Here is a 228725-nt window from a genome sequence, read left to right as displayed (position 1 = left end):
CAGGAGGCTGAAGCAGGACAATTGCTTGAGCCCAGGAGTTCGAGGCTTCAGTGAGCTATGGTCACACCACTGCACTCCAACCTGGGTGATAGAGCAAGACCCTGTCTCTAAAGAAAAAAAAAAAACAAATGTTTGCCTATGTTTGACCCAACTCAGACCACGCTCGGTGAGAATAGCTTTTCACCTGGGACATTTGTTGAAAATAATCAGTAGCATGGCTAACATGCAGCTAACTAAGGTAGTGATAACATTTGAAGCAAACAAGCTGCCCCCCAGCCAAAACAAACAAACAAACAAACAAACAAAACACAAAAAACCATCGAAAGAAGAGCTGGGGAATGAGGTGTCCATAGGAGGCTTTCAAGACTGCTGACATGACTGGGTGCAGTGGCGCACAACTGTAATCCCAGCACTTTGGGAGGCTGAGACAGGCAGATCACCTGAGGTCAGGAGTTCGAGACCAGCCTGGCCAACATGGTGAAACCCCGTCTCCACTAAAAATACAAAAATTAGGGGCTGGGTGCAGTGGCTTATGCCTGTAATCCAGCACTTTGGGAGGCCAGGGCTGGCGGATCACCTGAGGTCCGAAGTTCGAGACTAGCCTGACCAACGTGGTGAAACCCTATCTCTACTAAAAATACAAAAATTATCCAGGCATGGTGGCGGGCACCTGTAATCCCAGCTACTCGGGATGCTGAGGCAGGAGAACTGCTTGAACCCAGGAGGCGGAGGTTGCAGTGAGCCGAGATTGCGCCATTGCACTCCAGACAGGGCAACAAAAGCTAAGCTCCATCTCAAAAAAACAAAAAAACTGCTGACATATTCATGGGACTCTAGAAGGCCACGCACATACATGGGCTTATGTTCATGCTCAAATCTGTCCACATGCCAGGAAAGACCTAAGAAGGTCCTAAGTTCTAACACAACATCTGGCTGACCTTAAGGCACTGCAAAAAAATGACGAAAGCTAAGTCAGCATTTTTAAATGCCTGCCTGAGTGTGAAGGGTGCCCCAACACAAACATACACAGAGCCTCTTGGAAATGGCTGGGAGGGTAAATAGATTAAGTCATTTAAGTAACTGTCTAATCACTAGCTGACCACTAAGCTAAGTGAGCAGAGAATTCAGTGACAAAGAAGACATACTTCACAGATTCATTTGGAAAAGCCACTAAAAAAAAAACCAACATCAACAACAACAAAAAAACAACATCAACAAGTCCTTAGAAGGGGAAATACTTTGATTTCCAGAGTAGTCACATTGTATTATTAGAAATGTCAGTTTTTGGCCCGGCATGGTGTTTCATGCCTGTAATCCCAGCACTTTGAGAGGCTGAGGCAGGCGGGTCATTTGAGGTCAGGAGGTTGAGACCAGCCTGGCCAACATGGTGAAACCTCGTCTCTACCAAAAATACAAAAATTAGCCAGGCGTGGTGGCACATGCCTTTAGTCTCAGCTACTCGGGAAACTGAGGCATGAGACCTGCTTAAGTCCGGGAGGCAGAGGTTGCAGTGAGCTGAGATAGCAACAGTGCACTCCAGCCTAGGCAACAGTGAGACTCCGTCTCAAAAAACAACAACAAAAAAGAAATGTCAGGTTTCTGTATAAAATTATGAGACAAGCAAAGAAATAAAATATTGTTCTTACACAGGAAAATAGCAATCTATAGAAACTATCCTTGAAGATATTTTAAATGTGTTCAAAGCATTAAAGGAAATCATGTTTTTAAAAATGTTAAAAAGTGCAATAACTGAAATTAAAAATTCACTAGAGGGACTCACAAGCAAATGTGATTAAGTAAAAACCAAGACTCAGCAAAAGTCTTTTTGGATCCATTGGATCTCTAGGAAACGCCAGAATTATCAGTGAAGAATATATTAAATGGCTCAAGTCCTACTGTCAGGCATATTTATATGACTTGACAGTAAAACTCCTAGACCTGGTTCCTGTTTCTGCAACGAGGTATTCCTTTAGAGTCAACAATAACTCACAAACAAAACCTACAAGTTCATGCAGGAGACATCTTGAAGTTCTTAAAAAGTCAGCTGAAGAAAAATTGAAGAAAAATCAATTGTGATTGTCTAGTCTGAGGAACAGAAAGGAAGAAGGATAAATAAAAATGAATAGAACATCAGAGACCTGTGGGACATTATCAAGTATACCAACATACACATAATGAGAGTCCTAGTAGAAGAGAAAAGGACAGAAATAATATTTGAAGAAACAATTTGCTGAAAAACATTTTTTGCTGAAAAACAAAATAAATTTGCTGAAAAACATTTATCTCCATATCCAAGAAGCTCAATGAACTCCAACTAGGACAAACTTAAAAAGATCCACACCTATACACATCATCATAATCAAACTGTCAAAATCCAAAGAAAGAGTCTTGAAGAAAGAGAAATGCAATTAATCATTTAGAAGAGTTCCTTCACATGATTAACAGCTGACTTCTTATCAGCAACCATGGAGGCCAGAAAGCCATAGGATGACATTCAAAGTGCTGAAAAAAAAGACTGTCAACCAAGAATTTTATGTCCAACAAAACCAACCTTCAAAGATGAAGCAAAATGTAAGTCATTCCCAGATAAACAAAACTGAGACGATTTGTCATTAGCAAACCTGTCACACAAGAAATACTAAAGGGAGTCCATCAAGTTGAAATGAAGGAACACGAGACAGTAATTTGAGACCACATGAAGAAATAAAGAGCACTGGTAAAGGTAACTAAATAGATAAATATAAAAGACCATATGAATATATTTTTGCTTATAATTCTTTTTTTCTTTTAAATGATTTTAAAGACTACTGCATAAAGTTATCATTATAAACCTGTGCTGATGGGCACACAATGTATGGAGATGTAATTATGACAACATTGCAAAGAAGGGGAAAGGGAACAGAGCTACACAGGAGCTAGATTTTGTATACTATCGATATTAAGTTGGTAGTAACCTAAACTAGATTGTTAAATTAAGTTGTTAATTGTAATCTCCAAAACAAGGGAAATGACTCAAAAATATACATAGTAAAAAAAAAAAAGAAATGACAAAGGAATGAAAATGGTATATTAGAAAATATCTATTTAATACAAAAGAGGACAATAATGGAAAATAGAAAGAAAAAATGACATAAGACATATAGAAAACATAGAAAAATGGCAGACATAATTCCTTCCTTAATAGTAATGACTTGAAATTGATTAAACACCCCAGTCAAAAGTAAGAGAATGGCAGAATGGATTTAAAAAATGATTCAACTATATATTGTCTTACAAGTGACATACTAGATTCAAAGACATGAATATGTTGAAAGTAAAAGGTTGGCAGCCAGGCGTGGTGGCTCACGCCTGTAATCCCAGCACTTTGAGAGGCCAAGGCAGGTGGATCACGAGGTCAGGAGTTCGAGACCAGCTTGACCAACATAGTGAACGCTGTCTCTACTAAAAATACAAAAATCAGCCGGGTATGGTGGCATGAGCCTGTAATCCCAGCTACTTAGGTGGCTGAGGCAGGAGAATTGCTTGAACCTTGGAGGCGGAGGTTGCAATGAGCCGAGACCATGCCATTGCCCTCCAGCCTGGGTGACAAGTGAGACTCCGTCTCAAAAAAAAAAAAAAAAAAAAGATGGCAAAAGCTATACCATGCATACAGTAACTCAGAGAGACCTGCAGTGGCTATTCTAATATCCCACAAAATAGATTTTAAGGCAAAAATTGTTACCAGTTATAAAAAGGGATATATTTTAATGATAAAATATCAATTTATTAGCAAGGCATAACTACAAACATATGTAATAACAGAACCCCAAAATACATGAAACAAAAAAATAACAGAATTGGAGAGAGAAACAGACAATTAAAAAGTAACAGTTGGAGACTTAAATATGCCACTTTTACTAATAAAACAAATAGGCGGAAGATCAAGAGGGTAATAAAAGACTTGAACAATACTATAATCCAATTAGACCTAACAGATTTTTATAGAACATTCTACCAAACAACAGTATAAGATACATTTTTCTCAAGTGGGGATGGAACATTTCCAGGATAGACCATATGTTAGGCCATAAAACAAATCTCAATACATTTAAATTGATTGCAGTAATACCAAGTATTTTTCTCCAACTATAATGGAACAAAATTAGAAATAAACAACAGAAGGACATTTGAGAAGTTCACAAATATGAGGAAATTAGACAACACACTCCTAAATAACCTGTTGGTTAAAGAAAAAGTCACAAGGGATATTATAAAATACCATGAGAGGAATGAAACAAATATACAACATACCAAAATTTATGGGATGTAACTAAAGCAGTGCTGAGGAAGAAATTTATAGTTGTACATACCTACATATATTATATAACTATACCTACATACATATATGTATGTATGTATGTATGCATATATGTATCAAGTGATCCTCCTGCCTTAGCCTCAGCTGGGACTACAGTGTGTGTCACCATACTCAGCTAATTTTTTTTTGTTTGAAATGGGATCTCACTCCATCACTCAGGCCAAGATGCTGTGGCACAATCTCGGCTCACTGCCACCTCCGCCTCCTGGGCTCAAGCAATCCTCCCACCTCAGCCTCCCCAAGAAGCTGGGAATAGAGACATGCTCCACCACCCCCAGATAATTTTTTCTATTTTTGGTAGAGATGGGGGTCCCACCAGATTGCCTAGGCTGGTCTTGAACTCCCAAGCTCAAGTGATCTGCCTGCCTTTGACTCCCAAAGTGTTGGATGAAAGGCATGAGCCACTGCACCCAGCCAAATTTTTAATTTTTTTTGTTTTCTAGAGATGGGGTCTTGCTATGTTGCCCAGGCTGCTCTCACATTCCGGACCTCAAGTGATCCTCTGCCTCAGCCTCCAGAGTAGCTGAGATTATGGGCACAAGCCACCGTTTAAAATGTTCTAGTTTTACATGTGATTTCCTCTTTGATCAGTAGGTTTAGAAGTGTATTGTTTATCGTTTCTCGGCCTTTTGGCCAAGATCAAGTGTAGAAGTGTGTTGTTTAATTTCCAAATATTTGGACATATTTGGGGAATTAAACTTGACTTAAAATTGAGTTAAACTTGAAGTCAATAATACATAGTTGGAAAATCCCCAACTATGTATTATTGACTTCAAGTTGTATGACTTGTATTGACTTCAAGTTGTGTGTATTATTGACTTCAGGTTGTATGTATTGACTTCATACTTGTATGATTTCAATTCTTTAAAACTTGTGGAGTTGTTTTTTAATGACCCAGAATATAGTTCATATTGTTTGAATGTTTCAAGCACTTCACAAATAATATATTCCCCTATTGTTGAGTATATTGTTCTATGAATATTCATTAGGTCAAGGTGGTTGACAGAGTTGTCAGGTCTTCAATATCTTTATTGATTTTCTCTCTAGTTCTGTTACTTAAAATGCTCAAGTCTCTAGCTATTACTGTGGATTTGTTTATTTCTCCTTTCAGTCCTGTCAGTTTCTAGCACCTCTGTTGTTAGGTACATACATATGTAGAATTGTTATACCTCTTTGTGAATTAACATTTTTATCATTATATAGTGTTCCTTTTTATCCGTGGTGACATTCCTCATTCTAAAGTCAACTTTGGTAGTAATATAGACACTCCAGCTTTCTTTTGATGAGGGTTTGTGTATCTTTTCCCATCCTTTTCTTGTTTATCTGTATATATCTTTTCTATTTGAAGTGGGATTCTTGTAGATAGATTATAATTACTTTTTATCCAATCTGATGATCTATCTTTTAGTTTATTTAAACCACTTACATTTAATGTGGTTATTGGGCTTAAATATATCCATTTGCTACTTATTTTCTGTTTGTTTTCTTTGTTCTTTGTCCCCTTTTCCTGATTTTCTGTAATTCTAAAATTAACTGAGTACTTTTATGAATCTGTTTTATATCCATTAAAATTTTTGCCTAGTTATTGCCCAAAGGCTTACAATATACATCATGAATTAATCATGGTCTACTTTCAAAAATTATTATACTGATTCATATATAGTGTAAGAACCCTGGCCAGGTGCAGTGGCTCCTGCCTGTAATCCCAGCATTTTGGGAGGCCGAGGTGGGTGAATCATCTGAGGTCGGGAGTTCGAGACCAGCCTGACCAACATGGAGAAACCCTGTCTCTACTAAAAATACAAAAATCAGCCGGGCATATTGGCAGGCGCCTGTAATCCCAGCTACTCGGGAGGCTGAGGCAGGAGAATCGCTTGAACCTGGGAGGCGGAGGTTGCAGTGAGCCGAGATTGCGCCATTGCACTCCAGCCTGGGCAACAAGGACAAAACTCTGTCTCAAAAACAAACAAGAAAAAGAGTATCATTCTGTCACTCAGGCTGAAGTGCAGTGGTGCAATCTCGGCTCACTGTGACCTCTGCCTCCCAAATTCAAGCGATTCTCCTGCCTCAGCCTCCCGAGTAGCTGGGATTACAGGCACCCGACAACACACCTGGCTGTTTTTTGTATTTTTAGTAGAGACGGGGTTTCACAATGTTGCTCAGGCTGGTCTCAAACTGTTGACCTCAGGTAATCCGCCCTCCTTGGCCTCCCAAAGTGCTGGGATTACAGGCTAGTTCCAACATATTTCCAACACCCCAGAAGAAAATCCCATACCCATTAAGCAGTCACTCTTCATTCCCCTCACACCAGATTTAACCACCACCAGTCTGCTGACTCTATGAATTTACCTATTCTGGATATTTCATAAAACTGGAATCATAGAATATGTGAACTTTTGTGTCTTCTTTCACTTAGCATAATGTTTTCGAGGTTTATCCATATGGTAGCCTGTATCTGTACTTCCATCTTTATGGCTGAGTAATCTATCATATGTATATAATCATTTTGTTTATCCATTCATATATTGATGGGTTGTTTACACCATTGGGTCATTGTGAATAGTGCTGCTATAGCATCTGTGTATAAATTTTTGTGGATGCATGTTTTCTTTTCTCTTGGGAAGACAGCTAGGAATGGAATTGCTGGGCTATATGGTAATTCTGTTTATCTTTTTCAGGAACCACCAAACTCTTTGTCTACAGTGGCTGAACCATTTTACATTCCCATGAGCAATGTACAAGGTTCCCATTTTCAGGCTGGGCGGGGTGGCTCACGCCTGAAATCTTAGTACTTTGGGAGGCCAAGACAGGTGGATCACTTGAGATCAGGAGCTCAAGACTAACCTGGGCAACATGGCGAAACCCCATTTCTACTAAAAATATAAAAATTAGCCAGAAAAAAAAATTAGCTGGGTGTGATGGTAAGCACCTGTAATCCCAGCTACTCCAGAGGCTGAGGCAGGAGAATCACTGGAACCCAAAAGGTGGAGGTTGCAGTGAGCTGAGATAGCACCACTGCACTCCAGCCTGGGTGACAGAACGACACTCCATCTCAGAAAACAAGAAGGTTCCCATTTTCCAGCATCCCCAACACCACTTTTTTTTTTCTGTATTTTTTGTTATAGCCATCCTTCTGGATGTGAAGTGGTATCTCACTGTGATTTGGATTTGCATTTCTCTGATTGCCACTGTCTTTCTGCTTCCAAGATCCTCTCTTCAGTTTTGGACAGTTTATATATGTCTCGACATGGATCTCTCCTGACTTATCCTATTTGGAGTTCTGCAAACTTCTTGGATGGGTACATTCAAGTGTTTTCACAAATTTGAGGTGTTTGGGGCCATTATTTCTTCAAATATTCTTTCTGCCCCTTTCTCTCTCCTCTCCTTCTGAAACTCCTATTTTGCAAAGGTTGGTATGCTTGGTGGTAATCCATAGCTTTCTTAAATTGCTTCTTTCCTTTGTTCTTCTGCTCCTCAGATGGATAATTTCAATTGATCTACCTTCAGCTTCACTGATTCTTTCTACTGTCTGGCCATATCTGCTATTAGAACCATTTTTTCCCCCTTTTTATTGTACTTTTCAGCTAATTTTTATGGTTCCTTTTTATAATTTCTTTGACAATCTCTATGAGACACTGTTTCCCTGTATTCCCTTAGCTCTTTGAGCACTTTTGAGACAGTTGATTTACAAATTTTGTCTTAAAGTCCAATGTCTATGCTTCCTCAGATAGTTTATTCTAATTTTTTCTGAGTGGGCTATACTTTCTTTGCATACTTCATAGTTTTTTGTTGAAAGCTGAATATTACTTTACTATTAACTCTGGAAACCAGATTCTTCACTCCTCAGGGTTTTTGTTACTTGCTGTGGGTTGTAGTGGTTTGTTTAGTGACTTGTATATATTTAGAGACAAAGTCTCACTCTGTTCCCGAGGCTGGAATGCAGTGGCGCAATCATAGCTGACTGTAGCCTCAAACCCCTGGGCTCAATCAATCCTTCCACCTCAGCCTCCCAAGTGGTTGGGACTATAGGCCTGTGCCACCATGCCCAACTAATTAAAAAAAAATTTTTTTTTTAATAGAGACGAGTTCTCACTATGTTGCCCGGGCAGGTCTCGAACTCCTGGGTTCAAGTGATCCTCCCACCTCGGCCTCCCAAAATACTGAAATTACAGGCATGAGCCACAGCACCCGGTCCTAGTGACTTTTCTGACCTGTTTTTGTAAAGTTTCTGTTCTTTGACTTACACGGTTTGTAAGGTGTCTTCCTTTTGCTCGCGTTCAGCCAGTGTGATGAGATTTCTTTGAAAACTGGTTGCCCCAAAAATTGACAAGAGAAGAAAAAAACCCTCAGTTTTTGCTGATTGGCTGTGTTGGGACACACCTTCAGTGCCTATCCGGGCCATCTGAAATTGGCCTTAGCCTTTACTTCCTGCTTGCACTGAGCCTACACATCAGCCAGACATGAAATCTTGGGGTCTTCTCAGGTTTGAATGTGCAGACTGACCTGGGACTGTGCATGGCTTTCTAAATCCCCCAATATACATGGGTGCTTTTGAATAACCTAATTTCCCTAAGAAATTCTGCTGCTTTCCTCTCAGGCTTTAGGCACTCCTTTGTTTACCTCAACGGTAACTTTTTGCCTCAGGTGGCAGCAGGTTGTTCATTTGCCTTACAATATTTAGAGACAAACCTGCCAATTTCGCACCATGACTGAGTTCTGAGTTAGACGAAACAAATGCAGGTGCCTTTTGTCAGTCCTTGAGGCTGCCAGACAGGTCAGAACAAACATAATCTTTCAAGAATAAAATCTCGGGGGAGGAGCCAAGATGGCCGAATAGGAACAGCTCCGGTCTACAGCTCCCAGCATGAGCGACGCAGAAGACGGGTGATTTCTGCATTTCCATCTGAGGTACCGGGTTCATCTCACTAGGGAGTGCTAGACAGTGGGCGCAGGTCAGTGGGTGCGCGCACCGTGCGCGAGCCGAAGCAGGGCGAGGCATTGCCTCACCTGGGAAGCACAAGCGGTCAGGGAGTTCCCTTTCCGAGTCAAAGAAAGGGGTGACGGACGCACCTGGAAAATCGGGTCACTCCCACCCGAATATTGCGCTTTTCACACTGGCTTAAAAAACGGCGCACCACGAGACTATATCCCACACCTGGCTCGGAGGGTCCTACGCCCACGGAATCTCGCTGATTGCTAGCACAGCAGTCTGAGATCAAACTGCAAGGCGGCAGCGAGGCTGGGGGAGGGGCGCCCGCCATTGCCCAGGCTTCCTTAGGTAAACAAAGCAGCTGAGAAGCTCGAACTGGGTGGAGCCCACCACAGCTCAAGGAGGCCTGCCTGCCTCTGTAGGCTCCACCTCTGGGGGCAGGGCACAGACAAACCAAAAGACAGCAGTAACCTCTGCAGACTTAAATGTCCCTGTCTGACAGCTTTGAAGAGAGCAGTGGTTCTCCCAGCACGCAGCTGGAGATCTGAGAACGGGCAGACTGCCTCCTCAAGTGGGTCCCTGACCCCTGACCCCCGAGCAGCCTAACTGGGAGGCACCCCCCAGCAGGGGCACACTGACACCTCACACCGCAGGGTATTCCAACAGACCTGCAGCTGAGGGTCCTGTCTGTTAGAAGGAAAACTAACAAACAGAAAGGACATCCACACCGAAAACCCATCTGTACATCACCATCATCAAAGACCAAAAGTAGATAAAACCACAAAGATGGGGAAAAAACAGAACAGAAAAACTGGAAACTCTAAAACGCAGAGCACCTCTCCTTCTCCAAAGGAACGCAGTTCCTCACCAGCAACGGAACAAAGCTGGATGGAGAATGATTTTGACGAGCTGAGAGAAGAAGGCTTCAGACGATCAAATTACTCTGAGCTACGGGAGGACATTCAAACCAAAGGCAAAAAAGTTGAAAACTTTGAAAAAAATTTAGAAGAATGTATAACTAGAATAACCAATACAGAGAAGTGCTTAAAGGAGCTGATGGAGCTGAAAACCAAGGATCGAGAACTACGTGAAGAATGCAGAAGCCTCAGGAGCCAATGCGATCAACTGGAAGAAAGGGTATCAGCAATGGAAGATGAAATGAATGAAATGAAGCGAGAAGGGAAGTTTAGAGAAAAAAGAATAAAAAGAAATGAGCAAAGCCTCCAAGAAATATGGGACTATGTGAAAAGACCAAATCTACGTCTGATTGGTGTACCTGAAAGTGATGCGGAGAATGGAACCAAGTTGGAAAACACTCTGCAGGATATTATCCAGGAGAACTTCCCCAATCTAGCAAGGCAGGCCAATGTTCAGATTCAGGAAATACAGAGAACGCCACAAAGATACTCCTCGAGAAGAGCAACTCCAAGACACATAATTGTCAGATTCACCAAAGTTGAAATGAAGGAAAAAATGTTAAGGGCAGCCAGAGAGAAAGGTCGGGTTACCCTCAAAGGGAAGCCCATCAGACTAACAGCGGATCTCTCGGCAGAAACCCTACAAGCCAGAAGAGAGTGGGGGCCAATATTCAACATTCTTAAAGAAAAGAATTTTCAACCCAGAATTTCATATCCAGCCAAACTAAGCTTCATAAGTGAAGGAGAAATAAAATACTTTACAGACAAGCAAATGCTGAGAGATTTTGTCACCACCAGGCCTGCCCTAAAAGAGCTCCTGAAGGAAGCGCTAAACATGGAAAGGAACAACCAGTACCAGCCGCTGCAAAATCATGCCAAAATGTAAAGACCATCGAGACTAGGAAGAAACTGCATCAACTAATGAGCAAAATCACCAGCTAACATCATAATGACAGGATCAAATTCACACATAACAATATTAACTTTAAATGTAAATGGACTAAATTCTCCAATTAAAAGACACAGACTGGCAAGTTGGATAAAGAGTCAAGACCCATCAGTGTGCTGTATTCAGGAAACCCATCTCACGTGCAGAGACACACATAGGCTCAAAATAAAAGGATGGAGGAAGATCTACCAAGCAAATGGAAAACAAAAAAAGGCAGGGGTTGCAATCCTAGTCTCTGATAAAACAGACTTTAAACCAACAAAGATCAAAAGAGACAAAGAAGGCCATTACATAATGGTAAAGGGATCAATTCAACAAGAGGAGTTAACTATCCTAAATATATATGCACCCAATACAGGAGCACCCAGATTCATAAAGCAAGTCCTGAGTGACCTACAAAGAGACTTAGACTCCCACACATTAATAATGGGAGACTTTAACACCCCACTGTCAACATTAGACAGATCAATGAGACAGAAAGTCAACAAGGATACCCAGGAATTGAACTCAGCTCTGCACCAAGCGGACCTAATAGACATCTACAGAACTCTCCACCCCAAATCAACAGAATATACATTTTTTTCAGCACCACACCACACCTATTCCAAAATTGACCACATAGTTGGAAGTAAAGCTCTCCTCAGCAAATGTAAAAGAAGAGAAATTATAACAAACTATCTCTCAGACCACAGTGCAATCAAACTAGAACTCAGGATTAAGAATCTCACTCAAAGCCGCTCAACTACATGGAAACTGAACAACCTGCTCCTGAATGACTACTGGGTACATAACGAAATGAAGGCAGAAATAAAGATGTTCTTTGAAACCAACGAGAACAAAGACACAACATACCAGAATCTCTGGGATGCATTCAAAGCAGTGTGTAGAGGGAAATTTATAGCACTAAATGCCCACAAGAGAAAGCAGGAAAGATCCAAAATTGACACCCTAACATCACAATTAAAAGAACTAGAAAAGCAAGAGCAAACACATTCAAAAGCTAGCAGAAGGCAAGAAATAACTAAAATCAGAGCAGAACTGAAGGAAATAGAGACACAAAAAACCCTTCAAAAAATCAATGAATCCAGGAGCTGGTTTTTTGAAAGGATCAACAAAATTGATAGACCGCTAGCAAGACTAATAAAGAAAAAAAGAGAGAAGAATCAAATAGACACAATAAAAAATGATAAAGGGGATATCACCACCGATCCCACAGAAATACAAACTACCATCAGAGAATACTACAAACACCTCTACGCAAATAAACTAGAAAATCTAGAAGAAATGGATAAATTCCTCAACACACACACTCTCCCAAGACTAAACCAGGAAGAAGTTGAATCTCTGAATAGACCAATAACAGGAGCTGAAATTGTGGCAATAATCAATAGTTTACCAACCAAAAAGAGTCCAGGACCAGATGGATTCACAGCCGAATTCTACCAGAGGTACAAGGAGGAACTGGTACCATTCCTTCTGAAACTATTCCAACCAATAGAAAAAGAGGGAATCCTCCCTAACTCATTTTATGAGGCCAGCATCATTCTGATACCAAAGCCGGGCAGAGACACAACCAAAAAAGAGAATTTTAGACCAATATCCTTGATGAACATTGATGCAAAAATCCTCAATAAAATACTGGCAAACCGAATCCAGCAGCACATCAAAAAGCTTATCCACCATGATCAAGTGGGCTTCATCCCTGGGATGCAAGGCTGGTTCAATATACGCAAATCAATAAATGTAATCCAGCATATAAACAGAGCCAGAGACAAAAACCACATGATTATCTCAATAGATGCAGAAAAAGCCTTTGACAAAATTCAACAACCCTTCATGCTAAAAACTCTCAATAAATTAGGTATTGCTGGGACGTATTTCAAAATAATAAGAGCTATCTATGACAAACCCACAGCCAATATCATACTGAATGGGCAAAAACTGGAAGCATTCCCTTTGAAAACTGGCACAAGACAAGGATGCCCTCTCTCACCGCTCCTATTCAACATAATGTTGGAAGTTCTGGCCAAGGCAATCAGGCAGGAGAAGGAAATAAAGCGTATTCAATTTGGAAAAGAGGAAGTCAAATTGTCCCTGTTTGCAGACGACATGATTGTTTATCTAGAAAACCCCATCGTCTCAGCCCAAAATCTCCTTAAGCTGATAAGCAACTTCAGCAAAGTCTCAGGATACAAAATCAATGTACAAAAATCACAAGCATTCTTATACACCAACAACAGACAAACAGAGAGCCAAATCATGAGTGAACTCCCATTCACAATTGCTTCAAAGAGAATAAAATACCTAGGAATCCAACTTACAAGGGATGTGAAGGACCTCTTCAAGGAGAACTACAAACCACTGCTCAAGGAAATAAAAGAGGATACAAACAAATGGAAGAACATTCCATGCTCATGGGTAGGAAGAATCAATATTGTGAAAATGGCCATACTGCCCAAGGTAATTTACAGATTCAATGCCATCCCCATCAAGCTACCAATGACTTTCTTCACAGAATTGGAAAAAACTACTTTAAAGTTCATATGGAACCAAAAAAGAGCCCGCATCGCCAAGTCAATCCTAAGCCAAAAGAACAAAGCTGGAGGCATCACACTACCTGACTTCAAACTATACTACAAGGCTACAGTAACCAAAACAGCATGGTACTGGTACCAAAACAGAGATATAGATCAATGGAACAGAACAGAGCCCTCAGAAATAACACCGCATACCTACAACTATCTGATCTTTGACAAACCTGAGAAAAACAAGCAATGGGGAAAGGATTCCCTATTTAATAAATGGTGCTGGGAAAACTGGCTAGCCATATGTAGAAAGCTGAAACTGGATCCCTTCCTTACACCTTATACAAAAATCAATTCAAGATGGATTAAAGATTTAAACATTAGACCTAAAACCATAAAAACCCTAGAAGAAAACCTAGGCATTACCATTCAGGACATAGGCGTGGGCAAGGACTTCATGTCCAAAACACCAAAAGCAATGGCAATAAAAGACAAAATTGACAAATGGGATCTAATTAAACTAAAGAGCTTCTGCACAGCAAAAGAAACTACCATCAGAGTGAACAGGCAACCTACAACATGGGAGAAAATTTTCACAACCTACTCATCTGACAAAGGGCTAATATCCAGAATCTACAATGAACTCAAACAAATTTACAAGAAAAAAACAAACAACCCCATCAAAAAGTGGGCGAAGGATATGAACAGACACTTCTCAAAAGAAGACATTTATGCAGCCAAAAAACACATGAAAAAATGCTCACCATCACTGGCCATCAGAGAAATGCAAATCAAAACCACTATATCATCTCACACCAGTTAGAATGGCAATCATTAAAAAGTCAGGAAACAACAGGTGCTGGAGAGGATGTGGAGAAATAGGAACACTTTTACACTGTTGGTGGGACTGTAAACTAGTTCAACCATTGTGGAAGTCAGTGTGGCGATTCCTCAGGGATCTAGAACTAGAAATACCATTTGACCCAGCCATCCCATTACTGGGTATATACCCAAAGGACTATAAATCATGCTGCTATAAAGACACATGCACACGTATGTTTATTGCGGCATTATTCACAATAGCAAAGATTTGGAACCAACCCAAATGTCCAACAATGATAGACTGGATTAAGAAAATGTGGCACATATACACCATGGAATACTATGCAGCCATAAAAAATGATGAGTTCATGTCCTTTGTAGGGACATGGATGAAATTGGAAACCATCATTCTCAGTAAACTATCGCAAGAACAAAAAACCAAACACCGCATATTCTCACTCATAGGTGGGAATTGAACAATGAGATCACATGGACACAGGAAGGGGAATATCACACTCTGGGGACTGTGGTGGGGTGGGGGGAGGGGGGAGGGATAGCATTGGGAGATATAACTAATGCTAGATGATGAGTTAGTGGGTGCAGCGCACCAGCATGGCACATGTATACATATGTAACTAACCTGCACAATACGCACATGTACCCTAAAACTTAATAATAAAAAAAAAATATCTCTGGGGCTGGATGCGGTGGCTCATGCCTATAATCCAAGCACTTTGGGAGGCTGAAAAGGGTGGATCACCTGAGATCAGGAGTTTGAGACCAGCCTGGCCAACATGGTGAAACCCCGTCTCTACTAAAAATACAAAAATTAGCAGGTGTCGTGGTGTGTGCCTGTGGTCCCAGCTACTTGGGAGGCTGAGGCACAAATTGCTTGAACCCGGGAGGTTGCAGTGAGCCGAGATCATGCCAATGCACTCTGGCCTGGGTGGCAGGGTGAGACTCTGTCTCCAAAAAAAAAAAAAAAAAAAATCTGTCTTCTCCCTAGAAACCCAAGACCAGGACTCCAAGCTGAGAATGTGGTCTGTGTCTTCAAGACTGTTGCAGGGCTGAGAATGGGGAAAGGGCAAGTAAAACACTGCCAAGCTTTCCTTCTTTCTAGGTTGCCTTTTTCTTGATTCAGCAAATGCTTGGTGCTGTAAACTATTTCCTGGGTTCTGACAAAGTTGTTTCTGAATGTTTTTGCTTGATTTTTCAATGTTTCTGTGGAGGAAAAGGTCCTTGAAGCTACCCACTTGGCCATTTTTGCTGATGCTACTCTTGGTTACATTCTGAGGGCCCGACATTGTGTATGAAAATTGGTAGAGCTAATTTATGGTTCTGGATGTTAAAATTATCTGGAGATTTATTTTTGCTTCTGTGAGGCAGTGAAATTAGTTGCATCAGCATTCTCAGATAACTTAAACAGTCATGGAATGAGATGACTTAAAGCTGGACTTCAGGCTGTGTGAGGGCCTACTTCTCACTAACCTTGCACCTAGGATAGCCCCTTGGAGTGCAACTAAAAGCCTCCAAGTTTACTAGGCTCCTTCTTTGGTGGTACCTGCATAGTTTATTTTGGGAATGTGAATGCAGCTTGCCTAACCCTCTAAATATACCCATTGCCAGATAAGAAATTATGGAGCAATCAGGTTAATGTAGAAACCACATTTATTAACCATGGATTTACTGAGGGCAGTTTATTAGATATTATCCATAGCTTATGCTGACATCTGATTTTGCAGAGAAATTGTAGCCATTATTTTATTAAGATAATTCTACAAGATCAATTTAGTTTCTTGAAGTAGCATATATTCAATTCTTCAATAGGGTTTGGTTTAATTTAGCTATCAAAGTCAAATGTCTCTAAACTTTACACACTAAACTCATCGTGAGCAGAAAATTTATTCTTTGTACATATTCCTTCTAAGTGTTTTGGTTCTTCAAGCTGAAACATCTCAACTTCCAGAAATATGGTTGCCAGATCAAAAATACCAGAGTCCTTCTAAGGGTTAAGATTTGAATCAAGAGAAAGATACATGTACATATTTTATTATATACAAACAAGCAACAACAAAAAGTTTCATGTAAACAAAAGAATATAAATTATAGACATAATTGGAAGTTTCAAACAGTCCTTAAATCATTGTGAGCTTCTCTAAAAGACACAGGTCTTGGAGTGTGGGCACAGAGCCATTAGTCAGATGTCTGGGTGGTCTCCCATAATAGCAATGTATACTCTAAAGAAGTGGGCTTTTTGTGAACTCTGTCAGGGTGAATGAGTTAGGCCTCTTAAAGGAATGAAATGCTTTCACATTTGGGGCAACAAGTGAAAAATACTGAAAGGAGGGATACAACTAGGGTTAGATTTATTGTTGACAGTGATTTTAGAAATAACCACTAAAAAGGTGTTAAAAGATTTCCAGATAAAATTCTGACTACCGAAAATAAGAAAGGATACCTTTTGTAGCTCTACAAATGGTTTGGTGAAAAATAAAAAGGGAAAAAGTGAGCTGAGGAGAAAGCGAAATAGGGAAGTCTAGGGAGGAGGCAAGAAAATACACAAGTCATAGCAAGAAAAAAAACATGAGATGGTCCTTTCTAAGGACAGGTGTTGGTGATATTTACCTATGTAAGCTTAAGCCGAGAAGAGTACAGTTCTTATATATTCATTACTTAATAATATACAAGAAAAATACTTTTCATTTGTTATAAAAGAACTACTTTATATGAAAACTAGAAATACGTATTTACATTGCAAATCCCAAATGAAACCCAATTTAATACAAAGTGAACTATAGGGATGACAGAAAAATGGGTAGATATCAAAATTCAACTGAATTTACAGTACTGCCTTATATCTTTTTTAAATTTTGTTTTTGAGACCGAGTCTTGCTCTGTTGCCCAGGCTGGAGTGTAGTGGTGTACCCTTGGCTCACTGCAACCCCGCTTCCTGGGTTCAAGTGATTCTCGTGCCTCAGCCTCCCCAGTAGCTGGGATTACAGGAGTGTGCCACCACGCCCGGCTAATTTTTAACAGAGACGAGGTTTTGCCATGTTGGCCAGGCTAGTCTCAAACTCCTGGGCTCAAGCAATCCACCCGCCTCAGCCTCCCAAAGTGCTGGGATTACAGGCATGAGCCACTGCGCCCGGCTGATATATATATTCTTTTAAAATCTATACACAAGGCTCAAGTTCTGGGGTTTCAGGTTTTATTTTTAAGTTTTCTTTAAAAATAAAATTGCCAACCCCCAAGTGAATTAAAGGTTGATCTGGGCTCGCAGAGGTAATCTGCTCTTTGTAACCAAGTGCTCTGTAGTTTCTTCCACTTTAGACCTCTCCAGTGTGTTAATGCCTCTGTTTTCTTTGTCTTTTCCATGTGATTTTTTATGCTGTGGATTTAAGGTGGGAAAATTAAGTCAATATAAAGTAACATTTGATACACATTAACTACACTCTATTTTCAAAGTTCTCTGGGTTATAGGCAAAAAAACTTAAGTGTAGAAAACCAAAAAAGGTTCAGCACAAGTTTGAGCCAACAATTTGGCAAGTAGCACCAAATGCCTTCTTTATTTGATCACTAATGGAAGGAGTAGAGTGAAAGAAATATTAATTTTCTGTGTTATTTTCTAAGACATAGTTATAGATTTTACTCCAGGGTAGTGGTTCTCATCAGGGAGTGATTCTGCTGCCACAGGGGACATTTGGCAATGCTTAGAGACTTTTTTGGTGTTACAATCAGGGAGTGCTATTGGCTTTGAGTGAGTATTCACATAGTACACTGTTTTTCTTGTGTACCAACATAGTACAGTCCACAGGAAAGCCCATCACAACAAAGAATTATCCAGTTTAAAATGCCAATAGCACTGCTGTCAAGAAACCCTGCTCTAAGGAAACAAAGATTTGCTGTCATGCAGAAAAGCCAGTTCTGTTTTAAGCAGAGAAACTGGTATATGGGCCACCTTAAAAACACTTTTGCTTGTTTTTTAAAATTGTATTTTATTTTATTTGTAAAACCTATTTCATATTCCTCATTTGGAAGTTCTATTTCATTGGAATCCTACTTACCCATACAGAACATTAATGGACTGGTGACATTCATTGTACACTCAGTCATCAATGCTGAGACAAATTGTAAACCAACTTTTAAAGTTTTAAACCCAGAGAAAATCCCCACATCACACTGCTACTAGGGAAAAGATCATTTCTGGACTTCAGCTGAAGGTCTAAAACCCCATCCCAAACCCTTTCTGGTACTGTAGGGACTTCCTTGCCATAGCTGAATCACTAAGCCTAATTCAAAATGCCACAGATAATAATAATAAAACGATTTCTGACCAGGGATTAAGTAGTCACCAGGTTCTCTTATCCTTCCCCCCCGCCAGATAGAAGAAAAGGATGAAAACTGGAAGAAACATATTTATAGTTCTCTAATAGTAAGGAATAAAGCAAAAGGTGGCAAGAATTTGGGAATAAAATTGCCCAGAGGAAGACAGGGAGGAATTTATGAGAATCTGAGTTGGAACTTTGTTAACTGTTGAAAGCAGGGATGGAGAATCTTTAGACCTTAAGGGAAGGAGCTGTAGATCTATTAAAAAACAGTTACAGGCCGAGCGCAGTGGCTCACGCTTGTAATCCCAGCACTTTGGGAGGCCGAGGCGGGCGGATCACCTGAGGTCGGGAGTTCAAGACTAGCCTGACCAACATGGAGAAACCCCTTCTCTACTAAAAATACAATATTAGCCAGGTGTGGTGGTGCATGCCTGTAATCCCAGCTACTCGGGAGGATGAGGCAAGAGAATCGCTAGAACCCGGGAGGGGGAGATTGTGGTGAGCCAAGATCAGGCAATTGCACTCTGGCCTGGGCAACAAGAGCAAAACTCCGTCTCAAAAACAAAAAAAAACAAAACAAAACATACACACAAAAAAGGTACAAGCAGCCAGGCGCAGTGGTTCATGCCTGTAATCCTAGCATTTTGGGAGGCTGAGGTAGGAGGGCTGCTTGAGGCCAAGAGTTCAAGACCAGTCTGGCCAACATAGCAAGACCCTGTCTCTCTATATATTTAAAAAAAAAAAAAAAGGTACAAGCATATGCATCTCAGAAGTAGAACTTCAACTGTAAATGTAGATACCAATGTCCTACGTAAGGAAATTTTTCCTTCACACACTCTGTCTAGGCTTGTACCCTCAAATTAGAGGAAAAGATACCAGCACTTTATAGAGCCTCACTTGGAAGTTGTATTTCATTGGAGTCCTCCTACTTACCCATAGAGAACATTAAGGGACTGGTGACATTGATTGTATACTCAGTCGTCAATGCTGAGATGAATCATAAACCAACTATGTTCTCAACAGTGTTAAAAAGTGGGTAGGAGGGGCCGGGCCGGTGGCTCACACCTGTAATCCCAGCACTACGGGAGGCCGAGGCAGGCGGATCACCTGGGGTTGGGAGTTCGAGACCAGCCTGACCAACACAGAGAAACCCCCTCTCTACTAAAAAAAAAAAACAAAAAACAAAAAACAAAATTAGCCAGGCATGGTGGCACATGCCTGTAATCCTGGCTACTCGGGAGGCTGAGGCAGGAGAATCACTTGAACCCAGGAGGTGGAGGTTGCGGTGAGCCAAGATCGTGCCATTGCACTCCAGCCTGGGCAACAAGAGTGAAGCTCCATCTCAAAAGAAAAAAAAAAGTGGGTAGAGGGCTGGGCACAGTGGCTCACACCTGTAATCCCAGCACTTTGGGAGGCCAAGGAGGGTAGATAACTTGAGGTCAGGAGTTTGAGAACAGCCTGGCCCACATAGTGAAACCCTGTCTCTACTAAAAATACAAAAAAATTAGCCAGTTGTGGTGGTACACGCCTGTAATCCTAGCTACCCAGGAGGCTGAGTCAGGAGAATCACTTGAACTCAGGAGGCGGAGGTTAAGTGAGCCAAGATCGTGCCACTCCACTTCAGCCTGGGTGACTCAGTCTCAAAAAAAAAAGAAAAGTGGGTAGGAGAGGTCACAGGATTTAATTACACTGGATTAGAGCAGGCAAGGTGCTCAGGAAACATGGGGCAACAGTTTACAAGAGAAGAGCCTCAGGCAGGAGAAATCACTAATATAACCTAAGAGGCCTCCAGTCTCTCAATCTTTTCAATCACTTTGCCTTCAAAGTCTGATTATGGGCAGAGACAGGTTCCAAGACTTACATGTCAAAGGTAGAAGGAAGAGAAATGACTGCTCTCAGTGTCCGAGTATATAGCAAGCAGAAAAGGAATAAATACAATAGCTAAAGATTATCAGCTAAGGATGTAGATTAAGTCAAATTCTGCCTTCATTTATTCTACAGAAAACCCCTTATCAATATCAGATTTTTGTAAATAATTCAAATCATAAGCGTTAACAAGCCATCCTAAGGAATAATTGAAAGGTTTTTGTTGTTCTGCTCACCACGAATAATACCTTTATACTGAATAGTAAATGAATGACTTACATCAGATGTGGAAGGGTTATCTGATATGACATACCTGGAAAAATGGAACCCCGCCAATTGATGAACAATCCACACCAGCATCTACAGATGGCTCTTGACTTAGAGGTTCTTCAGTATACTGCCCCAGAACTGCCTCTTCTACATCCACATCCTAAAAGAAGAAACTGGATGAGTGACTAAGTCCAAGGGCTTAAAAGTCATCACAAGAGTAACAGCAGCTTTCTTTGAGTATAACACAATGCCCATGGTATAATATAAAAGTTAAACCTCAACAAAATTATTAGAAAGTCTACAAATTAATGAAAATAATTCCTAATATATTTTTGTAGAGAGTAGAGGTTCCTATATAACAATGTTACTAAGCACAATATTAAGTATTGGCTATTATTATCTACTAGCATAATTTAAAAACTAGTAAGATTAAAAGAAACAAGCCTAAGGGCTAGGCCTATCATTAATGAGAGGCAGGGTAAGATTGAGGGGTAAACAGTAAAATTCTTCACATGAAGTCAGCCACATCAAGAGTTCATAAAAGAGTTCTATTATAAAATACGATCCTTTAAATTTACCGGAATTGTCTCTTCTTTGTTGTTTTCTGAACAGTTTAGCATCATTAACAGCTCAGGCTGTTTCCTTTTCAACTGATCAAGGAGATGTTCACGTGGTTCAGTTCTTACCAGTGTTGATGGGTATAAATAACTTTTCCTCTGTGGTGTCGTACCTTTAATGGACATTAGATAAGAGGTAAAAATTAAAGTATGAGATGTAAATATTTTTAAAAAAACCTAAAACTTCCTAATTAATCTTGTCTTCTAAAAATATAAAAATATAATTGCCATATATGAGGATCAGTCTTGCTACCTGTCAGACATTGTTTGCAACTAACAATACTTTCTAATTTGACGACAGACTTTACTATTTTCAAGATTCATCCTACTCTCTAAAACATGAAGTTTACCATCTCTGAGGATATATAAAAGATGTGTTATAAGCTCTAAAAGGAGTTATAGTGTTCTGAAAAAAATGGCAGCATTATTGGAATGAGTAGATTTCCCAACATGATTACTTTGATAGGAGTAATCATTTCACTATAAATGTGGTGTGGTGGTTAAATATTAACTAGTTATATACATATACTATGTTGCCCAGGCTGGTCTTGAACCCCTGGGCTCAAACGATCCTCCTGCCTTGCCTCCCGAAGTGCTGGGATTATAGGCGTGAGCCACCGCATCAGGCCCCCAGTTATATTTCTCTGTAATAAGCTCACGCTCTCATGATTTACAAAAGTACTTGCCTTTTCACTCAACATTTACATTCCTAACTTCATTGAAAAGTAGACAGTAAATCCTACAGGTCTCTTGGGGAATAAATAAACCAACATTCTATGTAGCACCATCCCCTTTTAACAATTGCTTTTTAAATTTAAAAAAAAAAAGAGTTTTGTGATATAATTTACATACCATAAAACACTCATTTTATGTGTACAATTCAGTGGATTTTAGTGAGTTTACAGGGTGTGCAACCATCACCATAATACAATGAAGAACCCAATTATTCATGCTGTGTAAAACAGCTTGTTACATCTCTTCCATGAAGACCTCCCTGAATCATTACAGCCTATAATGATCTTTGCCATATCTGATCTCTCAAAATGTTGATTCCTAAATGCTAATGGTCCACGGTGATCCCTGATCTCTTAAAACAGGGATTCCTAAATGGCAATAGTCTATGACAAAATGAGAGGGACACAGAACAAAATGCACAATGTGGTAAACTTTGCATTAAACTAGATTTAGTCAGTTACATCTCTCCCATATTTGTGGTATTAAAATGTCCTTTTACAAACAGTGCTAGGTTTGTATTTGTTTTAAAAAATCCCCTATTAACAAAGTCAACTCCCTGAATGTATGTGAAATTTTACTGAATTGTGATACCACCTGTATCATGACACTTGATTAAAACTATTTTAAGGTTCCAGTTTTCCCATTTTGAGTTGATTACAGTGAGATGTTAAATTCCTGTCAGGCAATGGCAGGACCTAATTTTTCTGAACATCTGACACTACATAGAGTTGAATTCGACTTCAAAAAATTTAACAATTCTATTTCTCTTTTAAAGTACCTGTTGGGATATCCAGTTTCAGATCCTGTTCCAGAAAGCAATTAAGCTTAGTCAAACCAATTTTTATGGTTTCATTAAGTTCTAGATTTTGTGCTATCAATTTATCTTCATCAATAGTCATCTGATCAAGAAAAATGTTATGCTGTTTCTCATGAGCTGCCTTACGTCCATCTGATTTCTCAGTGATGTCTGAACTTGAAGCCTCACAACATTGGCTTACAACCTGTAAATGATGCAAATAAATATTTATTACTAAAATTAAAGTTGCCAGTGTTTTATTCAACATCATATTTTCCCTTACCTTTTCCATAATTTTTTTTTTTTTTTTTTTTTGCAGACAAGTCTCACTCTGTTGCCCAGGCTGGAGTGCAGTGGCATGAGTAGTGCTCACTACAGCCTTGACCTCCCAGGCTCAAGCCATCCTCCCACCTCAGCCTCCCAGGTAGCTGGGACTACAGGCATGTACCACCATGCCTGGCTAATTTTTGTATTTTTTGAAGAGATGGCATTTCACCATGTTGCCCAAGCTGGTCTCAAACTCCTGGGCTCAAGCAATCTGCCCACCTTGACCTCCAAAGATTACAGGCATGAGCCACCACACCTGGCCTTCAGTAATAAAAGATTTAAAAACACATACAAAAGTAGAGAGAACAGTATAATTAACTCCCTTGTATTCATTACCCAGCTTCAACATTTACCAACAAGTGGAGTACAGACATTTACCAACAGGACTGGCCACTCAACTCCTCCATAAACCCAGGATTATTTTGAAACAAATCCTGTATCATTTCATCCATTTACTTCAGCATGTATCTCTAAGAGGTAAGAGCACTTTAAGACCACTATCACATCTAAAAAGGTTAACGCTGATTCCTTCCTATCAAATGTCTAGTCCATGTTCAAACTTCACCAGTCGTCTCAAATGTGTGTCACAATTGCTTTGTTTGAACCAGAATTCACCACTAGATTTGGTTTATAGGTCTTAAGTCAGTGACTATATAATTTATCATCCAAATTGGGACACCTTTTGGAGTGAAAGGGCCCATTCTTAATAATCATTCTAATACAACAATATCAACAAGGACTGTCTCAGGCAAACTAAGACTTAAGGACCTCTAGTCTTAAGTCTCTTTTGATCTACAGGTTATTGTTTCTCATATTTTTTCCCTTGAAAAGAAAAACTTGTTGCTGAAGACATGAGGTCTTTACCCCATTGAACATCTCAAATTCTGGATTTGGTCAACTGCATTTCTATGCTTTATTTTCTACAAACTGGTTAGACCTAAAGGCTTGATTTAATTTAGGTTTAATTTTTTAGCAAGAGTATTTCATAGGTAGTACTGCAAACACAAAATGCTTTGCTGTGTCTCTCATGTTAAGATTTATCAGTGAGTTCAGGTATGGTTAGCCTATTAATTATAAAGTTCCCCAACAGCTTTTGATCAAATGGTTTAAGCCATCATTAACATCCACAGGGGTTATTTTATTAAGAGTTGCATACTGGTGATATATTAATTCTATCATTTCTTCTCCATTTTATTAGCTTAGAGTCTAATGAAACACTTTTCTTCATTACCCTGCTAAACCAAGATATGGTTCTTTTAGGAAAGACAGATGGATGCTAAATTTTTTCTTCTTCTTTACCCATTTTCAGGACAATGTGTTGCTTCCCTAGCATGATCCAAAGGAGACCTATGAAATTTTTATGAGTTCGTAAGTTTTAATATATTTGATATGTTTTAATCCATTATGGCCATTATTCTTTTTGATGCTCAAATTATGCCACCTTTGAAGATGGGGAGGTTGGCTACTAAGACCTTTTGACGACCTCAGAAATCTTTAACAGCTTCCTTACTCTCTGGTATGACAAGATCTCTAGGCTCATATATTATACATTTCCTATCACAAATCTGAAATTAGCTATTTGTATACAAACTCTAGTTCCTTTTAGCGAAAACAGCTTATATAGATTAAAAATTTTAATTCTTTGTACCTACTTCCTGAGAATGTTAGTAAAATCCTTCTAATGCAAAGAAAGAAAAAACCAAGTTACAAAGGGCTCATGCAAGCGTTAAGTTCAAGCAAATCCATAAACCTATCAAGTATCCTTTAGTTACCAGAACAATAACCTAAATACTTAAAATAATAATAGGTTTGAATGTACTTGGAGAAAAGTAAAAAGCAAAGATAGGCCGGGTGCAGTGGCTCATGCCTGTAATCCCAGCACTTTGGGAGGCCGAGGCGGGTGGATCATGAGGTCAGGAGTTCGACACCAGCCTGGCCAATATAGTGAAACCCCATCTCTACTAAAAATACAAAAAAATTAGCCGGGTGTGGTGGCAGGTGCCTATAATCCCAACTACTCAAGAGGCTGAGGCAGGAGAATCGCTTGAACTTGGGAGGCGGAGGTTGCAGTGAGCTGAGATCGTGCCATTGCACTCCAGCCTGGGCAACAGAGTGAGACTCCATCTCAAAAAAAAAAAAAAAAAAAAAAAGCATATATAAGTGGAAGGTATTACATATCAAAAGACAGAGTGCCCTTCTTTGAAGAAACTACTAAGTCAGAAACCAAGGATAAACACAGGAAAGAAACTGTACAAACGTTAAATTAATTCCAAGATTGAGAAGACATATAACAAAGCACAAAACGAGATCATCTGTAAGCATACCAAATATTATACTTAAAAGTTTAAGTCATTATAGCTTAAAATATCATTTGTTTTGAAATCTATTCTTAGCCAAGAATATTTAACTTTCTGATTATTATTCTCCCCAAAGTAAGTTCCACTTACAAAGTTATTACCTCCAATAAGTTCTGAAGTTCCTGTTCCCTTTCATTTAAGGAAGATACCCACTGTTCAGAAAAATAAACTGTTCTTGTGTTCAGAGATTCACATCTCTGTTCAGTCTCTTGAGATATTTTTTCCAGGTTGCCATTGAGTTTATCAGAGTGTTTCACAGATTCTTCAACCAATTTTGTACCTTCTTGGTTAAAATTTCTGAGTTCCTGTGAGAAGCCATCAGAATCAGCACAAAATTTTTGACTGTGAAAAGTCATTTTGTTGACTATATCCTTAGATTTCCTATAGGAAAAGAGAATGACACTGTTGAAATGGGGAATTAAGACTCAAAGGATATATAACTTCCCAAGATCACTCAGCTCTTAAGTGGCAGATCTGAACGTGGACAGTCTGGCTCCAGGGCCCGTGATCTTAATAAATCTTCTGCATTGAGAATGGATGCCTTGGCCACTGTCTTTTCACAGCATTGCCATTAAATGACCTTTGAAAGGATCATCTTTGCTCATGAAACCTTTCACAACCCTCCTCCAGTTATGATGCTTTCAAAATCTGTCTGCTTGTTTTATTCCTCTTACTAGGCAATGTTACTTCAGGGCATCTACTACAGCCTCTTGTCTACTCCCTAAATTGGACAATCAGTCATTTATTCTGTTATTAAGCAGTTTCCCTTGCCTAGTATGTAAAACAAATCATGAACATTACAAATGTTATGTTTAAATTAGCTATAAAGCTTTCTAATAATTAAAATAAAATTATATTGGGGTGTGACAAATTATACATATAGAACAATGTAACATAAACGATATAATATTAATGTTGGTTAGACATACATTTAAAATTCATTGATAATTTCCATCTCGGTAAGTTGCCCTATAATAGCATTCCAAGTTATCTTACAAGATTTAAACCTTGTGGAATGAAGTGACTCTCTATTACCACTAGATGGTACACCACGTGGGTAAACAAAGTGAGTCAGCAAAGATGTTAAAAACCAAACCTACACGTGAAAGTCACAATGACTGAAAAAAGGGCAAGGCATAGTGGCTCACACCTCTAATCCCAGCACTTTGGGAGGCCGAGGCAGGTGGATCACCTGAGGTCAGGAGTTAGAGACCAGTCCGGCCAATATGGTGAAGCCCTGTCTCTATTAAAAATACAATAAATTAGCCGGGCGTGGTGGTGGGTGCCTGTAATCTCAGCTACTTGGGAGAGAGTGAGGCAGGAGAATTGGTTGACCCTGGGAGGCAGAGGTTGCAGTGAGCTGAGATTGTGTCATTGTACTCCAGCCTGGGCGACAGAGCAAGACTCTTGTCTCAAATAAAAAAAAAAAAACAAAATCTCACAACTTAATGGGAAGACGAGATTGAGTTAAAAGTACTATAAGCCATGTCAATAAATGCCAAACGCAGTTATGTGCAGTGTGTACATAAACATCACCTAGATTCCTGGGTGATGAATACAAAGTCCCTAGACCATACTGGGAAACTCTGGTGTAGACAATAAATGTCAGGAAAGCAGGAAAAATGATTTGCATGGGCCTTAAGAAAGTATATCATACTTCCCTTCCTACTTCAATCCTACTCTAGTATTTCCTCCACAGCTATGGAATGGCCTAGAAATCCATCAGTCTAGATACTAGGAATAAAAAGTAGGACATACTTTTTTGATTCAGCATATAGGAAGAGTTCACAATGGAACATGCTATACTTAACAGGATCAAAAACAGGGTTGAAAAACAAATGACAGAAGTTAGGTAGGGATATATAAATGATAGCTAGAGTTCCAGAACAGCACTGTTCAACAGAAGTATAATAGAAGCCACATATGCAATTAAAAATTTCTGAGGCGGGCAATCACAAGGTCAGGAGTTTGAGACTAGCCTGGCCAATATGGTGAAACCCCCGTCTCTACTAAAAATACAAAAATTAGCCGGGCGTGGTGGTAGGTGCCTGTAATCCCAGCTACTCGGGAGGCTGAGGCAGGAGAACTGCTTGAACCTGGGAGGCAGAGGTTGCAGTGAGCCAAGATTGCACCACTGCACTCCAGCCTGGGTGACAGACCAAGACTCCCTCTCAAAAAAAAAAAAAAAAAATCTAGTAGATACATTAAAAAAGAAAATAGATAAAGCAATTCAAGTAACAATGTATTAGGTGTTTATTGCACATATAAACACCTAAGTAAAATATATGAAAATAATGACAAACGGGAAAGAGGAAACAGGAATATACTATTATAATGTCCTTTCACTACACATGAAACAGCAAATTATTTGATAATGGATTCAAATTATCTTAAAATGTATACTTTAAATCCTAGAAATACTACTAAAAAGGGAAAATTTAAAAAGTATAAATAAGTCAATGGAAGAGATAAAAACATAAAAAGTGCTCAATTTAAATGAGGAAAGGCAGCTGGGTGCAGTGCCTCACACCTATAATCCCAGCACTTTGGGAGGCCAGGGCAGGTAAATCACTTGAGGTCAGGAGTTCGAAACCAGCCTGGCCAACATGGTGAAACCCCATCTCTAGTAAAAATTTAAAAATTAGCTGGGCATGGTGGTGTGTGCCTGTAGCCCCAGCTACTCAGGAGGCTGAGGCAGGAGAATCACTTGAACCTGGGAGGCAGAGGTTGCAGTGAGCCAAGATTGCACCACTGTACTCCGGCCTGGGCCACAGAGCAAGACTCTGTCTCAAATAAATAAATAAAAATAAAACATCATAGATTATAAATTTGATGAAAAAGCAAGACCCAACTACATGCTGTCTATAAGAAACCCACTTTAAATATAAAGACTTAGACCAAAAGTAAAGAGATGGAGAAGGATACATCATACAAATAGCAATCAAAGGAAAGCTAGAGAACCTGTATTCATTTCAGACAAAACAGACTTCAGAACAAGAGAGATTATCAGAAATAAAAGTGGATATTACATAATGATAAAGAGGTCAATTCTCCAAGGAGATATAATAATCCTAAATGTATATGCACCCAACAGAGTTTCAGATACACGAGGCAAAAACTGATAGAACTAATAAAAAAAATAGATAAATCTACAATTAGAGATTTCAATACTCCTCTCTAAGTCATTGATAGAACAAATAGGCAGAAACTCAGTAAGGCCATGGATGACCTGAATAGCACTATCAATCAACTTGATCAAAGTGACACATACAGAACACTTCATGCAACAAAAGCAGAATACAAATTTTTCTCATGTGGGTAGCACACAAACAAAGCATTATCAGAATAACACTGCAAGGGCTCTAAAAACTTAATTGTCAGTGGGACCACAGCCCATAAAAGTGAGCCTGGATCTGTATGCTAAGCCTAAACAGGGTGAATGCCAGCTAAAAAATACTTAAATAGGATCCTGAATCTCCTAACATAATACCCCAAATCTTCAAGGTACAACAGGAAATCACTTATCATATATCAAGAACCACAAAAATCACAAGTTGAATGAGAAAAGACAATCAATAGATGCCAACAACAAGAAAACTCAGATGTTGGAATTGTCTGGCAAGGATTTTAAAGCAGCCACCAAAAAATGCTCCAAAAAGAAATTAAAATACTCCTGGAAAAGAAAAAAATCCTAGCTAAGAAACAAGGTATAAAAAAAGCAAATGAAAATTATAAAACTAAAAATAAAAAAGCAATAACTGAAATAAAACACCTCATTGAATGGGTTTAACAGTAGGTTAGAGATGACAGAAGGAGACTCAGTGAATATGAAGACAGATCAATAGAATTTCCCCAATGTGAACAACAAAGAGAATATATATATCTATAAGAAATATATTCTACATAACTCCTGAGGGACCAAAATACAAGATCTAACATTTGTGTCATCAAAGTCATAGGGGCAGATGAAAAAGAGTATAGGGCTGAAAAATATTCAAAGAATTAATAGATGAAAATTTCCCAAGTTTTGGTGAAAGGCATAAGCCTACAGATTCAAGAAGCTAAACAAAACCCAAATAGAATAAACTCAAAGAAATATAAGTAGACAAAATATAATCAAGTTTCTAAAGACAAAAAAGTTTTGAAAGCAGCTGTAGGGAGATTGCCTATAAGGGAATAATTACTTGAATGGCAGTGGATTTCTCATTTCATAGAGGCCAGAAGAAAATGGAAATATTCAAATGCTGGAAAAAAATAATTGTCAACCCTGAATTCCACAGCCAGTGAAAATACCTTTCAGGAATGAAGGGGAAATCAAGACATTCTTGGACAAAGAAAAACAGAATTTGTGTCCAGCAGACCCACCCTTAAAGACTACAAGAAGTTCTTCCCACCAAAGAAAGCCTGAAACTTTAGGAAGTTTAATTTCGGAATTAAATGGGGAAAAATAGGGTAAATATAGTATCTTTCTCCTCATGAGTATAGAATACTCAATAGGCAAAAAACTGAAACTTGACAAATCTCCTACGTTTTATAAAAAATTTTAAATGGATCATGAATATAAATGTTAAACCATAAAGTTATAAAATTCCTAAAAGAAAACATAGGTCTGACTGTAGTGTATGGTAAGTATGCGGAACTGGCAAGCAATGAGGCTACAAAGCAACATTAAACTCTAATACAGGCCGGGAGCAGTGACTCACACCTGCAATCCCAGCACTTTGGGAGGCTGAGGTAGGAGGATCAGTTGAGACCAGGAGTTCAAGATCAGCCTGGCCAACATGGCGAAACCCCATCTCTACTAAAAATACAAAAAATTAGCCAGGCATGGTGGTATGTGCCTGTAATCCCAGCTACTCGGGAGGCTGAGGCAGGAGAATCACTTGAACTCAGGAGGCAGAGGTTGCAGTGAGCCGAGATCACACCACTGCACTCGCGCCACTGTACTTCAGCCTGGGCTACAGAGCAGGCTGTTTGTTTTTGTCTGAAAAAACAAAACAGAGCCGGGCGTGGTGGCTCACGCCTGCAATCCCAGCACTTTGGGAGGCCGAGGTGGGCGGATCACGAGGTCAGGAGATCGAGACCATCCTGGCTAACATGGTGAAACCCCTCTCTACTAAAAATACAAAAAATTAGCCAAGCATGGTGGCGGGCGTCTGTAGTCCCAGCTACTCGGGAGGCTGAGGCAGGAGAATGGCGTGAGCCTGGAAGGCGGAGCTTGCAGTGAGCTGAGATCACTCCACTGCACTCCAGCCTGGGCGACAGAGCAAGACTCTGTCGCAAAAACAAAAACAAAAACAAAAAACAAAACCCTAATACAGGAATCAGCAAACTTTTTCTTGAAAAGCCAGATAGCAAATATTTTAGGCTATTGTTCAATGACTTGGATGCAATGACTCAACTTTGCCACTGCAGTGCAAAGGCAGCCAAAGACAACATGTAAACAGATGGGTATGACAGTGTCCAATGAAATTATTTGCAATAACAGGCATCCAGCCTGCTAGCCACAGTTTGCCAAACCGTGCTCTAGTTAGTATATTTTTCATCAGTAATATAGGTTAGAAATTGTGAAATTACTTAGTGTGTTTTCTAAGATTGAGGAAATTCGAAAATATATTGTGGGTAACAGCCAGGTTTTTCAATGTCTTAAACGAGAGCACAAATACGCAATGAAAAGACATTTATATGCATGTATATATACACATACACACATACATAATAAAATATTAACAAAAGAGAAATTTGAAAGTACACAGAGGAATTATTTGTACTATTTAAAGCTTTTTCTTCTTAAATAATTTCAGACTTACAGAAAAGTTTAAGAGAATTTAAAAATAGCTTACTGCTGTATATTTTCCTGGACACTACTAAGTGGTTTCTGTATATTTTCACACTTTTCCTCCAAAGCACAGAATCTCTCTGTCCAAAGATTCATTAACTTGCAAAGTTCCTGTAAGAAAGGTGTGGGAAGTGAAGAGACTTAAAATTATGACACTTGAACATTTTTTATGACTGATAACAAAACAAGAAGTATTGTCCATAGGTGAGAATTATATAAATTCTTGACGAGATAAAGTTAACTTTACCTTTCTTCTACAGAGGAAAGCAGTGGAAGTGATATTAAAATGTAGGATTTTTTTTTTTAGAGACAGGGTCTCACTCTGTTGTCCAAGCTGTGGTGCAGTGGCACAATCAAGGCTCACTGCAGCTTCAACCTCCTGGGCTCAAGGGATCCTCCTTCCTCAGCCTCCAAGTAGTTGGGACTACAGGCATGAGCCACCATGCCTGGCTAATTTAAACAATTTTTTTTTGTAGAGACGTGATCTCACTATGTTGACCAGGCTGGTCTTGAACTCCTAGCCTCAAGTGATCACCCTGCCTCAGCCTCTCAAAGTGCTGAGATTACAGACATGACCATCACATCCAGCCGGGATTTTTTAAAAAGTAAATAATTAGCAAACTTTACTATTTTAGCTGTAAGTAACAAATTACTTTCAGTGTACCTCAAAACTAATCAAACAACCCATATATCACATTATGTTTAAGACCCACTTTGACAGATATATATAGTTGCTTTTTAACTGATAACACTGCTAGAAGGGAAAATTAATGTGATATACTAACGGGTCAAGCAATCCAAAAATATTATCAATTACTGGAGCTAAAAAATGTTACAGAACCTAGTTGGATCATATTAACAAAATGTAAATAGTCTTATCTTTGCTCATATTTTACATCTTTGAAAACAAGCTCTTATAGGCATATAACATGCTACATTGCAAAATGAAGAAGCCATCCTAATGACCAAAGAAGAGCTGAAAATGCATCCAACATTCTTATTCACTCTTCAGTCTGCTGGTTGGCCAGTATCTCTGAATAACACATCAGTTGACAATACATATCTAACATTCTGATTATGAATAAAGTCTGTCAGTATTTTTACTAGTCTCAAAGGTATTATCAGATTAATAATTTGAATGCTAATGCAGGTATTATATTTATCTATATGTAAATGTGTTCAAAGTTTTACATAATTATTTTAGTAGTGCTCATTTCAAGTTCTGGAAAACCTAAGAAATAGCTCACATACTGAACTTGCTTCCTTAAAGCCAGGAAAGCCAAACCATTCATGCTAAGATACTTTTCAGATCAGATTTTTTTGTACTGTTTTTTTAAACAGCTGTCTAACAATTTTAAGCATTTCAAAACAGCAAATTTATAAAAAGGGGATCAGCCTTAGAATATACACCTAAAAAGTTCTCAACAGGTTTAAGGGAAATACCCTATGTAGATGTATGAGAAAATGCTGCAGTTTTAAGTTGCCAAAAAAACACACAAAAGAGCCACTCAAACATGGATGCTTTTCAGGTAGTATGATCACTACCACCTTCTGCAAGATGATCTACATACTATTAGATGCTCACAGTGTCTCAGTTTCCTCATTAAAAATCTGACTAGTAATAGAATTTATATCTATATTGATGGGAGGAATAAACACACAGTGAATTGCTCAATAAATGTTAACTATTATAAGAGTTCTGTCATATTATAATAAGCTCATTTAATAAAACTTTAGGCAGTCATTATTAAAGTCTTAAGAATACCAGAAGCTGTTTTTCAGATATCTGTTATTTACAGATTATGGTTTGAAGGCTTGGTTTTGGTTTAAAGCCTCATATAATGAGGAACAGTTTACAGGGAAGATAAATCATGAATTACATTTATAATCAATAAGAATTAAAAATTGTATCGATTTACTATGTTTTAAATGTCTATCAGTGAGACAGAACTAAGAGAAAGTAGGACTTGGTTTATGAAAGACAACTATCCATGCCATCCTAGAAACAACTTAGCAGGTTTTAATGTAGATACATTTTCACTTTAAATGTTATAACCATTCTTCTCTAAAGGTATGTTTTTCCAGATTCATCTTTCATCTTGATGTGAGAAAAGGACTGTTTTGTCATATTGTGGTTCTGCATGGGGTTCTAGATGTAGCAAAACTTCAAATATTAAGAGAAGTATTCTCAATTGTTCTACAATAATTACTGTTATAAGCAACAGTGGCTATGGTATTTTCAGGTTTCAGCTTTTACAGTATTCAGATTGTATAACATAGATTATCAAGTCATATCAAATCATCCTAAAATTCTCTTTCTGTACTCCCCAAGTCAGCTAAACAACATACCTGGGAATGGGTCTGCTTTATTGTCTTCAGGTCTTCAGTTAGGTTTCCACATTGCTTTTGTGACTCAACCAAGGAACAAATGGTATTTTCTTGTAGTTCATGTAGATTGTTACACAGTATACTGAGAAAGCCATCCAGTTCCTTTTTTTGATCTTCTATCTTTGAAGAAACAAAAATGAGTTTCCTTCTTATACAACACATCAATTTTGAGATATTAAGAACATAGCATTTGTTACCTTATCGGCCACTGTCAATGAAGTCTTGAAAATATGCTTTAGTTGACTATTGATTTTCAGTATAGACACCACAGTTGGGGATAAAATCATTTCCAGTGAACTCAGAAGATCAGTCTTGAGTACATTCTGGTTTCAGAAATAAACAAATAGGTCTTTAAAAAGAATATTTCCACTTCTGTAAACCTTTCTAAATGATATCTTAAATACTTTGGTAGCTAAACATTCACATTAAAATTTACATTTCCATTCTCCATTCTTTTTTTTTTTTTTTTTTGAGACGGAGTCTCATTCTGTCACCCAGGTTGGAGTACAGTGGCAACATCTTGGCTCACTGCAACCTCTGCCTCCTGGGTTCAAGTGATTCTCCTGCCTCAGCCTCCGGAGTAGCTGGGATTACAGGTGTGAGCCACCACACCCAGCTAATTTTTGTATTTTTAGTAGAGATGGGGTTTCGCCATGTTGGCCAGGCTGGTCTCGAACTCCTGACCTCAGGTGATCCGCCCGCCTTGGCCTCCCAAAGTGCTGAGATTACAGGCGTGAGCCACCACGCCCGGCCCCATTCTCCATTTTTTTATACTCTACATAGATAAATCAATACAATAATACAATAATTTATTATATTACAATAAATATAATAATTTCTCTTTTTTCAAGCCCAGTGAAAACATAGAATTTCTTTTTTTCTTTTTTTGAGATATAGTTTCACTCTTGTGGCCCAGGCTGGAGTGCAATGGCGTGATCTCAGCTCACTGCAACCTCCGCCTCCTGGGTTCAAGCGATTCTCCTGCCTCAGCCTCCCAAGTAGCTGGGATTACAGGCACCTGCTACCACGCCTAGCTAATGTTTGTATTTCAGTAAAGACAGGGTTTCACCATGTTGGCCAGGCTGGTCTCGAACTCCTGACCTCAAGTGATCCACCCACCTTGGCCTCCCAAAGTGCTGAGATGAGCCACCGCACCCAGCCAGAACTATTTAATAGTTTAATGAAATAGAAGTCAGAAGAATTCAGAAGAGGAAAATGACAGTTAATAAGGTTTCAGCACTCCAAACAAAGAAAATAAATTTTTAAAAACCTACAGGTATATTTTAAGAAAATAAATTTCAAACAAATTTCGGTTACCAGTCAAAAAGGCTGAGACCAAGTAGTCATCAGGATTAGCCCTTGGGCTGGAAGTACTTAACTGTGAAGATCTGAGATGACTTACATCCTATTGTATCAGAAGAACTTGTGAAAGATGTTGTTCTTGTCAAGAAATAGGGAAATTAAGAATGTAGTATAGATTGGAAATATTTATAAAAAGAAAAAAAATCCTGATCTAAGCTCCTTTTGGTAGGATAGGGCTGAGGAAGTATAACAGAAATACATCAGTAAATACTTATAGGTCTACTGACATTCTTTTGGAAAGAAGAGCTAGCATACGAATTTCAACTAATTTTGTGAGAGCAACATGCCTCTTTTCTTTTAATTCAAGCAAAAATTGTAACTTGGTAAGTAGAAATATATCAATTCAGGCATAGCTTATTTTATTGTGCTTCACCTTACTATGTGTCACAGATACCAAATTTTTACAAATTGAAGGTTTGTGGCAACCCTACCTTGGGCAAGTCTATCAGTGACTTTTTTCAAATATCATGTGCTCACTTTCTGTCTCTGCATCACATGTTGGTAACTACTGCAGTATTTCTAACTTTTTCATTATACACTGTGATCAATGATCTTTGATGTTACTATTGTAATTGTCTTGGGGTACCATAAACTGTACCCCTATAAGACAGCAAATGTAACTGATAAACATTGTGTTCTGATTGTCCCACCAGGCGTGTGCTGGAATTACAGGTGTGAGCCACTGCGCCTGGTCAACATAACCTTTATATGCACCGGGAAAGCAAAAAATTCATGACTTGCTTTATTGTAATATTCACTTTATTGCAGTGGTCAGGAAGCAAACCTGCAATATCTCTGAAGTATGCCTGTATATATACAGACCACCATTTAATGAATGAATCAATATTTGAAAAGTTAGTACTGACAGGATATCTTTTAACTTTGTCAAATGTGGGTGATTGAGAAAACCTATCAAATAATGTCATCTAAGCACTGAATTGAGGCAGAGGGTCAGCTAACATTTGTAGTATTTACTTGGAAAATGTTTAATAAATATTGTTAAACTGAAAAAGGGAGGCAAAGACTCTGCACAAAGAAAACAAATAAATTATATGGCTAAGAACTTCCTAGACCAACCATACAATTATAAAATAAAGACTATATATAAATCAAGTATGAAGGAGGTAATATTAAGTGCAATTAGATGAGTGACTACCATAGAACTCTGGAGAAAAGATTTATAGTTATGGCCCAGAAGGGGCCACACAGATCTAACCCTAAGAAGTGATATGTGTCCCCAGAATTCTAAGATATTTTTCTTGCACCATTATTACTATCATATATTACTGTAGTTTTAAAATCAACTACCCAATATCCCCTTCTGGTTGGGTCCAGGACCCCTGGGGAAAGAGTGACTTGCCAATTTCTGGGCCAACTAACAAGTCCCTTGATATCATGTGGTGCTAAACTTGCCCTTTAGTCATTAGAAGCCTCACTAATAACTGCTACTCCTAATGTTACAAGACATGAGTGAAAAAGGTTTCAAAAGTTAGTTCCATACATTTGAAAATAATCTTTCTGGGACAGAATAAACAGTGGAGAGATCTGTCTTTAAAAATATAAACGTACTCTCGGCCGGGCACGGTGGCTCACGCCTGTAATCCCAGCGCTTTGGGAGGCCGAGGTGGGTGGATTGCTTGAGGTTAGGAGTTCGAGACCAGCCTGACCAACATGGTAAAACACCATCTCTACTAAAAAAAAATACAAAAATTAGCCAGGCGTGGTGGCACATGCCTATAATTCCATCTACCCGGGAGGCTGAGGCAGGAGAATTGCTTGAACCCAGGAGGCAGAGGTTGCAGTGAGCCGAGAAAAGGAGAGGCTGAAAAAAATAAATAAATACAAATAAAGAAAAGGAGAGGCTGGCCGGGCACGGTGGCTCATGCCTGTAATCCCAGCACTTTGGGAGGCCGAGGCGGGTGGATCACAAGGTCAGGAGATCGAGACCATCATGGCTAACACGGTGAAACCGCATCTCTACTAAAAATACAAAAAATTAGCCGGGTGTGGTGGCGGGCGCCTGTAGTCCCAGCTACTCGGGAGGCTAAGGCAGGAGAATGGCATGAACCCGGGAGGTAGAGCTTGCAGTGAGCCGAGATCACGCCACTGCACTCCTGGGCGACAGAGCGAGACTCCAGCTCAAAACAAACAAAACAAAACAAAACAAAACAAAATATATATATATGTAGTCTCTCACAGTGACGTGTCTATGACTGTGTTTAGTAAAGCTCAAGAAGAATAGCAGTTAACATTGTTTATAAACTTATCAAATGTAACCCTTCAAAATATTTCATTAAATACTTATCAAATTCAACCCTTCAAAAATATTTTAAAGGATGTACTAACAATCAATTCCTGTAGTACAGTTTTACTTTCTGCTGCTAATGATTGTTCTTTTAGTATCATATTAAAAATCTGAGAAACATGAGTAGACACATTTTCTGGAATAGATGTGAGAGATCCAAGTGCTACTGTAGTAATGGTATCTAATGCAGAGACACTGGAAGACAGCAGATTACCTATAACAAACAAACAAAAAACAGAAAGATGTAAACTTTGACATAAATATATTAAATACAGTTCAAACCATTTCAAAGAAGTTGGCAAAAGTATACCCTTGTTGTAGAATTTGTAATAACGAGCTTAAAAGAACTGGCTCACTACAAAGCAAGGAAATATTTAAATATACATTACAATTTTCTATAGTGCTCTGTAAGCCCTTAACATATTTGTAAGTGTATCAGACCCATAACTATAATTCATAGTACACAAAGAATTAGAATATTCTACAATTAATCTCCAACTAAAAATAATATACAGAATTATGGTAAGTTTACAGAAGAAAAAAAAAACTGGAAATCAATACCAAAATGTATAGTGCTTGGCTTAGTGAGACTAGAGTCTAGATGATTTTTAAAATTTTTATATTTCTGGATGTCCAAATTTTCCATAATGAGGATAGTATTTCACACTAAATAAACATACTTTTTTCTAAAGGGAGATAATAGTTAAAAACAATGAGACACAAACATATTCTGACAATATAGCAAACCATCAAGATATATATGCCCCCCCCAAAAAAAGTTGCAGAATGTTTATGCACAAAAAATTTCTAGAAAAAGGCCCAAGAAATTTAACAATAACACCTATGGTCAATGACCCAGGGTCAGGAGCCAGAGTCAGGGAAAAAGAGGACTTCTACTTCTAACGTTTATATACTTAGTTACTTAATAAATGTAACATTTTATAGAAAACAGAAGGGAGGGTGGGGAGGGAAAAAAGATTTGTTTTAATTTAAAGACAATAAAAGCATTAATCTTAACCCTGAACAAATAGTTTGTGCATGGTAGAGAGTATTGGTGATACCGTCATCTATGTTTCACAAAATTACATTATCAGTTTTGAAATCAACATTACACTTAACACATCAAGACTAGAACAGAACAGCCTGAACTTACCAAATAAGGTCTTATGTACTTCTAGCATGGCCTTTTGCTTTGAGCTGCCATCCTTAATTAATTCTTCCATATTATTAAACAGACTATTCAGGTTTTTGCCAAAAATATCCTGAGCTTCTGCATTGTGTTGGTCAACTGCCTTCTTACGATCCAGTTTGGAATGGAGACCAGATACATCTTTTGTAGTTTCTTCAACTGTGTTAAGCAGCTATATTTTTAAAAATAAGTGTTAGACAAAATGGATATGGTGAAAGGAATCTGATGAAAGTATCTACACAAGGATTTATCTTGATAAGAACTAGTAAATTTTCCAGCCTGGCCAACATGGTGAAACCCCGTCTCTACTAAAAATACAAAAATTAGCTGGGCGTGGTGGTACATACTTGTAGTTCCAGCTACTCAAGAGGCTGAGGCAGGAGAATTGCTTGAACCTGGGAGGTGGAGGTTGCAGTGAGCCAGAGATTGTGCCACTGCCACTCCAGCCGGGGTGACAGAGAGAGACTCTGTCTCAAAAAAAAAAAGTCAATTTTAGACATTGTATCAGAAGAAATGCTTTAACTCATGCTAATTTATCCAGATGCCCAGTAATGTTTATTTCCCTTCCTGTAGCCATCTACACAAGCAAGGAAAACTGATTTTTTCAGTTATTGCAATAATTGTGCTTCCTCAGAAATTTTTTTCCTTCTATGTTCTACTATTTCCTCAGAAGTACACCTAATGGCCGGACGTGGTGGCTTACACCTGTAATCCCAGCACTCTGGGAGGCCTAGGCAGGTGGATTACCTGAGGTCAGGAGTTTGAGACCAGCCTGGCCAACATGGTGAAACCCAGTCTCTACTAAAAATACAAAATTAGCTGGGTGTGGTGGCAGGCGCTTGTAATCCCAGCTACTTGGGAGGCTGAGGCGGGAGAATCGCTTGAACCCGGGAGGCAAAGGTTACAGTGAACTGAGATGATGCCACTGCACTCCAGCCTGGGCTACAAAGCAAGAGTCTGTCTCAAAAAAAAAAAGTACAACTAATAAAAAATTAAATACTTTCAACATCTTTCATCATCAGAACATACTAAATTCTTTTTTTTTTTTTTCTGAGACAGAGTCTTGCTCTGTTACCCAGGCTGGAGTGCAGTGGCATGATCTCAGTTCACTGCAACCTCTGCCTCCTGGGTTCAAGTGATTCTCTTGCCTCAGCCTCCCGAGTAGATGGGATTATAGGCATGTGCCACCACGCCTGGCTAATTTTTGTATTTTTTTTTTTTTTTTAGTAGAGATGGGGTTTTACCATGTTGGTCAGGCTGGTCTCGAACTCCTAACCTCAAGCAATCCACCCACCTCGGCCTCCCAAAGTGCTGGGATTATAGGCGTGAGCCACCATGCCTGGCCAGAACATACTAAATTCTTAATGACTAATTAGGTTCAATCATCCCCACAAAGAAAAAGCATCACAGCATCACTATTCTAAGTGTCTACAAAATATATTATAAAGTTATGTTCTATTTTCTTTTTCTTTTTTTTTTGTTTTTTGTTTTTTGTTTTTTGTTTTTGTTTGTTTTTTTAATTATACTTTAAGTTTTAGGGTACATGTGCACATTGTGCAGGTTAGTTACATATGTATACATGTGCCATGCTGGTGCGCTGCACCCACTAACTCGTCATCTAGCATTAGGTATATCTCCCAATGCTATCCCTCCCCCCTCCCCCCACCCCACAACAGTCCCCAGAGTGTGATATTCCCCTTCCTGTGTCCATGTGATCTCATTGTTCAATTCCCACCTATGAGTGAGAATATGCGGTGTTTGGTTTTTTGTTCTTGCGATAGTTTACTGAGAATGATGGTTTCCAATTTCATCCATGTCCCTACAAAGGACATGAACTCATTATTTTTTATGGCTGCATAGTATTCCATGGTGTATATGTGCCACATTTTCTTAATCCAGTCTATCATTGTTGGACATTTGGGTTGGTTCCAAGTCTTTGCTATTGTGAATAATGCCGCAATAAACATACGTGTGCATGTGTCTTTATAGCAGCATGATTTATAGTCCCTTGGGTATATACCCAGTAATGGGATGGCTGGGTCAAATGGTATTTCTAGTTCTAGATCCCTGAGGAATTGCCACACTGACTTCCACAATGGTTGAACTAGTTTACAGCCCCATTTTTTTTTTTTTTTGAGACGGAGTTTCGCTCTTGTTGCCCAGGCTGGAGTGCAATGGTGTGATTTCGGCTCACCGCAACCTCTGCCTCCCGGGTTCAAGCGATTCTTCCGCCTCAGCCTTCCCAAGTAGCTGAGATTACAGGCATGCGCCACCACGCCCGGCTTATTTTGTATTTTTAGTAGAGACAGGTTTCTCCATGTTGGTCAGGCTGGTCTCGAACACCTGACCTCAGGTCATCCACCCGCCTTGGCCTCCCAAAATACTGGGATTATAGGCGTGAGCCACCACTCCCGGCTAAGTTATGTTCTATTTTCAAAACTCCAGGAGCAGGAGTAGTTTTTTCATAAGTCGACATCTCCAGTGAGAAAAATATGGATGAAATAGTAAAATAATGTTTTTTAAATGGACAGAAATACCATTTGGGGTGAATAAACAGAATATTTAATGCTTAAGCACAGAAAATTTTTTCTACCCATTCTCTACTTAATATGAGTACAAATCAACACAAGGGACAAACCTTGCTGGCAGCATCATGAAGTTTCTCCTCAGTACTTTCCAAAGCTGATGTGATATATTCTTCTTTAACAAGTTGTAATTTAGTTTCTTGCAAATGTTTTTGAGTGGTTTCAAGTTCTTGTGTTTTATTTTGCAGGTCAGATTTACACTGGTCAAGTTCATTTTTATTATCCATAAACAACTCTGTAACCTAAATATAAGATAGAATTTAAAAAACGCTGAGCTGGCTGGTAGGATATCTGGCTAGTTCATAAGATTAGAAAAATGAAACAAATTATTTCCATGCAAAAGTTGTAAGAAGTTACCCAGTAGGTTAACACAAATATGTCATCCTGTTTCTTTCTGTAATCTTACTCAACACTTTGAGATTAAATAATAAGTTTGGTGTAGTACTATTAATTCTTCAGTTTCCTTCAACATTGTCAATGGATTTGAATATAACAGTGTTAATGTGGCCTGGCAAGGTGGTTCACACCTGTAACCCAAGCACTCTGGGAGGCCAAGGCAGGAGATCACTTGAGCCCCATAGTTTGAGACCAGCCTGGGCAACATAGCGAGACTGACTCCATCTCTACAAAAAAATAAAATAATTAGCCGGGCATGGTGGTGCATGCCTGAAGTCCAGCTACTCAGGAGGCTGAGGCAGGAGAGTTGCTTGAGACCAGAAGTTTGAGGCTGCAGTAAGATATGATTACGCCACTGCACTGTAGCCTGGGCATCAGAGCAAGACCCTGTCTCTAAAAAATAATTAAAAATAAATAAATAAAGGTATTAATATGAGGGTGGCCCTGAAAGGTCAGGCCTCTTGCCTACCCTAGTTATATTACTTTTATTTAACATCCAGTCTCTCCCAATATCTGTATTCCTTCATCTGATAAACATGTTAACAAAAATGCTTCAGCATTCACTATTTTGTAGTTTCAATAACAAAATCAAACAATTCAGTTAATTTCTTGTAATGTTTTATAAATATAAGCTGTCAGCTTTTTTGATGTGATTAATGATAGTAAAAAATCATGATATAACTTACTTTCAGTATAAGGGTCAGCAAAATAAAATCTTTTTCTTTTTTTTTTTTTTTTCAAAAAAATCTGAAGGAGCTGGGTGCAGTGGCTCACGCCTGTAATCCCAGCATTTTGGGAGGCTGAGATGGGCAGATCATGAGGTCAGGAGTTCAAGACCAGCCTGGCCAGCATGGTGAAACCCTGTCTCTACTAAAAATACAAAAAAAATTAGCCAGGCATGGTGGTGCACACCTGTAATCCCAGCTACTCGGGAGGCTGAGGCAGGAGAATCGCTTGACCCTGGGAGGCAGAGGTTACAGTGAGCCGAGATCACGCTATTGCACTCCAGCCTGGGTGACAGAGCGAGACTCCGTCTAAAAAAAAAAAAAATCTTGAAGGAAAAAATATTAGATCTTTCATTCTAAAATTTTCTTTCAATATTTGCTTTTCACATAACAGTAAATATCATTTTAAATGCTTACCCTATTCAGCTCCTCCTCAACAGCACCAATTTTTTCAATCAATTCTACAATCTGCTCTTCTTGAACAGTTAATTTTCCACTCATGACTCTAAAATAAAGTTTAATATGAGTTTAACAGTTAATATTTTTTTCTAACTCCTACAAAATGTATTCTAACACAATTGTGACAGCTACACAAACTCATTTCCAACATTTATCACCATCACTTGATACCCAAGTGTCACTTGATACCTGTGTCAATAAGCAATAAATACAAATTACAAAGAACAAATTATATTCCTTGTCTTTGTTTTATAAATGAAATATTTTTCCCTTGCCCTCAATTCTGAAACTAAGAATCCCTACCTATGAGGGGAAAAGCATGTGTGTACCAGATTTGAGAAGCTAGAAAGCTAACAGAGGACGGACTATAACTCAAAGTAGAGAGAGGAGGGAATGCAACCTAAGTGTCTATAATCAGGGATACAGAATATAAATATGCCCCACAGAATGCTGGAAAAATGTGGGAATTGAAGGCATCAGGTATCTTAGAAGGAAGGGGTAAGATTAGGGGTTAAAAACTGAGACTTAAAGTATGTATACAGAGCAATTACACCCCCTGCTGCTGCAACACGCACAAACACCACTCTCACCCCACCGCGTAACCCTCATGAGAACAAAGGATTACTCTCTAGAGCAGAGTTTCTCAGCCTCAGCACTAGTGGATCAAATAATTCTTCATTGTGGGGATGTCCTGTACATTTTAGGATGTTCAGTACCATCCAAGTCATGACAATAAAAAATGTCTCTGGACTCTGCCAAATGTCCTCTGGGGGACAAAACCACCCACCACCACCGGTCCCCCAACACCACTTCCATTGACAGCCACTAGTCTATAGGAATTGCAGCAGAATTTCCAGGTTCACTTTCACTAGACATCATGGACTGTAGAAGGTTTAGGGACTAGAAATGAGCATTTAAGTGTAAATCTACATACTAAATGATGGAATCCTCAGCCCCCTATACCCACTCTAATAAAAAAATAGCAGCAGCTAGAAAAATCGCCAAGCAAACTGGGCAAATCTTCTCAGGAAAGACTGAGGGCTAGACCAAAAGAAAAAAAATCCAACAAAGAATGATATCTGATGGAAGCCCAGACTTAAGACTGAGATCACCACTTTTTCATCTATAGTGAACTTACAGGTCCATAATCTTCACCCATGTACAAAGCTTCTAATCCATCTTAATTGCCAGCCAAAAATCACTAGACATTTAAAGAAAATAAATACAAATGACAGATATCACAACAGGGAAAAAAAAGATCCCAAAGGAAAGAAAAACATAAAAGAAAACTTTAATAACATTAATAATGTTTCTGAGATAAGGAATAGATCTATAAAATAAAAGGATGCTGTATTTTTCAAAAGGAGAGACAGGGATGGCAGAAAAGAGTTTTTAGAAACTAAAAATTTGACAGCAGAAACGAAATTCAACAAAAATATCAGAAGATGAAGTCGAAGTCAAAAGAAGTCATAAAAAGTAAAATAGAGAATGCTTTTCTCAAGCGCAAAGCTCACAGGTCTTCCAAACCCACTTTAATGGGTCTCTGATTTCTTGAGTATTAGTAAGTTTCAGAAATGAATGCCTGTATTTGCTCATCTAATTCTTTGATAACAACCAACAATTTTCTATTTCACATTATGCTTAAATGACAAAGATTCTTCCGTGAATACAAATTCCCTTAACATATTAGCTAGAGATATTGTTGACTAAAGGAAAAGCTAGAAAAGAGCTGTAAGAGAAGAGTTAATTCTAATAGTCTTTTGATTAAATATATTAGCTTTTTATTAAAAATGGATCTTCTACAGCCAGGCGTGGTGGCTCACGCCTGTAATCCTAGCACTTTGGGAGGCCGAGGCGGGAAGATCACGAAGTCAGCAGATCAAGACCATCCTGGCTAACATGGTGAAACCCCGTCTCTACTAAAAATACAAAAACAAAATTAGCAGGGCATGGTGGCGGGCACCTGTAGTCCCAGCTACTCAGGAGGCTGAGGCGAGAGAATGGCGTGAACCCAGGAGGCGGAGCTTGCAGTGAGCCAAGATGGCGCCACTGCACTCCAGCCTGGGTGACAGAGTGAGACTCTGTCTCAAAAATAAAAATAAAAATAAAATAAAATAAATAGAAATAGATCTTTTATGTAAAACGGGATTATTTGAAATGCTTTTTTATAGTGAATGCCAAGGGATAATACAACATTGTTACTGTATGGATGAGATGATTTTGATATGGTTTTAAAATGTCTATTAAGCTTGGCTTAAATAAAGCATTATCCTGTTTTAAATGTTGGCTGTAGTTTTTGTGATTCTTCTCTGACTGACACTGTACTAATTCCAACAGCTTTTTCAGACAAAACTATCTCAGATTATGCCTCATGTGTATTAGAGAACAAACACCTAGGTTTTTCACAAGGGTTTTTAGTTTTAGGTTTTACATTTAAGTTTTTAATCCATCTTGAGTTGATTTCTGTATATGGGCGTTAAGAAAAGGGTCCAGTTTCAATCTTCTGCATATGGATAGGCAGTTATCCCAGCACGATTTATTGAACAGGCAGTTTTATCCCCATTGCATGTTCTGTCGAAGATCAGATGGCTGTAGGTGTGTGGCTTTATTTCTGGGCTCTCTATTCGGTTCCATTGGTCTGTGTCTGTTTTTGTACCAGTACCATGATGTTTTGGTTACTGTAGCCCTGTAGTATAGTTTGAAGTCAGGTAATGCGATGCCTCCAGCTTTGTTCTTTTTGCTTAGCACTGCTTTGGCTATTTGGGCTCTTTTCCAGTTCCACGTGAATTTTACAATAGTTTCTTCTGTGAAGAATGTCATTGGTAGTTTGAGAGGAACAGCATTTAATCTGTAAATAGCTTTGGGTGGTATGGCCATTTTAACAATATTGATTCTTCTTATCCACGAGCATGGAAAGTTTTTCCATTTGTTAGTGTCAACTCTGATTTCTTTCAGCAGTGTTTTATAATTCTTACTGTAGAGATCCTTCACCTCTCTGGTTAGTTGTATTCCTAGGTATTTTACTGTTTTTGTGGCTATTGTGAATGGAATTGCATTCTTGTTTGGCACTCAGCTTGGACATTATTGGTATATAGGAATGCTACTGATTTTAGTACAACGATTGTGTATCCAGAAACTCTGCTTAAATTGTTGATCAGATCTAGGAGCTTATGGACAGAGACTATGGGGTTTTCTAAGTATAAAATCATATACACCCAGCTGGGCACGGTAGCTAACACCTGTAATCCCAGCAGTTTGGGAGGTGGAGGTGGGCAGATCACTTGAGGTCAGGAATTCAAGACCAGCCTGGCCAACATGGTGAAATACCATCTCTACTAAAAATACAAAAATTAGCCGGGCATGGTGGCAGGCACCTGTAATCCCAGCTACTTTGGAGGCTGAGGCAGGAGAATCGCTTGAACCCAGGAGGTGGAGGTTGAAGTGAGCTGAGATCGTGCCACACTGCACTCCAGCCTGGGCAACAGTGAAACTGTGTCTCAAAAAAAAAAAAAAAAGTGGACAAATGATGTGGACATTTTTCAAAAGAAGATATATATGTGGCTAAGAAGCATATGAAAATATGTTTAACACCATTAATTGTTAGAGAAATGCAAATCAAAACCACAATGAGAAACCATCTCACCAGTCAGAATGGCTATTATTAAAAAGTCAAAAAATAACACATGGTGGTAAAGTTGTGGAGAAAAGGGAACACTTATATGCTACTAATGAAAATTAGTTCAGCCATTATGGAAAGTAGTTTGGCGACTTCTCAAAGAACTTAAAACAGAAATACCGGCAGGACATGGTGGCTCACACCTGTAATCCAGCACTTTGGGAGGCCGAGGTGGGCAGATCACTTGAGGTCAGGAGTTCGAGACCAGCCTGGCCAACATGGTGAAACCCCATCTCTACTAAAAATAGAAAAATTAGCCAGGTGCAGTGGTGGGTGCCTATAATCCCAGCTACTTGGGAGGCGGAGGTAGGAGACTTGCTTGAACCTGGGGGGCAGAGTTTGCAGTGAGCCGAGATTGTGCCACTGCAGTCCACCCTGGACAACAGAGCAAGACTCCATCTCAAAAAAAAAAAAAAACACACACACACACACACAGAGAAATACTATTTGAGCCAGCAATCCCATTGCTGGGTATATACCCAAAGGAATATAAATTGTTCTACCATAAAGACACATGCACACATATGTTCATCATAGCACTATTCACAGCAGCAAAGACGTGGAATCAACCTAGCTATCCATCCACAGCAGACTGGATAAAGAAAATGTGGTACATATACACCATGGAATACTACACAGGCATAAAAAAGAGCAAGATGGCTGGGTGCAGTGGCACATGCCTGTAATCCCAGTACGCCAGGAGACCAAGGTGAGTTGATCACTTGAGGCCAGGAATTCAAGACCAGCCTGGCCAACATGGTGCATGGTGAAACCCCATCTCTACTTAAAAAAAAAAAAATTTGCTGGGCATGGTGGCAGGTGCTTGTAATCCCAGCTACTCGGGCAGCTGGGGTAGGAGAATCACTTGAACCTGGGAGGCAGAGGTTGCAGTGAGCTGAGATCACACCACTATACTCCAGCCTGGGTGACAGAGCAAGACTGTCTCGAAAAAAAAAAAAAAAAAGAATGAGATCATGTCCTTTGCAGCAACATGGATGGAGCTGGATACCATTGTCCTAAACAAACTAACATAGGAACAGAAAACCAAACACCGAACGTTCTCACTTATAAGTAGGAGCTAAATGCTGAGCAGACATGGACATGAGGAAGGGAACAATAGTCACCTGGGCCTCTTTGAGGGTGGAGGGTAAGAGGAGAGTAAGGATTGAAAAGCTATCCATCGGGTTCTATGGTTATTATCTGGGTGACAAAATAATATATACACCAACTCCTGTTACATGCAATATATCTATAGAACAAATCTGCACGTGTACTCCTGAAACTAAAATAAAAGTTAAAAAAAAAGAGAGCAAACACCATATTTTCAATCATGGGACTAAAACGAAAACCAAAGTTACTTCTTAAGTTCAAAAATAAAATCAAAAAGATGAAAGCCTCCAATAATCAATATCATTTCTAAAGACTACAGGCCAGGACTGAGTGCCTCACCAATTATTTTTTACTTCTAAAGCATCAAAAAAAGAACACCTCCATTAGTGATGGTAAACTGTTCACTAACCCACAATCTTACATTGTTCTGATTCTAGGGCATCTTACACATTCATGGAATACATTATGACAGCTGGAAATAACACAGAAAAAACTAAGTTTATTAAATGATTTATATACTATTAGAGTGTTAACATCTACAAAAAAGTTCAGTAAAAGATTATACTAAAATGCTTCTGATTATTAGGTCTAATATCTTTTATCACTATTAACTTTTAAAAAATGCTCTGTGAAAGTCTTGCTTCCTAATATCTTCAAGGATAAACACAATCAGGAATTTTCAAATTATAGTCCTTAGCATCCCACTTGCCTTCTTCCCCTTGTTTTCTCTGTTATTGTTGTTTTATATAATGGGCCTCAATAAAAGCTTTCCTGTGAACAAATTACTCCAGGGCTTTAAAAAGTGAACAGATTAGTGGTTGCCAGGGGTTAGGAATCATGGAAAAGATGAGGTGAGTGTGACTATAGTGAATTAGCAAGAGAGATCCTTGTGATGATAGGATAGTTCTGTATCTTGATTGCAGTGGTGGTTACACAAATCTATACAAGTGACAAAATGGCATAGAACTACTATATACACATGTTGATATGGTCTGGTTCTCTGTCCCCACTGAAATCTCATGTTGAATTATAATCCCCACATGTTGGAGGAGGGACCTGATGGGAGATAACCGAGTGATAAAGATGGACTTCCCCCTTGCTGTTCTCATGATAGTGAATGAGTTCTCACAAGATCTGGTTGTTTAAAAGTGTGCAGTGCTTTCCTCTTCACTTTCTCTCTCCTGCCGCCATGTGAATATGTGCTTGCTTCTCCTTAGCTCTTCTACCAGGATTGTAAGTTTCCTGGAGCCTCCCCAGCCATGCCTCCTGTACAGCCTATGGAACTGTGAGCCAATTAAACCTCTTTTCTTTATAAATTACCCAGTCTCAGGTGGTTCTCTATAGTAGTATAAGAACAAACTAATACACATAGTGTATCAAGGTCAACTTCCCAGCTTTGATATTGTACTATAATTATTTTTTATTTATTTTATTATTATTTTTTCCTTTTTTTTTTTTTGAGATGAAGTCTCGCTCTTGTTCCCCAGGCTGGAGTGCAATGCTGCTATCTCAGCTCACTGCAACCTCTGCCTCCCAGGTTCAAGTGATTCTCCTGCCTCAGCCTCCCGAGTAGCTGGGATTACAAGCACCTGCTACCATGCCTGGCTAATTTTAGTATTTTTAGTAGAGACGGGGTTTCACCATGTTGGCCAGGCTGGTCTCGAACTCCTGACCTCAGGTGATCTGCCCACCTCAGCCTCCCAAAGTGCTGGGATTACAGGCGTAAGCCACGGCGCCCAGCCTATTTTTTATTTATCTATTATTTTATTTATTTATTTTTGAGACAGAGTTTCGCTCTTGTTGCCCAGGCTGGAGTGCAATGGCGCGATCTTGGCTCACCACAACCTCCACCTCCCAGCTTCAAGCAATTCTCCTGCCTCAGCCTCTGGAGTAGCTATGATTACGGGCATGTACCACCACACCGGCTAATTTTGTGTTTTTAGTAGTGATTGGGTTTCTCCATGTTGGTCAGACTAATCTCAAACTCCCAACCTCAGGTGATCTGCCTGCCTTGGCCTCCCAAAGTGCTGGGATTCACAGGTGTGAGCCACCACATCCAGCCTTGTACTATAATTATTTAAGAGATAACCACTGAGGAAGACTGGGTGAAGAATACATGAAACCTCTCTTGTACTCTTCTTGAAACTTCATATGAATTAATGATTTAAAAATTAAAAGTTAGTAAAAGGTTTTTAAAAAGTGTTTGATAGCTACTTGTTAATGTCAAAACAAAATAGAAGCCTAGGCAGCATGGTGAAACCCTGTCTCTACAAAAAAATGCAAAAATTAGCAGGGTGTGGTGGCTCATGCCTATAATCCCAGCTACTTGGGAGGCTGAGACAGGAGGATCGCTTGAGCCCAGGAGACTGAGGACGTAGTGAGCCAAGATTGTGCCACTGCGCTCCAGTCTGGGTGACAGTGCGAGACCCTGTCTCAAAAGAAAACACACACACACACACACACACACACAGACACACACACACAAAATGAAGTATTTATCGGCACTGGATATAAAGATTTTACTTACTGCTACATAAGTTTTACTTCAAATAGCCTGTTATCAGAAATGCTTATTCTTGGAAATTAACTCCATAGCCAAGGGCTTACCTAAAATTTTCTTCAGAAATATACACTCCATTTTTCTCACGGGCTGCAGCAAGATCTCGTTTTAAACGCTCTATCTCCTCCGTATACTCCTACACAAGAGGAATGTTGTAGGTGTCAGTTTAGTACTTTTTTCATTCAGTTTGGGAAGGACATGCAACAAATAAAATGTAAAGTTAGCCTTTTTATGTCTTTTAAAACTTAAAGAAGTATGATAAAAAGTTATAACCATACTTTTTAATCAATATTAATTTGTTTAGAAATAAAATCTTTCAAAGCTCCTTTTTAAATACACTCATTCTAGAAATATGGACTTCCCAAGAAAAACCACAACCTCCAGTACCCAGGTTGGTAGCAGTAATTCACACTAAAATGAACCAGGATTCCTTATAAAAGCATCAGATTCCAGGACTGAGGCAGAAAATATTCAAGATGAACACGGAATATCTTGTCAAATAAGACAAGGAAATAAGCTAAGCAAAGCCTACTAGGTTAATCAAAACAACTCAATAAGCCACTTGAAGATGTAACCCCTTAATATAGTTTGGCTCTGTGTCCCCACCCAAATCTCATCTTGTAGCTCCCATAATTCCCACGCGTTGCGGGAGGGACCCGGTGGGAGATGATTGAATCGTAGGGGCGGATCTTTTCCATGCTGTTCTCATGACAGGGAATGGGTCTCACGCGATCTGATGGTTTTACAAACAGGAGTTTCTCCACACAAGCTCTCTCTCTTTGCCTGCTGCCACCCACGTAAGATGTGACTTGCTCATCCTTGCCTTCCGCCATGATTATGAGGCCTCCCCAGACATGTGGAACTATAAGTCCAATAAACCTCTTTCTTTTGTAAATTGCCCAGTCTCGGGTATGTCTTTATCAGCAGCATGAAAACAGACTAACATACCCGTGGCCAAAGATGAGCCAATCTGAGCATCGGTGAGGAGAACAACTACAATGGGTTAACACAAATAGTTTAAATCTAGGAGTTTATAATGACACTAAGAAACCTAGGAAACTAACTCATTATTCTCAAAATTGGCAAATAAAGGAAATTAATCAAGCATGTGTCCTGCCTTTCCTATAAGAACTATACCTCTGGCTGGACGCGGTGGCTCACGCCTGTAATCCCAGCACTCTGGGAGGCCGAGACGGGCGGATCACAAGGTCAGGAGATCAAGACTATCCTGGCTAACATGGTGAAACCCTGTCTCTACTAAAAATACAAAAAATTAGCCGGGCGTGGTGACAGGCGCCTGTAGTCCCAGCTACTCAGGAGGCTAAGGCAGGAGAATGGTGTGAACCCAGGAGGTGGAGCTTGCAGTGAGCCGAGATGGCACCACTGCACTCTACCCTGGGCAACAGAGTGAGACTCCGTCTCAAAAAAAAAACAAGACAAAGAACCAGACATTACATACTTCTAAATGGAAGAAGACACTACTGCTTATGAATTAGTTTTGCCAAAAATAAATAAGACAAAACTTGAATTTAATCAAGCCTCAAGATTCAGCTACCAATTTACAGAAAATACAAAGAACAGAGGAACACGTCAAAAGATACTATGGTAAAACTCTACAGGACAAATATACAGATATTTCCACAGATAAATTATAATGGGAAATAAATATATATATACATGTATATGTTATATATAAATATGCAATATATGTATATGCTATATATACATAAATATATAAACATCAAATAAGCACATTAAAAAGACGCTCAACATCATTAGCCTTTAGAAAAATTCAAGTTAAAAACCACAATGAGATATCTATCACCTACCACACCTATCAGAATGACTAAAATAAAAAAGTTACACCACCAAATGCTGGTGAGGATGTGAAGAAACTAGATCACTCATACACTGTAAAATGATACAGCCAATTTGAAAAACAGGCAGTTCCCTAAAATAATAAACATTCAATTATTATACAACCCAGCAATTGCACTCTTGGGCAATTATCCCAGAGAAATAAAAATTTATGTTTACATAAATACCTATAAATGAATGTCAATAGCAGTTTTGTTTGTAATAGCAAAAAAACTGAAATTAGCTCATATGTTATTCAATAAGTGAATGGTTACAAAAACTGTATGTATGGTACATACTCACCATGGACTACTACTTAGTACTAAAAAAGAAAGATCTGCTGGGTGCAGTGGCTCAAGCCTGTAATCCCAGCACTTTGGGAGGCCAAGGTGGGTGGATCACAAGGTCAAGAGTTTGAGACCCAGCCTGGCGAACATGGTGAAACCCCATCTCTACTAAAAATACAAAAAATTATCTGGACATGGTGGCAAACACCTGTAATCCCAGCTACTTGGGAGAGTGAGGCAGGAGAATCGCTTGAACCCGGGAGGCGGAGGTTGCCATGAGCTGAGATCGCACCACTGCACTCCAGCCTGGGCAACAGAGTGAGACTCCATCTCAAAATAAATAAATAAATAAATAAGGCAATCTCAAACGTTTACATAATGTATGATTCCAATCAATAACAGTCTTGAAATGATAGAGGACAGGTTACTGGGTACCAGGAAAGGAAGGATATGGTGGGAAGAAAAGTGGTTACAAAAGAGCAATATGAAGGGTCCTCGTGGTGATGGAACTGTTCAGTATCTTGATTGTGGTGGTAAATACATGAACCTATACATGTGACAAAACTGTCTAGAATTAAATACACATACACATACACGTGTAAGGAAAATTGGGAAAGATTTGTGGATTGTTATTAATATCAATATCCCCGTGGTAATATTCTATAGTTCAACAAAATGTACAAAGGATTTCTCTGTATTATTACTTTTTTTTTTTTTTTTTTTTGAGACAGAGCCTCACTCTGTCTCCCAGGCTGTAGTGCAGTGGCTCAATCTCAGCTCACTGCAACCTGTCTCCCGAGTTCAAGCAATTCTCCTGTCTCAGCCTCCTGAGTAACTGGGATTACAGGCACGTGCCACTACGCCCAGCTAATTTTTGTATTTTTAGTAGAGATGAGGGTTTCACTATGTTGGCCAGGCCGGTCTCGAACTCCTGATCTAAAGCAATCTGCCTACCTCGGCCTCCCAAAGTGCTGGGATTACAGGCATGAGCCACCGTGCCTGGCCTGTTTTCTCTGTATTATTTCTTATAACTGCATGTGAATCTATAATCATCTCAATACTAAAAACTTTATTTAAAAAAAAAAAACATCAAGGAAAGGAAAAAGTAAAGCCAGACTGGGAGGAAATATTTGCAAATCATATCTCATTAAGGGCTTGTATCTAGACTACATGAACTTCTTACAACTTAATAAGACAAACCAATTAAAATTGGGCAAAGCATTTGAATAGACATTTCACCAAAAAAGATAAACAAATAGATAATAAGCACAAGAAAAGATGTTCAACATCATTAGTCATTAGGGAAATGCTAATGAAAACCATATTGGGGCCAGGCGTATTGGCTCACGCCTGTGATCCCAGCATTTTGGGAGGCTGAGGCGGGCGGATTACGAGGTCAGGAGTTCAAGACCAGCCTGGCCAACATGGTGAAACCCCATCTCTACTAAAAGTACAAAAATTAGCTAGACGTGGTGGTGCACACCTGTAGTCCCAGCTACTCGGGAGACTGAGGTCGAAGAATCACTTGAACCTGGGAGGCGGAGGTTGCACTGAGTCAAGATCGTGCCACTGCACTCCAGCCTGGGTGAAAGAGCGAGACTTCATCTCAAAACAAAAACAAAAACAAAAACAAAAAAACCATACTGAAGTACCATTTTATACTCCTTAGAATGGTTAAAATTAAAAAGACCGACCATAACAAGTGTTAAAGAGGAGGTGGAGAAATTGCAGACCTCATAAACTGCTGTAGGAAATACAAAGTGGTACAGCTACTTGGAAAAGTTTCTTAGAGCATAAACTTACTATACAACCCAGAAATTAAATCCCTAGATATCTAGCCAAGAGAAATGAAAACACATCAACACAAAGACATGTACAGAAATGTTCACAATGGCATTACTGGAAATGATCCAAATGTCATATTATCAGCATATAATTGAATACTATTCAGCAATAAAAAGAAAGAAACTACTGATACATGTTATAAGTGGAACCCCAAATGGTTATGCTAGGCAAAAGAAACTAGATGCAAAAGACCAAATATTACATGATTCCATTTATAGGAAACGTCCAGAAAAGGCAAATCTATAGACAGAAAGCAGGTCAGTGGCCACATGATTGTAAAGGAGCAAAGGGAAACTGGATAGTGATAACAAATTTTCTAAAACTAGATCGTGGTTATACTCCACAACTCTGTAAATGCACTATAAATCATTGAATTGTATGCTCACATTAGGTGGATGTTATGGCATGTAAATTATACCTCAAAAATGCAAATAAATAAATTTTGTAAATGTAAATAAATGAAAATTTTGCTAAGAGTACCAACTCAGTTGATAAAGTTGGTAAAGTCAACATACTAGCATTAGAAAAAAATATGTTAACATGTAAGACATTTAGTTTAAATCACTATATAAAAAGCCTTCCATGGGCAATTTAACAAATCTTGTTTAACTATTATCTCCCACTTCAGTTTCTTATTTTCACATTTGTCAAACAAGATTACATTACTCTACAAAAATTCACAGTTACCTTAATAAGAGCTTTTTTGGTGAGTTTCTGATTCACTTCAGGCTTATTCAATATGTTCTTTGCTCTATGAGCATATTCCAATGTACTCAGAGTTTCCTGTCATGGAAAGGAAAGGTCAATTACTGAAGATATTGTGAGAATAATGTAGTTCTGTTATCTAAAATATGTTATATAATAACTTACAAGTAATATTTTATAGTTATATCTAATTTTAAAATCTAGTCATTAAGACCACTATGCCCAACCTTTAAAAAGGAAGCTGTTCAATCCTTTTTTCCCTTCTCTTCAATTTTCAGAGTCTCGACCCTTAGGATAATTTCCTTTAGACTATTCTTAAACTCAGTGATGGCTCACATTTGTAATTCCAGCACTTTGGAGGCCAAGGCATGAGGGTCACTTGAGCCCAGGAGTTCGAGACCAGCCTTGGCAACATAGGGAGATCCTGTTTCTACAATAAATAAATAAATATTAGCTGGGCATAGTAGTATGCGCCTATAGTCCCACCTACTTGGGAGTCTAAGGTGGGAGGATCACTTAAGGCCAGGAGGTTGAGGTTGCAGTGAATGTGCCACTGCACTCCAGCCTGGGCAACAGAGAGGGACCTTGTCTCAAAAAAAAAACAAAACAAAACAAAAAAACCACAAAGCTCAATGAATCTACCAACTGATGAATAAACAAAATGTCCTATATCAGCCCGGCACAGTGGCTCACACCTGTAATCCCAGCACTTTGGAAGGCCGGGGCGGGTGAATCATGAGGTCAAGAGTTCGAGACCAGCCTGGCCAACATGGTGAAACCCTGTCTCTACCACAAATACAAAAATTAGCCAGGCATGGTGGCAGGCGCCTGTAATCCCAGCTAGTCAGGAGGCTGAGGCAGGAGAATCACTTGAACCCGGGTGGCGAAGACTGCAGTGAGTCAAAACCACACCATTGCACTCCAGCCTAGGCAACAGAGCGAGACTCCATCTCAAAAAAAAAAAAACAAAAAAATCCCATATCCATACTGTAGAATAATATTCACCTGTAAAAAGGAATAAAGTATTGCTGGTACAACACAGATGAACCTTGAAAACATTATGCTAAGTGAAAGAAGCCAGTCACAAAAAACTACATATTACATAATTCCATTTATATGAAATACCCAGAATAGGCAAATATATAGATGCAAAAAGCAGTAGAGATGGGAGTGGGGCAAATGGAAAAGTAATTTCAATGGGTACAGGCTTTCTTTCTGAGGTTATGAAAATGTTCAAAACTTAGATTTTGGTGATGGTTGGACAACTCTGTAAATATACTAGAATTATTAAATTAATATATTTTAAATCAGTGAATTTTATGGTATGTGAATTAAATCTCAACAAAGATTTTTTTTTAATGAAGGGGAAGTTGGACACCTTAAAAAAGCTTTTTTGTTTTTTTGAGACAGAGTCTCACTCTGTCACCCAGGCTTGAGTGCAATGGCGCAATCTCGGCTCACTACAACCTCCACCTCCTGGGTTCAAGCAACTCTCCCGCCTCAGCCTCCTGAGTAGTTGGGATTACAGGCGTGCACCACCATGCCCAGCTAATTTTTTGTATTTTTTAGTAGAGATGGGGTTTCACCATGTTGCTCAGGCTGGTCTTGAACTCCTGAGCTCAGATGATCCACTCACCTCAGCCTCCCAAAGTGCTGGGATTACAGGCGTAAGCCACCATGCCTGGCCTAAAAAAGCTTTTTAAAATCCATTTAGGTCAAGCGAGGTGGCTCATGCCTATAATCGCAGCATTTTGGGAGGCTGAGGTAGGAGGATCCCTTGAGCCCAGGAGTTCAAGACCAGCCTGGGCAACATAGTGAGACCTCCGTCTCTATTTAAAACAAAACAAAACAAAACTTAGCCAGGCCTGGTGGCTCACACTTGTAGTACTAGCTACTCAGGAGGCTGTGGTTGGGGGAATCACTTGAGTCCAGGAATTTAAGTTGCAGTGAGCCATGATCATGCTACTGTACTGCGGCCTTGGCAACAGTATGAGACTCTACCTCTAAAAGTAAAAAAATTAATAAATAAATAAAATTTCCACTTAAGGCAGATGATAGCAATAAAATAAGCGTACATTTTACCATCTTTGTTACTTTTCTTGGTTTTCCTCTCTGTTCTCACACATCCAACACCATCTTCAGTGTTCTCTAAGCAGCCTCTACCACACTAGCGAGCATTCACTTGACCTGCTTCTAAGTCCTCAATTAAATCTCCATACACCACCCACTGCTAATGACCACAGCAATTTTCTTTGAAGACTGTGTGGAAAAAGCCATTAAGAAACTGGCTTTTTAAGGTTAAAAACTCTGCCAGGAAGGAAAAAGATAACTTCTTCAGGAGTGTCCTCCTGTATATATTCATATGCAATGTCCAGATTCTTTCACATTATAGCATAGAATGAACGAAGCTAGGCTGAGCAGTGGCACACGCGTGTAATCCCAGAACTTTGGGAGACAAAGGCAGGCGGCTCACCTGAGGTCAGGGGTTTGAGACCAGCCTGGCCAACAAGGTGAAACCACGTCTCTACTAAAAATACAAAAATTAGGTGGGCGTGGTGGCAGGTGCCTGTAATCCCAGCTACTTGGGAGGCTGAGGCAGGAGAATCGCTTGAACCTGGGAGGTGGAGGTTGCAGTGAGCGGAGATCACGTCATCGCACTCCAGTCTGGGGGACAAGAGTGGGATCTGTCTCAAAAAAAAAAAAAAATGAAGCTACTAAATGAACTTTTTTTCCCTACTATATATATGTGTGTGTGTGTATATACATATACATATATACATATATATACACATATATACATATATACATATATATACATATATACATATATACACATATATACATATATACGCATATATACATATATACATATATATACATATATACATATACATATATACATATATATATACACACACACACACACACACACACACACACACTTTTCTTTTTTTTTTATACACATACTTTTTTTTTTTTTGAGTTGGGGTCTCCCTCTGCCACCCAGGCTGGAGTGTAGTTGCATGATCTCAGCTTAATGCAACTTCTGCCTCCCAGGCTTAAGTGATCCTCCCACCTCAGCCCCCCAAGTAGCTGGGACCACAGGTGTACACCACCAAACCCAGCTAATTTTTTGTATTTTTGGTAGAGACAGGGTTTCGGCATGTTGCCCAGGCTGGTCTCGTACTCCTAAGCTCAAGTGATCCACCCACCTTGGACTTCCAAAGTGCTGGGTTTACAGGTGTGAGTCACTGTGTCCATCCTAGTAAATGAACTTTTAAAATATATAATAGCTAAATAAGAATTACAGCTACTACACTTGCAGCTTCCTTTCAAAGGGCTTACCTCAAGATTGAGAGATGCAGGAGAAATTGTTGCAATTATAGATGTTCTTGTACGCCCTCCAAGAGAATCCTGGAGGATTCTAGTTAGTTTAGATTCTCGATAAGGAACATGAGGTGTTCTTTCTACAAGGGCAGTAATGACCCTTCCCAAAGTCAACAGGGATTGATTTATATTTCCAGCTTCCCGAGCTCTCTTATCAACAGCTCCAGAACGGCCAATGTTTTCACTTCCTGCAAGATCAACCTTTAATTTTAAAAATAAAAATAAAAAGTGAGTCTATTGGATTTGGATTCAAAGACTTTCATTCTCACAGGATACATAATGTATTAAATCGCCAGCAAAATAATTTTTTCTGTAATTAACAAATTTCTTCTCCCACTACAAAGCTAATCACCCAGTGACCACAAAAATTTTGTCTCAAGGACAAAATTTCAAGCTGCTCTATAAGGTGTTTAAGAGTGAAACAGTAGTATTAAGGTGGATGCTTACCAAGTTCAACTTTCCGATTTTAACAAGCTCTTCTCCATCAATCGTAGTTTCTTTCATATGTATTGTAACAGAGAAAACTGAGTGGGAACGACTAGAAAACAATATCAAGTTGCCCGGTCATTATAATGTAAAATAGCATTTGCTGCTTCTGAAATACTGAAAACAGGAAAGAAGATCTAAATCCACATGAGTAGAGAAAGATAACATCAGACAGGAGACATCAAGAATATTTTGGAAGATAGGAGACGGATAGAACAGTGATTAGGATTTTGTTTTCTCATATCTACTGCCTGCAAAAGAGGCATCAATAAGAAGCTATCTGAAAAAAAAATCTAAAAGACTTAGAATCCTGAGGCACCTCTGAAAGCTGGATGTGGGTGGGGTCGAAACAGTTGCCTGGTATGTCAAGAAGAGATGGCTTGTAATCAATCTTCTATTCATAAGAACCATTTGAAATATGTCATTACCATAAATTCAAATGGTACCAGGTAAGGCATTAGTTTACTCTTCCACCTTCCCATCCATGTCAGCTGTTGTGTACATGCACAAGTACACTTCTCTGCTTTGAGACTGTCATCAGAAATAGATGACTCCTATCCCCTAACAGCAGAAATAGTAAACAGCATGATTACTAAAACACTACAAGATAATCACTGCTAGATTATAAAATGTTCAAAAGTCTACCTTATGCTAAATACTGATATTCAGGCCAGGGGTGGTAGCTCATGCCTGTAATCCCAACACTTTGGGAGGCCAAGGTAGGAGGGTCACTTTAACCCAGGAGTTCGAAACCAGCCTGGGCAACATAGTGGGACCATCATCTCTACAAAAAAATTTAAAAATTAGCTGGGTGTGGTGGCACGCTCCTACAGTTCCAGCTACCCTGGAGGCTCAGGTGGGAGGATCACTTTAGCCCAGGAGGTCAAGGCTGCAGTAAGCCATGATTGAGTTACTGCACTCCAGCCTGGGTGACAAAGTGAGACACTGTCTCAAAAAAAAAAAAAACAAACAAACAAACAAGCAAACAAAAAAACAAAAAACAAAACAAATACTGTGCTTTTATCTTAGGGGGAAAAAAAATTATACAGATGACCAAAGACATTCTTTCTGTATCCAATGGCATTTCGTGAACATTATTATGTTTGTTAATATCACTGACAATTGACAGAGAATCTGGTAAGTTTCAATTTTCTTCTTTGTACTTTCATGTTACTTAAAAAAAAAAATTAAGTATCTTTTTTAATTATTTAATTATTTATTTATTTGAGACTTATTGCCCAGGCTAGAGTGCAATGGCGTGATCTCAGCTCACTGCAACTTCTGCCTCCTGGGTTCAAGCAGTTCTCCTGCCTCAGCCTACCGAGTATCTGGGATTACAGGCACACGCCACCACACCAAGCTAATTTTTGTATTTTTAGTAGAGACGGGGTTTCACCACGTTGGCCAGGCTGGTCTTGAACTCCGGATCTCAAGTGATCCACCCACCTTGGCCTCCGAAAGTGCTGGGATTACAAGCGTCAGCCATCGCGCCCAGCCAAGTATCATTTTTGTAAAATTATTTAAATTATTTAAAATTACAGAAAAGGAGGAAGACCTAAGAAAAAACATAAATGTAAACTATAGATCTGAATTATAACATTCATCTCCACCAGGCATGGTGCCTCATGCCTGTAATCACTTTGGGAAGCCGAGGCAGACGGATCACGAGGTCAGGAGATTGAGACCAACCTGGCTAACACAGTGAAACCCCGTCTCTACTAAAAATACAAAAAATTAGCCAGGCGTGGTGGCGGGCACCTGTAGTCCCAGCTACTCAGGAGGCTGAGGCAGGAGAATGGCGTGAACCCGGGAGGCAGAGCTTGCAGTGAGCCGAGATCACATCACTTCACTCCAGCCTGGGGGACAGAGACAGGCTCTGTCTCAAAAATAATAATAATAATAATAATACTATTCATCTCATGTTTTTCTACCATTATCTACCCATTCCTAATCCAGATTAGGCAATTAATACAAATAAGCATTGAAGTTAGCTCTAATTTGGGAAAACTGAATTAGCTTCTCCTCTTTGTTACATACCTTCATAAAAAATGACCTTTATACAAGTCTACATACAAGAAAAAAGGAAAAATAGAAATTTTATACTTTAGTGAAATGTACCTAAAGAAATTTTACCTAGTCTTTAGTTCAGTTCTCAAAATTCTACATGAAATTAAGTTATAATCAACCACAGAATAAAATTTCCATTTTATTGGAAAGCCATTAAGTGAAAATTCAATTAAAATTTTGAAATCATCCAAAATTCCATGATCTTAATCACTTTTATGTTATATTTTTCTTCTTTCTTTAAATGCAAACTTTTTTAGAGTTGCAACTGTAATTGTTATGGCATTTTATAGAAATTTTCAACTACGAGCCAGAAAAGAAATAAGACTTCTAATCCTAACAATAATTTTGTAGCTCAGAGAAACTGATAAGCAGATAAATTCACTTATTTACAAAAAGTCACATACTGAATTAACCGCGAAACTGAGACTACACGCAAATATCTAATTGCAATCCATTGCTTTTTCTATTACATTCTGAGGTTTAAAGACCACACACACACAAAAAAAAAACACTTCTGTTTTAGTAAACTATATCTGTAGAATTTGGAATTTGTCCTGTAGGGGTCTTTACAAGAAAAAAGGAGTTTCTAACTTACGTAAATTTATGACAGGGATTTTATATCTCAATGAATAGAATGGTAAGAGAGGAAAATAAACAATTTTTTAAAAAGGAATTTTATATTTCGGTAAAAGGTATTTAGAGCGAAAAAAATCATCCCTTTCACCCCATGAAAGCCAGTGTTAGTGACCATCTGTCTCCCACATTAAAATAAAGCGATTTTAAAAGACCTAACTTCTAATCCTTATTCAATGCAAGGGTTTTCAAACTATATTCTAATATCAGTAGGGGGCTCCACAAAAGTGCCTCAGGGACCCCTTCATAAGGCTAAGGAGGTAAGCCTCAGAGCGTCCCATTCCAAAATCAACTATAGCAGCCACATTTTATCCTGGGCTTCCATATATCATGTTACTAGAATAAAAGGATTCTTCTACTTTAAAAAAGTTTAGGCCGGGCGCGGTGGCTCACACGTGTAATCTCAGCACTTTGGGAGGCCAAGGCAGGTGGTTCACCTGAGGTCAGGAGTTCGAGACCAGCCTGGCCAACATGGTGAAACCACATCTCTACCAAAAATACAAAAATTAGCTGGGCATAGTGGCAGACACCTGTAATCCCAGCTACTCAAGAGGCTGAGGCAGGAGAATTGCTTCAACCCGGTGGGCAGAGGTTACAGTGAGTCAAGATCGCGCCACTGCACTCCAGCCTGGGTAACAAGAACGAAAATTGGTCTCAAAAAAGAAAAAAAAAAAGTTTAATACTTCAGCTATGGTTCAACTTATCTTTGTTCTCCTTTCAACATTCTTCCAATATTGGTTCCTTCCATATAAATCTCAAGCCAATTACCAACGACCCCTCCTTATAACACAAAATCTAGGTACGTGACCCACATACCCTGACCTACCCCAATTTGACTTTCTCCAAGTTCCTAATTCTTCTTAAAAGAAAATGGGGCTAGGGAAGAGACTATGGCTTTCTTACCTAGAGTATGCATTCATCAGAGTAGCTGCAGTTGTCCTTTTTGCTGCCCCCTTTTCTAAAATTTGATAGACTTCATCCTTGTTGTGTACTGTAATTTCTTCTAAACCTTTAATTATCACTCCTCTCTGACCAAAATACCAAAAGAACATCCATTAGATTGGTTAAAACACACACACACACACACACACACACACACACACACACACACACACACACTCTCTCTCTCTGACTTCTCAAAGCCTCACACATTAAAATTCAGAGACATTTCATTCTCAAAGACTGAATTACCTTGTTACGGGGATCATCAAACATCTGTAGTCTCTCAGAAACATCAGATGATGGATTAAGAAGATCAAAAAGCTCTTCATTATAGATCTCCAACAGAGACACTTTGACTGAAAATTCAGTACCATTATCAGTAAGTTTCTCAAAAATTTGATGAAGGGTACGTGGAATTATACCAGCCAAGGGATCCTGAAATTATAATAAGGACTAATATAAAGGAAGAATGCCATTTACTGTGGCAGTTAAAATACATGGGCCTCCTTTATAATATATTTAAACATAAGTATGGCAAAGCAAGTTAAAACAAAAAAAAAGAAACAACTAACCTAATGTTAGAGAAGTCATTTACAACAGTCTGTTCAACAGTAGTCTTCAAACCCTCCATAAACCTGTCACACTTCTTAGCCATCTTCATCCCTGAGCATTACATAGAAACCAATGGAACCTATCTACTTAAAAAGCCAAGTTCGGCCGGGCACGGTGGCTCACGCCTATAATCCCAGCACTTTGGGAGGTCAAGGCAGGTGGATCACAAGGTCAGGAGATCAAGACCATCCCGGCCAACATGGTGAAACCCCATCTCTACTAAAAATACAAAAATTAGCCGGACTTGGTGGTATGTACCTGTAGTCCCAGCTACTCAGGAGGCTGAGGCAGGAGAATCACTTGAACCCGGGAGGTGGAGGTTGCAGTGAGCCAAGATCGAGCCACTGTACTCCAGCCTGGGCGACAGAGCGAGACTCCATCTCAAAAAAAAAAGCGCCAAGTTCAATAATTCTGCCCAGCGAAACTATGCTTTAAGCCTATTCCATATCTCCTATGGTAACAATTTCATAACTTTATATATGTAAAGTAAGTTAATGACTCAATTATGTAACCACTAGAAGAAAGGTTCTACCCAACTGTCAATAATTTGGAAAATTAGCTGGGCAAGGTAGTATGTGCCTCTAATCCCAGCTACTCAGGAGGCTGAAGTGGGAGGACTCCTGAAGCCCAAGAGTTCAAGACTGGCCTGGGGAACACAGTGGGACCCCATCACTTTAAAATTTAAAAAAAAAAAAAAAAAAAAAAATTAAAAAAAAATTTTTTTTTTAATTAACTAGTTTTTTGGTTTTTTGTTTTTTTGTTTGAGACAGAGTCTCGTTTTCGGGTAGCTGGGATTACAGGTATGCGCCACCACACCCAGCTAATTTTTCTATTTTTAGTAGAGACCGGGTTTCACCATGTTGGCCAGGCTGGTCTCGAACTGCTGACCTCAGGTGATCTGCCCGCCTCAACCTCCCAAAGTGCTAGGATTACAGGCATGAGCCACCGTGCCCGGCCAATTAACTAGTTATTAAACTCATTTAAATTTAAACACATTACTAAATTTAAAACTAAACTTTTTAAAAAAAGTTTTAACACTTCAGCTCTAGTTCAACTTGTCTTTGTTCTTCTTTCAACTTTCTTCCAGTATTTGTTCTCTCTCTTAGTTATTAAACTCACTTAAATTCATGGAAATCTTTGTAAAACATAGTATATGCTTTCTGCAATATTAAACAATACATTCATCTTAATTTCTTGAACACTTAGGATCATCATGAATAAAATACTATACTTCCCCTGGCCACGCTAACTTTCTGAGACCCATTCCTTCAATACAAAGCCCTCCCTGCCTTCAAGCCTCACTCATATTCCAACTTTTCTACAATATTCTGCTCCAACCATTCTGTCATAAATAGACCCCTCTTTTATCATATAACTGTGCCATATATATTGGTCCTTCCTCTTCCATTGAGGCTGTTTCTTAAACAGGAGTCATACCATGCACTTTAATTTTACTGTAGTAGTGGTTTATCCTAAGTTCATTTTGACATAGGTACTCTGATCTCTATTTCAAGACAGAGGCCCTCAAACAAGTTTTATACAGTTAAATTTCAGCCACATTAGAGATAAAAGTATGTTATAAACAATAAATACCTCTTCCCAGGTATACTCTTCATTAGGTGACCTTTCACCTTCCATTGTAAAAGTTTTTCCAGTGCCAGTTTGGCCATACCTGTAAAGATTAACAAGTGTTAAATCAAAAAGAAACATGCACCCATATGACTCTTAGTGATAGACTAAAAAAACAAAAAACAAGCCAGGCACAGTGGCTCACGCCTATAATCCCAACACTTTGGGAGGCCGAGGTGGGCGGATCACCTGAGGTCCGGAGTTCGAGACCAGCCTGGCCAACACAGTGAAACCACGTCTCTACTAAAAATACAAAAATTAGCGGGCATGGTGGCAGGCAGCTGTAATCCCAGCTACTCGGGAGGCTGAAACAGGAGAATTGCTTGAACCCAGGAGGCAGAGGCTGCAGTGAGCCGAGATCGCGCCATTGCACTCCAGCCTGGGCAACAAGAGTGAAACTCCGTCTCAAAAAACAAACAAACAACAACAAAAAACACAAGCATTTAAGCTTTTTCATAAATCTGAAAAAACACCCTTTTACTTACGCAAAGATAGTGCAATTATAGCCCATAATAACTTCATCCAGAATTGGACAAACAACACTTCGGTAAACATCAATCTGTTTAGTAGATGCTCCAAACACCTAACAAAAAAAAGAATTAAAAAAAAAAATCAACCTCAAAATTACTCATTTTAATAATTTTGTTTTTCGTATGTTAACTAATTCATAATTCAGCCCACTAGAAGCCATCTGACAATTCAGAGACAACTGAAATTTCTAAGTATACACCATTTTCCAGGTAAAATATGTATATTAAAATTATTTTACATTAGTGGATAATAAAGAAATTGCACCATATGTTACCATATCAAAAGTATATGTTTTCCTTGAGCTCTTGTCAGCCAATCCTCCAGTTCGTACACTAACTTCTTTTCGTACAGGATCACATTCTACTATTGAATGGGCGCTAGCTTTCCGCTCTGCCAAATTAAATGGTCTATAAAAAGAAATACACAAAGTCATTCAGGGGCTCTTAGTTCTCAGGTTATCAATGACATTTTCACTAACTACATTTGTCAAGAAAAATGCGAAATTTTGACCACATTGTTGGTGATGGAGATTAAATCAGGACTAAGTGATACTGCTAAAGCAGACAGTAAAATTATGTGTCTCAAGTTTCACAAATATAATTTTTTAAATGTTCAAAGATATGTTAAGACATTACAATTCTGGCAGCTTCTTAGAGCAGATACTAATAGATTTGTTTTGTTTTGACGGTAGAGATGGGGTCTTGCTGTGTTGCACAGGCTGGTCTCAAACTTTTGGGCTCAAGTGATTATCCCACCTCAGCTTCCCAAGGTGCTAGTATTACAGAAGTGAGACACTGTGCCCAGCCACTAACAGGTTTTAACTTGTAAAAATGCCAAACTTATTTTTCAGAATTCCATTTCTCCTATTCTTAAAATCTGATCAAGGCTGGGCGCAGTGGCTCACGCCTGTAATCCCAGCACTTTGGGAGGCCGAGGCGGGCAGATCACCTGAGGTCGGGAGTTCAAGACCAGCCTGTCCAACATGGAGAAACTCTGTCTCTATTAAAAATACAAAAGTAGCTGGGCATGGTGGCGCATGCCTATAATCCCAGCTACTTGGGAGGCTGAGGCAGGAGAATTGCTTGAACCTGGGAGGCGGAGGTTGCGGTGAGCCGAGATCACGCCATTGCACTCCAGCCTGGGCAACAAGAGCGAAACTCCGTCTCAAAAAAAAAAAAAAAAAAAAAATCCGATCAAATTAGGTTATGATGTAGTAGAAAAAAACATGTCAAATTTGTGTTCAAAATACTAATCTGCCAGTAGATACCTGGCACAAAATAAAAAGTACATAAAAATAATGACTAATAAGTTGAGTACTTACTATGTGCCAGGTACTTATTGTTTCAAGTGCTTTACATTGTGCTCACTCAGTTTGTCCACACAACACTGTGAGGTTGATAATATTATTAGCCCCATTTTTAAATGAGTGAATAGACACAGAAGGTCTACACTGCCGACTGGATCAAGAGTCATCATTCTACGGAAATGCCTGAGTAGGTATTTAGTTGAAATGATTATTTCCTCAGGAAGTCCTTTCCATGCTATGTGCCTCCCCCACCTGCTCCAACCAAGACCACATTAAATGTCTGCTATATATTCTTACAGCACCCTTTATACACCTTTTCTAAACATCACCTCTCTTATCTTTTTTTTATGTGTTACCCACTAAACCTCAGATCACTATAGAAAGAAATACTGTCTAGTTTACTGTTTCCCCAGCAACGACTACCATGCTTAGCACACAGTAGGTTCTTAAATATCTGTTAAACTACATTGCCTAATAAATGTCATCCTAAGAGGAATTATGGGAAAACTAATATCACAGTCCACAGAGTAGCATCAATAAGATAATTATATACTTAATACATGTCTGGGCCAAAGGGAGAGACATAATCTTGACCTGAGTTCATTTTTCCCATTGAGTATAATACATTTTGGAGAAAGTGCCAAACAGGAAATTATTTCCCCCTTATCACTAGATAAACCAAGTTGCTACTTATTTAAGAAGGATACCTCAACCTCCCCTGGCACAGCCCACTCTAAGTATACTTCCAAGTGATCAGAAGACCAAATCTGTGATCCTAGGAAACTTAACTCCCAGGTACTATCTGGTAATGCTTTCATTTGCCAACTATACTAAAACTTACACAATGCATATAACCGACATGAATGTACAGTATTATTAAAACTTCAACAAAACTAAGGTAGAACCAACTTATACCGAGGTAGGCCAAGAGCATCAAGTGGAGTGAATTGCTCTCATGTGGCTAAAGCTTTTCCAATTAGTCTATTATTTTTGGCATCCCCTAAACTAGTATCTTGCCTGGACGTATAAAATTAAGTTACCAAATGAATACCATTCACATTGTCAGGACTGAGTGATAGGAAATTCATACAGATCACACATTCCTCAAAGTTATCAAAATTCTCAGAGAAGCTTTAGGGACCATGTGTACTCTAAGAAAGAGTACTGCCAAGTCATTAGTTTCCTACCCAGACTTCTCTAACTTATTAGAAATTGCAAAGTTTCGGCTGCTCACACTAACAAATCCATCAATTTGTTGGCTTCACCATAGTTATATAAAAATTCAAACAATCAAAATGGTGAGGGAAGGGAGATTGAGGATTAAAAAAACCTAAGTCCTATCCTGTGGAGAAGTGCTAAATTAACTCATTCCACAAATATTCATCAAGTACTTACTATGTGATAGGTAATTTTCTAGACACTGGAGATATAGCAATGAACAACACAAAGTTAAAGGAAAGAAAAAAACACCAAAATCCTGTGCTCAGGGAGCTTTTAACTTAGTTGAAGGAAGAGATGACTATAAAATGAATAAATATATTAGATGCTGATAAATTAGAAATGAAAATAAAGCAGGCCAGGCACAGTGGCTCACGCCTGTAATCTCAGCACTTCGGGAAGCTGAGGTGGGTGAATCACTTGAGGTCAGGAGTTTGAGATCAGCCTGGCCAACATGGTAAAAACCCATCACTATTAAAAATACAAAAATTAGGCCAGGCACAGTGGCTCACACCTGTAATCCTAGCACTTTGGGAGGCCAAGGTGGGCAGATCACTTGAGGTCAGAAGTTCGAAACTAGCCCCGGCCAATATGGTGAAACCTCATCTCTACTAAAAATACAAAAATTAGCCAGAAATCACTTGAACCTGGGAGATGGAGGCTGCAGTGAGCCAAGACTGTGCCACTACACTCCAGCCTGGGTGAAAGAGTGAAACTCCATCTCAAAAAAAAAAAAAATTAGCCAGGCATGGTGGCAGCCACCTACAGTCCCAGCTACTTGGGAGGCTGAAGTGGAGGTTGCGGTGAGCCAAGAATGCGCCACTGCACTCCAGGCCTGGGCAACAGAGCGAGACTCTGTCTCAAAAAAAAAAAAAAAAAAAAAAAAGAAAAGAAAAAGAAAAGAAAGCAGTTTAAGGGGGATAGGAAGTGTTGAGGGTGGAAGATAGTTGGTTGCTATTTTAGGGCAGTTAGGGAATGCTTCTATGCAGGTGATATTTAAGCAGAACCTAAAAAGCAAGGGAGCCAGGCCCTGTAGATATTTTGGTGGAAAAAATTTTCAGGCAGAGAGAACAGAAATTGCAAAGATTCTGAAGTAAAAGCAGGTAGATGTATTTTTTAAATGTGTGTGTGAAATTAGCCAGGCGTGGTGGCAGGCACCTGTAATCCCAGCTACTCTGGAGGCTGAGACAGGAGAATCGCTTGAACCGGGAGGCAGAGGTTGCAGTGAGCCGAGATCGCACCATTGCACCCCAGCCTGGGCAACAAGAGCGAAACTCAGTCTCAAAACAAACAAAAAACCACACACACACACACACACACACACGTGTGTGTGTGTGTTTAAGTAACCAGGGTTCAAAGGCATCACAAGGAAAATTAGAAAATTTTAGAGATTAATGAAAATGAAAATACAACATACCAAAACTTACGGGACACAGCAAAAGCAGTGCTAAGGGGGAAATTTATAGCTATGAATGCTTACATTAAAAAGCAAGAAAGATCTCATATCAACACGCTAACTTTACAACTAAAGGAACTGGAAACAAAAGAACTAGTTATTTGTGTCTTCTCTCTTATTGTTGAAAGAGTATTTTCAACAATTGTACGCCAACAAATCGGATAACCCAGCTGAACAAATTCCTAGAAAGACAATACTTACAAAGACTAAATCACAAAGAAATGGAAATTCTGAATGGAGCTATAACCAGTAAAGAATGGACTCACTAACCAAAAATCTCCTGACAAAGAAAAGCCCTAGATCTGATAGTTTCATAGGTGAATTCTATAAAACATTTCAAGAAGATCTAATACCAGTTCTTCTCAATCTTTTCCCAGAAAAAATCTGGCAAAGGAGAGAACACTTCCCAACTCATTTTGTGAGGCAAGCATTACCCTGATACCAAAGCCAGACAAAGGCAACTACAAGAAAACTACAGATCACTATCCCTTACGAACACTGATAAAAAAAAATCCTCAACAAAATACCAACACATTGAACTGAGCAGCACAAGGATTATACACCATGACCAAGTGGGATTTATTCCTGGAATACAGGGATGGTCCAACATGTAAAAATTGATCAATGTAATATACCACATTAACAGAATGAAGGAAACCACAGAATCATGTCAATCGATGCAGGAAAAGCATGTGACAAAATTCAAAACCCATTAGTCATAAAAATGCTCAACAAACTAGGAATAGAGTGAAACTACCTCAACAAAATAAAAGCAACATATGAAAAACCCACAGCAAACATAATTGATGGTCAAAGACTGAAGAATGTTCCTCTAAAAACAAGAACAGGGCCAGCACAGTGGTTCATGCCTGTAATCACAGCACTATGGGAGGGTAAGAGTAGAGGATCACCCGAAACCAGGAGTTCAGGATCAGCATGGGAAACATAGCGAGACCCCACCTCTAAAAAAAAAAATTATTTTTTTAATTAGCTGGGTGTAGTAGTGTGTCTATAGTCCCAGCTACTCAGGAAACTGAGGCAGGAGGATCTCAAACAAACTAACAAATAAAAGAACAGGAGCAAGACAAGGATGCCCAATGCCCACTTTTGCCACTTCCATTCGACATAATACTGTAAGTTCTAGCTAGAGTAATTAGGCAAGAAAGAAAAATAAGGGCCAGGCATGGTGGCTCACGCCTGTAATCCCAGCACTTTGGAAGGCTGAGGCAGGCGGATCACGAGGTCAAGAGATCGAGACCAGCCTGGCTAAAACGGCAAAACCCCGTCTCTACTAAAAATACGAAAAAAAAAAAAAATTAGCCGTTTATGGTGGCACATGCCTGTAGTACAAGCTACTCGGAAGGCTGAGGCAGGAGAATTGTTTGAACCCAGGAGGCGTAGGTTGCAGCGAGCAGAGATTGCACCACTGCACTCCAGCCTGGGCAACAGAGCGAGACTCCATCTCAAAAAAAAAAAAAAAAAGGAAGAAAAAGAAAAAGAAAAGGCATCCAAATTGAAAAGGAAAAGGTTGAGGGCCAAGAGCGGTGGCTCATGCCTGTAATCCCAGCACTTTGGGACGCCAAGGCGGACGGATCACGAGGCCACGAGTTCAAGACCAGCCTGGCCAAGATGATGAACTCCCACCTCTACTAAAAATACAAAAATTAGCTGGGCGTGGTGGCATGTGCATGTAATCCCAGCTACTTGGGAGGCTGAGGCAGAGAGCTGCTTGAACCCAGGAGGCAGAGGTAACAGTGAGCAGAGATGGCGCCACCGCACTCCAGCCTGGGCGACAGAGCGAGACTCCATCTCAAAAAAAGAAAAAAAGAAAGAAAAGGAAAAAGTAAAATTATCTGTCTGCAGATTATATGATCTTTTATATAGAAAATCTGGCCGGGCGTGGTGGCTCACGCCTATAATCCCAGTAGTTCAGGAACCCCAAGGGGACTTGAGGTCAGGAGTTTGAGACCAGCCTTGCCAACATAGTGAAACCCTGTCTCTACTAAAACTACAAAAACTTAGCTAGGCATGGGCGCATGCCTGTAGTCCCAGCTACTCGGGAGGCTGAGGCAGGAGAATCGCTTGAACCCAGGAGGCAGAGGTTGCAATGAGCCAAGATTGTGCCACTGCACTCCAGCCTGGTGACAGAGCGAGAGTCTGTCTCAAAAGAAAAAAAAAGTAGAAAAGAAAGAAAACCCTAAAATTCTGTGGGGCAAAAGGAGCTAGAGCATCAAGAAGAATAGCTAGTGGATGCTGGGCTTAATAGCTAGGTGATGGGTTGATCTGTGCAGCAAACTGTGATGGCACAGGTTTACCTATGTGATAAACCTGCACATCATGCACATGTACCCCAGAACTTAAAAGTTGATGAAAAAAATAATAAAAATAAGGCCGAGTGCAGTGGCTCACGTCTGTAATCCCAACACTTTGGGAGGCCGAAGCGGGCGGATCACGAGGTCAGGAGTTCAAGACCAGCCTGACCAACGTGATGAAACCCCATCTCTACTAAAAATACAAAAATTGGCCGGGCATGGTGGCGAGCGCCTATAATCCCAGCTACTCCGGAGGCTGAGGCACAGAATTGCTTGAACCCGGGAGGCGGAGGCTGCAGTGAGCCGAGATCACACCACTGCACTCCCGCCTGGGCGACAGACCGAGATTTCGTCTCAAAAAATAAATAAATAAATAAATAAATAAATAATAATAATAAACAGAAGTTCAATAGTTAATAAAAAAAAAAAAAAAAAAAGCCAGGCACAGTGGCTCACGGCTGTAATCCCAGAACTTTGGGAGGCCAAGGCAGGTGGATCACGAGGTCAAGAGATCGAGACCATCCTGGCCAACATGGTGAAACCCCGTCTCTACTAAAAATACAAAAATTAGCTGGGCGTCGTAGCGTGCACCTGTAGTCCCAGCTACTCGGGAGGCTGAGGCAGGAGAATTGCTTGAACCTGGGAGGTAGAGGTTGCAGTGAGCCGAGATCGCGCCACTGCACTCCAGCCTGGCAACAAAGCGAGACTCCATCTCAAAAAAAAAAAAAAAAAAAAAAAAAACAGAAAAAAAGAAAACTCTAAAATTACACACACACACACACAAAAACTGTTAGAACTAATAAGTGAATTCAGCAAAGTAGGTGGATACAAAGTCAACAAGCAAAATCCAGCGACGTTTCTTTTTTTTTTTTTTTTTTTTTTTTGAGACAGAGTCTCACTCTGTTGCCCAGGCTGGAGTACAGTGGCACGATCTTGGCTCACCACAACCTCCACTTTCCAGGTTCAAGCGATTCTCCTGCCTCAGCCTCCTAAGTAGCTGGGACTACAGGCATGCGCCACCATGCATGGCTAATTTTTGTATTTTTAGTAGAGACAGGGTTTCACTATGTTGGCCAGGCTGGTCTTGAACTCCTGATCTCGTGATCAGGAGTTGGGAGGCCCACCTTGCCTCCCAAAGTGCTGGGATAACAGGTGAGAGCGACTGCGTCCAGCCTCCAGTTACATTTTTATACACTAAGAATGAACAATCTAAAAAGGAAATTACAAAAACAACTCAATTTAAAATAGCATCAAAAAGAATAAAATATTAATAATTAATTTAACCAAGGAGGTGAAAGACTTATAAAATGAAAACTATAAAACACTGCTGAGGCCAGGCGCAGTGGCTCACGCCTATAATCCCAGCACTTTGGGAGGCCAAGGCGGGTGGATCACCTGAGGTCAAGAGTTCGTGACCAGCCTGACCAACATGGTGAAACTTTGTCTCTAGTAAAAATACAAAAATTAGCTGGTCGTGGTGCCGCATACCTGTAATCCCAGCTACTCGGAAGGCTGAGGCAGGAGAATCACTTGAACTCGGGAGGTGGAGGTTGCAATTAGCTAAGATTGTGCCACTGCACTCCAGCCTGGACAACAAGAGCGAAACTCCATCTCAAAAAAAAAAAAAAACAAAAAAAAAAACTGCTGGCAGAAATTAAGGGGCATAAATAAATGGAAACACATCCCTTGTTCATGAACTGAAAGACTTAATATTGTTAAGATGCCAATACTACCCAAAGTGATCTATAGATTCAATGTAATCCCTATTAAAATCCCAATGACGTGTTTTACAAAAATAGAAAAATTCATCCTCAAATTCATACGGAATCCCAAGGGAGTCCAGATAGCCAAAACAATCTTGAAAAAGAACAAAGCTGGAGGACTCACACTTCCCGATTTCAAAACTTACTACAAAGCTGCAATAATCAAAACCATGTGGTACTGACATAAAGACAGACTTATAGACCAATGGAACAGAACAGCACTTAGAAATAAGCCCTCTTACATATGAGCAAATGATTTTTAATAAGGTTGCCAAGACCATTCAATCAGAAAAAGACAAGCTTTTCACCAAATGGTGCTGGGAAACTAAATATCCATATGCAAAAGAATGAGGTTGGACCCTTATCTAACACAATATACAAAAATTAACTCAAAATGGATCAAAAATGTATGTAAGACCTAAAGCTATAAAACTCTTAGAAGAAAACATAAGGCAAAAGCTTCACAACAATGGATTTGGCAATGATTTCTTGGATATAACACCAAAGATACAGGGAACAAAAACAAAAAGACAAACTGGACTTCATAAAAATTTAAAATGTTTGTGTATCAAAAGACAGCATCCCTGTGATCCCAGCTACCTGGAAGGCTGAGGTAGGAGGACTATTTGAGCCCAGGAGTTCACAACAAGTCTGGGCAATAAAGCAAGATACTATATTTAAAGGTGAGAAAAAAAAATAGCCCAGGCACGGGCTCACGCCTGTAATCCCAGTACTTTGGGAGGCCAGGGTGGGCGGAACACCTGAGATCAGGAGTTCAAGACCAGCCTGACCAACATGGTGAAACCCCATCTCTACTAAAAATACAAAATTAGCCAGGCGTGGTGGCGCATGCCTGTAATCCCAGCTACTCTAGAGGCTGAGGCAGGAAAATGGCTTGAACCCAGGAGGCGGAGGTTGCAGTAAGCCAAGATCGTACCAATGCACTCCAGCCTAGGCAACGAGAGCAAAATTCCGTCTCAAAAAACAAACAAACAAACAAACCCAAGGGAAAAAAAAAAGACTTTATCTTCCTTTTCTCCATCATAGTGCAGGATCAAGGTAAAAAAAGAGAACTCTGGCCAGATGAGGGCTCACACTCATAATCCCAGCACTTTGGGAGGCCAAAATGGGTGGATCACTTGAGGCCAGTAGTTCAAGACCAGCCTGGCCAACAAGGCGAAACCCCATCTCTACTAAAAATACAAAAAATTAGCCAGGCATGGTGGTGCACACCTGTAATCCCAGATACTTGGGAGGCTGAAGCATAAGAATTGCTTGAACCTGACAGGCAGAGGTTACAGTGAGCCGAGACTGTGCCACTGCACTCCAGCCTGGGTGACAGAACGATTTTCTGTCTCAACATCTGTATGGAGGAGACTGAAGATGACTGACCCCAGCAGCCAAGGTGTTGGAGCAGCTCATAGGCCAGACCCCTGTGTTCTCCAAAGTCAAATACATTGTCAGATCCTTTAGCATCAGGAGAAATGAAGATTGCCACCCACTGCACAAAGGGCCAAAGCAGAAGAAACCCTGAAGAAAGGTCTAAAGATGCAGGAGTGTGAATCAAGAAAAAACAACTTCTCAGATACTGGAAACTTTGGTTTGGAGATCCAGGAACACATAGATTTGGGTATCAAATGTGACCCATGCATTGGTATCTACAGCCTGGACTTCTATATGGTGCTGGGTAGGCCTGGTTTCAGCACTGCAGACACATAGCACAGAACAGGCTGCACTGGGGCCAAACACAGAATCAACAAAGAGGCCATGCACTGGTTCCAAAAAGAAAAAGAAAGGAAAAGACCACACGGTATCAATGAGTACAAAGGCAACCCACAGTAATGGGGAAAAAATTTTTGCCATTTATGTATCTGAAAATATCCAAAATATATAGAAAATTCCTAAAACTCAACAACAAAAAAGCAAACCAATTTAAAAATGGGCAAAGGACTTAAACAGACATTTCTCCAAAGATACACAAAATGGCCAGTAAACACATGAAAAGATGCTCAACATCATTAATCATTAGGGAAATACAAATCAAAACTACAATGAGATAGCACCTCACACCCAATGGATGGCTACTTGAAAAAAAAAAAAGAAACAGAAAATAAATGTTGGTGAGGATGTGGAGAAATTGGAACCCTTATGCACTGTTGGTGGGAATGTAAAATGGTCCAGCCACTGTGGAAAATAGTTTGTCGGTTCCTCAAAAACTTTAAAATAGAATTATCATATGATCCAGCAATTACAATTCTGGGTAAATACCCAAAAGAATTGAAAACCCATATTCATAGCAACATTATTCATAATAGCTAAAAGTAAGAAGTAACTCAAGGCGGGGCTCCGTAGCTCACGCCTGTAATCCCGGCTCTTAGGGAGGCCGAGGTGGGCAGATCACAAGGTCAGGAGATGGAGACCATCCTGGCTAATATGGTGAAACCCCGTCTCTACTAAAAATACAAAAAATTAGCCGGGCGAGATGGCGGGCGCCTGTAGTCCCAGCTCCTTGGGAGGCTGAGGCAGGAGAATGGCGTGAACCCGGGAGATGGAGCTTGCAGTGTGAGCCAAGACCGCGCCACTGCACTCCAGCCTGGGCAACAGAGCGAGACTTGGTCTCAAAAACAACAACAAAAAAAGAAGTAACTCAAGTGTCCATTGACATATGAAGGGACAAGCAAAATGTGGTATATACATATAATAAATACTATGCAGCCTTAAAAAGGAAGAAAACCCTGACATTTGCTACAACATGGTCCAACCTGGAGGACATTATGCCTAAGTGGAATGAGCAAGTCACAAAAGGATAAATACTGTATTATGACTCCACTTTATGAAGTACTTAGAGTAGTCAAAATCATAGACAGTCGAATGGTAGGTGTCGGGTTGATGGGAGAGGGAAATGGGGAGTTATTGTTTAATGTGTATAGAGTTTCAGTTTTTCATGATGAAAAGAGTTATGGAGATGGATGGTAGTAATTGTCGCAGAATATTATGTATTTAATATCACTGAACTGTACACTTAAAAGTGGTTAAGATGTTAAATTTTATATTATGTGTATTTGAAAACGACTTTTTAAATTGGGAAAAAAATAGGGGACGGAATAGGAGGGGCATAAGAAAGAGAACCAGTAGCGCATTATGTAGGAATCTGTAAACTTTAACCTGTGGGTCAAACCTGGCCCCTGCCCTGCCAGATTTAAGAATGATTTTTACAGTTTTAAAGTGTTCTTAAAAAAAAAAGATCAGAAAATAATGAGACAGAAGCCACATGTAGAGGGGTACAGTAGCTCACGCCTATAATCCCAGCACTTTGGGAGGCCGAGGCGGGTGGATTCTCTGAGGTCAGGAGTTCGAGACCAGCCTGGCCAACATGGTGAAACCCCATCTCTACTAAAAATACAAAAATTAGCCAGGCATGGCGGTGTGCGCCTGTAATCCCAGCTACCTGAGAGGCTGAAGTGGGAAAATCGCTTGAATCCGGGAGGCGGAGGTTGCAGTGAGCTGAGATTGCACCACTGCACTACGGCCTAAGAGAGCGAGACTCCGTCTCAAAAAAAACTGATAAACCACATGTGATCTGCAAAGCCTAAAGTATTTAAATAAAATAAATATTTATTTCTCTGGGCCCTTTACAGAAAAGGCTTACCAACCCGAGGACCTCGCTTGCCAACCCCTGAGGACCTCGTAACTCATAAGCCGCCTATTTACTAAAGCTTAATGACAGACGCACCAGGAAGGCTATTTGAAAGATAAAGGCTAATCTGAAAAAAAAAAAAATCTCTTTACACAAAAATTATTGTAAATATTAGACACAAGCAAAGAACTATTCTATTCATTGGTGATAAAGTAAATCTCTTCTAAGACTTGAAATGTATACGGATCATAAACATCAAGTTCAAGATAATGGTTAACAGTGGCTGGAGGAAAAGGGATGGAGAGGGAAAAGGGGGGCTCCAGCAATGATTGTTTTGTTTCTTAATCTGGGTGATGAATATACAAATGTTTATTACATTGTTCTTAATAACTTTTTGTAAGTCTGAAATATTTTGTAACTAACATTAAAAAAAGAAATTAAATAAATGCATACGGAAAAGGTAATATTGCCTGGTTTTATTAAACAACCAAAATAATTTTAAAATTTGCACTTGTTATATGCACTGCATTTTTAAATAAAAATCTTCAAACAACTAACTACTAACAGAAGCCCCAGAGTACAACAACTATTAAGTGTCACTGGCTAGACTTAAGCCTGCCACCCAATTTCCTCTCTGGCACCTAGTTTAGAAACCTAGTCATCACCTTCGATATCCACAATTCAAGTTACCAGGGCCGAGTAAACAATAGCCTAAGAAAGTTTGTTGATACAAGTTTTTCTAAAAAATAACCTTTTAATTTTAGAATACTTCGGGGTTTACAGAAAAGTTGCAACAGCAACTGTTAACAGCCACAAAAACAGCCACACAAAACACACATACTCAGTAAACTGTGGAGAGCCTCTAAAAAGTTGAATAAATCAATTCTAACTAAGCAGCAGTTTCTAGCTCATTTTAAAATTGGGAAGTTATTTGGAAACCAGTCAGGGGAGGGCCGAACACCCCTCCACATCCCTTTATCTCGAAATATCCGTTTAGTTTGGTCTATGAACAAACAGGCAGATGGAAGGGAAAACTGCAGCACAATCAGAAATTTACACTAGCTTAACTTGTCTTGATCTTTTAAAAAACATAAACTCACTTTATAACTTAATTTTTAATGTTTAAAGACAGAGATGTTTACTTGTTTAGTAGGGATGCAGAAAATATTGCATCTAGAATAAAGAGAACAGTGATTGATTGCTTTTTAGAGGTAATAATACCAACGTAAGTGCTTAACCATCTGCAAAATAGGTATTCAGTCTTACTTCCAAACTGACAAACTACATGAAGTAGCATATAAAAGTGACACCTAAATCTTAATTGACTATAGTTTAAACATAAGAACGCACTTTTCAGTATGGAACAGTGATCAAATCAAACATGCTATTTTCTCCTAAAAACCACATACACACAGCAACCGGGTGTCATTTTTATCGAACAGAACGCGGAGAACCAAGAAACTGGGACCCTCAGGAAATGCAAATAAAATCCCTCTCCCTGGACCGCGCAGTAGGGGGCCCAGCAGCGAAGCCGCAGCGCTCGGAATCCTGTCAGCCCTCTCCCTACCTGCATCTCACCACCACCTGGATGTTCTTCCCCTTCTCCTCTTTCTTCTTCGCAGACGAATTTGGCTGCGACGCCATGGCGGTCCCCGCCAAAAAATCAAGGCCCGGCCGCGGACCTGGGCGCTGTGAGGGGCGGAGGCGCTTGGCGGCCGACAGGGGCCGGAGTCTCCCCGGTCCCTCTCGGGCGCTGGCGTGGCCTGGAGGACCGACGCACGCAGGTCGGCGTCCCCGCTCTCTACCCGGTACTCTGGCCGTGGCGTTTGTCCCGCGCCAGTCGGAGCCGCCAAATCACTAATCTCGTCTCCGCCCGAATCCCCAGAAACCAAGCAACGACTCGGCGCCTCAATTTGAAAAAGGGACAGAGTAGCCGGACCAATGGCTGCGCTGACGCGCAAGGCACCATGGGATGCAGTATCCTCCCTGGAGCCCCGCCCTCGGAGCGTGGCCTTCGGGAACGTAAAGAGGTGGTCTGTCCGCTTGCTCCGGAACTTGGTAGTCCAGAGCCGAGACGCTAGAACTGAGTGTGGAACTTTTAGCGTAGCGTGGCTCAACTTACATAACGTCCCTAGCCCAAAATTCCCTCAGCTGCAGAGAGGAAATAATAGTAACCATCTCAGAGGGTTAGGGTGAGAATTAATGAGCTTGTGGAAGTAAATAGATTGGAATATATGGTAAGCACTCGCCATGATTATAATTATTAGAGAATTGTAAGAGAGGGCAGTAGAAGCACAGAAGAGAGGTCCAAAGCGAGCCGCCATCCCGGAGGCAGAGACCAGAATAGTCTTTGTGTGTGTGTGTGTGTGTGAGACGGAGTCTCGCTCTTGTCACCCAGGCTGGAGTGCAGTGGCGCGATCTCGGCTCACTGCGACCTCCACTTCCCAGGTTCAAGCGATTCTGCTGCTTCAGCCCCCGAGTAGCTGGGATTACAGGTGCGTGCCACCACGCCCGGCTAATATTTGTATTTTCAGTAGAGATGTGGTTTCACCATGTTGGCCAGGCTGGTCTCGAACTCCTGACCTCAGATGATCCACCCGCCTCGGCCTCCCAAAGTGCTGGGATTACAGGCGTGAGCCACCGCGCCCGGTCCAGAATAGGCTTGAAGAATAATTAATGTTGGGGCCCGGTGGCTCACGCCTGTAATCCCAACACTTTAACGGGCCGAGGTAGGACGATAACTTAAGTTCCAGGAGTTTGAGACCAGTCTGGACGACATAGGGAGACCCCCCCTCCCCGCGCCTCCCAACGGGTCTCAACAAAAAATAGAGGGGAAAAAATAGCCTGGTGTGGTGATGCGTGCCTTTTGGTCCCATCTACTCGGGAGGCTGAGGAAGAAGGATCGCTGAACACGGGAGATCGAGGCTGCACTGAGCCGGGATTATGTCGCTGGATTACTCCAGCCTAGGCGACAGAGCAATGCCCTTTCTCAAAAAGAAAATAATAATAATAATTAGGAAGTGTTAAGCGATAAGGCTACTACAGGTTCCAAATCGTGATGAAATGGACACTGGACGCCATTTGGAGGACTCTGAATTTATCCTTTAGTCATCATCTCTAAGTGACTCCAGGCAAGAAAGCAGGGTCCGCCTCGATTTTAGAACGACTGCACTGACCGAGTGACGCAGGCCGCGGGCGCGCTGCGCTCCCCGTTTCTGCGCGGCGCAGCGGGCGGTGGCATCTCAAGGAAGCTGCGCAAACATCCGCCGCCCCGGCCTACGGATCCCAGCATGCAGCGCTCGCTGGGGCCTGCGCGCCCTCGGTCACCTCCGCCTGCTGCGGGAGAACTTTTCGGCGTCTTGGCAGTGCCTGGCGTGACTCGACCGCTGTAGGTGTGGTACGCCGCACCAGGAAATACTGAAACGGGAGCCTATTGTTATGAATAACTTTTAAAATCTTAAGGAAATTGAACACTTGAACAAAGGATTTTTAGCAAAGCAATTTTATTTTTGCGCAGAGGGGTACCTTTTTGGCCAGTCGCCAGGAGAGCACACCTGAACAAAGGGGCAGGAGTCTTTATTTTTGACGCAAGTCCTGCCCCTGTATCTTTTTCCCATTTGCTGGGGTCTTGTCGTATAATCTAAACTAATCCCGGTTGGCTAAACATTTGATTTTTTTTAGCTAAGGTGGGTACTTAAAAGAAAACGGACAGGAAAGGGGAAGGGGTGTCTGTAATGAGCTAAAAAGTTAGTCCCTTCAAATAAGGAAAGGAATGTGAGCTGGTATTGATAAGGCCTGGTATTGTGGCGTGCCTGGGCATTTAACAAAAGCAAAAAAGGAGAAAAAGAGAAAAAAGGGAGGGTACTATGAATTAAACAATAAAAGATTGATCGGGTTATTTGAAGAGAAACATCATATCCCACACTATGTTGTAGTCGGTTCCTGGAACTGCGCTTCTGGCCCACACAACCCATGGGAACCTAAATGTCGTGTTAGTCTATTAAGTAACAGCCCGGTGTAGTGGAAGGCTCTGATGTCCTTTTTGTGTTCCTCCACTTGCTAATCCCCTACATGCGCGCCCCCCCCCAGCCCCCCGCCCCAAGGAAATAACTGCATCTACAGCTCCTTCTGCTGGTCATCTCTATTTTGAGTAGCCAGCTGTTTATTGATATCTCCTCTTAGGTGGCTCGCTGGCATTTCAAAATGGGACCTATCTCCACCCTAATCTTTTCTCATCTGGATACTGGTGCTAACCAGAACCTTTGATTCCTCCACGTGTAGTGGAGTCCTGTTGATTTTATCTCTCCTCCGATGATCACCCTAGTCCAAGGCTCTTATCTCTTCCCTGAACAACTGTCATCTACCTCCTTAACAAGTTTATCTTCTGCCCTTATCTCCTACCCCCGACCCCTCCACTACATTTACTCAGCAAGGGAAGTGTCTTTTAAGAAATAAGAAAATAAGATTATGCTCTTCATCTGCTTTTTAATCTTACACTACCTTCTCATTTGTATTTGGAATTAAATCCAAACTCATTACCATGCCCTGTAGGGTCCTCATGATCTGGCCCTTGTCCATACCACCAACTAAAGGCACTTTCCAAAAATCTCATTACCATGCTTCAGAGCTCCTAGCTTTTTCCTGTGGCCAGGCCCTTGTACCTGACCTACCCTCTGCCCTGAACTCTGTTTGGCTCTTTGCATGGCTTACCCATCTCATTCTTCAGCTCTCAGTTGAACTTTCTCTTTTAAAAACACCTCTCCTGACCACCCTATCTAAAGCACATTCTTCATAATTTTCTTTTTTTTTTTTGAGACGGAGTCTTGCCCTGTCCCCCATGCTGAAGTGCAGTGGCGGGATCTCAGCTCACTGCAACCTCCGCCTCCTGGGTTCAAGCAATTCTTGTGCCTCAGCCTCCTGAATAGGTGGGATTACAAGTGCCCCACCATGCCCGGCTAATTTTTTTTTCTATTTTTAGTAGAGACTCGGTTTCACCATGTTGGCCAGGCTAGTCTCGAACTCCTGGCCTCAAGTAATCTGCCCTCCTTGGCCTCCCAAAGTGCTGGGATTACAGATGTGAGCCACTGCACCTGGCCTTCCTCTTATAACCTTCTATCTCAGAACCCTGTCTATTTTCTTCATAACACTACAGGCAATATATTGTGTGTATTGACAATATATTACATTGTCAATATATTGTGTGTCTCCCTGGATAGAATGTAAGTTTCATTAGGGACCCTGTCTTTTTGTTCTGTATTATTTTCCCAGTGTCTTGAACAAGACTTACACCAAAGTAAGGCTTTACTCAATAAATATATATTGAGTACCAGAAGGAAATTACTTCACCTCTATCAGCCCTGGTTTCCTTATCTGTAAAATGGAGATAATAATAATTACTATTATTGTGAGGATTAAAATAACATATAAAGTACCTGGGATACAATAGGAAAAAAAAATCTTAATTTCTCCTTTTTGGCTGGGCACGGTGGCTCATGCCTTTAATCCCAGCACTTTGGGAGGCCGAGATGGGCAGATCATAAGGTCAGGAATTCAAGACCAGTTTGGCCAATAAATATGGTAAAACCCCGTCTCTACTAAAAATACAAAAAAAATTAGCCAGGTGTGGTGGTGGGCGCCTATAGTCCCAGCTATTCAGGAGGCTGAAGCAGGAGAATCGCTTCAACCCAGGAGGTAGAGGTTGCAGTGAGCCGAGATGGCACCACTGGACTCCAGCCTGGGTGACAGAGCTAGACTCTGTCTCAAAAAAAAAAAAAAAAAAATCCCCTTTTCTTTCTTTCTTTTTTTTTTTTTTTTTTGAGTCAGGGTCTTGCTCTATCACCAAGGCTGGAGTACAATACACCATCACGGCTCACTGAAGCCTGGACCTCCTGGGCTCAAGGGATCCTCCCATCTCAGCCTCCTGAGTAGCTGGGACTATAGGCACAAGCCACCAGACCTGGCTAATTTTTTTTTTCCTTTGGTAGATATGGGGGTCTCCCTATGCTGCCCAGGCTGGTCTTGAACTCCTGGTCTCAAGTAATCCTCCCACCTCAGCCTCCTAAACTGTTGGAATTATAGGCATAAGCTACCCTGCTGGGCCGTCTTTCCTTTCTCTTTAGCAAATATTCAAACAATATATATGTTAACAGTCACATGGGTTGACGCAAGACATTCAAGAGTCTCCCTTTGATAATAGATACAGCTACCATTTACCTAGGGTTTACTGTGAGTCAGACTCCATGCTAAAGGCTTTGTGTGTATCATCTCATTTAATCTTCAGAACAACTTTGTGAAGTAGGAACTATTATTTTCCACTATTTTATCAGTAAACTAGCCAAATAAGTTTGTCTGTAGTCATACAGCATATGACTGTACTTACACTTTAATCATAGTGTAAGGTTAACTATTAGGGAAGGAACTTAGAATTCTTTCCCATTCCAACTCCCAGGTTCTTAACTACTGTCTTTCCCATTGAGTTTTTTTCATTTGCTAAGTGCACATGTATTCTTTTTTTTTTTTAATTGAGACGGAGTACTGCTGTGTCGCCAGGCTGGAGTACAGTGGCACAATCTTGGCTCACCGCAACCTCTGCCTCCCGGGTTCAAGCAATTCTCATGCCTCAGCCTCTGAATAACTGGGTTTACAGGCACGCGCTACCACACCCAGCTAATTTTTGTATTTTTAGTAGAGACGAGGTTTCGCCATGTTGGCCAGGATGGTCTCGAACTCCTGACCTCGTGATCCACCCGCCTCGGCCTCCCAAAGTGCTGAGATTATAGGCATGAGCCTGCCTGGTCACATCCACTTTTCTCATACTCTTTTTGAAATGCTTACTGTGGGCCTGGCAGTGAATATACAGGCTGAATTATTGTACTTGCCCTCAGGGCTAAGTCTAATAGAGATAGTCAGGGTCTAATGGCCCCATGTAAGTGTTTTGTTGCACTAAGCAGTCCCTGAAATGTCATTTTACATTGCCTTTGTTGAGTTCAAACTACTCAGGCTAATAATCAACATTTCTCGGCTGGGCACGGAGGCTCACGCCTGTAATCCCAGCACTTTGGGAGGCCAAGGCAGGTAGATCACCTGAGGTCAGGGGTTCGAGACCATCCTGGCCAACATGGCGAAACCCCATCTCTACTAAAAATACAAAAATTAGCTGGGTGTGGTGGCACGTGACTGTAATCCCAGCTACTTGGGAGGCTGAGGCAGGAGACTCACTTGAACCCTGGAGGTGGAGGTTGCAGTGAGCCAAGATCACGCCATTGCACTCCAGCCTGGGCAACAGAGCGAGGCTCCATCTCAAAACAAACAAATTAGCTGGGGCCGGGTGTGGTGGCTCACACCTGTAATCCCAGCACTTTGGAAGGCCAAGATGGGCAGATCACCAGGTCAGGAGTTTGAGACCATCCTAGCCAATATGGTGAAACCTCGTCTCTACTAAAAATACAAAAAAAAAAAAAATTAGCATGGTGGCGTGTGCCAGTGGTCCCAGCTACTCGGGAGACTGAGGCAGGAGAATCACTTGAACTTCGGAGGCAGAGGCTGCAGTGAGCCGAGATCACGCCACTACACACCAGCCTGGCGACACAGCAAGACTCCGTCTCAATAATAATAACAATTATAATAATTTAAGTCTAGTTAAACTGAATTCTAACAATGCAACATCATTGCCCACGTGTTTGCTCTGGCATTTCTCTTTCAGGAGTATATGTACTTCTCGAATAAACTATTTTAAATTGATTTTTATTTTTCTTAAAGAAAAACATGGAGGCTGGGCATGGCAGCTCATACCTGTAATACCAGGCAGGAGAACTGCCTGAACCTGGGAGGCAGAAGTTGCAGTGAGCCAAGAGCATGCCACTGCACTCCAGCCTGGGTGACAGAGTATGACTTCGTCTCAAAAAAAAAAAGAAAGAAAGAAAAGAAAGGAAAAGAAAAGAAAAGAAGAACGTGGAAATGTTTTATAAAGTTAAATAGTTCTAAAAGGCTTGTAACAACAACAACAAAAAAAGTATTTTATCAGCCTTATTCCACACCAATGCCTCTAGACCTTTACCCCAGAAACAACCAACCACTTTAGTTGTTTTTGCTGGCATTTACACATTTCTATTTTCATAAGGAATTTGTATATACCGTTATTTCATTTATTTATTTATTTATTATTTTTTTGAGACAGGGTCTCACTCTGTTGCCCAGGCTAGAGTGCAGTGGCTCTATCAGGTATCACTGCAGCCTCAACTGCTCCCATTGAAGCAATCCTATTGCCTCAGCCTCCTGAGTAGCTGGGGCCACAGGCACATGCCACTACACCTGGCAAATTTTTTTCTATTTTTTTGTAGAGACAGGGTCTCACTTTGTGGTCCAGGCTGGTCTTGAACTCCTGGGCTCAAGTGATTCCCCCACCTTGGCCTCCCAAAGTGCTGGAATTACCGGCATGAGCCACCGCGCCTGGCCCTTGACCTCCTGGGTTCCAGCAGTCCACTTCCACCTCCTGAATAGCCTCAACTGCATCAGTTGAAGTGATCTTACTGCCTCAGCCTCATGAGTACCTGGGACTACAGGCGCACACCACCACACCCAGTAATTTTTAAAGTTGTTCATAGACACAGGGTATTGCTTTGTTACCCAGGCTGGTCTCAAGCTGCTGGACTCAAGCAATCCTCTGCCTCAGCCTTCCACAGTGCTAGGATTACAGGCATGAGCCACCCCTGTGCCAGACCTATACCGTTATCTTTTGATTAATCCATTTTAGACATTATTTATTGACATCTTATGGTAGGTGAGGTTTAGTTCTCAAACTTTACCATCCTCTCTGCATTTCCTTCTCCATATACCCAATATTACAATTTCTGGTTAAATCAATTATCTGTATTCAGGTTATTATGTCTGTTCATAGCTGAGCATTTCATTCTAGTGACTAGAAATTTTGCAATGAGGCGGGGTGTGGCGGCTCATGCCTGTAATCCCAGCACTTTGGGAGCCCGAGGCAGGTGGATCACCTGAAGTTGGGAGTTTGAGACCAGCCTGGCCAACATGGTGAAACCGTGTCTCTACTAAAAATATAAAAATTATCTGGGCGTGGTGATGCACGTCCGTAATCCAAGCTACTTGGAGGCTGAGGCATGACAATCGCTTGAACCTGGGAGGTGGAGGTTACAGTGAGCCGAGATTGCACCACTGCACTCCAGCCTGGGCAACAGAGCAAGACTCCGTCTCAAAAAAAAAAAAAAAGAAAAGAAAAAAAGAAAGTAATCTTGCAGCTGGGCACGGTGGCTCACGCCTGTAATCCCAGCACTTTGGGAGGCTGAGGTGGGTGGATCACGAGGTCAGGAGTTCGAGACCAGCCTGGCCAATATGGTGAAACCCCATCTCTACTATAAATACAAAAATTAGCCGGGCATGGTGGCGCGTGCCTGTAGTCCCAGCTACTTGGGAGGCTGAGGCAGGAGAATCGCTTGAACCTGGGAGGTGGAGGTTGCAGTGAGCTGAGATCGCGCCACTGTACTCTAGCCGGGGCAACAGAGTGAGACGCTGTCTCAAAAAAAAAACAAAAAACAAAAAAAAGAAATCTTGCAATGATGTGCCTTGGTGTGCATCTACTTTCTTTCTTTCTTTCTTTTTTTGACACGGAGTCTCACACTGTCGCCCAGGCTGGGTGCAGTGGCGCAATCTTGACTCACTGAAAGCTCCACCTCCTGGGTTCACGCTATTCTCCTCCCTCAGCCTCCGGAGTAGCTGAGACTACAGGCGCCCGCCACCATGCCCGGCTAATTTTTTGTGTTTTTAGTAAAGACGGGGTTTCACCATGTTAACCAGGATGGCCTCGATCTCCTGACCTCGTGGTCCGCCCGCCTCAGCCTCCCAAAGTGCTGGGATTACAGGTGTGAGCCACCGTGCCCAGCCAATGTGTGCATCTACTTTCATTAATTGGGCTAAGCCACAGTCTGGCAAGTTGTTACCTTCAGTCTGGGAAATGTTTTTGAATTATTCATTGACTATTTCACTTGTCACGTCTGTTGTTTCTTTCTGGAACTCCTATATAGAGATAGCAGATTTCTACCACCCAGCAATTATTACCATTAATATTTTGATGTATTTCTTTCCAGTTGTCTATTTGTATATTTTCAATAATTGAGATCATAATTGAATATATAGGGTTTTTTTGGTCTTTCCCCCCCTTTTTATGGAGAACAGAGTCTCACTATGTTGCCCAGGCAGGTCTTGAACTCCTGGACTCAAACTATCGTGGACTCAAACTATCATTCTGCCTCTACCTCCTTAAGTGCTGGGATTACAAGGGTAAGCCACTATGCTCATCCTGGATATAGAATTTTGCATCCTGAATTTTTATTTAACATAAGAATTCTTCCAAGACTCTCCAGACCTCATCTCTACAAAAAATGAAAATAGTCTCAGCCATGGTGGCACTCACCTGTGGTCCCAACTACTCGGGAGGCTGAGCTGGGAGGATCACTTGAGCCTGGGAGGTGAGGCTGCAGTGAGTCATTATCATACCGGTGCACTCCAGCCTGGGTGACAGAGCAAGATCTTATCTTGAAAAAAAAAAATGGGGGCCTGGAGCGGTGGCTCCGGCCTGTAATCCCAGCACTTTGGGAGGCCGAGGCAGGTGGATCATGAGGTCAGGAGATCGAGACCATCCTGGCTAACACGGTGAAACCCCATCTCTACTAAAAGTACAAAAAAAATTAGCTGGGTGTGGTGGCAGGCGCCCGTAGTCCCAGCTACTTGGGAGGCTGAGGCAGAAGAATGGCATGAACCCGGGAGGCAGAGCTTGTAGTGAGCTGAGATCGCACCACTGCACTCCAGCCTGGGTGACAGAGCAAGACTCCATCTCAAAAAAAACAAAAAACGAAAAACAAAAACACCTTTAGTTAGTTTTAATTACTCAACAAATGTTTACTGAGCTTAGGTGCATACCCTGTGATAGTCACAAAAATGAATTTAAAAAGTCCTGCCCTGCCAGGCATGGTGGCTCACAGTTGTAATCCCAGCACTTTGGGAGGCCGAGGCGGGCAGATCACCTGAGGTCGGGAGTTCAAGACCAGCCTGACCAACATGGAGAAACTCTGTCTCTACTAAAAATACAAAATTAACTGGGCATGGTGGCACATGCCTGTAATCTCAGTTACTTGGAAGGCTGAGGTGGAAGAACTGCTTGAATCCGGGAGGCAGAAGTTGCCGTGAGCCGAGATCATGGCATTGCACTCCAGCCTGGGCAACAAGAGCAAAACTCAGTCTCAGAAAAAACAAAAACAAAAACAAAACAAACAAACAAAAAAACAGGCAGACAGGGTCTCACTCTGTCACCCAGGCTGGGGTGTAGTGGCATGATCTCGGCTCACTGCAGCCTTTGCCTCCCGGATTCAAGGGAGTCTTCTGCCTCAGTGTCCCAAGTAGCTAGGACTACAGGTGTGCACCACCAAACCCAGCTACTTTTTGTATTTAGTTTTTTTTTTTGTTTTTTTTTTTTTTTGAGACAGAGTTTTGCTCTTGTTGCCCAGGCTGGAGTGCAAGGGTGCAATCTCAGCTCACTGCAACCTCCACCTCCCAGGTTCAAGTGATTCTCCTGCCTCAGCCTTCCGAGTAGCTAGGATTACAGGCCTGCACCACCACACCCGGCTAATTTTGTATTTTTAGTAGAGACGGGGGTTTCTCCATGTTGGTCAGGCTGGTCTCGAACTCCTGATCTCAGGTGATCCACCTGTCTCAGCTTCCCAAAGTGCTGGGATTACAGGTGTGAGCCACCGCGCCCAGCCACTACTTTTTGTATTTTTAGTAGAGACAGGGTTTTGCATTGTTGGCCAGTCTGATCTCCAACTCCTGGCCTCAAGTGATCCAGCTGCCTCAGCCTCCCAAAGTGCTGGGATTACAGGCGTGAGCCACCACGCCTGGCCTTAACCTTTCATATTCATAATAAACAATAGATTAGGAGTGATGTCTTAATCATTTTTGTATCCCACCTAGCAGCAAGCACAGTGCTTAGTAAACACTTGTCAAATGCATATTTGCTGAATCTGATCAAATCGGTGGATGTAACTACCATTTACAGGAAATATAAGAAACAAACATGTTAAGTCACATTGTAAGAATACAGTCAGCAGGCTGGGCATGCTGGCTCATGCCTGGAATCCCAGCACTTTGGGAGACTGAGGCGGGTGGATTGCTTGAGGTCAGGAGTTCAAGACCAGCCTGGGCAACGTGGTGAAACCCCGTCTCTACTAAAAAATACAAAAAAATTAGCCGAGCTTGGTGGTGCACGCCTGTAATCCCATCTACTCAGGAGGCTGAGGCAGGAGAATCGCTTGAACCCAGGAGGCAGAGATTATAGTGAGCCGAGGTCACTCCATTGCACTCCAGCCTGGGCAACAAGAGCGAAACTCCATCTCAAAAAAATAAAAATAAAAAGAATACAGTCAGCAAAATTTAGAATGTTGGGAACACTATAGGATAAATGACTCAACTCCTTTGACAAATAAATTGCAAAATAAAAAAGAGGAGGGAGAGGCCGGGTGCAATGGCTCACGCCTGTAATCCTAGCACTTTGGCAGGCCAAGGCAGATGGATCACCTGTCAGGAGTTTAAGACCAGCTTGACCAACATGGCGAAACCCCATCTCTACTAAAAAAATACAAAAATTGGCCAGGCATGGTGGGTCACGCCTGTAATCCCAGCACTTTGGGAGGCCGAGCCGGATGGATTGTGTGGTCAGGAGATTGAGACCAGCCTGACCAATATGGTGAAACCCCATCTCTACTAAAAATACAAAAATTAGCCAGGCATAGTGGCATGCACCTGTAATCCCAGCTACTCAGGAGGCTGAGGCAGGAGAATCTCTTGAACACGGGAGGCAGAGGTTGCAGTGAGCCGACATCCTGCCACTGCACTCTAGCCTGGGTGACAGAGCAGGACTCCGTCTCAAACAAACAAACAAACAAACAAAATAAATAAATAAATAAAAGATTTAGAATTGACAAGCTATGGGCCAGGCACGGTGGCTCACGCCTATAATCCCAGCACTCTGGGAGGCCAAGGCAGGTGGATCACCTGAGGTCAGGAGATTGAGACCATCCTGGCTAACACAGTGAAAACCCTGTCTCTACTAAAAATACAAAAATTAGCTGGGCATTGTGGCGCGTGCCTGTAATCCCAGCTACTTGGGAGGTTGAGACAGAATTGCTTAAGCCAGGGAATCGGAGGTTGCAGTGAGCCAAGATTGCACCACTGCACTCCAGCCTGCTGACAGAGTGAGACTTCATCTCAAAAAAAAAAAAAAAAAAAAAAAGTAAACAAACAGGCCGGCGCGGTGGCTCATGTCTGTAATCCCAGAACTTTGGGAGGCTGAGGCAGGAGGATCATCTGAGGTCAGGAGTCCAAGACCAGCCTGACCAACATTGTGAGACCCGGTCTCTACTAAAAAAAAAAAAAAAAAAAAAAATTAGCAGGGCGTGGTCGTGGGCCCCTGTAATCCCAGCTACTTGGGAGGCTGAGGCAGGAGAATCACTTGAACCTGAAAGGCAGAGGTTGCAGTGAGTTGAAATCACACCACTGCACTCCAGCCTGGGCAACAGAGCGAGACTGTCTCAAAAAAAAAAAAAAAGAAAAGAAAGAAAAGAAAAGAAAGTGAACAAACAAAAATTATTCTAAAAAATATAGATAAATCTCACCAGATAGTTAAACAAAGCCAGACCCAAAAGAGTATATACTGTATGAGTGCATTTATATTAAACTGTAATCCAGGCAAAACTAATTTATTGTGTTAGAAGTCAGGTTAGTGTTTACCCTTGGGGTGACAGTGACTGAAAGGGAGAATAAGGCAGAGCTTCTGGGTGCGTTTACAGGGATGTGTTCAGTTTTTGAAAATTCACTGAGCTGTACACTTATCACTTGTTTACTTTTCTGTTTGCAATACTTCAATAAACTCTTCAAAAAAGATAATCTTCAAAAGATACAAAACAAAACAAAAAAAGGAAACATATTAATTAAATGAAGTGTTTTGTTCTTGTTTGGATCCTGATTTGAACAAACCCATTGTGAAAAAGAAACATTTGAGGCAATCAGGAAAGTGGGAACACTCAGGAAAGTGGGAACGCTGACTACATATTTGATTATATTAAATAATTATCTTAATGTTTTAAGTATGTTAGTGCCTGTGGATTTTCTTTAAGTCCTTTGAGACATATACTGAAATACTGAGATGAAATATTAATAATATGATGCCCGGTATTTGGTTCAGAATAATTTAGTGGAGGTTGAGGGAGTTGGAGGAAAAGATAGAACAATATTGGCCATGAACTGGTAATTATGGAAGCTGAATAATGAATGGATGCCTGGGGTATTTATTTATGGACATTGTTTGGCTGTGGAATTCTAAAATCGTATTTTTCAAAATGTTTTTATCCTAAATCACAAAATCTATGTTGACATTATTGGGCTATAGAATTCTAAAATCATATTTTGCCTGGAATAGTTATACTATTTTCTTTTATTTTGTGTATGTTTGACTACTTGTTCCATAATACAAAGTTTTCTCTTTTTTCTTTCTTTTTTTTTTTTTTTTTTTTTGAGACAGAGTTTCGCTCTTGTTGCTCAGGCCGGAGTGCAATGACGCAATCTCAGCTCACTGCACCCTCCACCTCCCAGGTTTAAGCAATTCTCCTGCCTCAGCCTCCTGAGTAGCTGGGATTACAGGCATGCACCACCACGCCTGGCTAATTTTGTGTTAATAGAGACGGGGTTTCTCCATGTTGGTCAGGCTGGTCTCCAACTCTCGACCTCAGGTGATCCGCCTACCTCGGCCTCCCAAAGTGCTGGGATTACAGGAGTGAGCCACCGTGCCCAGCTTTCTTTTTTTTTTTAATGAGACAGAGTTTCGCTCTTGTTGCCCAGGCTGGAGTGCAATGGCATGATCTTGGCTCACTGCAACCTCTGCCTCCTGGGTTCAAGCAATTCTCCTGCCTCAGCCTCCTGGGTAGCTGGGACTACAAACGCCTGCCACTGTACCCGGCTAATTTTTTGTATTTTTAGTAGAGTCAGGGTTTCATCACATTGGCCAGGCTGGTCTCGAACTCCTGACCTTAGGTGAGCCATCCGCCTCAGCCTCCCCAAGTGCTGGGATTACAGGCGTGAGCCACCGTGCACCTCCCAATAAAAAGTTTTAATATATATATTAGTTTTAAATACAATACTATGGTAATAAAATACCTAAAAGCAACATGAATTTTTAAAAATGTTTTATAGATAAGTGATTAATTATAAATTTGTTTGTTAGGAGTTTTCCTAAATGACTCATCTTTGCTAGTCCTTAAAGGTAAATTTGAGTTACTTTATGGGCAGGATCTATAATTCATATTTTCCACACACAGTTAAGACAACTCTTGATTTATGCATTCAACAAATATTATGGGCCCAGGGCTTGCTTTCAATGTTGAGGATACACCAGAGAAAAGAGCAACCAGGTTTCTATGCTTGTGGTATTTACATGTTAGTGAGAGAGATAAATGAGAAAATTAAGACACATAAAATAAGGCCGGGTGCGGTGGTTTTCATGCCTGTAATCCCAGCACTTTGGGAGGCCGAGGTGGGCAGATCACCTGAGGTCAGGGGTTCAAGACCAGCTTGGCCAACATGGTGAAACCCAGTCTCAACTAAAAATACAAAAAAATCAGCAGGGCGTGGTGGCTCATGCCTGTAGTCCTAGCTACTTGGGAGGCTGAGGCAGGAGAATCGCTTGAACCCGGGAGGCAGAGGTTGCAGTGAGCCGAGATCACCCCACTGCACTCCAGCCTGGGCCACAGAGGGAGACCCCGTCTTAAAAAGATAAAAAAGGCCGGGTGCAGTGGCTCATGCCTGTAACCCCAGCACTTCGGGAGGCTGCGGTGGGTGGATCACCTGAAGTCAGGAGTTTGAGACCAGCCTGGCCAACATGGTGAAACCCTGTCTCTACTAAAAATACAAAAATTAGCTGAGTGTGGTGGCAGGTGCCTATAATCCTAGCTACTCAGGAGGCTGAGGCAGGAGAATCGCTTGAACCTGGGAGGTAGAGGTTGCAGTGAGCCAAGACCACACCACTGCACTCCAGCCTGGGTGACAGAGTGAGACTCTGTCTCAATCTAAAAAAAAATGTCTTTTGAGACATTTTTCTTTTGAGAAAAAGAAAATTGATGGCTAAAACCAATGTTCCTCAGCTGTTCATTAAAGAATTGGCATTGCTCAAGAGCCTTAAAAAATAATACAAATAAAAATGATGTTTATGAAAAATGTTTAAGGTCTTGTAAGAATTGTTGTTTGAGACAGGGTCTGGCAGTCTTGCCCAGGCTGGAGTGCAGTGGCATGATTTTGGCTCACTGCAACTTCCACCTCCTGGGCTCAAGCCATCCTCCCACCTCAACATCCAGAGTAGTTGGGACCGCAGGCATGCACCACCATGCCCGGCTAATTTTTTGTTTTGTTTTGATTTTATCTTTATTTTAAATAGAGGTGAGGTCTATGTTGCCCAGGCTGGTCTTGAACTCCTAAGCTCAAGTGATCCTCCCGCTTTGGCCTCCCAAAGTGCTAGAATTACAGGCATGAGCTACTGCACCTGCTGCCTAATTTAATTTTTATTTTTTTATATAGACAAGGCCCGACTATGTTGCCAAAGCTGGTCTTGAACTCCTGAGCTCAAGCACCCTCTCACCTCTGCCTCCCAAATTGTTGGGATTACAGTCATAAGCCACCGTGTCTGGCCCTAACTTTAAATTTTCCTTTGTTATTAACTACCTAGGTATGCTTTCTCTTCAGCTATTTGTACAAAATTTTGAGTTGGTGGATTCAGAATTCAGATTTTGATTTTGAATATATAACAATAGGCTAGATTAGTTCAAAACACATTTTTTTTTTTTTTTTGAGATGGAGTTTCACTCGTTGTCCAGGCTGGAGTGCAATGGCTTCATCTCGGCTCACCGCAACCTCCGCCTCCCGGGTTCAAGCAATTCTCCCGCCTCAGCCTTCCGAGTAGCTGGGATTACAGGCACGCGCCACCATGTCCAGTTAATTTTGTATTTTTAGTAGAGACGGGTTTTCTCCATGTTGGTCAGGCTGGTCTCGAACTCCCAACCTCAGGTGATCCGCCCACCTTGGCCTCCCAAAGTGCTGGGATTACAGGCGTGAGTCACTGTGCCCAGCCTCAAAAGACATTTTAAGTTTTATTTTTGAGACAGGGTCTCACTCTGTTACCTAGGTTGGAGTGCAGTGGCACGATCTCAGCTCACTGCAACCTCTGCCTCCCAGGTTCAAGCGATTCTTGTGCCTCAGCCTCCCAAGTAGCTGGGACTACAGGTGTACACCATCATGCCCAGCTAATTTTTTAATTTTTTTGTAGAGACAGGGTTTCACCATGTTAGCCTGGTCTCAAACTCCTCACCTCAAGTGATTCACCTGCCTCATCCTCCCAAAGAGCTGGGATTACAGGTGTGAGCCACTGCACCCGGCCTATTTAAAAAAAAAAAAAAAATTCTTGCCCGGGCACGGTGGCTCACGCCTGTAATCCCAGTACTCTGGGAGGCCGAGACAGGCGGGTCACCTGAGGTTGGGAGTTGGAGACCAGCCTGACCAACATGGAGAAACCTGTCTCTACTAAAAACACAAAAATTAGCTGGGCGTGGTGGCGCATGCCTGTAATCCCAGCTACTTGGGAGGCTGAGGCAGGAGAATTGCTTGAACCCGGGAGGCGGAGGTTGCGCTGAGCCAAGATCATGCCATTGCACTACAGCCTGGGTGACAAGCGAAACTTCGCCTCAAAAAAAAAAATAAAATTCTTTTTCTTTCCTCTGCTAAAACATCTGGGGGGACAAAAGATATTATTTTTCTGAACATTACCAATTAGGAAATAAACGCCAATCTGTCACCACTGGGCTTCCTTTTTAAGTTTTTTTCTTTCAATCATTAGGAACTCCTGACTCAGCTCTATGGTGAACTCTATTCTATCTGGGCTAATGGAAGGAACTTACAGCACAGATAAACACTAATATTTGGCTTCCAGTATATCAGAATACTTGTATTTGAATATGTGTCTAGTTTTCCTATCTAAGGCAAAGAATGACTTCAGCACATTACTTTTTCTGCTTCTAAAAAAGTTGTAGGCTGGGCATGGAGGCTCACGCCTATAATCCCAGTGCTTTGGGAAGCTGAGGTAGGGGGATCATGAGATCAAGAGATCAAGACCATCCTGGCCAGCATGGTGAAACCCCGTCTCTACTAAAAATACAAAAATTAGCTGGGCATGGTGGCGTGCGCCAGTAGTCCCAGCTACTCTGGAGGCTGAGGCAGGAGAATCACATGAATCCGGGAGGTGGAGGTTGCAGTGAGCCGAGATTGCACCACTGCACTCCAGCCTGGCGACAGGGTGAGACTCCATCTAAAAAAAAAAAAAAAGAAAAGAAAAAAAAGTTGTCTAGGTGGTTTACACCTTATACTTGTTTAAGTGAGAGTGGGAAAGATTACACCCCAGACCTTCACATTTCCTACTTTTTCTCATCATTCTGGGGTCTGCCTGAATGTCACTTCCTCAAAGAGGCCTTTCCTGACCACCTGTTCCTTCATATCACTTACTCACTTACTTGATTATTATCTGTTTTTCCCACACAGCTAGAAGGTAACCTCCATCAAGACAGAAACTTGTCTTTTTTGTCCACTGCTGTATTCCCAGCACCTTTATAATACCTGATATCTGTAAGGCATTCAACAAATATTTGTCAAGTCATAAATGAGATGAGCAAATCACAGGTTTTGGAATAAGACAGTCCTGGGTTCAAATTACAACTCCACTCTTTTTGTCCAATTGTTGGCAAGTTACTCAACCTCTCTCTGCCACAGCTTCCTCATCTCTGGTAGGTGAGGAAATATCCATTACAGAGGGTGGTCATGATGACTAATGAAGGATCCATGTACAATACCAGACACAGAGTAGACTCTCAAAATTGTTACTTTTCTTTCCATCCACCTCCTCTTTATTGAGATGATAGTTATGAGACTATATTAATATTAATCTTTCTTATCCAGGATATCTACTCCAACCAGAGGGAAATTTATCATGAAGCTAATGAAGTTTAAACTTCAGGGCTGCTCACTTGCACAGGCTCCAAACTGGGAGTTGTAGAGGGAAAGCCAGTTGTTGTCCGGAAGCATTTTTTTTTTTTTTTTTTTTTTTTTGAGACATAGAGTCTCATTTTGTTGCCCAGGCTGGAGTGCAGTGGCGTGATCTTGGCTCACTGCAACCTCCGCCTCCCGGGTTCAAGTGATTCTCCTGCCTCAGCCTCCTCAGTAGCTGGGATTACAGGCACATGCCACCACGCCTGGCTAATTTTTGTATTTTTAGTAGACACGGGGTTTCACCATTTTGGTCAGGCTGGTCTCGAACTCCTGATCTCGTTATCCGCCCGGCCTGGCCTCCCAAAGTGCTGGGATTACAGGCATGAGCCACCACGCCCGGCCATCTGGAAGCATTTTTATGTAAGCATTTCTAATAAGTAGCCTAAAGAGATCTCAGGAAAAAAAAAGGGTACTAATCTCCAAGTCTCGAGTATTTGTTGTGCTGTGTTTTCTCTCTATAGTAATCTTTCGATTGCTAATTTTGTATTTATAATTTGTATTTTATGTCTCAAAGAGGTCCCCCAAATTGTATATGTTTCAAGCCCTCCAAGTCTGAATCTACCCCAGCCCATTTATAGATTCCATTAATGGAGCATAAATGTATTCAGAAAGGCTGCGTTAACACTCTCAGAGGAGCTGCTTCAAGGTGACTGACTACTCTGCATTGGGACTGGTAATTTAAAGGTTCTTAAAACCACGCACTTGCAAACACCACTAGGAGGCTTGCCATAATTTTTACCTGTTTTCATCCAAAGGTTTGCCTTTAGGTGAAACTGCACTGTTAAAAAGATCGTGGGTACGTCTTCGATAAAGCATCAACTTGATTAAGGAACCCTCCTATTGAATTCCCATTTAAAGCAATACTTGGACTAAGGACACCGTTTTTGGCTGCAGTCTTGATGGTCTGCCAATCAGAAACCTAAAAGTACTTAAGCTGGCAAGTCACCATCCCTAATCGCATTCTTCCTTAAAGACTCCCATAAGGTATTATGGAAAGTTAGATTCATAACAACTATTAAGTTGTTCGTGGGTGCAAAGCCCCATAAAGCCACTGGGGAGAAAATTCTTTGTTTAAAAAGTAACGACTGAAGCCGACTGACAGTAGTAGTATTCCTAGTACGGAGTACTAACAAGAGTAGTAGTTTCTACTCTAGATTTGAAGCCTTGTTTTGCTGCGGCGCCCGTCCCATCCGCACCTTCCTCTTAAGACAGCTGCTAACTTCCCCAAGGATGGAAACGTCCCCCTGGGTCCTGGCCTCTCTATCGCGGACCCCTGCGTCTGAATTTCCCCCACGCCGCACTCGAGCCTTGTCTCCAGCGCATCTGTGCCTTCGCGGTCCACGTCCCCACCGCGCTCTAGAGGGAGCCCGCGGGCCGCGCGCCCGCCGCGGATTCATTTTACGTGAGGCCGCCGCGACCACGAACCTTGTTCCAACACCTGCAGGGTCCGGCACGCTAGTCAGTGGGGGTGCCTCAGAAAACATAGCCCCGTGTGCCCTCACTGGATTCATGAGCGGCCCCTCGCCCCCTCACACTCAGACACACGTCGCCACCCTCACAAGTGCGGCCGGTGGGATCTAGCTGGGACCCTCCCCGCCTGGGAAAGTCTGGCTGCTGGCTCCTAAAGCGCCCCGGCCAGACCCCTGTCCCTCCAGTCCGCCTGCTCAGGCCTCGGCTGTCCGCGGTCTTCACCGTCCTCGCGTGCGTCCTGGCCCCATCCGGCTCCAGGCAAAACCCGGAGCGGCTACCTCTCCGCAGCTCCCGGGAGACCGCGCGGCGCCGCGGCTAGAGCATGCGCAGTGCGCAGGGCCGGCTCGAAGCGCAAGCAGGAAGCGTTTGCGGTGATCCCGGCGACTGCGCTGGCTAATGCGGTACCGGCTAGCGTGGCTTCTGCACCCCCCGCTGCCCAGCACCTTCCGCTCAGTCCTCGGCGCCCGCCTGCCGCCCCCGGAGCGCCTGTGTGGGTAAGCGGAATGGAGCGCCCGGGCCCTCGGGCCCCGTGGGTCACAGTGGTTTGGCGCTCGGGTTGCAAAGTGGTGATTCAGCACTTAAAGCCGCCACCGCTGCCCCTCACGCCGCCCGTACCGCCGGCCTGGGGCCCGTACTGCCTGCCGCGCTGAGGCCGCCCCAGGGCCCGGAAGAGCGGCTCGCCAGGCGGGAGCCAGAGGCCCGGTCCAGAGTAGGGGACGTCCCTCGGGCTGGTGAGGGGCCGGGGCCGCTACCCGGGGCCACGGGGCGTGTGCCACTAGTGCGGGGGGCGCGGGGGCGGACAGAGTCACCCGGCCTGCCCCCGGGAGCCGCGCCGCGTCACTCTCCCGGAGTCCGCCTGTGAGGGGGCCGGGAACCTGAGGCGGACTCGAGCCGTGGGGTAAAGGAATCCGGCGACTTCGGGGGGACCAATTCTCACCTTGCCCTCAGCCCTGCCCTTTCCTCCGGGCTCTGAGTTTCCAGGACCGTGTGGAATGCCCGCGCTGGGAAAAAAGTTTGCCTGCCTCCCGCCTTGGAAGACGAGTGTGGGGTTTCCTATCGAGGGACATTTAGGAGCCGAAAGATACCTCGGGATCCTCTACAGCAGCTCCCTTGTTTTACGTCGGAGACAACCGGAGCTCCGAGAGATGGCTTGATTTCCCAGCAATTGCCGAGATTGTGGCAAAACCAGGATTAGGACACAGTTTTTTTTGCCATCCGGTGGCGTGCCCTCTCCACTGCACCGTTGATCTGCGTACGCTAGGCGTTTTCAGGCTTGTAGTGAACGCTGAATACTTTTTACTACGAATGGAAGAAGATAGGCAGTATTATCTTGCCCTCCCTAGAAACGTTATTTGAACCCCTGCTGGTTTTAATCAGTAATAGCCAGCACCTACTAAGTGCAGGGCACTGTGCTGGACCCTCTATGTAAAGTATGTGTCTGCCTTCCAAGGAACTTTGACTTGATTGGAGCGGATTGGGATGCCACGGGAATTGAGATAGCTAAAAGGGTGTGTTGATGAGGGTCAGAAGATGGGTAGTATGGGTAGTGTGTGGGGGCAGAGATGGGGGGGGTAGGCTGGCTTTGGAAGGAATGGCAGAAAGGTTGGAGTGAGGGCTGGCGTGGGCGTAATCCAGCCTAGATATGCGGGCAGTTTGTGTTGGGGGAGCAGTGAGCCGATTAGTCTGGTTGAAGCTTTATAGAATTTCCCTGGGGTAATTAGAAGGACACAAGTCGTGTATTATAACAGTAGGGTAATGCTGGCCTGGGTCTTGAATTTTAGTTGGGATTTTCCCAATGCGTAGTAGGTAGGGAGCCATTAAAGTTTTTGAGCTGGAAAGTTATCTGATGGAACTGGGGGTTTAGGGAAGTAGTTTGGTGGCTGTGTGCAGGATGTCAGGAAGTGGAGAGAGTCCTAAGGCAGAGAAACCTGTTGGGACTTAGTCTTTACTGCCTGTATTAGGATGGTAGCAGTGGGGCACTAAGATAAGCTAATACAAATGAAGACTCTATGGAACTTGTTCTCCTCTTTTTTCCACTACATCACAAAATCTCCTATAATGTGCAAAAGACCTCTGAGCTTAGAGAATCAGGTGGTAAGCACAGGCAGAATGCCTCCTTTTGTCCTCTTTTGGGTCAGTCCGCTTTTGTTCTAAATTCATTACTGATAGGCTAGGCTTAGCTGTCTCCATACTGTCTCCAGCATATAGCATTTGTGATTTTTAAAGAAAGCACCAATTTTAAGTTTTATATAACTAAGTGGTTTGTATGTTGTAGTTAAAATTACATTTTCTCTGTAGTTATTAAGTCCGGTCGACCATCCAGAGTTTTAAGATATGTTTTTCTCAAAGATGGAAATTTGAGAGATTCAAAGCATAATGAATGAGATGAGCCAGCTAGAAAGCTCTACCTTAAAATGGGTGAGTGAGGCTTTTGAGGAAAACACAGGTCCAACCAAAGGGATTAGGGCATAGTTTTAGGAAGGAAAGCACTAACATCTGAAGCTACCACATATTCACATCTTAAGGAATGCAATCAGTCCTACTGTACATAGTCGGAAGAATGTCTTAACAGAGATAGCCACACAGCTATTTGCTGGAAGAGCTGGGATTTAACCCATATCTGGCATCGGAGCCTGAGCTCTTAACCGTTATGTATTTGCAAACACAAGTACTGCCTCTGCTGGTATTTGGGCATTCATTTTCTGGTCTAACCTCTTGAGACAGAGATGGTCTTAAAGCATTTATGTAAGATCAATCCATTTACAGAGTAACCGCCTTGTTCTGTGTTCAGCTGTATTTTATAACTTGGGACTGTGTGGAATTATCTAAACTATTGGGGCACCTGGAGATAATAGCCCATTCCCTGGCAACAACTTGAGCCACCTGGGCATCAGTCATCTCACTTTGCAGGCAGCCCTACTTTGCATTTCCCTGTTCCATAGGCTTAGGAAACAGTGGTATGTCAGTTGGGACTATTAACATTCAAGCTTTTAAACTACTTTCAATCAGAAAAATGCCTTTTAATAGTGTAAAAGGACAGGGTACCCCTGAAGTTTCTTTAACCTAATCCACACATTCTGCCTGTCTTGAAAGTTAGGGTTGAGGCCAGGTGGGGTGGCTCACACCTGTAATCCCAACACTTTGAGAGGGCAAGGTGGGGGGATCACTTGAGGTCAGGAGTTCAAGACCAGCCTGGGCAACATGGTGAAACCCTATCTCTACTAAAAATACAAAAAAATTAGCCGGGCGTGGTGGTGGGCGCTTGTAATCCCAGCTACTCATGAGGCTGAGGCAGGAGAATCGCTTGAACCCGGGAGGCTGAGGCAGGAGAATCGCTTGAACCCAGGAGGCGGAGGTGCAGTGAGCTGAGATCGTGCCACTGCACTCCAGCCTGGGTGACTGAGCGAGACTCTGTCTTAAAAAAAAAAGAAGTTAGGGTTGGGGACAGTCTCCCCAGGGTAGGGGAGAAAAAGTTCAGTATGTTTTCTTTTTTTTTAAAGTTCGAGACAGGGTTTCACTCTGTCGCCCAGGCTGGAGTGCAGTGGTGTGATCTCAGCTCACTGCAGCCTTCATCTCTTGGGTTCAAGTGATCCTCCCACGTCAGCCTCCTGAGTAGCTGGGACTGCAGGCTCATGCCACCACCCCACAACTAATTTTTGTATTTTTGGTAGAGATGGGGTTTCGTCATGTTGCCCAGGGTGGTCTCAAACTCCTGGGCTGAAGCAATCCCCCTGCCTCCCAAAGTGCTGGGGTTACAGGCATGAGCCACTGTGCCAGGCCCAGTATACGTTTCATAAACACTGGTTTCCTTTCTGTTTTTCTGTTGGTATTTTATATCTCCTAAACATGTAGCCAGAGGATCAGGCTACCTTTTAGCCAGGATGACAAGGCTAGGGCACTTTCCCTCTACAGGGGTAGATCCTCTATAGATATGTTAGGTTCTGGAGCCTTCTCAGTTGGCTTGTCTTCAGTCTGTTCTCACTGTTCTGTTAGTTTAGACATTATTTGAATGTCTACTCTGTAGTGATCACACACTGTGTCGAGTATTATGTAAATGCAAAGATAGCCATAAATCTTGTCCTCAAGGAGCTTTCAGTAATAAACAGTAAACTGCTTTACCTCTGACCTTTTACTAGACACCTCCACTTTTATGTTTTGTTGTTTGTTTCAATTAATTTTGAAAAACAACTTAGTATTTTTTTATCACCATACTGATTACTTTTTTAAAAAGTGGGACTCACAAAATTATTTTATTCTTCTCAAAGAACTGTTTAGTTTCTTTTTGCCTATTAAAAGTGTAACTTTTTTTTTTTTGAGACTGAGTCTTGTTCTGTTGCCCAGGCTGGAGAGTGACACGATCTTGGCTTACTGCAACTTCCACCTCCCGGGTTCAAGTGATTCTTCTGCCTCAGCCTCCAGAGTAGCTGGGATTACAGGTGTGTGCCACCACACACAACTAATTTTTGTATTTTTAGTAGAGCTGGGATTTCACCATGATGGCCAGGCTGGTCTCGAACTCCTGACTTCAGGTGATCCGCCCACCTTGGCCTCCCAAAGTGCTCGGATTACAGGCGTGAGCCACTGCGCTCGGAATAACTTTTTAAAGTAGGACTCACAATCTGCTTTCTGAAGGGAAGGCATCACACTCTGCCTGACACATAGTAGGTACTCAGTACATATTTACTGCATAACTTAATTGATTAATGGTCTTTTTTCAAAACAATTTTTTTCTGTAGAGTCTTTAGTTTTGCTATGTTGTTATCATTTTTTCAGTTTAGCTTGAAAATGAGAGTTTTCAGTTTAGCTTGAAAATCTTTGAATCTTTTTCCCTCATTGCCTATTCCCAAGACCCAATCCTCCTGAGTCTTTCATCCTAAAGATTCCTAAAGTTTCTTGGAGTGATCTTGACCCTCATCACCATCCTAGTTCAGGCCATGATCATCTTCGTAACATCTTACATCAGTGAGATTATCTCACCTGAACAGGTTTTAGAACTGACTTTTCCAGCCTTCTGTCTCCCTACTAGTTGATTCTTATCATCACATCAGATTAATAAACCACTTTTCCCAAGCTGTTGTCTCGCCTAAATATCACCAGTGGTTCTGCGCTATTTCAAGATCAAGTTCAAACTTCTTGACCCAGCATGTAAGCATTCTGTTGGCTGGCCTTAGCCCAACTTTTCAGCCTAACTCTTCTCCAGTCAAACTTACCAATTTGCTGTCTCCTTTTACATGACCTATTCATTCCCAATTCCGAGATGCCCTTTCTGTCTTTTCTTTATATGACTAAATCCTTTATTCTTTTTAGGCCTTGTTATACAGGTCACACAATTACTCTTCCTTTTTCTCAACTTAATAATTTTTAAAAACATTGTGAAACATCTATTTGATGTTTATATATTACCTCTTATTTTTTTACTCTCATTTAATATTGTACATGCCAGAGTATATAGGACAAAGAAGAAAAAACAAACACCTGTGTACCATCTACTTTAGGAAACAAACATTTCCAGCAACTTTGAACCTGTCTGTGCTCACCTGCCCAATTATAACTCTGTTCCTCCCCTGTAAAGGTATTATTATTATTATTATTATTATTTTTTTTTTTTTTTTGAGAAAGAGTCTGCCCTTGTTGCCCAGGCTGGAGTACAGTGGTGCAATTTCGGCTCACTGCAACCTCCACCTCCCAGCTTCAAGCGATTCTCCTGCCTCAGCCTCCCAAGTAGCTGGGACTACAGGCGCGTGCCACCATGCCCGGCTAATTTTTGTATTTTTAGTAGACATGGGGTTTCACCATGTTGCCCAGGCTGGTCTTAAACCCCTGACCTCAGGTGATCCACCCACCTCAGCCTCCCAAAGTGCTGGGATTACAGGCGTGGGCCACCGTGCCCGGCTGTATTATTCTATATTTGGATAACAATTTCCTTAGTTTTCTTTATAGTTTTATCACATTTGAATACTTCTTAAGCAGTATATTGTTTAGTTTTATTGTTTATTTTAGTTTTATAGCTTTTGTATTGCAAACTTTTCTGAGTTACTTTTTTTCATTTAACTTTCATTTAACATCATTCATAAAGATGTATGAGTTCACTGCTGAATGGCAGTCATGCAAGTATGCCCTGGTATCATATTGATCATTGCAAAAATTCTGTAAGATAGGCCTAATCTATATTCTGACAACTCCTAAATGTATTTCTCTAGCCAGAACCTCTCCCTCAAATTTCAGGTTTGAGTAATAAACTTCCTACTCAACAATGTGAGTCACACTGGTCTACTTGCTTGACTTGCTCTTACCTCAGATCATTTGCATTGTTTTCCCTCTGCTGAGAACACCCTGCTGCTAGTAAGAATGGGGAGAGCTTTGCATAGAACATAGGATTTGAACAAGAGTCTTTGAAGGAAATATTGAATTGGATGAACAAAGAAGGAGAGTTGAGAAAATATTTTATTTTTTGGAGACAGGATCTCACTGTCACCCAGGCTGGAGTGCAGTGGTACGATCAAAACTCACTGCAACCTTAAACTCCTGGGCTCAAGTGATCCTTTCACCTCAGCCTCCTGTAGCTAGGACTACAGACTTGTGCCACCATGGCTGGCTAATTTTTAAAATTTTGTAGAGGCAGGATCTTGCTATGTTGTCCATACTGATCTCTAACTCCTGGCTTCAAGCAATCTTCCTGCCTCTGCCTCCCAAAGTGCTGTGATTACAGGCATAAGCCACCACAACCAGAAGAGAAAATATTTTAGATAGAAGGAACGGTATTAGCAAAGGTTCAAAAGTAGGGAAATTCACAATATCAGCAAAGGAAAGTGAAATTTTGTCTTATTGGATATAGAGAACCTCAGATACTTTTTGAGCAATTCAGTGACATATGAAAGCTGTATTTTTGGCTAATTAATCTGGCTGTTTTTTGTAAGCACTGTTTGAAACGCAGGCAGAGACTGATGAGGGATAAAGAAGGTAGTACAAATCACAAGGAAAGAAGAGTGTCTGCAGAAGACATATGCAAGAAGGATTCAGCAGGGTTTAGTTATTGATTGGATGTAGGGACGATGTGGGAGTCAGAGAAGCCTGAGGTCTTGAGCGTGAGTGACTTTGAGTCTAGAATAGGAGGGGCCACCAGGGTACGGAAAACTCCTGTCGGGGAGACCCAGCTCTCGGAAGAAGTTCAGCTAGGTGAGATGTTTGTCCTGCCTGGCAGGTGGCAGGTTTTCCAAAGGCATACCAAGAGAACCAACCACTGCTTGGGTACAGCAGTGGGCACAGTCTTGTAGGCACTTTTGGGCTGGCTGTTACCCTCAGGTCCCGTAGGGTAGTGGAAAGGACTGAGCGGTCCTTAAATACCCAAGGGAATGAAATCTAGTTTGTAGATTGGTAGCTCAGGGACTAGTTCAATTAAAAGATCAGAACCACATTGATGAATACTGACCTACTACTGGGGTTTCTTATTTGTTTTGCTTAAGGATAGGAAATGGATCCAGAGCCTAGAACAAGTCTGACCTGTGCTGGGGTCTAAGTGGGTTCAGCTGTAACGCTCTTGCTGCTGCTGCTAATGTTAACCATAAAAGATTTAGTAGCTAATATTTATTGAATGCTTATTGTATGTTATGCTTTTTTGGGTGGGGGTTAGTCATCCCCTCAAGCATTTATTCTTTGTTGCAAACCATCCAATTAAACTCTTTTAGTTATTTTGAAATGTGCAATTAAATTATTATTGATTATAGTCACCCTGTTGTACTATCAAATCCTAGGTCTTTTTTTTTTCCTTTGGTACCCATTAACCATCCCCACCTGCCCTCAACCACCCACTACCCTTCCCAGCCTCTGGTAACCATCCTTCTACTCTCTATCTCCATGAGTTCAATTGTTTTGATTTTTAGATCCCACAAATAAGAACATGTGATGTCTGTCTTTCTGTGCCTGGCTTATTTCACTTATCATCATAACCTCCAGTTTATGAATTTTATTAGGAGTTTTGCATATGTTGTATGTGTGTGTGTGTGAGAGAGAGACAGAGTCTGACTCTGTCACTCCTAGGTGGAGTGCAGTGGCGTGATCAGGGCTCACTGCAGCCTTGACCTCTCTGGGGTCAGGTGATTCTCCTGCCATCTCAGTACTCCCCTGTTTCCTGGGTAGCTGGGGCTGGTAGCTGGAACTTGGCACATACCACCATACCTGGCTAATTTTTTGGAGTTTTTTTTTTTTTGTAGAGACAGGATTTCGTCATGTTGCCCAGACTGGTCTTAAACTCCTCGGTTCAAGCAGTCCACCTACCTTGACCTCCCAAAGTACTGGGATTATAGGCGTGAGCCACTGCACCTGGCTACATATGTTGTCTTGTTTAATGGCCACGGTAATTATGTGGGAGAGTGGTGGTGGTAGTCTTTTTTTTTTTTTCTTTCAGATAAGGATATTGAAGCTCAAAGAGGTTAACTTGCTCAAGGATACACAGCTAGTAAGTGGCTTAGCGAGATATGAATTCAACTGGGCTCACTCAAGAACCTCAGGGGTTGGCCATTATATTATCTTCTTCCTAGAGGTAGCACGATATCTTTAGTAGAGATGGGGACGTTAAAACAGGGAGATTTTTTAGAAAGAATATACGTGGTAGTTGATGATATTGAGTCTGAAGTGATTACTGGATAGCCAAGGGGAGATCTGCAGGAAGCATTTGAAATATGACTGGAACTTGGTAAGAAGGCCTGAGCTGATTTCCTAAATCTGAACATAGAGTTGAAGACACGGACATGGATGGATATAGGAAAAATAATCTATGTTTAGATGCGGTGGGGGAGGGGGCAGCCTTGACAATGCTTACATTTAGGTATAAGAAGGAAACATAGTTGGAGAGGTTGGGAGTTAGAGAAGTGGAAGATGATATCGGAAGTGAAATAGTCTGAAGTTCTAGCCAAAGAGATTTTGGGGAGAATAGGGTCTTGAGAAAAGAACAAATATCATTTCTTTCTTTCTTTTCTTTTTTTTTTTTTTTTTTGAGATGGAGTCTCGCTGTGTTGCCCAGGCTGGAGTGCAGTGGTGCTCACTGCAACCTCTGCCTCCTGAGTTCAAGCAATTCTCATTCCTTAGCCTCCTGAGTAGCTGCAATTACAGGTGCCCGCCAGCATGCCCAGCTAATTTTTTCTTTTCTTTTTTTTTTCTGAGACAGAGTCTCGCTCTGTCACCCAGGCTGGAGTGCAGTGGCGAGATCTTGACCCACTGCAACCTCCACCTCCTGGGTTCAAGCAGTTCTGCCTCATCCTCCTGAGTAGCTGGAATTACAGGCGCCCGCCACCAGGCCAGCTAATTTTTTTATATTTTTAGTAGAGATGGGGTTTCACCATGTTGGCCAGGCTGGTCTCAAACTCCTGACCTCAGGTGATCAACCCACCTCAGCCTCCCAAAGTGCTGGGATTACAGGCATGAGCCAACACACCTGGCTACTGTTATTTCTTGATCTCTTAATTTTAGAAATTTTCTGTTGCTTTGTTATGCCCAGCTATTTTATTTTTTTAGAGATGGGGTCTTACTGTGTTGCAGAGGTTGGTCTTGAACCCCTGGCCTCAAGTGATTGTTCTGCTTAGCCTCCCAAGTAGCAAGGATTACAGGTATGAGCCATCACACCCAACTGTTTACATATTTCTGATTCTTCCCACTTGATCCTATGCTCCTATGGACATTTAGTACAGTTTCAGTTTTTTGGGTTTTTTTTGAGACAGTCTCGCTTTATCGCCCAGGCTGGAATGCAGTGGCGCAGTCTCAGCTTACTGCAACCCGTCTCCCGTGTTCAAGCATTCTCCTGCCTCAGCCTCCTGAGTAGCTGGGACTACAGGCGTGTGCCACCATGCCCACTAATTTTTGTGTTTTTTTAGTAGAGAGACAGGGTTTCGTCATGTTGGCCAGGCTGGTCTCCAACTCCTGACCTCAAGTGATCTGCCTGCCTCTGCCTCCTAAAGTGCTGGGATTACAGGTGTAAGTTACCTTGCCCAGCCTAGTACAGTTTCTTATATGATCAAATCTATTAGATGATCTATTGGTTCCATATTTTCTCCTTGGAGACTATCCTTCAGGACACTTTATCCTTCTTGCTGTGGTTTGAACTAGTTTTCTCCAGGCTTGCTACAGAATGGTTGCCTGGAATCTCCCTTTGCTTCTCTCCTCTAATGGATCTGTTTCCTGGTTCTCAAATTTTTTTCTTTCTTGGCTTGCTCCTTCATTCAAGAGTAGTTATATATTGGAACAAGCTTTCATGTAAAGACTACATGGGAGATAACTTTTTGTAGATCTTCTGGTGATTTCCAAACAGAAAAGTATAGATCTGGGTCCTAGTGTGAGTCTACACCTTTGTAGAATAAGACTACAAAAGTGAGAGAGATGACCTGAATGGCTTCCACTCCCTCCATCTAGCTCTAGAATTCTAGTATTGTAAGTACTTGGGAATTAAGTTATTTTACAGGTTATCTAGCATATGGTTAAAGCAGCAAGCTTTCAGGGATATCCTTTGCGAGACTTTGACAAAAAAGACATATGGCTTGCTTCTTTTTTCCCCTCCCTTTAAAATTGAACTTTAAGATTTTTTAAATTGAACTTAAAGATTTGCTTTTCTTTTCTTTTTTTCTTTCTTTTTTTTTTTTTTTGAGACGGAGTCTTGCTCAGCTGCCCAGCTAGAGTGCAGTGGCGTGATCCCGGCTCACTGCAACCTCTGCCCCCTGCCCCAGGTTGAAGCGATTCTCCTGCCTCAGCCTCCCAAGTAGTTGGGACTACAGGCGCGTGCCACCACACCCAGCTAATTTTTATATTTTTAGTAGAGATGGGGTTTCACCATGTTGGCCAGGATGGTCTCAATCTCTTGACCTTGTTATCTGCCCGCCTCAGCCTCCCAAAGTGCTGGAATTACAGATATGAGCCACCATGCCCGGCCTTTTTTTTTTTTTTTCTTTTTGAGACAGAGTCTCACTCTGTAGCCCAGGCTGGAGTGCAATGGTGCAATCTTGGCTCACTGCAACCTCCGCATCCCAGATTCAAGTGATTCTCCTGCTTCAGCCTCCTAAGGAGCTGGAACTACAGGCATGCACCGACACAGCCAGCTAATTTTTGTATTTTTAGTAGAGATGGGGGTTTCACCATGTTTTTTTTTCCCCCCCGAGGTGGAGTTTTGCTCTTGTTGCCCAGGCTGGAGTGCAATGGTGTGGTCTTGGCTCACTGCAACCTCCGCCTCCCGGGTTCAAGCAATTCTCCTGTCTCAGCCTCCAAAGTAGCTGGGATTACAGGCGCCTGCCACCACGCCTGGCTAATTTTTGTACTTTTAGTAGAGACGTGGTTTCACCATGTTGGCCAGGCTGGTCTCGAACGCCTGACTTCAGTTGATCTGTCCACCTCGGCCTCCCAAAGTGCTGGGATTACAGGCGTGAGCCACTGTGCCCAGCCAGGGTTTCACCATGTTGACCAGGCTGGTCTTGAACTCCTGACTTCAGATGATCCACCCACCTTGGCCTCCCAAAGTGCTGGGATTACAGACGTGAGCCACCACACCCAGCCTGCTTTTCTTTTTATGGAGGAAGTACATTTGAAATTTTGCTTTTAAAACAAGAAATAATGAAAACAAACATTAGTCACCTGATTTTCCTTCTTTTTTTTCTTTCTTGAGTTGGTGAAAGTTTCTCCCTTCCCATTGTTGGGCTACTCCGTGGATTCTGTATGCTCTGCTGATGGCCAATATAGGCTGGGAGTGTTGGATAACATTTGGTCCAGGGTAAAATATTCTTGAATTCAGCTTCTGTTCCAGGAAGATATCAGTAAGATTGACACCTGTTCTAAGTTTGTACTCCAGACTACTTTAAACTGCCATCCAGTTGAAAAAATGCCTTATTCTCTCTATAGTCTATCCCCTTGGGAGCCAGTGTGATGTAGTGGAAAAGTCACTCTGACTTGACACTTGGTTATTCTTTTTATCTTGAATTGGTTAGTTTGCATGAGTCTTTTTCCTAGCCACCAGACTAAGTAGCTTCAAATATCTTTATTAATCCTACCAAGTTTTGGTTTCTGAACGTTGCCTTCTACAGGTGCATAGTTCTTTTTCCTTTCTTGTGCTTACATATCACTAACTCCTCACTTGATGTTGCTTTTATTTTAAGAGAGTATGACCAACTATAAATGAGGTCACTGTAGACCAGTAGGCTGGGATGTGGCATGTGGATATGTTTTGCAGTTGTTATTTTTTAAATGGGAATCAACACTTAGAAATCCTGAGAGTTCAGTTCCTTTTGGGAAAAAGGGATAATCTGGTAACAGTGGGCCCACATTCCTGCCTGGCAGCAATTAGCTTGAGCTAGAGAAGATTTGTCTTTCAGAAGGGGCATGCATTCCCTTCTTACAGCCTGCTTTGCTTATTTACATTACTTTTTTGGCCTTGTAAACATTATATTTGTGATCCGTTCTATACAGTGATTAGAGGAAGTCAGTCTTAGTAGTTTTCAGACATACTGGAGGTTTTTGTTAATAATAAAAATGAAACAAAATACACATGTAAATTGCTCCAAAAGTACAGAAATGATTGTGTAATCAGGACTACCCTTTGCCTCATTTAAAGTTTACGAAGATTATCACATCATCTTATTTTATTTTATTTTTTTTTGGTGACGGAGTCTCGCTCTGTCACCCAGGCTGGAGTGCAGTGGCGCGATCTCCGCTCACTGCAAGCTCCGCCTCCCATGTTCAAGCCATTCTCCTGCCTCAGCCTCCCAAGTAGCTGGGACTACAGGCACCCACCACCACGCCCAGCTAATTTTTTTTTTTTGTATTTTTAGTAGAGATGGGGTTTCACCATGTTAGCCAGGATGGTCTTGAACTCCTGACCTCAGGTGATCCGCCCGCCTCGGCCTCCCAAAGGGCTGGGATTACAGGCGTGAGCCGCCACACCCAGCTTACATCATCTTATTTGATCCTTGCAGGACTACCCTTTGCCTCATTTAAAGTTTACGAAGATTATCACATCATCTTATTTGATCCTTACAGCAACTATAGGAGGTTGACAAAGAAATGAAAAGTCCCACAGCTCTTAGGAAGTCTACTTTAGACAGCTGTGCTACTGCTGAGTTCGCCTTATTTATTTATTTATTTACTTATTTTTTTTTTTTTTTAGACGGAGTTTCACTCTTGTTGCCCAGGCTGGAGTGCAGTGGTGCCATCTCGGCTCACTGCAACCTCCACCTCCCAGGTTGAAGTGATTCTCCTGCCTCAGCCTCCTGAATAGCTGGGATTACAGGCACCCACCACCATGCCCGCTAATGTTTGTATTTTTTTAGTAGAAAGACAGGGTTTCACCATGTTGGCCAAGCTGGTCTCGAACTCCTGACTTCAGGTGATCCATCCACCTTGGCCTCCCAAAGTTCTGGGATTACAGGTGTGAGCCACCACGCCCAGCCTGAGCCACCACACCCGGCCTGAGTTCGCCTTATTGTCTAGAACCCAGGTGAGGATGGAGTGAAGGTGGTGGGTGTGGAAGAGCATGTTAGCTTTGCTTCTAGGAAAGTAAGTGGAGCTATCAGCCTGAGCTCTGTGAGCATGCATAAAAGGAGTAACAAGTCACTTCTCTCAATCTTTTTTTTTTTTTTTTGAGACGGAGTCTTGCTCTGTCGCCTAGGCTGGAGTGCAGTGGCTCCATCTTGGCTCACTGCAACCTCCGCCTCCTGGGTTCAAGTGATTCTTCTGCCTCAGCCTCCTGAGTAGCTGAGACTACAGGTGCGCGCCACCATGCCTGGCTAATTTTTGTATTTTTAGTAGAGACGAGGTTTCCCCTTGTTGAACAGGCTCGTCTTGAACTCCTGTCCTCAGGTAATCCACGCGCTTGGGCCTCCCGCAGTGCTGGGATTACAGGTGTAAGCCACCGTGCCCAGCTCACTTCTCTCAACCTTTGAGGCATCTCTCGAGTTGCTCACCAAGAAGGGAGGGAGAAAAGAGAGCAAACAGTGTACAGTAAGTCAAGAAGATGATGAGTGTAATGTAACAAGGTAGGGAAGACCAAGAACCTTTTGGAGCAAGATGGCTACATTAGGATTTCTGGTCAGTCAGGTCACATAAATAAGGCAGATAGGAACGTTGACACTGGGAAGACACCGTTCCCAGAAGCCGAATAGACAAGACTATCTGGCCAGTCAGATACATGGTTAAACTAACAGACTTTTAAGGAAAATGAATATCTTATTTGTACTTACAGTCAACCAGCCAAACTATTATCGATATTATTATATGGCAACAACATAGCATCTTTCTAGAAATATTAATGAACAAATTAGGAATTGTCATAAAACAGCAAAAGGGGCAGAGGAAATCAATGAAGCACACTAGAGTTTAACTCTTTCCCTTAAACAATTGAGTTTTTAAATAAGTAAATCCTGTGACTCCCAGACTGAGGCAGGAGGATTGCTTGAGTCCAAGAGTTGGAAACTAGCTTGTGCAACATAGTGGGACCCTATCTCTACAAAAAATAAAAAATTAGCCGAGCGTGGAGGCACGTGCCTGTAATCTCAACTATTCCAGAGGCTGAGGCGGGAGGATTGCTTGAGCCGGGGAAGTCAAAGCTGCAGTGAGCCATGATTACACCATTGCACTCCAGCCTGGGTGACAGTGATACCCTGTCTCAAAAAAAAAAAAAAAAAAGTATACCATTCATGGGTTTTAGTGTATTTGCAGAGTTGTGCAACCATCACCACAATCATTTTAAAACATTTTCATCACCTCAAAAAGAAACATTATACCCTTTGGCAGTTACACTCTATTCCACTCTTCCCTGAGCCCATGGCAGCCACTCATCTTTCTTTCTATGGATTTGCCTATTCTGGACCATTCATACAAATGACATCAAACAATATGTGGTCTTTTGTGTCTGGCTTTCACTTAACATAATGTTTTCAAAGTTCATTCATATTGTAGTATGTGTCAGTACTTCATTCCTTTTTAGTACTCATAGTATTGCATTGTATGGATAGACCAGATTTTATTTATCCATTCATTAGTTGATGGACATTTGGATTATTTCCAGTCTTGAGATATAATGAATAATACTGCTTTGGGCATTCGTGTACAAGTTTTCATGTGAACACTTACTTTCGTTTCTCTTGGGGATATGCATAGGAGTGGAATTGCTAGGTCATATGCTAACTCTTGTGTTTAACCTTTTCAGGAACTACCAGGTTGTTTTTCAAAGCAGCGGCACTATTTTGCATTTCCACCAGCAGTGTGTGAAAATTCCAATTTCTCTATATCCTTGACAACACTTGCTATATGTACTTTTGTTATAAGCCTTCCTGGTGGGTGTGAAGTGGTGTCTCATTGGAATTTTGACTTTCATTTTCCTGATGACCAGTGAGTATATTTTCATATGCTTCTTGGCCATTTATATATCTTCTTTAGAGAAATGTCTACTCAGATCCTTTTTCTATTTGTTAATTGGGTTTTTTTTTTTTATTAAAGTTGTAAGAGTTTTAAAATATATTCTCTAGGCCGGGCGTGTTGGCTCATGCCTGTAATCCCAGCACTTTGGGAGGATGAGGCAGGTGGATCACCTGCAGTCAGGAGTTCAGAACCAGCCTGACCAACAAGGTGAAACGCCATCTCTACTAATAATACAAAAATTAGCCGGGCATGGTGGTACACGCCTGTAACCCCAGGTACTCGGGAGACTGAGGCAGGAGAATCGCTTGAACCCTTGAGGCGGAGGTTGCAGTGAGGCAAGATCGTGCCACTGCACTCCAGCCGGGCATGGTGGTACACGCCTGTAACCCCAGGTACTCGGGAGACTGAGGCAGGAGAATCGCTTGAACCCTTGAGGCGGAGGTTGCAGTGAGGCAAGATCGTGCCACTGCACTCCAGCCTGGGTGACGAGAGTGAAACTCCATCTTCAAAAAAATACGAATGAAAAAATATATTCTCTATACAAGTCCCTTATCAGATATATGATTTACAGATATTTTATTCCATTCTATAGGTTGTCTTTTCACTTTCTTGATGGTGTTCTTTGAAGCAGAAAGTGTTAAATTTTGTTGAAGTCTAATTTGTGTTTTTAAAAAACTGGTTGTGCTTTTGATGTCATATCTAAGAAGCCACTGCCCAATCCAAGGTCACAAAGATTTAAGTTTTCTTTTAAGATTTGTATTATTGGCCAGGCATGGTGGCTCACACCTGTAATCCTAGCACTTTGGGAGGCCGAGGTGGGCGGATCACCTGAGGTCAGGAGTTTGAGACCAGCCTGGCTAACATGGTGAAACCCTGTCTGTACTAAAAATACCAAAAATTAGCCTGGCGTAGTGACAGGCGCCTGTAATCCCAGCTACTCAGGAGGCTGAGACAGGAGAATCGCTTGAACCCGGGAGGTGGACGTTGCGGTGAGCTGAGATCACGCCTTTGCACTCCAGCCTGGGCAACAAGAGCAAAACACTATCTCAAAAAAAAGGTTGTATTGTTTAATTATTTAGCTGTTACATGGAAGTCTTTGATCTATTTTGAATTAGTTTTTATGTATGGTGTGAGGTGAGAGTCCAACTTCATCTTTTTACATGTAGATATCCAGTACCATTTGTTGAAAAGACTAGTCCTTCCTCATTGAATTGTTTTGGCATCCTTTTTTTTTTTTTTGAGATGGACTCTTGCTCTGTTGCCCAGGTTGTAGTGCAGTGACTGCAACCTCCGCCTCCCAGGTTTAAACAATTCTTATGCCTCAGCCTCCCGAATAGCTGGGACTACAGGTGTTGGCCGCCATGCCCAGATAATTTTTGTATTTTTAGTAGAAATGGTGTTTCACCGTCTTGGCCAGGCTAGTCTCGAACTCCTGGCATAAGTGATCTGCCCACCTTGGCCTCCCAAAGTGCTGGGATTACAACATGCCCGGCCATCATCCTTTTCAAAAATAAATTGATCAAAAGGTGAGGGTTTAACTCTGAGCTTTCTGTTCTGTTCCATTAATCTGTATGGCTTTTTTTGAGATGGAGTCTTTCTCCCAGGCTGGACTGCAGTGGCGCTATCTTGGCTCACTGCAAGCTCCGCCTCCCAGGTTCACACCATTCTCCGGCCTCAGCCTCCTGAGTAGCTGGGACTACAGGCGCCCGCCACCAAGCCTGGCTAATTTTTTGTATTTTTAGTAGAGATGGGGTTGCACCGTGTTATCCAGGTTGTTCTCGATCTCCTGACCTCGTGATCCGCCCCCCTCGGCCTCCCAAAGTGCTGGGATTACAGGTGTGAGCCGCCGCGCCTGGCCCATTAATCTGTATGTTTATCCTGATGCCAGTACCACACTATTTTGCTTACAATTGTTTTGAAGTCAGGCAGTTTGAGTCTTCCAGCTTTGTTCTTCTTTCTCAAGACTTTTTTGACCATTCTGGGTCCTCTGCATTTCCAAACAAGTTTTAGGATCAATTTGTCAATTTCTGCAAAAAAGGAGTCTTAGGTGGGATTTTGATCTATTTGGGGATTACTGTTATCTTAAAAATACTGTCTTCCCATCCATGAACATGGGAGTCTTTCCATTTAAAGTTTAAGTTTTACGTTTCTTTTGTTAAATTTATGCGTAAGTTTTTTTTTTTTTTTGAGGCGGAGTCTCACTCTGTAGCCCAGGTGGAGTGCAATGGCAAGATCTTGGCTCACTGCAACCTCCACCTCCCAGGTTCAAGCAATTCTCCTGTCTCAGCTTCCCTAGTAGCTGGGATTACAGGCGCCCACCACCGTGTTCAGCTAATTTTTGTTTTTGTTTTTGAGACAGACTTTCGCTCTGTTGCCCAGGCTGGAGTGCAGTGGCGCGATCTCAGCTCACTGCAACCTCCGCCTCCTGGGTCCAAGTGATTCTCCTGCCTCAGCCTCCCGAGTAGCTGGGATTACAGGTACCCACCACCACGCCCGGCTAATTTTTGTAGTTTTAGTAGAGACAAGGTTTCACCATGTTGGCCAGGCTGGTCTCGAACTCCTGACCTCAGGTGATCACCTGCCTTGGCCTCCCAAAGTGCTGGGATTATAGGGGTGAGCCACTGCACCCAGCCTGATTTTTGTATTTTTTGTAGAGACAGGGTTTCACCATGTTGGTTAGGCTGGTCTCGAACTCCTGACCTCAGGTCATCCACCCGCCTCAGCCTCTCAAAGTGCTAGGATTACAGGCATGAGCCACTGTGCCCACCCAGTATTTTATTTTTTGATGCTATTATAAATTGTTTTCTTATTTTTAGTTTGTTCATTGCTACTGTATAGAAATACAATTGATATTTTTATATTCAAGATCATGTCTTCTGCAAATGGAGCTAATTTTACTTTTTTCTTTCTAATTTGTATGCCGTTTATTTCATTTTCTTGCCTAATTGGTCTGTTCAGAACTTCCAGGACAGTGTTGAATAGAAGTGGCAAGAGTGGAAATCCTTGTCATCTTCTTGATCTTAGTGGTAAAAACATTACCTGTCACCATTAAGTACGATGCTAGCAGTAGCTTATTCATAGAGTCCCTTTTTCAGGTTGAGGAAATTCTCTTTTATTCCTAGTTTGATCAGCATTTTTGTCATGAAAGAGATATACTGTATTGTTGAAACAATCTTATACTGAAAAATTTTCATTGTACAATATAGTGCAAATAATTTTTTTCCTGAACCAATTACAGTAATTTGACCATTGGATACTTTAGTGTGATTTCCTTTTTTTTTTGTTTTTGAGACCAAGTTTTTTTCTTGTTGCCCAGGCTGGAGTGCAATGGCACTATCACGGCTCACCGCAACCTCCGCCTCCTGGGTTCAAGTGATTCTGCTGCCTCAGTTTCCCAAGTAGCTGGGATTACAGGTATGTGCCACCACGCCTGGCTAATTCTGTGTTTTTGGTAGAGATGGGATTTCACCATGTTGGTCAGGCTGGTCTTGAACTCCTGACCTCTGGTGATCCCCCCACCTCAGCCTCCCAAAGTGTTGGGATTACAGGCGTGAGCCACTGTGCCCAGCCTCTTTAGTGTGATTTTCTGTATAATCACAATACCATCAGAATCAGAAAATTATCATTGACGAATAGAAATGAGAGTGGGCATCCTTGTCATGCTTGTTCCTGATTATAGAGGAAAGGCTTTCAGCTTTTCACTGCTGAATATGTTCATTGTTTGCTTGTCTTCCATGGCCGTTATTGTACTGAAGTACACAATGGAGGTATTCCTTGTATACCTAATTTGTTGAGAGTTTTTACTGTGAAAGGCTGTTGAATTTTGTCAAATTATTTTTCTGCTCTATTTTTTCCCCCCTTTTTTCACAGATCCTGCATGTGGCATCTGAAAGCTATCTGTGAAGAGGTATTTTTCTGTTTGTTTTTTTTTTGAGACGGAGTTTTGCTCTTGTTGCTCAGGCTAGAGTGCAAGAGTGCAGTGGTGAGATCTTGGCTCACTGCAACCTCTGCCTCCCAGGTTCAAGCAATTCTTCTGCCTCAGCCTCCCGAGTAGCTGGGATTACAGGCAAGTGCCACCGCGCTTGGCTAATTTTGTATTTTTAGTAGAGACGGGGTTTTCCCATGTTGGTCAGGCTGGTCTCGAACTCCTGACTTCAGATGATCCGCCTGCCTTGGCCTCTCAAAGTGTTGGGATTACAGGCATGAGCCACTGCACCTGGCCATCTTTTTTTTTTTTTTTTTAAGACACTGTTGCACTCTTGTCAGCCTGATTGGAGTGCAATGGTGCAATCATGGCTCACTGCAGACCTAAACTCTTGGGCTCAAGGGATCTTTCTACCTTAGCATCCCTGAGTACTTGGGAATATAGGCATGTGCCATCATGCCCAGCTGTTTTTGTAGAGATGGTATCTTGCTGTGTTGCCCAGGCTGGTCTTGAGCTCTTGAATTCAAGCCATCCTCCCACCCCAGCCTCCCAAAATGCTGGGATGACAGGCATGAGCCACTATACTTAGCCTTTTTTCTGCATCTATTGAGATGATTGTGTGGGGTTGTTCCCCCTTCATGCTGTTAATGTGGTATATCACATTTATTGATTTGCAATAAGTGTGTTGATGTTGAACCATCCTTGCATTGCCGGGATAAATCTCACTTGATCAAGGTGAATGATCCTTTTAACGTGCTGTTGAATTTGGTTTGCTAGTATTTTGTTGAGGGTATTTGCATCAATATTCATCAGTGATATTGGCCTGTAGTTTTCCTTTTTTGATGTGTCTTTGTGTAGTTTTGGTATCAAGGTAATACTGGCCTCATAGAATGAGTTTGGAGTTATTCCTTCCTTATCTATTTTTTGGAATAATTTGAGTAGAATTGGTATTAGTTCTTTAAATATTTAGTAGAATTCAGCAGGAAAGCCATGGGTCCTGGGTTTTTCTTTGCTAGGAGACTTTTTATTATGGCTTCAATCTTGTTACTTGTTGGTGTGTTCAGGTTTTGGATTTCTTCATGGTTCAATCTTGGTAGGTTGTATGTGTCTAGGAATTTATCCATTTTTTCTAGATTTTTCAATTTATTGGCATATAGTTGCTCATAATAGCCACTAATGATCTTTTGAATTTTTGCAGTATCAGTTGTAATGTCTCCTTTTTCATCTCTGATTTTGTGTCGTCTCTCTTTTTTTCTTAGTCTGGGTAAATGTTTGTCTATATTCATCAAGGTTATTGGCCTGTAGTTTTCTTTTCTTGTAATGTCCTTGTCTGGCTTTAGTATTAGGGTAATACTGATTTCATAAAATGAGTTTGGAGGTATCCTCTCTTCTTTTTTGGAAGAATTTGAGAAAGATTGGTATTCTTTTTTTTTTTTTTTTTTTTTTTGAGATAGAGTCTCACTCTGTTGCCCAGGGTGGAGTGCAGTGGCACAGTCTTGGCTCACTGCAACCTCTGCCTCCCAAGTTCAAGCAATTCTCCTGCCTCAGCCTCCCGAGTACCTGGGACTACAGGCGTGTGCCACCACACCTGGCTAATTTTTGTATTTTTAATAGAGACAGGATTTCACCATGTTGGCCAACCTGGTCTTGAACTCCTGACTTCAGGTGATCCGCCTTCCTCAGCCTCCCAAAGTGCTGGGATTACAGGTGTGAGCCACCATGCCCAGCCTGCTTTTTCTTTTTCTTATTTATTTATATTGCTATGAACATACATTTATCTTAACTTACGGCTGAAAATTCAGTACTATCATTCTTTGTTTTGTTGCTCAAATTATTATGGCTTGGACCCTTAGGAGTTTCTTCATTTTGGCTCCTGTGTATTTTGAATAAGCCCCATCTTTTTTAGAGTATTGTTTTACTTCTGTTCTAGATTCATCTTATATTTTTCTTGCCCTAGCCCTTGAATCAATCACTTAGTTCCTTTTATTGGAAAATAATTTTTTTTTTTTTTTGAGACTGAGTCTTACTCTGTCACCCAGGCTGGAGTACAATGGTGTGATCTCGGCTCATTGCAATCTCTGCCTCCCAGGTTCAAGCAATTCTCCTGCCTCAGCCTCCCAGGTAGCTGGGATTACAGGCATGTGCCACCATGCCTGGCTAATTTTTGTATTTTTAGTAGAGATGGGAGTTCACCATGTTAGCCAGGCTGGTCTCAAACTCCTGACCTGAGGTGATCTGCTCACCTCAGCCTCCCAAAGTCCTGGGATTACAGGCGTGAGCCAACTCACCTGACCGGAAAATAATCTTCGCAGACCAAGATCTGGGCACTAGATGTGCTCATTGTTGCTGAGGTGTCATTGCTTCTAGTGGCCAGTCTAGTGCCTCTGGTGGACAGCCACATATACACATTTTTATATTTCTATGTCTTTTTGTATATATTAAAAATATAAGTTTGTATTGATACCTTTGATTCCAACTTAGTACCACAATTGTAGCCTTTTCCCATTTCTTATTTATAACATCTTTTTCCAACAATGAGAACACTGGATTTCATTTTCTACAATTTACTTTCTTATTTCCTCAATTCTGGTGTACATATAGTTTCATAATTGCTAGCTCGCCTGTGAGAAACATTTTAGAAATAGGTCACAATATTTACATCTAGTTCTTTTTCTCTCAGGCTTTATTGTATCCAGTCAAAATCCAGCTTTCCATAGTTAAGTTCTTTTCTTTTACACTCCTTCAATGTGATTATGTTACTCATTTATAGTTGTTAGGTTAGTTTGTTAGAATTTTGATTGTTTCTCACCCCACCCCCCCATCATGGTTGGTTTTATTATTGTGATAAAGAATATGTAACATAAAATTTATCATTTTGACCTTTTTGTGTGTGTGTATAGATGGGATCTGACTTATGTTGCCCAGACTGGTCTCAAACTCCTGGCCTCAAGTGATCTTCCTACCTTGGCTTTCCAAAGTACTGGGGTAACAAGCATGAGCCACTGCACCTGGCCCATTTTGAGCATTTTTAAGTGTATTGTTCAGTGGCAGTAAATACATCCACGTTGTTGTGTAACCATCTTCATCTCACCAAACTGAAACTCTGTACCCATCAAATAATAACTCACCATTTCCCCTCTCTTCAGACCCTTGCAACCACCAGTCTGTTTTCTGTCTGTGAATTTGACTACTGTAGGTACCTTATATAAGTGGAGTTGTGTAGTATTTGTCCTTTTGTGATTAGCTGATTTCTTTTTTTTTTTTTTTTTTTTTTTTGAGATGGAGTCTTGCTCTGTCGCCAGGCTGGAGTGCAGTGGTGCAGTCTTGCCTAACTGCAACCTCTGCCTCCCGGGTTCAAGCAATTCTCCTGCCTCAGCCTCCTGAGTATCTGGGACTATAGGTGTGCACCACCACTCCCAGCTAATTTTTGTATTTTTAGTAGAGATTGGGTTTCACCATGTTGGCCAGGATGGTCTCGATCTCTTGACCTCCTGATCCGCCTGCCTTGGCCTCCCAAAGTGCTGGGATTGCAGGCATGAGCCACCGCGCCCAGCCAGCTTATTTCATTTAGTATGTCTTCTAGGTTCATATGGTAGCATGTGCCAGAATTTTTTTCCTTTTTAAGGCTGAATAAATTTTATTGTATAAACTACATTTTGTTTACTGATTCATCCATCAGTGGACACTGGGGTGACTTCCACCTTTTGGCTGTTGCCAGTGCTGCTGCTATGAACATAGCTGTACAAATATCTGTTTGAGTCTTTGGTTTCATTTCTTTTGTATATGTATCCAGAAGTGGAATTGTTAGATCACATGGTAATTCTATTTCTAATTTTCTGAGGAACTGCCATACTGTTTTCCATACTGCTGTACCATTTTGTATTCCCACTAGCAGTGTGCACAGGTTCCTGTTTTTCCACATCCTCACCTGCACTTATTATTTATTTTATTTTATTTTTTAATATTATTTTTTGAGACCGAGTCTCGCTCTGTAGCCAGGTTGGAGTGCAATGGCACGATCTCGGCTCACTGCAAGCTCTGCCTTCCAGGTTCACGCCATTCTCCTGCCTCAGCCTCCCGAGTAGCTGGGACTACAGGCGCATGCCACCACGCCCAGCTGATTTTTATATTTTCAGTAGAGACGGGGTTTCACCATGTTGGCCAGGATTTTTTTTTTTTGAGACGGAGTCTAGCTCTGTCACCCAGGCTGGAGTGTAGTGGCGCTATCTCTGCTCAATGCAAGCTCCGCCTCCTGGGTTCACACCGTTCTCCTGTCTCAGCCTCCCGATTGGCTGGGACTACAGGCACCTGCCACTGCACCCGGCTAATTTTTTGTGTTCACAGTGTTTTTAAAATAATTATCCTAATTGGTATGAAGTGGTACTTCATTTTAGTTTTGATTTGTACTTTTCTAATGATTAGTGATGTTGAGCATCTTTTTATATGCTTATTGGCCATTTGTATATCTTCGCTGGAGAAGTGGCTTTTTAAGACCTTTGCCCATTTAGAATTTTTTTGTTGTTTTGTTGCAGATTTTAATATATTCTGGATATTAACCCCTTATCAGATATTTTTTCCCACTCCACAGGTTGCCTTTTCACTGTGTCCTTTGCACAGAAATTTTTTATTTTAATATAGGTCAGTTTATTTATTTATTTACTTATTTACTTAGTTTTTGAGATGGCCCAGGCTGACGTGCAATGGCGTGATCTCAGCTTGCTGCAACCTCCACTTCCCAGGTTCAAGAGATTCTCCTGCCTCAGCCTCCCGAGTAGCTGGGATTGCAGGTATGCACCACCATGCCCAGCTAATTTTGTATTTTTAGTGGAGACGGGGTTTCTCCATGTTGGTCAGGCTGGTCTTGAACTCCTGACCTCAGGTGATCTGCCTGCCTTGGCCTCCCAAAGTGCTGGGATTACAGGCGTGAGCCACCACGCCTGGCCAATTCAGTTTATTTTTTTCTTTTATTGCCTGTGTTTTTGGTGTCATATCCAGGAAATCATTGCCCAATCCAATGTCATGAAGCCTTTGCCCTATGTTTTCTTCTAAGAGTTTTATGATTTTAGCTTTTATATTTATTTTTTTATCCACGTCCCTGGATTTTTTTTCTACACCAAAGTTAAAGAAGAATAAGAGGAATTCAACTATCTTTTATCCGGTACTTACTGTATTGGTCAGTTCTCGCATTGCTATAAAGAAATACCTGAGACTGGGTAATTTAGAAAGAAAAGAGGTTTAATTGGCTCACAGTTCTGCAGGCTGTACTGGAAGCATCATGCTGGCATCTGCTCGGTTTCTGGGGTGGCCTTGGAAACTTTCAGTCATAGTGGAAGGCAAAGGGGAAGAAAGCACCACTTACATGGCAGGAGCAGGACCAAGGAGGAGGGAGGTGCTACACACTTTTAAACAACCAGATCTCACTCACTCACTATCACAAGAACAGCACCAAGAGGATGCTGCTAACCCATTCATGAGAACTCTGCCCCTATGATCCAGTCACCTCCCACCAGGCCCCACCTCTAACACTAGGGTTTACAGTTCAGCTTGAGGTTTGGTGGGGACACAGATCCAAACCATATCACTTACATAGTTTCATTTTTTACAGTTTGTTTTCTTATTTATTGGGAGTTTATTTTTGTGAATGATGTTAGATGTGGATCTGATTTTGTCTTTTTCCTGATGGCAACTCAATTGTCCAGACACTATTAAAAGTCCATCTTTTACATTGAATTGAAATGCCACTTTTGTTAAATGCTACGTTTCCGTATGTATTTCAGTCTAATTCTGTACTTTCTAGTCTTTTCTGTTGTTCTATCTGTCTTTTTTGTTTGTTTGTTTTCCAAGCCAGGGTCTTGCTCTGTCACCCAGGCTGGAGTGCAGTGGCAACCTCTGCCTCCGGGGTTCAGGTGATTCTCCTGCCTCAGCCTACCAAGTAGCTGGGACTACAGGTGCCCACCACTGCGCCTGGCTAATATTTGTATTTTTAGTAGAGACAAGGTTTCACTTTGTTGGCCAGGCTGGTCTCGAACTCCCGACCTTAGGTGATTCACCTGTCTTGGTCTCCCAAAGTGCTGGGATTACAGGTGTGAGCCACCATGCGCGGCCTTTCTTTGCCATTTATTCTTGTGTGTTTGTTTTTCCGTATAAACTTTAACATCAATATGTCTCCATAAAATAGCTTTTTGGTATTTTTATTGGGGTTCTGCATTAATTTTTAAACTATACTTGTCAGAGCTTTGGGAATCCTTGTCAGTATCACCAACACTGATGGAGCCCAGAATTTTTGTTTTGTTTTGTTCATTTGGATAGGGGGAGGGTGTCACTGATTTCCTCTTCCCTTCTTGAACCAGTCATTTCATTTTATGAATTAGATTTCCATAAGATTTCAGTGGAAGAAAGCATATTTCTTTTTTAAAAAATAGTTTGAAACCTATATGATAAAGTAGCCTCTACTTGAATGCTTGGTGGTGTGATACTGCTGACACAGCCTAGTCCGTGAAGACTAGGTTAGATTGTCTATGTAAGCATCAGTTGCTCTCCTTGTATCTACCAACATTGAGCCTAGTTTTGCCTACTGTGGCAATAAAAAGTGGGTTTACTAATAGTCTTGAATACTTGAGGATTGCCCTTATCGATTGGTCACAGTTTTATGGATGAGTCCATTTTAATGGGGTTGAAGGGAATATAGGTAATCATTCTTTAGCTTGCATTGCTGCTGGGATTCTGGAGCAACAATGCTTGTACTTGAATCTTGTACATCATTTGCCTTTGTGTGGCCTGGGTCTCCCAATTGCCTTTCACAAGCCTGTTTCCTCATCAGCAAAATGGGGACCATAATAGTATCTGCCTCATAGGTGTGTGGTGAGAATTCAGTGAGAAAATGCATGTAATGTGTATGTCCCTAGCATATAGTAAATGTTTAATAAATGCGGACTAATAATGTGACATTACTAGGGAGAGGAGAAGTAATTATTTCTAGATGGACAACAACAGGGTATAATTTCAAAGTTGTAGACAGCTAGCTAGATGCTAGATGGGGGTTGGAGGGGGTGACTTTTTTTTTTTTGAGACAGAGTCTCGCTTTGTTGCCCACGCTGGAGTGCAATGGTGCGATCTTGGCTCACTGCCACCTCCGCCTCCTGGGTTCAAGTGATTCTCCTACCTCAGCCTCCTGAGTAGCTGGGATTACAGGCGCACACCATTACGCCCGGCTGATTTTTGTATTTTTAGTAGAGATGGGGTTTCACCATGTTGGTCAGGCTGGTCTCGAACTCCTGACCTCATGATCCACCCACCTCCGCCTCCCAAAGTGCTAGGATTACAGGCGTGAGCCACCGTGCCTGTGACTTTTCTTAAAGGGGTGACTTTTCTTGAAGTCTATGTCTATACACCTGCTATGTACCCACAAAAAGAAAAAATAAAATACAAAGTTTATATCTAAAGAAATAGAATAGCATCGGTGGTAAGAAAGAGTCAGAATCTAGGCTGCTAACTTTCTAAACTTCCAGCAGTTATTATCCTATGTGTACAAAGAAACAAAGTGGAACCTAAAATTGACAGCAACATTGGGCCAAACCACATTAGATTAGCAGTTGAGTGAGGAAAGTAGGTGCTAGAATTAGGCTGTAGGTTCTGTTCCATTGTCTGCTTGAATCTTTCACCCAACAAACCATTTAAAACATCATTTTGGAAATTGCCCCAGTTGTGAGCCAACAAACTAGTTCCTTTTTTTTAATGTTTTTTCTTTTCTTTTTTTTTGAGACAGAGCTTCGCTCTTGTTGCCTAGGCTGGAGTGCAGTGCCGCAATCTCAGCTTACCGCAACCTCCACCTGCCAGGTTCAAGCCATTCTCCTGCCTCAGCCTCCCGAGTAGCTGGGATTATAGGCGTGTGCCACCATGCCTGGCTAATTTTGTATTTTTAGTAGCGACAGGGTTTCTCCATGTTGTTCAGTCTGGTCTTGAACTCCTGACCTCAGGTGATCTGCCTGCCTCGGCCTCCCAAAGTGTTGAGATGAACTTTTAACTTGGTGGAGTGTTAAACAGCATGGTCATTTTGTGTCTAAAGACTTGGGTTTGAATCCTAGCTCTTCTATTTTATACCTATGTGGTTCCAACCAAATAACTTTTCTGAGCTTTAATTTCCCCATCCAGTAAAGAATGGGACTAATAGGATCTATATAAGGGGTTTATTGAATATATTATATATATGTATAATATATAATAGATTTATTCCCTAAACAAGTATATGTGCCGCAAGATACTGACTGAGTATTCAGTAAGCATCTGTTCTGACATACTGGCTTTGCTTCTTTCTAAGCTTAACCCCTTCACTTACGTACTAGATTCCTTACTCTAGGACAAGGTTCCTGTAAAGTTTCCTTCTCTCTTTCTCTTTCATTATCAGTTTTTCTCCTCTCTTTATGTAAATCTTTTGTGGCTTAGATGTTGATTGACTGATTGATTGAGAGATATGTAGATACATAGATGGGAGTTTAATTATAGAAGTGTTCTGTACTTTAATGAGGCTGTCTCTTGGATTTAAGTGGATAGAATTGGTTGCATTGATTTTCATCCATTATTTTGGGGGTAATAAAATCAGAACTATAAGCTAGGGTCTTTCATCCTTAGCACTATTGATATTTTGTGCCAAAATCTTTTTTTTTTTAAAGACACAGTCTCACTCTGTTGCCCAGGCTGGAGTGCAGTGGCACAATCTTGGCTCACACAACATCCGCCTCCCAGATTCAAGTGATTCTTGTGCCTCAGCCTCCCGAGTAGCTGGGATTACAGGTTTGTGCCACCATGCCCAGCTGATTTTTGTATTTTTAGTAGAGACAGTGTTTCAATATGTTGGCCAGGCTGGTTGCTAACTCCTGACCTCATGTGATCCGCCCGCCTCAGCCTCCCAAAGTGCTGGGATTACAGGTGTGGATCATATAATTCTTTCTTGTGGGAGATATCCCATACAGTGTAGGTTGCTTAGTGGCATCCCTGGCCTCTACTCACTATATGCCATTAGCACCTTCAGTTGTGACAATAAAAAATGCCTCTAGTCATTGCCATATGTCCTCAGCAAGGGTTGGGGAGTGGGAATAGTCACCCATTGAGAACTACTTACTATAAACACTGGCTCATCTATAGCAATTATAAAGGGATAATTATTTACCTGGTTTCCTAATAGTCTTATAAAGTATAATCCTATTATCAGCCTACCTAATGAATGTTTTTGACCTCCAGAGGTGACAAATAACATCTGGAATTCACATAAGTATGTGTTAAGAATGCTGGTAATAACATGGTGGTTATGGAGGTGGTCCATTTGCACCTTAGCCACTGCGACCATAATAATGATGATGATTTTATAATAATCAAGTTACCATTCATGGATGACTACTGTGTACCAGGAACTATGCCTTGGTGAAGTTTATATAAACATATTTTACAGGAGAAACTCTGTGAAAGGTTGTCTGAGTGAGATGCAACTATAGGTGCCCCTGTCAATTTAATGGGCCATGTATACGTTTCATCTGACTCTTTTTTTTTTTTTTTTTTTTTTGAGATGGAGTTTTGCTCTTGTTGCCCAGGTTGTAGTGCAGTGGCACGATCTTGGTTCACCGCAACCTCTGCCTCCTGGGTTCAAGCGATTCTCCTGCCTCAGCCTCTCGAGTAGCTGGGATTACAGGAGTCTGCCACCACGCCTGGCTAATTTTGGCGTTTTTAGTAGAGATGGAATTTCTCCACGTTGGTCAGGCTGGTCTTGAACTCCCGACCTCAGGTGATCGGCCTGCCTCGGCCTCCCAAAGTGCTGGGATTACAGGCATGAGCCATTGCGCCTGGCCTCATCTGACTCTTGATTGTCAAAACTAGATGAGGCCAAGATGGGCACGATGGCACACCATCCTACTTGGGAGGCTGAGATGGGAGGATCGCTTGGGCCTGGGTGTTCAAGTTCAGCCTGCGCAACATAGGGAGAACTGTTTTTTAAAAAAACAAGCTAGATGAGGCCAGAAAGTCTGGTTTGACCAGAATAGTCCAGTAGTATCCAGTACCTCAGGAGCAGAGAGGTCATCTGGTAAAGGTGAGGGTATGTAATTACCGAACACGGGCTGGAAGTGGTCAGTGGATCAGTGCAGACAGTGAAGAATCACACCTAAGGCAAAGTACAGGTCAAGTTTCCTGAGGCAGCATTCTCTGAGTTGGGCAGACCATCTTCTGTACATATGGGTGGAACTGAACCGTCTGTACAGAATACAGGTTGAGCATTCCAAATCTGAAAAATTCAAAATTCAAAATCAGGAATGCTCCAAAATTCTAAATTTTTTGAGCACCAACATGATGCTCAAAGTAGATGCTCTATCGGTAAATGTAATGCAGATATTTAAAAATCCAGGAAAATCTGAAATACATCTGATCCCAACCATTTTTGATAAGGGATATTTATGGTTTGCTTTTTTTAGAAGGCTATCTTGAGAGAATTAGTTACAGGTCGATAACTCTTCCCAGCCTGTGATTTGAATGGATCTTTAGAAACCAGGCCAGGTGCAGTGGCTTATGCCTGTAATCCCAGCATTTTGGGAGGCCGAAGCGGGCAGATTGCTTGAGCCCAGGAGTTCGAGTCATCCTGGGAAACATGGCAAAACCCTGTCTCTACTAAAAAAAAAAAAAAATACAAAAAATTAGCCGGGCATGGTGGCGTATGCCTGTAGTCCCAGCTGCGCAGGAGGCTGAGGTGGGAGGATCACCTGAGCCCAGGAAGTCATGAGCCATGATAGTGCCACTGCACTCCAGCCTGGGCGATGGGAGTGAGACCCTATCTTAAAAAAAAGAAGAAGAAAACCATGACAGGTGTCTTTAAGCTGCCCTTGCTGTTCTGGGTTCATGAAGCATCTATGGGAGGTTGCCCATATGTAAAATTAGTTGAGTTTGAAGAAATGTTAACGTTATATGGTATTCTTTTAATTTTGTTTTAAAACTAATTTTTCTCATTCAAATCCTGAATTAGAAGTTGTTTGGTATAAATATTGAAAATTGTTGAGGGGAGAATTTATTCAAAGTTTAATCATTTTGCTTTTATCTATGTTATACTTAGCTATTAGTTACTGGAAGTGTCAAGTTTTATTTTTAGATCTTAACTAGAGTCTAAAGTAATTACTAAAAGCTAGTTTTCAAATAATACGTAATGAGTAAAGTCCTGAGTTAAAAGATTTAGCATACTGAATTAACTTAGTTGACTGATGCTGTACTTACATGGGCCTCCTATTTCTTGTGGCCAAGATAGCATCAACAGAAATAATTGAAATAATTGTCTCGAGACACACCTGAGAAGGTTTAATTATGTTAATTGTACTACTGTTCCTTAGTGAGCCTTCTTAGTTTAACACCTCTTTGGTATGGGTAGCTACTTTCCAGTATTCAAGTGGTACTATTTCCAGGATGATTTTTGGCGGTTGATATTCGTAATATCAGTAATTCATGTATCTCCCCCTTCCTTTTATTTTACTGTGTTTTATGATATTTTGAAAAGCTCTATTTTTAAGAACTTTTAATTGAAAGATGGCAGTGTTCAACTTAATGCATTTTTACAAACTGAATGTACCTGTATAACCAGCACATGACCTGGAACCCCAAAGCCCCCTTCATTCTCCTTTCCAAATCCAATCACTACTCCCACTCCCAAGGGTAATGACTATCCCGGGATGAAGGCATAGCTTGATTTTACTTGCTCTTCTGCTTTGTATAAATGGAAGGTTACAGTATTTACTCTTTTGTGTCTAGCCTCTTTCACTCAACCCTATATTAGTGAGATTTATGTTTATTGTGCTTTGTTCTATATTATTCCTTTTTATTGCTGTATACTTTCTATTGTGTGAATGTACAATTTATCATTTCACTGTTGATTGTCATTTGATCATTTCTGGTTTGGGCTAGTTTGAATAGTGTTGCTATGAACATATAAATGCATTTATTTGGGTTATTTATCTGTTACTAACATTGTTAGGTCATAGTGTGAGCTTTAGTGTATAGTGCCAGTTTTTGAAAATGGTTGTACCCATACCAAATTGCATGTCTATAGCAGTGTGTGAGAGTTTGTTAACTTCTCTAACACTTGGTATTTGCCCTCTTTTTCTTTTTAGCCATTCTGGTAAATACATAGTAGTATCTCAGAAAATCTTCTGTTGGGAAAGTTAGTTGCAAATTTGGGACCTCCTGGGACTTTAATCTGTCACACCAACTTCATGCCACCACTGAAGCCTCAATGATACCTCTTCATCCAGTAGAGTCCCTTTGCTTAGGGCAAGCATGATCTTCAATCTGCACTCAGAATTAGCAGATATTCCCAGAGAAGAAAATGAATGATGATTATCAGCTCACCTCAGAGGTTGCTCACCTTTCTGGAACTAGTTTATCCAATCCTTGTTGCTTGCACAACTTTCCAACATCTTTGCAAATGTGATTTTTGTAATTTATCATGGCCTTTTCTAGTTGTTGAAGCTGAATTAGTTTGCCATGAGCTGCTATATCCTACCCAGAAGTGGAAGTTGTCAGTAGATTCTTGGGATTTTCTATATACATAATCATATTGCTTGAGAATCATGTTAATTTTTTTCCTCTTTCCTTTGCCATCTCTATGTGTTTTGTTTCTTTTTCTTGGTTTATTTGGACTGGTTAGAACTACCAATACAATGTTGAAATAGAAGAAGTGTTAGTGGCATCGTGTTGGTTGGGGAGGGCGGGAGATTGTTTACATTAATTGTAATGTAAACTATTGAGTATACCATTGAGTATGATAATTACCATAGTTTCTGTGATATTCTTTTTAAAATGGAGAAATTTAATTCCAGTTTGCTGACTTAAAAAAAATACGTGAATGGTTGTTGAATTTAAGTACTTTTCTGCAGCTACCAAGATGATTATGATTTTCTTTTCTTTTTTCTGATTATATGGTTTAATGTATACTTTTAAAAAATAGTATACTTAAACCCATTCATGTCTACTGTAGTACTTGTTTTTATGTTTCCTTTCATGCATGAGTCAGTTCTGTACATATACTCTCTCGCTTTAAACCTGTTATACATTTAATCCTGCCATGTATTATGGTTCTTAGCTAAGGGACTCCTTTGGTAGATTAGAAGCATTGCAGACTCCCCCTACTACCTGTGTTTTATATGCAGAAGAAGGAGTAAAAAACTGAAAACTTTCCTTGGAGCATTTATTTTGACCTAGTTTAATTTTTGTTTACTGGCTTTTGTTATTTGGGATTGTAAGGGAAGAAGAATGGGGTTAGGGAAGGACTGTGAGGGTGATAAACAGGAGCTGGAGAATAAACCAGTGTATGATTTCCTTCAGCACCACCTCTGTCCCTCCCCTTCCCAGGCTTCCTCTTTCTCTGTAGTTCCAGCTTTACCACAATCAGCTTGCCCTTGGGCAAGTCACTTAACCACTTATCTTTTTTTTTTTTTTTTCTTTTTGGTTATACTTTAGTATGCAAGCACTGACTGAGCTTTTGTTTCTCATTTGGAGTTGAAGATGACTGGGTTACGACCCACCACTTAAGGAGAATGGAAAGATTAAATGAACAGTTTATAAAGCCTATGACACTTTAAAAAAATGAGAGTGATTGTTAGGATTAGATTTGTACAATGGTATTCTATCTTTTTTTTTTTTTTTTTTGAGATGATGTCTCGCTCTGTCACCCAGGCTGGAGTGCAGTGGCGCAATCTTGGCTCACTGCAACCTCCGCTTCCTGGGTTCAAGTGATTCTCCTGCCTCAGCCTCCCAAGTAGCTGGGATTACAGGCATGCGCCATCATGCTTGGCTAATTTTTGTATTTTCGGTAGAGACAGGGTTTCACCATGTTGGCCAGGCTGGTCTCAAACTCTTGACCTCAGGTGATCCGCCCACCTCGGCCTCCCAAAGTGTTGGGATTACAGGCGTGAGCCACGGCACCCGGCCTATATCTTACATTTCCTAACAGCCCTGAAAACTCCATGTGGAAGAAGGATACTTGTGAAACACCCTTGGTACCCAAACTACAAGAAACTTTCTATAGTTACCTCTGTGGCACAAGGTCTAAAACAGAGGTTTTATTCACTTGCTTAAACTTTATAATGTTTCTATAAAGTGTTCTGTGTTAAGCTTGTCACTTTTGGAATGAACAACCATTGATAGGCATGCATCAAACTAAACAACATTTGCAAAAGCACTTCTCTCTAGAATGATACTGCTTTAGAATTTCTTTAAATTGCAACCACCCTACTTCATTTAAGGGTTTATTTGTTGATCATAAACTCCTTTCCAGAGGGCCAGGACACAGAGTTACGATAGCTGATATTCTGCCTGGCACAAAGGCAAAACATCGGGTGAATAAGATTTAACTGACAGGATTTTATTTTGTACCCAACTTTATGATCTAGCTGGTGTATGAAGTTAGGTGTACCTGTTCCTATAACTGAAGAGCTTTGGGTAGGTGGTTCCCTAAGACATGTTTTTTTTTTTTTTTTTTAATTTTTTATTTTTTATTGATCATTCTTGGCTGTTTCTCGCAGAGGGGGACTTGGCAGGGTCACAGGACAACAGTGGAGGGAAGGTCAGCAGATAAACAAGTGAACAAAGTTCTCTGGTTTTCCTAGGCAGAGGACCCTGCGGCCTTCCGCAGTGTTTGTGTCCCTGGGTACTTGAGATTAGGGAGTGGTGATGACTCTTAACGAGCATGCTGCCTTCAAGCATCTGTTTAACAAAGCACATCTTGCACCGCCCTTAATCCATTCAACCCTGAGTGGATACAGCACATGTTTCAGAGAGCACAGGGTTGGGGGTGAGGTCACAGATCAACAGGATCCCAAGGCAGAAGAATTTTTCTTAGTACAGAACATAATGAAAAGTCTCCCATGTCTGCCTCTTTCTACACAGACATGGCAACCATCTGATTTCTCAATCTTTTCCCCACCTTTCTCCCCTTTCTATTCCACAAAACCGCCATTGTCATCATGGCCCGTTCTCAATGAGCTGTTGGGTACACCTCCCAGACGGGGTGGTGGCCGGGCAGAGGGGCTCCTCACCTCCCAGTAGGGGCGGCCGGGCAGAGGTGCCCCTCACCTCCCGGACGGGGCGGCTGGCCGGGCGGGGGGCTGACCCCCCTACCTCCCTCCCGGACGGGGCGGCTGGCTGGGCGGTGGGCTGACCCCCCACCTCCCTCCCGGACGGGGCGGCTGGCCGGGCAGAGGGACATGTTATTTTTTAGTTAATGTGTTATTAATAGTACTTGGGGTATATGGTCTTAAGCATTAATATGTTGAGGCATCCTTGGGCTCATACCACCACTATCTTGTCACCCTCTGCTTATTTACCTCTACCTTCTGCAAGGAACTGGGAATGTTATGTGGTGTGGTTTTGATTCCATGCCTTTTCTCTCTGGGCTCCTCCTCCATATGCATGAGTGCTATAGGCTTTGACTTCCACCTATGGTTTTGGGAGTGGGTGGATGGATTCCACAGAAGGGAGGTTTTGGTTTGTAATTCACTATTAACGTGATCACTCACCTATTCAGGTTTATAGGTCATTATTTCTAAATCAGGTCTGACTTTAAATTTGTGAGAGACCAATGGAGGTGAGTAGGAAGCAAAAAGCAAAGTAAAATTTCCCAATCTGCTACTATATTGATCATGAAACACTTTAAAGAGAGATGAGAAAGACTGAAAGGTCACCTGAATAAAAGATTCTTTGCAGAGTAAAATTTACTCTTGGTGTGGAATTTGGAAATGACCTTATATTTGGGGATTTGTTTTTGCAAACCTGAAATTTAGGCCTTTACGTGTCTTAGTCTATGATCTTGACCTGGAGTTCCTGTTGTAGTTCATTAGCACCACGCTTCTTGTTTTTCCACTATATTCCTCATGCTTTTTCCTCACTGTCAGGCTTCGCTCATGAATTCCCTTCTACTTTGATTGATTGTCCCCTTGCCTTTTATTTGGTGTGCTTCTACTCCCCCTCCTAGACAGGGTTACTCCCATAGTGCCCCGGGGACAGTTTTGTCACCACACTTAATGACCTGGGCTGGGCCTGTAATCCCAGCACTTTGGGAGGCCAAGGCGGCAGTCTCTTGTGCCCAGGAGTTTGAAAGACCAGCCCGGACAACATGGCAAAACCCCATCTCTACAAAAAAATTACCTAGAGACTAGGCACGGTGGCTCATGCCTGTAGTCCCAGAACTTTGGGAGGCCAAGGCGGGTGGATTGCTTGAAACCAGGAGTTCGAGACCAGTCTGGCCAGCATGGCGAAACCCTGTCTATAAAACAAAACAAAAAATTAGCTGGGTACGGTGGTGAGTGCCTATAGTCCCAGCTACTGGGGAGGCTCAGGCTCACCTGAGCCCGGGATGTTGAGGCTATAGTGAACCAAGATTGTGCCTGGGTGACAGAGTGAAACCTTGTCTCAAAAAGTAGAAAAAAAAGATAATGACCTGTTTTTATATCTGACTTCATCACTAGTCTAGGTTCCTTCAAAACAAGGGCTCTGGTGTGCTCATTTTTGTAACCATTTGCATAGTGTGATGCCTGGACCTTAATAGACTTCCTTAAGTGTTTGTTTGGATGTGGAGGGGAGGCTGGACACAGGACTGGGAGTTAAGACTGAGTTTGATTATAACTTTTTGTTGTATGATCTTGGGCAACTGATTTATTAAACTCCTTGAGGTTCAGTTTCCTTGTATGTAAGATAAGGGGATCTAGCCCACCTGGGGATCTTGTTAAAATGCAGATTATGGCTCAGTAGGTCTCTGGTGGGTTCTGATATTTTGCATTTTTAACAAGCTCCCAGGAGAAGCCAGTGTAGCCAGTCCATGAACTGCAAAGGACTAGATAACATCTAGTGGCTCTTCCAGCTTTTATCTTCTGTGATTATAGTCATTGTTTTAAATTCTGAGCAAAATGACAAAATATATGTTGTAATTACTAAATATCTCTCCAGTTTATCAGAGTGCTGAAAAGACAATTCTGTCCCTTATGAAGTTTCCAGTGTATGACAATGTCCCTAGAATTGAAAGTAATTTTATTGCTCCTAAAATTTTAACTTTAACAAGTTAAAAACATAAATGTCTGGGAAAGCATTTGAGTTAACACTAGCTCATCATCTAAATTGTCAGTATGCTTGCTTATTGGAGAACATTTGCCATAAATAAAATTACTCTTGAAGGCTTTATGCTAATGATCTGAAGTAGATAGACAGGTGATCTTATGAGTATAAATACAGAGACAGGCAAGCTGTTGATGAATTCATCATCAGAGGAGGAAGAGTTCCCAGTCATTGTCTTCACTTCTCCAGAAGGTGAGAATCAAATCGTTGTAGGAAGTGTTTATAGATATGCTATAGGTAAACCCAGACTTTGTATTGAATAGGATTGCCAGGAATAGGTTTTGTTTGAAAATGTTGCTACTATTTCTTTTGGGTTTTACTTCCTCAAGAAGTCATGATATTTGATTAGGGAGTATTGCCACCTTGGAAATTTTTAGCTTTTCTTGATCCTTTGTACACTAGTAGTTGGACTAATTTTTATGTGTGACTTGTAGAATAAATCTATCTCTTTATTCTCAACCATATCAGGAATATTAATCCAGCACAACTTCAGCGTCCAAACAAGTTATATCTGGCTGTGATGGATTCTGATCATTTGTAAATAGTTCTTACTGGGCTGGAACTGTTCTGTCTACCTACATCCTACTCTGTGTTTTACAATTTAAATTTTTTTTGTCTAAAAAAATTAAAATCCAGATAAGGGAAGTTGAAACCCTGAAAAAAAGTACAGAGTGTAGCTTATAGTTGAGGTGGTTATCTTTATATAGAGTTTTTAACCTCCCACATAGTAAGTTAATTTATACTTCCAAAGTGAGCTATATTTCATCTCCCCTCTACACAGTTGTGGTTTGGACAGAAGTTTTAGACCATCATCATCATCATCATTATTACATTTTAATCATTTGTAATTTTTGGTTACCTAAGTCAAACTCATTAGGTCAAGCACCACAGAGGAAATTGAGTATAACTATCACCAGAAGACCAACCCCTTTTCTCCCTGGAGTAGATTCTTGCCTGGGGTAAGTTCAGGCATTCTCTTTGGTACACAGGGAGGTTCTTATTAACACTGCCGTTTTAATGCTGCCCTTCTTGCTGGGTGTCTTAATGGAGGCTGCCTTGTGGCTTATTTAGTGTTATGTCGCTGCTAAGTTGGACTCATTTTTAAAAATAGTTTAATTTATATTGAACTCAAATTAATGTTTTTGAAACAAACTGTGTACACACTGAAGGCATTTGCTGCAGTCTAAACAGATTGTCCTTTGCCAAATGTCTTAACCAGAACTGGTTTTTTTTTTTTTCTTTTGAGACGGAGTCTCGCTCTGTTGCGCCCAGGCTGGAGTGCAGTGGCATGATCTTGGCTCACTGCAGCCTCTGCCTCCCGGATTCAAGCAATTCTGCTGCCTCAGTCTCCCAAATAGCTGGGATTACAGGCACCCGCCACCATGTCCAGCTAATTTCTTGTATTTTTAGTAAAGATGGGATTTCACCATATTGACCAGGCTGGTCTCGAACTCCTGACCTCAGGTGATCTGCCCGCCTCAGTCTCCCGAAGTGCTAGGATTACAGGCGTGAGTCACTGTGCCTGGCCTAGGACTGTTATCTGAGGTTCCTTGTACCCCTCTTTAGAGTCTAAAATAGACCATTTCCTGTCACCCTGAGAATTATTACTATTTTACTGCAAACACCATCTTTTAGACTTGGCACTCAGATATTTTCATCGTTCTTTGACATTGAATTTTAGTGGCTTATGGCTAATGAGAAAGAAAATAATTTTTTTTTTTCTTTGAGACGGGATCTCACTCTGTCGCCAGGCTGGAGTGCAGTGGCTTGACCTCAGCTCACTGCAACCTTTGCCTCCCGGGTTGAAGCGATTCTCTTGCCTCAGCCTCCCAAGTAGCTGGGACTACAGGTGCACGCCACCACACCCATCCAATTTTTGTATTTTTAGTAGAGACAGAGTTTCACCATGTTGGCCAGGATGATCTTGATCTCCTGACCTTGTGATCCGCCCGTCTCAGCCTCCCAAAGTGCTGGGATTACAGGCGGGAGCCACCGTGCCTGGCTGAAAATAATTGTTAATAATGGCTTTTCAGTTTCAAGTTGCTTTTGAATTTTCCAACAGTGACCTACTAACATAGCCCCAATATGTTAGTATTATATTTTATGCTTTGTTTTTCAAGAAATGATTTTTACTATAAATAGGAGAAGACCATTAGCACTATCTGTTGTAAAGTACTATGTGATTTTTAAAACCAGTATTATACATTTAGTGTGATATGTTGATCTTTAAAATTCCGTATCTCCTCTCCTCTAAAGAAGATCTATCAGCACTGCAAGAGAGGGCGAGAGAAAAAAAAAAAGATCTAGGGGATCTAGGGGACAGTCTTAGTAGCAACAAACCCCTTTGATTTATCAATTGTTATGCAGATTGGAAGAATAGTTATAGGTGATTTCAGGGCGGAAAATATAATGGTGAAAGCAAACTAGATTTTTTTTTCCTCTCTCAATCTCTAGAGATTTTAACACAGAAAAAACTTATCTAAAATAATTGTATGCCTATTTCTTCCCCCTCTTACTTACCTTTAAATCTAGCTGTCAGTCTTTAAGGAACAGTCAGATCTGTTTAGTTTTGTCTTGTAGGTAAGAAGCAGATGTGCTCATAGAGGGTTATTTTTCCTCTGTAGTTTCAGATATGTTTTTGGCTTTACTTAATTATATACTGGCAGTATATTAACCTGCCAGTAGTAGCAGTTTCAATTTTTTTTTTTTTTGGTCTATTAAGCAATCTCCAGTATAGACAAAAGTTACATCTACCCTACTCTCAAAAAACATGCGTACCCCAGACTCTGGAAAGTCCCTTCACTGCGCTAATTCCAACCAACATCCCTACACGATTCTGTGTACTGATAGTCCTTTCCCATCACTGTAATCTAGCCTTTCTAGAGAAGAAAGAAGACTGTCAGAGGAAGCCCTTTGTAAGAGAATTTTTCTGACATCTCTGTTAAGATTGCCAGACTTTTCCTGCTCTGGCATTCAGCTCTTCAGCAGGTTACAGAAATACTTGGGGTCCTTCCAACTTTTTGTTTGTTTGTTTTATGTCCTTGTTATTGCTGCCGTCATAGGACAGCACCGGTCTCTTATTTTATATTAGAACTTTACAGGATTGTTCCTCATTGGGGGTTGTTCCCTATGAGAGTTGTTCCCTATGTTCTGAGCATGTGTATATCAGACCTGCGAGTTCCAGATCTACCCTATCTTTCAATATCATCAGTTTGAGCAGTGTTTGGGCTAACCCAGTAATAATTCTTACACAACATCTCACCTCACTTATTCTAGCAGATACCTCTGAAATAGTGTGAAATAAAACTCTATTCTAGGCCGGGCGTAGTGGCTCACACTTGTAATCCTAGCACATTGGGAGGCTGAGGTGGACAGATGGCTTGAGCTCAGGAGTTCAAGACCAGCATGGGTAACAAGTTGAAACCCCATCTCTACAAAAAATACGAAAAATTAACTGGGTGTGGTGTTGAGTGCCTGTGGTCCCAGCTGCTTGGGGGGACTGAGGCAGGAGAATGAGGTCCACTTGAGCCCAGGAGGTTGAGGCCTGCAGTGAGCCAAAATCACGCTACTGCATACAAGCCTCGGTGACAAACTGAGACCCTGTCTCAAAAAAACAAAAACAAAACCAGCAAAAAAACTCTATTCTAGTTCTGCATACAGGCCAACACATGGTCTAACCCACCCTATCTCAAATCCCTATCCATGTGCTCTTTCAGATACAAATATGGCTCCATGAAAACAATTTTGTTAGCATTTCTCAGAAAGAATGAGGGGTAAGAGGGAGGAAAGGAATGACTGCACCCTGTAGAGTGGCTATAAAAGGTTTCCTCCAGCATTTAAAAAAATCTGATGATGTATTATATGGGTTTACTTGACGTTATTGTTTGTCCTTAAATATAAAGTCACAAATCAACAATTAAAAATCTCTTTCAGTTGCCAAAAAAAGACTTACAGCAAAATGAATAATCCAGCCATCAAGAGAATAGGAAATCACATTACCAAGTCTCCTGAAGACAAGCGAGAATATCGAGGGCTAGAGCTGGCCAATGGTATCAAAGTACTTCTTATCAGTGATCCCACCACGGATAAGTCATCAGCAGCACTTGATGTGCACATAGGTACAATTGAAAATTGTGAATTAAGCTTTGTTTTGTTTCATTGACCTAATGTTGACATTTATTAGAACTTTCCATACGTGTTTAAATACTCAATAGTTACCGGTTCCACGTACCTTATTTTATACCAGAACCCTCGTAAAGCTATTGGTAAACTGCAGTTGTTTCAGTCAAATAATCTTACATTTTCTAAGGACATCTTGTTAGGTTCCCACCTAAGGTGACCTAGCAGCAAAAATTCATTGCCATTCTTTACAGTAACAGTTATGATTTTTTTTTTTACCTTGGTACATTTAATGTAACATTCCTTTTTCTTTTTCTTTTTTTTTTTTTGAGACAGAGTTTACTCTGTCGCCAGGCTGGAGTGCAGTGGCGCAATCTCGGCTCACTGCAACCACTGCCTCCTGGGTTCAAGCAATTCACCTGCCTCAGCCTCCTGAGTAGCTGGGACTACAGGCATGGGCCTCCATGCCCAGCTAATTTTTGTATTTTTATTAGAGATGGGGTTTCACCATGTTGGCCAGGATGGTCTCGATCTCTTGACCTTGTGATCTGCCCTCCTCGGCCTCCCAAAGTGCTGGGATTACAGGCGTGAGCCACCGTGCCTGGCCTAATACCATATTTCATAGGTTCTTGTGTGCACATTTCTTTTTTCTTTTTTTTTTTTCTGAGTGGGAGTTTTGCTCTTGTTGCCCAGGCTGGAGTGCAATGGTGTGATCTTGGCTCACCGCAACCTCCACCTCCTGGGTTCAAGCAATTCTCCTACCTCAGCCTCCCAAGTAGCTGGGATTACAGGCGCGTGCCACCACACCCGCCTAATTTTGTATTTTTAGTAGAGATGGGGTTTCTCCATGTTGGTCAGGCTGGTCTTGAATTCCTGACCTCAGGTGATCTGCCCGCCTCGGCCTCCCAAAGTGCGGGGATTACAGGCGTGAGCCACTGCTCCCAGCCTTGTGTGCACATTTCTTTTTTTTTTTTTTTTGAGACGGAGTTTCACTGTTGTCGCCCGGGCTGGAGTGCAGTGGTGTGCTCTCGGCTGACTGCAGCCTCCACCTCCCAGGTTCAAGCAATTTTCCTGCCTCACCCTCCTGAGTAGCTGGGATTACAGGCGTCCGCCACCATGCCCAGTTAATTTGGGTATTTTTAGTAGAGATGGGGGTTCACCACGTTGGCCAGGCTGGTCTCGAACTCCTGACCTCAGTTGATCCACCCGCCTCAGCCTCCCAAAGTGTTGGGATTACAGGCGAGAGCCACCATGCCCTGCCATGGGCACATTTCTTACACATTTAATGTTGCTTTAATCAGGTTGCTTCTTCTTTTTTTTTTTTTTTTTCTCTGAGACAAGAGTCTCACTCTGTTGCCCAGGCTGGAGTGCAGTGGCGCAATTTCCGCTCACTGCAGCCCCCACCTTCAAGGTTCAAGCAATTTTCTTACCTCAGCCTCCCTAGTAGCTGGGATTATAGGCGCCCGCCACCACGCCCAGCTAATTTTTGTATTTTTATTAGAGATGAGGTTTTGCCATGTAGGCCAGGCTGATCTCAAACTCCCGACCTCAGATGATCTACCCATCTCATCCTCCCAAAGTGCTGGGATTACGGGTGTGGGCCACTGTGCCCGGCCGAGTTGCTTTTTATGTATGTGTACAGTTAGTGGGACAGTGTTTCTTTTTGTCCTCTTTGAAAAGCTTTTAACTCAGTGTCATTTTAGAACTGAAGAAATAAGGTAATATTGAACAAATAACTACTGCCTACCATAATGCTTTAGACTACCAGGGTGATTTGCATATGTCATCTCATTTGTACTCACACAGCCCTCTAAGATGGGTATATATTGAAGTGATTGAGTCAAGATAGGTACAGTATTGTGCTTACCGTTTCACAGCCAGTAGAGCTGGTAACCCCCAAACGCATGCTGTTAACACTGTGCTGTATAGTCTCCTGCAATGAAATCATGACAAGAAAATTCTAGCTCTTGCTGGGTGTGGTGGCTCAAGCCTGTAATCCCAGCACTTTGGGAGGCCGAGGCTGGCGGATCACGAGGTCAGGAGATCGAGACCATCCTGGCTAACACGGTGAAACCCCGCCTCTACTAAAAATACAAAAAATTAGCTGGGCACGGTGGTGGGCGCCTGTAGTCCCAGCTACTCGGGAGGCTGAGGCAGGAGAATGGCGTGAACCCAGGAGGTGGAGCTTGCAGTGAGCCAAGATCTCCGTCTCAAAAATAAATAAATAAATAAAAAGAAAATTTTACCTCTTAAAACTGTGAATCCAGCTCTTTCTTCCTCTCCAGCATGTGGGGAAACTAATGTTCAGAGACACTAAGTAACCTGCCCGAGGTTACCAACTAATTAGCGTCAAGAGCAGGCACTAGAAACCAGTCTTCTGACTACTGATTTTCTTTCTAAATAATACCCTTTTAGGTAGCTTGTGCTTAACTTTCTCTGATTATATAGCTGGAGTTGTCATGCTAACAAGAACTACAAATCACCTGTACTTACTAACTTTCAGCATAGGACAATGATTTATTATATACGTGTTTTCTCTTTCAGGTTCATTGTCGGATCCTCCAAATATTGCTGGCTTAAGTCATTTTTGTGAACATATGCTTTTTTTGGGAACAAAGAAATACCCTAAAGAAAATGAATACAGCCAGTTTCTCAGTGAGCATGCAGGAAGTTCAAATGCCTTTACTAGTGGAGAGCATACCAATTACTATTTTGATGTTTCTCATGAACACCTAGAAGGTGCCCTAGACAGGTAATGCAGAATACCCTATGAATTATCCAACTTTGTGTACTTATCACATTAGTAATAATTATTATTATTTCCACAGAGATGGCTTCATAATTTAACAAAAGGTATTTTAACCAGTGTTTTTCCCTGTGTTTTCTGAAAAAGAAAAAATGAGTGATGTCATATTTTAAATGAGCCTTCAGGCCTACAAAATATTTTATTGAGGTACAGAATTTTCAGCAGCCCTTTCCATTCTAACTGGTGTTACATATAAAGCATGTGATGAGGACTAACCTGTGATAATGTCATTGATCTCTTTTCAGACATACTTCTGTTCCAGAATGCTAAACCTTAAATATTCTCTCCTCATTCATTTCCTTGCTTCTCAAGGATGCTTAGTAGATACAGAACGTTTTGACCTGCTGTTTCAACCGTGGGGATATTTTGAAAGTGTTTTCTGGAGCAAGCTCCATTAGGCCGATTTAATTTCTTGGTCAACCGTGGGGATATTTTGAGTGTTTTCTGGAGCGAGCTCCATTAGGCTGATTTAATTTCTTGGTCAATTTTTTTTTTTTTTTTTTTCAGACGGAGTTTCGCACTTGTTTCCCAGGCTGGAGTGCAATGGTGCAGTCTTGGCTCACTGCAACCTTCGCCTCCCGGGTTCAAGCAATTCTTCTGCCTCAGCCTCCCGAGTAATTGGGATTACAGGCATGTGCCACCACGCCTGGCTAATTTTGTATTTTTAGTAGAGATGGGGTTTCACCATGTTGGTCAGGCTGGTCTCGAACTCCTGACTTCAGTTGATCCACCCACCTCGGCCTCCCAGAGTGCTGGGATTGCAGGCATGAGCCACTGCGCCCAGCCTTGGTCAGCTTTTTTTTTTTTTTTTTTTTTTGGTCAATTTTTTATACAGCTAACAATTTCTAATTTTTTTGTTGCATCAGTGATTTGATTCATTATTTGACTCAAATAATGGACTACACTCTGGTAGTCCAAAGCATTATGGTAGGCAGTAGTTATTTGTTTATCCTTGGTGAATATTTATAGTTTTCTGTGATGCCAAGGTGTAATTCAGCAACTTTTTGGATCTATAATGAAATTTGGCAGTTTTAGTCACTGTCGGCTTTATTTGCTTACTTTTAATAATAGTTGTTATATTCTTGAAAAAACATTATCAAGGCAAGGTTATGGGTTTATGAGATGTGCTGGGCCAAAGTAGTCTGTTTCCTACTTATTCTATTTTATGTTTCAGTCTTTAGGCAGCAGCTTTGAGGTGTAATCATCGCTGATATGTATTCCCAGAAGACTTCCATTAATTAGTTCCCTGGGATCATACACTGAATTTCATCTCTTGCTTTACAAATGCTGCAGCAGATGTTCATATAATAGATCTCTGTATGATGGGGGATGTCTGTTACTTGGCTCAAACTAAAAATCCACTTGTATAAGAGGATCATTTAAAAAACTTTATTATACTGTGTCATAACATGACCCTTTATCTGGGCCTATCCAGCTTTGGTGTGTAGCTATTAGACATTTTTCCCAGCCTGGAAGTATTGAGGTGGGTAAAAGATGTTATGTGGCCAGAAATCATCTGTTTTCATACATCTTTGATTATAGACTCCAGATAGATAGAGTTTCCCCTTGTGGTATATGTAAAGTACTTAGCATAGTATCATATTTACTTATGCACTTAAAGTAAATACCAAGTAATGATAATGGCTTCTGTGACAGCTGGACTGTGAGGCGTAGTAACTGAGATGTTTATAGACCCAAGAGTTCCTTAGGCCCACTGAATAAAGTAGTCCTATTCAGAGCCTCTGCTCTTAGCTTCATCTGAATCAAGTCTTATTCTATAAAATGGGATGTAAAGTTTCTTAAGAATTACTACAGGAATCATGAGTTAAATTCAACCTGATATAGAAGAGTTAATTTGTTAGCTGTAGGTATCTTAAAGTTTGGTATTATTATTAAGGAATAGCCTCAAGAAAGGCATGTTGGTTACTTATGTTAAAGTTACATACCATGTTATTTATTGAATCACTGCTTATTAAAATTTTATGGACTTTTTCGCTTATGATTTCATAAAAGCCCATAATCATGGCTTAGTCAAACTATGTCATACCTCAGGTTTTTTACTGCATTATGTTTTTTCCTACTAATTCAACTTTGTTTTTCTACGTAAGAAGAAAGAAATATTCAAATTGAGCCTGTTAAAAGTAGGTCACTTGTTTGTCCTAAGGTGCCTGAGTCTTAGTGAAATTGCACCTAAAACTGTAAATTTAAGATTGGCCTAAAAACTATGACCTGCCTTTTTCTTTCTTTCTCTTTTTTTTTTTTTTGGAGCATTAGCCACATGTAACAAAGTTTTTATAGACGTACCAAATTAAAAATCTTAAATAGACTGCTGTTGTCCATAATCTGCCTTTTGCCTTTTTTGGTGTTAATTTTTAAAATTTTTACTATTTATCATCTCTGGGGTAGATCAACTCCTCTGCATTTACCTCTGTTCAATATTAGATTTTTCTTCTGTTACATAGCACTTATTTTATATTCCTTTTTTCTTAGTAGCAATGGTAGTTTTGTTTCTGATTCTGCAAAATTTACATTTCCTATCTAATAAGTTCCAAAAATCTTTCTAAAAGGCTATTGTTTTAAAATGACATCTTTCAAGATTTAATTATGTTTCGTACCCTTAGGTTTGCACAGTTTTTTCTGTGCCCCTTGTTCGATGAAAGTTGCAAAGACAGAGAGGTGAATGCAGTTGATTCAGAACATGAGAAGAATGTGATGAATGATGCCTGGAGACTCTTTCAATTGGAAAAAGCTACAGGGAATCCTAAACACCCCTTCAGTAAATTTGGGACAGGTTTGTCAACAGCTGCTTTCCTTGACCTCATTTAAACCCATGGCCACTGCATAGTATTATATTTTATGTATATATAAAATATATTTATGTATATATTTGTGTATATAACCCATGGCATATACAGTTCATGGCATATTTTTACAATTCAGGATAGATTTCAAAATTCCACATTTCTACTTATATCCTGTTCAAATAGGGTTCTAAACGTTTAAGGAGCAGAGCAGTTAGAGTTGTGAATAGATATTAACCAGCATTCCATATGGAGAAGATAATAGATTCTTTTATTCCAAAGCCTACCTTCCAAAGTACTTTTTTTTGTAAAGGCTCACTATAGTATTGTTGAATCCACTTGTCCTCATTGCCTCCACTTCTGCTAATCCAGATGCATAGCGTCTGCTATGGGGTTAGCTCTGTGGAAGATAGGACACTGTAGAAGACACACAAGATCCCAGCTCTTAAAGTGGTACAATCTCCTAGAGGGAGATAAGAAATGGGGATAGCAGGAAGTAGAATAAGATAAACGTGGAGACTCTTGACTTTATAACTGTACCTTTTTCTTCAGTTTTACATTAAAAAGTACTTGTTTAAATATTTAAACAGTACAAAAGCATTTAGAGTAAAAATAAAAGCAGAAACACAAAGTCTGTCTATTCTTTATCTATTCCTGCCAGTCCTACTCACCAGAGGTAATCATTGTTAACAGATTGCTATACTTTTAAAATACTGTTTTGGGTATTATAAAAGTACATAAGAATAATGATAATATATTATTTAATGTACTTAGAAATTTATGCTTAAAAATTCACTTCTCTATTATGGGAACATGCTTATTTTATAAATTAGTTTTGGGAACTTTTTAAAACCATAAAGACAACTTTCTGTAAGTTTGGATGTCATTCTAATATATCCAACAGCAGTCAGAGAAATTAGCATAGCTTTACAGAATTAGGAGTTTTCAAAAATTATACTTTGAAGCAGTGATATTATATTCTTTAGAACCGTGGTACTTGGCACTCAATATTAACATAATTGCCAAGATGAATAGTGTGGTTCTTAGAATGTCTACATAATGCTGAATTTTTTAAAAAGTGATTTTTGTGGAGAACATCAGCATACATGGTATGTCAAGAATGGAATGTGAGTTTTAAAAAACAAATATCAGGCCAGGCATGGTGGCTCATGCCTGTAACTGCAACACTTTGGAAGACCAAGGTGGGAGGATTTCTTGAGTTCAGGAGTTTGAGACCAGCCTGGGCAACATAGTGAGACACTATCTCTACAAGAAAATAAAATAATTAGCCAGGCATGGTGGTGTGTGCCTGTAGTCCAAGCTACCTGGGAGGCTGAGGATGGCTTGAGCCAGTGAGTTCAACTGCAGTGAGCAACAATTGAGTCACTGCACTCCAGCCTGGGTGATAGTAAGACCCTGTCTCAAAAAAAAAAAACAAACTTTTTTTTTGTTTTTTCAAAAGCATTACATTCAAATGGTTATTTATTTATTTATTTATTTATTTATTTATTGAGACAGAGTCTGGCTCTTGTCACCCAGACTGGAATGCAGTGGCCTGATCTCAGCTCGCTACAACCTCTGCCTCCTAGGTTCCAGCAATTCTCCTGCCTCAGCCTCCTGAGTAGCTGGGATTACAGGCGCCCGCCACCATGCCCGGCTAATTTGTGTACTTTTAGTAGAGGCGGGGTTTCTCCCTGTTGGTCAGGCTGGTCTCGAAATCCTGATCTTAGGTGATCCGCCTGCCTCGGCCTTCCAAAGTGCTGGGATTACAGGCGTGAGCCACTGCGCCTGGCGATTATTTAAAGTAGTCCTTTTGGTATGTTAGATACTTACACAAACAATGCTGCTATTTTGCAGAATATGTTGGAGCTCCTCTTTGGGAGTTGCCTTTTTTTAAATAGCTTCACTGGTGACAAATTATAATCAGCATAATCAGAAAGCAGTTACACATTTTCCAGAAATAAATCCAGTGAATAAGGTGAGTAATGTTACTTCTGGTCACAAACAAGGAACATTTTTTTTTCCTGTAGAGGTGGGGTCTCACTATGTTGACCAGGCTGGTCTTGAACTCCTGGCCTCAAGTATTCTTCCTGCCTCGCCTCCCAAAGTGCTGAGATTACAGGCATGAGCCACCATGCCTGGCCACAAGAACAATCTTAAAATATTCTATAGAAGGGTTTCAGGAATGATGGGCAAAGAGATACATTGCATGGCATATCCATATGGGTGAAGTTTCAGGGCATATTTCTTTTTATAGCCTGACAAAGCTAGGCAGTTAGCAAAGTTAGTGTAGTGAGCCAGACTCAATACATAGTACAGAAAATGTGATATAAGTAATGCAAATGTCAAGTTACCTTCTGATTTTAGAATTATAAACTTACGTTGAATTTTTTGGAGTAGAAGTTCTGTGTATTTTTAAGGTCACAGGTACATTTGAAAATTTGATGACAGTTGTATGCCCTCATCTCAGATATTATGCATATTGAAAACTTTGCAAAAGTGATCGTTGCAGTAGGTTCCTTGTCAGAAATTCGTGCTAATTTATGTAGATTGCTTTGGCCTCAGATGTTTTTGTGAATGTGGGCCACTTTGTTCATCAGGGGATTTTTTGCTTTGTTTTGTTTTCTTGTTTTGTTTTTTTTGAGACAGTCTTGCTCTGTCGTCCAGGCTGGAGTGCAGTATGGTGATCTTGGCTCACTGCAACCTCTGCCTCTCAGGTTCAAGCGATTCTCCTGCCTCAGCCTTCTGAGTAGCTGGGATTACAGGCACCCACCACCATGCCCAGCTAATTTTTGTATTTTTAGTAGAGATGGGGTTTCACCATGTTAGCCAGGCTGGTCTTGAACTCCTGACCTCAAGTGATCTGCCCGCCTCAGCCTCCCAAAGTGCTGGGATTACAGGCATGAGCCATCACGCCTGGTCTCATCAAGGGATTTTGATTTAAAATAATAATACCAGAAAAAGGTGTGTATTTTTGAATGAATAAAAACCACACATTGTATTACCTGTTTTAAGAAAACTTTACAGTAAGATGTTTGTCCCTAACAGTCGGTTTTCATGCTCAGAAATAGTATAGATTAGTGGCTTTCAAACTCTTTTTTGTATACAACTCATAGTAAGAAGCACATTTTATTTAGCAATTCAGAGTACATATATGTGTTTGTGTAAGCAGCTGAAACAAAAGTTTTGTCAAACACTATCTTACATCATGGGATGTAGTCTGGCACTTTCCCTTATATTCTGTTTTTTTTTTTCTAGAGAAACTCTGATCTGCTAATACTTTAAATGCATTTAATTACAATATAATGGGTCCTGACCCACAGTTTTAGTAGTCCAAAGTGATAGACAGTAGACTCTGAGCATTGGATAAAACACAGCACTCATCCATGAACAAAAATAAACCACAACAATAAAAAACTTTTAAGCTGATTAAAAACTATTGTCAAACATCATGATTAATGGAGGTTTCAAAGGATTTCTGTTGAAAAAATAAGGATGCTCACTATCACTTTTTGTTTGGCTATACTTACAGGTATTAATCATTACAATAAGTCAAGGGGGAAATGTGATTATAAGAGATGGAAAGGAAGCACAACAAAACCTATTTCCTTATTTCCATATGATGGGATTGCCTCCATAAAAATACTGAAGAAAATCTTCAGATCACTCATTAAAAATAATTCAGCAAGGTTGCCAGAAAGAAGACAAACACACTAAAATTGCGTTCTTTTTTTTTTTTTTTTTTTTGAGATGGAGTCTCGCTCTGTCACCCAGGCTGGAGTACAGTGGCGTGACCTTGGCTCACTGCCACCTCCGCCTCCCAGGTTCACACGATTCCCCTGTCTCAGCTTCCCAAGTAGTTGGGATTACAGGCACGTGCCACCACGCCCAGCTAATTTTTTATATTTTTAGTAGAGATGGGGTTTCACCATGTTAGTCAGCATGGTCTCGATCTCCCAGCCTCGTGATCCACCCACGTTGGCCTCTCAAAGTGTTGGGATTACAGGCATTAGCCACCATGCCCGGCCATGTTCTTGTATCAATAATCAATTACAGGAAAATGCTGGGGTAAAAATTATTTCATTTGCAATATTTAACAAAGCTGTAAAATATTCAGAAATAAATCCAATGAAAGAGTTGCAAGAAATATGTAATGGATATAAAAGAATGCCTAAATGGGGAGGTATATCATGCACATGGATGGTTAAACTCTATATAACATAAATGTAAATACGCCCCAAATTTCTCTAAATTCAATGCAGTGCCAGTTGAAAGTCCTGTAAGGTTTTTTTTAGGAATTTTATAATCTCATTATAAAATTAATAAGAGAGTAAAAGGCCAAGAATAGCTAAGATAATTTTGAAGAACAAGGAAAGCTACTTCTACCAGGTACCAAGACTTATTATAAAGTTCTAGTTGTTACAGTAGTAGAATTGAAGCAGGGGTGCATGAAGATACAAGTAGAACGGATTATAGGCCCTGGAAACATCCACAAACATATGGAAACTTGATATAAGGCAGAGGTAAATTACAAATGAAAAAAATATAGTTCTTTCTTAGGACTTTATGTAGACTTTCTATAGACTACAGACATGTGCCACTGAGTCTGGTTCGTTACAACTTTTAAAAGAAAATATATGAGAATTTTTTTATCTTCAGATAGAGGAAATGTTCTTAAACACACAGAAAAACCCATGAAGATAGAGATAAACCATAGGTTTAGAGATAAACTTGACCTCATTGAAATTTAAAATCCTTGTTCAAAAGAGACACAAAAAGCTAGATGTGGTGGTATGCACCTGTAATCGCAGCTTCTCAGGAGGCTGAGGCAGGAGGATGGATTGCACCCAGAAAAACCCATGAAGATAGAGATAAACCATAGGTTTAGAGATAAACTTGACCTCATTGAAATTTAAAATCCTTGTTCAAAAGAGACACAAAAAGCTAGATGTGGTGGTATGCACCTGTAATCGCAGCTTCTCAGGAGGCTGAGGCAGGAGGATGGTTTGCACCCAGAAGTTCAAGACCAGTCTAGGCAACATAGTGAGACCCTGGCCTTTTTTTTTTTTTTTTTTTTTTTTTGAGACAGGGCCTCACCCTGTTGCCCAGGCTGGAATGCAGTGGTGCAATCTTGACACTCTGTAACCTCCTCCTCCTGGGCTCAAATGATCCTCCTACCCCAGCCTCCCAAGTAGCTGAGACTACACGCACACACTACCACACTCAGCTAATTATTTAATCTTTTGTAGAGATAGGGTCTCCCTATGTTGCCCAAGCTGGTCTCAAACTCCTAGGCTCAAGTGATCCTCCTGCCTCAGCTTCCCAAATTGCTAGGGTTACAGGCATGAACCATCATGCCCAGCCTCTTAACTTCTCTAAGCCCCAGTTCCTTTCCACATCAGGTTGATGTCAATATTAAATGAGATTGTGCATGTGAAGCCCATAATAATGTTAAATAAATCATATTAATAGTATAATACCTGATTGGTAGCTGTGAAAGGACAGTAGGATTCTGAAAAAGTCCTTGTCTTGATTCCATATAGATTTTAGGATTGTTTTTTTCTATTTCTGTGAAGAATATCATTGGTATTTTGATAGGGGTTGCATTGAATCTGTAGATAGCTTTGGATAGTATGGACATTTTAACAATATTAGTTCTTCCAGTCCATGAACACAGGATGTCTTTCCTTTTTGTGTATGCCCTCCTTAATTTCTCTTATTAGTATTTTATAGTTTTCATTGTAGAGATCTTTTACTTTTCTTTTTTTTTTTTTTTTTTTGAGACGGAGTCCCGCTCTTTTTCCCAGGATGGAGTGCAGTGGCGCCATCTCAGCTCACTGCAACGTCCACCTCCTAGGTTCAAGTAATTCTGCCTCAGCCTTCCAAGTAGATGGGATTACAGGCTTGCACCACAACGCCCAGCTGATTTTTGTATTTTTAGTAGAGATGAAGTTTCACATGTTGGCCAGGCTGGTCTCAAACTCCTGAGCTCGAGTGATCTGCCCACCTTGGCCTCCCAAAGTTCTGGGATTAGAGGTGTGAGCCACTGCGCCCAGCCTGAGATCTTTTACTTTTTTGGTTCAGTTTGTTCTTAGAGGGCTTTTTTGTTGTTTGTTTGTTTTTTGTTTTTTGTAGCTATTATAAATGGGATTGCTTTCTTGGTTTTTTTTTTTTTTTTTTTTCAGATTGTTCACTGTTGGCATATAGAAATGCTACTGATTTTGATATGCTGACTTTTGTATCCTGCAACTTTACTGAATTCATTTATCAGTTCTAACAGGTGTTTTTGGTAGAGTCTTCAGGTTTTTCTAAATATAAGATTATGTTGTCTACGAACAATGACAGTTTGACTTCTTTCCATTTTGGATGCCCTTTATGTCTTGTCTAATGGCTCTGGCTAGGACTTCCAGTGCTATGCTGTATAAAGTGGTAAAAGTGAGGATGCTTGTCTTCTTCAGATCTTAGAGCAAAGGCTTTCAATTTTTCGCTGTTCCGTATGATGTTAGCTCTGAGTTTGTCATATACAGCCTTTATTGTTTTGACATATGTTCCTTCTCTACCCGTGTGTTGAGAATGTTTATCATGAAGTGATGTTGAATTTTATTGAATGCCTTTTTCAGCTTATGGTGTTTGTCCTTGATTCTGTTACTGTGATGTATCATGTTTTTGTTTTATTTTGTTTTGAGACAGTCTCACTCTGTTGCCCAGGCTGGAGGGCAATGGTGCAATCTCGGCTTACTGCAACCTCTGCCTCCCGAGTTCAAGTGATTCTCTTGCCTCAGCCTCCCCAGTAGCTGGGATTACAGGCACATGCCTGGCTAATTTTTGTATTTTTAGTAGAGACTGTGTTTTGCCATGTTGGCAAGGCTGGTCTTGAACTCCTGATCTCAAGTGATCCACCCACCTCGGCCTCCCAAAGTGCTGGGATTACAGGCATGAGCCATTACACCTGACCCTGTGATGTATCATGTTTATTGATTTGTATATATTTGTATATATTTTTCTTTGTTTGTTTGAGTTGGAGTCTCACTCTTTCGCCCAGGCTGGAGTACAGTGGTGCCATCTCGGCTCACTGCAACCTCTGCCTTCCGTGTTCAAGCAATTCTCCTGCCTCAGCCTTTCAAGAAGCTGGGATTGCAGCACCCACCACCACATCTGGTTAATTTTTGTATTTTTAGTAGAGACGGGGTTTTGCTATATTGGCCAGGCTGATCTCAAACTTCTGATCTCAGGTGATCCACCCGCCTCGGCCTCTCAAAGTGCTGGGATTACAGGCGTGAGCCACTGTGCCCAGCCTGATTTGTTTATGTTGAACCATCTTTGCATCCCTGAGATGAATCCCGCTTGATCAAGTTGAATGATATATATTATATATATAATATTATATATATAATATTATATATAATATTATATATATATATAATATATATAATATTATATATAATATATATAATACTATATATAATATAATATATATTATAATATATAATATATATAATATAATATATAATATATATAATACGTATAATATATATTATATATAGTATTATATATAATATATATTATACGTATTATATATATATATTTTTTGAGATAGAGTCTCACTCTGTCACCAAGGCTGGAGTGCAGTGGCACAATCTCAGCTTACTGCAACTTCCACTTCCCGGGTTCAAGCAGTTCTGCCTCAGCCTCCCAAGTAGCTGGGATTACATGTCTGCCACCATGCCCAGCTAATTTGTGAATTGAATGATATTTTTAATATGTTATTGAATTCAGTTGGTATCCACTTTCACTTTTTCTCTTCGTTATTCACATATGCCTTTAGTTTCATAGTTCCTGATAAACTAGAAACCATTTTTCTGCCCTATTTTGTTTTTTTGTTTGCCTCTCAATGGAATTAAAGTAGGAGCAGTTGAATGTTTACAAGTAGGTTTAGAATAGTAAAAGGAAAAACATAGTTCTGGTTATTCCTTACTGATCTGTTTCTCCAAACATAACTCTACCGACACTGTGGGAGCAACTGGGTTTATTCAGCTGGGAGGGAAATAAAAGAAGGAGGTCAAAGAGTGGGTGGGAACAACAAAACAGGTACTCCTTCATGTATAGGCAGCATGAAAGGCAAAGTTGAAGACAAGAATATAGAGGGTGGAGCTGTATTTTAGGTGTGGGTGACTTTTTTTTTTTTTTTTTTTAAGACTGAGTCTTACTCTTGTCGCCCATGCTGGAGTGACATGGCATGATCTTGGCTCACTGCAACCTCCGCCTCCTAGGTTTAAGTGGTTATCATGTCTCAGCCACCCAAGTTGCTGGGATTATAGGCACATACCACAATGCCCAGCTAATTTTTTTTTTTTTTTTTTTTTAAGTAGAAACCATGTTGGCCAGGCTGGTCTCGAACTCCTGACCTCATGTCGTTTGCCTGCCTTGGCCTCCCAAAGTGCTAGGATTATGGTGTGAGCCACTGTGCCCAGCAAGTGAAAAGAAAGAAAATTTCTTTCTTTTCTTTTCTTTCTTTGAGACAGGGTTTCCTTCTGTCATTCAGGCTGGAGTGCGGTCGCATGATCTCGGCTCACTGCAGCTTCCATCTCCTGGGTTCAAACGATTCTCCTGCCTCAGCCTCTGAAGTAGCTGGGATTAAAGGCATGTGCCATCACACCTGGCTAGTTTTTGTATTTTTAGTAGAGACAGGGTTTCACCATGTCGCCCAGGCTAGTCTTGAACTTCTGAGCTCAAGTCATCTGCCTGACTCCGCTGCTATTTACTCTAGTATGCTTATTCCAAGTTCATAGGATTATAAATATAAATGAGCCCAAATTTTCTCTCTCTCAGTTAACAAGTAATTTTTTTAGTCCCCCTACATGTAAAGTGCATTAGAAAATGCAAAGAAGTGTAACTAGTGTCATTGCACTCAAGGTGCTGAAAGTTTAGTTGGGGAAGCAAGGCAAACCCAGGATTTCACTGAGTGTAATTTTAGCTTTGATTTTCCAGGATCATCATCTCTCCATTTTCTTCCTCCTTTTTCTTGCTAATTTTTATTGAGTGCTATGCTAGGCACTTTACGTGGATTATTTAATTTCTAATAATTCTCACAGTAACCCCAGTAGGTAGATGCTCATATTTCCATCTTACATGAGTAGATTAAGACTTAAGAGAAGATAATTAAATTGCCTTGGGTCCCTCAGCTTTTAAGTGCTGGAGTCAGGATCTGTGCCCAGATTTGGAGCTTTTAAACACTATTCTATTTTGCCTGTTTTAGTGTTGCCCAGAATTTATTTCTCCAGTATCTTAGCGGAGATGCAGTTTCACTTCTCCTGAAATATAGATAAGATTTCCTTAAGCAGAAGGAAGAGCCATTCAAGGGGAAAAAGAAAAGGAACTAATATTTATTGTATTTGACTAATGTTTTAGTCTTGCAGGGAGTACAGAGAGGAGAGAGATAGGGTGGTAGTGGAACTATCTGTATAGGTTATGGAATTCAATTATCAAGTCAGTCTGAACTCAAAGCCTATGTTCTTCATGATAGTAATTAAGTTGACCCCCAAAACCATGACATGAAGAAAAGACCAAGGAGTGAGCCTGGTTTCTTTCGGAGAACATGAGTTAGGATAGTTTGAGTATAACAAAGGATGCTTTTGCATAGAGAAGTAGGAAGGAATAGAATAGAAAAATAGAACCCAATAAAATTGTGGAATATGAACCAGAGGGTAGTTCAGTGATTCCTGATCCTGTGGTAAAGATAATAACACACCAAATCAGACTCTAATACAAGTTCAATTACTTTTTTCTCTCTTCCCTCCCACCCTTATTTCCTCTTTTCTTCCCTTCACCATTTTTTTTTTCGTGAAGAATTTAAAACATAAAAGAACACAAAATACTATAATGACCCTATGTGTGCATCACCCTGCCCCTGGCCAATTCTGTACAATCCACATTTCCATTCACCCTTTTGTATTATTTTGAAGAGATTCTAGATATCATTTTGCTCATAAATATTTCAGTATATATCTCTAAAACATAGCAATTCATTTTTAAAAACATAAAAATACCATTATTGTTACCATTATTATCAAATATCCAGTTAGTGTTCAAATTTGTAGTGTTCTTATAAAAATCATTATTTTTAAAGTTTGAATCAGAGTCCAAATAAGTTTTACGTATTAGAGATTGTTTGATATGTCTTTCATTATTATTATTATTATTATTTTAATTTTTGTAGAGACAGGATCTCACTATGTTGTCCAGGCTTGTCTTGAAATCCTAGTTTCAAGCGATTCTCCCACCTTGACCACCCAAAGTGCTAGGACCCCAAAGTGAGTCACCCAAAGTAAGCCACCACTCCAGTCTGATATGTCTTTTAAGTCTCTTTTTAGTTTAAGAGTTCATCCTTCCTCTCTTCCTCTACTCCTTCCCCTCACTCCCCTCTTGGAATTTATTTATTGAATAATCAGGTTGTTTGTTTTATCGAACTTCTCATAGCCTAGATTTTTTTTTTTTACTGCACCCCCAACAATGTAGTTTAACAAGTTCCTCTGTCTTCTGTATTTCTACAAATTGGCAGTTGGATATAGAGGCTTGATCAAATTTGTGTTTGACTTTTTGACAAGACATCTTCATAGGTGGTGATGTATTTTTCCATTGGGCATACAATGTCTGGTCATTTATGATGTTGCAAATATTGATTCTCAGTGCATCACCTCCCTAATTTTGTTTTTTCTAATGCTAATTCTATTATTCCATCTCTTTTGATTAACTTGAGTACTGCTGTAAAATCTCCTTTTCTACTATTTGGCTAGTCAGTGGTACAGTTACTATGGGAAAGGCAGGATAAATGCTTTTATTCCATTCCATTTATTTACCAATTTTCAAAATAATGAATTGGTTCGTCAGCATCCTTCAGGGTGACTAATTTGTTTTTTGAGTATCACATAGACTCATGGATGTAAAAACATTTCATATATTTTAGTCCATGTAATCATTTATTGTTCCCTTAGCTTTTCCATGGATTTTGTTACTATCTTTTTTCTCGTTACTGGGATATGTGTCTGTGGAAAACTAGAAATTTACTGAAAACAAGAGCTGGACCAATCAAGTGTAGGAGTGTTTTCTGATGGCATTTAAGAGGTTTTCACTTAAAGTCCCCTCTTATAACTCATATCTTGTACTTGCATGTACTTACTCAGCTGCAGAGGAATTGTCAGTTTAAATTTTGTGGGAAAATTCACATATATCAAAAGGCTTTAGTCTCTCACTTCCAGGATTTTTAGAAGATTGCTATAGCAAGAAGAAAGGGCTTTTTAAAAAGTTTATAATAATTCCAAGTAACTAGCTATAGGTATGTTAGCCTAACTTTCAGGATCTTGGGTTTTCAGAGAACATATAAAATTATAATGGGTTATAACTATCAAGTTGACCTTTCCCTGAGAACATACTATTGGAGAAACCTGTGGTTTCTAAGACGTTTCTAAAACTTAAAACTCATTCCTTCCCAGTATAAGAAATATATTGCTGGCTTCAGAATTTTCCAGGAAAATAAATTTTATTCCCTTGAAAATCAGTATTCATATACATCAGTACTGAGTTTGTAAGCTTTATTTATTCTAAACAGAATTTAAAATAGTTGTTAAAATGAAAATATAAAGTAGCACTTACTGGATTTTACAATTACCAACCCCTCTTCGCATCCCTTATTACATTTCTTAGGCTTCACAAAACCCCATGTTAATACTGAGTAATTATTGTCTGATAGATGCTATGCTGAGCCTTAACATGGATTATTTATTTATTTATGAGATGGAGTCTTGCTCTGTCACCCAGGCTGGAGTGCAGTGGCTTGATTTCGGCTCACTGCAACCTCCACCTCCCAGGTTCAAGCGATTCTCCTGCCTTGGCCTCCCCGAGTAGCTGGGACTACAGGTGACCACCACCATGCCCAGCTAATTTTTGTATTTTTAGTAGGACGGGGTTTTGCCATGTTGGCCAGGCTGGTCTCAAGCTCCTGACCTCAGGTGATCCACCTGCCTCAGCCTCCTAAAGTGTTGTGATTACAGGCGTCAGCCACCGCGCCTGGCAGATTATTTATATTTTAATTCTCACAGCAATCCTGTGAGGTTGGTTCTCTTATTATGCCCATTTATGAATAAGTAAACTGAGGCGTAAGAGAGGTTAAGAAACCTGCCTGTGTCTCACAGCTAGGAAATGAAGGAGAGTCAGGGATTGAGCCTTTCCTTGCTTTTACCACCTGGACATATATCCATATTATCCCCATTTTACAGATGAAATAAATGACCCCTTGGAGATATTTGGAGACTTTTCCAAGGTTGCTTAGTTAGCACATGATGGAGTCAGGACAAGAATCCCTGAATTCCTAAATGCCAAGGCAGTGTTCTCTCCTAGCAGGCGTAGAGTGGAAGGGTCACAGTAGGTGAGCAACCCTGCTCCTCCATTCACTGCTGGAGCTCACCTGGATGGCAACAGAGCCAGAAAGGTAGGATTCAAGATTTTAGTACAAGTAGCAGCATTTTAATTTGACATAAATGACCCAGCTGAATGAGCACAAAATTAGGACAGTATGTGTCTAGAGACTGAATTGGTATTTATTATCCCAGCCTTATTCACGTTGTTCTCCATACATGGTTTCTTAGGTGTTGGGGGGCAGTCATCTGGACCATTTACTCAGCTTCTAGCCACAATTTCTATTTTTTTCTTTGGGGAGTACATCTTTTTGTATAATGATTAACTCAGAAGCCAAGAGTCCTTCCTACAATTCAAATTGTAACAGCAGTAGCTACTGTTTGTTGTTTATTTTCTGTTGTTTATTCATTAAGTATTATGTTAAATACTTCAGTATTTTTACAGATTTATGATGTAGTTGTCATACAAAGAGGTAGGTACACAGACATTTGCCAGATCCCTTCTCTGTCACACTGCTTAAAGAAAGAGAACGTTACAAATGCCCTTTGAGCATCCGGTGTACACTTCAATTGCATTTTCCTTCCTGCTCCTGAGAGATAACCACTATCTTCTTTAATGATTATCATTTCCGTGTTTATAGTTTTATATGTTTTTAGGTTTCATGGAAATAGTATTTTATTGTGTGTAATCTCTGCCGCTTGTATTTTTTCATTCAACATTTTGTTTTGTAAGAGTTGTCCATATTGATGAGTATTCCTCTGATAATTTTTGTATTTTATTGCTCTTTGAAAAATTCATTGAATGACTGTACCACTATTTATTCATTTTCCTGTTAATGAAACAGTGTTACTACGGAATTGTTGTACATGTCTCCTTGTACACAGACTTCTCTGGATACATATATCCAGGAGTGGAATTACTATATAGTAGGATATGGACATCTTCAGATTGACTAGATTGTTTCCTGTAGCGGTTGATTTCAAGATGCACTCCGTCAGGCAGTGTCTGAGTTCTCATTCTCTGCATACTAAACAACAGTTGGTGTCGTAAGACTTTAACATTTTTGTTAAGTAATAGTCTTATACTTTTTTTACGTGTATTTTTCTCATTATGTACTGTAAGTCCACTAATGTCAGTTTAGGAGATTGAGCCGCAGAGAAGTAAAGTAACTTGTTCAAGGCCATGTAGTCAGAAGATATCTGGCCCCAGGAGAATCAATTGAATCTTGGAGGTGGAGGTTGCAGTGAGCCGAGATGGCAGTGTAAAGCACTAAGGAGCTTAAGCAAAACTCCCTCTAGAACTGTGGCTTTTAGAATCTTCATTTAGTAGAAAAGAAAGGCATCATCAATACTCAAATTTCACCTTGATATGAGAGAACTTCAAACATTCTCCAGCAAAAGGCCTTTTTTTTTCCCTAAGGAGTTAGGACTATGGGTATGCACCTAAGAGCATCTGGACCCCTCAGGTAGAGTGAGAGAATAGAGAATGTCTCAGGACCTCTCTGGGCAGTAAAGCAGAACTAGGTCTTATTTATTTATTTATATTATTTTATTTATCTATCAATCAATCAGACAGAGTCTCACTCTGTCACCCAGGCTGGAGTGCAGTGGTGTGATCTTGGCTCACTGCAGTCTCTGCCTCCTGGTTTCAAGTGATTCTCATGCCTCAGCCTCCTGAGTAGCTGGGATGATAGGCATGCCACCATGCTTGCCAGGCTGGTCTTGAACTCCTGGCCTCAAGTGATGCACCTGCCTTGGCCTTCCAAAGTGCTGGGATTACAGGCATGATCCACTGTGCCCAGCTTGAACTGGTCATTAGTGAGAAAATGAGAGAACTAATTAAGAACCTGGAACCAACCTGGGTAACATAGACCCTGGTTCTACCAAAAAAATTAAAAATAATTTAAAAAATAGCTGGACATGATGGTAAATGCTTGTGGTCCCAGCTACTCTGGAGGCTGAGGTAGAAGGACTGCTTGAGCCCAGGAGATCGAGGCTGCAGTGAGCTGTGATTACACCACTGCAGTCTAGCCTGGGCAACAGAGTAAGACCCTATCTTAAACAAAAACAAGAACAACCTGGAAACTTGGGTGATAGGCTACGTCTAGTGAGTATGAATGCATATGATTACTTTGTGACTAGGAAAAGGTTAATGAGTTAAGGTTAAGGTTACTTGCTAGGCGGTTACTTGCTAGGCTGTTTCTTGCACATTCTGTCTTCACTGGATCTGTTAAGCATTCTGGGACAGGAATCTTGACTGAGTACTGTGCAGCACTACTGAGCTAAAGACTGAGTTTGAGAGCGCCATCTGGTGGCTTTCTGTAGACATCTAATTTCATGAAAGAGGGACTTTCCCAGTGCCCCTATATCAGATATTATAAAAACACAAGAAAAAAAATTAAACCACTTCAAGAACATACTCTACCATAGTTTTATCTCTGCAGAAGAAAGACAGGATCTCACTTAGTAGTGTAAGTAGAACCAATAAAAAGTTATTATGCCAGGATCTTAGGATATTTCCAGTCAAGATGCCATTTTGGAGAGACACCGATCATTGGAATTTCATCTCCCAGTTCCTAATTTGCAAGGTATTATTTAGAGAATTTGACTATTTGTTTTTGACTTACATATTTTACCCTACTTGAATTAGTTATTAAGGTTTCATGAGAGCTGTTAGTGGTACACTACATACATCGCTGGAGAGTTATAAAAATAGCATTGCATCCTTTTTTTAACCAGTCTAGATCACATCTATGAGAATTCACATCACAAATTTAATGGTTTGGCCCAAAATAGTAAATTTCTTTCCACAAGTAACTTGGCAAGTTCTAAAAAAAATCCCTCAGTGACTCTGTTCAATTAATTATGGAGTACATAGGGAATTGAAAATTAAAATAAGCATGAATGGAGGCCATGTGGATCTTATTTTGTCTTTTAAGTGCTCATAATACCTACTATCTCATAGGGATTTTAAGAAGTGGACATATAGATACAGATATAGACATATTTTTTTGAGACAGAGTCTCACCCTGTTGCCCAGGAGTGCAGTGGTGCAATCTTGGCTCAATGCAACCTCTGCCTCCTGGGTTCAAGTGATTCTCATCCCTCAGCCTCCCGAATAGCCGAGACTACAGGTGCCCACCACCATGCCTGGCTAATTTTTGTATTTTTAATAGAGAGGGGTTTTCACCACATTGGCCAGGCTGGTCTTGAACTCCTTACCTCAGGTGATCCACCCATCTTGGCCTCCCAAAGTGCTGGGATTACAGGTGTGAGCCACTGAGCCCAGCCAAGGAGTATAATTTTTTTTTTTTTTTTGAGACGGAGTTTCCGTCTTGTCGCCCAGGCTGGAGTGCAATGGCACAATCTTGACTCGGCGTGATTTCGGCTCACCGCAACTTCTGCCTCCTGGATTCAAGTGATTCTCCTGCCTCAACCTCCCAGGTAGCTGGGATTACAGGCATGTGCCACCACGCCTGGCTAATTTTGTATTTTTAGTAGAGACAGTGTTTCTCCATGTTGGTCAGGCTGATCTTGAACTCCTGACCTCAGGTGATCTGCCTGCCTCGGCCTCCCAAAGTGCTTGGATTATAGGCGTGAGCCATGCACCCGGCCAAAAGTATAATTTTTATAAGACACTTTTAGGCCGGGCTTGGTGGCTCAGGCCTGTAATCCCAGCATTTTGGGAGGCCGAGGCAGGCAGATCACCTGAGGTCGGGAGTTCAAGACCAGCCTGACCAACATGGAGAAACCCCGTCTCTACTAAAAATACAAAATTAGCCGGGCGTGGTGGCACATGCCTGTAATCCAGCTACTAGAGAGGCAGAGGCAGGAGAATCACTTGAACCCGGGAGGCGGAGGTTGGGGTGAGCCGAGATCACGCCATTGCACTCCAGCCTGAGCAATAAAAGCGAAATTCCGTCTCAAAAAAAAAAAAAAAAAAAAAAGGCCGGGTGCGCCATTGCTCATGCCTGTAATCCCATCACTTTGGGAGGCTGAGGCGGGCGGATCACGAGGTCAGGAGATCCAGACCAGCCTGGCTAACACAGTGAAACACCATCTCTACTAAAAATACAAAAAATTAGCCAGGTGTGGTGGTGGGCGCCTGTAGTCCCAGCTACTCGGGAGGCTGAGGCAGGAGAATGGCGTGAACCCAGGAGGCGGAGCTTGCAGTGAGCCTAGATCACACCACCGCACTCCAGCCTGGGCAACAGAGCAAGACTCCGTCTCAAAATAAAAAAAAAGACACTTTTAATTCCGTAGAGACGACTATAGTTTAAAATGTTGCTGGTTTGTACTCTATTATCCTGTTTATTCACTTAACATTCAAATAAATTTGAGTTATTCTGTGTATTAGAACTTTATTTTTAAAGTTCATCTTAAGCAATATCAGTGATAATTACAAAACTTTAAAAGTCCACATGTTTTGCTTTTTCTAAGAAATCCCTTTTCTTCCCTTCCAGGTAACAAATATACTCTGGAGACTAGACCAAACCAAGAAGGCATTGATGTAAGACAAGAGCTACTGAAATTCCATTCTGCTTACTATTCATCCAACTTAATGGCTGTTTGTGTTTTAGGTCGAGGTAAGAACCCTTACAATTTTTTATAGAATTGGATAATGTAAGTTTTTAATGTTGGCTTTTTCACAGTGTTAGAAGATGGATATAAGATAGAGCTGCTTATTTGCTCAGCATCTTTTGAAAATGATCTACTTGTTAGAGAATACATAGGTGGGGATTTTTATGTTTAAATCATTGTGTTCCCAAAAGAAGTTTAAGTGGAGATCTGAAAAAAAATACAAATTACTACAGTAATAGGTGCTCTAAGCATATAAAAGCAAGGCAAGCCCAGCCTGGGCAACATAGTAAGATCCTGTCTCTACCAAAAAAATTTTTTTTAAATTAGTGGGATGTGGTAGTCTGCACCTGTAGTCCTAGCTGCTAGGGAGGCTGAAGATCGCTTGAGCCCAGGAGTTAAAGGCTGCAGTTAAAGGCTGTGATCACCACACCACTGCACTCCAGCCTGGGTGGCAGAGAGAGATCCCATATTAAGAAAAACACACAAAAAGGACAAAGATTGGCAGATTTGACCTTATAACAATTCAAAAAACTGGAAAAAAAAAAAAGCAGATGATGATAAACTTGGGAAACCATTTGGAATGTAAACAATGGTTTGATTTTTAAAATGCAGATTAACTACTAACATTGTTTCCTGCTGTTAAATTATCACAGTTTTGTTTTTAAGTAATACCCACTGCCGATGGTGTTGCTTTTTTGTATTGGTAATGGTGGTATCAATTGTTCTAGTCTTTCTGGAGGGCAGTTTAACAGTATCAGTCTTAAAAGTAAATATGCATTTTTACTTTTAAAAATGCAATCTCAGGAAATAATCAGAGTTCAAATAGGAGATATAAAAGGATGTTTCTGTCAGTATAGTATATATTAGCAAAAATTTAGAAATCTAAATGTTAATAGGAGATTGGCTAAATACTGATTTTATAATTGCAAATAGAATATCTTATAGAAAAATAACATTTCTTATTCTACTTTCCATCTTACCTGCTTTTTCTTTATAGTTTTAATACCTCAGGTATTAAATATTTGTGTGTTTTTGTTGTCCACCCTACCAAAGTGTAAATTACTTGAGAATAGAAACTTTGTTTTGTTCACTGCTTTATCTTCAGTACCTGGGCTTGTGCTTGGCACATCATAGGTAAATATATATTGAATGAATAAACAGTTTTATGACAGTATTTTGATACCATGGGAAGATATTCTTAATATATTCTCATACATATGAATATATGTTCTTATATATGCATATATAATATAACTAAACATTTTAATTAATATATGTATGTTATATATAAGAATATAATTTTTTAAATGTTCTTAATATATTAAAGAGAAAACAAAAGCTGTTTACAAAAACATGTGCTATATGGTCCCATTTTGGGATTTATTAAAAATACCAAGACATATCCCCCCCACAAAATTTTTAAAAACTCTAATAGGGTCCAGGCGCAGTGGCTCACACCTGTAATTCCAGCACTTCGGAAGGCCGAGGCAGGTGGATCACTTGTGGTCAGGAGTTTGAGACCAGCCCAGCCAACATGGCGAAACCCCATCTCTACTAAAAATATAAAAATTAACCGGGCATGGTGGCGGGCACCTGTAATCCCAGCTAGTTGGGAGGCTGAGGCAGGAGAATCGCTTGAACCTGGGAGGTGGAGGCTGCAGTGAGCCAAGATTGTGCCACTGCACTCCAACCTGCGCAACAGAGTGAGACTCCATCTCAAAAAACAAACGACAACAAAAAACACCAAAAACTCTAATATACCATATATGGTGTAGGTAAAAGACAAAATGGAAAAGCATATACTAGAAATTTAAGAATGTTGTATAGTAATTAAGAACTCACATTCTACAGTCCAATAACCTGGCTTTTCATTCCAAATATACCACTTACTTAGCTGTGTGGCTATGAGCTAACAAACTTACTTAGGTTTTTCAAACTTCAGTTTTCACATTTGTAAAGTGGTGGGTGGTACCTTGTACCTGTTGTGAGGTTTAATTGAGATAATACAAAGTGTTTAGCAAGGTGCATGGCACATAGCAAATGCTCCATAAACGGTAGTAGCCACTCTAGCATTTTTATAATCATGAAATTATGGTAACTTTTGTTACCATAATTTAGCTTTTGTTTCTAAGTTTTCTGCTATTGGCAAATGTTACTTTTATAGTTAGAAAATAAACTATTTTTTAAGTTGGTAGCAAGAACCAGGGTGTAAAGTGGATTCAGGGAGAGAGGACAGTAAAAAAAAAGCATACTCTGTAATGCTATGTGCTTGCTTCAGGTAGGTGGGTTTAGAATGTTAAAATATCACTTGCTGTTTAGAACCCATTCCTGGGATTAGGTGCCAAAGCTGGATGTTTTTTTTTTTTCAATCTATGTTGTATTTGAGATTAAACACATGATTTCAGTAAACATTTAATAGGCAAGTAACAATGGCAATAGATGAATCAAACCTGATCCCTGTCCTCAGAATGTTCTTGGTTTGGTGGAAATGACAGAATAAGAATCTAAAAAATAAAGTGTCTCAATTCCCTGATCCATACACATCACTCTCCCATTGTGACTGACTTCCTGTGCTGAACCAGAGAGAGATGTCTTTACAGTATAGAGGTATGAGGAGGAAACTGGATCTCTTGGAGGATTAAAAGATAATCCACTCCTTCTTTTGACGGGAGGAGAGAGGAAGAGTAACCATGTGGAAGGATCTCTGTCACAAGGGAACAAAAAGTTTTTCTGTTCTTGCCTGGAGCTGTCTCTCTAGTTGTGGAAGCACTAATTGTCTGAACACTTGCCACATAGGTAATCATCAAGTACAGACACTGAGGTTTCCAAACCTTGATGATATGAAGGTGAGTGGGACTCAGTTCCCTGATCTCTGGGGAGCTCACAGTTTAGTGGGGTAGACAGACTGTGCAATAGTGTTTAGCTCCCTTACCTTTAAAAAGTGACACTGTGAATTTATGCTTTTAGGGTAGAAATATGCAAGAGGAAAGATACACCTGGTAGAACCTTGCTCAGGGTGTTGCTGTCACCAGTACTGCAGGCCCACAAACCTTTATTGACTGCTCAGCTTGTTTCAAGTCATAGGTCCCATCTGCAAAAAGATGTCTCTGACATCTCTTGCTACAATATTCTCTCTCCATTCCTAAATTCACTTGTCATATAACAGGCAGCCACTGATCTGCCTTTTATTTGGCTCTGGACATTTTGGAGTCCTTCATACATGTCAAAAAAATTGAGGCAAAAGTAGGTATATTTTATAAATAAAATGCAAATGCCTACACTTAAAGGCACAAAAGAGAATTTTACACCATATAAAGGCAGCTCTCAAATAGTCATTTAGTACTCTCGAGAATTCATGGAAAAGTTCCAAATGGGTCATAGAATATCAAGGCAAGATTCTTATTTGATTCAAATGCTTACTGACAGTAACAGGTTATGAATGTTTATACCATTTATAAATAACCTATTTTTGAGGAGACAGAATCAAGATGAGAGGTTATCTTATTTATAAAAAGACAGGTTTTGGCCAGGCATGGTGGCTCACATCTGTAATTCCAGCACTTTGGGAGGCTGAGGTAGGCAGATCACTTGAGCTCAGGAGTTTGAGACCAGCCTGGGCAACATGGTGAAACCCTGTCTCTATTAAAAATACAAAAAACTAACAGGGTGTGGTGGCACACGCCTGTAATCCCAGCTACTGGGGAGGCTGAGACAAGAGAATCACTTGAACCTGGGAGGCAGAGGTTGCAGTTAGCTGGGATTGTGCCACTGCACTCCAGCCTGTGCAGCAGAGCAATACCTTGCCTCAAAAAAAAAAAAAAAAGATAGGTGTTTTTTTTTTTTTTTTAACACTGCTTTCTTTTTAGGATAATAGTAATTTGTACAAATGGAAAAAATTTAATTCCACACAGAAAGGTATAAAATAAAAAGCAAGCTGTTCTTTATTCCATCCTATGACTGCTGTGCCCTCTTCTCAAAGATCTAACTCATTTCTTGTTATACTTCCAAAAGTAGAATTTTGCTAATATCATATCATATCCCTATCTGATATATATGATATATCATATATATGATTATATATGATATATCATATATGTGATATATATGTGGTATATATCGCATGTGATATATATGATATATGTGATATACATCACATATGTGATATATATGATATATGTGATATACATCACATATGTGATATATATGATATATGTGATAGATATCATATATGTGATATATACATGATATATATTATATATACATGATATATATATGATATATATACATGATATATGTGATATATATCATATATGTGATATATATACATATATATATGATATATATACATGGATATATATACATGTATATATATGATATATATCCATGATATATATACATGTATATATATGATATATATCCATGATATATATCCATGGATATATATCATATATATCCATGGATATATATCCATGGATATATATCATGTATATACATGATATATATCCATGGATATATATCCATATATATACATGATATATATGATATATATACACACACACACATAAAATGTGCATTTTGGAGTCCTTCATACATGTCAAAAAACTGAAGTAAAAATAGGCATCTTTTATAAATAAAATGCAAATACATTTAAAGGCACAAAAGATAATTTTATACCATAGAAGGCAATTCTCTGTCTATGTATAAGGTGAATATTATACTGTCTGCTAGTAGTTCAGTATATATGCCTGTTGGGAATCATAGTCATTTTTCCAAATGCAATTATTATTGTTTCTAGTATTTGTTTTAATTTTATTATAATACTTGTGAAATATTTTGAATAATATTTGTGAATAATTTTTTTTTCTTTTATTTTTTATTGATCATTCTTGGGTGTTTCTCGCAGAGGGGGATTTGGCAGGGTTACAGGACAATAGTGGAGGGAAGGTCAGCAGATAAGCAAGTGAACAAAGTTCTCTGGTTTTCCTAGGCAGAGGACCCTGCGGCCTTCCGCAGTGTTTGTGTCCCTGGGTACTTGAGATTAGGGAGTGGTGATGGCTCTTAACGAGCATGCTGCCTTCAAGCATCTGTTTAACAAAGCACATCTTGCACCGCCCTTAATCCATTCAACCCTGAGTGGATACAGCACATGTTTCAGAGAGCACAGGGTTGGGGGTAGGGTCACAGATCAACAGGATCCCAAGGCAGAAGAATTTTTTCTTAGTACAGAACAAAATGAAAAGTCTCCCATGTCTACCTCTTTCTACACAGACACGGCAACCATCCGATTTCTCAATCTTTTCCCCACCTTTCCCCCCTTTCCATTCCACAAAACCGCCATTGTCATCATGGCCCGTTCTCAATGAGCTGTTGGGTACACCTCCCAGACGGGGTGGTGGCCGGGTAGAGGGGCTCCTCACTTCCCAGTAGGGGCGGCCGGGCAGAGGTGCCCCTCACCTCCCGGACGGGGCGGCTGGCCGGGCAGGGGGCTGGCCCCCCCCCACCTCCCTCCTGGACGGGGCGGCTGGCTGGGCAGAGGGGCTCCTCACTTACCAGTAGGGGCGGCCGGGCAGAGGCGCCCCTCACCTCCCGGATGGGGCGGCTGGCCAGGCGGGGGGCCGAACCCCCACCTCCCTCCCAGACAGGGCGGCAGGCTGGGCGGTGGGCTGACCCCCCCCACCTCCCTCCTGGACGGGGCGGCTGGCCGGGCTGAGGGGCTCCTCACTTCCCAGTAGGGGCGGCCGGGCAGAGGCGCCCCTCACCTCCCGGAGGGGGCGGCTGGCTGGGCGGGGGGCTGACCCCCCCACCTCCCTCCCGGACGGAGCGGCTGGCCGGGCAGAGGGGCTCCTCACTTCCCAGTAGGGGCAGCCGGGCAGAGGCGCCCGTCACCTCCCGGACGGGGCAGCTGGCCAGGCGGGGGGCTAACCCCCCCACCTCCCTCCCGGATGGGGCGGCTGGCCGGGCGGGGGGCTGACCCCCCCCACCTCCCTCCCAGACAGGGCGGCTGGCCGGGCGGGGGGCTGACCCCCCCCACCTCCCTTCCGGGCGGGGCGGCTGGCCGGGCGGGGGGCTGGCCCCCCCACCTCCCTCCCGGAAGGGGCGGCTGGCCGGGCGGGGGGCTGACCCCCCTACCTCCCTCCCGGACGAGGTGGCTGCCGGGCGGAGATGCTCCTCACTTCCCAGACGGGGTGGCTGCTGGGCGGAGGGGCTCCTCACTTCTGGGGCGGGGCGGCTGCCGGGCGGAGGGGCTCCTCACTTCTCAGACAGGGCGGTTGCCGGGCAGAGGGTCTCCTCACTTCTCAGACGGGGCGGCCGGGCAGAGACGCTCCTCACATCCCGGATGGGGCGGCAGGGCAGAGGTGCTCCCCACATCTCAGACGATGGGCTGCCGGGCAGAGACGCTCCTCACTTCCCGGATGTGATGGCGGCCGGGAAGAGGCGCTCCTTGTTTCCTAGATGGGATGGCGGCCGGGCAGAGACGCTCCTCACTTTCCAGACTGGGCAGCCAGGCAGAGGGGCTCCTCACATCCTGGACGATGGGCAGCCAGGCGGAGACGCTCCTCACTTCCCAGACGGGGCGGCAGCCGGGCAGAGGCTGCAATCTCGGCACTTTGGGAGGCCAAGGCAGGCGGCTGGGAGGTGGTTGTAGCGGGCCGAGATCACGCCACTGCACTCCAGCCTGGGCACCATTGAGCACCGAGTGAACGAGACTCCGTCTGCAAGCCCGGCACCTCGGGAGGCCGAGGCTGGCCGATCACTCGCGGTTAGGAGCTGGGGACCAGCCCGGCCAACACAGCGAAACCCCGTCTCCACCAAAAAAATACGAAAACCAGTTAGGCGGGGCGGCGCGCGCCTGCAATCGCAGGCACTCGGCAGGCTGAGGCAGGAGAATCAGGCAGGGAGGTTGCAGTGAGCTGAGATGGCAGCAGTACCGTCCAGCTTCGGCTCGGCATCAGAGGGAGACCGTGGAAAGAGGGGAGAGGGGAGAGGGGAGAGGGAGAATAATTTTTTAAAGTAGAAACAGATAGGTGTGAGGTGTAATCATTTTCACATTTTCCTTTCAGTAGTACTGAGACTTTTCAGGAGATCCTAAGATTTTAAGCACTCCCTGTTGTATGTTATGATTCGCTTAAGTTCTGTTTTCCTTGTCTGTTTTCTTGTAGAATCTTTAGATGACTTGACTAATCTGGTGGTAAAGTTATTTTCTGAAGTAGAGAACAAAAATGTTCCATTGCCAGAATTTCCTGAACACCCTTTCCAAGAAGAACATCTTAAAGTAAGTGCATAAATTTTGGTATTTTGTCTTCTTAATTTATGGACATAATATATACCTAGTTTACCATAGAACAGGTGAAAATTTTTGAAGGTTTCATTATTTATGTTGTGTTTTTTTTTTTTTTTTTTTGGAAACAGAGTCTTGCATTGTCACCCAGGCTGGAATGCAGTGGTGCGATCATGGCTCACTGAAGCCTCAACCTCCCTGGCTGAATTGATCCTCCCACCTCAGCCTTCTGAGTAGTTGGGACTACAAGTACACACTACCACACCTGGCTAATTTTTGTATTTTTAGTAGAGACAGGGTTTCACCATGTTGCCTTGACTGATCTCAAACTCCTGATCTCAAGTGGCCCACCTGTCTCAGCCTCCCAAAATGCTGGGATTACAGGCCTGAGCCACTGCACCCGGCCCCTATGTAGTTTTTTTTGTTTGTTTGTTTCTGTTTTTGGTTTTTTTGACATGGAGTCTCACTCTGTTGCCCAGGCTGGAGTGCAGCGGCACGATCGTGGCTCCCTGCAACCTCTGCTTCCCAGGTTCAAGCAATTCTTCTGCCTCAGCCTCCTGAGTAGCTGGAACTATAGGTGCATGCCACTGTGCCTGGCTAATTTTTGTATTTTTAATAGAAATGGGGTTTCACCATGTTGGCCAGGCTGAGGTCGAACTCCTGACCTCAGGTGATCTGTCTCCCTCAGCCTCCCAAAGTGCGAGGATTATAGGTGTGAGCCACCGCACCCGGCCCCCATGTGGTTTTAAATATTTGTCGGGATAATAAAATCAATCTCACATTTATTAGGATCATGAATCACCAAAAACATATCAATATGTTCTGGTCTTTACATGCTAAAAGTAGTTTTGGTAGCTGTAGTCTTAATAGACTGTTGAAGCTGTTAACCTGTACCTGAAGATAAGCATTCAAAACCATTAATATTTAGCTGCATGGTTCAGGGGGTCAAACATGGACTATATACCGACTGTAATGAAATTCCACTAGGAGAGTGCTGAGTCATTTATTTCTTTGTGGTCAGTGTATCATTTTCTGTGGCAATTGATTTGCTCTTAAATTTGGGATTCTTCCATGAAAATCATTCTTCATAGTTTAGAAATATTTTCTTCAGTAGGAGTCGTATATAGCTAATATCTGTGATTTGTTTTCTCCAGCAACTTTACAAAATAGTACCCATTAAAGATATTAGGAATCTCTATGTGACATTTCCCATACCTGACCTTCAGAAATACTACAAATCAAATCCTGGTCATTATCTTGGTCATCTCATTGGGCATGAAGGTCCTGGAAGTCTGTTATCAGAACTTAAATCAAAGGGTAAGTCTCCTGGGCAGCATCTTCTGAGTGTCCACCACATCTTCTCACTCTGGCTCTCATTTTCTCCTGAATAGTGTCCTATGAAGGAACATTGTTAGATGTGACCATTTTGGGTTAGTGAGTGAGATGGTGGTTGTTGGCATGCTGTTGTCTTTTTTTTTTTTTTTTTTTTCTTTTTTAGATAGAGATGGGGTTTCACCATTTTGCCTAGGCTAGTCTCAAACTCCAGGTCTCAAGCGATCCGCCCGTCTTGGCCTCCTAAAGTGCTGGGATTAGAGGCATGAGCCACCGCGCCCAGCCAGTAGTCTACTCTTGACTGGGAATTGATTTGAGGAATCTTCAGGAAAGCCCCCACTTCTGCACCATCTGAAACTGCTTTTCTGAACTGATTTTTTTTTTCCCCAATCTTTTTGCAAGAGGTTCATTCTGATATCTTAGGAACATACAGTATAAATTTTTAAAATTTTTCTTATCTTCAAGGAAGCCACATATGCAATCAATCATATTGATTTCCTTTGAATGTTGCAGGCTGGGTTAATACTCTTGTTGGTGGGCAGAAGGAAGGAGCCCGAGGTTTTATGTTTTTTATCATTAATGTGGACTTGACCGAGGAAGGATTATGTAAGTATTGATTCACCTTTTTACTTTTGAATGAAAATTTACTTTCTATGATGTTTTTTAACTTCTTCATGCTGTGGATCTGTTTTATGTTGAAAGCTACAACACTTTAATTCATACAACTTATCCATTGTATTTTTCATATGTAACTTGGCCTTTGTTTCATGGATGATTCTTCCCCCCTTAACAACTGATCATTATGTTGCACTTGTTAAATGTGGACTTGGCTTTTTATTTGCTCATTTACTGCCCCAACACCCTTTCTGTCACATATCTCTGAGCCCAGAGGGCCGTGTATGTGGGACACGTAAAGCCAGTCTCAGGGAGGTGAGGACTGCATTTTCTAAGAGGGACCATCTTCCACTTATCTGACTTTACCTTAGGAGTGAGCTCACTGCTTTGAAGGATTCAAGGACTGAATGGTTTTTAAGTGTGCCCCTTTTTTCCAGTACATGTTGAAGATATAATTTTGCACATGTTTCAATACATTCAGAAGTTACGTGCAGAAGGACCTCAAGAATGGGTTTTCCAAGAGTGCAAGGTACTTTTGTTTCACCAAAATTTTTCTTAAGGAATCTGTTTTTCAAGAGCAAATACATGTGAATTAATTTAAATTTAAGGCCCAGTTAAACTTTTAAAGTTTTTTTCCTAGCTGAAGTCTAAAATTTTGCAATGTATAATAGTATTAGTTAAGGCTTAGTTGTACTAGTCTGATTTGCTACTTGGGGCACAACTAAGGGGAAAGGCATCGTGTAGCCCTTTTTAGGATGGAAAAGGGAAGAAATCAAATGCTTTTCCACCACTCAGAAGAAAATCAGCAGTTTCTTGAGCTGGAATATGTCAGGGATTATGTTACTCCCTGCCTGAAGCTGCATGAGCTCTGTCATTTTCAGATCTTTAAATCTGTAGCAAACTCTCAAAGAAGTAATGAATTCCTTTATGTATGATTGTGTTATTAAAAGTGATTTTATTATTGTATGTATGGGAAGAGCCTGGCTTTTTTTTTTTTTTTTTTTTTTGTGTAAAACAAATGGTGTTTGTCTTTCAAATTTTTAGAGGCCTTTTAAAAAAGGGTTTTTTAAAAATACGTGCTTTAAAGCCTATCGAGATTCTCAAATGTATTTTAGTATGAGAAACATCCTTTTTAACTAGATAAAAGTTTAAAGGTATAATCTCTGCTTCTGAAAATTATGACAATAACTCCTAATCTGGGTGCTGTTCTCTGAATGAGTCACCAAAATCATCTATAGTGGAATTGTTGGATCTCACAAGGTTCTTTCACACAGTTTTTCTAAATTCTTTGGCTACTAGTTTCAACAACTTAGGCTATCGAGCCATATCCTGTATTTGTTATTTTCATTGAAAGTTGTTTACCTATTTTGCTTTTGGTTTTAAGCCTAGATTGATGGATTAAATTTTATACACATTAAGAAATTTTTAAAATATTCTATACATTTCTAAATCAAGCATAGCCATTTTTTCAGAAAGTGTGATAAAGTTAAATATGGAGTAGAAAGCTTATAGTGCAAGCCAAACACTAAAAAAAAAAAGGTTTCTAAATAAGGGTGGCCATATCTAATTGGATTAACTTTCTATTTTAGGACTTGAATGCTGTTGCTTTTAGGTTTAAAGACAAAGAGAGGCCACGGGGCTATACATCTAAGATTGCAGGAATATTGCATGTAAGTTTGTTGTTATTTTACTGTATACATTGCTGTGTGGAGTATTTCAGCAATCTTGCATATATTTTCAGTAATAAGTGAATGATTACAATTGAAGCTGAGGTATAAAGCTTTCAACTTTGTAGCAACAGGGCAAATGTTGATGTCAGGAGATGTTTAAAATCTTAATTTTCATCATCGTGAAATTTATTTTATGTAATATTTTTATTAAATATGCATTTTGCTTATTGACTTTAAATATATTTCAGTTCTACAGCATGTCAAGTGTTACTTATATGAAAGCTATTGATCATTTACTTTTTTAAAATTTCCATTGCTACCATCCTAGTCTGAGCTATCATCATTTCTTGCTTGGGCTACCATGATAGTCTTTTACCTGCGATCCCTATTTTCCTCTTGGTCCCCATTGTAGTTTATTTTTCCAGGCTCGTGATCTTTTGAAAACTAAAATCTGAATGTTTCACTCCTCTGTTTAAATTCCTTCAGTGGTTTCCCAACAGAGTTGGCATAAAATGCAAAATTTTCCTTGGCCTACAAGGTGATGTGGCCCCAGCCTATCTGGCCATCTTCTATACCACTGTCCAGCCCACCTCTCCCATTTGCATTCCACTCCAACTGTACTGGCTCTCTAATTTTCAAGCATTAAGTTTATTCCTCCCCCATTGCTATTTTCTCTACATGAAACACTGTTCTATCTGATCTTTGCCTGGCTAGGTTCTTATCATTTACGTCTCCACTCAGAGTTCTTCTCCTCAGACCTTCTCTGACCTGCCAATCTAAAATAATGCCCCTGCCCCTTTTTTTATTGTTTTCATAGCATCTCTCACTAACATTACAATATTTGTTTGTTGTCTGCCTCCCTCCCAATTACAATGTCTGTGTGCTTCTTGGAGGACAAAGGATTTCATGTGTCTTACCTACTTTTGTATCCGTAGTGTGTGGAACAGTGTCTGGCACAGAGTAGATGTTCATTAAATATTTATTGGATGAATGAATCAGTCAGTGTGTCTCAGTATATTGGAAGTTGCTCTTACCAAAAAGCATCTTCTGCACTGTTTTTCTACACTGGCCAAAAATATAAGCCATTTTTTTTTCCACAGCCGCTTCCTAAATGTTTGTCTAATTTGTTTCATAGAAATTTAGGAGGAAATTCTGTTCATAAAAATGTGTGTACTTTATATTTTAAAAATCCTGTAGGTGTCAGCATTTTAATATCAAATTTTCTTCATTAACAAGTACTCAGTTTTTAACCAGAAATATTCGTGGTTTTCCCTGAAAGAAATGTGATTTTGCTCTCTACAATGGAAGTATGTTTGGGGATTAACAGTATATATGGCAGAATCATCAAACAATATGAAACTGCTTAACAATGTGGTAGGAAAGAGAAAACGATTTAGGGCTACAGAAAATTTTTCCAATGGAGTAAAATTTAACTGAAGAGAGAAAGGGTGTACAGTAATGAATTTAATGTGTTACAGATCTGCTTTAATAAACTATGTAGTAGCTTTGTATATTTTATTTATTTATATTTTCCTTTTTAAAAGTATTATCCCCTAGAAGAGGTGCTCACAGCGGAATATTTACTGGAAGAATTTAGACCTGACTTAATAGAGATGGTTCTCGATAAACTCAGACCAGAAAATGTCCGGTGAGTCACCATACAGATTTTACTATTATACACTAAATTTTCAATAATGATTAGAATCTGAAAAAACTTGAAATTGTGAATAAAATGCTTTTAAACATTTTATCAAGCATTACAAAAGTAGAGAATAGTATAATGAAGCAACACCAAGCTTCAACCATTGATACATGGCCAGTCTTTTTTAATCTATACCCATCCCTCTTCAGTGATCCCCGTTCCACCCTAAATTATTTTGAGGCAATATCTCTAAAAGATGAGGACATTTTTAAAAACAAATATAATTTTATTATCATAAATAAAATAGAATAATAACCTGTCTTAACCTGGCTTTATTCTAACTCAAACGCCCAAAGTATCAAGCCCACCTATCTGACTCATATAAGCAAATGAAGGCACCCTCTTTTTCTTAAGCCACAGTAAAGATTACAATCTCAGAATCCTCCTGATTGACCAGTGGTTAACCTGGAAATTGAAAGTCCAAACTCTTATAGTAGCAGAGGTATTCTTGCTAGAGGAAAGTAGTCCTTAAAGTGCTTGTGAGCCACCACATGATCTTCCTCCCATAAAACTGAATTTCATCTATGTTTTCTAAAGTCAAATGATAGAGGGAATATAATTGAATGACATGTTTTACATCTTTAATTTTTCTTCTCTGTTAGGGAAGTATTTTTGAAATTCTACTGGCAATTTGGTTATTGAGTTTTTTGGAACAGTTGTTTTATGAATAAGATCAACAATGTGATAGAACTTTTTGAAAAAAAAAAAAAATCTTTTTGGGCTGGGCACGGTGGCTCCTGCCTGTAATCCCAACACTTTGGGAGGCCAGGGTGGGCGGATCACCTGAGGTCGGGAGTTCGAGACCAGCCTGACCAACATGGAGAAACCCCGTCTCTAATAAAAATACAAAATTAGCCAGGCATGGTGGCATGCATCTGTAATCCCAGCACTCGGGAGGCTGCAACAGGAGAATCGCTTGAACCCAGGAGGTGGAGGTTGCTGTGAGCCGAGATCATGCCATTGCACTCCAGCTTAGGCAACAGGAGTGAAACTCTGTCTCAAAAAAAAAAAAAAAAAAAAAAAGTCTTTTTGACAGAACTATCCTATCAGAGTCTTTTCCTAGTTACCATTGTTTGAACTTTTCCAGACATATTATCAAAGATTCATTAGCGATAATTGCATATATATGACTTGCACTATACTGTTTAGGTTGAGAACAATAATTAATGTCTTCTAATGTTCAGGTGGGCTTGGCCTATCTATTGTCACTCCTAGGTGGTTGGTGGACTCGGGTGACTTTCTTCTAGGAAATACTATTAGCGAGATTTTACCTGACCTCATGCTAGGATTCAGCTAAATATTCTATTTTTTGGGAAGCCAAGGCGGAGGAGGATCACTTGAGCCTAGGAGTTTAAGACCAGCCTGAGCAGCATAGTGACACCCCATCTGTATTTTAAAAAGTTTTAATGATTTTTTTATATTATGATACAGTGTTTGGATGAGTACAGATAATTATCTAGCTTCAAGAACAATTTTTTATAGAGATAGGGTCTCACTGTGTTGCCCAGGTGGATCTCAAACTCCTGGCCTCAAGCAGTCCAGCTTAGCCCCCCAAAGTGCTGGGATTACAGCCGTCGTGAGCCACTGTGCCCAGTCTAGAATTTTCTTTTCTTTTCTTTTTTCTTACTGAGCCTAGAATTTTTAAATTGGAATAAGATACCATGGTTTTGAGGTTTAAAAAATATATTAAGGGTCAAAATTTAGAAATCTTTTTCAATGAAAATAACGTGTGAAATTATTTAGAAATTAAATTTCTGGTTTGAGGTACCCAGTAGGTTACAATGTTTCCTACGCAGTTTCTTGCCAATATTTTAAGTCCCCATTTATTGCCTAATCCTTAATTACTCAAGAATTGATTATGATACAGAAAATCATACTGAAAAACTAGACGAAGTTACTGACAGCTGTGAATTCATTAGAGATTGCTGAGTTGATCATTCTGCCTTTAACAGCAAATGCTCTTTTTCAACTCTAGATAATTTACTGAGGAATTGAAAAATGAAGAAATCTTTCCTTTTCCATTCAGTGAACAACAGAGAAAGTTGTAGATTAAATATTTGTATAACGTAATATGTTAAGTTATTCATGCCTGACGTAGTTTAGTGGGGGATGGCAAGATATAGTTCACATAATTTAAATGGTTTAAAGTGATATATGCACTGATACACATAATTGCGTATGTAGAAAATCCTAAGGAATCTACTTTCCCCTTCAAAAATCTGGAGCCAATAACTGAATTCAGCACAGTCACAGGTTGCAAGGTCAACATACAAAAATCAACTGCATATCTATATATAGCAACAAAAAAATAGAAAATTAAAAGAAGTATTTATAATAGCAACAAAAGCATAATATTACTAGGAATGAGTTTAACCAAAGTAAGCAAGACTTCTACATAAAAAACTAAAAACAGTAGAAGAGAGCAAATATTAGCCAAGAAAAATGAAAGAAGACCTAAATAAATGGAGAAGCATACTATAGTCATACATTAGGAGACTTGATATTATTAATATGTTAGTTTTCTCCAATCTGGTTCATAGACTCAATGTAATCATAACCAAAATCCTGGTAGGCTGTTTTTCTTTTTCTTCTTTTTATTCATTTATTTAGAGACAGGGTCTTGCATTGTCACCCAGGCTGGACTGTAGTGGCGGGATCATAGCTCACTGCAGCCTTGACCTCTTGGGCTTAAGTGATCTCCTGCGTCAGCTTCCTGAGTAGCTGGGATTATGGGTGCAAGCCACTATACCTGTTTGTTTATTATTATTTTTTTTTAGATGGAGTTTCATTCTTGTCACCCAGGCTGGAAGTGCAATGGTGCAATCTCGGCTTACTGCAACCTCCGCCTCCCAGGTTGAAGCAATTCTCTTACCTCAGCCTCCTGAGTAGCTGGGATTACAGGCACCCGCCACCACACCTGGCTAATTTTTTTATTTTTAGTAGAGATGGGGTTTCATCATGTTGACCAGGCTGGTCTCGAACTCCTGACCTCAGGTGATCCGCCCACCTCAGCCTCCCAAAGTGCTGGGATTACAGGCTTGAGTCACCGTTCCCAGCCTTTTTTCTTTTTCCTTTTTTTTTTTTAGATGGAGTCTCGCTGTGTCACCAGGCTGGAGTGCAGTGGCGCAATCTCGGCTCACTGCAACCTCCGCATCCCGGGATCAAGTGATTCTCCTGCCTCCGCCTCCCCAGTAGCTGTAACTACAGGCATGCGCCACCATGCCTAGCTAATTTTTGTATTTTTAGTAGAGACAGGGTTTCACCATGTTGGCCAGGATGGTCTCGATCTCTTGACTTTGTGATCTGCCTACCTTGGCTTCCCAAAGTGCTGGGATTACAGGCGTGAGCCAACGCACTGGCTTTTTTTTTTTTTTTTTTTTTAAAGACAGAGTCTTGCTCTGTTGCCCAGGCTGGAGTGCACTGGTGTGATCTTGGCTCACTGCAACCTCCTCCTCCTGGGTTTAAGCAATTCTCATGCCTCAGCCTCCCAAGTAGCTGGGATTACAGGCATGTGCCACCAATGCCCAGCTAATTTTTTAATTTTTTTGTAGAGAGAGAGTCTCACTATGTTGCCCAGATTAGTCTCGAACTCCTGAGCTCAAATGATCTTCCCACCTCAGCCTCCCAAAGTGCTGGGATTACAGGCATGTGCCACTGCACCTGGCCTTTTTTTTCTTTTTTCTTTTTCTTTTTTTTTTTTTCTGAGACAGGATCTCACTCTGTCACCCAGGCTGGAGTGCAGTGCGATCTCAGCTCACTGCAACCTCTCCCTCCCAGGTTCAAGCGGTTCTCTTGCCTCAGCCTCCCGAGTAGCTGGGATTACAGGTGTATGCCACCATGCCCAGCTAATTTTTGTGTTTTCAGTAGAGATGGGGTTTCACCATGTTGGCCAGGCTGTTTTTTCTTTTTTCAGAAATTGGTTCCAAAATTTATATGGACATACAAAGGACCTAGATAAGTCAGAACACTCCTGAAAAAAAAAAAATCACCAAATGTGGGAGGAATTAAACCACTAGATTTGAGGACATTAGTATAAAGCTTCAGTAATTAAGACACGGTAGTATTGACATCATATGGATAGACAAAGAAATCATTGGAACAGAACAGAGTCCAGATATAGTTCCACACATATATGGTCAGTTGATTTTTTTGTTGTGATTAAAAAACAACTTCCCTTTTCTCTCTGCCTTCTGATAATCACTATTCTACATTCTGTTTCTATGGGTTTAACTACTTTGGATACCTAATGTAAGTAGAATCATACAACATACCTTTCTGTGCCTGGTTCATTTCACTTACTGTAATGTCTTCAAGGTTCATCCATGTTGTAGCATATGACAGGATTCCCTTTCTTTTTAAGGCTAAATAGTGTTCCATTATATGTATGTACCATATTTTCTTTATGCATTCATCTATCAGTCAGTTGGGTTTGTTTTTTTTTTTTTTTGAGATGGAGTTTCACTCTTGTTGCCCAGGCTGGAATGCCATGGTGCGATCTCAGCTCACTGAAACCTCCATCTCCCGAGTTTAAGCGATTCTCTTGCCTCAGCCTCCCGAGTAGCTGGGATTACAGGCACGCACCACCATGCCTGGCTAATTTTGTATTTTTAATAGAGACGGGGTTTCTCCATGTTGGTCAGGCTGGTCTCGAACTCATGACCTCAGGTGATCCGCCGTTCTCGGCCTCCCAAAGTGCTGGGATTACAGGCATAAGCCACTGCACCCGGCCAGTCAGTTGATTTTATTTTTGAGAAGAGCATCAACATAATTGAGAATGGAAAATCTTTTCAACAAATGGTGCTGTTCTACTAGCTGTGTATCTATATGAAAAATGATGAAACTTGACCTTTGCCTCATACTATTTGTAAAATTTGAGATAGATCATAGACCTGTATATAAACACTAAATCTATAAAACTTCCAGAAAAAATAGAAAAATATCTTCAAAACCTTGAGATAGGCAAAGATTTCTCAGATAGAACATGAAAAGCAGTAACCACTAACGAAAACACATTGACCGTGCACAGTGGTTCACACCCGTAATGCCAGCACTTTGGGAGGCATAGAGGGAGGATTGCTTGAGCTCAGGAGTTCGAGACCAGCCTGGGCAACATGATGAAACCCCATCTCTAAAAAAGTATGCAAATTAGCAGGGTGTGGTGATGCGTGCCTGTAGTCCCAGCTACTCAGGAGGCTGAGGCAGAAGGATCACTTGAGCCCAGGAGGTGGAGGTTGCAGTGAGCCATGATCATACCACTGCACTCCAGCCTGGGCAACAGGGTGAGACCCTGTCTTAAAGAAGGCTGGGTGCGGTGGCTCATGCCTATAATCCTAGCACTTTGGGAGACCAAAGTGGATGGATCACCTGAGGTCAGGAGTTCAAGACCAGCCTGGCCAACATGGCAAAACCTCATCTCTACCGTAATTCCAGCTACTTGGGAGGCTGAGGCAGGAGAGTCGCTTGAACCTGGGGGCCGGAGGTTGCAGTGAGCCAAGATCATGCCACTTTACTCCACCCTGGGCAAAAGAGCAAAACTCCATCTCAAAAAAAAAGAAAAACCACCGATAAAATGGACTTCATCAATATTAAAAACTGCTCTTAAGTGATACATGCATTTAACTTACATCATTAAAATACATTGAAGAAAAATACCCAGAACACACACTAATTTTTACTTTACTTGCCACACTAGTTTTAATTTACTTGCCTCATTTAGGCAAGTAAAACAGTTTAAATATTTGTATTTTCCTCAGTGTACCTATATTTCCAGGGGGGAAAAATCAGCCTAAATCCGGTTGAATTTTATCATATACCTTCTACAAATAAAACCTCTTACCAACATGAGGAGAAAGAGCTATAGATTTACCAATAGAACTCGTTAGACAATCTGTTTTCCAGGTTCAAGCAATTCTCTTGCCTCAGCCTCCCAGTAGCTGGGATAACATGCGCCCGCCACCATGCCTGACTAATTTTTGTTTTTTGTTTTTTGAGATGGAGTTTCGCTCTTGTTGCCTAGGCTGGAGTGCAATGGCACGATCTTGGCTCACTGCACCTCCGCCTCCTGGGTTCAGACAATTCTCCTGCCTCAGCCTCCCGAGTAGCTGGGATTACAGGCGTCTGCCACCACGCCCAGCTAACTTTTTGTATTTTTAGTAGAGATGGGGTTTTGCTATGTTGGCCAGGCTAGTCTCGAACTCCTGACCTCAAGTGATCCACCTGCCTTGGCCTCCCAAAGTGCTGGGATTACAGGTGTGAGCCACCATGCCCGGCCTGTATTTTTTTTTAGTAGAGACAAGATTTCACCATGTTGGCCAGGCTGGTCTCAAACTCCTGACCTCAAGTGATCCACCCACCCCGTCCTCTCAAAGTGCTGGGATTATAGGCGTGAGCCCCCATACCTGGCCTCACTAGACAATCTTTGATATTCCTTCCAGTTACTAATTTTGTGTGGTTTTGTCACCTACTACTAGTCATGAGATCTTGGATACATCATTTTTTTCTTTCAATGTTTATTGAATCACTTAACGTGAAACCTCAGAGTTGACAGTCCTGAAAGGGGGACTTGTGAAAAGTTAACTTTATATAATGTCATGAATACTGGCTGTCATTTAATTTCCTTGAACCCTGCTCATCTGCAAAGTGGGGATAGTGCTTTATCTATATGATGTAAAATGATTTAGCAAAGTCAAAAAGTGTTGTACAAACACAAGGTAATGCTGTATTAAAGTTATACCATATAATAATAAGGATGTGCTTTTTCATTTTTGTAAGAAAAAACCATGATTTAAATTATAATTCTTGCTGCTCTAGAGCCAGTAATTGACCCAGCAACACTTCGTAGGAGTGCATTTGCTGGAGCATATGTTTTACTTTTGAAATTGCATATTTCTAAATTTGATATCTTATGCAATTAAATACCGCTTTTTACTCTCACATTTAAAGAGAAAGCACTTTTCCTCTACAGGATTGGTCTCTGTGACTGTTAACAGTTGTAACTGCAGTAGGTCAGTGATACATGGTGCAAAACAGCCTGGGATAATATTGCCAGCTGCCAGACCAGACTAGGGTGGCTCAAGGGTAAGATTACCTTCTTTAATACCCGCTGAGACAAGTTTAACATTGCAACCAGGTAGGGAAATAAATGGGAAACTCTTAAGAATGAAAGGAACCTTAGAGGCCATTTAATCCAACTCCTGTTAGGTATACACTTGGCCCTCCATATCCGCAGGGGATTGGTTCCAAGACCCCCATGGATATCAAAATCCAAGGTGCTCAAGTCCCTTATATAAAATGGTGTAGTATGGTACTGTGTATCTGTTCTGCAGTATCCCAGCTGAGTAGTTACCAGCTTCAGTTTAACTTCTTCCAAGGATGGGGAACTCATTAAATACCAAGGTAGCCAGTTTCATTTTTGCCAGTCCTAATTGTTAGACAATTATTTTGAATTTTGAGACTTGATTACCTGTTCAAAGGTGTTTACCTATTATTACTCAATGATCATTGTCACCCACCTCCCCTGATCCTATCATTTGGTGCCTGTTTTACCATATTAAATCTACAAAAACAGCTATAGAGTCTTTGTCATGTGCCTTCCTTTAGTCATAAATAATTCCATTTATTTGGGAGAAGTTATTCTTAATTAGTCCATGAAAGTCCTAGTGATAATGACGGTTTTCTTGTCTAAATGTCTGACAGTCTGACAGTTAACTGTAGAATTTTGTCAGGGATCATTTCCTAATTTACTGGCTTATGGTGTTCAGGCTTCACTCCTTTTTTCTTTTTGAAAGTTACAGCGTTTGCCCATCTCCATCTCCAGTTTTCTGCCTCATCTCGTGTTCTCCAGCATTTCTAAAAGATGATGGACAATGATTCTGTTAGGATTTGGTAGTTGCCTAAGCATTAGAAATTGTGACTCATCTATGTTTGGAGATGTGATTTCTTCTTTTTTATTTTTATATTTTTTGAGACAGAGTCTTGCTCTGTTGCCCAGGCTGGAGTGCAATGGCACAATTTCGGCTCACTGCAACCTCTGCCTCCTGGGTTCAAAGGATTCTCCTGCCTCAGCCTCCTGAGTGGCTGGCATTACAGGCGCCCACTACCACACCCGGCTAATTTTTGTGTTTTTAGTAGAGATAGGGTTTCACCATATTGGCCAGGCTGGTCTTGAACTCCTGACCTCAAGTGATCCACCGGCCTCAGCCTCCCAAATTGTTGAGATTACAGGCATGAGCCACCACACCTGGCTAGAGAGGTGGTTTCATACTTGGCTCATTCACCTATCTTCAACTCCTTTTTTCTGTGTTTGGTCCACCTTTACAGTTTAAAGAGCCATGTTTATTTCAAAGACCAGGTAAATAAGAGAGGAATAGTCCTGCCATCTGTTAACATGAGATTAACTGATTACATTTTGCTGTAGGTCATGTGTCCTATTAAATTATGAGTTTCTTCCAAATAGGAACTGTATTTTGTCTTTCCCAGAATTTGACCTGGTAAGAACTCAGTAAAAGTTGACTGAATTTTCTAAACTTTAAGCCTAATCTTTCTTGACTTTTTTCTTACTTTAAGAAACACTTTAGGCCAGGCATGGTGGCTCACGCCTGTAATCCCAGCACTTTGAGAGGCTGAGGCAGGTGGATCACCTGAGGTTGGGTGTTCAAGACCAGCCTGACCAACATGGTGAAACCCCATCTCTACTAAGAATACAAAAATTAGCCGGGCATGGTGGCAGGCACCTGTAATCCCAGCTACTCAGAAGGCTGAGGCATGGAAATCGCTTGAACCCAGGGGGGCGGAGGTTGCAGTGAGCCAAGATCATTCCACTGCACTCCAGCCTGGGGGATAGAGCGACCCTGTCTCAAAAAAAAAAAAAAAAACACTTAAAAAATGGTTTTTAGCATTTTTCATGAGCCTCAATTCCTTTAGCACTTTAGCTTTCCTATCACTATTTAAGTATGATTTCTGAGTCTCATCAATAGATTTTTTTCTTCAACTTTCTGTCTTCTCTGTGTATCCTTTAAAAATCTAATTTGATATCATGATAGTGTAGAATTTTACTAGTGGAAGGAGAGGGTTCATCTAATTTGAATCCCTATTTAAAAATTAATGAGGCCGGGTGTGGTGGCTCACGCCTGTAGTCCCAGCACTTTAGGAGGCCAAGGTGGGTGGATCACCTGAGGTCAGGAGTTGGAGACCAGCCTGGCCAACATGGCGAAACCCTGTCTCTATTAAAAATACAAAAGACTGGGTGCAGTGGCTCATGCCTCTAATCCCAGCACTTTGGGAGGCCGAGGTGGGCGGATCACAAGGTCGGGAGTTGGAGACCAGCCTGGCCAACATAGTGAAACCCTGTCTCTACTAAAAATACAAAAATTAGCCAGGCATGGTGGCGTGTGCCTGTAGTCCCAGCTACTCAGGAGGCTGAGGCAGGAGAATCGCTTGAATCCAGGAGGCGGAGGTTGTGGTGAGCCAAGATCGCGCCACTGCACTCCAGCCTGGGCAACAGAGTGAGACTCCACCAAAAAAAAAAAAAAAACAAAAAAAAACGCCGAGTGTGATGTAATCCTAGCTACTGTGGAAGCCGAGGCAGGAGAATCGCTTGAACTCAGGAGGTGGAGGTTCCAGGGAGCCGAGATCATACCACTGCACTCCAGCCTGGGCGGCAGAGCAAGACTCCGTCTCAAAAAAAAAAAAGAAAAATTAAAAATTAATGAAACTAAAGTTTAGAGAGGCTAAATGGCTTGTGCCTAACTTAGATCTGTGATTTTGGCAAGATTTCAAAGAAAGCGATTCAGAGTATCTGCCAGAATCTCAGTTTCTTATTGCCAAGTCTGTACCCTTTCCACTAATTGTTTGAATTAATCACAATTACCTATGAAGCCTCTTTTCATTCTTTGGACATCTTTTCCCTATTCTGTGTTAGGGATCATTTGTAAAAATCTCAGGAGAGTTTATTCTTTGGGAACCATATTGCCTTTTCATGTCTGTAGTCAGGAGACCTTTTGTTTCCAGATGAGTTCCATCTAGCTTCGACAGCTGCATTCGCTCCAAACATTTTTAAATGTACTTGAAGTCAACAGCATTCATTCTAGCCCACTGTTTCCTTTTCTTGCTGTTGTAAGTTTTAGTATGAAAAGGTTGTGTTTTCTCATGTTTCATTTTTAAATTTCTTTCTTTTTCTTTAAATAGAGACAGGGTCTCACTGTATTGCCCAGGCTTGCCTTGAACTCCTGGGCTCAAGTGACCCACTCGCCTTGGCCTCCCAAAGTGTTGGGATTACAGGCTTGAGCCACTGTGCCTGGCCTGTTCTCTCATTTCTAAGGATCACATCATTACCATATTGGCAGCCTTTTCTTCCCCCACACTCTAGCCACATTTAAAAAAAAAAAAAAAACTGGGCTGGGCATGGTAGCTCATGCCTGTAATCCTAGCACTCTGGGAGGCCAAGGTGGGAGGATTGTTTGAGCTCAGGAGTTTGAGACCAGCCTGGGCAACGTGGTGAGACCTCATTTCTACCAAAAAAAAAAAAAAAAAAATTGGCTGGGTATGGTGGTATGTGCCTGTAGTCCCAGCTACTTGAGAGACTGAGGCAGGAGGATCACTTGAGCTCAGGAGTTCAAGGCTGCAGTAAGGTGTGATCACACCACTGTACAAGACCCTGTCTCGAAAAAAGGAAACCTTATTTTTTGGTATAATTAGATTTTCGGCAGATGGTCTAAAATGCTACAATATTTGTACTAGTTTTTCTCAACTGTCTGCGGTTGTGTATACCATAGGTGTCTGTACTTCAATTATTGTGACCTTTTCTCCTAATTCAAGTGCTCTTCCCTGTACTTTCACACTCTGGTTCATAGGTATCTATATGGGTTTGATGTGTGTATACTCTGTACCGTTATTTTCTTCCCTGTCTTTATTTATTACCTCATACATACCCTTTCATTGTATATTTCAATCTGGAATTCCTTAATGATATACTAACTCTTGGTCTGCAAAGGTATCTCTTCTTGTTAGTCTGGTATTTGATCTGTGCCTAGTCTGAGGAACTGTGCTTGTCTGTTTCCTTATAATAACATTTCAAATGTTACCCATACACTTCACTTTGGTATATAGCTATCCAAATCCCTAAGGACTGTACTTGATGAGTCTGCCTTTTTCCCCTCCTTTTTTTTAACCTGAGCATTACTGCACAGCCTGAGTGTCTGCTTTCTGTGTCAGATAGTCATCTTCCAGAGCATCTGGCTTGGCAGCTTGTTTACTTTCTCTCTCAGAACTGAGTTTAAGGTTTTCTTGTTTCAGAGGGCAAGTCCACTCCACTCCAGCCTGGGTGTCAGAGTGAGACCCTGTCTCTAAAAAAAAAAAAAGAAATCAAGCGTTTCATGGAAGAGTAGATGGGAAGACCATCTGCCAGATTCTTCTACTTAGTATATTTTTTAGAAGTCTCCTTGAGAATCAATCCATTCATTCTCTGAGAAATCAACAAAAGTGGAAGCCCAAGTTCCTAGGCCTGAGTCTTCATAGGCTCTATCATGTATTGAATGCCCTTAAGAGATACCATACACCCTTCATATAGCTGTATGATTTCTGTGAACTGTCTACACATACACCTCAAACAGGATTCTTGAACTACCAACATGCATCACTTCCTTCTGACGCAATAATAGAACTCTTTTATCTGTCAAATCCTCTGATTCCTCTGTATCTTTCTCTGGAACGTATTTCTTATTTAGCATGTTTTCTAGAACTGGTAGTGGTTAGTGACAGATAGGCCAGATCAGGAACACCTACAGCTGGAAGATTAGTCAGTCATACTGACAGGTGCGTCATCTTGCTTTAGGATATCTACCGAAAAGCGGATAACAAGACCAAGTCCAGTCAGCCAGGTAGAGTATTTTGTCTAGAATGAATAAAAAATAGACAGTAGTTCAGACTACTAGCGTTGAAGTTGGGGAGGTTCAACAAGGGGCAGGTATTTGGAACAGAGATTGGGATTCTCAAAATGAATGAGTATCATCAGAGGGGAGTTTTGATTGCAAGTACTAGGCTTTTAGCTGTGAGGCCAACATTCAGAGGCCAGAATCAAACCTCTGGGGGTAGGTGAGAACAAGCAGGAACAGATATTATTTGAATTGGGACCTAATTATTTGAATTGGGAATTGGGACTTAAGGGAGAAGTGGAACCAGTAGCAGGACTGACTTTACACCAAGTTGCCCAAGCTAATTGACTAGAATTCCTTGACCCACAAGATTCAAAATAGGATTGGTCCCAGCCTGTGGTTGAGTCCACTGGTGAGGGTGTAGTGATTCCAACTTCAATGATTAAAAGGCAGTAGAGGCGGAGTGTCCCTGATAGTGCTACACAGGGATGGCTTAGAGTTCCACTTGTTCAGAACTTCTTTTGCTCCTCTAGTCTTGTCATTTTTTGTTCACTTATCTTTTGACATCACTTTACTTCTGCCTTCCCTCCTTGAACACTTTTTTTTTCTTTTCTTTTCTTTTTGAGACAGAGTCTTGCTCAGTCTCCCAGGCTGGAGTGTAGTGGTGCAATCTCGGCTTACTGCATGCTCCGCCTTCCGGGTTCACGCCATTCTCCTGCCTCAGCCTCCCAAGTAGCTGGTACTATAGGCACCCGCCACCACACCCGGCTAATTTTTTGTATTTTTAGTAGAGACGGGGTTTCACCATGTTAGCCAGGATGGTCTCGATCTCTTGACCTCGTGATCTGCCCGCCTTGGCCTCCCAAAGTGCTGGGATTACAGGCATGAGCCACCATGCCCATCCTTGAACACTTTTTTCCATCTGACTTCTCTTCTGGGCTGTTTCTACTGTCGCATCAAAAAAAGCTTTTAGGCTGGGCACAGTGGCTGACACCTGTAATCCCAGCACTTTGGGAAGCTGAGACAGGCGGATCACCTGAGGTCAGGAGTTCAAGACCAGTCTGGCCAACATGGTGAAACCCTGTCTCTACTAACAATACAAAAATTAGCTGGGCAAAGTGGTAGGCACCTGTAATCCCAGCTACTTGGGAGGCTGAGGCCGGAGAATTGCTTGAACCCAGGAGGCAGAGGTTGCAGTGAGCCAAGATCGCACCGTTGCACTCCAGCCTGGGTGGCAAGAGCAAAACTCCGACTCAAAAACAAAAACAAAAACAAAAATTAGCCAGGCGTGGTGGCGGGTGCCTGTAATCCCAGCTACTTGGGAGGCTGAGACAGGAGAGTTCTTGAACCCGGGAGGCAGAGGTTACAGTGGTAGACATTTTTTGGTCTTGTCCCTTTCTCCCCTAGTAGCAGGAAGGCCTGTGTATTTGTAGTAGACATATTTGATGCTAGTCTCTGGCAGGGAAGAAAACATAGAGCACAAATGTAGCAAGCAATAATAAAAGTTTCTTGGGTATGTGTGTCACGTTTTTAAAATCTCTGGATGGGCCAGCAGGTTTTGTTAGTCATTCCTGTTAATTCTGCACCTGAGATACTCCTAGGAAGGAGTACTTTTTTTGCCTTTTGTTTTTTTTGTTTTTTTGTTTTTTTTAAAAAGAGACAAGGTTTTGATTTGTCACCCATGCTAGAGTGCAGTGGTGTGATTCTAGCCTACTGCAGCCTCAAACTCCTGGGCTCAAGCAATCCTCCCACCTCAGTTTTCCAAGTAGCTGGGACTATAGCTGCGTGCCACCCCACCTGGTTAATTATTAAAATTTTTTGTAGAGACGGGTCCCACTATTTTGCCCAGATTGCTCTTGAACTCCTGGGCTCAAGTGATCTTCCTGCCTCAGCCTCCTAAAGTGCTGGGATTTCAGGCATAAGCCACCACATCCGCAACTTCTTTGCTTTTTTTAGGGCTGTTTTTTAACTGACTGTTTTAACTGACCTTGTTACATTTTTTTCCCCTGGCTACTCTTCTTTTTAAATTTTAGTCAGTAGCAACCTAGAGGAATCTCTCCTGCGAGCACTTTTTCATACTAAAAATAATGGACTGTAACTAAAGGATAACAGGGACTATGATCAGAAACCTCTATTCATATATTGCTTGTTTGGACTAAGCCTTACAGGATTTGCTGGGTCTTAAGAGGCCCAGCACATTCTTGGATATTATTTATATTGTCCTGAGTCAGGTTCTTTAAATTCATATATACAGTATGAGTTTACAGGGTTTTTTTGTTTGTTTTTTCTATCTCTAGGGTTGCCATAGTTTCTAAATCTTTTGAAGGAAAAACTGATCGCACAGAAGAGTGGTATGGAACACAGTACAAACAAGAAGCTATACCGGATGAAGTCATCAAGGTAGGGTTAACTCATCTATGAATAAGCCTGACGTGAGGAATCACAAGAACATTGCTCCCTAGATCCACCAACTAAGGCCCCAGAGTGTGGAAGACTGATGACCTAGTGTTATCTGTACCATCCTAAGAGAAATCAACAAGTAGATAGGGAGCTGGAGTTTAGCCTTTTCATGAAGACATGGTACTCTAGCCACCTTCTCATGTGTCTATCAAACCACCAGGGTTGTGCCTCATGCCATAAAAGGTAACTGAAGTGCAGAGTACGTGGGCACAGGCACCAGAAAGGCAAGAAGCGATGGAAGTAGGAAGCATGAGAAACCAATGCAAGGGCTCCAAAGAGCTCACAGTCTTGCTGTGAACACAGGCTGAGAGCAGGCTCTAGGATTCATACCATCTATACTTCAGGAGGTGCTATGTTTTATGCCTCATGTTATAGCACTGTTCTTTTTGTCAACATAGGAGAATTATGATTTTCAGAACAGGTATGTTAAAACAATATTTTGTCCCATTCATCAGTAGTCAGGATTTTGCTTGTGAATGTTACCTACTTATCTAGTACTTTTTCTTTCTTTCTCTTTTGGTTCTCATTGGCTATGTGCCTTTGAGACTGGGTCCCTTATTCCTGGGAAAAGACCAGAAAACTTTACTCTCGCTAGATTCTAGTTAAACTCAAGTAATGGACATTTTAAAAATGTACCTGTGTAATGACATACAAAAAAAGGAATTAGTTTAAGAAAGAAGATCATCACTGGTACTTCACAGATCTCTGACATATTCATGATACGGAAGATCATTGAAGCCCTCCAGTGTGTGAAAATGTCCATCTCTCTAAACTGAGAGGAAAGCTGATCTTCCATGAATTAGTGCTGGGTCTGAAATAGTCCTAAAACAAGAAAGAATCCCCCTGTTCACTGGACTCTGACCATAACCAACCTGCCCTGAATGGGAATTTTTTTTTTTTTTTTTGAGATGGAATCTCGCTGTGTCACCATGCTGGAGTACGGTGGCATAATCTTGGCTCACTGCAACCTCCACCTCCCGGGTTCAAGCGATTCTCCTAGCTCAGCCTCCCGAGTAGCTGGGACTATAGGCACATGCCACCACGCCCAGCTAATTTTTGTATTTTTAGTAGAGACAGGGTTTCACCATGTTGGCCAGGATGGTCTTGATCTCTTGACCTTGTGATCCGCCCGCCTCGGCCTCCCAAAGTGCTGGGATTACAGCTGTGAGCCACCACACCCGGCTGGGAATTTTTTAAGAACACATCTATCTGGGAACTCAGTAGTGAAGTTACTTACTAAGTGTTTCCTAGTCCCTAGTATTCAGCCGTTCTGGAAACCTAAGATACCACTTAAGAAATATGGCCAACGTCCCCAGTGCCGAAAGACACAAATGCAGGAACTAAGATAGAAGCGTAAAATCTGCAAGGCTGTATCACACCAGCTAGAGATCAAATTACTGAATCCAGAAATCCAGAATTATTGACAATTGGTTTTTTTTTTAAATAGACAGGGCCTTGCTCTGTTGTCCAGGCTGGTTGCTTTTTACTCCTGGCCAGTTGCTTTTTTTTTTTTTTTTTTTTTTTTTTTAAATAATGAAAAGCCTTATAAATTAGGTTCAACAATCAGTGGCCTGTGATCTGTCCCACTTAGCTTTTGGAACTAGGACAGGAAACAGATCCAGTCTACTACAGGTTGTGTGAATCCCAACCTAAATCTCAACTTTGTTTTTTCTTTTTTTTTTTTTTAGACAGAGTCTCGTACTGTTGCCTGGGCTGGAGTGCAATGGCACCATCTTGGCTCACTGCAACCTCTGCCTTCCAGGTTCACATGATTCTCCTGCCTCAGCCTCCCAAGTAGCTGAGATTACAGGTGCACACCACCGCACCCGGCTAATTTTTTGTATTTTTAATAGATATGAGGTTTCACAATGTTGCCCAGACTGGTCTCGAACTCCTGACCTCGTGATCCGCACATCTCGGCCTCCCAAAGTGCTGGGATTACAGGCGTGAGCCACCACGCCTGGCCTCAACTTTGTTCTTAACCTTGTGCTTGAACTACTGGTTCACTTAAAAGTTCACATGATCATCTGGGAGAGGTGTGGGCCAGTTCTTAAGAAGTACTGAAAGCCAAGCGTGGTGGCTCATGTCTGTAATCCTAGCACTTTAGGAGGCTGAGGTGGGCAGATTGAGGGGAGTTTGACACCAGCGTGGGCAATACAGTGAAACCCCATCTCTAATAAAATACAGAAATTAGCTGAGTGTGGTGGTACACGCCTGTAATCACAGCTACTCAGGAGGCTGAGGCACAAGAATCGTTTGAACCTGGGAGGTAGAGGATGCAGTGAGTGGAGATCACGCTGTTGCATTCCAGCCTGGGCAACAGAGTGAGATTCTGTCTGAAAAAGAAAAAAAGAAGTACTGAAGTGAGGCCGGGCATGGTGGCTCACACCTGTAATCCCAGCACTTTGGGTGGATCAGTTGAGGCCAGGAGTTCAAGACCAGCCTGGGCAACAGTGAAACCCCATCTCTACTAAAAATACGAAAATTAGTCGGGTGTGGTGGCACACACCTGTAGTCCCAGCTACTTGGGAGGCTGAGACACAAGAATCACTTGAACGCAGGAGGTGGAGGTTGCAGTGAGTTGAGATCATGCCACTGCACTCCAGCCTGGGCGGCAGAGCAAGACTGTCTCAGGAAGAAAAAAAAGAGAGAAGTACTAAAGTGAAAGACACCTCCTTTAGCCTGGCTTTCAGGCCATTCATGGATATAACTTAGTATAGCTGAAAGTATGGCTCTTATATAAATGACCTATTGTCTAGCAGTTGTGGGAATATATTCCTGAGCAGATTATTCTCCATTCTTTAAAGAGCTAGAATAAACATGATCTTCATATGGACAAGTCAGCTTTTCTGTGTTCCATAGTCTCAATTGTTCCTCAGCTGGTCATTTTGGAGATGTGGAGAGGAAGGGTAGATATATGAGTGCAAAATCTTTGCTAGTACTAGAAAGACTAACTGAAGTTTCAGGAAAACCCATCGATAGATTTGGTAGTACCTCCTTTATATATGATGGAAAACAATGCTGTGTGCCATTTGTGCACTTAATATTTGCCCATATATTGAGCAGAGATACTATTTTAAACTCTTAAATCAGACTCTTACTGCATTTGTGTGTTTCATTATTCATCCAGAAATGGCAAAATGCTGACCTGAATGGGAAATTTAAACTTCCTACAAAGAATGAATTTATTCCTACGAATTTTGAGATTTTACCGTTAGAAAAAGAGGCGACACCATACCCTGCTCTTATTAAGGTAATGTGTTTGAATCAGTGATTTTAAATTTGGGGGACAGACCTAATACATGGGGGACTGGGTAAATGATTTCTTACATTTGGTACTATGTTGATTTGGGGAGGCTCACATCCTAATAGGTGACAAAAAAGCTGCAGAAAGAATAACTACAAGAAATATTAGAAGGTTAAAAATATTAAAGCAAGCAAACAAAACTAAACAATGTAGAATCTAGGGAATCACTTTCTTTGTAGGAGAAAAAAGTAAGTCTGAGTTGTAACCACAAGTCTGTGGAAAGGTCTGTTCCTCTTTTCCATGTCTGCTGAAGACCCAGTAAGGAAGTAGGTTTATGCTGCATCATGGACATTAAAGACAAGAAAGGATCTCTAAAGCCTGAAAGAGAGCAAGTCCAGGGGGAGCTGTTGGATTTCCTGCCCTTAAAAACATTCATCATGACATAGTGACTATATCAAATTAATGGAATGATAAACTAGTGCGAAGGGCTGTTGAGAAGTAGGGTTCCCTCCCCGTCTTTTTCTGAATGTCCTTTTCATGCTATTACTTCAGAACTTGAGTAAAGTATGTAAAAAATTGTATCAAATTATTACAGCACATTCTCCCTTCTAAACGTATTTCTTCTCCCTTCTAAACTGTTTCTAAACTCATGACTTAGGCACACACACACAGATGTTTCTTTTTATCTTCTTCAGATGACCTAACATTGGAAAAATTTAGATGAGTTCAATGAGATAACAATTAGTGTTTAGGAACATTAAAATTTGTCTTAAGCAACTAGATTATTAATGAGACAACCATTTTTCTTTATTTTCTTTTCTTTTTTGAGACAGAGTCTTGTTCTTGTTGCCCAGGCTGGAGTGTAATGGCATGATCTCGGCTCACTGTAACTTCCACCTCCCAAGTTCAAGTGATTCTCCTGCCTTAGCCTCCCAAGTAGCTGGGATTACGGGCACTCGCCACCACGTCCAGCTGATTTTTTGTATTTTTAGTAGAGACAGGGTTTCACCATGTTAGCCAGGCTGGCCTCGAACTCCTGACCTCAGGGGAGCCACCTGCCTCGGCCTCCCAAAGTGCTGGGATTAGAGGCATGAGCCACCATGCCTGGCCCGTTTTTCTTTAAAAATGACATTTTAAAGAGTTTTATATTAGCTTATGCAAAGAGAAAGTTCATTTACCTCAGCTGTTTTTTATGTATTGTTTATCTTATCTTATTTATTTATTTATTTATTTATTTATTTATTTATTTATTTATTTGTGGAGACACGGTCTCTCTGTTGCCCAGGCTGGAGTGCAGTGGTGGTATCATAGCTCACTGCAGCCTCAAACTCCTGGGTTCAAACCATCTTCTGGCTTCAGCCTCCTAAGTAGCTGGATTACAGACGCACACCACACCCAGCTAGTTTGTTTTTAATTTTTTGTAGAGATGGGATCTTGCTATGTTGCCTGGGCTGGTCTAGAACTCCTGGCCTCAAGTGATCCTCCCCCTTCAGCCTCTCAAGTAGCTGGAATTATAGGTGTGAGCTACCATATCCGACTTTTGCTGTTTGTTTTAAATAGGCCTTCCCAGAGCAAACTAACGAGAACATTAAACCATTTATATCTCTTCCCAGAGTTTCAAGGTAGTTTCAAGTGACTAAAGCCATTCTTAGTATAGCATGAGTGAAGTGGAGAGGCAAGATAAGTAGCTTATTTGTTCATCCTTGGCCATGTTGGTTATCCATGGTTGCATATTAAATTATTCCAAAATTTAGCAGCTTAAAACCACAACATTTAAGTTAGGCCACATGCAGTGGCTCACGCCTGTAATCCCAGCACTTTGGGAGGCTGAGGCGAGTCGATCATGAGGTCAGGAGTTCGAGACCAGCCTGACCAAAATGGTGAAACCCCGTCTCTACTAAAAAAAATTAGCTGTGCGTGGTGGCGCGTGCCTTATCCCAGCTACTCAGGAGGCTGAGGCAGGAGAATCGCTTGAACCCAGGAGGCAGAGATTGCGGTGAGCCGAGATCACGCCATTGCACTCCAGCCTGGGTAACAAGAGCGAAACTCTGTCACAAAAAAAAAAAAAAAAAAAGAAATAACCCACAACAATTATTATCTCACACAGTTTTTTTTCCTTTTTTTAAAAGACTCGCATTCCATTGCCCAGGCTGGGGTGAAGTGGTGCAGTCATGGCTCACTGTAGCCTTGGCCTCCTGGGCTAAAGTGATCCACCCACCTCAGCCTCTTGTGTACCTAGGACTACAAGCACCCACCACCACGCCCAGCTAATTGTTCAATATTTTTGTAGAGGTGGGATCTCACTATGTTGCCCAGGCCGATCTCAAACTCCTAGGCTCAAGCGATCCTCCTGCCTCAGCCTTCCAAATTTCTGGGATTATAGGCATGAACCATCATGCCTGGTTTCTCACACACAGTTTCTTTTTTTCTTTCTTTCTTTCTTTCTTTTCTTTTTTTTTTTTTTTGAGACAGAGTCTCTCTCCGTTGCCCAGGCTGGAATGCAGTGGTGCAATCTCAGCTCACTGCAACCTCTGCCTCCCAGGTTCAAGCGATTCTCATGCCTCAGCCTCCTAAGTAACTGGGATTATAGGCATGTGCCACCATGCCCAACTAATTTTTGTATTTTTAATAGAGACAGGGTTTTGCTATTTTGGCCAGGCTGATCTCGAACTCCTGGCCTCAAGTCATCTGCCTGCCTTGGCCTCCCAAAGTGCTGGGATTACAGGTGTGAGCTGCCGCACCGTATCTCACACACAGTTTCTTTGTTTTGTTTTGTTTTTTGAGATGGAGTCTCGCTCTGTTGCCCAGGCTGGAGTGCAGTGGCATGATCTCGGCTCACTGCAACCTCTGCCTCCCGAGTCCTGGTTCAAACTATTCTCCTGCCTCAGCCTCCTGAGTAGCTGGAACTACAGGAACGAGCCACCACACCCTGCTCATTTTTGTATGATTAGTAGAGACAGGGTTTCACCATGTTGGCCAGGATGGTCTCGAACTCCCAGCCTCATGATCCACCCACCTTGGCATCCCAAAGTGCTGGGATTATAGGAGTGAAGCCACTGCGCCTGGCCCTCACACAGTTTCTGAGGAGGGCCAGGAATCCAGCAGTGACTTAGTTGGGTAGTTCTGGCTCAGGGCTTGTCGTAAGGTTATAGTCAAGCTGTTGGCCAAGGTTTCAGTCATCTGAAGGTTCAGCCAGGGCTGGAGGATTCTCTTCCAAGTTCAGTTATGTGGTTGTTGGCCAGCCTTAATTTTTCACCACATGGACCTCTCTGTAGAGTTGCTTGACATGGCAGCAGGCTTCCCCCAAAGTGAGTGATCCAAGAGGGAAAGTGAGTGATCAGGATGCAAGCCGCAGTGTCTTTTATAATGCAGTCTCAGAAGTATACCATTAATTCTGTCATATTTTGTTAGTAAGGCAGACCAACCCTGTTGTAGTGTGGGAGGGGACCACCCAAGGCTGTGAATCTCAGCAGGCAAGGATTGTTGTGGGCCACCCTGGAAGCTGGCTGCCATACGCTTGCAAGGGACTTCTGCCTCTGCCTTCCTCCTAGTGTCCAGAAAGACGAAGACAGGACAGTTGGTATTGGCTTCTCTGATCTGTCTCTTCCTTCACTGTACCCCCATCTCCCTAATACAGGGGAAATAGAAGGCAGATTTCACTCTGCTACAGGAGTCTGCAGTCTTTGTCTCCAGCTTCCTACCTGCTGACTCTTGAGTATGCTTCAAGGCCATGGGACAGCAACTCCAGAACAAAACTCTAACTATTGCTTCTGTCCTCCTCCTCTTGAAGAGTGATTTGATTGAACATTTTTGCTGAATGCGCCTCTATTTCCCTAACCAAATTGTTTCTCCATCACAGGATACAGCTATGAGCAAACTTTGGTTCAAACAAGATGATAAGTTTTTTTTGCCGAAGGCTTGTCTCAACTTTGAATTTTTCAGGTATGTAAGATGAATCTAGCTTATAAAGCTTATAAAAATCAACAATTACATTTCCAGGAGTTGTCTGTTCTTCTTAAACATCCATGTCTAGAAATAAAAGGAATTAGAGTTGTTTCACCTAGAAAAGGAGAGGCTGAAAAAAATAAATAAATAAAAATAAAGAAAAGGAGAGGTTGGCCGGGCACGGTGGCTCACACCTGTAATCCCAGCACTTTGGGAGGCTGAGGCGGGCGGATCATGAGGTCAAGAGATTGAGACCATCCTGGCTAACATGGTGAAACCCCGTCTCTACTAAAAATACAAAAAATTAGCCGGGCATGGTGGTGGGTGCCTGTAGTCCCAGCTACTCAGGAGGCTGAGGCAGGAGGATGCAGTCAGCCGAGATCGCACCGCTGCACTCCAGCCTGGGCGACAGAGCCAGACTCTGTCTCAAAAAAAAAAAAAAAGAAAAAAAAGGAGAGCTGTTGCTGTTAAGAGGTATTTTAAAAACCAGTGTTGTTAATTCTCTTTTTTTTTCTTTCCCCATTAATGAGTATGCCCTTTAGCTGAAATGATTTATGTTAGCTATTGTTAGGATGACCTTCTTAGCCTTCAGGGTTTTGGATTCTGAGGAGGCCGTAGATTTACCCAGAAGAAGACTCATTGAAGAAAGAATAAATAATTTGGGGTGTTTTTATTGCTTTGGCTTTGTATTCCTGGAACTTGTCTAGAAGAGGAGGTACTAGTTACTAAATGATCCTGAGTCTTGTTTTATCCTTTGTCTGGAGCCCTTAGATACTGCTTCCTCTATTTCTGGCTTGATTACTTAAACATTACTAATAAAAAGGGAGAAGATGTTTAGTAAAATTTATGAATAATGCTATTGCAGTAATTTCTCAGTGCACCTTCAGTTCATCTTTGTCTTCCTTTACTTATTTGTGTGTTAATCACCTGGTTCAGATTTTACTTTGTGAGTTTATACTTCATAATTTTATATTTCTAAAATTCAGTGGTTTGTAAGATAAGCCTATCATGGTTTATTTGTTCAGTAATGTTCAATATGATAATCAGCTTTTTCATTAATTTTTATTCAGTTGGCTTGACATGAAACTAGAGGTAGATAAGGTTTAAATGCTTTGGAAAGAGGGAAAGGAATTTGATTTTCCATCAACAAATATGTTGAGATTATAGTGATTATAAATATTGTGGTTTTATAGCATGAGATTCACAGATTATCTAGAACTGTGCAGAGATTTTTTATTGTTTACACCAAAGATGGGCTGTCAGGTTGTGGCTTATTATTGGTAAAGGGCATTACAAAGCTGCTTTTTATTTTTTGATATTTGAGAGTGATATTTTTAACACTCTAAGCAGCTTGTCACCACGTTTCCATTTGGCCTCTATGATGATGAATTTCTTTAGACTACCCTTTGAGAGACCATTTTACATTTTTGTGTTCTCTAAACTGCCTAGCGCATTTCCTAGAACTGAAAATGTCTGCCTCCCACACAAATCCCTCCCTCTGGTCTGTCTTCCTAGAGGTAACCACTGTTCTGTTTCTTGTACATTTTAATTGAAATTTTCATATGTGTGTCTATATCCTTTCCATCTTTTCAGAAATAAGATTATATTATGTGTAGTTAGCTATGGTTTTTAAAACCCTGTGATCCATATTTAAGCATATAGTATCTGGTTACAAAATAACGTATTTTTAAAATTAACACATGAACCAGAATTTAGGTATCCCAGTTGAATCCTGTTCTCTTTTTAAAGTTAGTTTAGGGTCTTCTCCACTTCACCAGCACAGCTGCTGTGGATACAGCTGTTTTTGTTTTTCTTTTTTTTTAGGAGACAGAGTCTTACTCTGTCACCCAAGGCTGGAGTGCAGTTACTGCAGCCTCAAACTCTTGGGCTCAAGTGATCCTCCCACCTCAGCCTCCTGAGTAGCTGGGACTACAGGCGTATGCCACCTTGCCAGGCTGGATGTAGCATTTTAGGACACTCCTTGGAATTATTTTCTGAGCCTGAGCCATAGTGCTTTGAGACCCAAAACTTGGATTTTCTGGCTTTTCACTTCCGCCTGAGAAAGGTGCATAGTTGCCTGTGGGGCCGACCTCTGTGATATCCTCTCTTTTGTTTTGATGATTTTGTTTTTGTGAATTGTGCCTTAAGTTTTTGAGCTGCTATTTGCCAAAAGAAGGAAATCTGTCATCATGTATCATACTTTAAAAAATTTAATGGCAGAACATTTATTCAGATTTTCCAGTTGGAGAATATTTGGATAGCTGTAGAACTTTGTCTTTGATTTTAATTCTCTAAGTGACTACACATTTTATCCCTATTTTTGCTTTTTTATCAGCTTTGATAAAATTGTTGGCTTTTGGCTGGGTGCAATAGCTCACACCTGTAATCCTAACATTTTGGGAAGCCGAGGCAGGAAGATCGCTTGAGCCTAGGAGTTCGAGACCAGCCTGGACAACACAGTGAGACCTTGACTCAACTTTAAAAAACAAAATGTTGGCTTTGTTATCAGTACATTAGTTATATTTACTGTGCTACAAGTAGAGTGAAACTTTTAATTTGCTGCCAAACAAGCCAAGCAGGCATCTGCCTCAGGCCTTTAGCACTAGCTATTTCTTCAGCCTGGGAAGTTCCCCACTCCACCTGTTAGATATCCCCAGGGCTCACTCCCTTGCCTCCTTCAGGTCTGAGTCCAGATGTCACATTGTAAGAGTGGCCTTGACTGGCCATCTTATGTAAAGCAGCAGTCTTTCTTCCCTGCTGCCATCACCCCATCATTCCCTATTCCCCTTACCCTGCTTAATTTTACCCCATAGCACTGTCACCAACTAATATGTCAAATTTAAATTTATTATTATGTGTCCCCTCTAGCTAGATTATCAACTCTGAGGTCAGGGAATTTGCCTGATTTGTTCACTCTTTATTTCCAGTGCCTAGAGAAGAGCCTGGCACTGTAGTAAGCATATAATACATATTTGTTGAATGAGTGAGACCTTTACTTTCTTCTGATAAAAGGTAAGCAAGGTTGTATAGTCAAAGGAGCAGGTCATTTAACTTGCATTTGAATCCCAGCTCTGCTGCCACGAACTCAGGGGATCTGAAGAAAATTATGTTTCTTATCTGGGAAATGAAGTTTAGTTGATCACTGTGGTGGTTTAGTTCTTGTACTCTATAATTCTTTCTTCTTTGTTCTTTCTCATTAAAATTTTTCTATTTTATTTTTCCCTAGTTTTGGCTGCTGTTATATGATAGAAATTATCAATTATTTTACTGACAGTTCTCTAGCTTTAACTGTTTTGGGGAAAACTCAGGGATAAGCTAACATTTTCACAGGTCTCAATTTTTCTAAGTTCATGTAATTACCACAGACACATTTCCCAGTCCTTTATTCCTGTCCACCAAGGATGTGACTTTATTGGAGAGAGAGGGAAGACATGCAAATGCTGTATCTGTTCTGTCGGCCGTGCAGTCCTCCTGTTAGCCTAAGCACAGCCATGCATTTTGGCCCGTTCCCACTGCTCACATACCCTGCATTTCTAACTTGTCAGTTCTGCCACACCATCTGGGGTAGGCAGTTCCTTCTCCTTCTTCACTACTACCAGTGCGCACGCACGCACGCATGCACGCACACACACACACACACACTCACACACACTTCAGGCTTCTTTTTCAGACATCTTCTTTTTTTCCTCATAAGAAATAGCCTCAAGAATTCAACCATATCCTCAGGAAATCATATTAACCGGTGTTCAATATCTTGATCCATCTCAAAAGGCCATATCACATTGAGAAGTAATAAAATCAGCTATTTTACTGTCAACATTTTCTTCCAGCCCATTTGCTTATGTGGACCCCTTGCACTGTAACATGGCCTATTTGTACCTTGAGCTCCTCAAAGACTCACTCAACGAGTATGCATATGCAGCAGAGCTAGCAGGCTTGAGCTATGATCTCCAAAATACCATCTATGGGATGTATGTAAGTACCCACGCCTTAGAGCCTTCCACTCATCAACATTTTTTATATTGATTTGATGGAAGCATTTTTTGATTGAGGGTATGAGTTTAATTTCTTTTTTTTTAATCTTTATGGCTAATCATATTTTCTCATTTAATTTTTAAGTTAGCTTTTATTCTAAGTGTTCAACTACATACCATTCATATTATGCAAATTTTCCTTGATTTCTTTTTTTTTAAACGTCTTTCATCAGAATGTCATATTTTTCTACTCAAACAAAATTGGACCCCGATTTAGGTTTAGCTCTTACCCATTCTGTATTTGAAATCTTGGTCTTTGGCAAAGGAAAATGAAGTCTTCCTTCTTTTGTAAAACCTAAGGTTGGCATATACTATTTCCCTAGAAATCCAGATCATGAGGCTGCATATCCATACTCTTCGGTCATGTTTCTTCATTACCATGCCACTGCTTGAGGTATCAAAGCATTTCTTTTGTTTTTCTTTTTGTTAGTCGCTACATTTATGCTGATCCTCTCCATTGCAACATGACATACCTGTTTATCAGGTTATTGAAGGATGATTTAAAAGAGTATACATATGCAGCACGCCTCTCAGGTTTGAGCTATGGCATTGCATCAGGAATGAATGCAATACTTGTAAGTAAAATGAAAACCAAAGAAAAGGCACCACCCCGTTTAAGCATTATGTTGAGCTTGGGAAAACTATTAACTTCGCATTTTTAAACAAGAAAGTTGATGGTTTTTTTCCTTGCATCTTTTTGATGATCAAAGAACTCAAATTAGTGTTAGTTCCACTAATGAATGATTTAATAAAGTTTAGTGCATCTTGTGAACATGTATGTGTGCTACGTTTATTTGCATGTTCTTCTGCCTGAGATGTTTAACATATTAATCCTGAAAGCATGTTGTTCTTTCTATATAATTGAGTATATTAACATCTGTAAGTAGAAGATATCCATAGTTGTTGTGGTGATTGAATTTTACTTATAAATAGGCACCCTTTATTTCTGCAGACAGTAGTATAAAGTTTCTATGTTCAGATACACCTGACATTTTAATTTAAAACTTATTTTGTAGCATGCACCATTACCTACTTTATGTGTGTTTTAAAATAAGCATTTATTAAATCCATCTAAGAAATAACTAGATCCTTTCTTTGGAATGTGTTTCCAAGCCTGCTTATATCTCAATTCCAAGTTAACATCCCTTTTATGGCACACATTCATCTTCACTTTTCTTGAAAATACATTGCATATTTTAGTAGAAATGAAAACGAGAGCATTTTGGGGTACTCGTTGTTTAAATTCTTACACAAAAGATTGTAGGAATTTTAAATTTTATTTATTTTCCAGTGACTTTTTTTTCTTCACATAAATAAATTCTCTGGTAGCTTTTGTTTAATGTATAAGAATGTATATTAATCTAACCATTCCCAGAGTCCACAGAAGTTTGAAGCTCAGAGATCAAAATTAGCTCCAAATAGACAAGTAATCATCTGTTTTCTCTTTTTTCTGTTGATTTTTAGTAGCGTATTACCATCAAAACACATAATTTTTATTTATGACAAAATGGGTTTTCTGCTAATTGTCAGTCTAGTTCCTACAGTAGGAAACATGATGTGCTTGCCATGGCCAGTGGCCTTCCCTCCTGCTGAGGTTCTTGCCTATCATCCTGTACAGCGTAGAGACTTTCATGATATTCTAGCTGCAGTGTATCCCCTACTGCTTTGCGTGCCACCATGTGGAAATATCATGATAGAAATTCTCCATTCCCCACTTTTCAAAATGTTAGGCATTTAGAGACAAAGTAAATTTTGCTAAGTTGGCTGGGCACGGTGGCTCACGCCTGTAATCCCAGCACTTTGGGAGGCCAAGGCAGGCAGATTGCTTTGAGCTCAGGAGTTCGAGACCAGCCTCCTGGGCAACATGGCAAGACCCCGTCTCTACAAAAAATACAAAAAATTATCCAGACATGGTGGTGTGTACCTGTAGTCCAGCTACTCCGGAGGCTGAGGTGGGAGGATCGCTTGAGCCTGCGGAGCAGAAGTTGCAGTCAGCCGAGATTGTACCACTGCACTCCAGCCTGGGTGGCAGAGCCAGACCCTGTCTCAGAAAAAAAAAAAAAAAAAAAATGTGCTAAGCCAAGGTCCTGATGATACATACAGTGTATCCTTTTTATACATTTGTTTTGCCATTAGCTTTTGGAACACCAACAGAACTTAACAAATAAGCAAGTGGTTAGAATTGTGGATCCTGCCTGGCACGGTGGCTCATGCCTGTAATCCCAGCACTTTGGGAGGCCGAGGCAGGTGGATCACCTGAGGTCAGGAGTCTAACTATGTTGCCCAGGTTGGTCTTAAACTCTTGGGCTAAAGCAAGCCTTCCATCTCAGCTTTCCAAGTAGCTGGGATGACTTGTACGTGCCACAATGGCCTGTGATTTTTATCTTCTTACCTCACCTGTAGAAACCTTAAGTCTGCCTTTCATTAGATATTCTTTTTGAAGAAAAAACTTAGCCACATTCTACAATTAATTTTATAAAAAGAACTTGAGTTTTGATGATATAGTATATGCCACCATAGTTCGGTGTCAGGTGAGTTTACTTACTGTTGGTTTTGTTTCAGAAAAGTAAAATTATGCTTTTGGGTATAGAGATTGTTGATGGCCAGGCACTGTGGCTCACACATATAGTTCCAGCTACTTGGGAGACTGAGGCAGGAGGACCACTTGAGCTCAGGAGTTTGAGTCTAGCCTGGGTACCCTAGCAAGACCCTGTCTCGAATAAATAAATATATTTTTTTAAAAAGATGGTTAAGGCTGGGCATGGTGGCTCACACATGTAATCCCAGCATTTTGGAAGGCCGAGGCGGATGGATCACGTGAGGTCAGGAGTTCAAGACCAGCCTGACTAACATGGTGAAACGCCATCTCTACTAAAAATACAAAATATTAGCCAGGCGTAGTGGGGCACGTCTGTAATCCCAGCTACTCTGGAGGCTGAGACAGGAGAATTGCCGGAACCTGGGAGGCTGAGCTTGCAGTGAACTGAAATCGTGCCGTTGCACTCCAGCCTGGGCAACAAGAGTGAAACTCTGTCTCAAAAAAAAAAAAAAGATGGTTAATGTTATCTTCCTAAGTGTTACACTATATTTATATATTTATGACACATTAAATTGAATTTGTTTCATTTTTTATATGTCTGTTTTGGGATTTTCTACATGTTTAAAAATCAAGTCGTTTATTTGGAAGTTGTTTTGTGATATTTTTAGACTTTTAATACCTTGAATTCTTTCTGTAGCTTTCAGTGAAAGGTTACAATGACAAGCAGCCAATTTTACTAAAGAAGATTATTGAGAAAATGGCTACCTTTGAGATTGATGAAAAAAGATTTGAAATTATCAAAGAAGCAGTAAGTTTTCTGAACCCTGCTTTTTTATTCATAAGATAATATTGCTATATTATAAAAAGTTTTCATAATAGTTTTTGTAATATAAAAGAAGCAAGGAGGAAAAGAAGAATTCATAACCCTGTGGCATTCATCTCACCTTGTCATTGCAAAATCCTATACTCCATCCAGAAAGAAATCCTAGTAGACTCTGGTGGACACCTGGCCTCTTCTCTGTGGGTGCCAGGAGCTCACTGCAATTCAGAGTTGCAGCTCTGAATTTCAAAGAGAAGCACTTAGTGGCTGTCAGGGCCTCCTTGAATGTTCCATCCCAACCTCTAGTTCAGAAGAACACGCAATTCAGCAGACTGAGGTCTGCTTTACCACAAGACCTTGTCACATTAGAGCACACTATTTGGGTTTGACATATCTTCCACTTAAATTCAATTCATGTTTGGCCCAGTAATGGAAGTATGGGATGAACAGCTGCTTCTGAAGGTAAACTATGACCTTTCCTTGTATACTAGAAGAAACTACCATCAGTTTTCAAATAAAGATCCCATATTTTATATGGCTACCTATTTATGTTGCTTGCTTATGGAGACTTTGGGGATGGCTTTATAGCGTAGAACCTAAAGATTCCAAAAGACTTCCCTGAAAACTAGGGATAACTTTCTGAGGGACTAAAGATATCCCATAGTGAAGGCACTTATAGTCCATGTCAGATGCTGAACAAATGTAGCTTGGACAAAGAAAAAGCATGCACTTTTATGTAAAGATCGGAGAGGAATAAACCCCATTCTTAATTATATAACTTCAGAAAGGGGAAAGAAGTGAATATCCTAGTAATACAGTTTATAGAGAATTGAAATTTGATTATAACTGGACTTTTGAAATGATTTTTAAAAGATTTATAAAATTAATGAACGCATGTCTCTTTCACTAGTATATGCGATCTCTTAACAATTTCCGGGCTGAACAGCCTCACCAGCATGCCATGTACTACCTCCGCTTGCTGATGACTGAAGTGGCCTGGACTAAAGATGAGTTAAAAGAAGCTCTGGATGGTGAGACTTTCTACTTAAAGCTTAATGCTTTCTTCATTTTTTTCCTAAATTCATTTTGGTTTATTCTGATATTGACTGTTTATACTTTTAAATAACTTGTAGTTCTATTAAAGCTGGCTGTGTATATGTTTCATAAAAACAGTGGTGGGCAGGATGGCTATAGTTAACAGTAACATATACTTTTAAATAGGTAGAAGGAGGATATTGGACATTCCCAACCCAAACAAATGATAAATAAACTTGAGATGATGGATATGCTTAGTACCCTGATGTGATCACTATACATTATATATATATAATAACATTATATACTCTATGAATATCTACAATAATTATTTGTCAATTAAAAATAAAATGTAAAAAAACAGTGGTGGCTTTGAAGTGGTTTTTGCATTCAGGCAGGTTAGCCACATTTACTGTTTTCAATCTGGACCTACACCAGTTAATTATTACTACTTTTAGATTTCTGCAGAAGGTCTGGGTGCGGTTGCACATACCTGTAATCCTAGTACTTTTGGGAGGCAGAGAAAGGAGGATCGCTTGATCCCAGGAGTTTGAGACCACCCTGGGCAATATAGTGAGACTCTGTCTCTACAAAAAATAATAAAAATATTAGCTGGATATGGTGGCTTACACCTGTGGTCCCACTTACTCAAGAGGCTGTGGTTGAGAGGATTGCTTGAGCCTGGGAAGTTGAGGCTGCAGTGAGCCATGATTACGCCACTGTGCTCCAGCTTGGATGACAGAGCAAGACTCTGTCTCTGCCTCCAAAAAAAAATTTTTTTTTCTGCAGACTAAATGCTCTGACCCAAGTACTAACCTTGTTAATATTGAAGGATTTTTGTTTGTTTGTTTGTTTTTAAAGACGGAGTCTGCTCTGTTGCCCAGGCTGGAGTGCAGTGGTGCAATCTCAGCTTATTGCAACCTCCACCTCCTAGGTTCAAGCAGTTTTCCTGCCTCAGCCTCCCGAGTAGCTGGGATTACAGGTGTATACCACCACGCCCGGCAAACTTTTTGTATTTTTAGTAGGGACAGGGTTTCACCACGTTGGCCAGGCTGGTCTTGAACTCCTGACCTCTGGTGATCCGCCTGCCTTGGCCTCCCAGCATGCTGGGATTACAGGCATGAGCCACCGCGACCGGCCAATATTGAAGTTTTAAGAAAAAGTTAGCTGAACTTCAAAGTCTTAACACACAATGTTCAGGTTTTTTTTTTTTTTTTCCTGCTTTAGCATCCTTAGATCAGTTCAGTTAAAAATTGGAAAATGTGAAAGCCTAGAGAGTCATCTTTTGTTGTTTTTTTTTCCTAGAATCTTAAGTCTAATTTTCAGGAGTTTGGCGTGAAAATCCAAAATTCCTTGAGAGCAGTGATTATACCTGCCTTCCATACCCCTTTACTTAGTATCTAGTATAATATTATGCCCTCAGTGTGTGTCTAATGAATGCCTATTGAATGCAAAGAAATTACTTTCAGGATTTCTTTATTGGAAAAAAATGTAGATTGGTATCACCCTTTATTATTGTTTTAGATTTTTTACTTCTCAACATTACCTCGCCAATTAATCTTTCTTCCTACGTGCTCAGCCATAAGCATTAAAATGCAATAAAAAGAATTTTGGGCTGGGCGCCGTGGCTCACACCTGTAATCCCAGCACTTTGGGAGGCCGAGGCAGGCGGATCACGAGGTCAGGAGATGGAGACCACGGTGAAACCCTGTCTGTACTAAAAATACAAAAAATTAGCGGGGCGTGGTGGCAGGTGCCTGTAGTCCCAGCTACTCGGGAGGCTGAGGCAGGAGAATGTCGTGAACCTGGGAGGCGGAGCTTACAGTGAGCCGAGATAACGCCACTGCACTCCAGCCTGGGCGACAGAGTGAGACTCTGTCTAAAAAAAAAAAAAAAAAATTCTGGGCCGGGCATGGTGGCTCACGCCTGTAATCTCAGCAACTTTGGGAGGCCGAGGCAGGCGGATCACAAGGTCGAGAGATCGAGACCATTCTGGCCAACATGGTGAAACCCATCTCTACTAAAAATACAAAAATTATCTGGGCATGGTGGCACTCACCTGTAGTCCCAGCTACTTGGTAGGCTGAGGCAGGAGAATCGCTTGAACCCAGGAGGCAGAGGTTGCAGTGAGCCGAGATCGTGCCACTGCACTCCAGCCTGGCAACAGAGAGAGATTCCATCTCAAAAAAAAAAAAAAAAAAAGAATTCTGTTGAATGTTTTAATAACCTTTTGTGACAAGTTCTTATACTTATGTAACACTATGCTTTTGATGTCTTCAGTGACACAAATCGAGCAAAGTACTGAAAGTCATTATTTTGTTGATTGCCTCAGGCATTGGATAGGAGACTAGATTATAAAAATCACTTACTAGAACAGGTACATTTTTTTATCAGGACAGTTAATATGCTTTTCTTTGCAAAATGATTATGGTCATATGCAATTAATAGCAAGAATTATACCTTTTAAAAATACCACACAATTAATTTTAAATGTTTTCCAAAACGAAGCCTACTTTTATAATGATCAAAAAGCAAAGGTTTGAGGGTTTTATTCACCCTTTGTTAGAATCTAGGTCAGATGGCATGTTAATTTTAAGCAGAATAAGCTCTGTAGTATCTCAGAGGGATATGAAGGCTTCCTAAAATGGATTTTGTAAAGAGAATAGTCAGTTCTTTTTTGATTTAAATTTTCTGCTCAAGTAAATAATTATTCCATTTTGATATATATACTCTTACAATAATCCAAAATGCCAGAATGGCTTAATTTGGAAACAACTCAGTGTGAGAGGCTGCCTCTTCAGTGACTCTAAATCATTCAGCTATCCAGGTGCCAGGGTAGCAAGAACTTCAGGGTTCAGTGTGGTCCAGCAGCATTTACTGACTGCCTGCCATGCACCCAGCCCAAGACTGCAGGTGCTTGAGATTAAAAAATGATCAATTAAACATGGCAAAACCCCATCTCTACAAAAAATACAAAAATTAGCCAGGCGTGGTGGTGCATGCCTGTATTCCTAGCTACTCAAGAGGCGAAGGCAGGAGAATCGCTTGAACCCAGGAGGCGGAGGTTGCACCACTGCACTTCAGCCTGGGTGACAGAGCAAGACTCTGTCTCAAAAATAAATAAATAAAAATTTAAAATGATCAATTAGATGGGGTTTCTTTGATCAAGGAGCTCCAGTCTGGTGGTGAAGCATAAATGTAAGTAGATCATTTTAATAGAGAGAGACAAGGGGGTAAGTATTGTGGTGGAAAGCTGCAGAGAGTGCCGAGGGAGCCTAGTGAAGAGGACCCCTAAGGCAGTACAGTGGAATAGAATGAACATCCACTTTGGAATTGACCAAGGATCAAATCCCAGCTCTGCAATTTACTAGCTTAATGACTTTGAACAACAAACTTAAATTTTCTTAACTTCATTTTCCTATCTTTAAAGTGGGGATAATAGTACCTACTTTATAGTGTGAAAGATAACATCTGTAAAATTCCTAATCTGTGGTAAGCACTTGTTATTTGCATTCCCATGTTTCTCCTTAAATGTCTATCACTGATTTTAGCATCCATTGGTAGATCTTGCATGTAGCAATTATTACTATGGTGTCCTAATGGAGAAGGGACAGCTCTTCCTTACAGAAGGATTAAATTAATATATGTAAAAAGAAAGAGGGAAATAGAAAAATTGCCATTAGAACTCCATAGTAATAATTGCTACAGGCAATAACTACCAATGGATGCTAAAATTAGTGGGTCAAATTTAAAGAAAAAGAAAATATTTGTATAATCTCATTTACTTTTCCCAAAATAAATATTTAGTGATTACAAAGGGAAAAATAGGTGTAGATGGGCAAGTGGGCTTTTCCAAATTGCATATAGAGCACATATGAGTTATTAAATTATAAACAAAAGAATAAAATAATACATTTACAGTGAGGACATCTGGCAGACACCACCTTAACCAAGTGATCAGTGTTAACATCACTAGTACTACAACATATCAACTTCATGAGTCCCCTGATAGGATGCAGTGAGAAAGGTGCATTACCTTTGTGGTATTCTTTGTGGTAATACAGACATGAAATCTAATTGTGAGAAAACACCAGACAAACCCAAATGTGGGACTTCTGTAAAATAACTGAACAGTACTCTTCAAAAGTCTTAAGGTCATGAAATATATGGAAAGACTGAGAAACTGTCAGAGATTAGAGGGAACTAAAGACATATGACAGCTAAATGTAATGGAGGGTTGTGGATCAAATCCTGGAATAAAAAAAAAGATAAAAATGGGAAAAATCAAAATAAAGTCTGTACTTTAGTTAATAGTATTATATCAATGTTAATTTCTTAGTTTTGATGGTTATGAAAGATGTTAACATTAGGGAAAACTAGGTGAAGTGTTTACAGGAACTCTGTGTACTATTTTTGCAAGTCTTCTGTAAGTCTCAGATTATCTCAAATTAAACAAAAAATCCCTCATAGGTAGCGCTCACTATGTCTTCTTACACCTTTGCAGATGTAACCCTTCCTCGCCTTAAGGCCTTCATACCTCAGCTCCTGTCACGGCTGCACATTGAAGCCCTTCTCCATGGAAACATAACAAAGCAGGTGGGTGGTTGAGGTTTTAGCAATCTTTTGTGGATCATTGCAAGATATTTTTTCCCTCTAGTCTTTCTCAAGATTGTTAACCAGCATGGTGTGATAAGAAACACATTAGAGTTTACTCAACCCTCTTGCTCTGTGGAGGAAGGTAGAGGGCACAGGGAAAGTAGAATGATGGTGATTAACTGAGGACCTACTTTCATGGCTGCCTCCTCTGCTGTTTTCTACCTTGTGCAATCATAGGAGGAAATGGGAGTAATTATCCCTACTCTGTATAGGGTGGCATAATTGTATAGTAGATAAGAGCAGGTGCTGTAGAATTAGACAGCCTCGATTCAAATCCTGGCTCTGCTATATACTAGATCTGTAATCTTTTGAAAATGTCTTAACTCTGCGCTTATCTGTTTTCTTTTCTGTAAAATTAGAGTTATAGTGGCACCTGTGTCATGTGTGATAAGGATTAAATAGTACATGCTAAGTACTTAGCACATGGAGAGCACTACAAAATTTCCGTGGCAGTCTGTCTCAAGATCCCTCAGTCTCGGCCGGGTGCAGTGGCTCACGCCTGTCATCTCAGTACTTTGGAGGCTGAGGCAGGAGGGTTGCTTGAACCCAAGAGTTCGAGAGCAGCCTGGGCAACATAACTCTACAAAAAATTGAAAAACAGCCAGGTGTGGTAATGCATGCCTGTAGTCCTAGCTACTCAGGAGGCTGAGGCAAGAGGATCTCTTGAGCCTAGGAAGTTGAGGCTGCAGTGAGTTATGATTGTGCCACTGCACTCCAGCCTGGGTAACAGAATGAAACCCTGTCTCAAAAAAAAAAAAAAAAGAAAAGATCCCTTGGTCTCTACCACTCTGCTATACCCCCTCCAGAACAATATGCCCAAGGTCAGATGCTAATAAGTGGCAGAAGCAAGATTCTTACCAAGGTCATTTTACCTACAATAAAGCCTATGTTTGCCTCCCTTGCTTTTCTGTGACCCCAGGTGTCTGTAGTCAGGATCATTTCACTTGAGACCATCTTTAGCAGTGCCTTTTTTCCAGCATCAGCATCAGTGTTGATGATTGTTTGGGTGTCTGTTTCTTTCACCACTACCATATTGACTCTATTGCAAAATGACCATACTGACAAATTCAATTTTTATCCATTTGAATAGGATCAAATGTATTTAAGGTTTTAGAATCCACTTTTATGATAAACAAAGCCAGTTTATTTCACAAACAAGATATGTTTATGTTTTTGTAATATGCTGGGACATATCTTTTTCCATAGGCTGCATTAGGAATTATGCAGATGGTTGAAGACACCCTCATTGAACATGCTCATACCAAACCTCTCCTTCCAAGTCAGCTGGTTCGGTATAGAGAAGTTCAGCTTCCTGACAGTAAGTAGAGATGTTGTAACTTTGGGAATGGACTATTTTGACATAACAGTGTGGGTGATTACAGGTGGGCTGAATTAGGTATAGTTTTACGCCAAAGATTTACTTGGGAACCTCTACTATTTACAGAAGTATGATTAGAGATAGGTAATTCTGCCAAAAAAATTTTTGGTAGGAGGGCCAAATTAGTAAAATTGGAGATAGGCAATAATTTTGAAGAGAATGATACTGGAATTGACGGGTACTTGAATGAAGGGGAATTAGGAGGTAAAAATATCACAAAGCTATGGACTATGAGTCATGAAATAAAATACATTTATAAAAATGGAAACTGGAATTATAATATTTAATTGGAAACCCATAGGATTCTTTGGCAGAAATAGTTTTAGGAAACCCACAGGTGCAGATAACATGTAATCATTACAAGTATATTTTTATAAGGGATTAACAAAGACTTTTATTGAATTTATATATTGGGGTTTACAATGTTGGGTTACTTTTACATTAACAGTGGCTTCTTCTGATAAAAACTCATTAAGCATTATTGTCAATATTGCTCAAAACTGTGTAATAGAAGGTATATTAAATGAAGGAAGAGAAGCTTTTTTTGGCCAAGCTTGATTGTTTGGCTGTTCCCTATGCATGAACCATCTGTGCTGCCTTTTCCCCCCAGCTATTTTATCCTCCCAAAATGGTGTTCTCCTTTCCCCCTTCTTCTTCATGGGCCAGTGCCTACATCCTACTTCTCCTTCCAGGCCTATTTTATAAGCTACTTATTCCACTAAACTTTTTCTAAAACTCCCAGCTAGAAATAATCACATCTACCTCTGGACTTGCAGCACAATTTTTCTGAACCTCCCTATTCAAGCTACTTAGCACTTCTCTTGTGTTGGGATTGAAGTGCATCTCCATCTTCTTGTTAGACTGTACATTCCTTAAAGCCAAAGTCTGTGTCTAGTTCATTTGAGTAGCTTCTAAAGCAACTGGAACATATTATTACTTCAGGATACCTTTGTTGAATGCTTAGAGATACGTTGAGCCCAGCTCTGCTGTTGTGCATGACCAGTCATCACAAATCTGGTAGTGGTTTATTTCCAACTTTTGCCAGTTTATTCCTCAGTCACTACAACCAGGACAAGAGTCAGGATGTGCTGATCCCACTACAATTAGAGAAAGACTCAGGATATTCTATGCAAGAGCCATAGCAGTTGACTTCAAAGTGAGGCCAGTGTAGAAACAATATTTCAAAGTGCAGTTCATCCTTCTTACTTCTTTTGACTCTACTTCCCTCTTTCTGTCTCCTTTCCTAGGATCTTAATCTCTTTTGCCTCCTAAGTACCCTCCCAAATTTCTCCATGTTCAAAAATAGCCCAGTTCACATCTCATTCTCAAAATGCTAGGTGGTAGGAAATCATGCTGAATTAGCCAACTGATCAGATGTGAATCTTTAAATAGTTCTTCACTTAACTCTCCATGGAAAGGCACTTAGTATTTAAAAATAAAATATTCAGGCCTGGGTGGTGGCTCATTCCTATAATCCCAGCACTTTGGGAGGCCAAGGTAAAAAGATTGCTTGAAGCCAGGAATTTGAGATTAGGCTGGGTAAAATAGAACTTGTTTCTACAAAAAATTTAAAATAAAAAAAATTAGCTGGGCATAGTGGCGCACACCTGTAGCTACTTAGGAGGCTGAGGTGGGATGATCGCTTGAGCCCAGGAGGTTGAGGCTGCAATGAGCCATGATTGTGCCACTGCACTCCAATCTGGGTGCCAGAGTGACAGACTGTCTCAAGTGAAAAGGAAAATTTTCAAGCATTATAAAGGAGATGTTTTATTTATCTTTATTTTTATTATTATTTTTTGAGACGGAGTCTTACTCTGTCACCCAGGCTGGAGTATAGTGGCACAATGTCAGCTCACTGCAACCGAGAAGATGTTTTAGAATATATATGAAAAGGGCCAGGCAGCCGGGTGGGGTGGCTCACACCTGTAATCCCAGCACTTTGGGAGGCTGAGGTGGGCGGATCACCTGAGGTCAGGAGTTTGAGACCAGCCTGGCCAACATGGTGAAGCCCCGTCTCTACTAAAAATACAAAAATTAGCTGGGCATAGTGGTAGGCACCTGTAATCCCGGCTACTTGGGAGGCTGAGGTAGGAGAGTTGCTTGAACCCAGCAGATGGAGGTTGCAGTGAGCCGAGATTGCACCACTGCACTCCAGCCTGGGTGACAGAGCGAGACTCCGTCTCAAAAAAAAAAAAAAAAAAAAAAAAAAGAAAAGAAAAGAAAAGGGCCAGGAGGCGTGGTGGCCTACATCTGTAATCCCAGCATTTTGGGAGGCCAAGGCAGGCGGATCACCTGAGGTCAGGAATTCAAGACCAGCCTGGCCAACATGGCAAAACCCCGTATCTACCAAAAATAGAAAAATTAGCCAGGTGTGGTGGCACATGCCTATAGTCCCAGCTACTCAGGAGGCTGAGGCAAGAGAATTGCTTGAACCCAGTAGGCGGAGGTTGCAGTGAGCTGAGATGGCACCACTTCACTCCAGCCTGGGTGACAGAGCAAGACTTTGTCTCAAAAAAAAAAAGTATGAAAAGGCTAGAAGGATGTGAGGTGGGTGAGGGAGAGAGGCTTACAGGCCACGTTCCTCTCTCTCTGCTTTTTTTTTTTTTTTTTTGGAGACAGGGTCTCACTCTGTCTTGGTCTGGAGTGCAGTGGTATAGTCACAGCTCACTGCAGCCTCAAACTCCTGGGGTCAAGTGATCCTCCCGCCTCAGCCTCCCAAGTAGCTGGGACTATAAATGTGAGCCATGGCACTGGCTCCCCTCCTTCTGATGAGAGGGAACTTAGTGCTGCCAATTTATAATTAGTAAGTTTGACTGTTGGTCAAAGTTGGACATGATCAGAAAAGTGAAATCAATGAAATACAACTCCAGGCTTCTCTACCTCCCTTTTCTATTAATGTCTAAATTATCATCTGTAAGTGTAGGCAGACATAGCATTGACTTTATTAAACCCCAAATAAGTTTTTGAACTTGCTGCTGTCTTTTTGAAACTTCCTAGGAGGATGGTTTGTTTATCAGCAGAGAAATGAAGTTCACAATAACTGTGGCATCGAGATATACTACCAAACAGACATGCAAAGCACCGCAGAGAATATGTTTCTGGAGCTCTTCTGTCAGATTATCTCGGAACCTTGCTTCAACACCCTGCGCACCAAGGAGCAGTTGGGTGAGAGGAAAGTGGGGAAATAGCAGGGTACTGTAGACTTTGATGAATTATTTTCCCTGTAAAACATTTTCCACATTTTTACCTGACACTGTATATCAGGCCTGGTCTACTTAGAGAGACTTGAGAAAACCTTATTACAGAGAATCCACTTCTAAAAGATAAGCAATCACTATCTTATGGACATTAAAGCAATTATTTATGAGATGATACTGTATATTACATACATGTCAATAAAGAAGGCATTTTAGGTGGGGGAAAAGGATACTAAGGACAAGCTTATGGGTAGCAAGATGAGAAACGAGCCATCCAGAGGAGCTTAGATTCATTAAAGCCTGAGTTCCTTGAGGGCAGGTATTATCTCTCATTCGTCTTTATATCCCAAGCCTGGGACATACAGAAGGCACAGCAAGTGTTTGCAGTTTTAGATACTGTTAAAAGTCTTGAGGTACTGGCAGATTTGATCAATGAGGAAAGAAGCTCAAAGAAGCCCCAGTAATGACAGAAAGGAACCAGTGAAAAAAGGATGAGTCTCTCCAAGTACCCATCATTGTTTAAATACCCATTGTGCTAGGTGCTGGACATGGAAAATGGGTGCTCCGGATGGTCCTTCCTTTCGAGGAGCTCACAGTCAAATCAGGATGGCAGGCCTGTAAAGGAATAATTTTAGTACAGCATGGTAAATGTTATTATAAGAGCTCAAACTATTGGCCGGCCATGGTGGCTCACGCCTATAATCCCAGCACTTTGGGAGGCTGAGGCGGGTGGATCACCTGAGGTCAGGAGTTCAAGACCAGACTGGCCAACATGGTGAGACCCCATCTCTACTAAAAATACAAAGATTAGCTGGGCATGGTGGTGCATGCCTGTAATCCCAGCTACTCGGGAGGCTGAGGCAGAGAATCACTTGAACCCGGGAGGCGGAGTTTGCAGTGAGCGGAGATCACGCCACTTGAGTCCAGCTTGGGTGACAGAGCGAGACTCCATCTCAAAGAAAATCAAACTATGAATGGCTATGTTCAAGATAGAAACTTCCTCAGAAGTGAGATCCAGAGGCACCACAGCTGTTGGAGGTGGTGGATCAGGGCAGGGCAGCTGAAGGAGATAAGCCAAGAGCTTGGTTTTGAAAAGGTGTTGAAGGAAGGTAGTGCATGTCCTCATGAGATAACATGGAAGTATGACTTTTAGTTAGCTTGATCTCTAGAGAGTTGCATTCTGAATTAATTGGTTCAGGAATGGATTATCTAACAAGAAATACAGTAGGAGAGCCAGGTTCATATGCGGAACTTGGATGTTAAAGGAAGCACAGCTAGGACTGTCACTAAGGGATGAAAATGAGTCCAGCATTTTATATTCTGGGAGTAACTTTAGCATAGATTGAAGAGGATTAACTCTCAGAGAGTGAGGAGTGACAAGATGGGAGTTTGAATAATGAATAGGATTTTTTTCCTAAGAAGAAGTCATCTCCAACTTTGTAATTCTTCAGAGAGCTCTTCTACTCTGTCCTTAGGAACTGAAACCATCTTAAGTGCTCATATTTCTTTAAGAGGTGAATACTCTAAAACCTTAAACTAGATTTTATTTGCTCAGACAGGTTAGTTTTTGAAGGATTAAAAATGACCCAGGTCTCAAATACCACGGTCATGACTGGCTGATGTCTGTGTTTCAGGCTATATCGTCTTCAGCGGGCCACGTCGAGCCAATGGCATACAGGGCTTGAGATTCATCATCCAGTCGGAAAAGCCACCTCACTACCTAGAAAGCAGAGTGGAAGCTTTCTTAATTACCATGGAAAAGTCCATAGAGGACATGACAGAAGAGGCCTTCCAAAAACACATTCAAGCATTAGCAATTCGTCGACTAGACAAACCAAAGAAGCTATCTGCTGAGTGTGCTAAATACTGGGGAGAAATCATCTCCCAGCAATATAATTTTGACAGAGGTAAGGTAAAATTAGGGCTCCAACATTTATGGCATTCAAGTAACATTTGATTAAGGCCATTCTACAAAATGGTATTCATTAAGTTTTCTGTTAGAAACCTTATCTCTTTTTTTTCCTCCAAACCTAGACCTGGATCTACCCATATCTCACAATAAAGTATTAATAATTCAATTTCACATTTTTGTTTCATCAGTGTATCCTGAGATTCTGATCACAGATACCTGAGTATCTATTTCCCATAATACTAAAAAAATGAGATAATACCAGATTGAACCCCTTTGAGGCAAATGCTGCCCTTGAGGCACAGGAGTTCAAACATTTGCCTGTAGGGATCTCCAAAGATTTTTCACTCCTTTCAGATTTGGGAGAGCTGTGATTCTTGAAGTCTCCTGTCTTGAATCAGCTTCCTTTCACCTTGCTTCTAGAGCATAGATTAACAATGGATTGTGCTAAGCTGTACTAGAAGTCAGGGGATGTGGGTTGTGTTCTTACTCTGATGCCAGCAAGCTAAAAATCTTGGTCAAGACACCTTTTTTGGACCTCAGTTTCCTTACCCATAATTTTTCTTTTTGTTTTGTTCTTTCAGACAGTATCTCACTCTGTCAGCCAGGCTTGAGTACAGTGTGTCATCATAGCTCACTGTAGCCTTGAATTCCTAGGCTCAAGCGATTCTCCTGCCTCAGGCTCCGAAAGTGCTGGGATTACAGGCATGAGCCACCACATCCAGCCTACCTATAATTTATCTAGCAGTTGGATTCACTATTAATGATAATACTATCTCTCATTTATTGAGCATTTGCCGTGTACCTAGCAGTGTTATTGTCATGTATCTTTTTCCTAATTCTCACTGCAGCCCTTATTAAGTAGTTATTATCCCCAATTTCCAGATGAGGAAACTGAGGCTTAGAAAAGTTGAGGTGACTGGCCAAGATCCAAAAGCTCATAACCAGAGAGCCAGGATGTGAATCCAGGCTGGCCTTGCTCCTGAGCCAAGGCTCTTACCCATTGCACTACATCCACTTATTATTTTTTTTTTAAGATGGAGTTTCGCTCTTATTGCCCAGGCTGGAGTGCAATGGCACGATCTCCGGCTCACCGCAACCTCCGCCTCCCGGGTTCAAGCAATTCTCCTGCCTCAGCCTCCCAAGTAGCTGGGATTACAGGCATGTGCCACCACTTTGTATTTTTAGTAGAGATGGGGTTTCTCCATGTTGGTCAGGGTGGTCTCGAACTCCCAACCTTAGGTGATCCCCCCGCCTCGGCCTCCCAAAATGCTGGGATTATAGGTGTGAGCCACACTGCACCTGGCCTTTTTTTTTTTTTTTTTTTTTTTTTTTTTGAGACAGTTTTGCTCTGTCGCCCAGGCTGTAGTATAGTGATGTGATCTTGGCTCACTGCAACCTCTGCTTCCCGGGTTCAGGTGATTCTCATGTCTCAGCCTCTCCCGAGTAGCTAGGTCTACAGGCACACTCCACTATGCCTGGCTAATTTTTATATTTTTAGTAGAGATGGGGTTTCACCATGTTGGCCAGGCTGGTCTCAAACTTCTGGCCTCGAGTGATCCACCTACCTTGGCCTCCCAAAGTGCTGGGATTACAGGCATGAGCCACTGTGCCCAGCCAGCATCCACTTACTTTTATTTGAAATCAAAGCAAATGGTCACGTAAAAATGTGGATGCTTGGCTAGGCACAGTGGCTCACGCCTGTAATCCCAACACTTTGGGAGTGCAAGGCGGGCGGATCACGAGTTAGGAGATCGAGACTATCCTGGCTAACACGGTGAAACCCCGTATCTACTAAGAATACAAAAAAGAAAAAAAAATTAGCTGGGCATGGTGGCGGATGCCTGTAGTCCCAGCTACTTGGGAGGCTGAGGCAGGAGAAGGGCATGAACCCGGGAGGCGGAGCTTACAGTGAGCTGAGATCGCACCACTGTACAACAGCCTGGGTGACAGAGCAAGACTCCATCTCAAAAAAAAAAAATGTGGATACTTGGCCAGACGCAATGGCTCACGCCTATAATCCCGGCACTTTGGGAGGCTGAGGTGGACAGATCACTTGAGGTCAGGAGTTCAAGACCAGCCTAGCCAACATGGCGAAACCCCATCTCTGCTGAAAATATAAAAATTACCCGGACATGTCGGCTTGTGCCTGTAATCCCAACTACTCAGGAGGCTTAAGGCAGGTGAATCACTTGAACCCAGGAGGCAGAGGTTGGAGTGAGCGGAGATCGAGCCACTGCACTCCAGCGTGGGTGACAGAATGAAACTCTGTCTCAAAAAAAAAATATATGGATACTTAAGAGTCTTGGAGTGAAGTATATTGTCATTTAGTGTACTGTTCTGGGCTACTTCATATGAAAATGTTAGTAAAATATTGTTTGATTACTTTTTCAGATAACACTGAAGTTGCATATTTAAAGACACTTACCAAGGAAGATATCATCAAATTCTACAAGGTAAGTCAAATTCATATATTGAGATTTTGACTGATATGAAAGTATTATAGGGCTGGGTATGGCGGCCTACACCTGTAATCCCAGCACTTTGGGAGGCCAAGGCGGAAGGATCACTTGAGGTCAGGAGTTAAAGACCAGCCTGGCCAACATGGTGAAACCCCATTTATGCTAAAAATACAAAAATTAGCTGGGCGTAGTGGCATACGCCTGTAATCCCAGCTACTCAGGAGGCTGAAGCATGAGAACCGCTTGAACCTGGGAGGCAGAGGTTGCAGTGAGTGGAGATCATGCCACTGCACTCCAGTCTGGGTGACAGAGGGAAACTGTGCCTCAAAAAAACCAAAACACCTATTGTATGTGCTATATTGGGTGTTGCTGCTTTGAAGCCATTCAGGCTGGATTTATGATGGTGTTTTTGTGGATTTGAGTTTTTTGACACAAACGCTTAATGATTTTTAGAATAAAGACAGTTTTTATTGAACCAAGTACTGTTTTCCTCTCCCTCTAAACCAAGTTTGCCGAACCTGCAGCCTGCGGGCCATGTACAGCCCACATTATGAGATATTTTGCAAATTTTTTTTCTTTTAGCTTATCAGCTATTGTTAGTGTATTTTATGTGTGGCCCATGACAATTCTTCTTCTTCCAGTGTGGCCCAAGGAAGCCAAAAGATTGACCCATGCTCTAAACCAAGGACTGTGACAGCCCTTCCTGACTTCCAGATCTACCTTTTTAGGCACCCTTTCAGTTTCTTCTCTCTGTTCTCCACCCTGCTCTGCAAAGAATATTGCTGAGCTTGTTTGGTGGGAAGGAAGAACAAAGAAAACAAAAGAACTTGAGAATCAGATTATTTTCCAAGCTCTGACAACTATAAATTATCTTCACCCATTTAGGTGCCACTGTGGCTGCTTTTTAAAATAAATGATTACTCACCTTTGAATTCTGGTCAGAGATATTATAAGTTTTACATGCTTGCGCTCACTTAGGAAGTTTATCAAAAAGAAAGGGAGGCACCACCATTAAAGTCTTCCCAGCAAGCTTTAAGAGATTCACACCGGCTGGGCGTGGTGGCTCACGCCTGTAATCCCAGCACTTTGGGAGGCCAAGATGGGTGAATCACGAGGTCAGGAGTTCAAGATCAGCCTGGCCAACATAGTGAAACCCTGTCTCTACTAAAAATAATAATAAAAAAAAAATTAGCTGGGCATGGTGGCGGGTGCCTGTAATCCCAGCTACTCGGGAGGCTGAGGCAGAAGAATCACTTGAACCCGGGAGGCAGAGGTTGCAGTGAGCTGAGATTGCACCACTGCACACCAGCCCGGGCGACAGTGCGAGACTCCGTCTCAAAAAAAAAAAAAAAAAAAGAGGTTCACACCATCTAAATCTTCCCCTATATAAAAATTCTAAGAAGGATAGCAAAATTTCCATTAAGTGGGTATATTAATGTGTAATAAGTATGCTAAATGCAAAAACTCAAAATTTATCCTGCAATGGAATTGCACCTAAAGTGTTACATATGTTTTTTGTAATATATTGGGGCCTCTAGTTTGTGTAAAATACTCATATGCCTATTTTTCAAAATAAGGAGCAAAATTATACTCTGTGATTACCATAGTACCTTAGAATTGTCCCTTAATGTTCTAGCCATTTCTGGTTTGTATCTGTCATTATATTGTTTGGTCGGGGACTCAGTCCTGCCCTGTGCCCACATCCTTTTAGAGAGATACTCTACTTTACAGTATTTTTTTCTAGGGATGTACTATAGCTACCAGCATAGGAGTCAATGCTTACAGTTCTCATTAGAATGACTTTGTGAAGTTAGTGGTACAATGAGGCTTGATCACATTTTCTCCTGTACTAGGGTTTCTAATGTTTATTTAATTCACCACTCCTAGTGCTGAGTGAGAGGGTAAGGAAAAAGTAAGTCTTTGACCCAAAGGTGCTGATAGTTTCTTTGAGGAAAATGGTGATTTTGTATCATCCATGAGTTGCTTACACCTCACCCAGCAACTCTTCTGCAAAATTATTAAGGCTGTATGCAAACAAGTATTAATATAGCTGGTATCACCTTAACAATAAAAGGAGACTATAGTTTCAGAATTGAGCAGCAGAAGCCAGTATTTTGAAAGCACCTTTTTCAGCAATGAGATTTGACCCATTTTGGCTACAAAAATGGATGGCTGGACAAGTGATTTTCTTTACCTCATGGCTTCCTTTGCATTGTGTAGAGGAAAAGAAGTGTCTCATCTAAATTACTCTTGTTCTTTTGCAATAATAGCCTGTAGTCCCAGCTGCTGGGGAGGCTGAGACAGGAAGATCGCTAGAGCCCAGGAGTTCAAGACCAACCTTGGAAACATAGCTAGACCCTGTTTCAAAAAAAAGAGAGGGGCTGGGCGTGGTGGCTCACACCTGTAATCCCAGCACTTTGGGAGGCCGAGGTGGGCAGATCACGAGGTCAGGAGTTCGAAACCAGCCTGACCAACATGGTGAAACCCCGTCTCTACTAAAAATACAAAAATTAGCCAGGCGTGGTGGTGCATGCCTGTAATCCCAGCTACTCAGGAGGCTGAGGCAGGAGAATCACTTGAACCCAGAAGGCGGAGGTTGCAGTGAGCCAAGATCACACCACTGCACTCCAGCCTGGGCGACAGAGCGAGACTCTATCTCAAAAAAAAAAAAAAACAAAAAACAGAGAGAATATTTATAACCAGGCTTAAGCTAAGTCTGGAACAGCATTTCCCTAGCTGTTCCATGGTATGCAAGATATTAATAGGGGTACCTAGGAAAAGAATTTCATGACCATACAAGTTTGGGAAAGACTATTCACATTCTTAGAGAATCAGAGTGTATTGGTATTTTAGAAATTATAAGAGGTCCCACAGTAAAGACTTTAGCCTGCGTTTATTTAATTTTGACTAACATTTTCTAAACTGATTTCACCATGCATCCTTTTTTACACAGAATACCTATAAATATCTCCCGGGACTGTAGTGTTCCTTAGAACATATTAATAGTTTGCAAGAAGGTGCAGTTGTTTGTTTTTAGAAAAATGAGGATTGTCCAGAGTTGGTCAGAAAATCGGGAACAATCTGAAACTGGAGAAGGTGTTCTGCTGTCTGCTGATGTGGGTAGACAAGGGGGTAATGAAGGTTTGGGTGACAAGAGATGGAGAAGAGATCTTTGGAAGCAAACTTTTTACTCCAGTAAGATGAAGTTCTTAGATGAGATACTACATGTTAATAGAGGCAGACCTGGGCTGAGTTCCTGGAAAGAGGCTGGAGAGGTCAGAGCAGGCCTGTGAGAATCTGGGCTGTTTTGCCTGCTGGCGGGGAGTAGAGTGGGGAGCCATGGGCAGGATTGCTGTGCAACATCAACAGGGCTTCCTTGCAGTCACATAGGACCAGGCTTATTAGTAACTGCCCAGTTACTAGTAACTAGTAACAGTTATTAGTAAATAACTGTTGAGTGGATTTGGTTTGGCTGATGATTTCTTTCTTCTAAGGATATGAAACGTTGCTTGTGGCTAAGGAATAAGAGGAACTTTGTCACAATTTTGTACCCCTTTAGAAAAGACAGTAAAAGTCTGCTGTTAAGGGAAAGGTTGGGACATACTTCCCCACAGGATCCACCTGCCAACCTAGCACTGCTGGCATTCATGGTAGTAACTAAGGGGAATCCCTCCAAGCAGCATGGTGGAATGGAGAGAGCAAGCAGACTCTAGCTTCTGACACCATCACCTATGAACTGTGTGACCCATGTAATTCATGTAAGCTGCTGTGTCTTAGAGTCCATGCCTCTAAAGTAAGAATCATCATGATGCTTAGTTCACAGAGAATTAAGTGAGCTGACATAGGAGAGTGCCTGATATAACGCAGGACTTAGTAATTGTTAGTTTCCTTTCTCTTTTGGTAGATGAACCACAGTTTACAAGCAGAATCTGAGAAGGTTCTTAGAGGAGCAGGCGTTGTGCTTGTCCCTGACTAAGCTCAGACCATTGTCTCTGTAGACACTAAAGATCACCAAGTGCAGCCCTGCACAGCCCATCCCAGTGAGTACTAGGCTAGGTTTTTAATTCTAGCTCAGGCACTTATTAGCTGTAGGAGTTTGAGCAGTTTTTTAATCTCCTTGGATTCAGTTTTCTCATCTGTAAAATTGGGTTAAGAATAATTCTTTCCTTAGAGTAAGAAAAGGAAAGGAAAAAAAAAAAAGAATAATTCTTGCGTGCCTTGCTAAATCTTTCTAGAGCTTAAATAAAATAATGTGAGGGGAAAGAAAGGGAAGTATCTTTTCTTTTTCTTTTTCTTTTTCTTTTCTTTTCTTTTTTTTTTTTGAGACAGAGTCTTGCTCTGTCACCCAGGCTGGAGTGCAGTGGCGTGATCTCGGCTCACGGCACATGGCAAACTTGCTTCCTCGTGTCAGGCAATCCTCCCACCTCAGCCTCCCAAGTATCTGGGATTACAAGCATGTGCCACCACATTTGGCTAATTGTTGTATTTTTGGTAAAGACAAGGTTTCACTATGTTGGCCAGGCTCGTCTCGAACTCCTGACCTCAAGTGATCCACCTGCCTCGGCCTCCCAAAGTGCTGGGATTACAGGCATGAGCCACTGCACCTGGCCAGAAAGGGAAGCATCTTTTCTATATCTGACTGTGTGATAGCTGATTCTTCATAGTCATCAGAGAACACCTCATTGTAAGTTCTTTAGTGGAGCGAAAGGGTGACCCTGCTCTTCTTTGTGCCTAGGAAATGTTGGCAGTAGATGCTCCAAGGAGACATAAGGTATCCGTCCATGTTCTTGCCAGGGAAATGGATTCTTGTAAGTATCAAATGTTGCCTTTTTAGGCTCATGTTGAGCCATCTGATGGTTGGCCTTTGTCATAGCTACATGCCTTATAGAACACCAGAAAGTAAAAGAGGTAGAGAACGGAAACTGGAGATAACGTCTGCAGATATAAGGGGAAAAGAGAAATGAGGTAGTGAAGGAGAGAGGCAATACCAGGTGATAGAATGCTGAGCTAGCCACAGCATCATAGGAAAACACAGCTGCTTGCTGTTGGGGCGTCTCCAAACAGGCTGCATGAACCACTGCATGTGGGGAGTATGGGTAAGCAAGTTAACTTCCCAGTCCTTCTTGTTTCCTGGCTTTTACTGGCCAAAGTTTGTCCTGTGGCCATTAACTCCCTTGCTTTCTGGGCAGTTTAGTAAAACTAGTAAGTTTACTAACAGTTTAGAAACCTAGTAAGGTCCTTCTGGGTGGCCAGAAAGTCACATTAGACCTGGGCCCTAAAACTGCTGTGGCCAAAGTTTTATGACCTCAGGAATATCATGAGCCATCACTGGGTGGCTCTGGATAGAAGGCAGGACAAATACTTAAGGCCTTGGGTAGCAGGCAACCTTTAGAGGATCTGAGAAGTACATGAACGGGGCTGGTGCAGTGTTTTTAATTAACTGAGTCTGGTTTAGTTTTTTTTAGTTGTTCTTTTGTGATAGTATCAGTAAGTACAAAGTATTAAACCTTTTATTTTCTTATAGGTCCTGTTGTTGGAGAGTTCCCATGTCAAAATGACATAAATTTGTCACAAGCACCAGCCTTGCCACAAGTAAGAAATATAACGTTATGTTAGATTGTACTGACAGAGGACTTCCTATTTAGAAGAAGCAGCTTGGTTTTTTTTGTTTTTTGCTTTTTGTTTTTTTTGAAATGGAGTCTCACTCAGTCACCCAGGCTGGAGTGCAGTGGTGCAATCTCAGCTCAGCTCACTACAACCTCCACCTCTTGGGTTCAAGCAATTATCCTGCCTCAGCCTCTTGAGTAGCTGGGATTACAGGCACACGCCACCATGCCCAGCTAGTTTTTGTATTTTTAGTGGAGATGGGGTTTCACCATGTTGGCCAGGCTGGTCTCAAACTACTGACCTCAAGTGATCCACCTGCGTCGGCCTCCCAGAGTGCTGGGATTACAGGCACGAGACACTGTGCCCGGCCAGAAGAAGCTTGTTCATTGGGAACTAAAAGCGATCAACTAAAAGTTTCAGGTCACCAGGTGTTGGAGCTTCTACTTTAGTTCTTCCCTGAACATCTAGTCACTCAGCCTCTACCCTTGTCTGCCTTTACCTCCTGTTTGAACAATTGTGTTATTTTGCAGTGGATCATTTCTGGCCACATCTGTTCCCAGCACTGAATACTGGAGAGAGACTTCTTAGTCTCTCCTATGTTACCTGTGTATTTTAATCATCTAGAAGGGTTGACATTAGCTTGCAAGAGGAGGAAACTGGCAGTGTAACTAGGCTTTTTGTGGGTGGGCACACCAGCCTCTGCTACTCTGCTGAAGCCTTGATGCGAAGCCTCTAAGTCCCTGGTGAGCCAGCCCTTGTTTGCCCAGAGGAAAACCAAAAGGACTAAGGACACTTACCATAGGTTTGTACAGACCAATTCATGACCCTCCAGACATACTGATCCAGAAGAAAGGTCAGCAGATCATGATACATGGGTTATTAGGTAGAGCGGCCTCAGGCCAAAACAAAAAAACAGTATATTAAGTAGAACTGAGGTATGCTCCCAGTGTCCCCCCAAAAAAGTCAATGTCCTTATTCTGATGTTTAGGTTAAATACACTAAAAGGAAACTTTTTTCTTTGCAGCCTGAAGTGATTCAGAACATGACCGAATTCAAGCGTGGTCTGCCACTGTTTCCCCTTGTGAAACCGCATATTAACTTCATGGCTGCAAAACTCTGAAGATTCCCCATGCATGGAAAAGTGCAAGTGGATGCATTCCTGAGTCTTCCAGAGCCTAAGAAAATCATCTTGGCCACTTTAATAGTTTCTGATTCACTATTAGAGAAACAAACAAAAAATTGTCAAATGTCATTATGTAGAAATATTATAAATCCAAAGTAATTAAATTACAAAATCTTATAGATGTAGAATATTTTTTAAATACATGCCTCTTAAATATTTTAAAATTTTTCTTTTGATTACTGAGAGAAATTTCCCCAATATAACAATGCTTAAAATGAATGATATTCCTATAGAATCTTCCTTCCCTATTCTGTAAAATAGTCACTTGTCCGAAGAAAGTTAAAAGTTAGCTCTTTTCTAAAAGCCTCCTAGGTTGACATAGAAGGCTTCACAACATTTAGAAAGGTAATAACTTTTTAAAAATTGATCCTCAAATTTGCTTTCTACTTGATGGTTTCATGTAAATCAGTGGAAAACATTACATTTGGCAGATGATAAAGCAATGTCATCTTTTATTAGTGAAATGCTGGTTATATAAGGCATGGTTTTAATCTTTTTATAAAATTTGAACATGTTTTTTATGCCAACTCATAAAATGCTAGAAAACCCTACTTACTTACAATGCTAGAAATACAGACTTACCTTACATCAATTTTGTCCTAAACCGAATTTCTCAGGATTACTGTGGTTTCTTTCATTCTGATTGAATTATATTGACCTACTTCTTCATAGTTGGTTTGCAGTGTTCCATGAGTTTTACTTTTCCTCATCAACATATTGCTTTAACACAACATATTTATTTAACACGTACAAATAGGGTCAACTTCAGATCCTACTGAGTGTGTGACATGCTTTTCCAACATCAGCTTTTTGTAACCACCTATATAACTTTTTATTACAGTGAAATTGCAGTCAGTATGTTAACCAAAATATCTTGCCCCTTTATGAATTTAAAAGGCAGCCAATACAAAGCCACCTTTTTGGAAATATAAAAAGTAAAGCCTTGCATTCTTATATAGCAGGTCTTCATAAAACTCTAAAATCCCTTGTTGCTACCAGTCTAATCTTGCCTTAAATGTTAAGTTATTTTTTGAATATATAAATATAAACATATAAACACAGATGATGACTGGAGTAGACTTTTAAAAAAATATTTTTTTCATGAGATACTATTTTAGGTGAAATTGTTACTGTAGATTTAACAGCTGTTTTGAAATATTTACTGTTATTAAAACTTGCTTCAAGAGAAATTGTGAATATATTTCCATATACAAGCACTAGTAACAGTAAGTGGCCCTGTCATCCACTAACTCAGGCAAAGTAAAGAATGGCATTTTTGAAGGACATTTTACCTCCCCATATGATTTGATTGGCTAGGACTTTCTTCTGTAAAGTCATACCTTTTCACATCTTAAGTTTTTACATTTGCCATTTTCCAAATCTCAATTTTGGGCAAGAACGATATAGTCACAACTATGGGGCTGCTTTCAAAAGCAGGGCTCCATTTCTACTGTCAGATCAATGTGGTGCTGTAACCATCTTTTTATCCCTACCTTCAAGAACCTCCTTATATGAAGCCTGTCTTTATCCATCAGAAGGTGTGTGAAATCATCACTTCCTTCTGGTTTTATGTATTTGTAGACTATGCAGCTTTTCATTAAACTGCAAGTATATACAAGACAGATCTGAAATTAGGCCTGAGTGTTCCGATCCACCACTGTACTAGTAAATAAAAATCCACCTACCTTTTATGTGGAAAATTATGTGCTATTGAGTAACTTTTAGCTCTTTTTTAAAAAATGGGTGAAATTTAAGTGTCTTTTTTATGAGAATGACACATGAAGAGATCTGAGAGCAATCTCATGTAGTCTTCCGTGAACCTGCAATTGTTTGGTATGCGTCAGCATTTTCCAATTTCCAGGTTGGATCTAGAGCTGCTGTTGATCACTCAGGCATACTAATGGATTCATTTAGATGGGTCCAAGCTGCAGTCCATGAGCAATAACAGACTACCCCAGATACTGCAGTTTACTCAGTGCTTAGTAAATGAGATTTGTGGAACTAAGTTATTAGTTACCTGAGGCTTCTTAAGAAAGTCTTCTTTTTTGACCAGTTGATGTGAAAGAGGGAGCATGTGACACAGCCAGTATGGTGGAGTGCTAGGGTTATCCTGTTTACAATAAATCGCCTGAATTTCACCTCTGGAGTCTGCATTTGTATTATTTTTCCAGTTTTAGTGAAATAGTACAGTGGCCAGTCCTCAGCCTACCTCTCAACATCCCAGTTTGACCAGATTTCTTGCTTTCATTGTTCATAATGCAGAAAGCAGTGAATTATATTAACATTTTAAAAGCGTTTCTGGGTAACAATGATTTTTGTCAAATAGAAGACTCAATTTCACAACCTTAAGAATAGATCACTTTTGTAAAACAAGAATCTCAGTATTTGATGTTGGACTCCTTGCTGTGAGTATTGTCACTGACTCCAAACCCAGAAAGATTTTTTCCTGCCCTTACAGGGGTGAAAATAAAAAGGATAGAAAAAATATTTCTCTCCTCTACAATGAGTCCTTACATCTTCTTGCCACATCTCCAGCTGCAGTTTAGGCAGATATCTTGTTCAATCTCTGTCTTCTTGATCCCTGTCAAAATAATTTTTCTACTCATGTAGTGGCCAGTTGGCTCAGGCAGGCATTTCAAGAGGAATCTGCTTGTTCCTCACTTTTCCAGCATAGGACAGTGGTCCAGCCCGCACAGTCAGCATTGTCCTCAGGGACGATGTGGCAGCCCCACACAGAGGCCAAGAGCAACAGAGCAACTCCAGGATTTATGAGTTGGGACAGTCGTCCTCTCATTCATGATACATGGAGGGACTCAGGGGACTCAGCAGGTCCCCCTATTGTTTTTTAGGGTTTTTGTTTTTGTTTTTTTTTTGAGACAGAGTCTCGCTCTGTCAGCCAGGCTACAGTGCAGTCGTGCGATCTCGGCTCACTGCAACCCCCGCCTCCTGGGTTCCAGCGATTCTCCTGCCTCAGCCTCTGGAGTAGCTAGGATTACCTGTGCGCGCCACTGCGCTCCACTAATTTTTTGTATTTTTAGTAGAGATGGAGTTTTGCCATGTTGGCCAGGCTGGTCTCAAACTCCTGACCTCAGGTGATCCGCCCGCCTTGGCCTCCTAAAGTGCTGGGATTACAGGCATGAGCCACTGCACCCAGCCCACATTCAACAGGGAGGATAGTGATAAAAAATTTCATCATCCCAGATTTTCAGAGGTGGAAATAGGCTCAGAAAGGCTGAATAGTTTGCCCAGGATCATCCAGGAAGCAGATTCAAACCTCCACTCAGCTCTTTAGACTTTAGATCTCATTGTACCATGTGGATTTCCTGTAGTAATAGCTTCCAAGCCGATGAACGTCCTTGTAAAACAACTAGACAGTTGCTTTTACATGTGTATATAACTTTACGTTTTTCCCATTTACTGTCTTACTTGATCTCTTAACCTTGCCTATTTTGGGGGGCATGAGACCAGATCTCACAGTCTTACACAGTCAACTTCGCCAGGCTACTTTGAGACCAGTTGTCACTACTGCCTGCGGAATCTCCTTCCCTTCCTTTTGGGGGTAATCCAGGTCTTAAACCAGTGTAAGCTCTTTTTCCTATTGCTCTGGAGTGATAGTTTCTGGGATCTTTCAAGAAGTTTGGAAGAGGCCAGGCATGGTGGCTCATGCTTGTAATCCCAGCACTTTGGGAGGCTGAGGTGGGTGGATCACTCACCCACCTGGTCAGCAGTTCAAGACCAGCGTGGCCAACATGGTGAAACCCCATCTCTACTAAAAATACAAAGTTAGCCGGGTGTGGTGGCACGCTACTCGGGAGGCTGAGGCAAGAGAATCGCTTGAACCTGGGAGGCGGAGGTTGCAGTGAGCTGAGATCGTGGCACTGCACTCCAGCCTGGGCGACAGAGTGAGACTCTGTCTAAAAAAAAAAAAAAAAAAAAGTTTGGAAGAGGAGTGTGAGGAAGAGTCATTTTCACCTGTGACACCACCGCAGAGACGGCCACTGCTTGCATGGTGTTTCTCTGCAGTCTTCTTCCTGTGCATATAGGAAGGGGTCACGTACTCAGTGTGGGAACTCTTCCCCTCAGTAGCCTATTTATGCTGAGCATTTTCCACATGAATACCCTTGAAAAAAGTATGTCTTTTGTTGTTGTTGTTGTTGTTGTCGTCGGCGGCGGCTCTTTGATATCGTATTGTTTGTTTATTGAATCCTCTGTGGGGGTTTTACGGTGTTTTCAAGTTCTGATCTGTGATAAACTTTCTTGTGCAGAGTATGTGTGTGATTTTCTGATTATTCCCTTAAATTGCCAGGTTATGGAATATGAATATATTATTTAACTTTACATATTGAAAAGTGTTTAATCTACAGAAAAGTTGTTGAAATAGTCCAGTGAATTCCCATATACCCTTCACCCTGTATTGACCAATGTTGTTTGTTTCATATCCTGTCCGTTCTCTCTCTTATGTGTGTATGTGTGCGTGCCCACGTGTGTGTTTTGCCAAATCATTTGAGAGTAAGTTGCAGATGTTATGACTCCTTACCCCTAAATACTGCATCAAGTGTCTTCTAATAACAAGGTGAGTATGTGATAAGGAATTTTCCATCACTCAGAGGGAAGTCTGGCCTTTGTCTTCTTTCTCTTTGCTATAGACAACTATATACCAGTAAATCTGACAAATTAGATGAGATGGACACGTTCCTTGAAAGACACAAATTGCCAAAAGAGACATGAAGAGAAATAGAAGATTTGAATATTTCCTTACCTGTTAAAGAAAGTGAGTCATAATTGAAACCCTTCCCATAAAGAAACTTCCAGGCCCACATGACTTCACTAATGAATTCTATTCAACATTTAAGGAAGGAATTATACCAATCTTACATAACACTTTAGAAAACAGGGAAGCCCTTCCCAACTCACTTCACGAGGCTAGTATTACCCCATACCAAA

General features: G+C 41.1%; 2 protein-coding genes and 1 pseudogene across 10 annotated transcripts; 2 read left to right on the top strand and 1 right to left on the bottom strand.

Moving 5' to 3' along the window:
- Positions 1 to 4970: 4970 nt before the first annotated feature.
- Positions 4971 to 5133, top strand: LOC115936162 (uncharacterized; annotated as a pseudogene).
- An 11017-nt stretch (positions 5134 to 16150) lies between these two features.
- On the bottom strand, positions 16151 to 79154 carry KIF11 (kinesin family member 11). The gene is made up of 22 exons (XM_031015337.3): positions 78631 to 79154; positions 65646 to 65778; positions 65326 to 65423; positions 64805 to 64883; positions 62849 to 63034; positions 62561 to 62685; positions 58919 to 59009; positions 58430 to 58672; positions 55067 to 55162; positions 50438 to 50526; positions 43003 to 43090; positions 41518 to 41706; positions 38844 to 39051; positions 37732 to 37904; positions 34221 to 34346; positions 33985 to 34143; positions 31640 to 31746; positions 25898 to 26177; positions 23095 to 23317; positions 21543 to 21694; positions 21008 to 21124; positions 16151 to 17888 (listed from the first exon to the last, which is right to left on the bottom strand). The coding sequence occupies exons 1-22, from the start codon at positions 78705 to 78707 to the stop codon at positions 17757 to 17759; spliced, it is 3171 nt and encodes a 1056-aa protein (XP_030871197.1). The 5' UTR covers positions 78708 to 79154; the 3' UTR covers positions 16151 to 17756.
- Positions 79155 to 97459: 18305 nt separating this feature from the next.
- On the top strand, positions 97460 to 225919 carry IDE (insulin degrading enzyme). Of its 9 annotated transcripts, XM_063710318.1 has the most exons (27): positions 98397 to 99190; positions 112858 to 113039; positions 116386 to 116483; positions 138058 to 138242; positions 140788 to 140995; positions 143671 to 143840; positions 160724 to 160846; positions 168002 to 168114; positions 169275 to 169437; positions 169966 to 170058; positions 170505 to 170596; positions 171657 to 171737; positions 173282 to 173385; positions 187607 to 187709; positions 190900 to 191022; positions 194876 to 194958; positions 198792 to 198936; positions 202232 to 202342; positions 203265 to 203385; positions 207894 to 207985; positions 209252 to 209363; positions 212421 to 212588; positions 214255 to 214527; positions 216924 to 216985; positions 221727 to 221799; positions 222516 to 222583; positions 223623 to 225919. In XM_063710318.1, the coding sequence occupies exons 4-27, from the start codon at positions 138083 to 138085 to the stop codon at positions 223716 to 223718; spliced, it is 2937 nt and encodes a 978-aa protein (XP_063566388.1). In that variant the 5' UTR covers positions 98397 to 99190; positions 112858 to 113039; positions 116386 to 116483; positions 138058 to 138082; the 3' UTR covers positions 223719 to 225919. The 9 variants fall into 9 exon arrangements, with proteins under 9 accessions (XP_018890633.3, XP_018890632.3, XP_055208467.2 ...); XM_055352492.2 differs by lacking the exons at positions 98397 to 99190; positions 116386 to 116483 and adding an exon at positions 97996 to 98176; XM_055352489.2 differs by lacking the exons at positions 98397 to 99190; positions 116386 to 116483; positions 198792 to 198936 and adding exons at positions 98004 to 98176; positions 199426 to 199570.
- The last annotated feature ends 2806 nt before the right edge of the window (positions 225920 to 228725 follow it).

This window comes from Gorilla gorilla, chromosome 8 (genome assembly GCF_029281585.2).
Source record: "Gorilla gorilla gorilla isolate KB3781 chromosome 8, NHGRI_mGorGor1-v2.1_pri, whole genome shotgun sequence".
NCBI classification, from domain to species: domain Eukaryota; kingdom Metazoa; phylum Chordata; class Mammalia; order Primates; family Hominidae; genus Gorilla; species Gorilla gorilla.
The sequence above is the reverse complement of the archived record's forward strand: the minus strand, read 5'-3'. Positions and strand labels throughout refer to the sequence as shown.

Coding starts and splice junctions, on each gene's coding strand:
- KIF11 (XM_031015337.3), bottom strand. CDS start 78,707: ATGGCGTCGCAGCCAAATTCGTCTGCGAAGAAGAAAGAGGAGAAGGGG. Junction 64,884..65,325: donor TATAATTGCACTATCTTTGC/GTAAGTAAAAGG, acceptor TAATCTTTACAG/GTATGGCCAAACTGGCACTG. Junction 62,686..62,848: donor TTGATGATCCCCGTAACAAG/GTAATTCAGTCT, acceptor TATTTTGGTCAG/AGAGGAGTGATAATTAAAGG.
- IDE (XM_019035088.4), top strand. CDS start 98,079: ATGCGGTACCGGCTAGCGTGGCTTCTGCACCCCCCGCTGCCCAGCACC. Junction 214,528..216,923: donor GCAATATAATTTTGACAGAG/GTAAGGTAAAAT, acceptor TTACTTTTTCAG/ATAACACTGAAGTTGCATAT. Junction 221,800..222,515: donor TGCCAGGGAAATGGATTCTT/GTAAGTATCAAA, acceptor ATTTTCTTATAG/GTCCTGTTGTTGGAGAGTTC.